At 42.7% G+C, this 288,358-nt stretch overlaps 11 protein-coding genes, 2 long non-coding RNA genes and 3 pseudogenes across 35 annotated transcripts in view; 9 read left to right on the top strand and 7 right to left on the bottom strand.

Annotated features, from left to right (window-relative positions):
* The first annotated feature begins 950 nt into the window (after positions 1-950).
* On the top strand, positions 951-6,529 carry LOC110535845 (UDP-glucuronosyltransferase 2A2). The gene is made up of 2 exons (XM_036935665.2): positions 951-1,476; positions 4,859-6,529. The coding sequence occupies exon 2, from the start codon at positions 4,873-4,875 to the stop codon at positions 6,454-6,456; it is 1,584 nt and encodes a 527-aa protein (XP_036791560.2). The 5' UTR covers positions 951-1,476; positions 4,859-4,872; the 3' UTR covers positions 6,457-6,529.
* A 7,793-nt stretch (positions 6,530-14,322) lies between these two features.
* LOC110535844 (zinc finger and BTB domain-containing protein 26-like) lies at positions 14,323-17,149 on the top strand (annotated as a pseudogene). The gene is made up of 3 exons (XR_016484309.1): positions 14,323-14,715; positions 15,452-15,619; positions 15,802-17,149. The product of XR_016484309.1 is annotated as a zinc finger and BTB domain-containing protein 26-like (transcript).
* Positions 17,150-28,571: 11,422 nt separating this feature from the next.
* On the top strand, positions 28,572-34,031 carry LOC110535843 (putative G protein-coupled receptor 21). The gene has a single exon (XM_021621163.3). It carries the CDS (start codon positions 29,681-29,683, stop codon positions 30,761-30,763), a length of 1,083 nt encoding a protein of 360 aa, XP_021476838.1. The 5' UTR covers positions 28,572-29,680; the 3' UTR covers positions 30,764-34,031.
* Positions 34,032-63,155: 29,124 nt separating this feature from the next.
* LOC110535841 (spermatid perinuclear RNA-binding protein) lies at positions 63,156-89,682 on the bottom strand. The gene is made up of 15 exons (XM_090190391.1): positions 89,082-89,682; positions 88,583-88,748; positions 86,585-86,729; positions 81,080-81,174; positions 80,800-80,895; positions 77,000-77,111; positions 76,745-76,842; positions 73,587-73,689; positions 73,404-73,487; positions 71,309-71,517; positions 70,790-70,957; positions 70,378-70,512; positions 64,357-64,497; positions 64,096-64,222; positions 63,156-63,994 (listed from the first exon to the last, which is right to left on the bottom strand). Exons 1-15 carry the CDS (start codon positions 89,357-89,359, stop codon positions 63,900-63,902), a joined length of 2,052 nt encoding a protein of 683 aa, XP_090046517.1. The 5' UTR covers positions 89,360-89,682; the 3' UTR covers positions 63,156-63,899.
* A 5,633-nt stretch (positions 89,683-95,315) lies between these two features.
* LOC149979615 (uncharacterized) lies at positions 95,316-110,659 on the bottom strand. The gene is made up of 2 exons (XR_016484535.1): positions 110,518-110,659; positions 95,316-96,760 (listed from the first exon to the last, which is right to left on the bottom strand). It is a non-coding gene; the product is annotated as an uncharacterized LOC149979615 (long non-coding RNA).
* LOC149979616 (uncharacterized) lies at positions 101,815-102,981 on the top strand (annotated as a pseudogene).
* A 1,110-nt stretch (positions 110,660-111,769) lies between the features above and the next one.
* LOC110535840 (uncharacterized) lies at positions 111,770-129,890 on the bottom strand. Of its 3 annotated transcripts, XR_002475320.3 has the most exons (5): positions 115,686-115,892; positions 114,910-115,162; positions 114,628-114,748; positions 112,450-112,577; positions 111,770-112,213 (listed from the first exon to the last, which is right to left on the bottom strand). It is a non-coding gene; the product is annotated as an uncharacterized LOC110535840 (long non-coding RNA). The 3 variants fall into 3 exon arrangements; XR_002475322.3 differs by lacking the exons at positions 114,910-115,162; positions 115,686-115,892 and adding an exon at positions 129,802-129,890; XR_002475323.3 differs by lacking the exon at positions 114,910-115,162 and having other exon boundaries at positions 115,686-115,889.
* LOC110535839 (SH2 domain-containing protein 3C) lies at positions 126,760-140,284 on the top strand. Of its 2 annotated transcripts, XM_021621159.3 has the most exons (12): positions 126,760-127,327; positions 128,499-129,276; positions 133,675-133,714; positions 135,276-135,404; positions 135,517-135,932; positions 136,066-136,184; positions 136,506-136,984; positions 137,064-137,179; positions 137,346-137,517; positions 137,669-137,780; positions 137,992-138,198; positions 139,025-140,284. In XM_021621159.3, the coding sequence occupies exons 1-12, from the start codon at positions 127,309-127,311 to the stop codon at positions 139,192-139,194; spliced, it is 2,757 nt and encodes a 918-aa protein (XP_021476834.3). In that variant the 5' UTR covers positions 126,760-127,308; the 3' UTR covers positions 139,195-140,284. The 2 variants fall into 2 exon arrangements, with proteins under 2 accessions (XP_021476834.3, XP_021476835.3); XM_021621160.3 differs by lacking the exons at positions 126,760-127,327; positions 128,499-129,276 and adding an exon at positions 130,484-130,867.
* An 18,465-nt stretch (positions 140,285-158,749) lies between these two features.
* LOC110535838 (putative peptidyl-tRNA hydrolase) lies at positions 158,750-166,436 on the bottom strand. 6 transcript variants are annotated; one of them, XM_090189135.1, is made up of 7 exons: positions 166,356-166,436; positions 165,875-166,001; positions 165,529-165,586; positions 162,246-162,465; positions 159,868-159,967; positions 159,719-159,764; positions 158,750-159,490 (listed from the first exon to the last, which is right to left on the bottom strand). In XM_090189135.1, exons 4-7 carry the CDS (start codon positions 162,439-162,441, stop codon positions 159,221-159,223), a joined length of 612 nt encoding a protein of 203 aa, XP_090045261.1. In that variant the 5' UTR covers positions 162,442-162,465; positions 165,529-165,586; positions 165,875-166,001; positions 166,356-166,436; the 3' UTR covers positions 158,750-159,220. The 6 variants fall into 6 exon arrangements, with proteins under 6 accessions (XP_090045261.1, XP_090045263.1, XP_036791557.2 ...); XM_090189137.1 differs by having other exon boundaries at positions 166,365-166,415; XM_036935662.2 differs by lacking the exon at positions 165,529-165,586.
* Positions 166,437-168,284: 1,848 nt separating this feature from the next.
* LOC149979614 (natterin-3-like) lies at positions 168,285-179,206 on the bottom strand (annotated as a pseudogene).
* LOC110535045 (natterin-3) lies at positions 178,955-184,421 on the top strand. The gene is made up of 2 exons (XM_021619919.3): positions 178,955-180,761; positions 183,129-184,421. The coding sequence occupies exons 1-2, from the start codon at positions 180,638-180,640 to the stop codon at positions 184,211-184,213; spliced, it is 1,209 nt and encodes a 402-aa protein (XP_021475594.2). The 5' UTR covers positions 178,955-180,637; the 3' UTR covers positions 184,214-184,421.
* Positions 184,422-199,892: 15,471 nt separating this feature from the next.
* LOC110535837 (protein FAM163B) lies at positions 199,893-207,483 on the top strand. The gene is made up of 3 exons (XM_021621156.3): positions 199,893-200,650; positions 203,319-203,434; positions 203,535-207,483. The coding sequence occupies exons 2-3, from the start codon at positions 203,342-203,344 to the stop codon at positions 203,952-203,954; spliced, it is 513 nt and encodes a 170-aa protein (XP_021476831.3). The 5' UTR covers positions 199,893-200,650; positions 203,319-203,341; the 3' UTR covers positions 203,955-207,483.
* Positions 207,484-207,847: 364 nt separating this feature from the next.
* Positions 207,848-258,563, bottom strand: LOC110535833 (ADAMTS-like 2). 11 transcript variants are annotated; one of them, XM_090190385.1, is made up of 25 exons: positions 258,199-258,555; positions 257,259-257,622; positions 256,865-256,994; positions 254,355-254,639; positions 253,806-253,947; positions 247,348-247,507; positions 234,752-234,821; positions 230,520-230,622; positions 229,946-230,088; positions 229,706-229,781; positions 229,277-229,379; positions 229,022-229,167; positions 228,686-228,809; positions 226,735-226,815; positions 224,595-224,770; positions 223,622-223,949; positions 222,557-222,911; positions 219,349-219,452; positions 219,146-219,272; positions 218,730-218,943; positions 218,398-218,553; positions 218,082-218,252; positions 217,636-217,812; positions 210,412-210,556; positions 207,848-210,003 (listed from the first exon to the last, which is right to left on the bottom strand). In XM_090190385.1, the coding sequence occupies exons 8-25, from the start codon at positions 230,619-230,621 to the stop codon at positions 209,882-209,884; spliced, it is 2,850 nt and encodes a 949-aa protein (XP_090046511.1). In that variant the 5' UTR covers position 230,622; positions 234,752-234,821; positions 247,348-247,507; positions 253,806-253,947; positions 254,355-254,639; positions 256,865-256,994; positions 257,259-257,622; positions 258,199-258,555; the 3' UTR covers positions 207,848-209,881. The 11 variants fall into 11 exon arrangements, 5 of the variants coding, with proteins under 5 accessions (XP_090046511.1, XP_090046512.1, XP_090046509.1 ...); XM_090190386.1 differs by having other exon boundaries at positions 229,706-229,777; XM_090190383.1 differs by lacking the exons at positions 234,752-234,821; positions 254,355-254,639; positions 256,865-256,994; positions 257,259-257,622; positions 258,199-258,555 and having other exon boundaries at positions 247,348-247,521; positions 253,806-253,945.
* On the top strand, positions 241,191-245,129 carry mymk (myomaker, myoblast fusion factor). 2 transcript variants are annotated; one of them, XM_021621153.3, is made up of 6 exons: positions 241,209-241,616; positions 242,239-242,353; positions 242,590-242,738; positions 242,963-243,079; positions 243,252-243,392; positions 243,714-245,129. In XM_021621153.3, the coding sequence occupies exons 1-6, from the start codon at positions 241,482-241,484 to the stop codon at positions 244,359-244,361; spliced, it is 1,305 nt and encodes a 434-aa protein (XP_021476828.1). In that variant the 5' UTR covers positions 241,209-241,481; the 3' UTR covers positions 244,362-245,129. The 2 variants fall into 2 exon arrangements, with proteins under 2 accessions (XP_090046515.1, XP_021476828.1); XM_090190389.1 differs by lacking the exon at positions 242,590-242,738 and having other exon boundaries at positions 241,191-241,616.
* LOC110535834 (solute carrier family 2, facilitated glucose transporter member 8) lies at positions 258,359-267,765 on the top strand. 3 transcript variants are annotated; one of them, XM_090190388.1, is made up of 11 exons: positions 258,546-258,952; positions 261,924-262,086; positions 262,236-262,442; positions 262,651-262,750; positions 263,624-263,886; positions 264,419-264,630; positions 265,016-265,165; positions 265,354-265,462; positions 265,715-265,882; positions 266,120-266,265; positions 266,637-267,765. In XM_090190388.1, the coding sequence occupies exons 6-11, from the start codon at positions 264,475-264,477 to the stop codon at positions 266,802-266,804; spliced, it is 897 nt and encodes a 298-aa protein (XP_090046514.1). In that variant the 5' UTR covers positions 258,546-258,952; positions 261,924-262,086; positions 262,236-262,442; positions 262,651-262,750; positions 263,624-263,886; positions 264,419-264,474; the 3' UTR covers positions 266,805-267,765. The 3 variants fall into 3 exon arrangements, with proteins under 3 accessions (XP_021476827.1, XP_090046514.1, XP_090046513.1); XM_021621152.3 differs by lacking the exon at positions 263,624-263,886 and having other exon boundaries at positions 258,359-258,952; XM_090190387.1 differs by lacking the exons at positions 264,419-264,630; positions 265,016-265,165; positions 265,354-265,462; ... (1 more) ...; positions 266,120-266,265; positions 266,637-267,765 and having other exon boundaries at positions 258,550-258,952; positions 263,624-264,234.
* A 16,493-nt stretch (positions 267,766-284,258) lies between these two features.
* Positions 284,259-288,358, bottom strand: part of gldc (glycine dehydrogenase (decarboxylating)) — a 20,534-nt gene continuing 16,434 nt past the window's right edge. Inside the window, exons 19-25 of the mRNA XM_021621150.3 lie at positions 286,798-286,910; positions 286,357-286,498; positions 286,037-286,148; positions 285,823-285,918; positions 285,370-285,542; positions 284,994-285,074; positions 284,259-284,814 (exon numbers count right to left, since the gene is read on the bottom strand). Of these exons, the coding sequence (XP_021476825.3) occupies positions 284,674-284,814; positions 284,994-285,074; positions 285,370-285,542; positions 285,823-285,918; positions 286,037-286,148; positions 286,357-286,498; positions 286,798-286,910 (858 nt within the window). The 3' untranslated portion in view covers positions 284,259-284,673. The remainder of the gene's footprint in view (positions 284,815-284,993; positions 285,075-285,369; positions 285,543-285,822; positions 285,919-286,036; positions 286,149-286,356; positions 286,499-286,797; positions 286,911-288,358) is intronic.

The following is a 288,358-nucleotide window of genomic DNA, read 5'->3' as shown; positions in this document are numbered from 1 at the left end:
TCCTGGAAACTCTGTGTAAAATCACGAAAGTAGTTTGCACAATGGCACAATGTTAATTGATGCCCACTTCTGCAGTTGCATTTGTCGGTATGGTGTGGGAATAGTGCTTTAGGTAGTGTGTCCTCAACTCATGGAAGCACTATTGTGCAGAATATATCTGGTGAATATTTTCTACAGTAGCCTGTATTATATTGTATGAGTGGACTGCCACCCTGTGGCAAAGTCTGACCTGTAATATTCTAGACTCGATTCAACCCAAACCTACATTGCTGTATCTCCAAAGCACTGTAGCTCTTTTTCCCATGGTCAAATAAAATCAAAGAATGAACAATGTAAAAACCTCATGCTACCAACTACTACTACCAAGTAGACTCCCTTTCACGGGTACACACTTTTACCTTTCAGAATAAGAAGTGTGCACAGGCATGCAGTAATTTGTATAAAGACACTGAAAACACTGCTACGGTGTTATGCAAACTGAATTATCCATGAATTATGGCCCATCATACTTACTGTATAACCTGTGACTGTATTCAAATTACATTTATATCAAACTTCATTTGGAGCAGGCTACACAGAGTACTTGGGAGAATAGCAATGAATGACTGAAACATGTGGACCCAGCCTACTGCATCTTTTAATCTTACAAAGACATCTCCGAGACCTTTTCTTAAATGTACAAGGTAGAGTCTTATGTGACATTATGTCATCAGTTCAAAGGTATGACTTTCCCCTAGTACTCTGTTTTCCTACTTTCTTTAGTGAGTGAGCCAGGTTCAATGGTCGCCATTGGATCCTAATCAAATCCAATCCAATCAAATGGTGTGCCTTTTAACCAATTGGACACAGGGTCAACCTAAAGCATTATGGGCTGGACTAAACATAAAGCATTATGCTCTGGACTAAATTGCATTTGAATCATGACTAATCATAATTTTCAGTAGTTTCATTAGTGAATTATTCCTGTACTACTGTACTACTGTATGGTTAATGTTCATTTTAAAAGCAACGGTTGTTAATCTTAATTTTAAGTAATAGACCAAAGGCATGTTGTAACCATGCAATGTTCATGAAATCAAATGTGTAGTTATTGCCCCCAAAAAATCTGAATTATACCTATTCCAGGATTTATTCAACCTGGGTATGGCTAACGGAGACAAATATTAGCGTTGAAAAAAAAATATTTTAGATTTTCTAACTAACTCCATAATTATGTGCATGTTGAACTAGTGACCATTTCTTAATACAGAACGGGAAGCCAACATGTGAACGCCTTGTGTAATTACAGGGGTGTTATGCTGCATGCTAGAACCTGTGAACTTTGAACAAGAGAGCACAGATTAGTTGTGGCAGCATAGGTTAGGTTACATACAGCCAGATGACTGCTTTCACTCGGATGTGAGGGGAAAAACTGCTGTTTGGGAGGTTGGCCAAACATCACCTTGGATTTTAGGCTACCTGCAGACATATTTTTTGGTGAGTGTTTATGTGAAGCAACATTTCTAGTTGAAAGTAACAGTTTTAAGTAATGGAATATGGGAATAGTTTAGCTTGTTGTTAAAACAGTTGCTGAGTACCTAGTGTTGAAAACATGGTATAATCAGATTTACAACGTTTTCAAATGAACTAATTGGAACTAATATCTACCGTATGTATACAGAGAACAATTGAAGAGCTATAAACTTATATAGAAGAACTACAAACTTGACCTGATTCAATTGCCTTAATACAATCTCAAGAAGCATTCTCCAAAAACTTTTGTAGTTCTACAAATCCAAATAAAACTCTGTATCTGTAAAAACGGCTAGCAGGACCATGTAAAAACGGCTAGTGGGATGGCTAGCAGGACCATGTAAAAACGCCTAGCAGGACCATGTACAAACGGCTAGTGGGATGGCTAGCAGGACCATGTGAAAAACACCTAGCAGGACCATGTAAAAACGCCTAGCAGGACCATGTAAAAACGGCTAGTGGGATGGCTAGCAGGACCATGTGAAAAACACCTAGCAGGACCATGTAAAAACGCCTAGCTGGAGCTCGTCTGAGCGGTCGACTGTGAATGACCTCACGCGAGATTAATTTATGCTGATTGCTAAGGTTCTGCTCACTACAGTGTTGTCCGGTTAGAACACGATGTTGAGGCCCATTACTCTCTTAATTGTCACAACCACACACAAACACAGCTGCTTCCATTGAAGGTGGTTCTTTACAGGGGTGCCACTTTGGTTTTAGAAGTGGGAGGGGGGAATAACCTAGCGGGGAATCTGCGGTCCTCCCCCAAAAGACTAAATCAAATCAAATCAAATGTATTTATATAGCCCTTCTTACATCAGCTGATATCTCAAAGTGCTGTACAGAACCCCAGCCTAAAACCCCCAAACAGCAAGCAATGCAGGTATAGAAGCACGGTGGCTAGGAAAAACTCCCAAGAAAGGCCAAAACCTAGGAAGAAACCTAGAGAGGAACCAGGCTATGAGGGGTGGCCAGTCCTCTTCTGGCTGAGCCGGGTGACGATTATAACAGAACATGGCCAAGATGTTCAAATGTTCATAAATGACCAGCATGGTCAAATAATAATAATCACAGTAGTTGTTGAGGGTGCAACAAGTCAGCACCTCAGGAGTAAATGTCAGTTGGCTTTTCATAGCCGATCATTAAGAGTATCTCTACCGCTCCTGCTGTCTCTAGAGAGTTGAAAACAGCAGGTCTGGGACAGGTAGCACATCCGGTGAACAGGTCAGGGTTCCATAGCCGCAGGCAGAACAGTTGAAACTGGAGCAGCAGCACGGCCAGGTGGACTGGGGACAGCAAGGAGTCATCATGCCAGGTAGTCCTGAGGCATGGCCCTAGGGCTCAGGTCCTCCGAGAGAGAGAATTAGAGAGAGCATACTTAAATTCACACAGGACACCGGATAAGACAGGAGAAGTACTCCAAATATAACAGACTGACCCTAGCCCCCCGACACATAAACTACTGCAGCATAAATACTGGAGGCTGAGACAGGAGGGGTCAGGAGACACTGTGGCCCCATCCAATGATACCCCCGGACAGGGCCAAACAGGCAGGATATAACCCCACCCACTTTGCCAAAGCACAGCCCCCATACCACTAGAGGGATATCTTCAACCACCAACTTACCATCCTGAGACAAGGCCGAGTATAGCCCACAAAGATCTCCGCCAAGGCATAACCCAAGGGGGGCGCCAACCCAGACAGGAAGATCACGTAAGTGACTCAACCCACTCAAGTGACGCACCCCTCCTAGGGACGGCATGGAAGAGCACCAATAAGCCAGTGACTCAGACTATATTAAACAACTTCTGTAAAAATACTTGTCAAACCAATGCAATAATAACACTTATGGCAATAATGAATAATACTACATATGATAAACAATACGCAAAGCAGTATTGGCAACTCCAACATGGAATAATAGTAACAGCCAAACAGTAAAACATATGGCTGAAACTTATCAAAGTCACTTGAAGTAATTAGTGATAATTACCTGTTATTAGATAGCATGTAATACCTCCAATAAAGGGACATTGTTGGAGTAACTTCCATCCACTACAGAGTCTGTCCCTCCTGGTGTTACATAACATGAGCATGAATCCTGGTCCAGATGTAGAGAGAACTTGCACACCTTTATAGTAATGTGCCTGAAGGCTTGAGTCCATTTTGGGAAGGACTGGTAGAATTGTGATAGCATTGGAAGTCTTCATAGCAATAAACAGTGTCTCAACGTTTTCAATTGTATGTTGGTTATTTATTTACTTGATTCATTGAAGCGGTGCACTCCGTTTGCGTTTCAGTAACGTTTCTGTGAGTCTACTGTAATTTATTGGCTTCTGTGCTGGCAGTAATTTACTGCAAATGTACAGCAACCTACTGGCTACTGGGCTGCCAGTAAATTAGTGTAAAAATTTCAGGAAATGTTTTATAGCATACATGCAATACACTTTGTTCAGGTATCAGTGCTGTTGTTGATTTGTGTTTGTACTGTTGGTCTAAGTCTGCTTCTGGTGAACACCTAGGCTAATTCTTTCCGTGAAGACCAATAATGTACTCTATTCATATGTTAATCAGGTATATTATACTGAACAAAAATATAAATGCAACAATTTCAACGGTTTTACTGAGTTACAGTTACAGTTCATCAGTCAATTGAAAAACATTTATTAGGCCCTAATCTATGGATTTCACATGACTGGGCAGGGGCGCAGCCATGGGTGGGCTTGGGAGGGCATAGGCCAATTAGAATGAGTTTCTCCCCAAAAAAGGACTTTATTACAGTTTATCCTCAGTTTCATCAGCTGTCCGGGTGGCTGGTCTCAGATGATACCGCAGGTGAAGAAGCCGGACGTGGAGGTCCTGGGCTGACGTGGTTACATGTGATCTACGGTTAAGAGGCCGGTTGGAAATACTGCCAAATTCTCTAAAACGACATTGGAGGCAGCTTATGGTACATAAATTAACATGAAATTCTCTGGCAAAAGCTCTGGTGGAAATTCCTGCAGTCAGCATGCACCCTCACTTAAAACTTGAGACATCTGTGGCATTGTGTTGTGTGACAAAACTGCACATTTCAGTGGCCTTTTATTTAACCCAGCACAAGGTTCACCTGTGTAATTGTCAACACTTTACATGTTGTTTATATTTTTGTTCAGTATAAGTAAATATGTATAAGCTAATCAATATAAGAGGGTTCACAAATAATTACGTTTTCCGTTGTAATTTTGAGTAATTTTTTTAGAATTGATGTGTTTGAGAATAACAGGCAACCAACTAGAACCTATTAATAGGAAATAAGAGATGTAGTAACTACTAACTACTCTTCCCTTGTATCTTCTATCAAAGGACTCACCTTAGAAATGCATCAACCAGCCCTGGTCACGGTTACGGTGCTGCTCTTCTATCTGACCACTGTCTATGGGGGGAAGGTGCTGGTCCTCCCATTGGATGGAAGCCACTGGGTGAACATGAAAGTCATCGTTGAAGAACTGCACTCCAGAGGCCATAGCATCACAGTGATTCGTCCATCCGCCAACTGGTACATCAAGGAGAAGTCCCCTCATTACTCGTGTATCACCATCCCTGCATCTGGTGGAGGAATTGACGAGAAGATCTTTAGTTCGTTTGTGACCAGATTACTGCAGATCCAAAGGGAGGGTGGAGGTTTCTGGTCTCGTATGAGTCTGGAGCTTGAGGTGGTGAAGCAGTTCTCTGAGTCAAACAGGGAATTGATTGAGATGATGACTATGATATTTGAAGATAACGAGCTAATGCAATCGATTCACGATGGAAACTATGATCTGGTTCTGACGGATCCTGCCACTGGTGCGGGCACGTTACTGGCACACCGCCTTGGTCTTCCTCTTGTCTTCAATGTCAGATGGACAATCCAGGGTGAGGGTCACTTTGCAATTGCCCCCTCACCTCTCTCATATGTCCCAGTACCAGGAGCAATGTTGACGGACAAAATGACTTTTCAGGAGAGAGTCAAAAATGTTCTGTTTTATCTTTTTACAAAGGTTCAAACTGCATACATCACAGACCCTAACTACATTCCGTTCGTCCATCGATACTTTGGCCCTGATGTTCACTTCATGTCATTGTTCCAGGCAGCAGACATCTGGCTCATGAGGAATGACTTCACCTTTGAGTTTCCTCGTCCCACCATGCCAAACGTGGTCTATGTGGGTGGCTTCCAGTGCAAGCCCTCCAAGCCGCTTCCCCCGGACATGGAGGACTTTGTCCAGAGCTCCGGGGACCATGGGGTCATCATGATGTCCCTCGGGACCTTGGTGGGACAACTTCCTGAGGACATCGCTGAGGACATCGCCACTGCTTTTGCCAAACTGCCTCAGAGGGTTGTCTGGAGGCACACTGGGAAGAGACCTGCCTCCCTGGGTAACAACACCTTACTGGTGGACTGGCTCCCCCAGAACGACCTCCTAGGACACCCCAAGACCCGAGCCTTTGTCGCCCACGGTGGCACCAATGGAGTCCAGGAGGCCATCTACCATGGTGTCCCCATCGTCGGCCTCCCATTGATGTTCGACCAGCAGGATAACCTCAACAGGTTGAGGGCTAAGGGAGTGGCTAAGATAGTGGACATCGCCACCGTAGACAGAGACATCTTCCTGGAGGCAGTGAAGGCTATTCTCTATGAGCCGTCCTACAGGGAGGCAATGCAAAGGCTCTCCAGGCTGCACAGGGACCAGCCTATGAAGCCACTGGACCGCGCAATGTTCTGGATCGAGTTTGTCATGAGGAACAAAGGAGCGGCACATCTGAGGACAGAGTCCTACAAGATGTCCTGGTTCACCTACCACTCTATGGACGTCATAGCCACGCTACTGGCCATTGTGTTGTTCATAATACTGGTTATCACTTTTGCTGTAAGGTTTTTGTGGTGTAAGGTGTTTTGTAGGATTAAAGTGAAACATGAATGATATAGATGTGTTTTGAGGTGTTTTTAAATATTTATAAATTACGAAATTATAAATAAATATATAGTTAATCAAATATTGAAATTATTTTTTTCTGATATTCTTTCTAAAACCTTCTTTTCAGCAACATCAAGAAGGCCACAATAATCTATGCTGGTATTTTAAACAATACAGTAGGCTACTTTTGGCAATATATCTTTGCATTCCATTTTTTTATGTCACCCTCACATTAAGATTTGTGCTTCAAATATAATATTACCTTATGCTGTTAATGTTGTACTACAGCAACAAAACTGACTTGAGTTGTGTGGTTGAGAGAGAGGGATAGAGGAGTCTCTTGTTGGGTGGTCCTTTGCATGGGGTGATGTAAGTTTCCTTCAACAATCAGTCTTCCAGATAGATGACACAGACACAGGAACCTTGGTATAAAACTCTTTAGTAATAAAATGCAATTGCAGACAGAGATTCGCATACAGAATACCTCCGTAGCCTGTAGTAAAGGTGGTGAAACAGGAGACAATACTCTTTATACTAGTTGGTGTGGACAACCTACCATCAATCATACTTTAGCATTGTTGCATTGGATTAGAGACAAAGTATCTAAGATGAGAAAAACCTGTCTAGACTGTGGTTTCTCACTCCACTATAAGCCATCAACCACACCTGTGTAGTCTCAGGCCCTTTGCTACTTTCGGAACATCTCGGCCTTGAGGCTGCGTGACTATCAGCAGGTGCAGGCAGTTCTCAGCCTGAGAACTAAAGCAGTACATCTTCATTACCCGATACCTTTCCATCATTGCGCATTGCAAGCATACAAAGGTTATCACATATATAGAGTAATCATGGCATTGGTGTAGCCCCAGGGTAACCTCCAACATTCCCCCCGTTGAAACTACCTAGTCTCATATAACCATGTACAGAGATCGACGTCAGACATTTGGAACTTTTAACCATTCACATATAGGTAGTATAGTAATCATCCTCTGGGTCAGTTGGGCGAGCAAGAAGGTCATAGTTGGGGTCAACACCAGTGGCCTCATAGTATTCATCATAGGAGGCAGGTAAAGCCAATACCATTATACCATTCTTCACTGCCCATTTACCAAGACAACAAAACATCTAAACACAGCAAAAGCATATCAACACAGGAACTACAAATGATAAGATGCCCATAACATTTCCAAAGTTCCCAGTGAACCATTTACCCATCCTGGTCAGAACACCATCGTCAGTAGGGCTGGGAGTATTAGAGAGCTTAGACATAACAAGCAGGATTTTGGTCATGTTATCGGAGGAGTCAGGAAGTAACATTATGCATTCGTCATCGAGGTCCAATCCCAGGGCCTTACACTTGCCTCCCTGTGCTGTCAGCAGGTAATCCAAAGCCAAACTGCCTAGCTGTAACTGCCTTAAGATTCTGGACATCCAGGGAGAGCTGGCTAAAACCCTTGTAGGCCAAATTAATATGAGCTTGTAGCGAGTAAGTCAAATTATTAATCCATTTACCTAAAATGGATACACCAATGGTAGGAATAATGGAGATACCGAATATCTCAGCTGGTTTAAGGACATGGCCATACTGTCACGCCCTGACCTTTGACATCTCTGTTTTTCTATATATTTTGGTTAGGTCAGGGCGTGACTAGGGTGGGTACTCTAGTTTTTGTATGTCTAGGGTTTTTGTATGTCTAGGGATTTTTGTATGTCTATGTTGGCCTGACATGGTTCCCAATCAGAGACAGCGGTTTATCGTTGTCTCTGATTGGGGATCATATTTAGGTAGCCATTTTCCTCATTTGTGTTGTTGGATCTTGTCAATGTATAGTTGCCTTAGTGCACATCTGTAGCTTCACGTTTAGTTTCGTTGTTTTGTTAGGTGAGTTTCAGTTTATAAAAAATATGTGGAACTCTACTCACACTGCGCCTTGGTCTCATCATTATGACAAAGGAGATCCTGGATGGAAAAGGACCCTGGACGCAGGCCGGGGTAAGGAGGAGATAGAGGCAGCGAAAGCGGAACGGCGATGATACGAGGAGATAGCTCAACGGAGCAAGCACGAGAGGCAACCCCAATAATCTTTTCTTTGGGGGGGGGAACATGGAGCCAGTCAGGGAGTTGACTGAGGAGCTTGACGCAAGATTCCGGAGAGAGGTGCTGGCATTGAGAGCGCTGCAGAGCGGGCGTGCTGAGGTGCGTGTCATCAGCCCGGTGCCACCTGTACCGGTCCCACGCATCAGGTATCCAGTGCGCATCCACAGTCCAGTATGTCCTGTGCCTCTTCCCCGCACTCGCCCTGAGGTGCGTGTCACCAGCCTGGTACCACCAGTGTTGGCACCACCCATCAGGCCTGGTGCGCCTCCACAGTCCAGAGCTTCCGGCAACAGTCCCCAGTCCAGAGCTTCCGGCGACAGTTCCCAGTCCAGAGCTTCCGGCGACAGTTCCCAGTCCAGAGCTTCCGGCGCCAGTTCCCAGTCCGGAACCTCCAGCAACGGTCCCCAGTCCGGGGTCTCCAGCGACGGTCCCCAGTCCGGGGCGTATAGCGACAAGCTGCAGTCTAGAGTCTTCAGCAACGAGCTACAGTCCATTACCAGATAGCCTCTACCTCCGCAAATCCACATAAACCCACAGGGTTATCCCATACCATCGTTTAGAGCAAGATAGGTCACTCTAGTAATTAAATAGGAGACATCCACTAAATGCCAGCCATAGGATGTACTAATATTTTACCTGCGTTCTTCTTCAGGGAGGTAGCCTGCATAAGATTTACAATGCACTGTTACACCCACAGCCAAAGAGCCATTGTTACAGATACAGTGCCTTGCGAAAGTATTCGGCCCCCTTGAACTTTGCGACCTTTTGCCACATTTCAGGCTTCAAACATAAAGATATAAAACTGCATTTTTTTGTGAAGAATCAACAACAAGTGGGACACAATCATGAAGTGGAACGACATTTATTGGATATTTCAAACTTTTTTAACAAATCAAAAACTGAAAAATTGGGCGTGCAAAATTATTCAGCCCCTTTACTTTCAGTGCAGCAAACTCTCTCCAGAAGTTCAGTGAGGATCTCTGAATGATCCAATGTTGACCTAAATGACTAATGATGATAAATACAATCCACCTGTGTGTAATCAAGTCTCCGTATAAATGCACCTGCACTGTGATAGTCTCAGAGGTCCGTCAAAAGCGCAGAGAGCATCATGAAGAACAAGGAACACACCAGGCAGGTCCGAGATACTGTTGTGAAGAAGTTTAAAGCCGGATTTGGATACAAAAAGATTTCCCAAGCTTTAAACATCCCAAGGAGCACTGTGCAAACGATAATATTGAAATGGAAGGAGTATCAGACCACTGCAAATCTACCAAGTCCTGTCCGTCCCTCTAAACTTTCAGCTCATTCAAGGAGAAGACTGATCAGAGATGCAGCCGAGAGGCCCATGATCACTCTGGATGAACTGCAGAGATCTACAGCTGAGGTGGGAGACTCTGTCCATAGGACAACAATCAGTCGTATATTGCACAAATCTGGCCTTTATGGAAGAGTGGCAAGAAAAAAGCCATTTCTTAAAGATATCCATAAAAAGTGTCGTTTAAAGTTTGCCACAAGCCACCTGGGAGACACACCAAACATGTGGAAGAAGGTGCTCTGGTCAGATGAAACCAAAATTGAACTTTTTGGCAACAATGCAAAACGTTATGTTTGGCGTAAAAGCAACACAGCTGAACACACCATCCCCACTGTCAAACATGGTGGTGGCAGCATCATGGTTTGGGCCTGCTTTTCTTCAGCAGGGACAGGGAAGATGGTTAAAATTGATGGGAAGATGGATGGAGCCAAATACAGGACCATTCTCAAAGAAAACCTGATGGAGTCTGCAAAAGACCTGAGACTGGGACGGAGATTTGTCTTCCAACAAGACAATGATCCAAAACATAAAGCAAAATCTACAATGGAATGGTTCAAAAATAAACATATCCAGGTGTTAGAATGGCCAAGTCAAAGTCCAGACCTGAATCCAATCGAGAATCTGTGGAAAGAACTGAAAACTGCTGTTTACAAATGCTCTCCATCCAACCTCACTGAGCTCGAGCTGTTTTGCAAGAAGGAATGGGAAAAAATTTCAGTCTCTCGATGTGCAAAACTGATAGAGACATACCCCAAGCGACTTACAGCTGTAATCGCAGCAAAAGGTGGCGCTACAAAGTATTAACTTAAGGGGGCTGAATAATTTTGCACGCCCAATTTTTCTGTTTTTGATTTGTTAAAAAAGTTTGAAATATCCAATAAATGTCGTTCCACTTCATGATTGTGTCCCACTTGTTGTTGATTCTTCACAAAAAAATACAGTTTTATATCTTTATGTTTGAAGCCTGAAATGTGGCAAAAGGTCGCAAAGTTCAAGGGGGCCGAATACTTTCGCAAGGCATGTATTGTAGTGTGTAGGTTTACAAAAATTAAGTGCTATTTCTTTTTGCTGTTTACCTCTGGGTTGACACTGAGTTGGCTTTGAATTTTGCAGATTCATCCAGGGCTTCTACTTGCCAGTCCCAATGGAGCCAAGAACGTCGCAGCTCTCACCCTCCCATTACCTAAGTGAATGTCACGCCCTGGCCATAGAGAGGCTTTTTATTCTCTATTTTGGTTAGGCCAGGGTGTGCATTCTATGTCCTTTTTTCTATGTTTTGTATTTCTATGTCTTGGCCTGGTATGGTTCTCAATCAGGGACAGCTGTCTATCGTTGTCTCTGATTGAGAACCATACTTTTGTACCCTTTTCCCCCACCTGTTTTGTGGGAAGTTAACTTTGTAGTTGTTCAGAGCACATAGCCCAAAGCTTGTTCCCCAAAACTCTGATTTCCTTGTCAATAGGATGGAGACGGAGCAAGACTTTGAGTTCCATGTCAATAGGATGGAGACGGAGCAAGACTTTGAGCAACTAGAGAAGCAGTCTCAAAGTGTGGATGCACAGAATCTGATGGTGAAATAGAAATTTATTTTGACATTTAATTTACACTGTAGATTTAGTCAGCATTTTTCACACAACCTAAAGTGATACAATTAGTTAATTCTACTCTTACAAGCAATGCCTGTAGAATTGTATTTTTTAAGTAGTCATACTGAGACAGTGGTTACTGCATAACTTCCAGCGTTTCAAACAAACTCTCTTGACACAGAAGGTTAAGCAAAATTGCTGATAAGGACACAAAGGATTGTGCCAACAAGGTAATGAACAGGTATGTCATATCTTGAGAATGGATCAAATAACAAAGTCATTTTAAAGGTATCGTTAGTGACACAAACTGTCTGCAACAAAGACAGTACATACAAGAGCCTAATCTCCTCAGCAGTTTGAAAGTGTTCAATTCACAAAGTACATCCTATGTGTGCTTGACTTTCAGGCTCTTTACCAATGGCCTGATGTCCTCGTTCCACTTCAACGGCCATCGCGCAAAGCGGGGATTAGGAAACACAACTGTGTACTCTGTTGTCAACGATACCTACAAACATGTCATTATTCTGTAGTATATTTTGCATTAATAACTGGGTGGTTTGAGCCTTGAAAGCTGATTGGCTAACAGCCATGGTATAGTTAAGCAATAATACAGGAGAGCCCATGTGTTATGATGACATTTTTATCATGGCTGTGAGTGTCATATCCAAACAAGCAAAGTCCTCTGGGTTTTGTGGTACCGTAACCACAAAATACATGGTTACAGTCTGTATCCAGGCATGCTGAGTTGCGCTGTGCATAAGTAAAGCCTTTACTACACCCTCCCATTGCTTAGAGGGTCACTAAGGTCGCACAATCAAAATAACATGCTCTGTCTGTTTTAATAGACTAGATTCTTATTTTGTCTTATAAACTTGTCACGCCCTGATCTGTTTCACCTGTCCTTGTGCTTGTCTCCACCCCCCTCCAGGTGTCACCCATATTCCACATTATCCCCTGTGTATTTTTACCTGTGTTTTCTGTCTGTCTGTGGCCAGTTTGTCTTGTTTGTCCAAGCCTACCAACGTTTTGTCTCAGCTCTTGTTTTTCCCGAGTCTCTCTTTATCACGTCCTCCTGTTTTTTTACTTTTGCCTGTCCCGACCCTGTACCCGCACGCCTGACCACTGCCTGTCTCTGACCCTGAGCCTGCCTGCCGTCCTGTACCTTTGCTCCACCTCTGGATTACCGACCTCTGCCTGACCTGAGCCTGCCTGCTGTCCTGTACCTTGGCCTCTGCTCTGAATTATCGACCCCTGCCTGCCTTGACCTGTCGTTTGCCTGTCCCTGTGGTTACAATAAACATTGTTACTTCACACAGTCTGCACTTGGGTCTTCCCTTGATTCCTGATAGTACGAACTGGCCATTACTGACCCAGTAGACTTGGACCAGCTCCGCAACGCCATCTCCTCCAAAGGAGCCCTCATTGGTAGACACGAGGAGATGCTTTGTGGTCTGATGGAAGGGTTCCAGGACGTGGCCAAACTTCATGACCTAGCATTGGATGCTTTGCGGGAGTGATTCCGTGGGTTGCCTACTAGGCAGCCTACCACCGCGGTAACCTCCCAGCCCCTCAGTAACTCGGCTGGTAGCAGCACGGTCACCCCAGTTTCCCGGGAACCCCGCTTACCTCCCCCGGAGTGCTACAATGGAGATTCCAGAACTTGCCGGGCCTTAATATCCCAGTGCTCCCTCGTTTTCGAGCTGCAGCCTTCTTCTTTCCCCTCGGACCACTCGAAGATGGCGTACATTATTACGCTGATGTCCGGGAGGGCACTCGCCTGAGCCACGGCAGTGTGGGAGCAACAATCTGTCGTCTGCTTCATTCTGGAGGCATTTGTAGCGGATTAAAGGCGGGGGTAAAGGACGAGCTTGCAGCACAGGAACTACCGATGGATCTCGACTCACTCATCGGCTTAACCATCCAGCTCCATTGACGGTTTCGGGAACGTAGGAGGGAGAAGAGGTCTGATTGCAGTCACTCAAGGATCCCACTTTGCATCTGATGAACTCCAGAAGTCCTCAAGAGGATTCGAGCTTACCCGAGTTCCTTCAAGAGCCTCCGAAGACTGCCGAGGCCGGGTCACAGTCTCGTTACCCATCGCGTCACAAAAGCCACAGCCCTTGCAGAGCAAGGGGAACAACTACTTCAGGTCTCAGAGCGAGTGACTTCACCGATTGAAACGCTATTAGCACGCACCACCGCTAACTAGCTAGCCATTTCACATCGGTCACTTCACCCCCACCTACAGTCGTGGCCAAAAGTTTTTAGAAACGTCATGTAATGAGTAGTGTGATTGTTAATGGAAAATAATTAGACTATTTTTTGGTTACTGCATCCATGTGTATAGGCTACAAGTACATTGAAATTATGATCTTTGCAAGTCTTTAAAACAAGCCCTAAAAAATGTATTGTGGGTGTCTTTTCAACGACATGAAACATACGTATTTTCGACATATGTCTTTTCAACTTTAACTTTCAACCAAAACCGAAGGTATTTTAACCGTCGGGCAAAATCGTATTTTCAACGTCTTTTTAACGACAGTTTGCTGGGTGGGATACCGGAGACGCGTTGGTTGGGAATTTTGGGGAGGAGGTGAGTCAGGCAGTGCGTCCCTTCTCAGAGCCGCGAGGCTATGTCACAATGGGACGTCGGACTCTCCGGCATCATCGTATGTGGACTATGATATAGCTTTAGGTCCTTGGGACCACTCACTCACAGTTAGTCTGACCACTAGCTGTAATGGCTCTCTACCGCTTTAAAAAAGGCATCCCTCTCTAGACCGCTCTAGTTGAGAGAGTGGCGCCCCTCCCTACTCTTCCGCACTGTTTTTCAAGACGACTCTATATTGAAAAGTAGATCCATCTAAATCGGTTTTACCGGGAGATAGCCAGATTTCGTGGAGGGATTTTCCTATTGGCAATAGACGATAGTTGAATATTTTCTCTAGCGCTGAAATGTTGTAATGCCGTTGTCTTTACATTCGGCAAACAGTGGTGAAATATGGCCACTGTTTTAGAGCAGCATCCAGATTCACTTGAAGAAAATGAACACCGACTAGACATTTGATTTTGCTCGGTCGTTTCTCTAAACAATGAATGACGTTTTACTGTGTTTGTTAGATTTTACTCCAAAGGGACTAACATTTTTTGTTAATGTTCATCAAACATTAGTTTGTCTTCCAACGAATTGGCTATCGAAGGGTCGCGCGTTAACCAGGCTATATATCCTCTTCACAGCAGCCTAATAACAATCCTCATATTACCACGTGAGATTGGAGATTTTGATATTGTTTTAGTACCTGCTATGTTGGATTTTTCATATTGATCTCTTATAATTACAGCATTATTGTTCAATTATCTGTTTTGTAATATGTTATGTCGTGAGCTCATATTTATTTTGTCAAGTTTGGGACTGCTTTATTGCACCCTCGACAACCACTGTGATTATTATTATTTGACCCTGCTGGTCAACATCTTGGCCATGTTCTGTTATAGTCTCCACCTGGCACAGCCAGAAGAGGACTGGCCACCCCTCATAGCCTGGTTCCTCTCTAGGTTTCTTCCTAGGTTCTGGCCTCTCTAGAGAGTTTTTCCTAGGCACCTTGCTGCTACACCTGCATTGCTTGCTGTTGGGGTTTTAGGATGGGTTTCTGTACAACACTGAGATATCAGCTGATGTATGAAGGATTTTATAAATAAATTTGATTTGATTTGACTATGAGTTTTGAGTAATTGTGCACTTCTTCACGTGATACTGCATTGCTCAGAAATCCAAATAAAAGTTGTACTCCTCATGCTTTGAGCCTTTATAATGTCTTATGAGCATGTATGACATATTCAACTGTCTCAAACTGGCTGTTATTAAGTCAGGATCATTCAGATAATAATACCATATAAGGGGGTCATATGCTTATGACAAGTCATAAAATGCATTTAAACTGCAGCATCTTCCATATACCTGTTATCAAATGTATTGCCATTGTATCTGCTCTCTTCCACCAGGCCTGCAGGCAGCTGCAGTAAGCCACCATGTCCATGGCCCAGCAGCAGAACCAGGTGATCCTCCAGTTCCACTTCGGAACCTTCGGAGACTCCATGCTGCAGAAGATGAACCTGCTCCGCCACCAGACCAGATTCTGTGATGTCACTGTGCGCATCAATGACCTGGAGGTGCGTGTCCATCAATCACCTGTGTTTTTGCACTTTTTAAGCATTCTATGCTGCTTTTACTGTTTACCATGTTTTTTTAAATCTATTTAGGTTATTATTGTATTATGCACATGACCTTGAGTTGCAGTCTCTGTATGAATTGTGCTATACAAATAAAGTTTTTCTATCAATATTATAATTAGGTCCCAGGTCACAAGGTGGTGTTGGCAGCTGGATCTCCCTTCCTCCGGGACCAGTTCTTTCTGCAAGACTCATCCACGAGGGAGGTCCAGATCTCCATGATCCAGGAGGCGGAGGTAGGCCATCAGCTGCTCCTGTCCTGCTACACGGGAACCCTGGAGCTGCCTGAGATAGAGCTGGTCAACTACCTAACTGTGGCCAGCTTCCTCCAGATGGGCCACGTAGTGGAGCAGTGCACCCAGGCTCTCAAGAAGTTCATCCAGCCGCACCCCTGCCAGGTGAAACAGCAGCCTCGGGAGGAGGAAGAAGATGGAGAGACTCTCAGAGCCTCTCGTGCCCAGAGACTGCAGGAGCTGCCCCAAGCACAGGTAGTGCATTGTGAGGTGGAGGAGGATGATGAAGACGATGATGATGATGTGACAATTCAGCTGATGACCCCTCCCCAGAGGCAGAAGCGAGACAGGAGTGAGGGCGAGGAGAGCCCCATCACCATCGTAAAGGTGGAGTCCGTGTGTGAGCGGGTGTCTGAGATGTCTGAACGCCCCTCTACCTCCACCGCAGTGCGCTTCCCGACCAGCCCCCCATTGTTGATACACTCCCCCGAGCCCCAGCACTCCCTCATCAACTCCACAGTGGACACCTGGGCTAGAGAAATGACCATGCCACCCATGCCAGGATACCCACTCAGCCCCCTTCCACTGCCCACCTCAGCCACAGGGAGACCCAATCTGGGGGGGCACCTACGAAACTCAGACAAATCCCTTCAGTGGTACCACCAGTGCCCGCGTGTTCCGCCAGTTCGAGAACTACGCCAACCACCTCAAGATGCACAAGCTGTTCATGTGCCTGCTGTGTGGCAAGATGTTCACCCAGAAGGGTAACCTGCACCGTCACATGCGGGTCCACGCTGGCATCAAGCCCTTCCAATGCAAGATCTGTGGCAAGACCTTCACTCAGAAATGCTCTCTACTGGACCACCTGAACTTACACAGCGGAGACAAGCCCCATCGCTGTAACTACTGCGACATGGTGTTTGCACACAAGCCCGTGCTCCGCAAACACCTCAAACAAATCCATGGCAAGAACAGCTTTGACAACGCCAACGAGAGGAGCCAACTACACAACGGGATTCTGGACTTTGAGTATGGGCGTCTGCAGGACTGTAGCATGGACAATAAGCCTGTTCTGGTGGGTGACTCTCTGTAGCACTGTATCGCTTTACATTTCTGCTCACAAATCAATAGCTGCGTAGTAGTGTTAGCTGAATTGTAAACCACACTGTAAAGTACTTGAAGGTATAACACTGAATACTAGAAGAAGAGTTACTGTAAAATGAGTACCAAAAATATGAACTGAAATGATTTGTCCTCATAAGTATTGTTTTGGCTAAGGAAGCCTACAGTAGAACCAAAGTGATGATAGTGTGTCTGTAGAACATGTTTTTATTGTCAATGATGCCTCTTTTGGAAATGGGGTAGACGATATACACTACTGTTCAAAAGTTTGGGGTCACTTAGATATGTCCTTGTTTTTGAAAGAAAAGCAAAAAATGTTTGTCCATTTAAAATAACATCAAATTGATCAGAAATACAGTGTAGACATTGTAAATGTTGTAAATGACTATTGTAGCTGGAAACGGCGGATATTTAATGGAATATCTACAGTTGAAGTTGGAAGTTTAAATACACCTTAGCCAAATACATTTCAACTCAAGTGTTTCACAATTCCTGATATTTAATCCTAGTATAAGTCCCTGTTTTTATGGTGGATTTGGAGCAGTGGCTTCTTCCTTGCTGAGCGGCCTGTCAAGTTATGTTGATATAGGACTCATTTTACTGTGGACATAGATACTTTTGTACCTGTTTCCTCCAGCAAGGTCCTTTGCTGTTGTTCTGAGATTGGTTTGCACTTCTCACACCAAAGTACGTTCATCTCTAGGAGACAGAACACATTTCCTTTCTGAGCGGTATGATGGCTGCGCGGTCCCAATAGTCATACTATTGTTTGTACAGATGAACGTGGTACCTTCAGGCGTTTGGAAATTGCTCCCAAGAATGAACCAGACTTGTGGAGGTCTTGGCTGATTTATTTTGATTTTCCCATGATGTCAAGCAAAGATGCACTGAGTTTGACAGTAGGCCTTGAAATACATCCACAGGTACACCTCCAATTGATCAGAAGCTTCTAAAGCCATGACATAATTTTCTGGAATTTTCCAAGCTGTTTAAAGGCACAGTCAACTTAGCATCTGTAAACCTCTGACCCACTGGAATTGTGATACAGTGACTAATTTAAATAATCTGCCTGTAAACAATTGTTGGAAAAATTACTTGTGTCATGCACAAAGTAGATGTCCTAACCGACTTGCCAAAACGATAGTTTGTTAACAAGAAATTTGTGGAGTGGTTGCATAAAACGTTTTAATGACTCCAACCTAAGTGTATGTAAACTTCGGACTTCAACTGTACATAGGCGTACAGAGGCCCATTATCATCAACCATCCCTCCTGTGTTCCAATGGCACGTTGTGTTATCTAATCCAAGTTTATAATTTTAAAAGTTTAATTGATCATTAGAAACCCTTTTGCAATTATGTTTGCACAGCCAAAAACTGTTGTCATGCTTAAGGAAGCAATAAAACTGTCCTTCTTTAGACTAGTTGAGTACCTGGAGCATCAGCATTTGTGGGTTCGATTACAGGCTCAAAATGGCCAGAAACAAAGGACTTTCTTTTTTTTGACGTCATTGGTCAAGCATGATGGAGGCAATGTGATGGTCTGGTGGTGCTTTGGTGGTGGTAAAGTGGGGGATTTGTACAGGGTAAAAGCGATCTTGAAGAAGGAAGGCCATCACTCCATTTTGCAACGCCATGCCATACCCTGTGGATGATGCTTAATTGGAGACAATTTCTTCCTACAACAGGACAATGACCCAAAGCACACCTCAAAACTATACAATAACTATTTAGGGAAGAAGCAGTCAGCTGGTATTCTGTCTATAATGGAGTGGCCAGCACAGTCACCGGATCTCAACCCTATTGAGCTTTTGTGGGACCAGCTTGACCTTATAGTACGTAAGAAGTGCCCATCAAGCCAATCCAATTTGTGGGAGGTGCTTCAGGAAGCATGGGGTGAAATCTCTTCAGATTACCTCAACAAATTGACAACTAGAATGCCAAAGGTCTGCAAGGCTGTAATTGCTGCAAATGGAGGATTCTTTGACGAAAGCAAAGTTTGAAGGACACAATTATTATTTCAATTAAAAATCATTATTTATAACCTTGTCAACGTCTTGACTATATTTCCTATTCAAACAAGGACTTTTCTAAGTGACCCCAAACTTTTGAACGGCAGTGTACGCTTGAATATTGTATAAGGACATGACATGTGGGTGAGGATAATGAGTATGTTGTGGTCCTACTGTGACACACAGTATCAGAGGATCAGATTGCCAACAGGATAACAATAAGTCCCACTTTACTTTAAAAGAGAATCAACGGGATCTTAAGCACTTACAAATGTGTAATGTATATTGTACGAATTGGAATTCATAACATATCGTACGAATTGCAGGAGGTAACATATCATACCAAATGGATGACGTTGAACACAATTACTGAACGCACTACTTTCAAAACTACTGGCTGAAATTATACAAAACCTTTATAACGCATTTTAAGTGACACTAAAAGCTGATCTATTTGCTATGTTTTTACATTGGTAGGTACAGGATAATTACAGTGTGTGCACACATTAGTACTTAGTGTGGCCTGTTTGGGCCAACTGTCAATTTAAGTTTATTTGCTAGTCTAATTGATAGCCTATAAAGTCCAAATAGGAATAGTTTTAAGTACTATGTAACAATGTGTATCTATACTGTAATAACACTGTACCAGCCAATGTCACCCCATGTAAATACTGGTATATGTTTTTCAGCACAATGGAACAAATCAAGTCAGGCTTAAACCTCAAAAGCATTAGCTCGCTTTCTACAGTAGATGGAGCCATTGTATACCTTGTCATCACACAGCATGCTGAGTTGTCATTTAAACCCTCCAAACTCTAGCTGGCCATTGTTGTGGGTGTATCACTGGGGTTACAGTACTGTCATTGGAACATGATTTAGACCACTCCCAATGGCACAGCATCAGGGTTATTATAATGTAGTAAATGAATGGACTCACAATGTTGACACTATTTTTCTCTGCTCCATTTAGATAGCAATATCCCTTATTGTACTTCATACCATGCATTATGAATAGATGTATTCACTGTGTAACACATATCTCTGTTTTATTTACATAGATCTGAGATTAAGGGACCTCATCAGTTGATTGATTACTTGACCAGTGATTACAAATAACCTACAGGCTTCCAGCCGCCCATCTTATTATACCATGTTGATGTGATTTCTGAGACATTAAACACATCACCAGTCATGGCAAAGATGTACAATTCTGAGCATGCCTGCACAGAGTTTTGTATGTGAATCTGGAACCCGTTTGTGCATAGATTCATGGTTTATGGGGCAACTGCCGTATCTTCCCGATCCTAGCCCAATCACTCAGGCAGACAGGTCCTGCTTGGCTGACGCTCTGCAGTGCCACTGTGTAGCCAGTCGCAATCCTAACTCTTGGTTCACCTACACTTACTGCACAAGCTCTATGTGCCTGTCATCGATGTCTATATATATATATATATATATATATATATATATATATATATACAGTGCCTTGCGAAAGTATTCGGCCCCCTTGAACTTTGCGACCTTTTGCCACATTTCAGGCTTCAAACATAAAGATATAAGACTATATTTTTTTGTGATGAATCAACAACAAGTGGGACACAATCATGAAGTGGAACGACATTTATTGGATATTTCAAACTTTTTTAACAAATCAAAAATCAAATCAAAATTATTCAGCCCCTTTACTTTCAGTGCAGCAAACTCTCTCCAGAAGTTCAGTGAGGATCTCTGAATGATCCAATGTTGACCTAAATGACTAATGATGATAAATACAATCCACCTGTGTGTAATCAAGTCTCCGTATAAATGCACCTGCACTGTGATAGTCTCAGAGGTCCGTTAAAAGCGCAGAGAGCATCATGAAGAACAAGGAACACACCAGGCAGGTCCGAGATACTGTTGTGAAGAAGTTTAAAGCCGGATTTGGATACAAAAAGATTTCCCATGCTTTAAACATCCCAAGGAGCACTGTGCAAGCGATAATATTGAAATGGAAGGAGTATCAGACCACTGCAAATCTACCAAGACCTGGCCGTCCCTCTAAACTTTCAGCTCATACAAGGAGAAGACTGATCAGAGATGCAGCCAAGAGGCCCATGATCACTCTGGATGAACTGCAGAGATCTACAGCTGAGGTGGGAGACTCTGTCCATAGGACAACAATCAGTCGTATATTGCACAAATCTGGCCTTTATGGAAGAGTGGCAAGAAGACAGCCATTTCTTAAAGATATCCATAAAAAGTGTTGTTTAAAGTTTGCCACAAGCCACCTGGGAGACACACCAAACATGTGGAAGAAGGTGCTCTGGTCAGATGAAACCAAAATTGAACTTTTTGGCAACAATGCAAAACGTTATGTTTGGCGTAAAAGCAACACAGCTCATCACCCTGAAAATACCATCCCCACTGTCAAACATGGTGGTGGCAGCATCATGGTTTGGGCCTGCTTTTCTTCAGCAGGGACAGGGAAGATGGTTAAAATTGATGGGAAGATGGATGGAGCCAAATACAGGACCATTCTGGAAGAAAACCTGATGGAGTCTGCAAAAGACCTGAGACTGGGACGGAGATTTGTCTTCCAACAAGACAATGATCCAATACATAAAGCAAAATCTACAATGGAATGGTTCAAAAATAAACATATCCAGGTGTTAGATGGTAAAAACAGCTTGAAAGCCATAGCAACACCAGAGAAACTGAGCAGAAGGGAGTGGTGATTCAAAAATAAGTAATCGAACTGATTGAAAGTAAGGTGATATCGGTGAACAAATGCCGTGGTCAATGCTACGACTGCGCCAGTGCAGTGTGTGGAGCTTACTCGGGTGATCAAAAGCCCATATCAGACGGAGAGCCTATTGCTTCGTTCTTAGGTAGTTCATTATGAGTTTTAGTTTAGAAAACGTTCTCTGCGCATTAGCGACTTGCAGGGATGGTAAAAACAGCTTGAAAGCCATAGCAACAACAGAGAAACTGAGCAGAAGGGAGTGGTGATTCAAATATCAAATTCAGCAGTTCTGCAACATCTTTAATTGAGCCTTTCATTCTACAAAATGTCCGGCCTCAACACGTTACTTAAAGATAACTGTATAGGAAGCTCTGGGACAGGTCGTCTGGATACTGGACAGCCAATAAATTGGCAGATGCAAATAGATTATTATATTTAGCGGACAACAGTTCTTGAGTGCTCAAACAAAAAAACGCGGTTTACGATGTTATTCATACATTGTAAACCGGTGTTTGAGTTGTGGTTGCAATATCAACAGTGCTTTATATCTGGCATATATTGGCATGCATCATTCAAGACTAAGTTTAAATTGTGTGCAGCACAATGGACATATAAGGCACAATGTCTTAGGGGGACTTCAGAAGATCAGCAGAGGCCATCAGAGGCAGCTGTCTATCGTTGTCTCTGATTGGGAATCATACTTAGTTATTTTCTGTTTAGTCTCTGTTACCTGACAGAACTGTTCGCTTTCGTTTTGTTACTTTGTTCGAGTGTTTTTTGATAATAAAAGAATAATGAAAACTTTTCACGCTGTGCTTTTTCACGCTGCATCCTGAGCTAAGAAAGTAATAGTAAGTGTTTATTGTGTAGTAAGCTGTTAGTAACCCATGTGCCTCACCCTAGTAATGTGGTCCCTTTCCCCCTCATAACGTAGCCTACTGTTCTGACTTGGTGGTGCACATGTAGCCTATTGCCTGTTTGAGAGAAACGTAATCATTGAATATTGTAATAGCTTCCATTGTCTGCTTATATGCCCCCTTCCTTTATCCTACGGTTCTGACTTGGTGTACAGGGAGAATACTGTAAGAATGGCCCATGTTCTGAATTCTGCCGCTGTACATTTCAAAAGTGCTGAAAAAGTAGTTATATTGACTATGTACATCCTAGCTCGCTCAGTAATGTCCTCCAAACATAACAATGGTCATTATGTCTAAACAGTTCTATTTTTGCTTCATCAGACCAGAGGAGATTTTCCCAAAAAGTACAATCTTTGTCCCCATGTGCAGTTGCAAACCGTAATCTGGTTTTCTTATGGCGGTTTTGGAGCAGTGGCTTCTTCCTTGCTGAGCGGCCTTTCAGGTTGTGTCGATATAGAACTCGTTTTACTGTGGATATAGATACTTTTGCACCTGTTTCATTCAGCATCTTCACAAGGTCCTTTGCTGTTGTTCTGGGATTGATTTGCACTTTTCACACCAAAGTACGTTCATCTCTAGGAGACAGAACGCGTCCCCTTCCTGAGCGGTATGACGGCTGCGTGGTCCCATGGTGTTTATACTTGCGTACTATTGTTTGTACAGATGGACGTGGTTTCCCATGATGTCAAGCAAAGAGGCACTGAGTTTGACAGCAGGCCTTGAAATACATCCACAGATACACCTACAATTGACTCAAATGATGTCAATTAGCCAATCAGAAGCGTCTTAAGCCATGACACAATTTTCTGGAATTTTCCAATCTGTTTAAAGGCACAGTCAACTTAGTGTATGTAAACTTCTGACCCGCTGGAATTGTAATACAGTGAACTATAAGTGAAATAATCTGTCTGTAAACAATTGTTGTAAAAAATTAATTGTGTCATGCACAAAGTAGATGCCAAAACGATTGTTTGTTAACAAGCAATTTGTGGAGTGGTTTAAAAACTAGTTTTAATGACTCCAACCTAAGTGTATGTAAACTTCCGACTTCAACTCTATGTACCCTTGCACATATGTGCCCTTATAGTATCCCTGCACATTGTTAATATGGTATTGGCACTGACCCTGTATATACAGTAGTTTACGTACTTTCTTGTGCTCTTCTTATTTCTTTCTCTCGTGTGTTTTGTTCTAACATTTTTTTCTTACTTTATTTTATAGCACTCCCTACGGGTATTGAATATTGCATTGTTGGGAAAGAGCTAGCAAGAAAAGCATTTCACTGTACATGACAATAAAACTTGAAACCTACCAGCCTTGGGACATACTCTTCTATACACACAGAATCCCTCAGTCTCTTTATCTCTCTATTTCTTTTCATTCGTTCCATCTCTCTTTGTCTTTCGCCCGTTCACATACATACATTATGCTAATTGAAGAAACCATTCATGGGGAACTTAGAGATATTTCCACTAATCTCTTATCTATCGTCAGGCAAAGCCACGGGTACAGAGGCTGAGAGGGATTGGTAAATCCCCACAGCCAGCTCTGCTAAAATACGACTTCCATGTCCCACTCCTATTACTTTCACTCATTGTTCTTAATCAGAACCTTGAGATGAATTAAAAATGCTCTGGAATTTAATTAAAAGGACAAAACAAATAACCCTTGTCTGCCAGCTATGGCATTTAGTGCAGCTTACTGCAGGGTTCCAGCAACTCTGTGTGTGTGTGTGTGTGTGTGTGTGTGTGTGTGTGTGTGTGTGTGTGTGTGTGTGTGTGTGTGTGTGTGTGTGTGTGTGTGTGTGTGTGTGTGTGTGTGTGTGTGTGTGTGTGTGTGTGTGTGTGTGTGTGTGTGTGTGTGTGTGTGTGTGTGTGTGTGTGTGTGTGTGTGTGTGTGTGAGCATGCGTGTGTGCAGTATATATACAGTATGTTTGTGTCCTGCCTCAGACAAGTCACAGACCTTCAGGCTTAGATCTTGGTAAGAAGCTGTTTGGGGAATTCTGAGTTAAAATTCCCTATGCTGAAAGACTGTTTATGTCATAGGAAGTAATCTAATCTAAAGCATACCTTTCTTTCACTCTAGCATAATGGACATGGATCCTTTTCAAATCAAATTGTATTGGTCACATACACATATTTGGCAGATGTTATTGCGGGTGTAGCGAAATGCTTGTATTCCAAGCTCCAACAGTGCAGTAGATGAGTTCTGTTATGCATGATCAAAAAGGATGCCTCCAGTCTCCTCTTTCTTTAGTGTGTGTGTGTTTGTGTGTGAGTGTGTGTGTCTGTGTGGAGAGTTTGCCCTTAGAAAAAAAACACATGAAAAAAATCACATATGCTTTTCAGACAGGTGTGAACATTTTAAAGTGACATTTTATTTGTTTATGAGTCAAGACACTTATTTTTCGGACACATGAGAAGTTTCACTTTTATTTTTTACCACTTGGAGCTACATCTCTTCTCCCATCCAGGAACTGACCAGAGCCAACGCTGCATAGCTTTAGAGGCAAACCAGCAGTGGATGCAGGGTGCTACGTTGCTGGAAATGAATGTGCCAAAACAGCAACTGGGAAAAAAGGCAGCAAAAGCAAAGGCCAGGGTAACATAACCAAAGATAGGGAAAGTTGCAGGAAAATGTTAAATCACAGCAAAATATTTTTGGGCATCCATGTACAGTGGCAAGAAAAAGTAGGTGAACCCTTTGGTATTACCTGGATTTCTGCATACATTGGTCATAAAATTTGATCTGATCTTCATCTAAGTTACAACAATAGACAAACATAGTGTGCTTGAACCAATAACACACACATTTGGTATTTTTCTTGTCTATATTGAAACATTCACAGCGTAGGTTGGAAAAAGTATGTGAACCCCTAAAAGCTAATTGGAGTCACGAGTCAGCTAACCTGGAGTCCAGTCAATGAGACGAGATTGGAGATGTTGGTTAGAGCTGACTTGCCCTATTAAAAAACACTCACAAAATTTGAGTTTGCTATTCACAAGAGGCATTGCCTTATGTGAACCATGCCTCGAACGAACAAGATCTCTGAAGAATTGTTGACTTGCATAAAGCTGGAAAGGGTTACAAAAGTATCTCTAAAAGCCTTGATGTTCATCAGTCCACGGTAAGACAAATTGGCTATAAATGCAGAAAGTTCAGCACTGTTTCTACTCTCCCTAGGAGTGGCCGTCCTGCAAAGATGACTGCAAGAGCACAGCAAAGAATGCCTAGTGAGGTTAAGAAGAATCCTAGAGTGTCAGCTAAAACCTCTGGAACATGCTAACATCTCTGTTGACGAGTCTACGATGCATAAAACACTAAACCAGAATGGTGTTCATGGGAGGACACCATGGAACAAGCCACTGCTGTCCAAAAAAAACCATTGCTGCACATCTGAAGTTTGCAAAAGTGCACCTGGATGTTACACAGCACTACTGGCAAAATATTCTGTAGACAGATGAAACTACAGTTCAGTTGTTTGGAAGGAACACACAACACTACTTGTGGGGGGGTAAAAAGGCACAGCACACCAACATCAAAACCGCATCCGAACTATAAACTATGGTGGAGGGAGCATCATGGTTTGGGGCTGCTTTTCTACCTCACGGCTCTGGACAGCTTGCTATCATCGATGGAAAAATGAATTCCCCACTTGATCAATACATTTTGCAGGAGAATGTAAGGCTATCTGTCCGCCAAATGAAGCCCAACAGAAGTTGGGTGATGCAACAGGACAACGACCCAAAACACAGAAGTAAATCAACAACAGAATTGCTTCAACAGAAGAAAATACGCCTTCTGGAGTGGCCCAGGCATGACGTCAAGAGAGCAGTTCACACCAGACACCCCAAGAATATTACTGAACTGAAACAGTTTTGTAAAGAGGAATAGTCCAAAATTCTTCCTGACCGTTGTGCATGTCAGATTCGCAACAGAAAACATTTGGTTGAGGTTATTGCTGCCAAAGGAGGGTCAACCAGTTATTCAATCCAAGGGTTCACATAACCCTGTCGCCATTTGAACAAGATCCATTAACCTGCCCCTAAAATATGTATTCTGTCCACTGTTACGAGAATGTCCCGGAAATGTGTTCCCTCGTCCCACATTTTGCTACTCAACATGTTAACACTATATTTTTACATGTGAGGAGAATTAATAGCCTTATTTCACATGTGAAACAGCAAATTTCACGTGAGGTGAAAACATGTAATTCTCCTCAGTTGTAAAGGTGGTGTTAACCCTATAGACTAGAGTCTAAGCCAGGGGGGGGGGGGGGTTCTAAGCTAACATATGGAATTGTTTTAAGATGGTCATACCGAGGGTCATTTAGCTATTTGATTTTGATTTTAAGACCCCTTAAGTTGTAAAAAAATAAATAATGATGTTGGGATGAAACATTGAATTTGACATTACAGTTATTAGCCATTTGAAACGCATTGAATAACAGATGCACTACATGGAACAACAGATACTGTAGTCCAAAAAACAATAGAAAGGAAGTTTGCTCTGAAGTGTCTGTCCTATTTCTGAGAGATAGAAGAAAGACCAGGAAACTATTTATCCCCTTATTTTAGGCACTGAACGATCTCCCTATATATACATACTTAACAAAAATATAAATGCAACAATTTCAATTACTTTACAGAGTTACATTCCAAATAAGGAAATCAGTCAATTGAAATAAATTCAATAGTCCCTAATCTTTGGATTTGCCCCATGGCAGCCATGGGTGGGCATGGGAGGGAGTAGGCCCACCCACTTGGGAGCCAGGCCCACCCACTGCGGAGCCAGGCCCAGATTTTCTCCACAAAGGCCTTTATTACAGACATAAATATTTCAGTTTCATCAGCTGTCCAGGTGGCTGGTCTCAGTCGATCCCCCCAGGTGAAGAAGATGTGTGTGGAGATCCTGGGCTTTCATGGTTACACGTGGTCTGCGGTTGTGAGGCTGGTTGGACGTACTGCCAAATTTTATAAAACGACATTGGAGGCGGTTTATGGTAGAGAAATAAACATTACATTCTCTGGCACCAGCTCCCTCGAAACTTGAGACATCTATGGCTTTGTGTTGTGTGAAAAAACTGCACATTTTAGAGTGGCCTTTTTTTGTCCCCAGCACAAGGTGCACCTGTGTAATGATCATGCTGTTTAATCAGCTTCTTCATATGCCACACCAGTCAGGTGGATGGATTATCTTGGCAAAGGGGAAATCCTCACTAACAGGGATGTAAACAAATTTGTGAACAAAATTAGTGAGAAACACACTTTATGTGCGTGTGGAAAATTTCTGTGATATTTTATTTTAGTTCATGAGACATTGGACCAACACTTTACAAGTTGCATATTTTTGTTCAGTGTACTTCCATGATTTTTTTAAACTGGTACCGGGACCCTTCAGACAGTCTTGTGCAACAAACTGAAGTTGGCAGAAGAGGCTGTACCAACTTCAGACTAGCCTTGTGGGCGTCCTAGAGAAAACGCATCTTTCGATAGAGCTGGACATAATACTTTATAGACCAAATTGTTTGGACGCCTACGGAAGACTCATTTTCGGGATAACTCATGGTCTGACAAACACCGCTATAGCTCTGCGATATCGGCGGATGTGGTGGATTTAAACGCAGCCCTAAATTCTAAATGTAATACATGTGAAAATATGGTTTCACGTTTAAAATTTAAGATCAACATTCAAAAACAACTATTTCACATGTATTTCATGTATTTCACATGAAAATGCAATTTTCACATTTAAAATGCAAATTTGACATGTGTTTTTTTGTAAGAGTCTACCCGGCTACTCACTGGCTGGGTTCACAGACAGGGAGGAGCTCTTCCTCTCTGGCTGTTGTTGCGGCAGGCATAGTGAAGGAAAAAGACAAAGAGTGAGCACGCGCAAGAGAGAGAGAGAATTAGGGGGAGGAGAGGACAGTACCATTGCTGCATCAGTGCCACAGCAGAGTGGAGCAGTAAACGACTCGTGTCCTCCCTATTATTCTACTCTAAACACGCAATGGCTCAGCCTCACAAGAGGTTTGGAATCAGAGACTGGAGCTCCTAGAGACGTATCCGTCACAACTGGATGCTCTACTATCCTCCTATCCTCTTATTCTCTTGTCTGTGGATGCTGTGGGATTTTGGATATTGAATACGTTTTTCTTTGCATCTCTCCTGCTAGGCTCGGCTGCTGCTGCAGCTACTTTTAGAGGTTTGTGACACTGTTTTGATTGGAATGTGTTTCTGGCTGCTGGCGACAGTTTTTGTCCGTGAAATCTCTCTCTATACTGGTTGTATTTTCACAGAGGAGTTATAGATCTAGACTTTTTGATGGCCTCCGGGACTCCTTGAACTCCACCTGCTGGTATTGTACAGGGCATGTACAGAAGTTGCCGTCCAGAGATTGTGTTTGTGTGCAAGCTCAGCTTTTCTCACCTCTGCAGCTTATTGGTAAGGAGAGAAGAATAGAGGTGGAACCGACACAAGTAGTGAGACAGACTCTACTGCAGCCCCTGTGTACTGTACACACCAGAGCCTGCATGTGCTAGGTTAGCCCACCAGAAGGCTGGCCAGTACCAACACAAGACTCAAGCACGTACACACACACAGAGACACACACACTCATAAACAGCAACATCCTCTGCTGTAAGAGGATGACGTTTGCTGTAATACTGCATTGCACTCTGGGGCCAGAAAAGTGAAAGAAGAGACGACTGGAAGAGGATCAGAAGAGAAGAGGAGGGGAAGAAAACTACAATCTGGTAGCAGCTCACTTCCATGGGGAAACGGAAGTAGAAGAGCACGGATTGATGAACTGACCGAAAGAGATAACGAGCACAGCTAAACTGACAGTCTGTCTAAAGAGAGATAACTGACGGACTGTTTAAAGACCGAAAGAGATAACGACCAATGTGATAGAGCACAGCTAAACTGACAGTCTGTCTAAAGAGAGATAACTGACGGACTGTTTAAAGAGAGAGATAAAGACCGTAGTGAGATGAGAGCAGAACTGAACATGAACTCTTCCTCGTCCGATGTGAACCAAAGCAGCTCTCCTTTCTGCCTGCTGGGCCTGGGCTACTCCCATACCCTCAACACTTGCGTGCTGGAGGCGGCCGTCATTCTCTTTCTCACCATCCTCATCATCAGCGGCAACCTGATGGTGATCTTCGTGTTCCACTGTGCTCCGCTGCTCCACCACCACACTACCAGCCACTTCATCCAGACCATGGCCTATGCAGACCTCCTGGTGGGGGTGAGCTGCCTGGTGCCCTCCCTGTCCCTGCTCCACTACCTCAAGGGGTTGGACGAGGAGCTCACCTGTCAGGTGTTCGGCTACCTGGTGTCTGTGCTGAAGAGCGTGTCCATGGTGTCTCTTGCTTGTATTAGTATTGACCGCTACATCGCCGTCACACAGCCGTTCTCCTACGCCACACTCGTCACACCATGCCGCCTGCGCGTCTGCATTTGCCTCATCTGGCTCTACTCCGCCCTCATTTTCCTGCCCTCCTTCTTTGGCTGGGGGAAGCCCGGCTACCATGGGGACATATTTCGCTGGTGTGCGACCTCGTGGCAGACCGATCCGGGCTTTAGCTCGTTCATCGCGGCTGTGCTGTATGCTCCAGCCACCCTCACTGTGTGTTTCACCTATGGGAGTATTTTCCGTATCTGCCGTCAGCACACCAGGGAGATCACCCAGCGCCACGCACGCTTCGGCCCCCAGGGGAACGAGAGGGGCGAGCGTGGCGAAGGGTGCCCGGATAAACGCTATGCCATGGTGCTGTTCCGAATCACCAGTGTGTTCTACGTGCTCTGGATGCCCTACATCCTTTACTTCCTGCTGGAGAGCGCCGGACTCTACCGCCACCTGGTGGCCTCATTCCTCACCACATGGCTAGCCATCAGCAACAGCTTCTGCAACTGCCTCATCTATAGTCTCTCCAACAGCGTGTTCCGGAAGGGCCTGGGCCGCCTGTTCAGGCAACTCTGCTCCCCCTGTCAGGGACTGGGATGCTGCATGGAGGGGAAGAAGGGTCCCGCTCTACCCAGGCCGCGCCCAGCCCCAGCCTGCCATGTGTAACAATCTCCTACAGACACTGTCTAGTTGGTTAGCTACCCACTGGGCACAGATGTCAGTTCAACATCTATTCCATATTGGTTCAAAGTCATTTCATTTAAATGACGTGGAAACAATGTTGATTCAACCTGTTGTGCCCAGTGGGTACAGTAAGCTTTGGCCTTGGCTTCAGCCCCTGGTGAGTGCAGTGTATTACTACTACATTGCATGTGACAGGTTGTATTTCTACAGTAGTAGTACATAGAGCTCCCTATGGCCAGGTCAGAGGGGTGGTTTGCAGGCAGGAGCTGGAGGGGTCTTCTTCTGGAGTGTTCTCCCAAGCGGGGCTGCCGATTTCTGGCTGGGTGGATCACCACCACGTGTGGAGGAGAAGGTTTGTGGTTGTATATATGGATATCAGAATGGAGCTGAGGAGAAAAAAAAGGCACACAGTTCTCTGTGGGTTTTTGAAGAGGATCAACTCCAATCTTACAGCTTTGGTGCCGAGTTTAGGTGTGCCTGTGAACCTAATATCTTCCCAATGCAAAAAGAGGACAATATCAGCACAACACGACTTGTACTGCGTAAACCACTGTAGTGCAAAAAAGTTATTTCAACATCGATTCAAGACTGTTGATGCAAAAAAGTATTTTAGAAACATAAAAGCACTTCAAATATACTGTTTTTCTTCTCTTATATTGCGACAAATAGTTTACATTTTGTAGCAGTCAGATAATGTGATGATGATATTGTGCGCTACAGTAGGCTGTAGCATACAGAGAGGACGAGTGGTGTGAAAAGGACTGGGAACAGTTGGTTTCCTAGAAAAAAATACTTGAGGTTTATTCCGTAGCTTGTTTGTGTTTTATGCAAGGGATTCTTCTCTTTTGAAGTTGGGTGTTAGAAGTGAGAGCCAAGAATGTTTATGAAGTGTTGAGTTTCATACAGGAATGTTGATGTATGCATTAGCCGATTTTTTGCAAGATGGCATTCTGGTTTATCATGGACCACCAATTCATTCTGAATTCTCAGCAAGGAGACAAGTTGATTTATTTGAGTATTTTATTCTCTGTCCATGTTTCCTGAGGTCGAACATCAGTTGTTAGTTTACCCTCAACTAGGTTTATGTGCAAATATATGCAAATATATGTAGGATAGGAGACAAAGACCTTGGACAGTGTACACTTCACTGAAACATCAATACAATAAAGGTTTCAGAGGTGATTGTGCTGTATGTGCAGGAGTCTTCTTATATGACGAGCCTATACGTACACAGTCACAGACAATCAGTCCCCCACACACACAGTAGAGCAAGTAAGGAGAATACGAGATGGGTCTGCACTGCAGCACTCTGCATTCTTATTCCCAAGGACAGCATGATGGCCTCTGTACTATAGTGTGTACACAGGTCTTGTATACAACATTTGTATGTTTTTTTGTTGTTTGAAAGATCTGTTCAAGAATATTGGTTAACTGGTGACTGTTGATATCCCAGGATAATATAGAATAATCTTTTTTTTTTTTTACAGTATTATTTTTCAGAAATTGTCTATGCATGATGGTATTTCAGCCAGTGAGAGGTGGGTGAGATGATCAATACTCATTTTTAGGAGGATGCCACTGAAAGCAGTTATTTTTTCGGCTATAGCCTACACAATTTCCTTAACATTATAACCATTGAAGATGGTGTGTAAATAGCATATTATATTTCCTTTAGGTCATATTCTAGTTTTCAGAAATTCCACCTTTCTGGGAAAGACCTTAGTAGTTCAAGAGAACAGATATATTTTTGTATGCGTCTCTATGTCAGAAACTTTTTAAAGAGTGTGAATTTATTCAGATGTAGGAATATTTTGAGAGGTTTTTCTTCACACTGTTTTTCCTCCGAGGGGCTGCTTGTAAAGGGCTTGTTTCCCTCACCAGTCTCCACATGCTGCTGTCTGTCTGTGCAATAGACGTTTCTGTCCCCTCCCAACTCTTCTCAAGACAATGAAAACATACCAGCAGTGCTATTACAAAAGGGCTTTCGTCGTTATCTGACACAAGACCGTTGGTCAACTGAATTATGTACATGTGGTATTTGATATCTACCGGTATCTGATTGAAGAGTAGTTGTCCTTTATTTGGCCCACATGACTCTTCTAGAATGTGAGAGGGAAGTGTGTGTTCTGTTGCGCTCACATGACTATAAACGAGAGTCTTGGTTTTATTTGGAGATAACATGAAAGCCCTTCAATGGGAGAGTGCAGTACTCAATGTACTTTATCTTTGATGTAGATAGTTTGATGTAGCACGGGGGGGGGGAGGGGTCTGGTCACAGTGTATGCTGCCATGAGAGAAGTATCATGTTTTGTAATTGTCCAAGACGTTACCAGCATGTTGCAAGTCTCTTTGAATTGCTGAAGATACTGTATGTATGAAATCGCAAAGGTTAATGTTGAGGATGACCTTGTATATTGATTTCCAAATGACTCCTCCTAAATTGTGCATTATGGTATACTGTATGTCCTCCTCTCAAATTGTGTTGAGCACATTCCTTAATGCACCACAATCAGTACATGATATAGTTCAAGATCTCACTCACGTGGGCTCCTTTAGGCTTTGATGTTGTAAAACAAAACATGTTGTGTCAAAGAGCATGTTTTTTCCTGTGGGAAAATGGTTGCTGTTGTCAGAATCAGACCAGAATCAAAAGCTACAGCGGTGATCTCAGGGGACGTGGTGTTTCACAGAGACCAGACCCGCAGTGCCAAATCTGGACCAGTATTTGGGAGGAGGGGTCGGGTGGGGGTTGAGGATTGGGGGGGGTTGTAATGTATTTAGATTGGAACAGCGAGACTCTCCCTTGGCGTCGCTCCCCCCTCAGTCCAACATTGACCAACACCACCATCTCAACTGTCTTTCGCATTCTGACAAGTGATTTATGATGAATCATTCTGAGGAGTACCGATGCAAGATAACTTCATGAAACATACAATGTTTCCTGGGGTTGTGTTTTTAATGAACATGTAACTGAACCACTAGTTCATTATACATTCATTGAAAAGAGACTTTCGCTTAGCTGCCACCATTAGAACCACCACAACTGATGTTAAATTGTACATTTTAACTAAAATATAAGGTGGGGAAAATACTGGTTTCCGAATGTGAAAAGCAATCTCAGCTCTTCAACAAATATTCTGTACCTCACGTGATGATAAGTACTGTATGTATTTGCTGACAATTGCTGGTGACCACTCTGATTCTGATTGTATCCTGCAACCAATGATTAAATCTGAAGTTACCTACTGTACTGGAGTGTATACAATTTATTTTTATAGCATTAGTTAATCGCTTTTCTTAAATCTACACCCTATAACCCTATAACCCCCAGCAGTTCCACTGCTTTTTTCCCATGCTTCCTCTCTAATCAGTGACTGATTTATACATGGGAAACCAGGTGGGTACAATGAATTATCACATAGAACAGAAAACCAGCAGTAGTCCGGACCACCAGGATAGGATTTGAATACCCCTGCCCTATAACATCCTCCATGGTCTTAGTCTCACTGTCACACAGGCACAACATAAAATATACTCCCTAAAATATACTCCCTGAAGAGTATTTACTCCAAACAATTGTTTGTTAATTTCTGATTAGGGGAGCATTTCAGTTTGAGTGAAGCTTTAAAGCTGCAATTTGGAACTTTTGGGCGACTTGACCAAATGCACATATACAGTGCCTTGCGAAAGTATTCGGCCCCCTTGAACTTTGCGACCTTTTGCCACATTTCAGGCTTCAAACATAAAGATATAAAACTGTATTTTTTTGTGAAGAATCAACAACAAGTGGGACACAATCATGAAGTGGAACGACATTTATTGGATATTTCAAACTTTTTTAACAAATCAAAAACTGAAAAATTGGGTGTGCAAAATTATTCAGCCCCTTTACTTTCAGTGCAGCAAACTCTCTCCAGAAGTTCAGTGAGGATCTCTGAATGATCCAATGTTGACCTAAATGACTAATGATGATAAATACAATCCACCTGTGTGTAATCAAGTCTCCGTATAAATGCACCTGCACTGTGATAGTCTCAGAGGTCCGTTAAAAGCGCAGAGAGCATCATGAAGAACAAGGAACACACCAGGCAGGTCCGAGATACTGTTGTGAAGAAGTTTAAAGCCGGATTCGGATACAAAAAGATTTCCCAAGCTTTAAACATCCCAAGGAGCACTGTGCAAGCGATAATATTGAAATGGAAGGAGTATCAGACCACTGCAAATCTACCAAGACCTGGCCGTCCCTCTAAACTTTCAGCTCATACAAGGAGAAGACTGATCAGAGATGCAGCCAAGAGGCCCATGATCACTCTGGATGAACTGCAGAGATCTACAGCTGAGGTGGGAGACTCTGTCCATAGGACAACAATCAGTCGTATATTGCACAAATCTGGCCTTTATGGAAGAGTGGCAAGAAGAAAGCCATTTCTTAAAGATATCCATAAAAAGTGTTGTTTAAAGTTTGCCACAAGCCACCTGGGAGACACACCAAACATGTGGAAGAAGGTGCTCTGGTCAGATGAAACCAAAATTGAACTTTTTGGCAACAATGCAAAACGTTATGTTTGGCGTAAAAGCAACACAGCTGAACACACCATCCCCACTGTCAAACATGGTGGTGGCAGCATCATGGTTTGGGCCTGCTTTTCTTCAGCAGGGACAGGGAAGATGGTTAAAATTGATGGGAAGATGGATGGAGCCAAATACAGGACCATTCTCAAAGAAAACCTGATGGAGTCTGCAAAAGACCTGAGACTGGGACGGAGATTTGTCTTCCAACAAGACAATGATCCAAAACATAAAGCAAAATCTACAATGGAATGGTTCAAAAATAAACATATCCAGGTGTTAGAATGGCCAAGTCAAAGTCCAGACCTGAATCCAATCGAGAATCTGTGGAAAGAACTGAAAACTGCTGTTGACAAATGCTCTCCATCCAACCTCACTGAGCTCAAGCTGTTTTGCAAGGAGGAATGGGAAAAAATGTCAGTCTCTCGATGTGCAAAACTGATAGAGACATACCCCAAGCGACTTACAGCTGTAATCGCAGCAAAAGGTGGCGCTACAAAGTATTAACTTAAGGGGGCTGAATAATTTTGCACGCCCAGTTTTTCAGTTTTTGATTTGTTAAAAAAGTTTGAAATATCCAATAAATGTCGTTCCACTTCATGATTGTGTCCCACTTGTTGTTGATTCTTCACAAGAAAAATACAGTTTTATATCTTTATGTTTGAAGCCTGAAATGTGGCAAAAGGTCGCAAAGTTCAAGGGGGCCGAATACTTTCGCAAGGCACTGTAAATGTGTTGTTATAGATCTGTCATTCTCATTGAAAGCAAGTCTAAGATGCGGTACATCTGTTCTATGTTCGTCATTTCTATGGTTCCCATTCTTAAGTTGAGTTTTTTAGTCTTTTACATTTGGTTTTGTACACCAGCTTCAAACAGCTGAAAATATATTTCACAGCGGTTTAGATGATTCTCTACACTACACTTGGTTGTGCTGTCACATACACTGAAATTAAACACATACACTGAAACTATTAGAATTTTAGCAACCAGGAAATGGCAGATCGATTTCTGCGTAGTGCATCTTTAACCTTAGTGTGGGAATTATCTTGGCTTGGGTTCTACTGGGGTTGTGTGGCGGTGTAGTACAGGAAGTGAGATAGAGTCACTAAGTATAGCTATCCCTGGAACCAGAGTGATGTGAAGGAGGGGGAAATGCTTTTTTCATGCCGATAGTTATTCTTGGCTATTGCCCGGAAATTAAGCTGGTGCCAGAGCTGGAGCAATCTATATTGATCCTGACCTGACATGGCAGGGCCTCTTCCCTCTATTCATCAGGCTCACCTGACCACACACACATACACACACGCACACACACACACAGCTACCTGGAGTGTTTCTCTCTTACACGCACGCAGTGTGTTGATATAGAGGTACAGTGTCACACTAATCATTGTGAGGTAACTATGTTGGAGTTTGTGTCAGCCCCTGATAACCCAGGCTAGAAATAGAGGGAACATAAACATGGATGATTATCCAACCTGATCCATGCCTGAGCCACGACCCATTGAAGGGACGGGCTGTGGTCGGTGGGAACCTCCAATATGGAAAAAGTTCCCTTTAGCTTCCTTCTGTAGTACAGGCAGTTCTTTGTTTATTACCCTTTCTTCCTGGCATTCTTTTCTTGCTTTCTTTCTTGTTGGTTTTACCCTTTATCTAATCTAAAAGGGAACTGAGGTTCTGGCAGCTGAGAGAGAGGAGAGAGAGAACGAGAGACTATTTGTACATCATTACAACACTGCATATAGACAATGACATTTGAAAAGTCTATTATTTCTGGAACTTCTATGACTAATATTTACTGTTCACTTTTTATTGTTTATTTCAATTTTGTTTATCCATTTCACTTGCTTCGGCAATGTCAACATGCCAATAAAGCCCCTTGAATTGAAGAGAGAGAGAGAGAGAGAGAGAGAGAGAGAGAGAGAGAGAGAGAGAGAGAGAGAGAGAGAGAGAGAGAGAGAGAGAGAGAGAGAGAGAGAGAGAGAGAGAGAGAGAGAGAGAGAGAGAGAGAGAGAGAAAAAATCTAAGGTAAGTCTGTCATTTATGCCCACCAACAGGGATTTCAACTTCAATAGCCAACAGGGATTTTGTCTCTGATGTGAACCTGCTGCAGTCAGGCAGTACAGTGCCTTCTTCTGGAGGCTGCATGACTACATGCAAACTACAGTTACAATAGCCCTCCTACCGCAGGCTGACCCATATACACCGTTTCTTATTAATGTGGAATGACAGGGCAAACTCACATGACATTTCTTTTTACAGTTCTGAAGACGCTTGATATGGCAAACAAGCATGTTAGGTGCAACATAGGGGGTTGATTATTGAGTGAATGTGTCCTTTTGAGATTAAATGAAAAGGAATAAGAAATTAGAATAGCATTATTACCACCCGCTGTAGACGTCTGACTGCAGACATTTTTCACGCTGATTCAATATGTAAAAACGGTGCACACAAATTCTCAAATTACGTTCAGAGGTGCTAAGTACTCTCGGCCAGCAAACACTGTTGGTGTGTGTCTCAGCCCAGTCTGTCAGGGAACCCTGCCAACCAAGACGGTTTTATCTCCCAAATGCAAAGTCACAGATGTAAAAAATTTTAAAAATTCAAGTGAAGGAATCCCTCCTTAAGCCGAAAAGTAAATATGACATAAAGTCTGAGTGTAGGATAAGAAATGAGCTGAGAGGTGTTGAACTTTAGACTTAACACTCTGGATCCTCTCTCCTCTCGCTTTGATCAACCCAGAGTTGCTGCACAAGATGGAGCCAGCCCCAACTATTATTCAAAGAGGCATTGCTGGTCAGAACATCACAAATGAATAATTGAAAGAGCAGCATAATCTATGTGACACTATCGTAGATGGTAGAATGCGTGGGTGTGGGAGCCAGAAGACAGGCCCTGTAATATACTGTAGTCTTTGCATCAGCTCATCTCCCTCCCACATCACATGTCATGATGGATTCATGCTGTGGGAGCCTATAGAAATGGGAAATGGCATCATGCTATGGAATGCCATTACGCAAGATATTATCCTTTACTGTAGACCAGACTATAACATTTGGCAGGCAATGTCGTTCTTCTGAAGCCTCGGTGCTGTAACTCAATGGAGTACAGTGGGATGAGAACAGGCATTTATCATAGTAAACCTGTAGACATCCAGGAAGAGGAACTCACTCTCAGTGAACAGTAACCTGTGTACAAGGGTACAAAACATGAAGGACACCTGCTCTTTCCATGACATATGGACTAACCTGGTAACTCCAGTTCAAAGCTGTGATCCCTTATTGATGTCACTTGTTAAATCCACATCAAATCAGTGTAGATGAAGGGGAGGAGACAGGTTAAATCATGATTTAAGGTTAAATTTGGATTTTTAAGTCTTGAGACAATTGACACATTGATTGTGCATGTGTCCCATTCAGTGGGTGAATGGGCAAGACAAAATATTTAAGTGCCTTTGAACGGGGTATGGTAGTTGGTGCCAGACACAAGGGTTTGTATCAAGAACTGCAACACTGCTGGGTTTTTCACGTTCAACAGTTTCCCATGTGTTTTAAGAATGATCCACCACCCAAAGAATGTCCAGTCAACTTGACACAACTGTGGGAAGCATTGGAGATATCATGGGCCAGCATCCCTGTGGAACGCTTTAGACACCTTGAAGAGTCTATGCCCTGACGAACTGAGGCTGTTCTGAGGGCAAAAGGGGGGGGGGGTGAAACTCAATATTTGGAAGGTGTACCTAATGTTTGGTATACTCAGTGTATAGTAGGGAAGTGTTGATTTCCAATGTGGATTGGAACATAATTCATGCATGTGTGCCCGCATATAAATACATATTCAATGCATTCGGAAAGTATTCAGACGCCTGACCTTTTCCCACATTTTGTTACGTTACAGTCTGTTTCTAAAATGTAATTAAGTTACCTTTTCCTCTTGTCTATCTACACACAATACCCCATAATGACAAAGCAAAAAAAAACAAAAAAAACGAAATACCTTATTTACATAAGTAGTATTCAGACCCTTTGCTATAAGACTCGAAATTGAGTTCAAGTGCATCCTGTTTCCAATGATCATCCTTGAGATTTTTCTACAACTTGATTGGAGTCCACCTGTCTTGTTTTGTCATGATGGGGTATTGTGTGTAGATTGATGAGGGAAAAAAATATTTAATACATTTTATAATAAGGCTATAAGTTAACAAAATGTCAAAAAAGTAAAGGGGTCTGAATACTTTCCAACTGCACTGTATACCGGTACATACTAATGATGAGCTGGGTCAGCTGTTTGTTCACCCGCACCGGTCCGCAATTGCTAATAACCCATCCTCAACCGCCCTACAATATGTGGTAAAGTGAAAATCTGATGCCTGCACCCATCTCTAACCTGCAAATATATGCAATGCACTGTATAGTCAGAGAAGGGGTGACGATTTTTTGTCAGTGGATGCAGAATTATTATTTTTTAAATTCTAGATATCCCGGTTTCTGTTTATAATTTCTGACATCTTGGTAGGCTATTTGTTAGTCAACTTGTCTATAATTAGTTACAGTGGGGCAAAAAAAGTATTTAGTCAGCCACCAATTGTGCAAGTTCTCCCACTTAAAAAGATGAGACAGGCCTGTAATTTTCATCATAGGTACACTTCAACTATGACAGACAAAATGAGAATCACATTGTAGGATTTTTTTATGAATTTATTTGCAAATTATGGTGGAAAATAAGTATTTGGTTAATAACAAAATCTCAATACTTTGTTATATACCCTTTGTTGGCAATGACAGAGGTCAAACGTTTTCTGTAAGTCTTCACAGGGTTTTCACACACTGTTGCTGTTATTTTGGCCCATTCCTCCATGCAGATCTCCTCTAGAGCAGTGATGTTTTGGGGCTGTTGCTGGGCAACACAGACTTTCAACTCCCTCCAAAGATTTTCTATGGCGTTGAGATCTGGAGACTGGCTAGGCCACTCCAGGACCTTGAAATGCTTCTTACGAAGCCACTCCTTCATTGCCCGGGCGGTGTGTTTGGGATCATTGTCATGCTGAAAGACCCAGCCACGTTTCATCTTCAATGCCCTTGCTGATGGAAGGAGGTTTTCACTCAAAATCTCACGATACATGGCCCCATTCATTCTTTCCTTTACACGGATCAGTCGTCCTGGTCCCTTTGCAGAAAAACAGCCCCAAAGCATGATGTTTCCACCCCCATGCTTCACAATAGGTATGGTGTTCTTTGGATGCAACTCAGCATTCTTTGTCTTCCAAACACGATGAGTTGAGTTTTTACCAAAAAGTTCTATTTTGGTTTCATCTGACCATATGACATTCTCCCAATCTTCTTCTGGATCATCCAAATGCTCTCTAGCAAACTTCAGACGGGCCTGGACTTGTACTGGCTTAAGCAGGGGGACACGTCTGGCACTGCAGGATTTGAGTCCCTGGCGGCGTAGTGTGTTACTGATGGTAGGCTTTGTTACTTTGGTCCCAGCTCTCTGCAGGTCATTCACTAGGTCCCCCCGTGTGGTTCTGGGATTTTTGCTCACCGTTCTTGTGATCATGCGTGGAGCCCCAGATCGAGGGAGATTATCAGTGGTCTTGTATGTCTTCCATTTCCTAATAATTGCTCCCACAGTTGATTTCTTCAAACTAAGCTGCTTACCTATTGCGGATTCAGTCTTCCCAGCCTGGTGCAGGTCTACAATTTTGTTTCTGGTGTCCTTTGACAGCTCTTTGGTCTTGGCCATAGTGGAGTTTGGAGTGTGACTGTATGAGGTTGTGGACAAGTGTATTTTATACTGATAACAAGTTCAAACAGGTGCCATTAATACAGGTAACGAGTGGAGGACAGAGGAGCCTCTTAAAGAAGAAGTTACAGGTCTGTGAGAGCCAGAAATCGTGCTTGTTTGTAGGTGACCAAATACTTATTTTCCACCATAATTTGCAAATAAATTCATAAAAAATCCTACAATGTGATTTTCTGGATTTTGTTTTCTCATTTTGTCTGTCATAGTGAAGTGTACCTATGATGAAAATTACAGGCCTCTCTCATCTTTTTAAGTGGGAGAACTTGCACAATTGGTGGCTGACTAAATACTTTTTTGCCCCACTGTACATGCAGTTTCTCTTCTCTTCTGTCATTACTTGTTGCCCTAGAATAGTGTTTCCAACTCCAGTCCTTGAATACTCCCAACAATACACATTTAAATGTATGCCCTGGACAAGCACACCTGATTCAACTCATCAACCCTTCGATGAGTTGAATCAGGTGTGTTTGTCCTGGGCTACAACAAAATGTGTGCTGCTCGGCCATGGAAATTAATTTAATCTAGCTCCGGATGAACAGTTCTTGTGCGGACGTTGTTTCCAGAGGCAGTTTGGAACTCAGTAGTGAGTGTTGTTGCAATCAAGGGGAGAAGTTTTTCTCGCTAGCCGCTTCAGCACTTGGGCGGTCCTGTTCTGTGAGCTTGTGTGGCGTACCGTTGTTGCTATTACACTTTTCCACTTCACAATAACAGCATTTACAGTTGACCCGTGGCATCTCAATCAGGGCAGAAATTTGACAAACTGACTTGTTGGAAAAGTGTTTTTTATGCACAAATGGTAACAAGATATTCTGTTACCTAATTTAAATAAGTACCGCCTTGTAACCAACATCGTGGAAGGAGTTTGCAGAGGGGAGTGCTTTATATAGCTAGACAGCTATTCTACTGGTGCCAACATTTTACTGTAAGGTGTCGGCAAATATCATTCAAAGCTTAAACTATTCATCTATGGTAAAGATACTTATATGTTTCCCTTTTCATCTGCGTTTGGTGTTAGCTAGTTACTGGCTAGCTAGGTCTTCGGCCAGCATGGAACAAAAGGGGGGAAGGTTCATTCAAAACTCCAAAGCACTTGTCAAGTCAACACATCCATTAGTGGTGCTGTGAACCACATCATAAGAGACATGCCAAATGGTAGATGCATGTAAAAATGTTTTTTTATCACTAACCAGGTCTCCATCCAACCTTTTTTATGCGAGTAAAGTGCATGTCGGATAAAACATGTCATAACAGGTCCAATGGAAACAGAACACCCTGAAGTGATCAGAGCAAAAATCCTCATTAAATGTTCCGTTGTACGTGTGCGTTAATGCTTATATAAGCGCACATGCCAAGGTGAAAGAACCAAGTATCCTGGTAGGTTGCAACCAGTTCAGAATGAGTCGGACGTCATCAGATCATTTCCAGGTCAATGAGATAATTTCCAGGTCAGTAAGAATTTATGGCCACCTCAAGACATATGTTAAGGGGACCTGTAGTAGTTTTACTACACATCAATGTGTCTTACGCCATTGTAGAGGTGATAGGAATGAAGGAGTCTATTTCATAGCTATGTTATCCACGGAGGAGCTAACCTCACGACGCAAGTACTCTCTAAGCACTGAAACAGTCGTGATCATAGTTCATGACTTCTAATACCTTTCCTCCTGAATGGTGGGTTCTATGTTCTTGTTCTATAGAGGGTTGCGTTTAGTGGACATATTCCCCACAAAGTGGAGTGGGCGTTCACAACGACGACGTGATGTGCCATTTCTGTTCAAGGTGTAGGCAGATGGACTTTTCGGATTTTGAGTGGGCTTGGCTTCAACAGAGCTTTTTTTTTACCTTTTTCTTTGCAACCTTTGTATCAGAGTCTATAGACAAGGCCTGTGGGCTTGTTTCTTGATCGAGCGGGCCCTGTATAGGGTTTTAAGTGAGAGCAGGAGAAATTAGATTTTTAATGTCCTTGCTAAGGGTGTTAATTCCTGTGGACCTGGTGTCCAGCAATTCCCTGTCTAGTCTTTGTGAATTATCTTTTACCCTTTTCTCAAATTATTCTCGCTTTAGTTCTTCACGCAGTGGAACTTCTAGAGAACATTGGTCTACGGTTTGATCATCCTTTAACCTTTTGTTACCCTTGTGCTCTGACACTGTGTGGGTTGGGTGCAGGAACGTAGCGAACAGGTCGATTGTAGCAGTAGCCGTTTCGATGGTACTTTACAGTTATTTCGACAGCGGTGGTCATTGGATTCGTGGTTTCGTGGTAGAAACCGTTGTTGTGCGTCATCTCGCAACGCTCCAATACCTGATGATGCACCCTCTAACTGGAGTGAGTGCTCCTGGTCAAACTTCAAAACCGAGTTGTCAGGGCGCTTAGCGTTGCAAACTTTTGATGCCTCAAAAGCTGTGCTTGCAAGCTCTCTGAGTTGTAAGATAGGCAAGCCAACGTAGGTAATGACGGTGGGATACATGTTCAACAGAAACATTTGTTTGAATGGTAACAGCTCTTCCATTCCTGTTTCAGTGAGTAGACCAAAGTAAGTTGAACGAAAGCCTATGATAGTAAGCTTGTGGGTGTTCATTCTGAGCTTGTTTGACAGTGTTAGCCAGTGAGTTATCGGAGTCGCAGAACCACTAAATTCTAATTTCAAATCTGTGGCAAGTTTAGCATAGTCGTTTAGCACGTGTTGCGGTTGTAGATGAATAACCACGTCACGTGTCTATTCGACGTTCGCTTCAACAGGTAAACCCTGTCAGAACCCGTAGCGTTCGGGTAGCCATCCAATGCGTCCTCTATGTGAGCTAGGGATGTCTCAGTATCGTTTGGCTGACCTGGAATGGGGTCAAAGGTGGGGACATTTTTGATGAGTTTGTCAAGGAATTCCGCGCCAAGTGGGTGGAGAGGATTGGCTTCATCCTGTGGGGAAATTGGGGCCGAAAGGCCAAGAGCAGAAGCCAAGCTTTGGCTTTGTTGGAGCGGAATTCCTCAGTCCTCAGTGCCGAATGGCCAAGAGGAGAAAACTGAGAGACACATGAGGGAGGCAAAGTCTGAAACCTTCTATCATCTTCACTCCTTTGAGTACTGGCTCCGGTTGCTTGGTTGGGTAGTCGCTCTGCAGCATGTGACCTTTCTGGAATTCCACCAGATTGTACCTACGGGTGGTATTCTGCTGCATTGTAGAGTCCACTTCTGATTTTGGACACGTGAGTATCACACTTGCTCCTTTCGGTCTCATACTTATGTCATGTTTGCAGATAGTGGTCTTGAGTACGGGAGCAAGAGATTCAATGATGAGATTTCCTCCCTTTGCTTAGAAATTAATATCACTTGAGTTCTCTCATCATTAATTTGGTCAGCAACTTCAATGAGTTCTGCTGATTTGTCATCCAACTTAGTCATTGTGTTCATTAACTGATCGTCTTTGGTCTGCAGTACTAGGAGTAGAACATTGCTACTTTGAGTAACGTTCAACCAAACTGCTTTCATGTTATCAAATTGCACGCTCCTGTTTGTAGATTACTTGACAGATTTATCTAGTTTGGAGTGGACGACAACGTATTTAGTTTTGGCTAAATTGAATTGTTCCTGTAGTAAACAATTTTGCCGAAGAGTTTGTGCTCGTTCATCGTCATTTTAATTGTTCAGATTTCAAACGCAGTTCCTCGGCTAAAAAAATATTTGAATTTCCTGCTTTTGTCAATAGTTGCTCGATTCTCTCCACCTATCCCTTCATGTCAGCCATGTCTTTCACGTGCTTCTGCTAAGCACTGCGGTACTGGACCGATGCCAACCTTTGATGGCGATACATAAGGGCTAAAGTGGAGAGAACTGTTACAAAGCAAGCATTCAATGTTTGATTTTGGAGAGGGTAGTTCACAATTTCTGCTGTTTTTCCACTAATGGCATAATTAGTTAGCGGAGGTCAGAGATCAGTCCTTTTATGGGTGAGAGTTCACTAATTAGCTGCGGAGTGGGGACCACTCATTATTTGTAAAATGTTCCTATTTTTTTCAAAGTTTGGGTTTGGAATTTGTTGGAAGCTACAAAGACAATTTTTATCTATTTATAAACGTTAATGAACCATCAGTACTGTATCAGTAATATAAGAGTTGGACGTGAATGAATTTGCAAAAACAAATGGAATTGATTAATCAATGATAATGATTAATCATACCTGTATAGGCTATTTGGGAATTAAACTTTAACTAACCTGAAAGCGTAGCTGTATCAAGATTAATGTGGAAAAGTTTAAATTGTCTCATTTGTAGAAACCAATCAATTTGGATATTATTTAAAATGTCCATTTGAAAAAGATAAGTCTGGCAATTTTACCACTTAGTTAATTTGTATGAGACAACTATATCCAATCCGTTAAGATTGGCTGGATATCATAAGTAACCACTTGATATAAACATGATACACTTTGGGTGTCACAAATAAAACATAAATAAATCCTGGAAATTCTTCACCCCCAGGGGTCACTGATCACAGAAAGCTAAAATCAAACGGGAGTACAAAGGGCGGGACTTCCGTCGCCCAATAGGAAGAATTTCAACGTGACACAGGAAAAAAACAAAATGGTTGCTCTCCCTTTGTTAGCTGTAGCATCTCGTGCAAACTAATCCTACTTTGTATACTTTCAAGCATAGCATAGGATCCCTTTAAACAAAGGAATGGTTTTGCTAATAACGTCTTAGATTCAAACCTTTTTCTGAGTTATTTTCGCAATGTTTTAACCAGAATGCGCGGTAAACAAAGAAATACACAGAGTCTACTCAAGCTAATGAAACCGCGAGGGACAGAGAATTATCGCTTTGTCAAGCTAATATCTCCTCAAATTTCAATCGGCTGGTTCTGTGTCCTCGCTAGAGAAATGAACAATAACCGTGTCTACCCGGTTGTGAAATTCGGGAGACAGAAATAGCACATTTGGCTCAACGCTCACATTTCTATAGTTAGCTGAATTGTTATCCAAGCACTAGAAATTGAATCACTAACTTTACCAACTCATAAGACACCCTGATGTCATCAGATACGCGACACCGGAACAAGTTCTATGGGCAAACACACAAAACCAATAATTCCTGTCTACAACTCCCCTGCTGTATAGCATTATCTGGGTGTATAATGCAATCTGCTTTTCAATTTTATATAGGCTGAATCCAAATAAATGTCTCATTCTATCTTAGATGCCTCACACGTGGCACCATAGGTCGTGTCATTGACTATCATTCAATGTGAAGACTGTATCTTATCAAATCAATTCTCTGTGTAATTTAATTACACGATTAAACTAATCATGTAACTTTAATTAACTAGGAAGTTGGGGCACCACGGGAATATGTTGTTTATAGAGTTTCAATTCCTGAATATAACTCTTCAGATATTTTCATATCTTATCTAGTACATTCTTGTATTAATGTATTATTATTACCAGTTTCATTACTGCAAACCCTTGGATATCTGCACGAACCCTAGCCTAAATCATGAATCAGCGATATACAAATTGGTTCAATTATTTTTTTTACGAACAAACTTAATCAATCACATAATTACATAATCACACACACAATTTGTTCATACATGAGGTATTACATGATTCAAAGAAAAAGTCCCTAGTGGACAAACCAATATGACGACTTGGTAGACAAAGGAAAAGGGGTAGGGACCGCTCAAGAGCGGGAAACTCATAGCTGATAACTATACTCATAGAAATTGCTAATACTTTACATGAACAACCGCTCATTCGAAAATAAATTGCAATTGACATATTTACGAATGTATATCTTGTTGTCTCTCTCTGTGGTCGCCGATCAATCATGTTCTCGCATAGAATAGATGTTTTGGCGGTTGTCCGTGTTCTTCGTCCTAGGCTATGTACATTTCCAGCTGCAGACTGAAAAGGCCTCTTCTAAGATTTGCTCCTTCTGTGGCAAAGTTTTAGAGATTAACCATTTCTAGCTGTCTAACCAACGCAACACGCTGTATGGTCTCCGTGGCCTTTAGAGTTGTAGTTCTTAACCATTTCACATGTAGCGTCAGCTGCGTGTTTTCTAGTCTAATGTGCAGTTTGATGGAAGTGGGTTTTATACTCAGTGGAAGAAGGGGGCGTTCCATGACGCCGACCAAGTCTATGCTCACGTGGGCGTCGCCACTGACTAGATAAAACGTTACATCTTAACAAGTATCTTATTTAGAAGGTCAACATCACATTACATCTTCTCACAACTAGTTTCATATTTACTCATTCCTTTTATCCAACATCTAGATGTAAATCTGATCATTGAAACGTGTACACAAACAGAGATACAGTAATGTGGGTCTCCTGTCATTCATGAGGTCACCAAATGAAACAACTTTGACAGGATTGTTCTTTAAATACCCATGGACCATTCCCACATTCTCAAAAATAGAAATATTGCGTAATTATTCAAACTTTTGATTGTCCAAGTGTCTCTCTGTGTTCCACAGTTTACATTCCAATCTCGAACACTTCAGAGCATAGAGGCAGCGTATTTTACGACAGTCATAAAACTCCCCCTCTACGAGAGAGAGCACGCTGTAGAGCGGACCCGCTGTAGCCTGATCCTTCAGATCGTCACAGGAGAGTTATGACACCATACAGCCACACAATATTTTATGACTGAAACCCCACCCACCCCGCAGATATAACCGCGGGGTCTGTGGGTTATGAGTCAACCCACGCATCACTATGACCCACAATGTGGTCTAATCTAAACCTGGCAAATAACCTTTTCAGAGCCCAAAACCAGTAAAGTCTGGATACCTGACATACTACCTCCATACATAATGAGATTCTACAGATCAATAGTTCCATATCTCTTAAATCAAATTAAATTACATTTCATTTGTCACATAGTCTAAACCTGTTGTTTACGAAGTAACAGTGATATGCATAGTTAAAGAAAAAATTACAACACAAGGAATAAATACACAATAAGTAACGACAACTTGGATATACAGAGGTAAGAAAAAGTGAACCCTTTGGAATTAACTGTGCTTCTGCATAAATTGGTAATATAATTTGATCTGATCTTCATCTAATTCACAACAATAGACAAACACAGTCTGCTTAAACTAATAACACACAAAAATGACATGTGTTCATATCTTTATTGAACACACCGTGTAAACATTCACAGTGCAGGGTAGAAAAAGAATGTGAACCCTTGGATAACTGGGTTCGTAGCATGGCGGATGTATCCATGTGTAACTCTGTGTTGTTGTCTGTGTCACACTGCTTTGCTTTATCTTGGCCAGGTCGCAGTTGCAAATGAGAACTTGTTCTCAACTAGCCTACCTGTTTAAATAAAGGTGAAATAAAAATGTTTAAAAAAAAATAATTCATGACTACTATATGAGTGCCACTGGGAGATAGCCATTTAGACAGGTTACCTAGGCATTCTTGGGCACAGGGACTATGGTGGTCTGCTTGAATCATGTAGACACTACAGATTGGGTCAGGGAGAGGTTGAAAATGTCAGTGAAGACACTTGCCAGCTGGTCAGTGAATACTCTCGCGTCATGGTAATCCGTCTGGACCTCCGACATGTAAATGTGAGTCATCACCTGGATTCGGTTTTATTTCGAAAAATTTGATAAAAGTAGAGACTCAAAGCTACAAAATCGTACATCATACACTGCATTTTTGAGAAACATTGGGTAAGTAATTCTGCCTGTAATCCATGGCTTCTGGTTGGGATATGTACGTACGTTGACTGTGGGGATGATGTTGCCAATGCACTTATTAATGAAGCCGGTGACTGATGTGGTAAACTCCTGAAGGCGATCACTTGAATCCCAAAACATATTCCAGACACTGCTGGTGAAACAGTCCTGTAGTTTAGCATCCGCTTCATTGGACCACTTCCGTATTAGGCGCGTCACTGGTACTTCCTGTTTGAGTTTTTGCTTGTAAGCAGGAATCAGGAGGATAGAGTTATGGTCAGATTTGCCAAATGGAGGGTGAAGGAGAGCTTTGTATGTGTCTCTGTGTGTGGGGTAAAGGTGATCTAGAGTTTTTTCACCTCTAGTTTATCCACTCTCCAATGTTGTCTCATCAGGTATCCCGCACGCCGGCCTCTATAACGCCGCCTCTACCCTTTTTGAGTATCGGGGATTTGGGCCTGGTCCGGGATGAGCAGTTTGTTCTTTGCCCACCGACTCGTTGAAGTAGAAATCCTCATCCATATCGAGGTTACTGATCACTGTTCTGATATCCAGGAGCATTTTTTGGTAATAGGAAATGATGGCAGAAACATTATGTACAAAAAAAGTTAAGATCAGTGGGAAAAAAACACAAAATAGCGTAATTGGTCAGGAGCCCTTAAAACGGCTGCTATTCCCTCCAGCACCATTCTATATCATGACTCCAAGTCCCATTATAGTAAATGCAGAATGCCGTCCAGCCTGAGTTATCAAGAGCAAGTGATAACCCAAACAACATGCCCATTCTCATAAAAGTAGATAGCTATTTAACTTGCAAATTCATGTTAGTTATCAATATCTTTTGTCTGAGTTTAAATGAATTGGCTAGTTAGCTAACGTTAGCTAGGAGGGATCAAAAACGTGTATGTGACCAATAAAATTGAATTTGATCTTTTTATCTAGCAAGTTTGAGTTGAAACATATCGTAACCACATCCTATCAAATCTTATTGTCAGGTGCAACGTTAGCTATAGAAATCTTCCTTTCTAGGACATTACACACTAGGGAGAGGCTATATATTTAGCTAGTTACATCACAGTATCGTAGCTGGCTGGCTAGCTGCTCACCACACATCAGTCACAGCCATCATGTCGTACGTTTGTTGTATGTAATCCATTCCTTGCCATCTTGAGCAATATTATGAAAGCATTAGATGTTTGCACAAAACTTTATGGAAGCCCATTTTCACTCCTATGCCGAGCAAGTGTGCATGCATTCCAGACTTGACAACATGTCCACAACACATGGTAGCTGGGTGCAGACCACACCTTGTTGTCTTGGGGCTATTGGACAAAAGTGGCCTGGTAAATAATCCATACCAAACCCATCCATACACGTTGTGACACACTCACTTACAAATCTCGTTTTGGACGAGACTGACTTTATGACCAAAATTATCCTATTTACAGTATTTGGTCAATTTTGACACTATAATTAATGTTTCTGACTCAAATCGATGCCTTATAGGCCGTTTATAACCAGAGAAGTTGGTTCTAGGAGGCAGTTCCACTTGAAAGGTGCAAAATGCAAGCAATATAAGCACAAAGTGTAGAGAATCATTGTACCATCTAATCCACTGTGAAATATATTGTCAATAACCAAACATATTGTATTTTCAGCTGTTTGAAGCTGGTGTATAAAACCGAATGTAAATGACGCAAGAACTAAACTTCCGAACGGGAAGCATAGAAATAGTGCTCAGAACAGATCGACCGCCTCTTAGACTTGCTTTCAATGAGAATGACTGACTAATAACACACATTTCTATGTGAATGTGGTTGGGTCACCCAAAAAGTTACATATTGCAGCTTTAAGTGTTCTTAATGTGGCCACAAATAAAAGTTTAGGATGAGTTATAAACATTATTTGGGTATGTGTTAACAGAATATGAAAAGTGAGATTTTCACTGGACAGTTACTTTAAAAGGACTTCTTATAAACTCATCACAGTGCAAGTGATTTATAGAGCAAAACAAAGCAGCCCATTCACTCACTGCTGACTGACTCTATGTTACCACAGTAACATTATCAGAGTAAGATTTTAATAGACTTTGTATGCTATCCATTGAAAAGGGGATGATAGGATCATGCATTGTACTGTGTATCGTACAACATTTTTTTTTTTATCACAGAGGCATTTTTTTTTGCTACTCTATAATGGATGTCTTAATCCATTAAAAAAACTGTTTAACTAGTTAAATGTTTAACAGTTGATAAGAACTGGAGAAAACCAGAGCCATCTAGTGGATATGATGTATTACCGTGACACGAACCCACTGTAGCCTACTACATATTTTCAGGATACAATGAGGTGAATCTTATTCTTTTTTTTTACTAGATACCATAAGAAAACTGAAAACATTTTATCACACATTTCCAGTATGCACTACTGTGCAGTACGTGCCTTGGTATGCAGCCCACCTCCAGTTAAATATGCACATTGTGATTTATTTCATTCATTCTCGCAGCCAACAATAATGAATTAGGCAGAATGCAAAGTTATATGTAGACAATCCTTAAAAAACACAAGACACTACATCCGCCCACTGCTCTCTGACTGCAACCAATACTAAACCAAATGCTTTGCACTGTTACCCTTACCCTAGCCCAGGGGTGACAAGGGGAGGATACTGGCCTGAAAACGACCTACCTACCATCCTGCCAGAGAAACCTAAACCGATACCTCCACTGACGACCCCGATCATGTATTGAGGGTGAAGGCCAATAGAGGGGGCTGCTGCCACACACAACATCTAAACATTATTTTGGAGCAGTGCCTTTCCCAGGTGTGCAGGTTTTGGGTCCAGCACAGCACCATAACATTTTCCTGCCTACCCAAAACTCCTTGCTCCAGCCAGCAGCTATGCCACACCCATGGACGTTAGTTTCATCTCCGCAATGAGTCTGGATCTGAGTACCTCCCCAACGATTTCTAGAACGCAAACACATTCTAATCGTTCTGATTGGTCCCAGAAACCGATGGGGTTGGCCAGAGCCATGAGACACGTGGATAAAGCAGCGTTTTGAAAATGTGTCATTGGCTATGATACTCTGATTGGTTAGAGATGATCCAATCAATGATGACTTTGTTTAGTACAACACCACATTTTAGAGTCAATACAAATGACTTCAATTAAGTGTGTAGCGAACATAGAGCAGCAGAATAATTCAGTTTGTCGTCAAGCCCTTGACAAGTTGACATTAGTTGAATCGAGTGTGTTGCTGTGCTAATTAATTGAGATTGAATGCACATATTTTAGGTAATCTCTGAGGTCATGTTTGTAATTACAAATCTGTTGATGGAGTCTTGAGAGTTCTCATGAGAGCTGTTACGTGGATTGTAGACAACTGCTGGTCTGGACTGGAATCAAAAATGGACAAGTCTTGTTACTCCCTCTGCCTCTCGACAGTAGAAATTAATGTGTGGGCTTGTACAGACTATGGGCTACTTTCTCAGACAGAGATGAATCTATTGAGAACAATTTGATCCAGGACCAGGGTTAATCTGGGTCCAGGATGCATTGGGATTAATTGACTGTGGTCGGCCACTTTGGCAGAAAAAAAAGACCAACCAAAAGGCAGTTGCCTACGTGATCATAGAGTTGTAAGGGGATGGAGATGCTGACTGTGCCACAACTCAGACTCAACCCAAACCATCCCTTTGGGGCCCATTCAGTAATCTGTTCTCAATGGTTTGGAGCAGAGCGTATATTTACAAAACACTGTTAAAGGCTTTGGCTTGGGAGTGCTATGATGCAACTCTTTCACATGCTAAAAACAGAACAGAACCTGGCCCTTCAGGATCCTGTTACACTTAGGGCGACTGGCTAACAGGAGGACTGCGATGAAGCCCCCGAGAAACTGATAGCCGAGCATCTTCTTCATTGACCTGTAACTCCAGAAATAATTATTTAAACTGGTAAACACTCTAAATAGGCCTATTCAATAATGACTTCCATACAGTAACTAATCTCCACTAGAGCCATATACAGTATACAGTTAGGATCACCACTTTATTTTAAGAATGTGAAATGTCAGAATAATAGTAGAGAGAATTATTTATTTCAGCATTTATTTCTGTCATCACATTCTCAGTGGGTCAGAAGTTTACATACACTCAATTAGTATTTGGTAGCATTGCCTTTAAATGGTTTAACTTGGGTCAAACGTTTCGGGTAGCCTTCCACAAGCTTCCTACAATAAGTTGGGTGAATTTTGGCCCAAATCTCCTGAGTCAGGTTTGTAGGCCTCCTTGGTCGCACATGCTTTTTCAGTTTGGCCCATACATTTTCTAAAGGTTTGAGGTCAGGGCTTTGTGATGGCCACTCCAATACCTTGACTTTGTTGTCCTTAAGCCATTTTGCCACAACTTTGGAAATTTGCTTGGCGTCATTGTCCATTTGGAAGACCGATTTGCGACCAAGCTTTAACTTCCTGACTGATGTCTTGAGATGTTGCATCAATATATCCACGTAATTCTCTCTCCTCATGATGTCATCTAGTAGGTGAAGTGCACTAGTCCCTCCTGCAGCAAAGCACCCCCACAACATGATGCTGCCACCCCCGCGCTTCACGGTTGGGATGGTGTTCTTCGGCTTGCAAGCGTCCCCCTTTTTCCTCCAAACATAACGATGGTCATTATGGCCAAAAAGTTATATTTTTGTTTCATCAGACCAGAGGACATTTCTCCAAAAAGTACGATCTTTGTCCCCATGTGCCATTGCAAACCGTAGTCTGGCTTTCTATGGCGTTTTTGGAGCAGTGGCTTCTTCCTTGCTGAGCAGCCTTTCAGGTTATGTTGATATAGGACTCGTTTTACTGTGGATATAGATACTTTGTACCCGTTTCTTCCAGCATCTTCACAAGGTCCTTTGCTGTTGTTCTGGGATTGATTTGCACTTTTCGCACCAAAGTACGTTCCTCTCTAGGAGACAGAAGGCGTCTCCTTCCTGAGTGGTATGACGGCTGTGTGGTCCCATGGTGTTTATACTAGGCTAATTGACATCATTTGACATCATTTGAGTCACTTGGAGGTGTACCTGTGGATGAATTTCAAGGCCTACCTTCAAACTCAGTGCCTCTTTGCTTGACATTATGGGAAAATCAAAAGAAATCAGCCAAGACCTCAGAAAAAAAATTGGAGACCTCCACAAGTCTGGTTCATCCTTGGGAGTAATTTCCAAATTCCTGAAGGTACCACATTCATCTATACAAACAACAGTACACAAGTATAAACACCATGGGACCACAAAGCCGTCATACCGCTCAGGACGGAGACGCATTCTGTCTCCTAGAGATGAACGTACTTTGGTGCGAAAAGTGCAACAGCAAAGGACCTTATGAAGATGCTGGAGGAAACAGGTACAAAAGTATCTATATCCACAGTAAAACGAGTCCTATATCAACATAACCTGAATGGCCGCTCAGCAAGGAAGAAGCCACTGCTCCAAAACAGCCATAAGAAAGCCAGACTACGGTTTGCAACTGCACATGGGGACAAAGATCGTACTTTTTGGAGAAACGTCCTGTGGTCTGATGAAACAAAAATATAACTTTTTGGCGATAATGACCATCGTTATGTTTGAAGGAAAAAGGGGTAGGCTTGCAAGCCGAAGAACACCATCCCAACCGTGAAGCACGGGCGTGGCAGCATCATGTTGTGGGGGTGCTTTGATGCAGGAGGGACTGGTGCGCTTCACAAAATAGGTGGCATCATGAGGAGAGAAAAGTATGTGGATATATTGAAGCAACATCTCAAGACATCAGTCAGGAAGTTAAAGCTTGGTCGCAAATGGGTCTTCCAAATGGACAATGACTCCAAGCATACTTCCAAAGTTGTGGCAAAATGGCTTAAGGACAACCAAGTCAAGGTATTGGAGTGGCCATCACAAAGCCCTGACTTCAATCCCATAGAGCATTTGTGGGCAGAACTGAAAAAGCGTGTGCGAGCAACGAGGCCTACAAACCTGACTCAGTTACACCAGCTCTGTCAGGAGGAATGGGCCAAAATTCACCCAATTTATTGTGGGAAGCTTGTGGAAGGCTACCTGAAACTTTTGACCCAAGTTAAACAATTTAAAGTCAATGCTACCAAATACTAATTGAGTGTTTGTAAACTTCTGACCCACTTGGAATGTGATGAAAGAAATAAAAGCTTAAATCATTAATTCTCTCTACTATTATTCTGACATTTCACATTCTTAAAATAAAGTGGTGATCCTAACTGACCTAAAACACTTTACTGGGATTAAATGTCAGGAATTGTGAAAAACTGAGTTTAAATGTATTTGGCTAAGGTGTATGTACACTTCCGACTTCATATGTATATTCTGTATTCTAGTCATTGAACACTGGTCACTTTAATAATGTTTACATACGGCCTCCCGGGTGGCGCAGTGGTTAAGGGTGCTGTACTGCAGCGCCAGCTGTGCCATCAGAGTCGTAACCGGCCGCGACCGGGAGATCCGTGGGGCGACGCACAATTGGCCTAGCGTCGTCCGGGTTAGGGAGGGATTGGTCGGTAGGGATCTCCTTGTCTCATCGCGACTCCTGTGGCGGGCAGGGCGCAGTGCGCGCTAGCCAAAGGTGCACGGTGTAGCCTCCGACACATTGGTGCGGCTGGCTTCCGGGTTGGATGCGCGTTGTGTTAGAAGCAGTACGGCTGGTTGGGTTGTGTATCGGAGGACGCATGACATTCAACCTTCATCTCTCCCGAGCCCGTACGGGAGTTGTAGCAATGAGACAAGATAGTAGCTACAACAATTGGATACCACGAAATTGGGGAGAAAAAGGGGTAAAATTCAAAAAATATATATAATAATAATAATAATAATAATAATAATAATGTTTACATACTGCATTCTAGTCATTTAACATTGGTCACTTTAATGTTTACATACTGTTTTTACACTTTATATGTATATACTGTACTCTAGTCATTGAACACTGGTCACTTTAATAATGTTTACATACTGTTTTACCTACATTATACAGCATATACTGTATTCTAGTCATGGCTCATTCCTATTCATATACTGTCTTTACACACCATTATATGTATATATATTTACATACTTCAGTGGAGGCTGCTGAGGGGAGGACAGCTCATAATATTGGGTGGAATGGAGTTTAATGTTTTTTTTTCATACCATTCACTCTATTCCAGCCATTCTCATGAGCTGTCCTCCCCTCAGCAGCCGCCACTGATATACACTTTAAATATAGTGCATTCGGAAAGTATTCAGACCCCTTGATTTGTTAAACATTGTGACGTTACATCCTTATCCTAAAATTGATTAAATGTTTTATTATCAATCTACACACAATATCCCATAATAACAAAGCAAAAAATATATTTTAAGACATTTGCTAAAGTTTCTAAAAAGAAAATAACACTTTTACATAAGTATTCAGACCATTTACTAATTTACTCAGTTGAAGCACGTTTGGCAGCGATTACAGCAAGTCTTCTTGGGTATGATGTTACAAGCTTGGCACATCTGTGTTTGGGGAGTTTCTCCCATTCTTCTCTGCAGAACCTCTCAAGCTCTGTCAGGTTGGATGGGGAGCGTTGCGGCACAGCTATTTTCAGCTCTTTCCAGAGATGTTCGATAGGGTTCAAGCCGGGCTCTGGCTGGGCCACTCAAGGACTTGTTCGTAGGGATGGTGCCTGGGTTCCTCCAGACGTGACACTTGGCATTCAGGCCAAAAAGTTCCATCTTGGTTTCATCAGAGCAGAGATTCTTGTTTCTCATGGTCTGAGAGTCCTTAAGGTGCCTTTTGGCAAACTCCAAGCGGGCTGTCACATGCCTTTTACTGAGGAGTGGCCTCCGTCTGGCCACTCTACCAAAAAGGCCAGATTGGTAGAGGGCTGCAGAGATGGTTGGCCTTCTGGAAGCTTCTCCCATCTCCACAGAGGAACTTTGAAAGGGTGATCATTGGATTGTTGGTCACCTCCCTGACCAAGGCCCTTCTCCCCAATTGCTCAGTTTGGCCGGGCAGCCAGCTCTAGGAAGAGTCTTGGTGGTTCCAAACTTCTTCCATTTCAGAATGATGGAGGCCACTATTTTCTTGTGGACCTTCAATGCTGCAGACATTTTTTGGTATCCTTCCCAAGATCTGTGCCGACACTCATGTCTAGGAGCTCTACAGACAATTCCTTCAATCTCATGGCTTGGTTTTTGCTCTGAAATGCACTGTTAACTGTGGGACTTTATATAGACAGGTGTGTGCCTTCCCAAATCATGTCCAATCAATTGAATTTACCACAGGTGGACTCCAATCAAGTTGTATAAACATCAAGGACGACAAATGGAAACAATATGCACCTGAGCTCAATTTCGAGTCTCATAGCAAAGGGTCTGAATAGTTACGCAAATAAGGTCTGTTTTTAAAAAAAAATAAATTCTTAAATTCCCCCCCAAAAAATGTATTCGTCATTATGGGTTATTGTGTGTAGATTGATGAGGGGGGGAAATTATTTAATACATTTTTGATTAAGGCTGTAATTTAACAAAATGTGGAAAAAGTAAAGGGGTCTGAAAACTTTCACGAATGCACTGTACGTACATATTTAGATTCCGGTTTCTGACATTTCTTAATTATGTGTGTATTAATATTATTGCTAGGCATTACCGCACTGTTGGAGCAAGAAACACAAGCATTTCGCTGCACCTGCAATAACATCTGCAAATCTGTGTACGCAACCAATAAACTTTGATATGAGAAAAATTGAAAGGTACATTCATGTCTTGCACACTGTTACAAGATTGTGTTTGTGTGTGTGTGTTGGAAACAGAGAGAAATTGAGAGCGCTATTAATTTCTGGGTTGTAGACATAATTCCAGATGTCAATGTGCTGCCCTGAATGGAGTACTGCTATTAACTGCTGCTAATAGATTTTGAAAACATGACATTGGACTAGGATGAGTCTACTCTCTGCTTACACCGTTAAATTTGGAATTAAATACAAAACAGACTTGTTTCTACTGTACAGTACGTACAAATTATACATGCAAATGAACTTATATATACACACTGCTGTGTATATTGTATACAAAGGTGCTTGATATAAATGCATTTACATTGTGGTAAAATACGCATTAATTGACAAGTATTATAAATACAAATTGTATCCTTATTGGGTTAAACATACTCAAAAACCACACACACCCATAATTACAAATATTGTATATACAGTGGGGAGAACAAGTATTTGATACAGTGCTGATTTTGCAGGTTTGCCTACTTAAAAATTACAGACCTCTACATGCTTTCTATCATAGGTACACTTCAACTGTGAGAGACGGAATCTAAAACAAAATCCAGAAAATCACATTGTATGATTTTTAAGTAATAATAATAATAAGTAAGTGCCATTCAGAGGTTAATTGGGCAAGAAAAAAGATTTAAGTGCCTTTGAACATGTTATGGTAGTAGGTGCCAGGCACACTGGTTTGTGTCAAGAACTGCAAACCTGCTGAGGTTTTCACGCTAAACAATTTCTCGTGTGTATCAAGATTGGTCCACCACCCAAAGAACATCCAGCTAATTTGAAAACAGTGGGAAGCATTGGAGTCAATATGGGCCAGCATCCATGTGGAATGGTTTATACACCTTGTAGAGTCCATGCCTTGATGAACTGAGGCTGTTCTGAAGGAAAAAGGGGAGGATGCAACTCAATATTAGGAAGTTGTTCTTAATGTTTGGTATACTCAGTGTATATCACATGAATATTGCAGTTTTGTGCTATTTCCAAGTAGATTTGAAGCTAAAGTCAAGTATTGCAACATATTGGGAAATAATTCCAACTCTGATGATGTATTGCTACTTCTTCTTCTTGGATTGATGTCTGCTCAGAGATGGGTCCCGATTTTCCGACCTAGTGTACACTTGCACAACTCATGGGAAGGGTGGAGGTGGAGAATCTAGACACAGTCTTAAAGCGATACTTCGTGATTTAAACGATTTAAACATATATCTCAAAATAAGTCTCAAACAAATCAAGTAACCAATTAAACTTAAGTATTTAGTGCTTAATCTATAACAAACATTTGTGGACAATCACTATCCGATGAACAAGATTAATGTCACTATGCATTCAACCATTTTTGTACCTATAAAAATATACATCATACAAAACTAAAATAAATCATATATATTTCTAAAGGTTCCCTGTCTGAGTTGTACACATGGGGGTTAACACCCATCCTAAAATGGGTAGTAGTGGCAAAAAACAGGAGAGGCTGGGGACAATCTCATGACAGGGAACATTGCTGAAGGCATCCTCGAGAGAAAACCTACAAAGAAAATAAACAAATTGTAGTCTATCCATTCAAATGAAACTTAGAACATACAGTAGCAGTCAAAAGTATACTCATCTACTCATTCAAGAGTTTTTCTTTATTTTTTACAATTTTCGACATTGTAGAATAATAAAAAACATCAAACCTATCAAATAACACATATGGAATCATGTACAGTTGAAGTCGGAAGTTTACATACACCTTAGCCAAATACATTTTAACTCAGTTTTTCACAATTCCTGACATTTAATCCCAGTAAAATGTCCCTGTCTTAGGTCAGTTAGGATCAACACTTTATTTTAAGAATGTGAAATGTCAGAAAAATAGTAGAGAGAATGATATATTTCAGCTTTTATTTATTTCATCACATTCCAAGTGGGTCAGAAGTTTACATACACTCAATTAGTATTTGGTAGCATTGCCTTTAAATTGCTTAACATGGGTCAAATGCTTTGGATAGCCTTCCACAAGCTTCCCACAATAAGTTGGGGGAATTTTGGCCCATTCCTCCTGACAGAGCTGGTGTAACTGACTTAGGATTGTTGGCCTCCTTGCTCGCACACACTTTTTCAGTTCTGCCAACAAATTGTCTATAGGTTTGAGGTCAGGGCTTTGTGATGACCACTCCAATACCTTGACTTTGTTGTCCTTAAAGTCATTGTCCATTTGAAAGACCCATTTGTGACCACGCATTTAACTACCTGACTGATGTCTTGAGATGTTGCTTCAATATATCCACATAATTTCCCTCTCTCATGATGCCATCTATTTTGTGAAGTCACCAGTCCCTCCTGCAGCAAAGTACCACCACAACATGATTGTTTCATCAGACCAGAGGACATTTCTCCAAAACTTACGATCTTTGTCCCCATGTGCCATTGCAAACCGTAGTCTGTTTTTTCTTATGGCGGTTTTGGCGCAGTGGCTTCTTCCTTGCCGAGTGGCCTTTCAGGTTATGTCGATATAGGCCTCGTTTTACTGTGGATATAGATACTTTGGACCTGTTTCCTCCAGCATCTTCACAAGGTCCTTTGTTGATGTTCTGGGATGGATATGCAATTTTCGCACCAAAGTACATTCATCTCTAGGAGACAGAAGGTGTCTCCTTCCTGAGCGGTATGACAGCTGGGTTGTCCCATGGTGTTTATACTTGCATACTGTTGTTTGTACAGATGAACGTGGTACCTTCAGACGTTTGGAAATTGCATCCAAGGATGAACCAGACTTGTGTCTTGGCTGATTTCTTTTGATTTCCCCATGATGTCAAGCAAAGAGGCACTGAGTTTGAAGGTAGGCCTTGAAATGCATCCACAGGTACACCTCCAATTGACTCAAATCATGTCAATTAGCCTATCAGAAGCTTCTAAAGCCATGACATTTTCTGGAATTTTCCAAGCTGTTTAAATGCACAGTCAACTTAGTGTATGTAAACTTCTGACCCACTGGAATTGTGATACAGTGAATTATAAGTGAAATAATCGGTCTGTAAACAACTGTTGGAAAAATGACTTGTGTCATGCACAAAGTAGATGTCCTATCCGACTTGTCAAAACTATAGGTTTGTTAACAAGACATTTGGAGTGTATGCAAGAACCCTAAGTGTATGTAAACTTCTGACTTCAACTGTAGTAACCAGAAAAGTTGCATGAACTAACTGTGTACAATAATGGTGAAAAATATGATTTTTGAATGACTATCCCATTGCTGTACCCCACATGCACAATTTTCTGTAAAGTCCCTCATTTGGGGCGGCAGGTAACCAAGTGGTTTGAGCATTGGGCCAGTAACCGAAAGGTTGCTAGATCGAATCCCCGAGTTGACAGAAAGGAAGGAAACTGCTGAGGGATTTCACCATGATACCAATGGTGATTTTAAAACAGTTATTACAGAGTTAAATGGGTGTGATAGGATAAAACTAAGGATAGATAAACAATACTCCACAATGCTAACCTAAATGACAGAGTGAAAAGGAAGCCTGTACAGAAGAATACTGCAAAGAATGGGGCAAAGAAATGTACTTTTTGTCCTTTTATTTATTTATTTTATTTCACCTTTATTTAACCAGGTAGGCTAGTTGAGAACAAGTTCTCATTTACAACTGCGACCTGGCCAAGATAAAGCAAAGCAGTGTGACACAGACAACAACACATAGTTACACATGAAATAACATGGAAATAACATGGAATAAACAATAAACAAGCCAATAACACAATAAAAAAGTATATATACAGTGTGTGCAAAATGCATGAGGTAGGCAATAAATGGGCCACAGTAGCGAAGAATAACAATTTAGCAGATTAACACTGGAGTGATAAATGAGCAGATGATGATGTGCAAGTAGAGATACTGGTGTGCAAAAGAGCAGAAAAGTAAATAAAAACAGTATGGGGATGAGGTAAGTAGATTGGGTGGGCTATTTACAAATGGACTATGTACAGCTGCAGCGATCGGTTAACTGCTCAGATAGCTGATGTTTAAAGTTGGTGATGGAGATAAGACTCCAGCTTCAGCAATTTTTGCAATTCGTTCCAGTCACAGGCAGCAGAGAACTGGAAACAAAGGTGGCCAAATGAGGTGTTGGCTTTGGGGATGATCAGTGAGATATATAGTGAGATTTTTCCTCCACTTTGACAGAGTATTTTGTATAGATTGTTGATAAAAAAAATGCCAATTACATACATTTAATCCCACTTTGTAATGTAACAAAATGTGAAAAAAGTCAAGGGGTGTGAATACTTTCTGAAGGCACTCACATTTGACTGTTCGGCATCTGAGCACCCTCGCTAAGAATCAGGAAAGCAGAAAATGGCAAGGTGAGTTGGAAAAGTTAGCGCATGCGGGGCCTCCCGAGTGGCACAGCGATCTAAGGCACTACAACGCAGTGCTTGAGGCATCACTACAGACCCAGGTTCAATCCCAGGTTGTCTCACAACTGGCTGTGACCGGGAGTCCCATAGGGTGGCCCACAATTGGCCCAGCGTCGTCCGGGTTAGGGGAGAGTTTGGCCGGGGGGGGGATACTTTGCTCATCGCGCTCTAGTGACTCCTGGTGATGGGCCAGGTGCCTGCAGGCTGACTCTGGTCGTCAGTTAAACGGTGTTTCCTCCAACACATTGGTGCAACTGGCTTCCGGGTTAAGCGGACGGGTGGCTGGGGGCAGTATTGAGTAGCTTGGATGAATAAGGTACCCAGAGTAAACTGTCTGCTCCTCAGTCCCAGTTGCTAATATATGCATATTATTAGTATATTTGGATAGAAAACACTCTGAAGTTTCTAAAACTGTTTGACTGATGTCTGTGAGTAATAACAGAACTCATACGGCAGGCAAAAACCTGAGACAAAATCCAACCAGGAAGTGGGAAATCTGGGGTTGGTTGATTTTCAACTCATTCCCTATTGAAGATAGGAAGTGCAACATGACCAATATCCCACTAAGGCTTCCATTAGATGTCAACCGTCTTTAGAAACTTGTTTGAGGCTTCTACTGTAAAGGAGGGGCTCATAAAGGCTCTTTGAGTCAGTGGCCTGGCAGATTGCCACAAACTCGTGATGCTCGTTCACGTGAGAGGTAGCTCCCGTTCCGTTGCTTTTCTGAAGACAAAGGAATTCTCCAGTTGGAACATTGAAGATTTATGTTAAAAACATCCTAAAGATTGACCCTATACATTGTTTGACATGTTTCTACGGACTGTAACAGAACTTTGACATTTCGTCTGCAACTAGTGAACGCGCTTCGTGACTTTGGATGTGTTTACAAAAGTAGCTATTTTGACATAAATGATGGACATTATCGAACAAAACAAACATTTATTGTGGAACTGGGATTCCTGGAAGTGCATTCTGATGAAGATCATCAAAGGTAAGTGAATATTTATAATGCTATTTCTGACTTCTATTGACTGCACAATAAGGCGGTATCTTTTTTGGTTGTTTGGTCTCTGAGAGCTGTACTCAGATTATAGCATGGTTTACTTTTTCCGTAAAGCTTTTTTGAAATCTGACACAGCGGTTTCATTTAAGGAGAAGTGTATCTAAAGTTCCATGCATAAGACTTGTATTTTCATCAACATTTATAATGAGTTTTTCTGTAAATTGATGTGGCTCTCTGCAAAATCACCAGATGTTTTGGAACTACTGAACAAAACGTGCCAAAGTATACTGAGATTTTTTTATATAAATATGAACTTTATCGAACAAAACATATGTATTGTGTAACATGAAGTCCTATGAGTGTTATCTGATAAAATGAATCACTAACCTTTGATGCTCTTCATCTCTATTTCTGATTTTTGTGACTCCTCTCTTTGACTGGAAAAATGGCTGTGTTTTTCTGTGACTTGGCTCTGACCTAACATAATTGTTTGTGGTGCTTTCGCCGTAAAGACTATTTGAAATCGGACACTGTGGTGGGATTAACAAGAAGTGCATCTTTAAAATGGTGTGAAATACTTCTATGTTTGAGGAATTTTAATTATGAGATTTCTGTTGTTTTGAATTTGGCGCCCTGCACTTTCATTGGCCCAAGAAGTTACTTAGAATCGTGGTTTGGGGGGCATATTTCGGAGGAAGGATGACTCAACCTTCGCCTCTCCCGAGCCCATTGGGGAGTTGCAGCGATAAGACAAGATTGCGATTGGAGATCACGAAAATTGGGGAGAAAGATTAGGATAAAATACAAAAAATATATTTTAAAAACGCATGCATGTGTGACACTGTCTAGTAGCTGCTGGCCCTGGCTCTGGTATGAACAATGTGCTTACCATAGGCAGGGAGGGAAGCTGCAGTACCATAACCATATGGAGCTCCATAGCCTGGAAAGAGAGGTCAGGGAACTTTAGCTACAGGATCAGTGCTTACATAGCGACAACCTAACGAACACACACATTTACAAACACCAAGCCCCAGGTCTTACCTATTGGGAGGTAGCCATGGGTGGGGGGAGCGCTGATGTAGGGTGTTCTATGCATCACTGGCCTTGTTCTAGGCCTGGAATGGGCACAGGCTGGGATAGTCACAGTTGATGACACAGTTCTCTTCACCTGCAAACAAACACACACATTCTTTACGGTTATAGCGTCACCTTTGCATACTTTTGGACGTATGCTGCACAACTAATAATGATAGGCTCATTTGAATTCTATGCATGGGCTGAAAGTGATCTTTGTCCACCCACCAGTGTGGTGGGTCTCCTCTTCTTGTTGCGGGGGTCTTTGGAGTCAGAGAATAGTCTCTTCAGAGCAGCCAGGGCAGCGCAAGCCTTCGCCGCTTTCTTATTGGGCCCTGAGCCTCGGAACTTCTGTTTATCAACCTCCACCTACAGTACAGTACAGACACTCAATCATTCAAAACTACACTAGGGCCACTTGCCCTGACCTACTGGGCTCTAGTTTAGTTTCTCTTGGTCAGGTCAAAAGATTTAAATAAAAGTCAAGCAGGTGCTAGGCTGCTGGGTGTGTGTGCAAGTCTGTGTGTGTGTGTGTGTGTGTGTGCGAAGCACTACCACAGAGTTATATTTTACAACGAATGCTGCAGAAGAAGCAAAATCCTTCGTAGGAGACTCTTTTGTCCACACCCACACGGCTGGCGCGCCCCAAATGTCTGGTGCACCGCGCCCGCGCACACACAGCTGGCTGGCTGTCTTTGTCTATAATACATCTGTGCTGCATGCGATTGAACAAGTCCCAGGAAGCATGCCCTTTTGTTGCCTTCCTTGTTAGAATAAAAGAGATTACTTGAAAAAAGTAATACCTAATCCATTAGCCTACTAATTCATGTATTGATAAATTAAAAATGTGCACATGTTCAATAGCCCAGAAGAAACAAATAAACCGGAAGAAAAATGATTTTAACCTGGTAATAATAAATGTTATTTCAATTTGCTCCAGAATCTAATTACATTAATAATAAAACTAGGTCTAAAATATTTCCTTGAAATGTTAATTCAAACAGCATATGAAATTGCCTTTATTAGAGATACTGCACAGCGGCTTGTTCTGGCCGATCCCCTCAAACTTATCAGCAGCACACAGAATCTCTCCATCGATTGGAGGAGTATTAGGCTATTGGCACCAATATGTCAAGTCTGACTGAAGCCTATTCATTTTTCTTTTATTTAACTAGGCAAGTCTGATAACAACAAATTCTTATTTACAATGACGGTCTAGCCCGGCTAAACCCTCCCCTAACCTGGAGGACGCTGGGCCAATAGGCTAACAGCTAAATAAATTTTAAAAAAGGTGAAAAGACTGAATGTGACTGACTTGACCTAGGAAAGTGTCCAGACGACCGTGTGCTGGATGACTAGTAGGCTAGATGTGAATGTTCTGAAGGATTCATTCTAATCAATCACCTGAATCATTTACGAGCCCCCATCAACAGCCAATGGGGGCCATCAGCAGGACAATTCGTGCTTTGTCTGAGATCAAATCAAATCTTATTAGTCACATGCGCTGAATACTTAGTGAAATGCTTACTTACAAGGCCATAACCAACAATGCAGTTTAAAAAATATGAATAAGAAATAAAAGGAACAAGTAATTAAAGAGCAGCAGTAAAATAACAAAAGTGTGACTATATACAGGAGGTACCAGTACAGAGTGAATGTGCGGGGGAACCAGTTAGTCGAGGTAATTGAGATAATATGTACATGTAGGTAGAGTTATTAAAGTGACTATGGATAGATAACAGAGAGTAGCAGCAGTGTAAAGGGGGGAGGGGGGGGAGGGGCCAATGCAAATAGTCTGGGTAGCCATTTGATTAGATGTTCAGGAGTCTTATGGCTTGGGGGAAGAAGATGTTTAGAAGCCTCTTGGTCTAGAAGAACAAGAAACGCACACCTATTAAGACGAGGTGCTGGCTAGCGGAGTAGAAACTTGAAAATAAAGGAGTAGTTGTTTGTAAACTTGTGTAGTTAAATTAATCTATGATCGTATGCTATCCATTTGTTTGTATGCTGTTCTTTGTATGACATTTTAATACTTGATTATTAACCAATGGTATTAGGCCACTCTTGGCCATGATTACAGACACCTGTGTCTTTTGACACTATATAAACGAGTCATCCCGCAGTGTTTGTGATTATACCCTGATGAAGACAGCCAAGCTGTCGAAACGTTGGTATTACATTTTTGCATCTGAGCTCCTAGAGTGTGTGGCTCTCCTTTATTTTCTAGAAGCCTCTTGGACCTAGACTTGGCACTCCGGTACCGCTTGCCGTGCGGTAGCAGAAAGAAAAGTCTATGACTAGGGTGGCTGAAGTCTGACAATTTTTAGGGCCTTCCTCTGACACCACCTGGTATATAGAGGTCCTGGATGGCAGACATGAGTGCTACAGGTCGGTAGTCATTTTGGCAAGTTACCTTAGTGTTCTTGGGCACAGGGACTATGGTGGTCTGCTTGAAACATGTTGGTATTACAGAGGGGTTGAAAATGTCAGTGAAGACACTTGCAAACAAAGGTTTCTGTACCAAATACAGTGGGGCAAAAAACTATTTTGTCAGCCACCAATTGTGCAAGTTCTTCCACTTAAAAAGATGAGGCCTGTAATTTTCATCATAGGTACACTTCAACTATGACAGACAAATGAGAAAAAAAATCCAGAAAATCACATTGTAGGATTTTTTATGAATTTATTTGCAAATTATGGTGGAAAATAAGTATTTGGTCACCTACAAACAAGCAAGATTTCTGGCTCTCACAGACCTGTAGCTTCTTCTTTAAGAGGCTCCTCTGTTCTCCACTCGTTACCTGTATTAATGGCACCTGTTTGAACTTGTTATCAGTATAAAATACACCTGTCCACAACCTCATACAGTCACACTCCAAACTCCACTATGGCCAAGACCAAAGAGCTGTCAAAGAACACCAGAAACAAAATTGTAGACCTGCACCAGGCTGGGAAGACTGAATCTGCAATAGGTAAGCAGCTTGGTTTGAAGAAATCAACTGTGGGAGCAATTATTAGGAAATGGAAGACATACAAGACCACTGATAATCTCCCTCGATCTGGGGCTCCACGCAACGGTGAGCAAAAATCCCAGAACCACACAGGGGGACCTAGTGAATGACCTGCAGAGAGCTGGGACCAAAGTAACAAAGCCTACCATCAGTAACACACTACGCCGCCAGATACTAAAATCCTGCAGTGCCAGACGTGTCCCCCTGCTTAAGCCAGTACATGTCCAGGCCCGTCTGAAGTTTGCTAGAGAGCATTTGGATGATCCAGAAGAAAATTGGGAGAATGTCATATGGTCAGATGAAATAATATAAAATATAACTTTTTGGTAAAAACTCAACTCGTCGTGTTTGGAGGACAAAGAATGCTGAGTTGCATCCAAAGAACACCATACCTACTGTGAAGCATGGGGGTGGAAACATCATGCTTTGGGGCTGTTTTTCTGCAAAGGGACCAGGACGACTGATATGTGTAAAGGAAAGAATGAATGGGGCCATGTATCGTGAGATTTTGAGTGAAAACCTCCTTCCATCAGCAAGGGCATTGAAGATGAAACGTGGCTGGGTCTTTCAGCATGACAATGATCCCAAACACACCGCCCGGGCAACAAAGGAGTGTCTCCGTAAGAAGCATTTCAAGGTCCTGGAGTGGCCTAGCCAGTCTCCAGATCTCAACCCCATAGAAAATCTATGGAGGGAGTTGAAAGTCCGTGTTTCCCAGCAACAGCCCCAAAACATCACTGCTCTAGAGGAGATCTGCATGGAGGAATGGGCCAAAATACCAGCAACAGTGTGTGAAAACCTTGTGAAGACTTACAGAAAACATTTGACCTCTGTCATTGCCAACACAGGGTATATAACAAAATATTGAGATTTTGTTACTGACCAAATACTTATTTTCCACCATAATTTGCAAATAAATTCATTAAAAATCCTACAATGTGATTTTCTGGATTTTTTTTCCTCATTTTGTCTGTCATAGTTGAAGTGTACCTATGATGAAAATTACAGGCCTCTCATCTTTTTAAGTGGGAGAACTTGCACAATTGGTGGCTGACTAAATACTTTTTTGCCCCACTGTATATCAATGATGTTGCTCTTGCTGCGGGCGATTCCCTGATACACCTCTATGCAGACGACATCATTCTGTATACTTCTGGCCCTTCCTTGGAAACTGTGCTATCTATCCTCCAAACGAGCTTCAATGCCATACAACACTCCTTCCAAATGCATGCTTTTCAACCGTTCCGCTGCCTGCACCCGCACGCCCGACTAGCATCACCACCCTGGATGGTTCCGACCTAGAATATGTGGACATCTACAAGTACCAAGGTGTCTGGCTAGACTGTAAACTCTCCTTCCAGACTCATATCAAACGTCTCCAATCTAAAATCAAATCTAGAGTCGGCTTTCTATTCCGCAACAAAGCCTCCTTCACTCACGCCGCCAAACTTACCCTAGTAAAACTGACTATCCTACCAATCCGACTTCGGCGATGTCATCTACAAAATAGCTTCCAATACTCTACTCAGCAAACTGGATGCAGTTTATCACAGTGCCATCTGTTTTGTTACTAAAGCACCTCATACCACCCACCACTGCGACCTGTATGCTCTTGTTGGCTGGCCCCCGCTACATATTCGTCGCCAGACCCACTGGCTCCAGGTCATCTACAAGTCCATGTTAGGTAAAGCTCCGCCTTATCTCAGTTCACTGGTCACGATGGCAACACCCACCCGTAGCACGCGCTCCAGCAGGTGTATTTCACTGATCATCCCTAAAGCCAACACCTCATTTGGCCGCCTTTCCTTCCAGTTCCCTGCTGCCTGTGACTGGAACGAATTGCAAAAATCGCTGAAGTTGGAGATTTATCTCACTCACCAACTTTAAACATCTGCTATCTGAGCAGCTAACCGATCGCTGCAGCTGTACATAGTCCATCTGTAAATAGCCCACCCAATTTACCTACCTCATCCCCATACTGTTTTATTTACTTTTCTGCTCTTTTGCACACCAGTATCTCTACCTGCACATGACCATCTGATCATTTATCACAAATTGTAATTATTCGCCAACCTCCTCATGCCTTTTGCACACAATGTATATAGACTTCTTTTTCCCTACTGTGTTATTGACTTGTTTATTGTTTACTCCATGTGTAACTCTGTGTTGTTGTCTGTTCACACTGCTATGCTTTATCTTGGCCAGGTTGCAGTTGTAAATGAGAACTTGTTCTCAACTAGCCTACCTGGTTAAATAAAGGTAAAAAAAAAAAATGCTTTTCTGCAAAGGGGATAGGACGACTGCACCGTATTGAGGGGAGGATGGATGGGGCCATGTATTGCGAGATCTTGGCCAACAACCTCCTTCCCTCAGTAAGAGCATTGAAGATGGGTCGTGGCTGGGTCTTCCAGCATGACAACGACCCGAAACGCACAGCCAGGGCAACTAAGGAGTGGCTCCGTAAGAAGCATCTCAAGGTCCTGGAGTGGCCTAGCCAGTCTCCAGACCTGAACCCAATAGAAAATCTTTGGAGTGAGCTGAAAGTCCGTATTGCCCAGCGACAGCCCCGAAACCTGAAGGATCTGGAGAAGGTCTGTGTGGAGGAGTGGGCCAAAATCCCTGCTGCAGTGTGTGCAAACTTGGTCAAGAACTACAGGAAACGTATGATTTCTGTAATTGCAAACAAAGGTTTCTGTACCAAATATTAAGTTCTGCTTTTCTGATGTATCAAATACTTATGTCATGCAATAAAATGCAAATTAATTACTTAAAAATCATACAATGTGATTTTCTGGATTTTTGTTTTAGATTCCGTGTCTCACAGTTTAAATGTACTTATGATAACAATTACAGACCTCTACATGCTTTGTAAGTAGGAAAACCTGCAAAATCGGCAGTGTTTCAAATACTTGTTCTCCCCACGGTATATATACATATATATAAACACACACACAAAGATATTCGGCCCATATGAACTTATTTAATTTATGCCAAAAAACAACCATACATGATTTAAAGAAAATCAGCAAAAAAAAAAAAAATGTCACATTCTTTAATAAGACTCAAACAAACACGCAATAGGCTACAGCTCGCTTCACAACGAAATACAGGGAAACTCAAGGATTTGTAGCCTACAGTGCGAGTGCGCTGAGGGCTCTGTACGCAGCGTTGGGCCCTCCCTGAAGCATTTTGCGCAACAAAAAGCAGCTTAAGCGTGTAAGTGTGTATAAAGACTTGCCTCCATGATGAAGCGTTTGTCGCAGCTGCCGCCGGTCTCTGATAGGAGTTCGTACTTCAGGCCTCTGCGTTTCTCATTCAGCTCCATCACTGGGTTCTTGCCCCCTGCCGTAAGGAGAGGGCCTGGGGTGCGGGACTAGGGATAATAATAGAATGAAATCACTACCTCTCTAGAATTGTAAGAGATGGGGTTCAGTCGGTGAATCACACAAAACATATCCATTATAGATGCATACCAGTTTAACAACTATCGCAAATAGTGTAGGCAATCACAATGAAAGATTTATAATAGGTTTCCATGTTAGTGTGACAGTTGTGTGGTAACATCATGTGGTCAGTGTGATGGTTGTGTGGTTAGCTAGTGTACGTGTGACGGTCGTGTTGTGTTGGGAGTGTGACTGTTGTGTGGTTACCTCGTGTGCGTCTGTGGAGGAGGTGACAGAGTTTCTGCTGGAGCTGGTGGAGATCCTGTCATTTCTATCACTTCTATGGTTGCGTCCCTCGCCGTCAGACCTCTCGTCAGCACTCAGGGAGTCCAGGTCCACATCGAGGTCAGCTGGGTAACCTAGTGCCTGTAGGACCTGGAGAACAGGAGCAAGAGGAACAAAGATAGTAAAATAATATATAAGATCAAGAGGAGGAGCACTTCCTTGGACACTGTGTGTTGTCATGGTAGAGTGCACCCAATAGTTGTGTCATATCTGCAATGTATCAATGTAATAATAGTGTCTGTGTCACAGTTCTACAATACATGTACAGATGATTCTACATCATCTTTCTTAAAAATCCACTCTTCTCCATCAATCCAATACAATGCTTCTCTCATGTTACTGGCCTCTGCCTGTCCTAACTGCTAGTCTTCATCATCTCGTAACATGCATCCCTCCATGTATTCTTCCCATGCCATTTACTGAAATAGGTTTGTTGGGTACCTTAAGTGCTACTTGTAGTTTGGCCGTCTTCTTGGAGGCGCCGGAAGCCTCGTAGACAGTGCCGTGGACGTCCACAGACATGGTGAAGACTGGAGCGTGGACTGGGCCGGACTGGGACAATAGCTTGTACTGCAGCCCTGGGTGGACCTGGTTCAGTCTTATCACGGCGGTCATGGAGTGGTTGGGGTCCATCCTGTTACTGTCCAGAACTAGGAGGAAACATGGAGACCATACAGGGTTTCAATTACATAAATTAGAAGTATATGAGATAGATTGTGATTTTGAACAGTACTTTATAAACTCTGCAACAACAACAAAAAAGTCCCTCTTTTCAGGACCGTCTTTCAAAGATAATTTGTAAAAATCCAAATAACTTCACAGATCTTCATTGTAAAAGGTTTAAAACACTTTTTCCCATGCTTGTTCAATGAACCATAAACAATTAATGAACATGCACCTGTGGAACGGTCGATAAGACACTTAGACGGTAGGCAATTAAGGTCACAGTTCTGAAAACTTAGGACACTGAAGAAGCCTTTCTACTGACTGAAAAACACCAAACGTGAACGTGTCTTAGGCATGCTGCTAGGAGGCATGATGACTACTGATGTGGCCAGGGCAATAGATTGCAATGTCCATACTGTGAGACACCTAAGACGGCGCTACAGGGAGACAGAACGGACAGCTGATCGTCCTCGCAGTGGCAGACCAAATGTAACAACACCTGCACAGGATCGGTACATCCGAACATCACACCTGCGGGACAGGTACAGGATGGCAACAACTGCCCGAGTTACACCAGGTACGCACAATCCCTCCATCAGTGCTCAGACTGTCCGCAATAGGCTGAGGGAGGCTGGCCTGAGGGCTTGTAGGCCTGTTGTAAGGCAGGTCCTCACCAGACATCACCGGCAACGTCACCTATGGGCACAAACCCGCCGTCCCTGGACCAGACAGGACTGGCAAAAAGCTTTCTTCACTGGCGAGTCGCAGTTTTGTCTCACCAGGGGTGATGGTCATATTCAAATTTATTAAGGAATGAGTGTTACACCGAGGCCTGTACGGGATCGATTTGGAGGTAGAGGGTCCGTCCAGGTCCAGACACAGCATGTCTGGGACCTGTTGGATCTTAGGGTGAGGGCTAGAGCCATTCCCCACAGAAATGTCCAGGAACTTGCAGGTGCCTTGGTGGCAGATTGGGGTAACATCTCACAGCAAGAAGTGGCAAATATGGTGCAGTCCATAAGGAAGAGATACACTGCAGTACTTAATGCAGCTGGTGGCCACACCAGATAGGGACTAACTTTAGATTTTAACCCCCCTTTGTTCAGTAACATTTCTGTTAGTCACGTCTGTGGAACTTGTTCAGTTTATGTCTCAGTTGTTGAATCTTGTTATGTTCATACAAATATTTACACATGTTAAGTTTGCTGAAAATAAACGCAGTTGACAGTGAGAAGACATTTTTTTTTTTGCTGAGTTTAGGTCTAGTTCTATACAGTGGATTCTGAACTAGGTTAGCATGGCAGGTGTCAAGGCATGTCTAATCTAAATGCCCAGGCAGACAAGGAGTGAGATTGAGGAAGGGAGCAGGTGTGTCAGATAGTGGGAAAACGTGGTGGTGCTAATACAAGGACAGCGTCCTATAGTGTAGGTAAGTGTCCTGTGAGAGATACCGAGGTGTAGAAAGATAATTGTGTGAGAGACTGCCTGGAGGGGGATTAATCCCCAGTCCATTTCAACCCCCTATCTGTCAGTCACCTGCTTTGAACTGTGGAAGATCAAAGTCCTGTGGGATTGGAGTCACAGTGAGGGGAAATTTAATTACTGTGACACAGACAGCCTGTACTAGCCATGAGGGGTAGATGAGAGATGGTATGGGATTAATACCCCACTCAGAATGCTATTTTTGAGTATTGACATTCTGGAATGTACCCGTATTCTATTATAGAGTTCTTATAAGGGCAATTGGCATAGGCTGATCTACAGAAAGTCTACGCATCTACACTACATAGTAGTTTTCTAGGTTGAACGGAGAGGAAAGGGATTTCCCTACACTCAGGAAGGATTTAGCCAGAGCAGCAGGGAATCTGACCTCTCATCAGGTTGTGTTTCATCCTCTTGAAGAGCTGTCTGTCGTAAGTGCGTCTGTCTTCATGCTGCCTTTTACGACAGGTTCCTGTGTAATACAAATGATGGTTTCACCTTCAGGAGAACAGAGACAACCTGAGATCTCGAGCATGAACACACACACACACACACACACACACAAACACACCTTTGTCTAACCCGAAGAGTCTGTGTGACGGTTTGGTTGGAGTGAGAGGATTCATATTCAGGACCTTATAAAGCTGTCCAAAGGCTAGGAGGCGTAGCGCATGCTGAAACAGACAGATACAGTATGAAACCAGACAGAATGAGGGCACAAAACAAGAGTAAAAAACAACCACAAGCCCTATAGAAATGAGTGACGCTAGAAATACCTACTAGAACGTAATCAATGGGTGAATTAAATACGGAACTATCGATCAATAGCATGTATTTAATATTATACTGCGAGATTCTGCTATTTAAGTCTATATGAAGGAAGTTAGCAGTACTTTCACAAGCCAATGCTAGCATGCGTTAACGCAATGACTGGAATTGTACAGGTACAGTAGCATTGCTATGCCAAAATCTAGCAGTACCCCATTAATTTATTTGATTAGCATTTTACTATTTTATTAGAATCCCCAATTACCTCTTCCTAGTGTCCAAATAGGAAACAAAAACAAAATATAAACACTACAATTAATAATATTATACAAAAAATTAAATAAAAATGCCTCTTAATACTGTGCATTTCCCAGCCTCTGTTCTGGACCTGGGGAATGTGAAGAAACCTCTGGCTGCATGTCTTGTGAGGTACCGATGAGTATCTGAACTGTGTGTAAACTGCATCAGTACCAGTTCAGTAGATTTGGCATGGGTCCCCAGATCCCCAAAAAGTTCTACAGCGGCACCATCAAGAGCATCCTGACCGATTGCATCACTGCCTGGTATGGTAACTGCTCGGTATCTGGCTACAGAGGAGTGTGTATGGCCCAGTACATCACTGGAGCCAAGCTTTCTGCCATCCAGGACCCATATACTAAGCGGTGTCAGAGGAAGGCCCAAAAAACAGTCAAAGACTCCAGTCACCCAAGTCATAGACTGTTCCTCTGCTACCGTACGGCAAGCGATACCGCAGCGCCAAGTCTAGGACTAAAAGGCTCCTTAAAAAGCTTCTACCCACAAACCATAAGACTGATGAACAATTCATAAAATGGCCAAAGGGACTATTTACATTGACGACCCCCGCTTTGCTTTTACACTGCTGCTACTCCCCGTTTATTATCTATGCATAGTCACTTTACCCCTACCTACATGTACAAATTACCTCGACTAATCTGTACCACAGCACATTGACTCAGTACCGCTACCCCATGTATAGCCTCTTCATTGTGTTACTTAAAAAAAACAATTTTTTACTTCAGTTTATTTAGTAAATATTTTCTTAACTCTATTTCTTGAACTGCATTGTTGGTTAAGGGCTTGTAACTAAGCCTTTCACGGTAAGGTCTACACTTGTATTTGGCGCATGTGACAAATCGAATTTGATTTGACCTCTTCCCATTTTAACAACAATAGAGTCTACATGTTTTGACCATAACAGCTTGCTATCTAGGCTTTTACCCCCAGCAGTTTTAACTTTCTCAATCACCACATTATTCAGTAAGAGATCTTGGAAAGAGTTGTTACATTGGGAACATATACACAATTGCAACAACCATGACTTACTGTACAGTGCATATGAACAGAACAGATTTCCTCCTACCTGGAGCGAGAAACCGAGAGATCCTCCTCACCTTCCTCTACCCTCCCAATAGTATTACATTGCATTCTGCTCAGGGGCAGTCTAGAAGTGTTATATGTAAGCAGCACTAAGCAGTGCTGGTGCGCTGGGAATGCTTTCCCACGCTCATTAGTGGGCTAATTAGGCCTCCATGAGTGTCCTCAGCTCCAAGGGGCTGTAGAGGTCGAGTCTGGGGTGCTGTAGCAGCACTGATCTAACTATAGACCTTGACTGGGCCTCTGGGGTGGCCGTGGGGCCACTTTAAATAAACCTCATCATCCAATCAAAGTGAGGGAGACGGTATTGTAACGAGGAGAGCAGTGTCATTTCTTTCCTGACGTATACAAGTCTGACTTTACAGCATTGTAGGTATGTAATATACAGTTGAAGTCGCAAGTGTACATACACCTTAGCCAAATACAGTTACTCAGTTTTTCACAATTCCTGACATTTAATCCTAGTAAAAATTCCCTGTCTAAGGTCATTTATATCACCACTTTATTTTAAGAATGTGAAATGTCAGAATAAGAGTAGAGAGAATAATTTATTTCCGCTTTTATTTCATTCCCAGTGGGTCAGAAGTTTACAAACACTCAATTAGTATTTGGTAGCATTGCCTTTAAATTGTTTAACTTGGGTCAAACATTTCGGGTAGCCTTCCACAAGCTTCCCACAATAAATTGGGTGAATTTTGGCCCATTCCTCCTGACAGAGCTGTTGTAACAGAGTCAGGTTTGTAGGCCTCCTTGCTCGCACACGCTTTTTCTGTTCTGCCCACAAATTTCTATGGGATTGAGGTCAGGGCTTTGTGATGGCCACTCCAATACCTTGACTTTGTTGTCCTTAAGCCATTTTGACACAACTTTGGAAGTATGCTTGGGGTCATTGTCCATTTGGAAGACCCATCAGTGACCAAGCTTTAACTACCTGACTGATGTCTTGATGTTGCTTCAATATATCCACGTAATTTTCCATCCTTATGATGCCAACTATTTTGGGAAGTGCACCAGACCCTCCTGCAGCAAAGCACCCCCACAACATGATGCTGCCACCCCCATGCTTCACGGTTGGGATGGTGTTCTTCGGCTTGCAAGCCTCCCCTTTTTTCCTCCAAATATAACAATGGTCATTATGGCCAAAAAGTTATATTTTTGTTTCATCAGACCAGAGAACATTTCTCCAAAAAGTACAATCTTTGTCCCCATGTGCAGTTGCAAACTGTAGTCTGGCTTTTTTATGGCGGTTTTGGAGCAGTGGCTTCTTGCTGAGCGGCCTTCCAGATTAGTGTACTTAGTGTATGTAAACTTCTGACCCACTGGAATTGTGATACAATGAATTATAAGTTAAATAATCTGTCTGTAAACAATTGTTGAAAAAATTACTTGTGTCATGCACAAAGTAGATATCCTAACTGACTTGCCAAAACTATAGTTTGTTAAAAAAAAGACATTTGTGGAGTGGTTGAAAAACGAGTTTTAATGACTTCTACCTAAGTGTATGTAAACTTCCGACTTCAACTGTATGTATTGTAGGTATGTAACTGATGTATTTAAGTGTCTCACCTGTGCATTGTGAGTGATAGCCTGAGCCTGTTGGCCTGTGATCACTGACAAGGTGTCTGTTGGCTCCTTCTCACAGGGGTCGTGAACTCCCGGCCCATCTGGAACAGCAGTAAAAATCCACATATTATATGGGCTTACTGGGCTAACTCAGCCCATCCACCCCCAGTGAATGGGCACAGTAAGTCCCATTGAGGTCAGCAGACCACTTTCCCAGGGGATACCTGGATAGAAAACCTCATAGTCCCTGTGACTGACCTGGGAGGAGGATCCCTGAGGCGATGCACTCCATGACCCTGCGCAGGGCCTCTCCGGGCCCCAGAGGTCGGTTACAGGTGGCTATGGCCTTCTCACAGATCAGCTCTAGGGGCTGGGGAGGAGAGAGTATTTAGTATTTTATTAGGATCCCCATTAGCTACTTCTAAAGCTGCATCCACTCTTCCCGGGGCCCACACAAAACATTAAATAACCTTAATAGTCAAGTAAATAACAAAAGGACAGAACTACATACAGTGCCTTGCAAAAGTATTTGGCCCCCTTGAACTTTGCGACCTTTTGCCACATTTCAGGCTTCAAACATAAAGATATAAAACTGTATTTTTTTGTGAAGAATCAACAACAAGTGGGACACAATCATGAAGTGGAACGACATTTATTGGATATTTCAATTTTTTTTTAACAAATCAAAAACTGAAAAATTGGGCGTGCAAAATTATTCAGCCCCTTTACTTTCAGTGCAGCAAACTCTCCAGAAGTTCAGTGAGGATCTCTGAATGATCCAATGTTGACCTAAATGACTAATGATGATAAATACAATCCACCTGTGTGTAATCAAGTCTCTGTATAAATGCACCTGCACTGTGATAGTCTCAGAGGTCCGTTAAAAGCGCAGAGAGCATCATGAAGAACAAGGAACACACCAGGCAGGTCCGAGATACTGTTGTGAAGAAGTTTAAAGCCGGATTTGGATACAAAAAGATTTCCCAAGCTTTAAACATCACAAGGAGCACTGTGCAAGCGATAATATTGAAATGGAAGGAGTATCAGACCACTGCAATCTACCAAGACCTGGCCGTCCCTATAAACTTTCAGCTCATACAAGGAGAAGACTGATCAGAGATGCAGCCAAGAGGCCCATGATCACTCTGGATGAACTGCAGAGATCTACAGCTGAGGTGGGAGACTCTGTCCATAGGACAACAATCAGTCGTATATTGCACAAATCTGGCCTTTATGGAAGAGTGGCAAGAAGAAAGCCATTTCTTAAAGATATCCATAAAAAGTGTTGTTTAAAGTTTGCCACAAGCCACCTGGGAGACACACCAAACATGTGGAAGAAGGTGCTCTGGTCAGATGAAACCAAAATTGAACTTTTCGGCAACAATGCAAGACGTTATGTTTGGCGTAAAAGCAACACAGCTCATCACCCTGAACACACCATCCCCACTGTCAAACATGGTGGTGGCAGCATCATGGTTTGGGCCTGCTTTTCGTCAGCAGGGACAGGGAAGATGGTTAAAATTGATGGGAAGATGGATGGAGCCAAATACAGGACCATTCTGGAAGAAAACCTGATGGAGTCTGCAAAAGACCTGAGACTGGGACGGAGATTTGTCTTCCAACAAGACAATGATCCAAAACATAAAGCAAAATCTACAATGGAATGGTTCAAAAATAAACATATCCAGGTGTTAGAATGGCCAAGTCAAAGTCCAGACCTGAATCCAATCGAGAATCTGTGGAAAGAACTGAAAACTGCTGTTCACAAATGCTCTCCATCCAACCTCACTGAGCTCGAGCTGTTTTGCAAGGAGGAATGGGAAAAAATTTCAGTCTCTCGATGTGCAAAACTGATAGAGACATACCCCAAGCGACTTACAGCTGTAATCGCAGCAAAAGGTGGCGCTACAAAGTATTAACTTAAGGGGGCTGAATAATTTTGCACGCCCAATTTTTCAGTCTTTGATTTGTTAAAAAAGTTTGAAATATCCAATAAATGTCGTTCCACTTCATGATTGTGTCCCACTTGTTGATTCTTCACAAAAAAATACAGTTTTATATCTTTATGTTTGAAGCCTGAAATGTGGCAAAAGGTCGCAAAGTTCAAGGGGGCCGAATACTTTTGCAAGGCACTGTACATTTACAATACAAATACATGCTTTCGTACATGTATGCCTTAGCATCTCATGCATTATGTACTCATTACAACAACAATACTGCATTTTCCAATATTTTATAACCTATTGCTCTCTTTTGTTCTACTTTACTGCTTAGACAATTGCTTTGTCTAAGCAGGTCCTGATATCTGAATCTCACAGCACCAGTTCTGTAAACACCAGGAGAGAATCTCACAACATCAAGAACAATCTGTGATTTTTCCGTTTGACGTCAACACTATGCACAATCATGTTATTCATAGACACTAGTGAACGCAAGCACAACACACAAAAGAGAAATTGCAATAATCACGAGGAGTTTCACGGAAGTCATTAACTCCTGCTCAGTTACACCGTGAACAGAGCCACATTTCACGCAGCAACCTTGAATCGTATGGAGTTGCACCAAAGTATCACTCCTGCTACGTCCCCCTAAGGCAAACGCAGCAACCATGAACAGAATAACGTCTCACGCACTCAGGTAAATTCCCGACGTCAATAAAGCTACCTTGTTTTGCTAAATTCCCCTGATGTGAATAAAGTTACCTTGTTTTGCTAAATTCCCCTGATGTGAATAAAGTTACCTTGAGAGGAACAACACCACACACAGAGGATATCTTAACTCAACATGTACAGCACCAAATATACAGTGCATTCCTAAGTATTCAAACCCCTTGAATTTCTTCCACATTTTGTTACGCAAGACTTATTCTAAAATGGATTAAATCGTTTTTTTCCTCTACACACACAATACCCCATAATGACAAAGCTTTGCAAATGTATTAAAAATAAAAAGCTGAAATATCACATACATAAATTCTCAGACACTTCACTCAATACTTTGTCGAAGCACCTTTGGCAGCAATTACAGCATCAATGACGCTACAAGCTTGGCCCACCTGTATTTGGGGAGTTACTCTCCTTCTCTGCGGATCCTCTCAAGCTCTGTCAGGTTGGATGGGGAGCGTCGCTGCAAATCTATTTTCAGGTTTCTCCAGAGATGTTAGATCGGGTTTAAGTCCAGGTTCTGGTTGGGCCACTCAAGGACATTCAGAGACTTGTCCCGAAGCCACTCCTGCGTGTCTTGGCTGTGTTTTTAGGGTCGCTGTCCTGTTGGAAGGCGAATCTTCGCCCCAGTCTGATGTCTTGAGCACTCTGGACCAGGTTTTCATCAAGGATCTCTCTGTACTTTACTCCATTCATCTTTCTCTTGATCCGGACTAGTTTCCCAGTCCCTGCCGCTGAAAAATATCCCCACAGCATGATGCTGCCACCATGCTTCGCCGTAGGGAGAGTCCTTTAGGTGTCTTTTGGCAAACTCCAAGCAGGCCGTCGTGTTCCTAGTCACCTCCCTGACCAAGGCCCTTCTCCCCCAATTGCTCAGTTTGGCCAGGCGGACAGTTCTAGGAAGAGTCTTGGTGGTTCCAAACTTCTTCCATTTAAGAATGATGGAGGCCACTGTGTTTTTGGGGACCTTCAATGAGTCAGACGTTTTTTGGTACCCTTTCCGAGATATGTGCCTCTCCACAATCCTGTTTTGGAGCCCTACGGGAAATTCCGTCGACCTCGTGGCTTGGTTTTTACTCTGCCATGCACTGTCAACAGTGGGACTTGATATAGACAGGTGTGTGCCTTTCCAAAATCATGTCCAATCAATTGAATTTATCACGGGTGGCCTATCACAAATTGTTGAAACATCTCAACAAATGTAAATAAGGTATTTGTTTTTTATATAAAATGTAAAATATGTATAAAATGTTTTTATTTAATCCATTTTAAAAATCAGGCTGTAACATAACAAAATGTGGACAAGGGGAAAGGGTCTGAATACCTTCCGAATGCACTGTACATGATGTGCATATACAAACATACACCTCTTCCTCCTCTCCCTGGACCACTTACCCATCCTTTGAGAGGCTCCCACACAGTTAGTCTGTTGCACATGTCTCTGAAAATACGCATGACGATGACACACGACTTCAGATCGGTCACTCTGGCCTACAATGTGAACAGACTCACAATTAGAGTCCAGTGATGATAAAACACATGAGCAATCCTGATGGTGGACTGTACAAATCTTCAGTCATACAAAGGATACTATGCCATTTAATGTTCCCCAAATATCCCTCTAGGGAGCAAACAGTTTTGAATGAGGCATGTGAAATCAGAACAGATGTCCCACCTGGAACCATTTGGTGTGTCTGAGCGTTGCCAGGGCAGCCTGGCACCACCGCCCGTCCAGCACCTCATCAAGCCCCTCCACCTCCACACCTTCCTCTGGAAAGAGGGACAGGATGAAGACACAGATTACATTGCCCAGGGGGCCTTCAGACATACTGCAGCACAAACACAGGCTGCATCTGAAATGGTACCCTATGCAGGTGGTGGTCAAAAGGAGTGCACTTTAGGGAATAGGGTGCCTATTTAGGACATACCCATAGACACACAGGCAAGTAGGGTGGGCTGGCTATAATTAGCTTCCTACTGGTCTGATAATATTTTTAAAATGGAAGGTGATAATGTCTGGAGATTAGTTCTGTGACAACTGTCTTGAGGATCTCAAGGACGTTTAGAGAAGTAGTGGGAAAGCATTGGTATTGTGAAGTTGAAAAAATGTAATTGAGTCATAATTCAATTTGTTTGTCAGGCATCGTAGTAGGACCCCATGCTGGTATTTTCTGTCTTGCAGGTCAATCAGATGTTTATGGTTACTAAATCACAGGCTTACTGTGGGATCAAACCTGCCCTGTCATGGCTGGAACTGAGCCATGGGAGAAAATAAAAAAACAACAGTAGAACAAACAGAGTGAGGACGCCACCATGGAAAGAAAGTGAAGACTCAGTTTCCCGGGAGCAGCTATGTTTTCTCATCCCAGAGCAGACCACACTAAAGAACTCTGGGCTTAGTAAAAGAGATATCCTCTTCATCCCCTACAAATAATTAAATGTGGAAAATTGGCAATGGAACCAACATTAAATTACAACATCTACTGTATATAGGCTTACAGCTAGAACCACAACCAATTATAGCTATTTCAAAGTTACAAAAAGATAACCCCGCTCCGCACAATCGAATGCCTTTTTTTGGCATGAATTATAAATCGCGAGTACCGCTTATTTTAGAATCGGTAATTATATTATGTGATGAATAAATGACTCCAACCGTTGGGACAGGTTTTTCACTCAAATATTTATATTACCATCGACTAACCAAATTGGATAGTCGTATCCACTTATTTTTAGGTTTTAAATGTTCATTCCTGGCTTGGTTTATTGAGCGAGTTTGGAAATAAAATTGATTTTATGATTTCTTCAATTGCAAATTCTTGGTCTAAGATTATTCGCTTTTGAATTTAGTGGTCACACTGGCCATTTCAAATGTAAGGTTAGTAGCCATGTTCAGCAGCATACTCTATTTACGGAGGGGATTGTAAGAGCAGTCTATGTGTGGTTTTGCAGATCTTTGCCATAGAGACCATTGTGAAAGCTGGACATTATGGAAGAGTTGGAACACAAACAAGGTGAGAAAATTATGCGAATGGGTCAACCCATGTCACACCTCCTAATGCTAGACTGAGGGCCTTCATGGTCTGCCCGAGGGGAGACCTGGGAAAAATAAAGTAATCAAATCAAATTTTATTTGTCACATACACATGGTTAGCAGATGTTAATGCGAGTGTAGCGAAATGCTTGTAGTGTAGCGAAATGCAGTCATCTGCTAAGGATCTTGGCCCAGGGAATGCAAAGACTTAAATAGGACCATAAAGGCACAGAATATACACTACAGTGGCAAGAAATAGTATGTGAACCCTTTGGAATTACCTGGACTTCTGCTTAAATTTGACAAAAGTTGATCTGATCTTCATCTAAGTCACAACAATAGACAGTGTGCTTAAACTAATAACTCAAATGATTACATTTTTCTTAATGCAATAAACATTCACAGTGTAGGTTGGGAAAAAGTATGTGAACCACTACGCTAATGACTTCTCCAAAAGCTAATTGGACTCAGGAGCCAACTAGCCTGGAGTCGAATCAATGAGATTTGGTTAGAGCTGCCCTGCCCCATTAAAAAAAACAACTCACAAAATGTTTGTTTGCTATTCACAAGAAGCGTTGCCTGATGTGAACCATGCCTCAAACAAATGAGATCTCAGAAGACCTAAGATTAAGAATTGTTGCCTTGCATAAAGATGGAAAGGGTTATAAAAGTATCTCTAAAAGTCAGTCCACGTTAAGACAAATTGTCTATAAAATGGTGAAATTCCAGCACCGTTGCTACTCTCCCTTGGAGTGACCATCCTGCAAAGACGACTGCAAGAGCCCAGCGCAGAATGCTCAGAAGGGTTAAGAAATACAGAAATCTCTGGAAGATGCTAACATCTCTGTTGATGAGTCTACAATATGTAAAACACTAAACAAGAATGGTGTTCATGGGAGGACACCATGGAAAAAGCCACTGCAGGTCTGAAGTTCGCAAAAGAGCATCTGGATGTTCCACAACGCTACTGGCAAAATATTCTGTGGACAGATGAAAGTTGTGTTGTTTGGAAAGAACACACAACACTATGTCTGGTGCAAAAAAGGCACAGCACAGCAACATCAAAACCTCATAACTGTAAACTATGGTGGAGGAAGCAACATGGTTTGGGGCCGCTTTGCTGCCTCGCCTCCGGACAGCTTGCTATCAGACGGAAAAATGAATTCAAGACATTTCGCAGGAGAATGTAATGCTGTCCTGTCTGCCAATTGAAGCTCAACAGAAGAAAGTACGCCTTCTGGAGTGGCCCAGTCAGTCCTGACCTCAAACCGATTGAGATGCTGTGACATAACCTCAAGAGAGCGATTCACACCAAACATCCCAAGAATAATGTGGAACTGAAACAGTTTTGTAAAGAGAAATAGTCCAAAATTCCTCCTGACTGTTGTGCAGGTCTGATCCGCAACTACAGAAAACATTTGGTTGATGTTACTGGTGCTAAAAGAGGGTCAACCTGTTATTAAATCCAAGGGTTCACATACTTTCTCCAACCTGCACAGTGAATGTTTACACAGTGTTCAATAAAGACATAAAAATGATCATATTTTGTGTGTTATTAGTTGAAACAGACTGTCTTTTGTCATGACCAATTTATGCAAAAATCCAGGTAATTCTAAAGGGTTCAGACTTTTTCTTTCCACTATACATCTCAGTCCCTCCAGGATTTCGCAGGGATTTTGTGATATTTACAGGCAAAAAATTATTGATTTTGCTGCGGCAATTCCAGCAATTTGAGAGGCAACATGCAATGATTTTGTCCAATTTGTCGTGAAAATGCCTGACGAGGGAAAATGTTTGATTGAACCATATTATGTGGTGATTGGTTAAAATTGCGAGCCCTCTTTTAGTACTGCAGTGATGGGTCTCAGTTTAATGCGATAATATTGCAATGATTTGACTGTTTTCTGCAGAAATAGTTCAGTGATTGGTCAAATTTTCAAGCCCTCTCATAAAAAGAAAATTATGAAAAACCAGGCGAATGGAGCCTCAAGAGCCCTTCCTATGCAGAATTGTCTCCCCAGTTTCCACCAGCAGGTCATGATGAAGCCATCAATCACAAGGAACACATTCCAAAAAGACAACCCCAATTAGAGCTCTCTGCGTCATCAGCTTAGACTGATTAGTGACCACAAAAATAAGAAAATTAATATCTTGGCAGCAGCTAATGGGGATCCATAATAAATACAACTGGTTTTACAACATGAAATTATGGTATGTCATTCTGAGCAAATCAACAGTAAAGTTAGTCGTCATCACATATCAATGGGCAAAGAAGTCTTCAACAAAATATAAAATATGTTGAATATCGGCAATCAAGAAGGCAGTTGGATACCAGTTGCCTGTCTTCTGTCGGCTCTCAATTGGACATTGACCAGAACTTCATGGTGTACAGCGACCAGAATTTCATGGTGTACAGCAGGGCTGTTCAATGTTGGCCCTGGCAGGCGAAAATACTTCTGGTTTTCATCCTCTCCTTCTACTAATTCAGACCTGGGACAGCTGGTGATTGCAATTAACCTACGAAGTAGAAACAAAAAACAGAAGGGTTTCGGCCCTCTAGGACCGGAATTGAAACGCCCTGGTGTAGAGTAACCCAGAGAAGAGAAGTACATTGAACAGTGTGGGGAAGAGGAGCGACGTCTAGGGCTAGGCAGATAGTGGTTTTATAAGGGGAGCCCCTTGTACCCGGGCGTCCTGCGCTGGGTCTCGTCCCTATGCTGGCTCCAGCCCGGCACTTCCAGGTTTGATAATCCAAACACTGGGCTGGGGTGCTGTGGTAAAATAAAGACATTTGCACACTATATAATACTCCCAAACATTCTATGGAGAGAACTGTTTCCGGGCAATGTGTCTTCCTCAGGGTTGAGGATGCTGTGGTAAGAAATAGATTATATGGATAGAACAAACTTCAGTATAGTCAGTGTTCTACTCATGTTGTTCCCCAGAACTAGAGGTTGCTTGAGAGTGCTGAAGTGACATTGTGTTGATTACACAATTAAAATGAAACCGTGTGGAATATTTAGAGGCTGAGGGCAAAATCTTTCTCTCCTAGCATTCATCTGCTCATTTTACCCCAATTTCGTGATATCAAATTGTTAGTTACAGTCTTGTCCCATCGCTGCAACTCCCCTATGGACTTGGGAGAGGCAAAGGCCGAGAGCAATGCGTCCTCCGAAACACGACCCTGTCAAGCCGCACTGCTTCTTGACACACTGCACGCTTATCCCCAAATGTGTCGGAGGAAACACCGCCCAGCTGGCAACGAAGTCAAATTGCAGGCATCCGGCCAGCCACAAGGAGTCGCTAGAGCGCGATGGGACAAGGAAATCCAGGCCGGCCAAACCCTCCCCTAACCCAGACGCTGGGCCAATTGTGCGCCGCCTCATGGGTCTCCCGGTCACGGCCGGCTGTGACACAACCTGGGATTAAAACCCGGGTCACTGCGATGCAGTGCCTTAGACCGCTGCGGCACTCGGGAAGCACTAGTGTTTCACAACTAACACTCAATGCAACATTTATGCTGCGAGGACCTTTTGTACAGAATGCTGAAAATATTTTATTTCAGGTCTCCCCTAGAAGGGTTGACACACTACAATAGGTTTTACATAATTGCGGCTCTTCCCATCCTTGAAATCATTTTATTTGAATTCTCTTTTTAAAAAGCACAGCATAAGCACTCCTCTCAGTCTCCAGCGCTGTATTTTGCAGTTTCCCACTAACTGGATGTTGGGCAACGATAGGATAAGTACCCTGACACTCTGTTAGACAAAAATAATGAGAGAACGCTGTACGGAGAAACCGGAGACAGACGGCTATTTTCACAACAGACCACCTCCGGTCAGCTTTCAACCCTCCTTTATCCCTTTATCACCCTTCTCCACTACCTCTTTACTCCACACCCCATTCTTGTCATCTTTAACCTCTGCTTTGTACATCCCTCATTCCCTCAACCTCTCCTAAATTGTCATTTTCTCAATGAAAATAACCGTTCAGGTTTTAAAAGTACATGTTGATATATTTTAAAAGTTATATTGGCTCCAGCTGGAACAGCTTTATATTTATTTACATTTTTCAGATAAAATCATACATTCAAATAATTACATTTAAAATAAAATCTTATTAGAGGACAGACAGAGGGGTAAATACCTTGGTCTTTGGCAGTGTGTTCATCTCTCATGGCCAGTGAGGACAGGGTGACCTTCAGGGAGAATTTGGGGTCGTTGATGTTGACCACCCAGATGGCGGACTGCGACACGCTGGGCCGCACCTCGTACTTGTCCTCCGTCAGCGTCTGCAAGGGCAACCAACGAGGGTTAAGGCAGCTCTGGCATGTACACAATATGTTCAACATATTCCCATTACACACTATTATATTATTACAATTTTAAATTATCAAAACATGTTTGAACGTCATAGGCATAACAAAACTTCCAATTCCATTTTCAATACATCATTTTGTAGTGATTATGTTCACAAGGAGAAATGTGTATTCTCGTCTAGTAGCTAGTTCCTTCGAATAATGCATAATGTCTCTCCTTGTGTCAACCTCACTCCACTTCCCTTTGCTGAAAATCCGAGAGGTGCAAATGGAATCGTCCCTTGATGATAACCTGCACAGCAGACTGGATCGGTAATTAACTGGGTGATAAGGAGGGAGGGAGGAAGCACAAGGAGACCATGTACAGTAGTCACGTCCGCACTGCACTACAGAAAGCAGTGGTGGATGTAGTCACGTCCGCACTGCACTACAGAAAGCAGTGGTGGATGTAGTCACGTCTGCACTACACTACAGAAAGCAGTGGTGGATGTAGTCACGTCCGCACTACACTACAGAAAGCAGTGGTGGATGTAGTCACGTCCGCACTACACTACAGAAAGCAGTGGTGGATGTAGTCACGTCCGCACTACACTACAGAAAGCAGTGGTGGATGTAGTCACGTATGCACTACACTACAGAAAGCAGTGGTGGATGTAGTCACGTATGCACTGCACTACAGAAAGCAGTGGTGGATGTAGTCACGTCCGCACTACACTACAGAAAGCAGTGGTGGATGTAGTCACGTCCGCACTACACTACAGAAAGCAGTGGTGGATGTAGTCACGTATGCACTGCACTACAGAAAGCAGTGGTGGATGTAGTCACGTCTGCACGGCACTACAGAAAGCAGTGGTGGATGTAGTCACGTCCGCACTACACTACAGAAAAGAGTGGTGGTATGCTCAGGTCTGCACTAGAGGTTGACACGGGAACAGGACTCCCGCGGGATTCTGGCAGGAATGGGATTCAAGTTCTAAAGTCAAGTTCAGGACAGGATCAACAGTCCACAGGAACAGGCAGTACAATAATAGTTATAAACTGAGGTTTGGGGGAGGGGAAGGATAGAAATATGTAACGTGTGGAGCATTTCATAAAAATAACCGTATTTCATCCTCTCCCCTTCCGTCGACTCGCACTAGCGCGCCTCGCTCCAGTCGTAGCTGATCCCTACTTTACCTCAGAAGCTGTTTGTGCACTGCGCAGGCAACTGTCTCGTGAGCATGGAGCAGCAGCCAAACGGAGCATTTGCTATTGGCAACGCATTAGTGGATACTCAGACTGGTCTCAGGGCAGGTCTGCCGTGTTTTGACTAGCAGTGACTTTTTCTAGCAGGTTAGGAGAACTTACCCAGCATGTTAGGAGAATTAACATGGCATGTTAGGATAATTAGGTTAAGGTTAGGAAAAGGGTTAGAGTTAGCTAAAATTGGCCCTCGACACACCTAGCTACAACCAGGCCTGCCCTAAGAACAGTCTCGGTTTTCACTAATGCAATTCTGCATGCAGAGCAGGGGACAGACAGACAAGCAACTAACGGGGGAAGTTATTTCTGATTTCTGCGCCTAAAAATTAGCACAGGACAGGAGTGATTTTTAGCAGGACAGTTCAGGGGTTATAGAAGAACTGTTGCAGGATCAGGACAGGATGTGTTTGTTTTTTTACTGGACAAGACAGGACTGGAATTCATTTTCTCTCTCGTGTCAACCTCTAGTCTGCATTACAGAAAGGAGTGGTATTCGAAACACACAGTTGAATAATGTGACATCCCGTTAATTTTAAAATGGTACGGTTAGTTTGCTAATGTAAAAAGTTTGAGTACAAACGGACCTGTAGTTGCAAGGGCAGGTTGGCACTAACAGTGTACAGAAGTAATTTGGTGGGTTTGTCTCTGCACATCAGAACCAGCTCCAAATCCATGTCTCCTTTAACCAGGAGGCCCTTAGCCACAAGACCCACCCGCATCACCCCACACAGGATCGACACACTCTGGGTCCTGGTGAAGACAGAGCAGTGCAGTAATCAACCACATTACACCATAGACGCCATTAAGAAAGGACTGAAGAGTTATAAACTAAAATGTTTTTGTTTTCAGACACTTTACATAAATGTAACTTTGACATTTGACGTCTACACATTTTCACCAAAACAGAGGAAGAAATAACTACATAACTGCTTTATTAAAACCTACTATGTAGAGCAATGGAATCATGTGGATAGTGCTAGGCCAAAAACAAAAATGTGCACCCTTTTGGGTCCCCAGGACCAGGATTAAGAAGCACTCAAATGTAAAAGTACCTCAAGCCTGAAATTGTAGAAGAGAACTCACTTTGTGCTGCCATGGATGCCTGTAGAGTCTCCAGCAGCCTTGATGTCGACGGTGGTGGTGATGGTTGGGGCCTTGCTTAGGGAGGCGTTGAGGCTGTCCAACCAGTCCGACACCTGTTTGAGGGCACATTCCACAGTGGACACCAGCTTTTGGACAGCCTCCAGCTCCTCTGGCGAAGGGTAGATGTCGACATGCTTGGCCATGACGTGGCAGTCGTCGTTGGCGAACGATCGGATGGACCTCTGAGAGGAAGGAAAAACAAATAAAAAACGAGTCATTCAGAACATGTGATCCTTTATCAATATTCTAAAGACAAATGAGTTGGCCAGTTACAGTAAGGTGTTTTCTGGGTGCCCAGACATGACATCTTACGCCGCATATATTTGACAGTGACACCTCCTAGCAACTGGTGCTGCTGCCATTTTCCATTTGTCCTACTTACGAAGCCAGTGTGTGCTTTCCTAGAAATCAGCAAATGTGTGTCGTTTTGCAAGCCCAACTGCACACAGTACAGGGAGAGCACCATCTGGGGCGTGGAGCCCACGTTCCACTTTCCATCCCTCTCTTTCTCCATCTCTCCCCCGTCGCTTCATCCCTCTGTCTGCAGTGTGTAGGCACATTACAGTGGGTTATTTATGAGAGGGTTGAATAATTCATAGGCTATAGTGTGGAGACTGGGGAGGGGAGGCTCAAGTCCTCAGAGGTGGAGGTGGCGAGGTGGGTCATTTACCACGACCTAGCTAATCTCTTTCAGTACCACCAGGGCATTTACACCTCTATATCAAAAGAGAGCGGAGCACATCAACAACACATACAGTACATCTCCTATATTTCTCTTCCTCCTCTCAAACAACCTGTCTTTATTCAAGATGTGACATATACGCATAAAAACAGACAGTCAGACCTGAACATACATTATAGCCACAGAAACATAGCCTACTCAGACAGACATCCTCGCACTCAGCCAGGCAGATTCTCTCTCACAGACACACACATCTCACCATCTCTAGAGGAGAGGCAAGGTCAACAGACCTCTCTGGTCTAGGAGTGTGACTGGGTTTGGTCTAAGTTCAGACAGGGTCCCCTAACTCCGCCTCCTCATGCAGTCACCTCTGACCCATCAGCTAGCCCTTCTGTCCCACGTGGCAGAGATACAGGTAAATCAGCACAGCTATGGGAGGAAAAAAGGAGATGGGATACAAAGGATGAGCATTTAGCACACTGGTATATGCCATAACTACAAACAACCAACATCAACCAAACAAGCAGATGTATGCAATCATTGGCAACCAAGTGTACAGTGCATTCGGCAAGTATTCAGACCCCTTGACTTTTTCTAAATTTTGTTACATTACAGCCTTATTCTAAAATGGAATAAATTGTTTTTTCCCCCCTCAATCTACACACAATACCCCATACTAAACAAACAAAAACAGGTTTTTAGAAATTTCTGCAAATGTATTAAACATTTTAAAAACTGATATTAAGTTAAATGTTGAAAAGGGAAGGGGCCTGGATACTTTCCGAATATACTGTATAGCTTTGGTATTACTCCAAAAAGAAAGATAGTGAGTTATTTATTTGTTATTATGGGTAACAAAAATGTCATCATAGATATCTGATATTCTGACCTTGACCCAATATCTAGAATACAAGCTACCTCTATTCATCAGAACATTCCTGTTTAACATTTTCAATTTAGATCCGCGATCACATTATGAGTGTCATTATCTCAACCTGAATGGAGAAGCTAGGTGATTTTATTAGGGATAATTAAAAGTAAGCCACACTGATTACTTTTTAAGCACTTTGAAACACAGCATGAGACAAAGGGGAAGAGACACAGATGCTGACACAACCCTCTTTTAAAAAATGTAATGTTATGTTCTGACTGAAGTTACGAATGTAAAAAATAGTAAATAGGCAGGCCGGCTGTTTTTACTTCCATTGAGAATGACTATAGTTCCTCAATGTAGTCTATTTGAAAAATCTTTCCAGCTCTCTCCCTTCCCATAACCACTCAGCTGAAAGGGGGGAAAAAAATGTAATGCTCTGATCCGGTGGAAACATCATAAAAAAAGTACTACCTGATTTGCGCAAGTAGCCTACAGCTGTGTTGGTCTGTCCGGAGTTCACTGGCAAAACTGAGGGCCCAGAATATTTTAGACAATGTTGCAAGTTTGCTAGCAAGAGCATCAGGCCGGACCAAATTAATAGTTGATACAATGTTTTAAGTTCTTTGCAGACAGGCCATGCATAGCCAATGTGATTTATAGGATATTTATTTTTAAATCAGAATATTTTCTACCTGAAGGCTGCATTGTTTTTATTTGTTGGCTTTATGTAGGCTAGATTTACATATTGGCTATGGCAATAGAAGTTACTTTTAGATTTCTATCTTTTAAGTTTCTATTTTGATTAACCACATGACATTGATTTTGAGGTAAAGACTTTATTATAAATGAAACTGTGCATATGAAAATCATAATCTTGCACGCAGATCAGTTGAAATGGTAGGATAACTTGGCACTCCAAACGGAAAAGGTTGCCGACAGCTGGTGTAGCCTATTACTGGCAACTTCAGAAGCATAAGGGCATTAGGCCAGCAGCAGGAGGGGGGGGGGGGGGGGGGGGGGGGGTCGGGAACAGGTATTTTTTCCTTCTAGTTAGGCTATAATCTCTGGCTCCCTCTTCAGTAATTTGTGTCTTAAAATTTTTATTTTAGTGTTTAAAGCATCAGACAAGCTAAGTAGCCTACATACAGTACAGTTGATTTTATTCAAACATAGGGTGTGTCTATATATGGAAAAACTTTTCAAATTAGTGGATTCAGTCATTTCAGCCACACCCGTTACAGGTGTATAAAAATTGAGCACAATAGACGTGCAATCTCCATAGATAAACATTGGCCTTACTGAAGAGCTCAGTGACTTTCAACGTGGCACCGTCATAGGATTCCAATAAGTCAGTACGTCAAATTTCTGCCCTGCTTGAGCTGCCCCGGTCAACTCTAAGTGCTGTTATTGTGAAGTGGAAACATCTAGGAGCAACAATTGCTCAGCCACGAAGTGGTAGGCCACAAAAGCTGACAGAACAGGACCGCAGAGTGCTGAAGGGCATAAAAATAGTCTGTCCTCAGTTGCAACACACACTACAGAGTTCCAAACTGCCTCTGGAAGCAACATTAGCACAAGAAGGGTTCGTCGGGAGGGTCATGAAATGGGTTTCCATGTCCGAGCGGCCGCACACAAGCCTAAGATCACCATGTACAATGCCAAGCGTTGGTTGGAGTGGTGTAAAGCTTGCCGTCATTGTAAATTCTACTCCAAAATGAATGAAAATCAAATGATGCCGACACCATCCACCTATAAAGTTAAGAACTGGGACGAGTTGCATAAAACATCTTAATGCTTCAAGTAAGGGTTTCCCTTAAACTGATGTTTCATTACAGATCCAGCTGCGTTTGTAATCCCCATCAGGGACGCAATGCCCAGCTTGCCTGACACAGCAGGACACCACAAACACTTGAGGACAAATTAAATATTTGAGGGAACCACATCATGTAGGCCAGTTGTTGCATTCAAATGAACATGCAAATGGCTGTTAAGTTGCTGTAAAACTGTCCTCAAATTGCCTGTAACTGAGCGGACTGGAGATTCCTTGGAAAGATGGTTTAGCCCGTGGAGCCTGAGGCCTCCTGTATCACTCCATCAAGACACTTTACACTGTTTTATCAATCTCTCTGATTTGGTCCTGCCGTACATACCTACACGTACGCTACGGTCACAAGACGCAGGCCTCCTAATTGTCCCTAGAATTTTTAAGCAAACAACTGGAGGCAGGGCTTTCTCCTATAGAGCTCAATTTTTATGGAACGGTCTGCCTACCCATGTCAGAGACGCAAACTCGGTCTCAACCTTTAAGTCTCTACTGAAGACTCATCTCTTCAGTGGGTCATATGATTGAGTGTAGTCTGGCCCAGGAGTGGGAGGGTGAACGGAAAGGCTCTGGAGCAACGAACCGCCCTTGCTGTCTCTGCCTGGCCGGTTCCCCTCTTTCCACTGGGATTCTCTGCCTCTAACCCTATTACAGGGGCTGAGTCACTGGCTTTACTGGGGCTCTCTCATGCCGTCCCTGGAGGGGGTGCGTCACCTGAGTGGGTTGAGTCACTGATGTGGTCATCCTGTCTGGGTTAGGCGTAGGAGGGTTAGGTATAGGGTTAGGATTAAGGTTAGGGGGTAGGTTTAGGAGATCGGGTTAGGGAAAATAGGATTTTGAATGGGAATCAATTGTTTGGTCCCCACAAGGATGGTAAAACAAATGTGTGTGTGAGAAAGCGAGCCCGACCAATATGGGATTTTTGGGTCCGATACCGATTTTATGAAGGCAAAAGTCACCGATATGTATATTTTTATTTTAGGAGGTGGAATGAAAAACATACCTTTTATACAACTTCTGCTACAGATACTCTATATGATGATTTATTAAGATACTCTAAATGATGATTTAACAAAATATTCAAATTAACATTAAGAACATTTTATTTGTAGGTTACAGGATATCCACCAAAATGCAACTATATCCTCTAAATACGACAGTAAATACAAAACTTGTTTAGTTTACCTTCTTAGGTACACCTTATGTCTATGGCAGTGGTTAAGAAGTATGCAACATTGTTTGTGCTAAACCACCCCATTGGGGAGTGTGCTGACTGAATTAATTAAACTTTGTCTCAAAGTACATCTGAAACTGTACTGTTCGCAAGTTCACAAATAAGCATTGAAATGCAGTAATATGCCGTTCCTTATGTCACCACCATGTGTTGTCAGCATTTTGTCTTGTGTAGATTTACTAGTGTTTGAAACAGTCAAAGGTAAACAAACACTTTATGGCAACCTCATGTGACAGAAATGGTTATGTTTGTACTTTTCTAATAACCAATTTCTGTGTTCATGTAAGTGACTGAACTAATCCTCACTATCAGTATCTTCAATTAGGCAGTAAGCCCAGAACCGTGTTTTGAGAATAAAAGGATCTCTCAGTTTCAAGGTCTCAGCTTAGAGGGAAGAAGCTTTGTGAGGTATTGGTCAGTCACATGCATGAACCAAACGTTAATGATGAATTAACTATGAATAAGCTAAATCATGCAAATATAACTTGTCTGTCTGTGTAAGCAAAATAAGAGAACTAACGGAACTGCCCCAGGGGAGCTCACTTCAGACCGGTACCGGTAGTTTGACTGTGACCTCTCCAGCATGCTAATAATAAAAAATTATTAATTTAAGATCGACTGAGTGTCCCTGTGTAGAATTACCACGACACACAAAAGCCATATTACACTGTTATTCAATACAAAATGTATTGGCTTTAGATTTCAACTGAAAACGGCATGCGCTGATGACTTTAAACATTTATGCAGGCAAATGGTTGCCGCACTGGTTTGAGTCACACGTTCTAATTTAACTAGCTAGCTAACATTAGCTACTTAGCTCATCATGAATGCAAGCACACTGCCTGAATGATAGCTCTGCACCAATTGTCTTGCTTTTTGCAGATTCCGTATTTCAGAAAACTAACTAAATAAGCACACTAGCTACAATAATAGGCCCAGACAGTAACAGTATTGTTTTTGTATTAAGGAGGAGTGTTCACTTTGGCACCAGTCCAGTGTTCACACATAAGTATCACAGATTGCTAGCTAAGCTAACTACCTAGCTGGCTACTAACATTATCTAAGTGAGAATGTGAGGACGACAGGGCTGCTTGCTTAAAGTGTACTTTTGAATATTTACTTCATAAAATTAGGGTTGAATGGTGGGAACCCAATTACAGAGATTTACCGCCCAAAACCACTCCCCTTTCCCAGCATAAATAACTGAGAAACTATTAAGAAACAAATAAATTATTTATACCAACAGCATGACGTGAAATGTAACTGTTAAAATTGTATGCAATGTCTAAATCTGGATTCTCTATGGCCTTCTTTCTGGTCACTGCATGATGAATCATCAACGCTCAGCCCATCTCAGTATGTAGACCTATCATCTCATGGTAATAATTTTTTATTGTGACATTTACTGCAGCACAGCCTATGCTACAGTAATATAAAAGACTGAATGCGTGCCTAATTCACACATCTCTATCTGGCTTTCGGAGGTCACCTAATTTTTTTATTGTAACGTTTATTGTTTTGTAGCTGCAGAGTTTAAAAACACCAAGGCACTCTTCATTTAATTCATTCAAATGCCTTTATTTGTATGGCATGTTCAATGGTAACAAAGTTTAAAAACTGATGCGTTTCAGCTGAATGGCCTTCGTCAGGGAGTACAAAGATATGATAATATATCGTCCTCTTATGAACAGCTTTTTCAAATCAACCCTGAGTTGAAGAGGGAGTGGTTACAGAATTCATTGGACCACACAGAGTAAGCAACAATAAACACATAAAAAAAATGAAATAATGTAGCTGTTATTAAAAATGCATCTCAAGGCTAGAAGCATCAGAACCCTTAAAGGAGGTAGTTCTAACATCGAATATGACTGGGCAAAGTGTTAAGAATAGGAGAGCCATCTATTTTATAGTACACTAGAACAAAGCAAACATAAACCACAACAGTCAAAACATAGCTGAGGGCAATAGAGCAAAATGTCCACTAGATAACAGCAACGGGACCTCGTGACCCTACAGGAAAGGTGAGAAATTATTTATTTCTGCCCTTCAAGATACCACAGCTGTGTTGAACAAAATTAAGCAACTGAACAATATAGGTACAGCTTCCTTTTTAGTCACCATGGATGTGGAGTCTCTACACACCACCATTGAACATGAACAAGGATTGGCAGCTAAGCACCATTTCTTGAGTACCCAGCCTGAGACTGAGACGCCTCCCACAGAATGAATGGACTCCTAATAATAACAACATCTTTGTCTTTCAGGACTACGGTTGCAAAATTCAAGGAACTTTCAATAAATTCCCTGCTTTGCCCAAAATCCTGGTTGGAGGATTCCTGGAATCAGGAGGGAGTAAGCAGTGAATCTGGATCCTCTAACCAGGATTTCTGGAAAACCAAGGAATTTATTGAAAGTTGCGGCAATTCTGCAACCCAATTTAGGACCAACAGGTAAAAGGATGTTCCATGGGAGCTTGCTATAGCCCTTCCAACTCTGGTTTGGACTTGGGAAAATTACTTCAATTTGGATCATTCTAAAACTCAATTATTTGACTGGATTATTTGGCGGGGGATGCTATATTGATGATGTTTGCCTGTTCTGGTCTGGCTCAGAATATGAACTTATTTCCTTCCACCAATACATTAAGAGCATTAACCCTAACATCAAACTAACTATGGAGTATAACAAGGATAACATTCATTTTCTGGACCTTGACATCAGTAAAAATTACAATGGTTGCTTGCACACAATCTTTAGGAAGCCTACAGATGGGAATACCATTCTGAGGGCAGATAGCGTCCACCCAAAAAGGCTAAGAGAGAACATTCTATATGGACAATTCCAAAGAGTCAGAAGAATTTGTGATCAGGAAACAGACTACAGTGTCACATCTGCTGAATTAGAGAATCGCTTCTTGAAAATCAGGGCTACAGCGCACAGGTCTGAAAGATGCAGGTAGAAGAGCCGGATGACTTGAGAGAGAACTTGCTGTGAAGGGTAGCGCCTCCTGATGTATCAGAGAGAGGGTACTTTGTTACAAAATATAGCACTGAAGCAGAGAACATTAAAATAGTTATTAAAAAAAGAATTGGGGAATCATCCAAAGTGACACGCTACTACGCAAAGTCTTCCCAGAGCCACCAGCCATAAGCTTTACGAGATGTTCTACCCTAAATGACAAATTTGTCCACAGCCATCTTCCTATTGACTCAAAACAAAACTTGGCTGGACCACAAACCCAGGGGCAATCAGTGCAACCATTGCAGAAATATTGCATAGGGAAAGTATTTTGTTGACACAGCTTCTAAAAGTATCAAGTCAAGCATTTCATTAACTGCAAAACCACTCATGTAATCTACAGATTGGAATGTCCACAGTGCAAGGTGTTCTACATTGGATGGACAAAGACGTCTACAAGCTTCCCACAATAAGTTGGTTAAGTTTTGGCCCATTCCTCCTGACAGAGCTGGTGTAACTGAGTGAGGTTTGTAGGCCTCCTTGCTCGCAAAAACGTTTTTGGTTCTGCCCACACATTTTCTATAGGATTGAGGTCAGGGCTTTGTGATGACCACTCCAATATCTTGACTTGGTTGTCCTTAAGCCATTTTGCCACAACTTTGGAAGTATGCTTGGGGTCATTGTCCATTTGGAATACCGAATTGCAACCTTGAGATGTTGCTTCAATATATCCTCATGATGCCATCTATTTTGTGAAGTGCACCAGTCCCTCCTGCAGCAAAGCACCCCCACAACGATGCTGTCATCCCGGTACATCAGTTGGGATGGTGTTCTTCGGCTTCCAAGCATGCCCCTTTTTCCTCCAAACATAACGATGGTCATTATGTCCAAGAAGTTCTATTTTTGTTTCATCAGACCAGAGAACATTTCTCCAAAAAGTATGACATTTGTTCCCATGTGCAGTTGCAAACCTTATTAAAATGCCAGACTAGGGGTTTTGGAGCAATGGCTTCTTCCTTGCTGAGCAGCCTTTCAGGTTATGTCGATATAGGACTAATCTTACTGTGGATATAGATACTTTTGTACTGGTTTCCTCCAGCATCTTCCCAAAGTCCTTTGCTGTTGTTCTGGGATTGATTTACACTTTTCGCACCAATGTACGTTCATCTCTAGGAGACAGAAGGCGTCTCCTTTCTGAGCGGTATGACGGCTGCGTGGGCCCATGGTGTTTATACTTGCGTGCTATTGTTTGTACAGATGAACGTGGTACCTTCAGGCGTTTGGAAATTGCTCCCAAGGATGAACCAGACTTGTGGAGGTCTACAATTTATTTTCTGAGGTCTTGGCTGATTTATTTAGATTTCCCAATGATGTCAAGCAATCAGGCACTGAGTTTGAAGGTAGGCCTTGAAATACATCCACAGGTACACCTCCAATTGACTCAAACAAGGTCAATTAGCCTATCAGAAGCTTCTAAAGCCATGACATCATTTTCCAGAATTTTCCAAGCTGCTTAAAAGGCACAGTCAACTTAGTGTATTGTATGTAAACTGTCAGGTCGGATGGGGAGTGTTACCCCTGCGCAGCTATTTTCAGGTCTCTCCAGAGATGTTCGATCAGGTTCAAGTCCGGGCTCTGGCTGGGCCACTCAAGGACATTCCCGAGACTTGTACCGAAGCCACTCCTGCGTGTCTTGGCTGTGTGCTTAGGGTCATTGTCCTGTTGGTAGGTGAACCTTCCTCTTTCCCCTTGATCCAGACTAGTCTCTCAGTCCCTGCCTCTTAAAACATCCCCACCGCATGATGCTGCCACCACCATGCTTCACCATAGGGATGGTGCCAGGTGTCCTCCAGATTTGACACTTGGCATTCAAGCCAAAGAGTTCAATCATGGTTTCATCAGACCAGAGAATCTTGTTTATTGTGGTCTGAGAGTCTTTACGTGCCTTTTGGCAAACTCCAAGCGGGCAGTCGTGCCTTTTATTAAAGGGTGGCTTCCGTTTGGCCACTACCATAAAGGCCTGAATGGTAGAGGGCTGCAGAGATGGTTGTACTTCTGGAAGGTTCTCCCATCTCCACAGAGGAACTCTGGAGCTCTGTCAGAGTGACCGTCGGGTTCTTGGTCACCTCCCTGACTAAGGTCTTGCCTCCATCATTTGGGGACCACTGTGTTCTTGGGGACCTTCAATGATGCAGACATATTTTGGTACCCTTCTCCAGATCTATGCCTTGACAAAATCCTGTCTTGGAGTTCTACGGACAATTCCTTCAACCTCATGGCTTGGTTTTTGCTCTGACATGTACTGTCAACTGTGGGACCTTATATAGACATGTGTGTGCCATTCCAAATCATGTCCAATCAATTGAAATTGCCACAGGTGGACTCCAATCAAGTTGAAGAAACATCATGGATGATCAATGAAAACAGGATGCACCCGAGATCAATTTCAAGTCTCATAGCAAAGGGTCTGAAAGGCGGTATTTCCTAAATAAGGTATCTGTTTTTTATTTAATACATTTGCAACGATTTCGAAAAACATGTTTTCGCTTTGTCATTATGGGGTATTATATATATATATATATATATACATACATACAGCCTTAATCTAAAGTGTGTGTGTGTAACTTAAAGTGTGGAAAATGTCAAGGGGTCTGAATACTTTCCAAAGGCACTGTATGTATTGGATAACTGCAAATTCATTTGGGCTGGGGCTCATTAAATGTATTTAATGTAGTGGTCATAAAATGTCTTTAAATCAGGCTCAGGTTGCATCAGTTTTGAATTTTCGAATCAAAGATCTAATGAAATCCTGACATAGGCCTATTTACATGCTTTATAATGCTTTTGAATGACACTTCCATCTTTTGCAGGAAATACTGGGTTACCCGGGAGAAAAGTGGTCAATTCTCGGGATGGAAAATAAGCAACTCCAGTTAAAATACGCTGCCTGTGGCAAGGTACTCCTCGTCAAACCACCATTACTACTCTCTCACGTTGTGACCTATAGCTGAATGACGTTTAACGAGCAGTTCGTAAAGTGCCTTTTTCAGGCAATCACTGACATTTTTCAGAAAATTACCACAGACGTATGTTTATATTATTGGCGCTTGATCTGTGGAATAAAGACCAATAAATATTTTGAAAGGCTAATATCGGCCGATCATTTTTTCAACTGGGCTCGTGTGTGTGCAGGCCTAGCTGATTTCCTATACACACATTAACACAAGTAAGAAATAAGAACGTCCTCACTGAAACCAGGTTGGATTTGGGTCTGTGAGTGTATAGCAGCTGCAGTAGAGTGCCTCTGCCCGGAGAGGTAAAGGACGCATCATGTTCCCATGCATGAGTGAGTACTGAGCAGCTGCAATCACAGTCCCATCCTCTACACCCATCAGACAGAGCCACAGGGGCTCTGATGACAGTAATGGGGAGGCCAGAGAGTAAATGGCAGCACACTTTGCAAGTAGGACAACCTGGACAAGGCAGATAGACTAACGTAGCTGAATCTGTGCTTAAAAAACACACAACTTTCATGCAGATAAAGTGAACACAATCTGCACAGCTTCCAAAAACACAAACTAGTGGGGCTCTAGCCATTTAGGCTAGTAGACCTCCAGATAGCAGCCAATTCAGATCCACAATCAGTGATATTATCGTACACCCCAGGTCCATTGGACTAGCAGCAGGCCAGCCTTGGGGGATATCGCAACAACAAAACCTCTGGATTTTGTGCATGTGTCTCTAAACCACTGATCACATAGGCCTACCACTGAACTGAACTGGTGCTGGGGTAAAAGACTCAACCACGGTCACCATTACCACCATATTGTCAACTAACTAGCCTGCAGCAACCAGCGACTACCCCAAGGGACCTAGCAAGTCCTTCTTGGGGGAGCCGAAGAATAGTGTCTGAAAGAGGAGAGCCTCTTGATGCTTGCTCAAAACACAGTGACATAAGAGAATGTGGTGCCTAGGGTTGGAAACGTTCTGGTAAATTTCCAAAAATTCAGAAATTTTCCATGGGAAGATAAGCCCTGGAATTTGGGGGATTTTTATTAAATGTATCAAAAAAAGTTAGCTTATAACAGTGAACCTTTTGTGGGATACACATAAGGCAATTCTAGGTCTTGTGGCATATTTTGGTTAAACTATCCACAATTCAATGGAATTGCAACCCTGTGCATGCAGTGCATTCTTCCATCCCATGTTCAGTGCACTCTTCCATCACATGTACAGCTGATTCTCAAGATCTTGCACACTAATGAGATGCTATTGAGCCCACACTACTACATTGTGAGCCAAGGACTACATGCTTTCCGGTAAGATTTGATTACAATACTGGGTGGGGTAAATATATTTTACATGACATGCATGATTTTTTGTTAACTAGTAAATAGTAGCCTACAGCAAAGTGTTTAAATCATTTCTAACTTGTTAACAATTTCTGCTAGTTAGTTTTTGCTATAATTTGGGGGTTTTAGCTCGCTTGAGCCAGCTAACGGAGGAGTGTTAATTCACCTGTTTCATTTGAAAACATTTATCTTACAAAGGAGTTGTTTAATCTAACTGCGTAACTATTTGTATTTGGTTTTTTTTTACTCATTTTTTCTAATCATTACAGGAAAATGCAATGGGCACTATCTGAAGTGTTGAGACATTTCACTGCAGCTAATGTAAAGAACGCAACAAAGATGCAGAATAATCTGGCCAAGTGCATAAAGTTCCCTCAGCTCTCACAACATCTGACAAAAGTCCCTCTACTTCGATTTGAGGTGAAAATTATGAATCTGACACCTTATCGATAGCAACAGCTCATGGTCCTCCTGTAATCAGAAGGTTTTTTGACTCAATGGAGGAACGTAGTCAGAGAAATGCTGATGAATGTCTTGCTCGAACTGTGTATGCAACTGGTTCACCTCTGATGTTCACGGGCAATGTGTATTGGAAAACATTTCTGAATGTTCTTCGCCCAGCATACACCCCTCCAACCAGACATGCTTTATCTACTCATTTGCTGGATGCAGAGTTCAGAGTTCAAGTGAAGGTCAAGCAAATCATAGAGAAAGCAGACTGTATTGCAATCATCTCTGATGGGAGGTTGAATGTTCGTGGGCAAGGAATAATTAACTACATCATCTCCACCCCTCAACCAGTATTCTACAAGTGCACAGACACACCGGTCTCTACATTGCAGATGAGCTGAAGGCAGTCATCAATGACCTTGGACCACAGAAGGTATTTGCACTGGTGACAGACAATGCTGCGAACATGAAGGCTGCTTGGTCTAAAGTGGAGGAGTCCTACCCTCACATCACACCCATTGGCTGTGCTGCTAATGCATTGAATTCTCTCCTCAAGGACAGCATGGCACTGAAAACAATGGATACACTCTACAAGGGAGCCAAGGAAATGGTTAGGTATGCGAATGGTCATCAAGTTATAGCAGCAATCTACTTCACCAAGCAAAGTGAGAAGAATAAGAGCACCACATTGAAGCTGCCCAGCAACACCCGTTGGGGTGGTGTTGTCATCATATTTGACAGTCTCCTGGAGGGAAAGGAGTCTCTCCAAGAAATGGCCATATCACAGTCTGCCAATATGGACAACCCCATCAAGAGGATCCTCCTGGATGATGTATTTTGGGAGAGAGTGGTGAGCAGCCTGAAACCTATAGCAGTAGCCATTGCACGGATTGAGGGGGACAATGCAATCCTGTCTGATGTTCAGACTTTGCTTGAAGACGTAAGAGAAGAAATCCATACTGCCCTGCCCACTTAACTGTTGCTCCAAGCAGAGGAAACTGCAGTTCTGAAATATATCACAAAGTGTGAAGGCTACTGCCTGAAGCCCATACACGCCGTAGTGTACATGTTGGACGCCAAGTATGCTGGCAAGAGCATCCTGTCTGGTGCAGAGATCAACAAGGCCTATGGTGTCATCACTACCATGTCTTGCCACCTTGGACTAAATTAGGGCAAGGTTCTTGCCAGTCTGGCAAAGGACACTTCCAGGCAAAGGACACTTCCAAGCAAGGGCTTTGGGAGGGAGATGCAATATGGCAGTCGTGCCAACGTATCTCAGCAGCCACCTGGTGGAAGGAACTTTGTGGATGTGAAACTCTTTCCACTTTTGCCTCCATCATCCTCCAAATCCCACCAACATCAGTTTCCTCAGAGTGCAACTAGTCATATTTTAGGTACACACACACACACACACACACACACACACACACATCAAAGCACGCAACAGGCTGACCAACACAAGGGTTGAAACATTGGTGGCCATCCGGGCAAATTTGAGGCTTTTTGAGCCTGACAATGAGCCATCCTCAACCAGGTCAGAAAGTGACAGTGAAGATGAGGCCTCAGAGCCTGATGTTCAAGAGGTAGACATTGAGGAGGTCCAGGGAGAAGACATGGAAGCCTGAGAGGAAGACCACCAAAGCTTTAGTTTCTAGACTATCATTTTACAGAGATGTTGAAAATGTTTTGGGAGACTCAATGGATATTCCCTTTATTTTGTTGATCAGTGAAATCATCCCATGTGAAGAATCAACTCATTTAATTAAAGTTAAATTCATAACTACATTTTATATATCTTTTGGAAGGATTTAATAATTTGCAATTATGTACACTTATGATAAGGTAGAGATACTCTTAATGATCGGGTATGAAAAGCCAACTGACATTTACTCCTGAGGTGCTAACTTGCTGCACCCTCGACAACTACTGTGATTATTATTATTTGACCATGCTGGTCATTTATGAACATTTGAACATCTTGGCCATGTTCTGTTATAATCTCTACCTGGCACAGCCAGAAGAGGACTGGCCACCCCACATAGCCTGGTTCCTCTCTAGGTGTCTTCCTAGGTTCTGGCCTTTCTAGGGAGTTTTTCCTAGCCACCGTGCTTCTACACCTGCATTGCTTTCTGTCTGGGGTTTTAGGCTGGGTTTCTGTACAGTACTTTGAGATATCAGCCGATGTAAGAAGGGCTATATAAATACATTTGATTTGATAAGGTAAAAGGTTTATGTTTCTTTATGTCTCTATATAATATGGTAAATATATCCCATGCAAAAAAAACATCTACATTTAAATGGTATTAATTCCCACATATTCCCGTTAATTCCCACGGAAAGTTTCCACCTCTGAATATTCCCCAAAATGTGGAACCCTAGTGGTGCCTGTTCAAAAACATGGGCATGAATATTTCAGTCCCGGTAAAACAGTCAATACAAAAAAGCCTCTCTGGCTCTGATGGTCTATTTCAGTCAGGCTGAAAACTGTAAGAGGCTGACTTCAATGAGCCATACAGTTGAGTGCTGAAGAATATAGAGTAGCAAAGAAAATAAAAGTGTAGATAGCTGGTATTCATCTCAGGAGGTAGACCTATTTATGCCCACACCTGCTCCAAACCGAGCCTACTGTGACACTAACAACTATAGAGGTGCAATTCCACAGTAACGGGATTGCGCTGAAAATGTATGCCAAACAAAAACCACTGATTTCAAAGTTTAACAAACCAAAAACTATGCACAGGGACTACTTTGAACAATTTACCCAGAACATTTGACAAAAACACATTTACTGGAAGAACTGTGCAGATGCAGTTTGGTAAAATCTCCCTCAGTTGCATGTGTCCATGTTTTCCAAAAACTCTTAAACATCCGCTCCGAATTAAGATTCAAGGATGTCTGCAGAAAGAATGGGGAGTCAGCTATGACATGACACATGGACATTGAACAAATCTCTTTTTGTTATTTAAGTGCAGTAAGTGAAGTAGATTTACACCTGGTAATTAAATTGAAGTAACAGAATTTCCTCATGGGTCCCTGATCTGAACTACACAGAAATGCAGAATTATGGATATGAATGTCATTCTCTTCATAGCAGTGTATCCTAAATAGGTACACAAAAGGCATAAATACGCAATATCCTCCTTTGCATATTTTTCTACACACTGGCTATTATTTTAATGAGCTCTGACCCCAAACAAGACCAAATTTGGTTGGTTCGGACCAAATCTGAACGAATCATAGACGTCTGTTTCACACACGTTTGGACATCAAAGTACAGCATAGTAGAGCTCAGTATAGTACAGCACACTACAGTACAGTTCCGTACAGTAAAGGTCAGTAGAACAGTACTCAAATTTAGTGTACTCTACTGTGTACTGTACTAACCTCTACAACTGCACTTTTCATTTTTTTTTTACCATAGAGAATCAGACAAAATGTTGCCTACACTGCCTAGTGGCTTCTTTGCATATTCAAGCCTGTCTCAAAATACAACACTACCCTTTAAGGCTCTCCTGTTGGATGGCTCTTGGACAGTCTTGTTGAACTCTTGGACAGTTTTGGGACGACAGATTCAAAATTCATGAAGCCTTATTAAAAAAAATCAATAAGGCTGATGCATCAGATCAGACCGTTTAGCTTAAATTAAATGTTGATAGTTGTTTTTCTTCATATTATAAGCTCAACAATGTGCACATGGCTGTAGGCTATGCACAAATGTTCCAAAATGCAATTAGCGGGAAAACATTCCTCTCAAAAGGGCTTTTGAGAGCATGTGACAGAGATGAAAATATCAGTTAAAAATGTAAAAGGGAGATCTAAAGATGCATCAACTAGCATGGGTTATTAATGTGACTAGGATTATGCCTTTGGCAGCTGGACAATGAAAGAAAGTTGATTTGAAGACCAATAGCAATTGAGAAAAATGCTGGTTTCAATGTCGTATTAAGGGTTAATAAAATAATTCCCTCAACATTTCTATGGTCGTATTTTGACTAGTCTAGGCTACTTTGAAACAAGACGCTTCATAAAATGACAAAGTTAAATAGTTTTAAAAATGCTGACGGCCTCCGCTCAGATTCAAGTTAGGTGATTCAATTCTGATCGGAGTAATTGTTTGATAATGTGATATTTTTTTTACTTGTCCATTCAGACAGGCTAAGGACCCTGGGACTAAACACCTCTGTACTGGTACCCCCTGTATATAGCCTCGCTATTGTTCTTTTACTGCTGCTCTTTAATTATTTATTACTTATCACTTGTTTTTCTTAACTGCATAGTTGGTTAAGGGCTTGTAAGTAAGCATTTCACTGTAAGGTCTACACCCTTCGTATTCAGCGCATGTGACAAATAACATCTTATTTTATTTTATCTTAAAGCTACAATATGTAACCTTTTGGGCAATCCGACCAAATTCACAGAAATGTGAGTTATAGATCTTTCATTCCATTGAAACCAAGTCTACAGTCGTGGCCAAAAGTTTTGAGAATGACACAAATATTAATTTTCACAAAGTCTGCTGCCTCAGTTTGTATGATGCCAATTTGCATATACTCCAGAATGTTATGAAGAGTGATCAGATGAATTGCAAAGTCCCTCTTTGCCATGCAAATGAACTGAATCCCAGAAAGAAAAAAAAAATTCCACTGCATTTCAGCCCTGCCACAAAAAGGACCAGCTGACATCATGTCAATGATTCTCTCGTTAACACAGGTGTGCGTATTGGCGAGAACAAGGCTGGAGATCACTCTGTCATGCTGATGGAGTTCGAATAACAGACTGGAAGCTTCAAAATGAGGGGGGTGCTTGGAATCATTATTATTCTTCTGTAAACCATGGTTAACTGCAAGGAAACACATGCAGTCATCATTGCTTTGCACAAAAAGGGCTTCACAGGCAAGGATATTGCTGCCAGTAAGATTGCACCTAAATCAACCATTTTTCGGATCATCTTGAACTTCAAGGAAAGCAGTTCAATTCTTGTGAAGGCGGCTTCAGGGCACCCAAGAAAGTCCAGCAAGCGACAGGAACCGTCGCCTAAAGTTGATGGATTGGGGGGGATTGGGGCACCACCAGTACAGAGCTTGCTCATGAATGGCAGCAGGCAGGTGTGAGTGAATCTGCACATACAGGGTGGCAAAGACTTTTGGAGGATGGCCTGGTGTCAAGAAGGGCAGCAAAGAAGCCACTTCTCTCCAGGAAAAACATCAGGGACAGACTGATATTCTGCAAAAGGTACAGGGATTGGACTGCTGAGGACTGGGATAAAGTCATTTTCTCTGATGAATCCCCTTTCCGATTGTTTGAGGCATCCGGAAAAAAGCTTGTCCGGAGAAGACAAGGTGAGCGCTACCATCAGTCCTGTATCATGCCAACAGTAAAGCATCCTGAGACCATTCATGTGTGGGATTGCTTCTCAGCCAAGGGAGTGGGCTAACTCACAATTTTGCCGAAGAACACAGCCACGAATAAAGAATGATACCAACACATCCTCCGGGAGCAACTTCTCCCAACCGTCCAGGAACAGTGCCTTTTCCAGCATGATGGAGCACCTTGCAATAAGGCAAAAGTTATTACTAAGTGGCTCGGGGAACAAAACATCGATATTTTGGGTCCTTGGCCAGGAAACTCCCCAGACCTTAATCCCATTGAGAACTTGTGGTCAATCCTCAAGAGGCGGGTGGACAAACAAAACCCCACAAATTCTGACAAACTCCAAGCATTGATTATGCAAGAATGGGCTGCCATCAATGGGCTGCCAGAATGGGCTGCCAGAAGTTAATTGACAGTAGGCCAGGGCGGATTGCAGAGGTCATGAAAAAGAAGGGTTAACACTGCAAATATTGACACTTTGCATCAACTTCATGTAATTGTCAACAAAAGCCTTTGACACTTATGAAATGCTTGAAATTATAATTCAGTATTCCACATCTGACAAAAATATCTAAAGACACTGAAGCAGAAAACTTTGTGGAAATTAATATTTGTCATTCTCAACTTTTGGCCACGACTGTAAGAAGCGGTACATATGTTGTGTGTACTATTTCTACGCTTCCAGTTCTGAAGTTTTGTTTGTGGGTCTAACTTTCGGGTTTTGTACATCAGCTTCAAAATCAGCTGGTTATGGAAACAATATTTCACAGCCGTTTCAATGGTACAATGATTCTCAACACAATGACTTATTGTTTAGTCAAATAAACTGAAATAAGGCGAAATATTACAATTTTAGCAAAAAGGAAATGGCGGAGCGATTTCTGCATAGTACATCTTTAAATCTATATTCTTCTTGCCCAACTATTTGTTTTACTTGTCCCGGACAAGAGGACAAGCATTAATGTCGAGCCCTGCCATTGTAGCCAATTCAACTGCAGAAATTCAGTTTCGATCTGGTAACAGAATTTCAAGTTTTAGTCGCTTACTAATTAATAAAAAAAAATTGATATCAGTAAAAACATTGACTAATTGATAGGTCTAACTTTACTTATTACTTCATTATCCTCATGGGGGAGAGAAATGGGAAATATCTCAAAGATATGTAACAGGCACAAGGCAATGTTTCTTAAACTTAGAGAAGACAAATAATTTATCCAAAACTAAATATAAGTGTTAATATTAGTTGGCAAGGGTCCTAATACCTTAAGACTTTTTCCTGGTAGATGTTTTCTAAGACCTCTTTTCCATCTGTTTGAGCAGAAATCAAAGCCTTTGCTTATTCCTCATTTTTAGTACAGAAAATGGTTGGAAAATGTACATATAGAATCTTAGCTTTCATTTGATATGCTCCTATGAGCTTCAAGTTGGTGCTCATGGGTCCTTTAATATGGAAATGACCAGAGGCAAATTGATTTATGGCTTTTATATGGAACTCATTTGGGAATTTGGTAAACAATGTGGCTACTGGCTATTAGCCTACTGTACAACCTAAGTATGATAAATGCACTGTAAACCTCTTACGGGGCAGCAAAAATCTGCCCACCCACGCTCAAATTATTTTCATAGCACATCAAATGGTTGAGGAAGAAAGAAGCCCAGAGGACATTCAATTCTGCACTCTCTCTGGGCAAAGCACTTTTATTTCAGACATGGCTAAATGTAGAAGCCTCTGGATTTGTTTCTTTCATCATCAGTGTTTTAAATTAACCTTCTCTATTCCACAGGACTGCGACACAATATGCACTTGATTCAGACAGTCCTCCTCCCTGGTGTGGCATAGAAAAGAGGGGTGAAATTGAGTTGAAATGAGAGAAGAGAGATGGATATGTGGGCTGATGGGAACAGGCAGGGTAATACTCAGCTGCTCATGTTTCACATCTTTACTTCGACATCTGTTCTCAGTTGCTGCTGTCATTGGTGTTGTGCAGTTTCTTCAAATCACTGACGAGACAATCCATTGACTGCACCGTCTTCAGCATATGGCCTAAATAATATGGTGACGTGACGGTTATATTTCTATAAGATTACATCTATACCTGTGACTAACATTTTATGGGATAATGTGTTAGATATGACAGATTCAGACACCCAAGAATAAGCTAATAAGACTCTTCAAAGATTGGGTGTGTGTGTGCAGTGTGTGGGTGCGTGTAAGACGTTATACAAAACAGCAATAATATCCTCAGACGTCTTACCGATCAAGTCTGAGAGGGAGAGAAGATCTCAACTATTATAGCTTGATTGGATTTACTCAGTGCCAAAAACCTGAGCTACGGCAGACATGGTTTCAGTTATGACACTTATGAAGCGACTGAATTCCAAAACAACCCTCTCTGAGCAGAGGAGTCTTGGTCATGGAAAACCGGAACATGTTGATGGGAAATGAATGCTTTCAAAATACTTTTAACCATTTCCACAGAATATTTTACAAAAACACATTTACTTGAAGAACAGTGCCGATTTCTGTGTGAAATTGTTAAAATTAGTCATTGTGCATAGAGTGGTATGGTTTGTTTAACTTTGCAATAATTGTTTTTTGTTTGACATAAAAATCTGAGCGTCAATTGCCCTTACACAAGAGGCATTTGTAACACTGATTACAAAACAAAATGTCATACACACTTGATCCTCATTTAAAATCTTTGCTGCCCATGCCCATCAACGCGATATCTAGTCCTGGCTGGGGCCATGGAACCTTGGGAAATTAGGCTCCTGTTAACGTTTCCAATAACATTCCATAGGCAGGGACCAGTACCTGCTAGTCTTTGCACTCTGCTGCTTACTCTGCTGTATTGAGTACTGCACACCAAACCAGTCAACCCGAAACAGCAACACAATGAGGATGTTTTTCAGCTGTTGAGTGTTGAACCAGGAGAGAGCTAATGCAAAGCACCTAAAAGAGCCTTTATTTTGCGTTGTCTGCCTTATTTTATTTTCTGACATTCACACCTGTTAAATTAGCTAGTTAGAGAAAGAAGATTCCCAATTTAAATTGATGTCATCATTATATGTATTTTGATATTAAATTACATTAAATTGTAAGGACCCGTAATTGAATATCAAAATACTTGCGTTGACAATGTAAATTGTAACTCTTCTTTCACAAGAGTACAGATACATTAAACAAGCTAAAGTGAATATTAACTATGCAAAAGCTCGAACCAACGTCAAAGTACATGTCGTCCTCTGTTTTTCCACTTGTTTTGTGACAATCTGGGACTCATGAATTGTGACAACATTAACTAGCTGGGTAGCTATAACGTTAACTAGTTATAGTAGCTAACTCAATGGCATGTCTTCCCAGACAATAGATAGATTGATATAACTAACTAGCTAGCGAAATGTCACTAGAAAATAAAACAATGTATATTTTTAAGACTGTGCATAGTAGTTATAATACGTTGGGGGAAGCATTATACTTGATCATTTCCCTCAACGTGTTATCAGAAAATGTTCAGAGATTTGCAGCTGTGAGAAGTTTCTAGCCCCACCGCTGACCAACAGTGCAGCAGACTAGTGTGTATGCATCCTTTCTTGCGCTATCTTGAGCAATTGTCATTGAGGAAATACTTACAGAGTTGCAGTACTTGAATCAAGGTATCCCAAATCTGTCAATGGTATAATTTCACTGGTAGGACTTCGTGTTTGCACAAACAACTCCGTTTTCCTCTCGGTTTGGGACAACGTAGTCTCAGCACCCACCAGCACTCGTTTATGTTTTGATCACAACTGTTAGGGCACGCACAGTGGTAGCAATGAGGGGGCTCGATTAATCTCGCCCGGAAGCACGTGTAGACATGTTTGCACCGGCTGAAAATGATTGCATTCGATTTGGAACAGGGCTGACTCCAGAGTGTGAAATAGGTGCCACGCGCTGTCTGACGGCGAAGTCGGCTCAAACAAAGCGGTTCTAAGCTGATATATGTTATTGTTTTAAGATGGTCATACTAGCTATCTGGTTTTGAATGTAGGACCCCTTTAGGTATAATATATATATATATATATATATATATATATATATATATATATATATATATATTTAATAAAATATTGAATTTGTCCTTTACTCCTGTAGCTCAGAGAAACGGATTGAATAACACATTAATAAATGGCAAAAAAGACAGGAAAAACATAAGTGATAAGAAACAAGGTTTTGAAGTGTTTGTCCTATATCTAGAAGATATAAGAAAGCTGCTCAGGATATATATTACACATAGGTCCTACTGTATTTAACCCCTTTTTTAGGGTAGGCACAAAACGACCTTCATACTACTACACATGTGGGCAAAACGGAGAACACCATTGTATTCGTGATAATCTCCCCTTTCCACAGTGGGGTCACATTCAGTGTTGCCAACTCCTCAGTAAGGAAAGTAGCTATTGGCTGTCCTAAAAGTCGCTAGAAGTCGCTAAATGACGTCATCACCTAATTTGCATAACTGGCCATGTGCATATAATTGCGATGGACGCTGTAGGAGAGAGGTATAAAGTCGTGGGAGAGACAAAAAGTGAGTAAAAATCACCCTAAATATGTTTAGAACTACAGATAAACTTTCTTCTGTCTATTCTGGGGGGGGGGGGGGGGGATTATGTCACAATTCCATAATTTGCAAATAAATTCATAAATAAATCCTACAATGTGATTTTCTGGATTTATTTTCTCATTTTTGTCTGTCATAGTTGAAGTGTACCTATGATGAAAATTACAGGCCTCATCTTTTTAAGTGGGAGAACTTGCACAATTGGTGGCTGACTAAATACTTTTTTTGCCCCACTGTATTGGATTTAGTATGTGGACAATGGCTGTGCTACAGTATGCCTTAATCTTTTGAGTATACATTTCTGATGTTTATTTTTTGGATACAGTCTTTAAAAAACTAATAACACAAAATAACAGAGCTTTTGATTTCTTTCTTTAGAAAACTTTAGTGGCTGATCTTTGTCGGACTCAGTAGGACATATTCTAAGTATAGTTGCTGCCACCTAGTGGCTGAAAAATAACATGTATAAGTGACAATATTTTTTGCATGACCAAGTAGCACCATTTATTTTCTGTTGGAAATGTCCCATTAAAGGGGTTTGAAGCCCAGTCCTGCCTCTCTGAGGATGGGTTCAGCGGGGCTACCCCTGATTGGGGTGGGTCTGTGGGGGGGTAAACAGGCTCCCTCTGGAAGGGTCACCCAGCAGAGGAGCCAGGCACTCTGGACCAGAGGGTTTGGACGGACTAGTCCTCTTCTAGGGCGGTGGGGGTTTCCAGACGAACAAAGAGGCTATGGTTAACAAGACATTGACACAAATTTGATATATTAAACCAAAATTGACAAAAACACTACATTTAAAAAAGGAAATATATATTATCTTTGAATTAATAGAACAAAAATCACCTACTCAGTATCTACTGTAACTAAGCTACAACATACACTGAGTACATTTATTGCATTTACTAATAAATAAATAGTATTTTTGACAAGCATAAAAACAGCAGCATAAAAGGCAGCTCAATCACCTATGAAGTTGAAGGCAGGTGCTCTTGGAGAGGGGTCCCATATTGGACAGGATGTGGTTGTAGTTGGGTGTACAACACGGTATAAGGCCCAGGACTCCTGTCTTGAAGTGACACAGGTGGGTGGTGGCCTTAAGAGGAGAAACAAAGAGGCCCTGATGATCTGGAGCATGTACATTGCATTCAAGAAGTATTCCGACCCCCTGACTTTACCACATTTTGATACGTTACAGCCTTATTCTAAAATGGATTTAAAAAATAAACAATCTCAGCAATACACAATGCCCCATACTGACAAAGCAAACAGAGTTTTTTTTTTAAATTGAGCAAATTTATAAAAGCTAAAGAACAGAAATACCTTATTTATATAAGTATCCAAACCCTTTTCCTATGAGACTCGAAATTGAGGTCAGGTGCATCCTGTTTCTATTGATCATCCTTGAGATGTTTCTACACCTGTTGTCAAATCAATTGATTGGACATGATTTTGAAAGTTCCACACCTGTCTATATAAAGTTCCACAGTTGACAGTGCATGACAGAGCAAAAACCAAGCCCTGGGGTCGAAGGAATTGACCGGAGAGCTCTGAGACAGCATTGTGTCGAGGCACAGATCTTGGGAAGGGTACCAAAACATGTCTGCAGCACTGAAGGTCCCCAAGAACCCTGTGGGCTCCATCATAAAATAGAAGATGTTTGGAACCACCCAAAACTCTTCCGAGCTGGCTACCCGGCAAAACTGAGCAATCGGGGGAGAAGGGCAGCGGTGAACAAGAACCCGATGTCCACTCGGACAGAGCTCCAGAGTCCCTCTGTGGAGATGGGAGAATCTTCCAGAAGGACAACCATCTCTACAGCACTCTACCAATCAGGCCTTTATGGTAGAGTGGCCAGACAGAAACCACTCTTCAGTAAAAAGGCACATGACAGCCCGCTTGGAGTTTGCCAAAAGGCACCTAAAGGACTCTGACCATGAGAAACAAGATTCTCTGGTCTGATGAAACCAAGACTGAACTCTTTGGCCTGAATGCAAAGCGTAATTTCTGGAGGAAACCTGGCACCATCCCTACAGTGAAGCATGGTGGTGCCAGCATCATGCTGTAGGGATGTTTTTCAGAGGCAGGGAGACTAGTCAGGAATGAGGGAAAGATTAACAGAGAAAAGTACAGAGATCCTTGATGAAAACCTGCTCCAGAGCTCTCAAGACCTCAGACTGGGGAGAAGGTTCAGTGTCCAAAAGGACAACGACCCTAAGCACACAGCCAAGACACGCAGGAGTGGCTTCAGGACAAGTCTCTGAATGTCCTTGAGTGGCCCAGCCATAGACCCATCTTGAACCCGATCAAACATCTCTGGAGATACCTAAAAATAGCTGTGCAGCGACGCTCCCCATCCAACCTGACAGAGCTTGAGAGGATCTGCAGAGAAGAATGGGAGAAATTCCCCAAATACAGGTGTACCAAGCTTGTAGCGTCATACTCAAGGCTGGAATCACTGCTTCAACAAAGCACTGAGGGTCTGAATACTTATGTAAATGTACTATTTAAGTGTTTTTATTTGTATACACTTGCTAAAATGTCTAAACCTGTTTTTGCTTTGTCATTGTTGAGCAAAAAAACTAAACATGCACATGGGGGGACCGAATTTGGGAAACTCTTGGCTAGAGGGCACAGGGAGGGAGAGTATGAGCAGGTGTCAGTGTCCCTGATTGGAACATACATGTTTTACGTTGATGCTGTTGTTTTTAAAGGCTGCAGTTACAGTTGTAGTTGTACGGGACCCCCCCCTTTATTGCAAAAATGAAAATCTGAAAATCTGTTGAGTGCTGAGTGAAGAAAATCTGTTAGATGCTGAGTGAAGGAAAGTTTTGAGCAGCAGTGACAAAATAATACAGGCTATATACAAGTATACCAATTATTAGGAATACCTTGCATACCCTATTCAAAGGCAGTTACATTTTTTGTCTTGCCCATCCACCCTCTGAATAGCACACATACACAATCCATGTTTGAATTGTCTCAAGGCTTAGCAATCCTTCTTTAACCTGTCTCCTCCCCTTCACCTACACTGATTGAGGTGGATATAACAAATTACATCAATAAGGGATCATGCCTTTCACCTGGATTCATGGAAAGAGCAGGTGTTCTTAATGTTTTGTACACTCAGTACATATGGCACTGACCTGTCGCTGTCCAGCATGGCCTTCCTCTCTAGGCTGTAGTTGACTGTGTGATGCTCCTGTCTCTACTTCCTGAGCTCCTCCTTCTGCACAAGGGACTCCTCCGGAGCTTCCAGCTTACCCGCTGCATGGGGATGGAGAGAGGAGTAATACAATTGAACGATCAACATTTATTAATCTTGAATTCAAACCACAGGATCAGGTATGTTGGAGCTAGTTTGAAATAAAAGCCCGGTGGTGGATCATGTGAATGGGAAGATGTGGTATCGAGGTTCTTTATCTCACCAAGAACCATGTTCTCAAAAGGTGAGTTTGTCCTTGTTCTCCTGCAACTCTTGGCGGAGTTGACTGAGCTGCAGCTCAAAAGGACTCCTTGGCCTGCTGCAGTCCCCCCAGTTGCTCTGAGAGGTCTGTGAGCTCATCCTCCTTCTGGGCCAGTGAGCACTTCACATAGAGCCCCATGTCCTTCTCAACAGTAAAGTACTAAAATGGGAAGTCATTGTGTTGCACCTCCAACTCATCACATTTGTGCTGATATCTGCAAAGGCAGTGAGAAAATAGGATGACATTTAAATAGGGGGAATTCAATCATGGAAACTTGATTGGTAGTTTAAAAGCTTAATTGATTTAGTTTTATTATATATTTGTATGGTTGATTTCGTACTAATGGACAGTATTTTATAAATAACTATTTTGATGATTTGCTTTAATGAGTGATTCGTGTTTGATTGCCTATTTTTACCGTAATGGCAATGATGGGTTGTCTTTACCCTACCCTACGTGGTTACATTAGGGACACACCCTTCACACCACTTCGATAGTCACTTTCGTAGTAAGTTAGGAGAGAAGTGTCGCTAACCCTCTGCATAACCTTAACCTCAGTCTCCTAACCTGCTACGTTAATTGTCCTAACCTGCTGCGAAAAAGGCTTTCGCGGTTACGTTAGGCTATAGCCGTCTACTAGACGTTTCAACAATAATCTGAGTGTGTCCAGGCGCAACATTATTTCTCACGCAAACCTGTACTAGCCTAAAATATATGCAGCCAATGAAAACTCTCACTTTTCCAGTCTCGTTTCTGCGACCTGTAGAAATATATTCCACATTGACAACGCGTCGTCAAAACACTGTCTCCAAATCGCATGTCCACTTTCTCGGTTGATTTATCTCCGCTTTTCATTCTATTTGGGGGGGTCATTTTTTCCGTGAAACTTTTTCTCCAGCGATTAGAACAACTTCTTCTTCTATGGTATAAATGGCGTTCTCAACAATTAAATGTGCATACCGCCACCTAGTGTACGGGTGGATAATAATTATCCCAAAATATTTTTGGGGAGGGGTAAAATTAAAATATCATACTAACTACCCCAAAAATTATTAACCAAACAAAATCAACCTGCTTTTCTGTAAAAACCTCATTCTAATCAGGTCCTAACACAGGCTCAGAAGCCTTCTGTGAGGGCAGGACATTTCCCTGCGACAAAAGCACTTGTAGTGCTTCTGCTGTGAAGTCTTGGAGCCCCAAAAACTTATCGGCTGCAGATATAATTTCCAGCAACTTGGACCTCTCAGACACTTGTGCTGTACAATTAATCACTGTGGCTATAAATGCCACAAAATCCACCCTCACAATGAGTGTATCCAGATCACCCGATTTACTTAAAACACTAGCAACTGATTGCAATTCATACACTGCCATATCTTCAACACTTGCCTCTTCCCCCGCGACTCTTCACCTCCTCCACATAGGAGATCTCTGGCAGCCCTGATCCTTGACCTCCTTCACCCTAACAGGGCACTCAAGGAAGTCCGGAGTATGATCCACACCACAGTTGCAACATTTTCCATTCCCAGATTCTTCAACATCATACTTCTCCCGTCTGCAAACATTTGACACGTGACCATATCATTTACGATTTCCATACTGTTATGGTTTTGACACAAATGCTCTCGCCGGATACCTCACATATCCAAGTATAGTCTCCTCAAACAACAACAATATCGACAGGCTTTTCTCCTTCCTTCCATTTACCATACAGGTCAGGCGACGTGCACTGACCACTCCTGGGATTTTCTGACTAAGATACTCATCAACTATATCCAACGAAACTCCAGCTATAACTCTTTTGGCAGGCGCCCTATTCCGAAGATCAATACATGTTACTTCTGACGGGGACATTTTAGCCAGATCCAGTGCACGCTTCTGTTCTTCATCAACGCAATTAACCAAAACAAGGCCGCTTCTGGTCACTTTGATTGAATCCACCTTTCTCACTGGTTTCTTCACAGTCCTCGATATTACAAAAGGATTTCCCAAATTAATCAGATCTCCTACCCCAGCCAAACCCCAACCCGGAAGATGCTGGGCCAATTGTGCGCCGCCCTATGGGATTCCCAATCACAGCCGGTTGTGATACAGGCTGGGATCAAACCAGGGTCTTTTTTTATTATTTTTTTTTATTTCACCTTTATTTAACCAGGTAGGCTAGTTGAGAACAAGTTCTCATTTACAATTGCGACCTGGCCAAGATAAAGCATAGCAGTGTGAACAGACAACACAGTTACACATGGAGTAAACAATAAACAAGTCAATAATAACAGTAGAAAAAAAAAGTCTATATACATTGTGTGCAAAAGGCATGAGGAGGTAGGCGAATAATTACAATTTTGCAGATTAACACTGGAGTGATAAAAGATCAGATGGTCATGTGCAGGTAGATACTGGTGTGCGAAAAGAGCAGAAAAGTAAATAAATAAAAACAGTATGGGGATGAGGTAGGTAAATTGGGTGGGCTATTTACCGATGGACTATGTACAGCTGCAGCGATCGGTTAGCTGCTCAGATAGCAGATGTTTCAAGTTGGTGAGGGAGATAAGTCTCCAACTTCAGTGATTTTTGCAATTCGTTCCAGTCACAGGCAGCAGAGAACTGGAAGGAAAGGCGGCCAAATGAGGTGTTGGCTTTAGGGATGATCAGTGAAATACACCTGCTGGAGCGCGTGCTACGGGTGGGTGTTGCCATCGTGACCAGTGAACTGAGATAAGGCGGAGCTTTACCTAGCATGGACGTGTAGATGATCTGGAGCCAGTGGGTCTGGCGACGAATATGTAGCGAGTGCCAGCCAACTAGAGCATACAGGTTGCAATGGTGGGTGGTATAAGGTGCTTTAGTAACAAAACGGATGGCACTGTGATAAATTGCATTCAGTTTGCCGTGTAGAGTATTGGAAGCTATTTTGTAGATGACATCGCCGAAGTCGAGGATCGGTAGGATGGTCAGTTTTACTAGGGTAAGTTTGGCGGTGTGAGTGAAGAAGGCTTTGTTGCGGAATAGAAAGCCGACTCTAGATTGGAGATGTTTGATGAGTCTGGAAGGAGAGTTTACAGTCTAGCCAGACACCTAGGTACTTGTAGATGTCCACATATTCTAGGTCGGAACCATCCAGGGTGGTGATGCTAGTCGGGCGTGCGGGTGCAGGCAACGAACGGTTGAAAGGCATGCATTTGGTTTTAGGAGCATTTAAGAGCAGTTGGAGGCCACGGAAGAGTGTTGTATGGCATTGAAGCTCGTTTGGAGGTTAGATAGCACAGTGTCCAAGGAAGGGCCAGAAGTATAGAGAATGGTGTCGTCTGCGTAGAGGTGGATCGAGAATCGCAAGAGCAACATCATTGATATATACAGAGAAAAGAGTCGGTCCGAGAATTGAACCCTGTGGCACCCCCATAGAGACTGCCAGAGGACCGGACAACATGCCCTCCGATTTGACACACTGAACTCTGTCAGCAAAGTAGTTGGTGAACCAGGCAAGGCAGTCATTAGAAAAACCGAGGCTACTGAGTCTGCCGATAAGAATATGGTGAGTCGAAAGCCTTGGCCAGGTCAAAGAAGACGGCTGCACAGTACTGTCTTTTATTGATGGCGGTTATGATATGGTTTAGTACCTTGAGTGTGGCTGAGGTGCACCCGTGACCGGCTCGGAAACCAGATTGCACAGCGGAGAAGGTACGGTGGGATTCGAGATGGTCAGTGATCTGTTTGTTGACTTGGCTGTTTGTTGAATACCTTAGATAGGCAGAGCAGGATGGATATAGGTCTGTAACAGTTTGGGTCCAGGGTGTCTCCCCCTTTGAAGAGGGGGGTGACTGCGGCAGCTTTCCAATCCTTGGGGACCTCAGACGATATGAAAGAGAGGTTGAACAGGCTGGTAATAGGGGTTGCAACAATGGCGGCAGATAGTTTCAGAAATAGAGGGTCCAGATTGTCAAGCCGAGCTGATTTGTAAGGGTCCAGGTTTTGTAGCTCTTTCAGAACATCTGCTATCTGGATTTGGGTAAAGGAGAAGCTGGGGAGGCTTGGGCGGGTAGCTGCGGGGGGGGGGGGGGGGGGGGGAGCTGTTGGCCGATGTTGGAGTAGCCAGGAGGAAGGCATGACCAGCCGTTGAGAAATGCTTGTTGAAGTTTTCGATTATCATGGATTTATCTGTAGTCTGTAGTGAAGCCTCTAGAACTGAGATGCAGTGCCTTACACCACTGCGCCACTCAGGAGCCCAATCTGTAATTTGTTGTACCCCTAGCATGTTATCATTGTCTGTACAACAAATTACAGATCGGACTCCTGAGTGGCGCAGCGGTCTAAGGAGTTATAGCTGTAGTTCCGTCATTGTAAATAAGAATTTGTTCTTAACTGACATGCTTAGTTAAATAAAGGTTAAATAAAAAATAAAAATAAGACCTGTATTGATTGTTTTAACAGCTTTCTTATTGGAAGAATGTAGAATGGTCTTCATGTGACTGCTCTAATTCCTTATAGAAAACATGGAGGTGTGTTGTCTTATTAGTGAATTTACATTTATGAATATGAAATTCTTCCATTAGCACAATTAGATTTGCGAGGTAAAATTGTTTTTCTTTATCCTTATTACAGTTAAGGAAACCGAGCAGCAGATTCTCCCGTAAAAAACTAAAGTCATGAAGAACATTAACAATTATAAAACTATAAATATCTTGCCATCATTTCTTTACATGTAGACAATGCCAAAATAAAATGCAAAACTGTTTCTGGTTGCTCAACAACAAAAAAGTACAGTTAAAGTTCATGTCTTTTTTGAGTTTCTTCAGGTAATGATTCGCAGGGTAATACATGGATCATTCTGAAAGAGACCTCTTTGACCTTGTTAACAAGCAGGTATGTGTGTGGTAATAACTATACTTTTCCCAACATATATTATTGACAAATGTATTCCAGTAAGTTGAGATATAAGGAATAGATACAATATGTCTTTGAAATAAAGCATGTATAGAGTTGTTGTTCTGAGGGAGCAAGGAGAAACACATTTTCCCTATTGGAGAGTCAACTGGATTAAGCGAGGGTAGGTCAAGAAGGTAAGGTCTGGTTACACCTCTAAACAACATGAGAGTTCCAGATGGAATATCAGAGACTATGGTGAACTCTCTAGGTGTAACAGGGATATTGTAACAAGATAAAAATTGAGTAACAATCCTTCTGCGTGTAACGAATCTCCTCTTCGTCTGATGAGGAATAGGAATCATCGGACCAACACGCAGCGTGGTAAGTGTACATTGTAAATTTAATGAAATAAACTGAACACTGAATGAGAAAAACCAACAAAGAGAGTGAACGACACGAAACAGTCCTGTATGGTGAAAAAACACAAAACAGAAAACAACTACCCAAACACAGGTGGGAAAACAGGCTACCTAAGTATGGTTCTAAATCAGAGACAACAATTGACAGTTGCCTCTGATTGGGAACCATACCAGGCCAAACACATAGAAGTACAAAACCTAGAACAAAATATAGAATGCCCACCCCAACTCACACCCTTACCAAACCAAAATAGAAACATAAAAAAGGAACTAAGGTCAGGACGTGACACTGCATTAATAAGTTGACTCACCAGCAGGAAATTATTATTAAACCAGTTCTTAAAAAATTAAGATTTGTTTCTATTTCAAAATATCCTTATTGTTCCAAATGAAATACCTATGTTGGGAAAAAATATATTTATATATTAATGACCACACTAAGAATACTTGTCTATGAAAAGCAGATCATTTTGAAGGAATCTTATCAATGTTATAGTTACAAACATAAAATTGAAGCCACCAAAATAGCAGAAGATACGAAGGATGAAATTCCATATTGAACTTTGATTCATTCAATGTTTAGCCCAATTTATCTTAAAATTATTATTCAAAGTAGGAAAATCTAAACAATTGAGACCACCATATTCATATGTTCATTACGATAGATTTCCTAATGTAATGTGTACGATTTTTCCAGATGAAGTTGAAAAGCATCTGGACAACTGCTTTACTTATTTTGTGGTCAAGATGTAGGAACTGGGCTGAGTAAGTAAGACTAGATGCTTAGGAAAAAATATTGACCACATCGACTGCTCTCGGAATCTGGTCAGCGTCTTTCAAAAAGAGGGCGGTGCCATCTACAAGCTGATTTCTGATAACATCTCCGTCAGCAAGGGGTAAGTTTGAAATTAAGAAACCAACCTCTTTTCAAATCAAATCTAGGATAAGTACTATGCTTCAATTTAATGGAACTGTTCCCATTCATATAAAGAATTTTACCTTTGTTTAATAATCAGGTAGGCCAGTTGAGAACAAGTTCTCATTTACAACTGCAACCTGGCGAAGATAAAGCAAACAATGCGACAAAAACAACAACAACACAGTTACACATGGGGTAAACAAACGTACAGTCAATAACACACTAGAAAGATCTGTATACAGTGTGTGCAAATGAAGTAAGGAGGTAAGGCAATAAATAGGCCGATGGTGGTGAAGTAATTACAATTTAGACATTTACACTGGAGTGATATATGTGCAGATGAGGATGTGCAAGTATAAATACTGATGTGCAAAAGAGCTGGAGCTTTACCTAGCAAAGACTTATAGATGACCTGGAGCCAGTGGGTTTGGCAACGAATATGTAGCGAGGACCAGCAAATGAGAGCATACAGGTCGCAGTATTGGGTTGTATATGGGGCTTTGGTGACAGAATGGATGTCACTGTGATAGACTGCATCCAATTTGCTGGGTAGAGTGTTGGAGGCTATTTTGTAAATGACATCACCAAAGTCAAGGATCGGCAGGATAGTCCGTTTTACGAGGGTATGTTTGGCAGCATGAGTGAAGGAGAATTTGATGCGAAATAGGAAGCCGATTCTAGATTTAACTTTGGATTGAAGATGCTTAATGTGAGTCTGGAAGGAGAGTTTACAGTCTAGCCAGACACCTAGGTATTTATAGTTGTCCACATATTCTAAGTCAGAACCGTCCAGAGTAGTGATGCTAGTCGGGCGGGCGGGTGTGGGCAGCGATCGGATGAAGAGCATGCATTTCGTTTTACAAGCATTTAAGAGCAGTTGGAGGCCACAGAAGGAGTGTTGTATGGCGTTGAAGCTCGTTTGGAGGTATGTTAACACAGTTTCCAAAGAAGGGCCAGAGGAATACAGAATGGTGTCATCTGTGTAGAGGTGGATCAAAGAATCACCAGCAGCAAGAGCGACATCATTGATATATACAGAGAAAAGAGTCGGCCCGAGAATTGATCCCTTTGGCACCCCCATAGAGACTGCCAGAGGTCCGGACAACAGGCCCTCCGATTTGACACACTGAACTCTATCTGAGAAGTAGTTAGTGAACCAGGCGAGGCAGTCATTAGAGAAACCAAGGCTGTTGAGTCTGCCGATAAGAATACAGTGATTGACAGAGTCGAAAGCCTTGGCCAGGTCGATGAAGACGGCTGCACAGTACTGTCTTTTATTGATAGCGGTTATGATATTGTTTAGGACCTTGAGCGTGGCTGTGGTGCGCCCGATACCAGCTTGGAAACCAGATTGCACAGCAGAGAAAGTACGGTGGGATTTGAAATGGTCGGTGATCTGTTTGTTCACTTGGCTTTCAAAGAATTTAGAGAGGCATGGCAGGATGGATATAGGTCTGTAACAGTTTGGGTCTAGAGTGTCTCCCCTTTGAAGAGGGGGGGATGACCCCGGCCGCTTTCAAATCTTTAGGAATCTCAGACGGTACAAAAGGGAGGTTGAACAGACTAGTACTACAAAATAGTTCCCCAAAACCAAATTTCCAAGGGAAAGAAATAGAAACAAATGTTCCACTGTATTGATGTCACGCTGGTATAAAGGATTTGGAGACAGGCGCAGCAATACATCTGGGTTTTTAATACACCCAAAACAAACACGTATACAAAACATTGCGATGTATCCAAACAAAAGAGCAAGGGTAAACATCGGAGAACAACACGGGATGAGACCCGTAAAAACCCGCAGCATAGGCTGAGACAACGTGTAACAGTATAACTTTTTTTTAGACCGTCCCCTCGCCCATACCCAGGCGCGAACCAGGGACCCTCTGCACACATCAACAACAGTCACCCACGAAGCGTCGTTACCCATCGCTCCACAAAAGCCGCGGCCCTTGCAGAGCAAGGGGAACTACTACTTCAAGGTCTCAGAGCAAGTGACGTCACCGATTGAAACGCTATTTAGCGCGCACCGCTAACTAAGCTAGCCGTTTCACATCCGTTACAAACGCATAGGTACTCAAACGACCAACGGACATGGGAAGAATAATCGACAGCCCAAATGGCTGGTTTGTAGGCCTTGCTCATACACACACTTTTTTTCTATAGGATTGAGGTCAGGGCTTTGTGATGGCCACTCCAATACCTTGACTTTGTTGTCCTTAAGCCAATTTGCCACAACTTTGGAAGTATGCTTGGGGTCATTGTCCATCTGGAAGACCCATTTGCGACCAAGCTTTAACTTCCTGACTGATGTGTTGAGATGTTGCTTCAATATATCCGCATAATTTTTTCTTTCTCATAATGCCATCTATTTTGTGAAGTGCACCAGTCCCTCCTGCAGCAAAACATGATGCTGCCACCCCTGTGCTTCATGGTTGGGATGGTGTTCTTTGGCTTGCAGGCATCCCTCTTTTTCCTCCAAACATAACAATGGTCTTTATGGCTATTATGGCCATTTTTCTTTTCATCAGACCAGAGGACATTTCTCCAAAAAGTACGATCTTTGTTCCCATGTGCAGTTGCAAACCGTAGTCTGGCTGTTTTATGGCGGTTTTGGAGCAGTGGCTTCTTCCTTGCTGAGCAGCCTTTCAGGTTATGTCGATATAGAACTAGTTTTACTGTGGCTATAGATACTTTTGTACCCATTTCCTCCAGCATCTTCACAAGGTCCTTTGCTGTTGTTCTGGGATTGATTTGCACTGTTCGCTCCAAAGTACGTTCATCTCTAGGAGACAGAACGCGTCTCCTTCCTGCGCGGTATGATGGCTGCATGGTCCCATGGTGTTTATACTTGCATACTATTGTTTGTACAGATGAACGTGGCACCTTCAGGCATTTGGAAATTGCTCCCAAGGATTAACCAGACTTGTGGAGGTCTAAAAAAAATTTTGGCTGATTTCTTTTGATTTTCCCATGATGTCAAGCAAAGGCATTGAGTTTGAAGGTAGGCCTTGAAATACATCCACAGATACACCTCCAATTGACTCAAATTATGTCAATTAGCCTATCAGAAGCTTCTAAAGCCACCATCCCGTCTGAATGTCAACTCTGCCTAGAAGGCCAACACCACTCTCAACGTCAACAGTGAAGAGCCGACTCCGGGATGCTGGCTTTCTAGAGTTCCTTTGTCCAGAGTTCCTTTGTCCAGTGTCTGTGTTCTTTTTCCCATCTTAATATTTTCTTTTTATTGGCCAGTCTGAGATGTCTTTTTCTTTGCAACTCTGCCTAGAAGGCCAGCATCCCAGAGTCGCCTCTTCACTGTTGACGTTGAGACTGGTGTTTTGCGGGTACTATTTAAAGAAGCTGCCAGTTGAGGACTTGTGAGGCATCTGTTTCTAAAACTATGCACTCTAATGCACTTGTCCTCTTGCTCAGTTGTGCACCTCTTTCTATTCTGTTTAGAGCCAGTTTGCACTGTTCTGTGAATGGAGTAGTACACAGCATTGTACAATATCTTCAGTTTCTGGGCAATTTCTCGCATGGAATCATTTTGATGTTATTTTGATGGTCAAAGAATTCACTTTTCTTTAAAAAACAAGGACATTTCTAAGTGAACCCAAACTTCTGAACGGTAGTGTACATCCCTGTAAGCTCCGTGGGTCCACACTGTAGTTCTACCAATCTGTCTTACCACCTCTGACTGATTCTATATCTCAACCTCTCTAGCCTCTCTCTCTGCACCTGGCATCTACCAAATGCTGCACTGTTTTCTCCCCTACAATTACAGCACTTAACCTCCACATTGCTCCGACATTCACCCTAATCATGGGGCAGCAGGTAACCTGGTGAGTGGGCCAGCATTGGGCCAGTAACCCAGTGGGTTAACTGAGCAAAGGCTGTTAACCCACTGTTTCCCGGGCGCCGATGACGTGGATGTTGATTAAGGCAGCCCCCCGCACCTCTCTGATTTAGAGGTAAATGTGGGAGACACCATTCAGTTGTACAACTGATTAGGTGTTCCCCTCCACACTTGGCACATCTTTTCTTTCCTTTACACTGAGCAGCACATGTCCCATTCTTTGGCATTTAAAACACTGCAGTGCATATGGGAGAAATTCTCGAACATAAGGAATCCTATCTGTACTTTTCCCGGCAAAACTTTCTCAAACCTCAGCATCACTAATAAGCTTTCACTTCATTGTCCCTCTTTCTTACTAATCAACCTTTTGACCTCCACTACTCTGTTTCCCTTCACATTTTCATTAATATCATCTGTGGACATATATTGGGACTCCAGTGATGACTCCCCTCAACCTAGAATAAGCACCAGGTACTGTACATGGCTTTCAATATTCTTCCCATTAAGCTTTTCCATTTGCAGAATCTTCGCTTGCTGAGCCTGGCTAACACAAAATATTAGCAATCTACAATTTTTAATTAACCGGGCTAGTTTAACTTCTCTTTCTCTACGGCATTGGTTAGTCGGATAGGGTGTAAATGAGGCCCTGTGGGCTCATCAAACACCATCTTTCCACTCCGACACATTATTACTCTTGCTTCCTATCTTGACGCTCTTTTTGCTTTCTATACTAGATGCTCCACTGTTTCAGTATCAGGATCTGTCTTCTTCCTATGTCTTTCCACTATAGACCATTCAGATCCTCGACCCTCATTCTCCTGCTCCATAGGATCAGAACTGACACCCATGTTGATTGCATTTCAGCACAGCTGTTGCTTCACCAACTTTCTCTTCCATTTTGTTACACTCTACTCGCCGCCATTTTCCTGGCCCTTCTCCCACTCCTGGCATCCACAACACACGTTGTTACCAGGGAATGACGTCAGGTGCCATTGAATTGGAATGTCAGTCTGCCCACTGAAATGGAACGTCAGACAGTTCAGCTCCTGTATTACCATACTATCAGTTTAACAAACAGATATTTACAATACATCATGTTTACCTAGTTAATCTATAGAACCTACTCTGATTACAGTATTGTAGTACATGGTGTTCTCTTGTTCTTTCATATAAGCACATCGATGACATGGGCAAGGTCCAAGGCTTTGGCATTCAAGCACAAATATTTGGGAATGTATTACTGCAAGTATGCACACAAAACAGAAACTGCATATAAACGGTATATATTTGTCAATTAAATTAACATTCCACAAGCCAACAATCGTCGTCCCCTCTCTCCCTTTTCACAGATCTACTAAACTTCTATTGGAATACTGTTTCATTAATACATCTCTGTTGCGTGTAACAAAGGATTTGCAACCGTATGAATAGGCCTGTACGGTACTTGCCAGGCCCTGGCCGATTCATAGACAAGTCAGCTGTCATTAACAATGTCATCCTTGTGTTGGCTGTATAGGCCTAATTGTGTCAGATACCAAGTCATACTAAATGCTAGTGAAAATGTCAAAGCTTGTTTTCGAGCTAGCATGGTGCTCTTTGTGCCTAGACAAACTGCTTACACCGTACTGCTTACTGCCTACTATTGCTTATTTCTTTACATATGACAGGAAGTCTCAATAGGAAATTTAGCAACCCTGAGAAAATGATGCAAGACTTGTGCTGAGTGACTACTCACTATCTGAGTCAAAACCCCCATCCTACCCCACCCCTCAAAAAGGAGAAGCGCAAATTCCCTCCTGATGCCCTCCTGATGTTTTGGTTTACTTATTTTTTCGGTGGGACTATTTTGTTGTTTTGCTTTATCAATATTTTTTCATCTATAGATTGTCAATCATTTATAAGCACATTAATAGATCACATCATATACAGCCTTGCTGAAAGCTCCTTAAAATAACATAACTGTAGAAATAACACAACAACTGTATGTGACACTGACATGTTTTAACTTATTAGGGTAAAGGTAATGTTAATTTGAAACTTTGGTTTGATAGATTCACTAGAATGTCTGTATTTCAAATGCAGAAAGGACTGCTGACGTGAAATGGATTTGCCAATTCCGCTCTCTCAAGACGACAGGAAGAACATTTCTCTGTTGGGCAAAAAAAAAATGTATACTGTTCATCACACTGTGGGCACTGCATGCTGTTCAAGGGGTGTATCAAAGTTGTCCTCATATAGTCTGTCTAAGAACAAGGATGATAATAGGACCTGTATCCTTACACGTCTGAACCTACCCCCAAACCATGAGCAAACGAAAACTGAGTAAGTTTTGTTTTTCTTAGTAAATGTCTCATTCGTAATCAATTCTACAGTATATTATATGAAGGATCACAGAATGCAACAATCCTAGCGCTCTGGCTATTTTGTGAGTCAGAGTTAGGGAAAGGGAGGAGGCTCCTCATCTCTTAATGTGACTATTTGTAATGAATGAGTTCTATTGACTCTTGTTTCTCTGTCAGTTCACTCATTGTCTGCTGTTGCTCCACTTATAAAAACACTATTCAGGTTTACATGCTATTGTAAACAAAAACATAGATGGCTCATTGTTTTGTTTCAAATAGCATCTCAACTGAGCACTAAATGAAGACTGACCATGGCATACAATACAAAAACAGCTCTTACTAATACAAGCCAGCCTGCTATAGACAACAAAGTTATGTTTGTTGGTATTAGGTTGTGTGTGTGTATGTGTGTGTGTGTGTGTGTGTGTGTGTGTGTGGTTTGAAGTGTATAACGACAGTAGGTCATTATGTCATTTAAACTTGACCATCAGGACCAAAAACATAATTTGAAAATAATTTGAGTAAAGGAAATCCCTCTAAAATGGTCTTGAAGATTAAAATCCTGATCAGATAGTAGTCTACATCTGTTACAGAATAACATGTTTATAGTTCTGCTTCCTCAAGTCTCCCTAGATAATGCTCTCAGTGACAAAGCTAGCCGTTCAGGTCCAGAGTACACCCCCCCTCTCTTGCCTAATGTGTCTCTGAAAAGTAAATAAAAGACTAGCGTAAGGAAAATGATAGTATTCCTCCATTGTCTCCCCCAATTTATCCCTCTCCCACTCCTTTTAACAGCCCCTGAGGAATCATATTTAGCTGGAAGCAGGCTAGAGGCATTCGATATGTCTGCATCAAGTTTTCATGCTCTAATGGGTCCGCAGGGAAGAAACATAATTAAACAACCACAGAGTTCAGCTCTCAGTTCAGAAATTAATCCGGTGAGGGATTCAGCATGTTCGGCTTGCATGTGAAAACATTCCAGGCATGACTGAGCAGAGAGTACACAAATAAAAATGTTCACATGCTAAAAAATTAAGAGCGAAATCTCAACTCAAAGCACATACTGTACCATAGAACACCAATGTATCAGGATATCAAATGAGCCATGGCAACAGTGGCTACAGTAAGGAAATCTTGCGCTCTCTCCCCAGGTCTCAAGTGGTTTGGAAGTCTCTCCAATCTCTCCATCCGCCGTTCGTCAGACAAGACAGACCCCAAGATAACCTCGAAGCCTGATGGGAGCCACAGTGACAAAACTTTGGGGGCCAACTCAGTTGATGACATGGATACCTGCTTACACAGCCCGGGCTATGCTCGCTCCAGTGACATGTACACACACGTAGGTACCGTGGCTCGAAAGGAGAGGCAGAAAAGCAGCAAGGGGTCAAAGAAAAAAAGTAGTAGCAAAGGTCAGATCAGTGGAGGGCAGAGCCAGTGTCAGGATGGGGACTATGTACGAGATTCTCCTCTTCTGAGTGTCCTGTCTAGTACCCATCTTTCAGCTTTAGAGAAGTCATTGCCTGGTGGCCTTACAGGGAAAACACTGCCAGTGGTTCAGGCCCCCACTCACTCTCCCTCACCCAGCTGTGACACAGATACACTGCCATCCCGTAAAGGCTCACATGAAGTACCCAAGTCCTCAGCACTTATTAAACCCTCAGGAAATCAAGATCCACCATTGACATGTGAGGACCACTCAAGGGTCAATGCAGCCAGGACCAATGCTTGTGTGCCTGACCCTGCCACTATGCCTGCCTCCCAGAGCACTCAGTACTACTCTGACCCAGTGTCACCCACAGCGCTTACCAAGGACTTGTATGAGGTGATGGACCCTATAGCACAGGCGGTCCGCAGAGATACAGAGGAGAAGACACACGATGATGGAAGCAGGACTCTGGGAGATTCACAGAGGATGGGGACATTTGACTGGTGAGAAACTGATTTATCACAACACAAGGGATGATATGTGTGTGAGATGAATTGATACATTATGTAACCTTTTATATATATATTTTTTTTTCAAACAAAATATAAAAAATTGTATCTGTATCTCTGAATTCAAGAATTTGTAACTGACAGACATATGTTTTAAAGTCCGGAATTAACTCTAGTGCCATATATTATCCTGCAAAAGTGCTCTGAAGTGAAGTTGCATTAGCCATCTGCACTGTAAAACCATGAAACATGTGACAGGCTTATAACCTAAACGTTAGTGTTTAAAACTTAAACATCAGGCATTTCGATTTTTCAATAAGTGTTCTCACCTTAAACACAGGCGTTTAGAATGCAAGACTAAACATGACAGTCCGCTTTTTCCAGTGAGTTTCCAACCAAGAAAACACCTATTTTAAACACTAGTGTTAACTTTCCCATCGTTCTGTTTAGAGTGCATTTAGTCATTAGAAATTCCATGCCTTTTATTCAGATCAGTGTTAGGAATGTCTGTCACCTTACCTACATTCAGCACAACCGAACAGGACATTTGATTCAAGAAATCTTTTCCACCGCGTGGTGTGTTGAGTTCATTTCAGTTAACTCTGAGTGAAAAAGAGGGGCCTGATTATCATATTTCCCAGCATGCTTTGTTGCAGGTTGATTTTTAGAATAGTTTGTTTTAATATCTCTGTTTCCTCATGCACATTAATCGATTGATTAATTGATCTTATACTATACAAATATAAATAACTTGGATTTTTCTAAGCTAATCCAATCTGCAAGAGGTTTTACTTATTGCACCCGTTACTTAGATGGTTGTTCCAGTTGAGATTTTCTGGTTTAGCTAGTTTTGATTTTGAAATCCTGCACAATAGCAGTCATTCTGTGTGCATGTTGTGGATGGTAAAATATTCAAATTCTTAGAAATCCTCCCTCTGGCTGGATTCCAATAGGAATTACGTGTTTGATGTGGCCCATGAGCCAGGATTTTCTGACCACAATGTGGAGTATAACTAGACCATATGAAATGTATATGTGGTCATTAAGGATTTACTTTTAATTGAAACACATTCACTTAGGCAGTCATCGGGTGAAGGCTCCAGGAATATACATAATTGAATGGAACAACCACAGTGATGGGTGGGTATCACATTCAGTTAAAAGGCATTCTGTGAAATACGCAAATATGGCTTTACACCCTAGTGTTAAAACAACACCCCCTCTAAGTGTTACGGGAAAGTGTTTCGTTAAGTGTTTAGATCCTAAACACTTGGTTTGACAGTGTACCTGTTTCTCGACGCGGGACGCTTAATTACTCGTCTTTAAAATTGGATATTCCCATAAACCTGAATTTGAAAGGTCTTGTTGAATAGCGAAACGATAATTCGCCTCCGACAATAACATGCATGGGCCGAAGGTCCCTCCCCTGCACGGTTTTTGCGCGTGGACGAGAGCACCCTTTGCTCCGCTTGTAGTTCAGCTCAGCGCTATGACTTGAGATCGTTACACTGCTAGAGATGTGCGAAAGTCATGATATAGGCTACCGTTCGATTCCGTCTCGAGTATTTACTACCATGGGAATAAGGTGAGATTTCAGATTTCTATATTTCTTATGATAATACAATACCATCACTTCATGGTGGATGTACGTTTGATGGATAAATTCAGGTTCTAGTTCATAGGTTGTTTATTGCCTGGACTGCATAGTCATGTTTTCTCTGAGCACTTTCGTTTGAAAACTGTTTTTATGTTTTGGACATTGTAACATTCACATATGTTGCAGGTAATGTCATTGTGTTACATGGTAACATCTTGCAGTTGCAGCCTGCACACTGCACAAACAACTAATCCATCCTAGTTAATTATATTCATTGTCTGCATGATGTCCTGAAGGGACATACTTCCACACAGTATATCTTGATATACATGAATACATCTATTTTCTTATGAAACATTAATAAACCCTATTCGCATGAAATGTTCAGCTTCGGACAGTGAGCTCTGGGTTTAATGTCCTACAATAGCCTCGCCTATAGTGTGTCTGTCATTTGGGGAGCCTGGGAAATGGGTTATGTAATGTGTATTGCTTAAGGAATTTGGACGTTTTCCTTCATTTCAGCGAAAGGATGACATTATTGCTGCTCTTTGTCCAGTGAATGGCGACCATACAGTCTATGGCCGAGACTGACTTCTGATTGTCCTAACAGCTAGTGGAAGTAATTGATCTCTCAGCTAGTTGAACTTGACCTTATGTTCCCTGACATTCCCCTAGGCCAGGGGTCCCCAATTACATTTAGCGGATGGTCGGGTCTGGAATATAGTTCTAAAACATTTTTACACTGCAAATTGACCACAAGAATCCCAAACAGATATAGTATTTGACAATAATCATTTAAAACCTTGACCACATTGGGATACGATCACATATGCCTCTCTATTTATGCGTGGGAATACTTTGGAACAGATTTCCTCAATTAAAATCACTTTGAGCCAATTTCCTGGTGATTTTGCAGCAATGTCCAAAAACAACAATCACTCCTGGGGGATCACCCGCATATTTGGGAACCCTGTCCTAGACATTATGTGCAGACCGGGATTATACTACATATTAGTCTATAGAAGAGAGGAAACAATATTGAGCAAAATGCCGCTGGTATAGATGAAAGTGAAAATGTGAAGGTTGGAAGTTCAGATCAAGGGTCATTTTACTCTATGCTGAGGTCAATAGACAGCTTGTCAGTAGTGATTCATTTTGCCTGATCAGCGGAAAAAAATCTAATATAAATTTCCAACAATTCTACACATTTTGCCATGAGTAGAGAAACTTTTGCATTTTTTGAAGCACATTTTCAGCAATTCCACACATTTTGCCTTGACTTATGCGATGTTCATACGATATCTGGGTGACTTACAAAATCAATGGGGACCCACTGTAGGCCAGGAACCCTGGGCCCCTGCCCTTTGTGCCCGGTCTGTAATTCAGCCATGATTACTACAAGGTTTAGATAGCTGGCCAGACTAAGTTACCTAGCAATCTACAGTGTATAAAACCTTAGCTGACATGGGCTAATTGAGTCAGTGAGTGACATAACAAGAGGAAAACTGCTGATGCACTACCAAATTTCATCATTACTACCTTGTGTATTCTACTATTCATACTCCCAACAGTAAGTTGAGACCCTGACTTAGTTCCCCCCCAGAAAACAGTGGTGGCGGGGTCCCCTAGCGGCCACGGGGCCCCCTAGCGGGCACGGGGCCCCCCTAGCGGCCACGGGGCCCCCCTAGCGGCCACGGGGCCTTGCGCTCAGTGCGTAGTCTGCGTATAGGCAGAGGTGGCACTGGTCAAGTGTCTTTAGTGTAAAGCTCTAAACTCTAGGACTCACTGAAGGATGTAGCTTTCATAGTCATGAGTGTGATCTGTGAAACCTCGCTCTTTCCTCGGTTTTGCTGACAATGACACTGCTCCATTATAAACCGTGTCATAAACTACTTACTGTGTCCTCCTTATGTAGATGGGCAGTGTACAATGTTCAGTGTTTGCAGGTCATACTGTATGTGATTCTTCTTATTGTTTTGAGCCACAACCCACTTCAAGGGGTTGTGTGTTTGTGTGTGTCTCCCCCCATACACAGCTGCCTCATGGCTGTTTGATGACGTTAGTTTATGCTGTAAATATGGATCTTCATCTAGGGAAAGTCATCCGGCCAAGTACTGAATAGGGAGGCTCCTTAGCTCAAACTGAAATGGCGGTCAGAGGAGCTTGGCTTTATTAGGCATCATAGAAACATGGGAAATGAGTCTGGAGATTCTTCTTCTTGTCAGATAATGAAAGCTAGTTCTACTGCTGGTTTTTGTCATCATTATCTCAGTCTGTGTTATTGTAGTTTGGGACCCCCTGTGGGCCATTTATGTGTGTTTGTTAGTGAATGTATCTTTAGCTGGAAGGAAGGACTGGGGGGAAGAATGATATGTTGGGGAGGACGAGGAGCAGCTGTGAGAGTGCTTGCGTGCGTGTGTGTGTGTGTGTGAGATTCAGTTCATGGGAACAAGAGGTCATGTCTCTTGACAGTACTCTTGTGGAAACGTTCTGGCTGAGGAACAACAGAAAGTCCAAAGTAACACTTTTCAAAAGCTCCTGACATGCCTCACGTCTTCCACGATAGTTTTTGTTTAATGTCACCGGCTGTTGCTTGGAGTTGTCATATTAGTACATATCTTGGAGGTATTGCAGATTTGAACTCCTACTAGACTGTTATGCAATAGGCCTATTTCCCCCTAGCCTTAGAACATAGAGAAGTACATACACAGAGGACAAGGCCCTGAATGTTGAGCCATCACAATGAAGAACATACATTTCCATTCTAACATGATGTTTTCCCCTCTCTCTTCCAGCCAATTGGATCCCATTGAAAGCAAAGGCGAATATGTGAAGGTAAGATCTTTTACCTCCTCCTCACTACTAATATGGATTGATTCATAATAAGTGGTCCTTTTGAGACGTTCTCTCGAACAACTCTGAGGTGCCTGTTTAGCATTGCAAAACAACAAAAAGGAGACTTGTTTACTTCTTCCTATATAGTGTGTTGTTTTTAGAAGCCTCTCTCTTGCTGTGTTTGTGTGGAACCAGGAGAACTGTGATGGGGATCACAGTGTGCACAGCGGTCAAGCTCTAATTGAATTAGGTTCGGTGACATAAAAGAGTTGGGAAGCCTGCCCATTCCAGAGGAATAGTTTAGAGACGACTGTGTAACTGTGGGCAACTGAGCCTGATCTGGATATGACTGGTTATGCCTAGTGCAGATGGAAAGACTGAAGGAATTCAGATACATTCATTCATTGGATCCTCTCTAACTTTACAACCATACAATTGATTCTACATTTTAAATCAACTTTATTTGATGCTTTATTTTATCAATATATATTACATTATATATCTAAGCCCCCCACCCCCCCCCAAAAAAAGTGACTTTCCAAAAAGCAAGACCACTTGCCAGCAGCATACCACCCTGCATCCCACTGATGACCTACCTGTGAAGCTAAGTGGGGTTGGTCATAGTCAGTCCCTGGATGGGAGACCAGATGCTGCTGGAAGTGGTGTTGGAAGGCCAGTAGGAGGCACTCTTTCCTCTGGTCTAAAAAAAAAAAAATCATAGGACAGTGATTGGGGACATTGTCCTATGTAAGGTGTTGTCTTTTAGATGGGATGTTAAACATGTGTCTTGACTGTCTGTGGTCACTGAAGATCCCATGGCATTATTGTAGGAGTTGGGTATTAAGCCTGGTGTCCTGGCTAAATTCCCAATCTGACTGTCAAACATTCAATTTGTATTTAAAATTAACACTTCCCTCCTTGAAATGCTAAATTATCTTGATGCAACAAACCGGTATGCTATTAATTCAATCCAAAGTATTCATGAGATCTGTAGGTCTCCTCTTCATTTTGTAAGTGTTTTTGGAGCAGTGTCAATCAGTCCATGGGACAAACCATTAAATAGAGGGAAACATTGTTGTTTGAGAAAACAACATGTCACCTACTGTAGTTGAAGGCTTGGGAAGGGAACAGTCGTTAGGACCAGCAGATCCGCCCATTTAAAATGAATTCCAAGAAACATTTATACAAGTGGTGATTGGAGGGTCAGGGTGCTTGATCTACTTTGTCTGGGAGACTGTGTGTAAATAGGTGACAGCTTGGCTGACTAATGGCTAAGCTACACAATAACGTTACCGCAACAACCTGCCCAAGACTGTGCTCTGGTGACATGCCAGTGTGGGAATGCCTGACTTCTGTTCTCTAACCTTCCCTGCTTCACTCCATCTACTGAATTTCACAACAGACTAACCGGGGGAAAGGCAACAAAGTGACTTGTTTCCACTGTCTGGTGCTGAATCTACGCAGATGCTGTAACTGTTGTTTCACAGGGGTTATGAAGTTGAAATGTATTTTATTTTCAACTCTTCTCTACGTCTTACCTTTGCTTCCTATGTCTTTTAAGTTCTCCAAGGAGAGGTTCTGGTTGGACGTCCCGTCTGAGAAGCTGCGCAGGGAGCTGGAGGAAGAGCTGAAACTAAGCAGCAGCAACCTGTTGAGCCATGGCTGGTACCATGGACACATCCCCTGGGAGGTGAGGCTCCTCTGCTCCCTCAAACATCTAGATATACTTACGCGCACGTACACACGCATGACATTCGTAGTAATCTCTAGCTCTACTTACTGATGTGTCCTTTGACTGGCAGGTGTCAGAGACTCTGGTGTTGCACCATGGGGACTTCCTCATCCGAGACTCTCTCTCCAGCCTGGAAGACTATGTGCTGACCAACCGCTGGAACCACCATACCCTGCACTTCCTAATAAGCAAGGTCCTGCTTCAGACCAGTGAGACCTACACCCGGGTCCAGTACACCCTGGAGGGAGAGGCCTTCGACTCCGTGCCTGCTTTGGTTCACTTCTACGTGGGGAACAGGATGGTTTTGACTCAGCAGAGTGGGGCTCAGATCCACAGTCCCGTTAATCGTACTTTACCACTACACTACTTGGAGGCAGCCTTCGCTCTGGCCAACCACAAGGGCTATCTGAACTCTCCCTCCTGTCAGAAAGGGGCTCTGGTCAAGACCCAGAGTGGGAATGGGATGGACAAGATCTGCCCGCTTAGGTGAGACTGGTTCTCATCTGCACTGTCCTCTGCTCTTTTGACTACAACACCAGTTTGTCTGTGAGCAGTGCTTTTTTGCTGTGCTTCAAATATAGCTTGTTGATTTTGACTAAAGGTGTGTGTGGGCGTGCAGCCCTTCTACTGTTCACCACAGGGAGGCGGTCAGGAGCTGTAGCTTCAATATGGATCAGATTGAGAAAATCCATCAACCCTCTTCACCTATTGGAGAGAACCTTCTCTCTTCACCATTTAGTGAGTATGGGGTTCTTTTTGTACAGCAAAGCTTCACAAGCACATAATCAAATATCTGCACTGTGAGAGTGCCACACAAAAACTCTTCAATTGCTTCCCAGTGACTTAAGTTTCAAATGAAACACTTCCATAGGAAAGGACTGACAATATGAATTTGATTTTTAACCCTTATTTTACCGGGTAAGTTGATTGAGAACACATTTTAATTTACAGCAACGACCTGGGGAATAGTTACAGGGGAGAGGAGGGGAGGGATGAAGTGTGACAGAGTGTGACATTGTGTAACTCATTATTGTGAATTTCCTCTGCTTGTATCTGAAGTCACCCAGCAGCCCAGGAGTCCACGTGTCATCCGAGTGCCAGAGGTGGATCCCTCCCCATCTGTCTCCAGATGCTACAGCAGCAGCACCCAACACTCCCCCTCCCCCTCACCCAACAACAACACACAACAGACCACCAGAGCCCAGGCCTCACCAACCCACATATATCTGACTCCAGACACAGACAGCAGCTACAGTCAGCTCTGTCCTGCCACCCCACCAGCTCAGAGTTATGTGAAGCGGCTGTGTACGGAGGAGGATGAGGGACAGAGTGTTGTAGACCCTGTGAAGGAGGAGAATGTGTATGAGGTCCCTATAGTGGAAACAGCCTCTGCCTTCATGCCTAGTAGGTACCAGTCCCCACTGATGCCCAAGGAGAACAGGCCCCTGGAGGTGGGGGTGCTGAGGAGGGTCAAGGAGCTGCTAGCCCAGGTGGATGCCAAGACAGTGGCTAAACACATCACCAAGGCTGACTGCATGGTACTGACACACACACACACACACTCCCTCATTGCACAACCCAAACCTATCCTTTTCTTACCATGTCTCTGGTCCTCAGGTCGCCAGAATATTGAACGTGACTCCGGAGATGCAGAGGAAGATGGGTGTAAGTTCTGGGATGGAGCTACTGACCCTCCCACACGGTCACCAACTCCGTCTGGACCTGCTGGAAAGGTGAGGACTAGCATTACTTTTCACATTACTTCACACACTTTTTGGTTCTTCAGATTTTTGGGTGTTTCTGTGTCAGCTTCCTTGTATTTCTAAGTTCACCAGTTTAATTCATGTCTTTGTAAAGTCTCTGTTTTCTCTGTGCCTCGACTATCCCTCTATCATCCAGGTTCCAGACCATGTCCATCATGCTAGCTGTGGAGGTGCTGGGCTGTACAGGCAGCACTGAGGAGAGAGCTTCCCTGCTGCACAAAACCATCCAAATGGCTGCTGAGCTCAAGAGCAACCTGGGCAACATGTTTGGCTTCGCCGCCATTATGAGAACCTTAGAGCTGCCACAGGTACAGCACATACTTATGGGCATTGAAACTGCAAAGTTACTCATACATGACTACTGTAACTAGTATGTGGAGCAGGTTACATTTAGGGGAGGTAAAGCATGAGTTATACTGATCAGTGCATTTATGAGCAATTATCTTCTTTGCCTCTTAGATCTGCCGTCTGGAGCAGACGTGGATGGTGTTACGCCAGCGACACACAGAGGGCGCTATCCTCTATGAGAAAACCTTGAAGCCTTTCATGAAGCGCATGAACGATGGGAAAGGTACTTCATCCTAATTTATCCCCAAAGACATTCAGCCTACATTCCCTAAATAGTCTCCTTTTAACTAGAGCCTAGGGAATAGGGTGCCATTTTTGACACACGCATTGTTTCACCCCCTAAAAGCAGTGAATGCAAATATTGACCTTAGTGAGAGTATACAGTGTGTCAAATGCAATGCCTAATAGACCTCTTCCTCTCCTCTCTTTCTAAGAGAGCTGTGCATTATCTAACACATCTTTCCCGCACGTGGTGCCCCTCCTATCCCTTCTGGAGAAAAGTGTAGCGGTGATGGACGGGGCGGAGCCTTGGGAGACGGTGGAAGCGGGGATGGATGTGGTGATGAGTCATCTGGCGGCGGCACGTACCATGGCACAGCTGGGGGGCAACTACTACGCCAATGCAGAGAAAAAGCTACAGGGTGGGAGGAAGTCTTTGTACTATGTTCACCAAAACTATATTGAGATACAGACCACAACCATGTTGAGATACAGACCAAAACCATGTTGAGATACAGACCAAAACCATGTTGAGATACAGACCAAAACCATGTTGAGATACAGACCAAAACCATGTTGAGTTACAGACCAAAACCATATTGGGATGCAGACCACAACCATGTTGAGAAGCAGACCACAACCATGTTGAGATGCAGACCACAACCATGTTGAGATGCACACCACAACCATGTTGAGATACAGACCAAAACCATGTTGAGTTACAGACCAAAACCATATTGGGATGCAGACCACAACCATGTTGAGAAGCAGACCACAACCATGTTGAGATGCAGACCACAACCATGTTGAGATGCAGACCACAACCATGTTGAGATGCAGACCACAGCCATGTTGAGATGCAGACCACAACCACGTTGAGATGCAGACCACAACCACGTTGATACAGACCACAACCATGTTGAGATATAGACCACAACCATGTTGAGATACAGTACACAACCATGTTGAGATATAGACCAACACCATGTTGATACAGACTAAATTCTTGAGATACAGACCACAATCATGTTGATACAGACCAAAAACATGTTGAGATACAGACTAAATCCATGTTGAGATGCAGAGTACAACCATATTGAGACTAAAACCGTGTTGTGAAATTAAGTATTTCGTAAAAGTTTGCCACCACGACACCAACACAATTTACCACATATGAACAAATTAAATATGTATTAGTGAGGCTTCAATGGTGATCTCTTTATGTTGTTGTGTGTTGTGGACATACAGGTTTCCAGGAGCAAGCTGAGGTTCTAGAACTCTTCCTCACAGAGTTCCAGATGAGGTTGCTGTGGGGGAGTCGGGGTGCGGGGGAGAACCAGGCAGAGCGATACACCAAGTTTGACCAGGTGTTGACCGCCCTGTCCAACAAACTGGAGCCCCCCCATTCGGCACAGTGACCTTTAACCCCAACCCACATTGGACTTTAATGGGTCTTTGTCTTGCCTTTGTCTCTTGAAATGAGAAGCAACTCCAGTCAAGTACTCCGTGTTAACTGACATGGCTGTACCAGCAAGACTGAGCCTTTATGGTTCTCTTGAGAGATGCTATGATATGGCTTAAATCCATGGTTCTGGGTAATGAGGTAGGCTACTAATGCTTTATCATTTCACATAAAAATGTGCTTCACTACACAGACTTGTGCTGTGAAATAGTAAACAGAGAATCATGCTCTGTTAGCATATGGCCAGTTCAGGGTTGTTGCTGCTCCTTTCAATATCAAATACCACTGTTATAAAAGTGAAGACCAGCCTTGCACAGAGTGCAAAGGTCTCACTGCCCTTCCCTTAATGCCTATGAGGCTGTGCCTTATGTGTGAGAATAATCTGAAGGAGATTTGGTCAATCCTTTGCCAGGATCAATAAATGTTGCTCTTGTATGTTATAATAAGCCTGCTTATGAAGGCTGTGCCTTACGAGACTAACTAGCTGATAACAAGGGAATTTTGTTCTTTGCTCTAGTCATCATAGTCATCTCTGTTGTGTGTACATTAACTTATACGCTAACATTACTTACATTAAGCAGAACATTTACTTGCTTATAACTTATTATAAGGCAATACGTTTAATATATGTAGCGAAAGTGTTGAAATGAATAATGCCACTCGTATTTGTTGTTGTCCTAGTTCTGTGATCAGTGACGAGAGACAAGTAAACCAACCACTCAATCATGCATGATACTGTATACGTCCCTATGCAATACATATTTACTTTTGGTGCTATTCACAAAAATGGGTCTTTAACGTGTGTTTAGCATTAGTGTATTTTATCACGAATTCGATCAAGCTGGTACTACATCAGAACATGCTTTGATAGGGTCAGTTATCAAACAATGCACTGAGCTTAGTTCCAAAGGTGCAAGTTATTTAATGATATGTTTGGAATCTAAGCCTATTTGTCCATGTATTCAACGTAAATGCAATGGATATATTGACTGACATATATGACATATGTAATATAATTGAATAAAAATCATTTATTGGTGTTGGAACATGTCTTTTGTCACACGAAGTCAACGTTAGGAAGTTAGCACACCAACAGTCACATTTTATTGTCATCATAATGTGCTTACCTTGCAGTGGCGGTCGGTGCCGATTTAAGATGAGGGAGACTATTTTTCTTATGAGCATGGCCTTTATTACAGCCTATTGGATGACTCATTCATATTCCACTCACCCAACTCAATGTGACATCGATAGGTTTAGGTTAATACATGATACTCCAATTTCCATGTATCCATCATGAGGTTTCTACAACCTAGCCTATGAATTAAAGTTTAAAACGTAGGTGCACAGGTTGAGAGAAGATCGAGTAATCAAGGTGACACAGTGACACTTTCAATACCGCCTTGCAAACTCTTGCCTGCATCCAGTTGATTTAGGGTGTAATCATTAGTCCAACAGTTGCAAATGAGAGTTTCTATTGGACAAATTCAGGTATGTTTCTCCCCATTTCGTTCTGTTTGCTTCCGTTTAAGACGTTTTTCAACAGAATGGGCAGGATAAATACACCCCATGATCACGTTGCTTGTTAATTCCTTCTCTCATCTGTGACCAGACGCCTCACAAGTCCTCAACTGGCAGCTTCATTAAATAGTACCCGCAAAACACCAGTCTCAACGTCAACAGTGAAGGTGCGACTCCGATGCTGGCCTTCTAGGCAGAGTTGCAAAGAAAAAGCCATATCTCAGACTGGCCAATAAAAAGAAAAGATTAAGATGGGCAAAATAACAGACACTTGACATAGGAACTCACTGTTGACGTTGAGACTGGTGTTTTGCGGGTACTATTTAATGAAGCTGCCAGTTGAGGACTTGTGAGGCGTCTGTTTCTCAAACTAGACACTAATGTACTTGTCCTCCTGCCCAGTTGTGCACCGGGGCCTCCCACTCTTCTATTCTGGTTAGAGCCAGTTTGCGCTATTCTGTGAAGGGAGTAGGACATGGATGGATTATCTTGGCAAAGGAGAAATGCTCACTGTATAATGATAGGAGACAGGCGCAGGAATACAAAATCATATTTTTTTTCTCTACCCCAAAATAGAGTACGTCATGAACATGACGGGGGACGAAGCCCAAAACAAACACATCGATACAGTGGGAAGAACAAGTATTTGATAACCTGCAAAATCGTCAATGTTTCCTACTTACAAAGCATGTAGAGGTCTGTAATTTTTATCATAGGTACACTTCAACTGTGAGAGACGGAATCTAAAACAAAAATCCAGAAAATCACATTGTATGATTTAAGTAATTAATTTGCATTTTATTGCATGACATAAGTATTTGATACATCAGAAAAGCAGAACTTAATATTTGGTACAGAAACATTTGTTTGCAATTACAGAGATCATACGTTTCCTGTGGTTCTTGACCAGGTTTGCACACACTGCAGCAGGGATTTTGGCCCACTCCTCCATAGACTCCTCCAGACCTTCTCCAGATCCTTCAGGTTTCGTGGCTGTTGCTGGGCAATACGGACTTGCAGCTCCCTCCAAAGATTTTCTATTGGGTTCAGGTCAGGAGACTGGCTAGGCCACTATAGGACCTTGAGATGCTTCTTACGGAGCCACTCCTTAGTTGCCCTGGCTGTGTGTTTCGGGTCGTTGTCATGCTGGAAGACCCAGCCACGACCCATCTTTAATGATCTTACTGAGGGAAGGAGGTTGTTGGCCAAGATCTTGCGATACAAGGCCCCATCCATCCTCCCCTCAATACGGTGCAGTCGTCCTGTCCCCTTTGCAGAAAAGCATCCCCAAAGAATGATGTTTTCACCTCCATGCTTCACAGTTGGGATGGTGTTCTTGGGGTTGTACTCATCCTTCTTCCTTCAAACACGGCGAGTGGAGTTTAGACCAAAAAGCTTTATTTTTGTCTCATCAGACCACATGACCTCCTCCCATTCCTCCTCTGGAACATCCAGATGGTCACTGGCAAACTTCAGACGGGCCTGGACATGCGCTGGCTTGAGCAGGGGGACCTTGCGTGCGCTGCAGGGTTTTAATCCGTAGTGTGTTAATAATGGTTTCTTTGAGACTGTGGTCCCAGCTCTCTTCAGGTCATTGACCAGGTCCTGCTGTGTAGTTCTGGGCTGATCCCTCACCTTCCTCATGATCATTGATGCCCCACGAGGTGAGATCTTGCATGGAGCCCCAAACCGAGGGTGATTGACCGTCATCTTGAACTTCTTCCATTTTCTAATAATTGCGCCAACAGTTGTTGCCTTCTCACCAAGCTGCTTGCCTATTGTCCTGTAGCCCATACCAGCCTTGTGCAGGTCTACAATTTTAGCCCTGATGTCCTTACACAGCTCTCTGGTCTTGGCCATTGTGGAGAGGTTGGAGTCTGTTTGATTTAATGTGTGGACAGGTGTCTTTTATACAGGTAACGAGTTCAAACAAGTGCAGTTAATACAGGTAATGAGTGGAGAACAGGAGGGCTTTTTAAAGAAAAACTAACAGGTCTGTGAGAGATGGAATTCTTTCTGGTTGGTCGGTGATCAAATACTTATGTCATGCAATAAAGTGCTAATTAATTACTTTAAAATATCATACAATGTTATTTTCTGGATTCTTTAAGTGTACCTATGATAAAAAATTACAGACCTCTACATGCTTTGTAAGTAGGAAAACCTGCCAAATCGGCAGTGTATCAAATACTTGTTCTCCACACTGTATATAACACAGGGCTGTAAATCCAAACAAAGAGCGAGGTGTAAACCTCTAATAAATACACGGGATGAGACCCATAATAACAATACACTGGACGAGACCCGTAATAACAAGTGCACACTAACACGTAAGCCGACACAACAACGCACAGGTACTCACAAGACCAACGGGCATGGAACAATAATCAACAAGGACAATGGGGAACAGAGGGCACATGTATACACATACTAATCAACTATCATACTAATCAACTATTTGTAAAAATGATTTGTATCACAAAGCCCCTGCTATGAGGTTATGAGTTAGCATTCACTGTGGTTCTGAAATGGAAGTGCTTATAGTGTGTGTATTTGTATTGCATTTTGAGTCTAATTTTACTGTAGTAGCTGATGTGTGTAGAGTTGAGTAATCTGCATACATAGACACACTGGCTTTACTCAAAGCCAACAGCTTTGACTCTGGCTATATTTTGTGGTTGAAGCACCATTGGGTAACCACGAGGCCCTGGAGACTCGGCAGGCTGGCAGGGAGAGCAAGGAGATCAGACTGGTGGATCTGGAGGACACCATCTCACAGGATATGTTCAACAACAGCAGAAGTAAGAACCTAATTCACTTAGCAATCAACAGCCTCTTCACTTAGCACTCAACAGCCCCTTCACTTAGCACTCAACAGCCCCTTCACTTAGCAATCAACAGCCCCTTCACTTAGCAATCAACAGCCCCTTCACTTAGCACTCAACAGCCCCTTCACTTAGCAATCAACAGCCCCTTCACTTAGCAATCAACAGCCCCTTCACTTAGCAATCAACAGCCCCTTCACTTAGCACTCAACAGCCCCTTCACTTAGCAATCAACAGCCCCTTCACTTAGCAATCAACAGCCCCTTCACTTAGCACTCAACAGCCCCTTCACTTAGCACTCAACAGCCCCTTCACTTAGCAATCAACAGCCCCTTCACTTAGAATCCAACCGTTCTAATGTTTAACAGTTCTAACCAGTCCTGCCCTTCTCCCAGACATTGATTATTCCATTCCAGTATAATCCAGGAGAAGTTGTTCCTGAGCCGGCGCCACGTGGCGCGCTGTGCCCACAGGGAGCTCTGCCAGTGGAGTGAGTGCCAGCGCACTGACGTTGTGGAGGCAGTAGGGGGAGCCATTGTCTACATGCCTGAGCAGGGACAACACTTTTGTTGCACCGGCTTCAAGTCTGCCAGCCAAAGTCAATATCTTCCTATGAGATAAGCTGAAAGCCATTTTAATTGCTAAAATTAGAATTGTGGCCAACTAGAAGAAGGGGAAGAATGGAATTGAACCTCAAAGACGGATTGATTGGGTTGGATTTTATCAGATGGTAAACTGTGCTTCTGACTGATGATCATCTCTATATCCACACTACAAAGAGAGGAGAAGCTTCAAACAGGACCTTTAAGGCGATCTGCACTGAGCACTTAAGGTCAGAGTTAACTGTGCATCTCTAGTGAGGTATCCCCTTGAACAATGTGCATAAACTTGGCCAGGATTCCGTTAAAAAACAGTGGGAAAGATTTCCTGGAGTGTCCATCCTTTCATTGTGCTCAGGAACCGAGAGCCAGCCTCTATCTCCAATCCAAAACAACCTTTGGTTTTAACAGCAAATTGCATTATTGAGTTCAGAGTGTGGCCGGTGGGTAACGCAACATGGTTTCAGAATGTTGATTATTGCTATTAGCTAAACCCAGGTTGAAAGGAGACTGGTCACTACATCTTGTCAAAATGGAACAGTGATCTAAGACCATTCAATGTGGTGCTCTTCCTTCAATAGGGAAGTGTAATGCTGACCAAAAGTCAGGCCATCTTTTAAAGGGAAAGTCAGAGGTAATGTTAATGTAAGCATTGCAGAGGATGTATCATTTCATTAACGACCAGGTTTTGTTAAATTGAAACAAAATCTGTTATTGCTTGAAAGTCAAATGATCAAGCCTTGTCGTGATGAGAGGACCACAACCAGTAGAAGCAGAGCGACAGTCTGCTTCTCTTGCCAGAATGTAGCAGTAAAGGCTCTTTGAATAGCCAAGAGGGGGAATGCATCTCAAGAGTTGGTGCTTTTAAATGATTTAAGATTAATTGTTATTATTTAAATCACTATGTTTTTTTTAAGAATACGTTTGATTATTTGATGATGAAAAGAGAAACAAAGATGAACGAGAAGATGGTTGATAAATGATGATATCCATACATGTATTGTATATCTAGCAATGTGTTATTTATTTACAAGACTATTATTGGATAGAGGGAGTCTGTCCTTTCATAGTAATCTCTGAACAGCAGGCTGTCAATAATTGTTTGCTAGTTGAAGTGGGATAGTCAAAGCATTGCCATTTTTATACTTGAACTATTGATTATATCATTTTTACTGTATTAAGAACAAAACTGAACATATCATAACTCTGTCTTCTCTGTATATTTATCAGGAAATGAAACTGTTTCAAAGTTTTAGTTTTTGAGGGTCCACCAAATACATTTGTCTAAGTTATTAGCCTAAGTTTATTTTTGCTTTCATCCAGTTTTTTCCCTCCAGAGAAGGCTTTACACCAACATTAGGCAGCTGTCAATTATCACGTTAGGCTGCGTTTCATAAATAGATGATGACTGTTAAACCAACATTTGTCAAAAATAAGCTTTCTATCTGGATATTTGTGACAGGCACATTTTTAAATAAAATACTGTTTGTCTAATCCTACATGTACATTATGCTCCAAAATACACACATTTCCAGAAATGCGAAAAAGCAAGTTTTGACAAAGACCAGAAAGCAAGTATTGACAAAGACCGATTGAGGTCGAGACGTGTCAGCATTTTAATAAATAAAAGAGCACCTATATGCGTTAGAAAATACTTTTGTTGTTGTGGTCTTTTTGGGAGATACTTTGATCAAATTAGTGTCTTGTGTCAGCCAGCCTCGACGTTTGTCTCTTATTTGATATACATATTTGATTGGATTATGGGTGGGATTCTAAATTGTCCTCCTCCAATTTTCGCAGGCTAGCGTTTTTTGTCATGAATCTTGTTCTGAAGGCAGCTGTGCAGAGTGGTCACTAGCTGGCACAGCCACAAAGTCATAAAATCTGATTTTTAACATAACCTTAACCACACTGCTAACCCTAATGCCTAACTGTAAGCTTAAATTAATACCGAAAAGCTAATTTCTGTTTTCATGAATTTTTACAATAAAGCCTTGTTTGACTTTGCAGCTGGCCCGTCTAATAGCAATTGCTCAGCTCTGCCTCCAGGACAAAACTCATCCCAATAAATGTAAACTTGCTAAACGTTCATTCATTCCATTAACCATGACTCTGGCTTTATCAACTAAGTAAGATGCGTTTCTGGACACGGTTCCAGGATGTTATGACGAGACCAGGTCCAGTATTCACAGTGAGTCTCAGAGCAGGAGTGCTTATCTAGGATCAGTTTTGCCTTTTGGTTCATAATGAATAAGATTATATGTACGGGGGCAACCTGAACCTAGATCTGAAGACGCTTTATGAATACTACCCCATAGTGATAGGAATGACTTGATCTGGCTAGCATTGCAAATATAAACTGACTTGCTGACATGTCATGTCGCGTTCTAAAGGCTTGCACACATTGCACGGTGTGTGGATCTAGCATTCGTCTGCCGATCGTTCAACACTACATGTAAAATCGATGCGCACTCCGTTCGCAAATGTGCCCAAAATCTCCCCCTGACAGAATCCCCCCTCCCTTCATTCATTCTTTCTTCATTGCTGCGACTTGCTTGCTAGTTGAGATTTCTGCTCTTCACTCCGTTGTTAGTTTAGCCTACATTTCACCGATTTTAGTAGCAGAAAGCATTATTATTTGTGTCCTTCAAGGCAGCTGTCAATTATCACGCTAGGCTGCGTTTCATTTTTTTTAAATACATATATCGGTTTGATCGCGGGGGAGGTACTAGTAATGTCTGCAGTTTTCGGTTTGGCTATTTGTTTCAAGTGTAGTAGTCTATAAATAAATCTATTTGCCAAAAATTCGTCATCTCTCCCATGTCTTAGTTGTTCTGAAATGTGTATTACTTGCCTAAAGTTTACTCCCTCTGTTTAAAAATGTCGGTTGCCTGTGAAGTTGGTTCTATATAAAGTATTTGACTCTGATGTGTGCCACAGAAAGTATTGACTCTAGAGTCAAAAGTATGTGAAAGTATTGACCCTAGAGTCAAATACTTTCTGTGGCAAGCGAAATTAATCGTCAATGCATGCGTGTTATATTAAACATAGAGGGGGTAAAATGTAGGCAAGCAATAAACATTTCAGAGCAACTATTAGTCTAATAGGACATTACTGCAGACAATACTAGGCCTCCCCAGCGATAAAAATAAAAAAATAAAAATGAAACACAGCCTAACATGATCATTGACAGCTGCCTTGAAGGACAAATAATAATGCTTTCCGCTACTAAGATCAGTGAAATGTGGCAGGGGGGAGATTTTCGGCACAACACCCGGCACAGTTCAGAGGTGCTAAGTTCTCTCGGTCAGCAAACACTATTGGTGTGTTTGACATGTTTCCCAATATCCCCCCCCTCCTTACACCACATTAGACTGGGACCCACATTGGATGCCTTATTACAGTATACCCACACTAGAATGCCAAGCTAGCGCGCTTGTGGTCTTCACCTCTGTCGTATGAACATCTCGTTGCTTTAAAAAATATATATGTTTTCGAAAAGATTCTCTCCATGTAATCAAAAGGGTTCTGACTGATTCAGGTCCCCGGTTTGTAGATCACTTCTTGAGGATAATGTAGCACTGAGTATATTTGAGTTAAAGGCTGTTATACAGAAATACATGTTCTTGGAAAAAAAGATATCAAGAAATTATAGTCTTTAAAAACGACCCTTACATTCATGGTTCTGTCTTTGTCTCCAGTGGGACTAGTCCATTTCATTCTCCATTTGTCCACACACTGAGTGGCACGGTCCTTATTCCCCCCACTGTGTAGAGAATGAATGAGAGTGAGAGCACATAGCCTGAGAGCCAGTCTATTTCAACTCTCTTGCCAACTCCTTATGTCATGCCAAACATGACATGATAATTCCATAAGGAGCTGGCAAGAGAGCAGAAATAGACTGGTCCTCAGGCAAGAGAGAGCACAGTGCTGCTGGTCACCTTTATCTAATGAATAAAAAAGAACAGGAAATGAATGGGTTGTCTACAGGAAATTAACAGGTGTCAAAGGTTCTGTTGGGGTTTGTGTTTATGTTTGTGTGTGTGTGTGTGTGTGTGTGTGTGTGCGTGCGTGCGTGGTGTGAATGAGAAAGGCCAGAGAAGAATACAAGCACTGCCACTAGACTCGACTAGAGTTTCTCTTGTCGAGCTCAACTCTTCGCCACTAAAACCAGCAACTTGTTTCTACTTACAACATTTGGAGACCCTTGTCTTAAGACTCTTCAGACTTCCTCACACATATATGCCACTTCTTTCCACCCAGCCCTACTGTGATGACTTCATTACCCTCTCCACCCCCAGCCCCCTGTCAGTGATGAAGATGAGGGGCCTAAAGGGTGACTGCTCTGAGTGGCCTCTTCACCCCAGCTGGAGTAAAGGAAAAGCTTTTCTGTATCACCATCCCTGGACAAAAAGACGCACAGATAATTCCAGGATGACCCCCCCCCCCCCCCCCCCATCCCCCATCCCTCTCCAACACTCCTGGCCTGACCTCTGGGCATGTTAGGGCCTGCGTTCACACGCTCCCCCTAGGACAGCTGGACCAGCCTGGGTCCCAGCCTTTATCCAGACCCTCTGTATGGCTATCTCTCCCTTCCGCTCCTCCATCACAAATCGGGTTTAAAAAGGCACTGTACCACCTCCCTCACCCCCCCCCCCCCCCCTTCCTTGGGCAACAATGGGCCGCCCCAACCCCTCTCCTCCCCCTCCTCCTCCACCACATCTGTGAGTGCCCCTCTGTCTCCTTATTCTTCCCCTAACCGCTCCATTATAGTCCCTCTTTCACTTGTAAATGTGGCCAGCGATACTTCTGATGGGTCTTTTATCCACACGGCCGGGGTCAGAGGAAAGGTAGGGGTTGGGGAAGGGAGGAGAGGAGAGGGATGCAGTGGGTAGGAGGGTGGGCCAGAGTGGAGGGACAATTGCGACAAAGAGTTAAATCCTTTTTTTGTGTGCAATCATTTGGGACGATTGGCAAACCAAACTCTTGCCTGCATTCCTGTAAGCTTCCTAGCAAGACATTGCAGAGGCAGCAGAGACAAGACACAGGACAAGCATTTGGTTTGGTTTTCATGGACACTTGCTATATCACTACCATTGAAACCAATGGAGTGTGAGTGTAACATGATCCCGAGTGGCTCAGTGGTCTAAGGCACTGCATCTCAGTGCTAGAGGCGTCACTGCAGACACCCTGGTTTGAATCCAGTCTGTATCACAATCGGCTGGGGTTGGGAGTCCCATAGGTGGAGTAAAATTAGCCCAGCATCGTCTGGGTTTGGCAGGTGTAGGCCGTCATTGTAAATAAGAATTTGTTCTTTAACTGACTTGCCTAGTTAAATAAATAAAAACATGTAATTTAAAAAATCCCATTGGCCTTATTTGAAACTATTGGGATGATAATGTTGTGACTTCCTACCAATTACTAATTTATCTATTCAATCATGATACAGTGACTATTTTTTCTGTTGATAGACTTAATTTGGGAGTAAAAGTTGGTGTCGAAATATCCTGCTCACCTTGTTGATAGAAAATGTCTCACAGATTTTTCCTGTGTGGGTGCATGTTGCAAGTGAGTGCAAGGGAGGAGGAGAAGGAGGGTGGTGGAACGGCCACCATGGTGTCATGTCTTGGTCAGTGTAGAGTGGGTTTATATGTTATTTTAGCTTCTGTTCTGACCTCAACAAAAACCCTCGCACACAACAAAGGCGTGGTCTCTGTGGTTATAGTCTCCACGACAACAGGTGGACAAAGGGGGAGCGGTGGGGGGAATGTGGGGCGCAGGGTAAAAGGGGGGGGCGGGGCAGGGGGGGGCTGACCTTGGCCTCTATGTGGTCAGATGGGGTGTGAGGGCCTCAGGCCTGGTGGGTTTAGGGATGAGGAAGAGTGAAGAGGAATAATATCACGATGCCTCTCATTCTCTTCAAACTTGGAATGATTAATGACAACACAAACCCCTCACCCCCTCTTTCTCCACACAAACCAGCCTTCCCAAACCCCCCGCACCACACACCATCCCATCTGATCTCTATAGACCTGCTGCTGCTCAAACACTACCCTGTCCTTTGACATGGTCACTTTCCCAACACTGTTGATTGATGAATGACTCCATTCCCACCCACACGTCATGGTAATGCTGCAAGGAACGTGCAACTGTGGACCTGCCATGTCTGTGGACTAATGCCACCCAAAGTAGAAACATCTGCATCACACTTTAGGGTTTAAATCCTCTGCTAAAGTGTTAAAGGTTTTATGCATGTTGACTAAAGTTCATTGTAGTATTTACAATGTCCTTTAGTAATAATATTGAAACAATTCTGAAGATTAGATGGGATATTGATGATGACACAGGCAATAAAAACGGATTGCTTCACTTTCTGTCCCTCAATATAAAATCTCTCCCTCTGGTTGGGCAAATGGTTTCGCTCAACAAAAAAAAAAAGAGCATCATGGCTGTTATTGGCTCTAATCAATGATGTCATCCCTCTCCTATACAGTCAGAGCTGTACTATAAACAGACTATGTCTCTAACTGTGACTCCATGGACAGGTGGAACAATGGTGGAGTGTGAAGAGAGAGAAAGCGACAGGGAGAGTAGAGAGTCACTGTTCTCAGAGACAACAAAGCAGGGTTCCTCTTTGGTACCAAAGGGTGGTGATGGCGGTGGTGAGGACAAAGGGGATGTAGGGGACACTGAGAGTGCTCTGGCTCTGTGAGTGGTCAGTCAGCCTCAGTGATGGCTCCAGACATCTCAGACATCTCTCACTCAGACTCACACGCCTGCCTGCTGCCACGGACGGAAGACCAAGAAAGGGCTAGTGGCGCTTGCCTGCACAGCTGCACCGCACAATGACACATGTATATGGATGGACACAACCACACATGCATACAATAGGTGCATATTACAAACCACATGCAAGGCAAGCTTACTAAAGACTTCTTTATCATTTCTCTGTTTGAGAACAACAGCGTACCACCACAGAGAAAACTGGCTGGATCCGGCATAGGCGGCTAGTGATGACATATCCGGGGGGGGGGGGGGGGGGGGGGAGAGAGATGGTGAGGCGGAAGGGGGTGGTACATCATCATATGGATATCTGCAGTCCCTGTCTCCCTCAGCTCTGCCATCACTAGGTAGCTATGGTGGTATGCAACTCAGACTATGTTAGGATGTAATGGGATATATGAAGACAACAGGCGGGGGGGGGGGGGGGGGGAAGAATGTACACACACATAGTGTTATTACCAGGTGGTCTCTCTCAAGATATGTTACTGTTTCACTATCTATGTGAAGTATAACTGAGGATCTAAGAACAGCCTGGAGGGGTTTCAGGTTATCCCTGGCATGCTGTACCATACCCAGCACAGGAGTTAGTCTATGTGACCAGACAGTGGATAATGCTATTCGGCTGTAACGTCAGCTCAGCAGCCCTGTGATGCTCCTCCGCCTCTCCTCCATCCCCTGCTCTTACACAGTGGTGTTGTGTCACCCATCGCAAAGACACAGAAGCCTGGTCACGTGACTGGGGTGTCAAAGGGACATGAGGAAGGAAGGAAAGAAGCGACTGACCCTGATCACAATGAAGGGTGCTATAGTATCAGCTGTGTTTTGAATGTATATGGAACATGGTGATCCAGCAATGGAGGTCATGGTTTAAAGCAGTAAAACTGTGATAAAGATAAATAACACATCCAACCTTATCTTTTATCATCTTATTTTCATTCACAATAATACCCTTTCTGTCCATGTACGTCGTCCTCTAAATGTACTACCAGCTTACGGAATACAAAGTCAAATTAGTGCTGTTTTCTGGCATATAAACCCTAGTTGGATATTGATAAAGGTGTTGAAAGACTCGTTTAATCAGAGCAGTTTGCAGCTGTTTCATGTTGAAGTGTATTTCTATCATTACAAGAACGTGTTCAACAGAGAGGGCTGGGTTCAGACATCCGAAACACACTGCTGTTGAACTGTAGATAAAAGAAATCACATCAAAAGACATGCTAATAGTGTACAGTATATCAGATAATAATCCCAGTCATTACATGATCTCATAAAGACTAATTGACTATTATCAATCCATTTCTTATCAATACACACTGATCACTAAGAATGCCTGTGCAATATAATTAACTGGGCTCCCGAGTGCACAGCGATCTAAGGCACTGCATCTCAGTGCTTGAGGTGTCACTACAGACACCCTGGTTCGAATCCAGGCTGCATCACTACCGGCCGTGATTAGGAGTCCCATAGGGAGGCGCACAATTGGCCCAGCGTCATCTGGGTTTGGCCATGTAGGCCGTCATTGTAAATAAGAATTTCTTCTTCTTCTGACTTTCCTAGTTAAATACAGGTAAATAATAATAATAATAATGTGTCAAAATATGTACTTTAATGTTTCTATATCATCCTCTCTGTTGTAAAAGATTCAGATTTGAGGCTGCTGGTGGAAGGTGTTTTGGCTTGCGTGTTGGGTGGGAGTGAGAGGACCACACACATGTCTGTCTCAAGCAATAATCCACTTTTTTTTATTATTTCATGTATAAACTGAATAAAGAAATATCCTTGCTGAATCACACCCATTTACCTGAGACACATTTCCAATAGATCCTCATATTTGTGTTCCATGCTTACAAGAGACGAGTTTGATGAATGAATTACTGAGAGCAGTAGTTACCAAAACTGTGTTGATATTGTGATGTAAAAAAACAAATATATCACCAAGCGAGGACGGCGAAAGGGTGTCTGTTTATCCCACACTGGAGACTTGGGATGAATTCCATACCGGCATCTCTGATTAGAGCAACAATATTACATGTTCATGGTTTTAGTTCATATTTGGTACTTTATTTCTGTTCATACTAATAATGCAGTTATTCATAACTTCCTATATGACCTTATCATGAGATGGTATAGAGATGAGTGGTTGAAAGGGAAATGTCCAAAGAAGAATGGCAAAGAAGAGGCAAGAATGTTTTTCAAAGCATTGACCAGTCTGCCCCATTACCAACACTTATATCAATGATGGGCTGATACATTTTTGAGTTGATGAGTTGAAATGGCATAAACACAGGAGTTTACACATATCCATAAAAACATATTGGAATAATTGAATTAAGAAATTATTTGAAAGGTCTATGTGACAAAATCATTTGCATGCTAAGTTAAAACCAATGACTGGTCAAAGCAAGAAATAATGAAATTATGTTTAAGTTTTAATTTTATTATTATTTTTTAATTTTTTTAAAGCATCATATTTCAATATCACACATGTGCAACTCAAGCTTACATGCAGTATGAAATCAACAACACATAAACAATGATATTTCCAAAAATATCAACAAAAACAAAAGAAAATGAATAAACCTAGATAAATAATTGTATTATTAATGATATAAAACTATCTATACCTTGAAATAAAAGTACAAACGAATTCCCTCTTAATTGGCTTGTAATGGTGTTTTAAAATTATAAAGAGGTTGCAAAGGTCACGGTTTGTTAAGCAAAATTCAAATGATACATTCCTTAAGAATTATGCAAATTGTAATCCTAAAACAGCACTAGGAGCCACAACAAAAGCTCACCAGTAGAGCAGCAATAAACCCATCCTTGCCTAGGGGCAATCGAAAGTAGGAAGAGGGAAATGGAAAACATTGAAAGCTTCTCTTCGGGGGATTGGACCTAACTCTTCTCAAAATAACTGTAGGCCTACTTAGTCCTAAATAAAGCATTGTTGATTTATAATGTTATAATGCAATGAACCGTACACGTGTAGGCTATACTGCAGGCTATACAATGACTTTTAGTTGACATAATCGTCTAAAGCTTTTGACCAATAGTGACTCCGTTTTGGATAATTGGTGATATTATGAATACATCGAATAATCAACACTTTAAGGCAGATTTCCAAAAAGAAATATCACGACTATGGTTACAAGACTAAGAACTTGTATTTACGACACTGATGTGAAAGGAACCCCCAGCAACAGATGTCCAGATACAATTCTCGGGTTGTGTTTTAAATTTCACAAGAATTGCGTTTGGACAATCAACTGCAAGGGCTCAAAGTGTGTCTCAAAACGAATTGCTCTCATCATTCAAAACAGTTCTCAATTAATCAATTTAAATCCATCATATAAATGATCTTTGAATCTGTAGAATATATAGACCTATAGAAAATATGGAGGCACTATCACTAATTGTCATTCCAATCATGTACCTGACCAAGGATCCTCATCTTATTTGGTAAAATTAAATATCATCAATTGCAGGATACTGAAACATAATGTAATCTGGATATGTGCTAATTAAACTAATACCGTTTAAAAAGCAGTAGCCTATTGTTTTCTTATATAGCAAAACTTTTGTTTTCTCCTTTAAACATTTTATAAGTCCGCAGGTCTAGTAACAAACATGCACATTTCAAATTCATAATATCTACGATTTTCGATACTCTGATCTTTGATAGCCTATACCAATGGCATGATTTACCAGAAGATGTTTAAGTCGACGAAGGCCTCAACGATGATACAATTTCCCCTTTCGAAAACGTCAAAACACTGTAAAAACTTCTTAAATTCAATACCATAATTTGACAACATGAAAATGGTTTGCTCTAATCACCAGCATAGGAATCAGAAGAAACGAGTCGTTCAAACTGCATTACGACTGCGTTTCGACATATCTGCACCTGTAAGACGCATCTCCTTGCACATATAGTTTCCACACCATTATAGAGCAGAACACAAGCATTTTTAACTCGACTTCAAATTCTTCCAATCATACAAAAAAAAACTCAATGTTTATCAATGTTAAAACGGTATAAGGCGACAAAGCAGAACATTGCTGATGCGAGAAAGCCGAGGGGAAATTGTTAAAACGCGAATGCACCTGCTCCTCCGCCGTCCCCAAGCAGCATTTCTTGTATACTCCAGCTTGTAGAAAAATGATAAGACGCGAAAAAAGGGTTATATGAGTCAACTCGTGGCGCTCCTTTAACTGGCTATTACTTAATATGACGACTGCACGGGAATGGCACTGCGTGCTCGCTATTCTGTTATCCAAAGGCTTTTCTTGAGCTTCACTAACAATAACGGTGTTACCGAGATGGACGGCGAGAGGGAGTGGGGATGGTCTTCGCTTGGTACTGAATTTGAATAACACCACGGGGTGATAAATGTCCATTGTGCTGAAGAAGTAATGCATCTGCACTAGCTCTGATAGCACACACAAGCCAGCAGCTGCGAATGAAGGACCAGTAAACATTTTAAAGACACAACAGACCTATTTTGGCTCTCCAGGGCAATTACAATCAAAACACTGTTATCCTTGTAAACGTATTGTCAATACGAAATGAACTTTCCTCTCTGTTGTTTCACAATAATAAACCAGGGGTATTCGTACAATGCAGCCAGGCACTAACAAATATCAACTGGTTTATTCATTAGTTTATTAAAAAATATTAATGAATGACCTATTGGCAGATGATTTGGCTGTTAATAACATGTTAATTACATATTAATTAGTAGAGCCTATAAGACTTTGAGGTCAATTTGATTACCATAAATTGAATAAATGCTCGTGTAGTTTAGGTCTATGCCTCATCTATCTGATAAGGACATTGTAGTCGTTTTCAGGAAAATCTTCAAGACATATACTAAAGATTTCTTTAGAGCTGTATGACACAGGTGATTGACAGGTGAACCACAACGCGCGCGAGGGTAATGTTGTGCTTATGGGTCTAAAATTGTGACCTCATTCTGAAACAAACTTACCAGTAAGTGTCCAGATCCCCAGAAGACCTGCAACTATTCTGACTAGCCTACTATTCTTCAAAATTTTGGACCCAAACATCTCTTTCAAAAGGCAATTAGATCGACTGGATCAAATGATTTGCTAGGTTCAATTGCTATATCGAATCACTTCCCTTATCGAATATGCATCGCATGGTGTCGAGGAAGGTAAACCTTGCCCAAAAAAGGCATGCTACTTGCGCTTCCCACACTCCAGATGCTTTAGGCCCATCATAGCTCGGGTTAAAAGCCTACTTCTCCCTGATACATTATTAAACAGTGATCGCCTTCGGGGTTGGACTCTTCTCCCCTTTTCCTTTAAAGACATCTCAGTTGGTTTCATCCATCGCATCGCACTCCTACAGGGGAGTGAGTTAACATTTCCTTTGCTGGGAACATCTTCTCACTGTCGATGCTCATTTGCCTCTTAAAGGGCCTGCCCGCTGCTGCCTTTTCACGGCCATGTCAGAATAATTTATTGCGGGAGGCGCGAGATCACTGGAGATTATGGCTGAAGGGAGGGAAAAGACGCGTTATTAATGCTTACTTATCGGGAATGCAGGCAGGGACTTCACTGATTCACTAAACTAAACCCATTCAGTTCATTCGAGAGAGAAAAAAACTATATTAGGCCTACATTATGAACCCACTTTATGAAAGTCATTGAATCTGTATTGATATCTGTATTGGGAAGAAAGATTATTATATTTCTCAGATAAACCTGTACATTTTCGTCTATAGTTTACTACATCATGGAAATAGCTTGAGAGTTTAACTAGTTTTGTTCTTATTTTTTTCCAGAGATACTCCTTTCATACATGTTTTGTTATTGTATGACGTCAACTTCGACATTTCAAAAGTTTCAGTGCTAGCTGATGATTCCTAGTTCGTCACCACCAGTCACCACTAAATGAAAAAACACATAGGCCTCTTAATTTGATCACTGTTGTCCCAGAGAATTTTCCTGCGCAGCAGAAAATGCTAAATGTAATTTATTCAAGGTTTAAAAAGGCTTCTAAAAAGTGTGTAATTCCCACTTTAAAATATCAGACTTGATTTGCCCTAACGAAAAATGTATCAACCCTAAAAAAAATCTCCATTAATTTTAATCCACAAGTAATTCACGTTTCCTGTTGCTGCATGATTATTTTCCTGCTGTGATTAACATGGTCAAATTAAGATAGCAGGTCTTTAAGGACACTATTTCCCCAGTGCAGTGTGGATTTGAGTAGGCCTAGCCAATTTTTCAAGGTCTGAATATATAATAACATAATTTGTTGTAACAATTTTTGTAAATCTGAGAGGTATATTCTAGGCCCAAAGCTTTGCCTCTTTCATTGGAAATACATTCTCTTTAGTTTTCCTTACTTTGATATAAGTTCATCCCATTTTGTAGGCTTATACCAGATGCAACAATACAAACCAGGCCCATAGCCCATGTGTAAATCTTAGTGTAGGGCATCAAGTTATCATATATATTTTCTGAGACCGACTGTGTTCATTTTTGGATATAGGGAAAAAATCTTTGCAGTCTTTAAGTGAATGGGGAAATGCATTTCACTCTCCAAGCCTCAATGTGAGCCAGTAGAACTGGGGAATCCTCTTGTTTTCACTTCTCGTCATATTCACCTTTCTCTTGACTTAAAACAGCATGCCAATACTGCACGGTTCCTAGGTAAGGAGAGTATAAGGGCCCCAATAAGCTAGGTGAAGGTGGCTGGCTGTGACATATGGCATCACTAAACCAGAGCCTCAATATAAGATCCTACACTAAACCATTAGGATTAGTTTGACGGTCTTATCCCAAAGAGGGAAGACAGTATCTTGCTTGATAATTACAAAGGACTACATTGAGAAAGTTCACCTTTACAACCAGTGAAATCGATCCACATTCCTATACTGATAATGTCCATATTATCGTTCCCAGGTCATCTGTTGGGGATCATGGTGAATAACAAATCCACTTTAAACTCAAAGCTTAAAAAGCCTCAACCTCAAGAAATCTCTGAGGGTCTGCAATTTGAGTGACAATAATGCAGTTTGTTTGTGTGTATCCATCCCCCATCCCTGTCTTTTTGTGTATCCCTGGTCTTAGCACATCTGTGAGCTTAGGGGAAGACCCCCCACTGGGCTTTGGGCTAGTGCAGCTCAGCCTATAACTGCTGAGGGGAAGCCATTCCTGAATAAATTAGCCCAGTGTCCAGCCTTATTAGTGACCTCTGACCTTTCAGAGAAAAGTTAGAGGCCACCACTGCACTCTCCCAGGCTGACCACTCAGAGGGGCTGGGAAAGTGCCCTGGTAGGTGAGATGGCTGGCTCAAGGGGGTCACATGAGAGAAAGCGAAAGGGGTAGAGAGGTGGGGGTCTGTCATGAGTGGAGAGATTCCCTTTGAGTCCCATTCCCCACATCCACAAGTGTGGCCCTGATGCTTTGTTGTGACTCTGAGCTAAGGCCAAACAGAAGGCTTCAAACAGCCCTATCCTACAATGTTTGGCCCCCATTGTTTTCTCCCCCGCCCTTTCTTTCAACCTGCATTGCAATCTATTTGGCCCATTCTATCAGTTTTTCTTTCTCTCATTCTGCCTCTTTCTGTACTTTTTATATGGTCCTTTCTCAGTTTTTGTGGGCTGGTATTCACTTTGGTGAGAATCCTACACTTATTGACTGTTTGCTACTACTCATTAAGAACGCTCGTTGATTAAGAGTGTGGTTATAGGCTGACAATTAAAGGATGGAATCAATATGTTGTATCAGTAAATACACCAAAGACAATGAGTTTAGATGATGTGAGACTTTGGGTGTCTGAAACATGTTCTTTTATCAGGAAAACCCTCCGTTTATTCACTATTAGTTCCATGTCTGCTCAATGCCATTGGTAAGATGGTTGTTTAATCATTTTAAAATCAAGTATTGGTCTCTCCTTCGACCTTGCACATAATTAGACCACCAAAAGCCATACACATGGTAGTTTGGGAAACTTAAAAATAAATGCATACTGCATACCAATCTAGATCTATGCGATGATTATCTTATACACATCTAAATTCTTTGTCCTTGAAACGAAGTGTGCTTACTTGGCATTCATTTCACATACATCCTAAACCAGAGCATAAACAAAGTCATAATAAATAAAAACATGTACACACTTTCATATTTCTGCAAGAGGCAGCTTTGTTTCAGCAGCAGCAAAGCTACTATCCCAGAGTAGTCATAGTTTCACTGGCTCTGTCAAAGTCTCTTGTTAGTCTCAGGTCTGGCCAGTGGTCGTGTCCTTTCGTGGAGCGCTTAAACGCTCCCTTTGTTTCCCAGTCTGTGATGCTAGTCTGCCTCCAGGTGGCGACACTGGGGACTGCACATTCTCCTTGTCAGTGAGCTGGGAGAGGAGAATGTTCACACTCTCTTCTAAAACCCCACTCAGAACCTCCTGTTCCTCCTGAGAGAAGCGGCCCAGAACATGCCTGTCCACTGATGTTTTACCTGATGGTCTGCCAATCCCAATACGCAGTCTGGGCATCACCTGGGGGACACAAGAATAGAATAGTAATTTAATTTATTGTCTGTCTTTTTCCTCTGCTTCCAACCCCCCCCCCCCCCCCCCCCCCCCAGACAACAGTTTCCTTTGACAGACATGACATTTCTCTGGATTCTCTAGCACTTTCCACAAATTTGTCAAAGGGCACAGTCACCTCTCAATTCCTCCCAATGTGGGAAGGGAGAGTATTTGTCTGTGTGGAAAGTTACTTACATCAGTCTGCAGACACTCAACACAGGACCGCACACCATTGTGACCCCTGTCAATCAACAACATATAGAATGAGCACAAAGTTGGGAAGATCACATTGTTGTCAGATAGCGTCAATAGTCATGCTGATATCTGTCTGGGAATCAACTCACCTGGCGCTCCCTCCTTGTTTCATAGCAAGCTTTCCAAGAGGCTTATCCAACTCATCATGAACCAGCAGTATGTGCTCAGGCTTGACGCTGTATTTACACGCTTGATTCAAGGTAATTAAAAACAAAATATCATTAACAATGATATCATTCATATGATCAAATATCATTAACAAACAGGAAAGCAAAGGCTAGCTTTTTCAAACAGAAATTTGCATCCTGTAGCACAAACTCCCAAAAGTTCTGGGACGCTAAAGTCCATGGAGAATAAGAGCACCTCCTCCCAGCTGCCCACTGCACTGAGGCTAGGAAACACTGTGACCACCGATAAATCTGCAATAATTGAGAATTTCAATAAGCATTTTTCTACAGCTGGCCATGCTTTCCACCTGGCTACCCCTACCCCGGTCAACAGCCCTGCGCACCCCACAGCAACTTGCCCAAGCCTCCCCATTTCTCCTTCACCCAAATCCAGATAACTGATGTTCTGAAAGAGCTTCAAAGTCTGGACCACTACAAATCAGCCGAGCTAAACAACCTGGACCCTCTCTTTCTAAAAGTATCCACCGAAATTGTTGAAACTCCTATTACTAGCCTGTTCAACCTCTCTTTCGTATCATCTGAGATCCTCAAAGATTGGAAAGCTGCCGGGGTCATCCCCCTCTTCAAAGGGGGAGACACTCTAGACCCAAACTGCTACAGACCTATATCTATCCTACCCTGTCTTTCTAAATTCTTTGAAAGCCAGTTAACAAACAGATCACCAACCATTTTGAATCCCACCGTCCCTTCTCTGCTATGCAATCTGGTTTCCGAGCTGGTCATGGGTGCACCTCAGCCACACTCAAGGTCCTAAACGATATCATAACCGCCATCGATAAGAGACAATACTGTGCAGCTGTCTTCATCGACCTGGCCAAGGCTTTCAACTCTGTCAATCACCACATTCTTATCGGCAGACTCAACAGACTTGGTTTCTCAAATGACTGTCTCACCTGGTTCACTAACTACTTCTCAAACAGAGTTCAGTGTGTCAAATCGGGGTGCCACAGGGTACAATCGTCGGGCCGACTCTTTTCTCTGTATACTTCAATGATGACGCTCTTGCTGCTGGTGATTCTCTGATCCACCTCAGACGACACCATTCTGTATACTTCTGGCAGTTCTTTGGGCACTGTGTTAACTAACCTCTAGACGAGTTCAATGCCATACAACTATCCTTCCATGGCCTCCAACTGCTCTTAAATGCAAGTAAAACTAAATGCATGCTCTTCAACTGATCGCTGCCCACACCTGCCCACCCGTCCAGCATCACTACTCTGGACGATTCTGACTTAGAATATGTGGACAACTACAAATACCTAGGTGTCTGGTTAGACTGTAAACTCTCCTTCCAGACTCACATTAAGCATCTCCAACCCAAAATCAAATCTATAATTGGCTTCCTATTTTGCAACAAAGCATCCTTCACTCATGCTGCCAAACATACCCTCATAAAACTGACTATCCTACTGATCCTTGACTTCGGGGATGTCATTTACAAAATATCCTCTAACACTCTACTCAGCAAATTAGATAGAACGGGGGACACTGTGATACAGTCTGTCTCCAAAGCCCCATATACTACCCACCACTGCGACCTGTATGCTCTCGTTGGCTGGCCCTCGCTTCATATTCGTCGCCAAACCCAATGGCTCCAGGCCATCTACAAATCTCTGCTAGGTAAAGCCCCACCTTATCTCAGCTCACTGGTCACCATAGCAGCACCCACCCATAGCACGTGCTCCAGCAGGTATATTTCACTGGTCATCCCCAAAGCCAATTCCTCTTTCGGACCCCTTTTCTTCCAGTTCTCTGCTGCCAATGACTGGAACGAACTGCAAAAATCACTAAAGCTAGAGACTCATAACTCCCTCACTAGCTTTAAGCACCAGCTGTCAGAGCAGCTCACATATCGCTGCACCTGTACATAGCCCATCCAACTACCTCATCCCCACACTGTTATTTGCATTTTTTTTTATTTTGCTCCTTTGCACTCCAGTATCTCTACTTGCACACTCATCTTCTGCACATTTACCACTCCAGTGTTTAATTGCTATATTGTAATTATTTAGCCACTATGGCCTATTCATTGCCTTACCTCCCTACTTCATTTGCACACACTGTATATAGACTTTTTCTATTGTATTTTTGACTGTATGTTTGTTATTCCATGTGTAACTGTGTTGTTGTTTGTGTCGCACTGCTTTGCTTTATCTTGGCCAGGTCGCAGTTGTAAATGAGAACATGTTTACAACTAGCCTTTTGAACTAATTCCTCAGACAGTCAAAACTCAAAATGCATAAAATGTAAAAAGACATCAAGAAGACAAGATTCCTCACCTGCTTTGGCCACAGATACACCATTTATGTTCATCAGTAGTCGTGGTCGGAGAAGCACGATTTGGGTGTCCTGGATGTCAGATACGATGACCTCACCGGACACATGCCTATCACCACGCCAGTTATCAGCTACCCCAAGCCGGGAAGCAAGTGCTTCCAGCACTGCCATGCCTACGCTGTGGCGTGAACTGTTCATTCCAGGGTTTCCCAGTCCCACAACCTGCACAACGACAATAAATACATATTTTCCATCTTTGCATATTATATTTCTCTAAACGTCATTGGTGAGCACAGTGGTTCCCCTACCACAAGAACATACTGATTTGTGTCATGCTAGCCACACATTTTTAACTAACACAGTCTTGTTTCAAATATATGATCAAAATCAGTTTTTGGCTCATAATTGTGCCAGGGAGCCTTGTTTTTGGAGCTCTTCATGTCTAACTTATAATTATGAAGAATAAAAATGTAGAAGCCCCAGGTAGCCTACATTGCTGCTACCCCACATAGCAAACTTTAAAGACATATAACCCGCCTGCGAGAATCCCTTGATGTGTCCTAATACAAGTGCATAAAAATCAGCAAAATGGACAGCGTGAACTAAATCAAAGGACTGATCGCAGGCGAAGCGAGCCCTTCATCACGGCTTATTGTGAAATAGACACGTAGGCCTTAGCGGACTAAACTCCACTCAATAGTGTAGGAAGTTTCTGATGACTCCACCAACGCAGTTGAGCGGAGACCAGGCTTTGTGGAATCTAGCTCTGATTACATCAATTCGCCCAAGGTCAGTACTTCAAAAACTGTAAATAATGAAACCCCCTGTCTTGTACTTGTTTGTCCTTTGTAGTTGCGTGCTTTTCTTTGTTTGCTGAAATCCATACTTTTTCAATAAACATGAATCAAATACAACCAACGACTGTTTCCCTGTTGAGATTCAATTGGCACATTCGAATTAGAGATGATTTTCCATCTTAGAGCAACAGCAATGAACAAAGAGTTGGTGGTTGCATTTGGTTCATAATAAAAAATAATTGAAGTATTGACCTTAGGTGAATCGATGTAGTCGGAGCCAGATTCCACAAAGCCTGGTATCTGCTCCACTCCGTTGGTGGAGTCATCAGAAACTTTTTGTCACATACACATGGTTAGCAGATGTTAATGCAAGTGTAGCAAAATGCTTGTGCTTCTAGTTCCGACCATGCAGTAATATCTAACAATTTCACAACAACTACCTTATACACACAAGTGTAGAGGAATGAATAAGACTATGTACATACAAATATATGAATGAGCGATGGCCGAACGGTATAGGCAAGATGCAGTAGACGGTATAGAGTACAGTATATACATATGAGATGAGTAATGTAGGGTATGTAAACATTATATAAAGTGGCATTGTTTAAAGTGGCTAGAGATACATTTATTACATCAAATGTTTCATTATTAAAGTGGCTAGAGATAAGTGAGTATGTAGGCAGCAGCCACTCAATGTTAGTGGTGGCTGTTTAACAATCTGATGGCCTTGAGATAGAAGCTGTTTTTCAGTCTCTCGGTCCCAGCTTTGATGCACCTGTACTGACCTCGCCTTCTGGATGATAGCGGGGTGAACAGGCAGTGGCTCGGGTGGTTGTTGTCCTTGATGATCTTGATGATCTTTTTGGCCTTCCTGTGACATCGGGTGGTGTAGGTGTCCTGGCAGGCAGGTAGTTTGCCCCGGGTGATGCATTATGCAGACCTCACTACCCTCTGGAGAGCCTTATGGTTGTGGGCGGAGCAGTTGCCGTACCAGGCGGAGATACAGCCCGACAGGATGCTCTCGATTGTGCATCTGCAAAAGTTTGTGAGTGTTTTCGGTGACAAGCTGAATTTCTTCAGCCTCCTGAGGTTGAAGAGGCGCCTTCTTCACCACGCTGTCTGTGTGGGTGGACCATTTCAGTTTGTCCGTGATGTGTACGCCGAGGAACTTAAAACTTTCCACCTTCTCCACTACTGTCCCGTCGATGTGGATAGGGGTGCTCCCTCTGCTGTTTCCTGAAGTCCACGATCATCTCCTTTGTTTTGTTGACGTTGAGTGTGAGGTTATTTTCCTGACACCACACTCCGAGGGCCCTCACCTCCTCCCTGTAGGCCGTCTCGTTGTTGTTGGTAATCAAGCCTACCACTGTAGTGTTGACTGCAAACTTGATGATTGAGCTGGAGGCGTGCATGGCCACGCAGTCATGGTGAACAGGGAGTACAGGGTTCCAGGGTCTCGAGCTTAATGACGAGTTTGGAGGGTACTATGGTGTTAAATGCTGAGCTGTAATCGATGAACAGCATTCTTACATAGGTATTCCTCTTCTCCAGATGGGTTAGGGCAGTGGGCAGTGTGATTGCGTCGTCTGTGGACCTATTGGGGCGGTAAGCAAATTGGAGTGGGTCTAGGGTTTCAGGTTGGGTGGAGGTGAGGTGGTCTCACAAAGCACTTCATGATGGCGGAAGTGAGTGCTACAGGGCGATAGTAATTTACCTCAGTTACCTTCACTTTCTTGGGAACAGGATCAATGGTGGCCCTCTTGAAGCATGTGGGAACAGCAGACTGGGATAAGGATTAATTGAATATGTCTGTAAACACACCAGCAAGCTGGTCTGCGCATGCTCTGAGGACGCGGATGGGGATGCAGTCTGGGACGGCAGCCTTGCGAGGGTTAACACGTTTAAATATTTTACTCACGTTGGCTGCAGTGAAGGAGAGCCCACAGTTTTTGGTAGCGAGCTGTGTCAGTGGCACTGTATTGTCCTCAAAGCGAGCAAAGAAGTTATTTAGTTTGTCGGGGAGCAAAACATTGTGGTTTTCCTTTTGTAGTCCGTGATTGACTGTAGAACCTGCCACATACCTCTCGTGTCTGAGCCGTTGAATTGTGACTCTACTTTGTCTCTATACTGACACTTAGCTTGTTTGATTGCCTTGCAGAGGGAATAGCTACACTGTTTGTATTCGGTCATGTTTCCAGTCACCTTCTCCTCATGAGCCAGGTGTCCTGTTCAAATCCCACGGTGAAATCGGCTCAAAACAAGTGAGTTAGCCTAGGCTAGATTAAGCACGTGGGGTGATGAGTATGATACTGTTTTCACATGCAAAACTCATTACTTTTGATTAAAAAATGCTTTATCTGCCTTCCCAATGAAAACTAATTTGAAATTCTAACATCTATTTGATGGAAAAGAGATGTATGTTTCTGGACGATGCACCATGCTACATTGTTGACAACATGACTTCAAAAGGGCGCTCCTCCCTCACCAATTTTGTCCGTTCACTTCACAGGTCATAGGCCGGTGCACCGTAGCTCAGGTTAATACTGACAATCATTGACAATAACACAGGAGCAAAAAAAAAAAAAAAAATGTATTTCACTTTTATAACGTAAAAACATAGATAAAGTTTGTCAAATGTACGTCAAACATTTAAAGTGTTTGCATTTTAGCTAACCTTAACCTAATTGTCCGAAACTGCTATATTAATTCTCCTAACCTGCTTGAAAAGTCAATACTGACCAACTGTATCCAATCTAGTCAAAACAGTGTCTGCAGTGTACTGACTACAACATATTTGGGTTGCAATAGTTTTTCTTTAATAATTCACTTACCAGTCTCCGGCGAGAATTTGTGTGGACTCCAGCTTCACTGCCCATCATAGGTCCAACGGGTCCAGTCAGCATCGCTCGATTTATCAGTTTTAATAAAAGTCGTCTCATTGTGACAAAGTTCAGCAGTCTTGAAAAACGGTGACACACAAAGCCAAAGTTTAGACCTACCAACAACAGTGACGTTTCCCAGGCTTTAATGTCTATTGACGTTTCTCATAAGCACAGAAAAGGCAACGTTACAAACACTTTTACGTTCATAACTTAATGTTCTCTTGGAGCCTAGCGTCAAAAGCCTACTGTCTGTGACCACCATCAATAGCTTAGATCCAATAACGTACTCCTGACGTTTCAGTTCAGTAATAAACTAATATATTTGAAATGTTTATAGTTTAAAAATCTCGGCCCTCGCTATAAAATTGAGAACACAAAAGAAGAAACATTGGAAAAGAATATCTATATAGTTATTTTGGTAAAAACAAACCTGCAGTACCATGCAACTTTGACATTAATCAAAGAGACTGGTGGACAGAAAACTGAGAGGGTTCATTGTGACCAACTTCTGATCTTTTCAACCATACCGCCACCTAGCTTGGAGGTTTATAAATTAACTTACGGTGTCTTCAGAAACTATTCACACCCCTTGACTTTTGCCACAGTTTGTGGTGTTACAGCCCGAATTTAAAATTGATTAAATTTAGTTTTTTTTAACGATCTCCACACAACACCTCATTAGTCAAAGTGGAAAATGTGTTTAGAAAACTTTACAAATTAATAAAAATGAAAAGCAGAAATGCCTTGTGTCAATAAGTATTCAAGCCTAGATGAGTTCAGGAGTAAACATGTGCTTAACAAGTCACGTAATAACTTGCAAGGACTCACTCTGTAAGCAATAATAGTGTTTAACATGATTTGTAAATGACTACCCCATCTCTGTACCCTACACATACAATTATCTGTAAGGTCCCTCAGTCGTGCAGAGAAATTATAGCTAAGTTTCAACCACAAAGACCAATGGTTCGCAAAGAAGGGCACCTATTAGTAGATTAGCATGCTGCAGTTATTAATTACACGTTGGATGGTGTATCAACACTAACTCAGTTGCAGGAGGAGAAGGAAGCCTTTCAGGTATATCACCAAGAGGCCAATGGTGATTTAAAAAAAGTTCAAGTTTAATGGCTCTGATAGGAAATAACTGAGAATGGATCAACAGCACTGTAGTTACTCCACAATGCTAATCTAAATAACAGAGTGAAAAGAAGGACGCCTGTACACAATAAAAATATTCCAAAACATGCATCCTGTTTGCAATAAGGCACTGAAGTAATACTGCAAGAAAAGTGGCAAAGAATGGATAAAGAATGGATTTTTGAATACAAAGCATTATGTTTGGGCCAAATACAACACAAACATCACTGAGCACCACTCCTCATATTTTCAAGCATGGCGGTGACTTAAATCGACTTGAAAATCTATAGCAAGACTTGACAATGGCTGTCTAGCAATGATCAACAACCAACTTGACACATTTTTAAAAGAATAATTGCCAAATATTGTATAATCCAGGTGTGCAAAGCTCTTAGAGACTTACCCAGAAAGACTCACAGCTGTAATTGCTGCCAAAGGTGATTCTAACATGTATCAATTCAGGGGGTTGAATATTATTCTATTGAAGATATATTTGTGTTTTTTTGCCTCTATGAATTAATTTTTTTTCATTTTCTTCCACTTTGACATTACGGAGTATTTTGTGTATATTGTTGACAAAAAAAATCAATTTACATCCATTTTAATCCCACTTTGTAACACAACAAGATGTGGAAAAAGTCAAGGGGTGTGAATATTGCAAAAGCATTGAAAAAACACCTTAACACTCATAGCAAATGCACAGTGTAATATACATAGGCTACTGGTTTGGAAAAGGGATTTTGGACCTTTCGGCATTGTGAAACTTTATGTGCTGAAATTATATTTCATTTCAATAGGCCATTGAAACTAATGATGATGATACAGCATTAGGTGCATGTACCTCAATCAGCCTGACTAACCAGTGTCTGTATGTAGCCTCGCTACTTTGATAGCCTCGCTACTGTATATAGCCTCTCTTTTTACTGTTGTTTTATTTCTTTACCTACCTATTGTTCACCTAATACCTTTTTTTCACTATTGGTTAGAGCCTGTAAGTAAGCATTTCACCGTAAGCCTGTTGTATTCAGCGCACGTGACAAATAAACTTTGATTTGTTTTGATCTGGTGTAGCCTACAGGAGTAAATTAGTTCAATGAAGAAAAGAGAAAAACAACATTTTGCACCAAGATCATATTTATTGTCTAGAAAAATACTGCAAACATTTATTTTCTTGACACAATAACACTGTTTAATCTGAATATGGAGACACAGTATAACAGTTTATTCCTGTTTGATGAAAAATTCTTGCGACACAAGGGTTCTAATTTCTTCACTTTGTGTCTGCAGAGATACCACGGGCACATTAGAGTTCAAAATTCACACATCTAGAATCTGTCTCAGTAGTCTGTCACATCAGGGTAGCAGGGGATGGCATCAGGGACAGGCTGGCATCTCTCTACGGCAGCATTAATCTCCCCACCCTCACACCATCATAAGTCCCTGTGATGGTGGTTGTTACGGATACAAGTATCCTGTGTGTGTATCCTGTGTGTGTGTTTCTTTTCTCTCCTTCTCCCCTCACAGGTGAAAATCATCACTCCCCAATCAGTCACCAATCCAATCATCAATCAGAAGACACACCTCCTCCTGTTTCCTACCCAATCACAGTTCCTTTCCCTTGGTTTAAAAACCCCATCAGTTGTTTGCTCTAGAGCTCAATCGCTCTGTAAATGCCATGTCTGTAGGTCTCTGTGTGTCACTCTCTCTTTGTGTATTAAACTATCTTTTGTTTGAGCACCTCCATAGCACTTTGTCATCACCTGTGAGTATTGTTTTGGTTATGGTGTTTGTTTGTTTGCTGGTGGGAAAAGGGGAAACCAAGACAAGTCGCCCATGGGCATACACTACCCGTAAGTGAACTTTGTTAAATACACTAGTTAGAACTGGGCGGACCACCCACTGTATTTTTGGTTAGTTAGCTGTTGTTAAAATAGGCTAGTCTAGCTTAGGGGTGTTTTGGATGCTTATTGTTTCTTTCCTTGGGTCCAGCTCAGCCCCTTTTCCTGCTCCCCCCATTACCGTGTGTTTACAAATAAACCCTGAGTTTGACGGTAGATTTCAGTTGTCGTGGTTATTTCATTCACACTTTTACTTTTTCACTATTATAATTTGCACGGTACAGGAGTGGTTGGGAGGGACCAACAGCTCCACAGAGATGGAGTGGCTGATGAACTCCACCATGGTGGTACTCTCTGAAAAGCTCACGGTCTGCTGCTTGGTGAAGTCCATGGTGCCTGAACTGAGGATGGGCACCTTGGCTGTCATGGTGGTGGAACTGTTGTGGCTTTCCCAGACGATGCCCCAGGTCTTCTCAACAGTGCTGGTCTTCTCCAGCAAGACCGTCTTCTCTACACTGCTGCACTCCAGGTTGGTGACCCTGACGAACTGCAAGGCCTCAAGAGGGTGGTTGAACAGCTCGATCTGGTCGTTGGCCTACTCCAGGTGAGAGATGTGCTGGCTGTAGGCATCTGTGTTGATGGCCAGGACTTGGTAGCTCTTGTACCAGTAGTCATCACCCTCCAAGGGCAGGAAGAAGGCTTTATGTTAGGTCACAACCTTTCCCAGACTGTATTTGTTCTTGCCGACATATCTCAACGTCTGGGCAGGTCTTGAAAGTATGATGAGGGACAGCACCGTATTCCTCCTCGATCCACTCCACAAACTCAAAGATGTCCATGTTGACCAGGACTTCGAACTTGGAGGATGAATACTTCAAGTTCAAAAACCACCATAGTCCCTGTGCCCAAGAACAATAAGGTAACCTGCCTAAATGACTACAGACCTGTAGCACTCACATCTGTAGCCATGAAGTGCTTTGAAAGGCTGGTCATGGCTCACATCATTATCCGAGAAACCCCTAGACCCACTCCAATTTGCATACCGCACCAACAGAGCCACAGATAATGCAATTTCTATTGCACTCCACACTGCCTTTTCACACCTAGACAAAAGAAACACCAATGTGAGAATGCTATTCATTGACTACAACTCAGCATTCAACACCATAGTGCTCTCAATGTTCATCACTAAGCTAAAGGCCCTGGGACTAAAAACCTCCCTCTGCAACTGGATCCTGGACTTCCTGACGGGCCGCCCCCGTCGTGGTAAGGGTAGATAACAATACATCCGCCACCCTGATCCTCAACACGGGAGCCCCTCAGGGGTGTGTGCTCAGTCTCCTCTGTTATTCCCTGTTCACTCATGACGGCACAGCCAGGCACGACTCCAACACCATCATTAAGTTTGCTGATGACACAGAAACCTGGCCGTGTGGTGCCAGGACAACAACCTCTCCCTCAACATGATCAAGACAAAGGAGAAGATTGTGGACTACAGGAAAAGGAGGACCGAGTGTAACAGTATAACTTTAGACCATCCCCTCGCCCATACCCAGGCTCGAACCAGGGACCCTCTGCACACAGACAACAGTCACCCACGAAGCATCAAATCAAATAAAATCAAATTTAATTTGTCACATACACATGGTTAGCAGATGTTAATGCGAGTGTAGCGAAATGCTTGTGCTTCTAGTTCCGACAATGCAGTAATAACAAGTAATCTAACTAACAATTCCAAAACTACTGTCTTGTACACAATGTAAGGGGATAAAGAATATGTACATAAGGATATATGAATGAGTGATGGTACAGAGCAGCATAGGCAAGATACAGTAGATGGTATCGAGTACAGTATATACATATGAGATGAGTATGTAAACAAAGTGGCATAGTTAAAGTGGCTAGTGATACATGTGTTACATAAGGATACAGTCGATGATATAGAGTACAGTATATACGTATGCATATGAGATTAATAATGTAGGGTAAGTAACATTATATAAGGTAGCATTGTATAAAGTGGCTAGTGATATATTTACATAATTTCCCATTATTAAAGTGGCTGGAGTTGAGTCAGTGTCAGTGTGTTGGCAGCAGCCACTCAGTGTTAGTGGTGGCTGTTTAACAGTCTGATGGCCTTGAGATAGAAGCTGTTTTTCAGTCTCTCGGTCCCAGCTTTGATGCACCTGTACTGACCTCGCCTTCTGGATGATAGCGGGGTGAACAGGCAGTGGCTCGGGTGGTTGATGTCCTTGATGATCTTTATGGCCTTCCTGTGACATCGGGTGGTGTCGGTGTCCTGGAGGGCAGGTAGTTTGCCCCCGGTGATGCGTTGTGCAGACCTCACTACCTTCTGGAGAGCCTTACGGTTGAGGGCGGAGCAGTTGCCGTACCAGGCGGTGATACAGCCCGCCAGGATGCTCTCGATTGTGCATCTGTAGAAGTTTGTGAGTGCTTTTGGTGACAAGCCGAATTTCTTCAGCCTCCTGAGGTTGAAGAGGCGCTGCTGCGCCTTCTTCACAATGCTGTCTGTGTGAGTGGACCAATTCAGTTTGTCTGTGATGTGTATGCCGAGGAACTTAAAACTTGCTACCCTCTCCACTACTGTTCCATCGATGTGGATAGGGGGGTGTTCCCTCTGCTGTTTCCTGAAGTCCACAATCATCTCCTTAGTTTTGTTGACGTTGAATGTGAGGTTATTTTCCTGACACCACACTCCGAGGGCCCTCACCTCCTCCCTGTAGGCCGTCTCGTCGTTGTTGGTAATCAAGCCTACCACTGTTGTGTCGTCCGCAAACTTGATGATTGAGTTGGAGGCGTGCGTGGCCACGCAGTCGTGGGTGAACAGGGAGTACAGGAGAGGGCTCAGAACGCACCCTTGTGGGGCCCCAGTGTTGAGGATCGCTCCACAAAATCCACGGCCCTTGCAGTGCAAGGGGAACCACTACTTCAAGGTCTCAGAACAAGTGACGTCACCGATTGAAACGCTATTAGCGCGCACCACCGCTAACTAGCTAGCCATTTCACATCCGTTACTCACCCCCCTTTTGACCTCCTCCTTTTCCGCAGCAACCAGTGATCCGGGTCAACAGCATCAATGTAACAGCATAACTTTACGTCCGTCCCCTCGCCCCGACTTGGCCGGAACCATGGACGCTCTGCACACGTCAACAGTCACCCTCGAAGCATAGTTACCCATCGCTCCACAAAAGCCACGGCCCTTGCAGAGCAAGGAGAACCAATACTTCAAGGTCTCAAAGCGAGTGACGTCACCGATTGAAACGCTATTAGCGCACACCACCGCTAACTAGCTAGCCATTTCACATCGGTTACACGAGCACGCCCCGATTCTCAACGGGGCTATAGTGGAGCAGGTTTAGAGTTTCAAGTTCCTTGGTGTCCACATCACCAACAAACTAACATGGTCCAAGCACACCAAGACAGTCGTGAAGAGGGCACAACAAAACCCTTCCCCACCAGGAGACTGAAAAGATTTGACATGGGTCCTCAATTCCTCAAAAGGTTGTACAGCTGCACCATCGAGAGCATCCTGACTGTTTGCATCACTGCCTGGTATGGCAACTGCTCGGCCTCCGACCGCAAGGCTCTACAGAGGGTAGTGTGTATGTAACAGTACAAATTTAGACCGTCCCCTCGCCCATACCCGGGCGCGAACTAGGGACCTTCTGCACACATCAACAGTCACCCTCGAAGCATCGTTACCCATCGCTCCACAAAAGCCGCGGCTCTTGCAGAGCAAGGGGAACTACTACTTCAAGGTCTCAGAGCAAGTGACGTCACTGATTGAAACGCTATTTAGCGCCCACGCTAACTAAGCTAGCCGTTTCACATCCGTTACATGTACGGCCCAGTGCATCACTGGGGTCAAGCTTCCTGCCATACCAGGCGGTGTCAGGGGAAGGCCCTAAAAATGTTCAAAGACTCCAGCCACCCTAGTAATAGACTGTTCTCTCTGCTACCACATGGCAAGCGGTACCGGAGCGCCAGGTCTAGGTCCAAGAGCCTTTTAAACAGCTTCTACCCCAAGCTATAAGACTCCTGAACATCTAATCAAATGGATACCCCCCCCCCCCCAATTTTACGCTGCTGCTACTCTCTGTTTATTATCTATGCATAGTCACTTTAATAACTCTACCTACATGTACTTATCACCTCAATTACCTCGACTAACCGGTGCCACCGCACACTCTGTACCTCCAATATGGCAGCCGGACACTGGGTGAGTCGAAAGAAAGTCCGACTATCGAAAGCGCAAATGTAATTGGCCTGCCTTTCTGTCAGTTCTTGCCAGCGAGTGCAGATATTAGTAGAAACAGGACTGTGTCATTTCTACTTTTGGGAAACTCAGAATGATGGTGTCGTGAAATCGTGAAAAACATTGCATGTAAATGCATGTATCTTAAAATGCTTTCATCTTGTAAACATGTTACATATAACGTTACATGTATCACGTTTAATTGCAGTTGTGTAGTCTACTGTGCGCAATGTCATTTTTAAACTTGTCGATGTGCCATTTCTAAACACTGATGGCAAGCTTGCGTAAGGGCAGACCTATGGGTTGCATGCCCGGCTGCCGATGATGACCAATTTACGAAGCGAGTGGCTCGGGCAAAAATAGCCTACAGCCTACGGTGATAACCGTCTGATACTAGGAAGTTATAATATGAGGAGATTAAAATGAGGTTATCATGGTGGAAGATATTAATGTGTCCTCACTATTGCTTTCATAAAAGCTCGAGTTGTCTGTGACAACGATTGAGACTGTACAATACAATACCTCATGACAATATTATACCAGTAATAATTTGTCATGTTTGCTTTCATAAAAGTTTGAGTTGTGTATGTGATTAAAACTGCTTTAGCATCCTCCATACACTTCCTGAAATACGCTAAGCGGTGGCACTGGCAACAACCCTGTTCAATTCGTTTTACTGCTAGCCAAAATGAAGGTGATCAGGATAGCTAATATATTGCATCTGAAACAGTTATAAAAGTTGTATTTCCGAGCGAAACAGGGGGTGATAAGTGGAAGTGTTGGAAGACTAACACCTGAGTTTATGGACCTAAATCAAAGGAAGGGACAGAAAATCACACCACCATTTAAATCTGAGTGGTATCAACGGAACGTCTGGCTCTGAGGCTGCGCTAGTAGCAACCTGCTTCCCATGCCTACAGTTCTACACCAGCGACAACGTGTGGACAATAACCAGTTACTGCAACTTGAACTTGCATATAGTGCTCAACAAGAATGAAAAGTCTTTACATCCAAAGCCAGAGCTCTTGATGAGACATTTGACAGCTCACGGATAGATCTGGCATTGAATGAACAACGGAGATTGAACATCAGCATGCACAATGCAAAGGCAGAAGATAAAATATTTCGAAAGACCTAATAAATGCTAGGCTACATGCTACCTAGGTAAACAGGAGTCTGTAATTGAGAGTGCCGGATCAACACACGGGCAACTCTGGAACTATTATATGCCTTGGTTTCTATGAGCGATTCGAGCATAAATGCAATAAACTGGGCCTGGCTGAAAGCGAAACTCATAGAAACAGCCAATCCGAGTAGAGAGGGGGCAAATCTACTACAACATACTGGACGATATCAATGTTCAGATGAGAGCCAGGTTTGACCACTGAAAGATAACGGTTCTCCAGTTGGGTAAAGGAATAAGGCAACCTCACAGAGAGTTACTCACACTTAACCACCTTATTTAGAGAGGACATATGTGATGGATGTGGTTCTGTACAGAGAATAGTTCTGAATGAATATGCTAATAAATGAATATACTAATAAACATGATAATGAATGAGTAATAAATAACACGAGCAACACTAATATTGACTGTATAAGGAGATAGTGACATAAGCAGAGGACTGTATAATACATATAATCAACTACTATTAGCAAACAGCAATAGTAACAACCAACAGTAAATGCACAAGTTTCAATAACAACATCACTCACGTCTGTCCAAGCACCTCATCACTCTTGTCCACTTGGAGAGACTGAGGAGGATCTGGGATGAGCAGGCAGAACAACCCTGTCTTAGAGCATTTTTTATTATTCTGTACTTGAATATGAAATTCTTCATGTAGTATGAAGTATGTTACTTTGGCATGGTTTCTTAAGGCAAAAACAAAAGTTGGATGATGGGTGGGTGTATAATGCGAATGTCTAGCAACACAAAGGTTGCTAGTTTGAATCTCATCATAGACAATTTGAGCTAATTTGCAACTGTTCAACTGCATACTACTTTTTAGCTACTTTGCAACGGCTTAGCGTGTTAGCTTACCCTAACCCTTTTAGCTAACCCTTCACCTATCCCAAACCTTTAAATTAGCAAGCTAGAATTTGTAACATATCATACATTTTTGCAAATTCGTAACATATCGTACATTTTGCAAATTCGTAACATATCGTACATTTTGCAAATTCGTAACATATTGTACGTTTTGCAAAGTCGTAACATAATACAAATCGTAAAATGTAACATATCATCCAAAATGGGTGATGGACATCCACAAATGAATACATACCATACCATACTATACTAAATATAGTAACTCAGATTTACATACAGAATAATATGAAATTCTCTGAGACCAGGTTGGGCAGAAGCCAGGTGTCTGGCCCCCTAGCAACCTATCGGTGGCCTGGAAGCTGAGGTCACTTTGGGGAAACAGTTTATGATCCCCTAGTCTCTCTGGAACCGTCGGGATGGGTGGAGTGAGTTATAAAGTTATAAAACTCACAGGCAGGGAAATCCATAACAACCACTCTGGGGATTTTAAGTTCCTTGGCTTAGTGGGCTGCAAAAAACATAGAAACAATGTCACAAAAGTTTGACAGCTGCAAACTGGAGAGTCTGTCAAAATATGCAAAGTACTTCGATTTTGAGGGAGTTAAGGCTGATCTTGTCTATTGTACAGTTCACAAATGGTATGAGACAAATCGCCTGGACAGCTCCTCAGCTTTTTGTTCCATCATGACCTGACACAGACTGTCCCAGAGGCGCCAAAGTTACTGCAGCTGGTCCTCACTATACCAGCTACAACAGCATCCGCTGAGAGGTCATTTTCTGCGCTGAAATGGATCAAGACATACAGTCGAATCCGGGCCTATCAAGGACGACTCTCATCCCTTGTCATCATCTCCATCGAGACGGAGAGACTTTTAAAACTGAGGGCCAACAGGGAAGAGTTTTACAGTTCAGTCACTGATGTCTTTATCCAGCAGGATAAAATAGACTTTGTTTACAAGTACATTTAAGGTCAAGTGTTTATTTACAGTAGAGCGGTCTACTATTATTATATTACGTGTCTATGTAAGTCTAAGTCTCAACAGGGGAGGTTTAATGCTGGAGCTTACCAGGGCTGAAGCACTGAAGCCCAAGCCCGTGGGGGGCCCAAGAAGCAGCAAAATAAAATAAAAAGTAAAACAATTGTAAAAAAAAATACATATTTATACACTGAGTGTACAAAACATGAAGGACACCTGCTCTTTCCATGACACCAAGTGAATCCTGGTGAAATCTATGATCCCTTATTGATGTCACTTTTTAAATTCACTTCAATCAGCGTAGATGAAGGGGAGGAGATGTGTCAAAAACTTCAACGCTGATGGGTTTTTCATGCTCAACAGTTCCCCGTGTGGAAAAAATGTCAGTCTCTCGATGTGCAAAACTGATAGAGACATACCCCAAGCGACTTACAGCTGTAATCACAGCAAAAGGTGGCGCTACAAAGTATTAACTTAAGGGGGCTGAATAATTTTGCACGCCCAATTTTTCAGTTTTTGATTTGTTAAAAAAGTTTGAAATATCCAATAAATGTCGTTCCACTTCATGATTGTGTCCCACTTGTTGTTGATTCTTCACACAAAAATACAGTTTTATATCTTTATGTTTGAAGCCTGAAATGTGGCAAAAGGTCGCAAAGTTCAAGGGGGCCGAATACTTTCGCAAGGCACTGTATGTACTACCGTTCAAAGGTTTGGGGTCACTTAGAAATGTCCTTGTTTTTTAAAGAAATGTTTAAAAAAATTAACCATTAAAATAACATCAAATTGATCAGAAATACAGTGTAGACATTGTTAATGTTGTAAATGACTATTGTAGCTGGAAACGGCAGATTTTTTAATGGAATATCTACATAGGCGTAGAGAGGCCTATTATAAGCAACGATCACTCCTGTGTTCCAATGGCACACTGTGTTAGCTAATTAAAGTTTATCATTTTAAAAGGGTAATTGATCATTAGAAAACCCTTTTACAATTATGTTAGCACAGTTGAAAACTGTTGCTCGGATTAAAGAAGCAATAAAACTGGCCTTCTTTGGACTAGTTGAGAATCTATTCCATGTGAGAAATTGCTAAGAAACTGAAGCTCTTGTACTTGAAAACTTAACTAGAAGTTAGGCAAAAAAGGTAGTAGATTGGAGGATTCAATAGTTGGAATTGTGGAGTTGTTGCCTGTGTACCACTCCCTTCACAGAACAGCGCAAATTGGCTCTAGCCAGAATAGAAAGAGGAGTGGGAGGCCCCGGTGCACAACTGAGCATAATGACAAGTACATTGGAGTGTCTAGTTTGAGAAACAGACGTCTCACAAGTCCTCAACTGGCAGCTTCATTAAATAGTACTCGCAAAACACCAGTCTCAATGTCAACAGTGAAGAGGCAACTCCGGGATGCTGGCCTTCTAGGCAGAGTTCCTCTGTCCAGTGTCGGTGTTCTTTTGCCCATCTTAATCTCTTCTTTTTTTGGTCAGTCTGAGATATGGCTTTTTCTTTGCAACTCGGGCCTAAAAGGGCAGCATCCCGGAGTCGCCTCTTCACTGTTGACATTGAGACTCAAATGTTTCCTTTATTTAGGCAATTTCGACCTGTTGCAATTTGGGCAGCATGCATGCCAAAATACAGCTTGTTGGGTTGTGGCCATAGACATATAATCCATAGATAGGTTTTGGAACCTCTTACCTTGGCTTTTTTAGTGTTTTAGTGTTAAACTAAGTACAGTAGCAATGGCTGCCAGTCCTGACTTGAATGTGAACTGCCATCTATGGATTATATTTATATGGTTGGTTTTGACTGTCTGTTTTCCTTTTGCAGATTTCAAAATACAATTGCGGGAAAAACATACAGTCGGGAAAGCAAATGCCTACCGCTGAAAAGAGAAGACTAATCGGTCTATAGAACCAATAGAACCAATTATTTCTTAACAACTCCCAATTTTTAGCGAACAGCAGCACAGTTTTTCAAAGTACAAATGTTCCCCGTCTGTGGATATCCTATAAACACCACTGCTCAACTGTAGCCTATGCCACATCGCAAACGTCTTTATGGGTTATTATAGGCCTACTCGTTGGCATTTGGGTTGCTGCCTGTGGTGTTGAAAGTTGTCTGTATGTGCGGGCCAGTTGCGTGTGGCACAAGCTATTAAGGCCTGTGTGTCTAATGGTTGCGCTGCATACCTGCTACTGTTTGATGGTTGGCTGTAGTTGTTTGATGGTTACTTTGTGATCGTGTCATACTGATGACTACCGTAACAAAAATCCGCTTTTTGACTGTGCGTGTGTGAGTGAGAGATGGGGACGTGGGGGGTAGGGTAGTCATTAGAAAGTGCCTACCTGGCCTCAGACCTCACCGCACGTCACTGACACACACACACACACACACACACACACACACACACACACACACACACACACACACACACAAACTTAATGATGGTGTTGGAGTCGTGCCTGGCCGTGCAGTCATAAGTGAACAGGGAGTAACGAAGGAGACTAGGCACGCACCCCTGAGGGGCCCCAGTATTGAGGATTAGCGTGGCAGATGTGTTGTTACTTACCCTTACCACCTGGGGGCGGCCCATCTGGAAGTCCAGGATCCAGTTGCAGAGGGAGGTGTTTAGTCCCAGGGTCCTTAGCTTAGTGATGAGCTTGCGGGCACTATGGTGTTGAACGCTGAGCTGTAGTCAATGAATAGCATTCTCACATAGGTGTTCCTTTTGTCCAGGTGTGAAAGGTCAGTGTGGAGTGCAACTGAGATTGTGACATCTGTGGATCTGTTGGTGCAGTATGCAAATTCGAGTGGGTCTAGGGTCTCTGGGATAATGGTTTTGATGTGAGCCATGACCAGCCTTTCAAAGCATTTCATGGCTGTAGATGTGAGGGATACATACGGGTCACTAGTCATTTAGTGAATTTTTACCTGTTTAAAGGTGTTACTCACATCGGCTGCGGACAGCGTGATCACACTGTCCGGAACAGCTGATGCTCTCATGCATGTTTCAGTGTTACTTGCCTCAAAGTGATTTAGCTTGTCTGGTAGGCTCGTGTCACTGGACAGCTCTCAGCTTCCCTTTCTAGTCTGTAATAGTTTGCAAGCCCTGCCACATCAGACGAGCGTCAGAGCCAGTGTAGTACAATTCGATCTTAGTCCTGTATTGAAGCTTTGCCTGACTAGCAAGTGAGGTTGTTCTCTGAGATATCACAAGCCTTCCTTTGATAAGCCAAGACAAGAACCTCCTTCAGAATCCCCCAGATGTAATGTTATTGACCCTATTGGGTGAAGGCCAAAAACTTGGATTTGTACTGATTGGCCAAATCTACTGATGATCCCAAGTGTCAAGGCCATCTCTATAAGTCCTTGACACAGATAGCTATTATCAATGTCTTTATCACGCTAGTTCAATGTTCCTCTGCAGATAATGAAATAGGACAGGCAGTATAAAGGTCTTTACATTGATAGGCTGTATTAATGTCTTTACATTGATAGGTTGTATAAAGGTCTTTACATTGATAGAATCTGTATTTGATCATTCTTTATCACCCCACTTGTCATCCTTTCTGCCATTCAACTCTATATCAATAATGCACAAGTTACGCTTTGGAAACAATAAAGATCCATTGAATTGAATCATGCTATTATGCCCACAACTAAATTCTCCTTCCTAACCAACTTTGAGGAAACGTATGGGAACACTGACAAGACTGTCTGATATTTCAGGACAGTCAGCTCTGTCCTAGAAGCCTTTTACCTCTTATCTCTGTTATTACTCTGTTTGCGTAATCATGTTAATAATCCCTCGTCTTCAATGTGTCTGTTCTTCCCTTCTCATAGCTGGTGTGACAAGTGAGAGGACAGGACAATTTGTCTTCCAAAGAAAACTGCACATCAACAAGATGGCAACAAACAACAAAAATATTCTGAAGTGTCTAAGCTAACTCCAAGTTACATTATTTTGTCAAGCTAATACATTGTCATGGTGTGGTGCTGTCAAGAGTGAGAGAGAGAGATTAGCTCATACATTTCAGATGATTATGATAATGAAACCAATAATACAAATAAAACAAAAAGAAGAGCGTGTAGCATTTCATCCACTTTCCTCCTGTTTGTCCTATCATGCTAGTCCATGTCAAAGCCCTGAGAGAGTGAGTGTTGTAATTTATGAGTGTCATAAAGGAGCTAGCTATATAACCCTGGAGAACGGACAGGTTCACTGCTCACTGAAGGAAGACTGTGAGGGTGAGTGCACTGGCTCTTCTACCTGTGCATTTAGGGCACTATTTCAATGGAGCTAATGGAAGAAGAATCGCTAACACAACGTTTCAAATGCAACGTCATGTTGATTTAACGTGAATTTGTGTAACACTACAGTGTTATATACTTTAATGTTTCCTAATATTCCTCCTCTTTCCTGGTCTTCCTCAGATGAAGCTGTTCGTCTTGGTGGTCGTTTCCCTGCTGCACCTGGGGCTGTCCTGTGCCCAGGATGCAGGCTCCCCTCCAGGCAGCCTGCAGGACATAGTGAGGAAGAGCTCACCGAGACAGAAGGGTAAATTATATACACCTTTTATTCAACCAATCCCAGCATTCAACCTCTTAGAAAGGAAAACAGAAAACATTCAGAAAGTCAGTTGTTTCATCACAACAGTAATGGGTGCATGTTGTGACAGTGTCCGTGTCCGAATACCCATACCAGCGTACTACATACTTCAACTGCATACTATGTACTCATCATCACATACTATTTAGCATGTGCCGTTTAGTAAAACGTTTGCAGTATGCCGTGGCCTCAATGCAGTACTGGCTCCTGACTGGCTGAGTAGGTGGGCTGGGGCGGGGCCATGTGCGGATGAATTTTTTCAAATTTGAAATAAAAATGCATCACATTAACCAACCTGATAATAGCTCATTTCCAATTTGATTAATTTCTCTAAACTCTGAATAGGATAGGAATGGAGTTATTGGCCTACTCAGGCTGGTTGGAGGCAGCCTATCATATTCGACCTATAATGTAGCCCATATAATCCGTCTATCCTATTTTTAAAGGACTGCATACAGAAACGGATCATTTGGTTCCAGTTCAACATATTTATTAGTGAAACCAAAGTGCTGTAACATATAGGAGCCACATCATCATGGCGCTATAGGAGCACGCAACGGACGTCATCATAGCACGCAACAGAACAGTGTACTGCCGGTTTGTTGTTTTTATGTAATAGTTTTTATTAAATCGTTTTTTAATCGTAGCTTAAGTTTCTATTACTACTGGTTCTGCGAACCGGTCAGCCTTTATGGCTGGGACTGCGCATTTTTGTCCCGGATTCCTGTTGAGTAGCAGCTGCTAGACATCATAAAAATGGAGCAGGGTAACGCTAGCAGTGCTAGCCCATCAGTATTTTTATCCATGGCTGGGCATAAATGCTTCAGGTGTGAGATGATTTCCACACAATCACAAGTTGAAGATAAGGTGGAATTGGAAAATGGACAGGGATTTGTCTGCCCTAAGTGCACCACCATCAAGCATCTTAGGGAAGTGATTCTCCGGCTGTTAGCTCGGCTGCAAGGAAAAAGGACAACCTGCTTTCTATGTACACCGACCTTTCTGTAACCAAGGGAAAACTGAATATCAGTTTTCAATGCCTCCTGTAGCAAAGCTATCGATGAGTCAGGTGGCGTTGATCTGTCCTAATCCAACTGACAGATATTAAGCTCAACTGCAAGGCGTAGGAGATCGGAGAGGCAGTCTGGCCACCCATCTATCCGAGAAGGTCTGATCCAGCTATCAAACAGCTTTTCCCCGCTTAAGACGGACATACCAGGCCCGGGGGTCATTACAGATCCTGGGTGTATACCAACAGCCGGCGGCCGCCCAGTGAAACCCTCCCCCATGGCCACCACAGTTCAGTAGGTTGTTTACCCATCGGATTCCATCACGACCACCATCATTGTGGGCAGCTCGATGGTGAGAGATTTTGGCCTGCCTACGGTCTGTGGACCGACCAAAGTCCACTGTCACACAGGAGCCCGTGTCCATGACATCAACTCTCTCCTGCGTACGGTTCTGGCCAACTATTCCAATATTGACACCATCGTCACTCACGGATGTTTTAACGACCTCAGCCTACAAAACTAAGACAAACCATATGTTCAAATCAAAAGGCCTGATTAACTTGACATCAATAATGCAGCCACATCCTGAGTCCCTGGTGCCGACACATTCAGAAATCAAAAGGTGGTTTAGTATTTATTTTAAAAGCCCTGGTGAAGGCCAAGAGGACAAGAAGCAGTTTTCAATGGGAAAACATAAATCCACTTTGGGTAAAAAAAATTGTTTTAAAGACTTCTGTTTTCAAAGATGTAGCCTACGATGCAATACTTGTGATCATATTAAGGAGAACAAAAACTACTTGGCCTACATTTGAACACCACCGCAGCAGCTTCGCTATTCGGCGTCTTCCCATTTAAGTAGCTTCATTTTGTTGTTTGGCTACTTGAAGAGAACTAGGGTCTATCACCCCCAGCCCACCTCTTCCAATGCGTTATGGAAAAGTGTGCATCAAATTCTACTAGATGAAGAGCCGAAATGAGTATGCCTATAACATCCTGACATTTAAACCAGACTCGATAAAAAAAAAAAAATCACATAGGCTACTATAAAATATCATTTTTTTTCTCATACTGAGAATGTGTCATGCGCGATTGCATTGTTTCCTGCTATTCGTTGATTTCGATAGCGCATCTCTAAATCTCATTGACAAAAGCCAAAACGAGAATGACATGCGGGCATTTAAAGTATACTCGATTTTCAAAATGTTGCATACTATTAAACCAAAAAAATGTGCATACTCAAATTGCCTACTATTTAGGACTAAAGTATTCGTATTCTGACATGTCCAGTGTATTCTTTGTCTTCCAGTGTCCCTGTTAAACCCAGTGCTGGAAGGAAAGGTCCCCCCACTGTCCAGTAATGGTCCTATCCAGGGTCCAAAGAACCCGCCTGAGTTTGAGGACCAACAGAAGCCTGCTCCATTCATGTTTGGGGACAATGTCAACCTGCAGTGGCTGAGCTGGAATGGTTCTCTCCCCACAGCAGCTATGGGCATCTACAACGGGTACACCGAACGCACCGACTACATCTGCAAATACAACTGCGAAGCCGGCTTCTACACTCCTAGCAAGGGCCCGTACTGCCAATACCCCTACGGTGAGAGAGAGTACAAAGCCTCAGAGTTTGAGATCCTGGCCAACAGAGACAACTTTGAGTTTGTTGAGTGGAAGGAGGACTCATACGGCTCGTTGCCCAAACACTCAGTTAGAACGTGCTCTGGAGTGGGCATCTACGTTGGGAAGAACAAGTATGGCTTGGGGAAGGTGGTCCCTCAGTTCGAGGCTTTCTTCTTGCCCTGGGAGGGCGATGAGTACTGGTACAAGAGCTACCAGGTCCTGGCCATCAACAGAGATGCCTACACCCAGCATATCTCCCATGTCAAGTATGGCATTGATGAGGTGGAAATGTTCCACTACCCCCCTGAGACCATGCGCCTCTCCGGCGTCACCAACAACGAGTGCCAGACGGTGGTGAAGACGGTGACCATCTCCAAGACGTCGGAGGTGGAGAGCACCTGGAACATCGGACGCACCACCATGCTGGGCATCACCGCCGGCATCACCGCCAAGATCCCCCTGATCGGCTCCGCAGGGGTTGAGTTCAGTGGGGAGAAGACCCTGGAGTTCAACAGGGGCACCACCATGGTGGAAGCCCTCAGCCACTCTGTGTCTGTGGAGCTCAAGGTGCCACCCAACCACTCCTGTAGCGTGCGCATGGAGGGCCGTAAGATCACAGCAGACATCCCCTTCACAGCCAGGCTGAGCCGTACATACCGCAACGGAGAGACCCAGTGGACCTCCATCTCTGGGGTGTACGATGGCATTCAGATTGGCGAGATCCGGGCCGTGGTGGACCGCTGTGAGCCTGTCGTAGACTCCAAACCCTGTCCTTAAGACCGATCTCATCCAAACTGACTCATTACTCTACACCTAATAAATATATCTATACTCATAAGTGTACAGTATATGTTCCAATGTATATGGTCCGGATTTCCTGTAACTTCCAAGGCTATACCAACACTGATTAATGTGATGTAAATTTTGCACAAGTATTGTACCGTTTGTGGTTCCTGACCAAGTGTAAACTACAATGCAATGGCAACTGACTCCTGTGATTCTTCTGTTCAAAAGCTTTTTCACAATTTATGCTTGAGAAAGGAAATGACAGCAAATACACACACGTGCCTTTATCTGTTTCACATAGAAATACTGCACTTTATATTTATTGAATTCCTTGTTATTGCCTTTTTTTATCTACAATTTGATAGGCCTAACAAATTACTGCTACTGACGTTACTGTACAGCTCATAACTTTGCCTCTATTGCAATTACTATAATGGAGCTGCAGAGGGCAGCAACAGCTAATGGATTTTGGAGAGCAGGAGTAGTTGACAGCTGGCCCGAGATGGAAGTTGGGATCAGATTACACAACCTGTGTGTGTGTGTGTGTGTGTGTGTGTGTGTGTGTGCTTGCTTGCTTGCCTGCGTCCTTGCGTGGACATCTGTGTGTGTGTGTGTGTGTGCGTGTGCGTGTGTGTGTGTGTGTGTGTGTGTGTGTGTGTTTTGTGCATGTCCTCCACAGTGTCAATAAGCACTTACTGCTTACTGCAACTATACACTGTGTCTAAGAAGAGAGGTGTATCAGGGTTCTACATGAAAGCTGTGCACTCAGCTGCGCCCAACTCAGAGTTGCTACTGACAATTATTGACAGCTATACAAGTGCTTTCTTAGAGATGGTCTGTACAGTAGAGAAGACCATGATGTGGCGGCCAGTCTGTATGAAACCTCTGGCCTAGAGGAGTGGACCTGCAGCCTCCTCCCTCCACTGTGACTGCACTTACCAGTGGGATGAATAAAATATGTCTCATGCCCTCTGTTCTCCCTCTCTCTCATGGCTGAGATGAAATGCTCCAGTAATTTTCCTTCATGTGGAATAATGGCCAAGGTGTGCTCTGTATCACTCTGAATCCTCTCCCCTTATCGATTGCGTCAGGGCAGGGTCTGGTGTCTGTAGCCGTTGGAATGGGAATGATGCTGTGAGCTGCTTGTATGATGTAATGTTACCACAGTAACTCAGAACTATAGATTTTTAGATTATTCCAGAAAATAGGACACTCTCAATCCTGAAATGAATGCTTTTTAAAATCTTCTATAAAAAAAAACCCCCACCAGAATGTAGATACGAGAATTGTTATGGCATTGACTTGATCTAACACTGTTTTTTGTTTGTTTGTTGTGAAAGTCCATCCGCTAGTACAGTTTGGTCTGATAGGGTTAGCCCTCAAAGGCCCTAAAAGGCTTTAGTATGGGTGAGTGAACAGTTCCAGCTGGGTGGCCAGATACTTGTGTGCACGGTGGCAGGGACAAGGCAGGGGGCTTCTTCAAACTTCACATTTCTGTGTAACTTCTGTTAGACATGTTAGTATTAATGAGATCCTAACAGTATCCCTGAATGATCCAAGTGCCCATGGCATTCCTTTAGCTTGAAGGTGGTCCCCATTATCACTCCAGTATTGCAAGGATGAAGTTTGTGTGTGTTGATTGTTTGTGTAGTCAGTAGGATTACAGCTGTGTAACCAGAAAGAAAACGGCACACTGAACACCAGCCTTTATGTCCCGCTAAATACACACACACACGAATGTGCACAAACACACATACACACACATGCACATGTGCGGCACCTCAGAGGAGGAAGGGGAGGACCATCCTCCTCAGTGAATTTCATAAACATAGAAATAGTGAAACATTAATAAAGTTTCGATAAAACTATGCTAGATGTCACCAAATAATGTATTAAAACACACTGTTTTGCAATGAAGGTCTAGAGCATCCTCAGCAGCACTCTGTAGAGTAGCACCACAGTGTAGACGGAGGACAGTTAGCTTCTGTCCTCCTCTGGGTACATTGACTTCAATATATGGTTTTCACCCCCTTCCATACCATCCTCCTCAGTGAATTTCATAAAAATAGTAAAACATTAACCTCAGTGGAAGCTCCTCTGTGTACATTGACTTCAATACAAAACCTAGGAGGCTCATGATTCTCACCCCCTTCCATAGACTTACACAGTAAGTTTGACAACTTCCGGAGGACGTCCTCCAACCCATCAGTGCTCTTGCAGCATGAACTGACACGCTGTCCACCCAATCAAAGGATCAGAGAATGAATCTAGTAATGAACACATAAGCTACAGCTAGCTAGCACTGCAGTGCATTAAATGTGGTGAGGAGTTGACTCAAAAAGAGAGAAAAAACGATAGTTGAACAGTTTTGAACAAATGTATTTCATCCAAAATGAAGGAGAAGAGAGAGAGAGATTGATATATTTACTTGGTTGTATTTATTTTTTTACTTTCACTTAACTAGTGAATGCAGCCAGCTAGCTAGTTTAGCCGCCTCAAACACAGCGGGATGCTATGTGAGCAAGCTGAATTTGTCAAATAGAAACTCTAATTTGCTAACTGTTGGACTAATGACCACACCCTAGATTAGCTGGATGCAGGCACGGGTGTGCAAGACGGTATTGAATGTGTCACTGTCTGTCACCTTGATGACTAAAAATGATCTTGAACCTACGTTGTAAGCTTTCAATCATAGGCTAGGTTGTAGCAACCTCATGATGGGTACGGGGAAAATGTTAGTATAGTGTAGTAGCCTAAACCTACAGATGTTACATTGAGCTGGGTGAATGGAATATGAATGACAGTCATCCAATATGCTGCAATAGACACAAGGCAGTTCATACATGTTTTTATCATCCTCTCTCATCTTAAACGGCACCGACGTGCACAGAAACACGCACACAAGCTGTCTCCTGGGTCAACAGCTTCATTGTCAAATCCACAAACAGGTCACTTCACTGAGACTAAACATTGCGTCTCGCTGCGACAAACTCTGGGCCTGAAATGATCTGTTACGTTTTGATCCTTACAGAATCTTACATGAGTTAAACCATAAAATGCTGCATCTGAATTGTTCTCTGCTCCCCAGTAGTGCAGCTGGATATCTTCAAGAGAGAGGGGGCATCTGTGCCCGCTACGGCTACAGCCAGGGATCGGCAAAAATGGCAAAATACAATTACAAAATACAGAATCAAAATACCATAAAGATCATGTATTTTGAAATGTATTGTATTTTGTAATGTATTTAATTAAAATTCATTCATTTTGTATTTTATTATACAAAAAAACATTTGTATTTAGCTAGCCCGAACAGCAACAACGGTTACAAAAGCATTGTTCTTGCTATGACTGTGAAATGTTTATCCAGCATAGATGAGTAATTCACTCTGGATAAGAGTGTCTGCTAAATGAACTAAATATAAATGTTTCTATGAAAATGAACATACCAAAATGAACTGCAAAGCACACTGGCTATTATTATTATTGCTGTTGTTTTGGGGCGGAGTTCATTAGAACAATACTCAGCATGCTTTGCAATTTTTCATATTTACATTTGTCATTTAGCAGACACTCTTATCCAGACCGAATTACAATTCGGGCATTCATCTTAAGATAGCTAGGTGAGACAACAAAATATCACAATTATATCAAGTACATTTCCCTCAATAAAGTATTTATCAACATTTTTACATATACATTTATATTTAGTTCATTTAACAGATGCTCTTTAAACAACAGTGCTATCAGACTTCTGATACAAATGCAGGGTGAAAGGGGGCCACAAAATGTGAATCACTATTTTTTTTAAATGGTATAGGAAAAGTATTTTGAAAATACAAATTACAGTATTTTAAAATACAAAATACATTGGAGTGTAGTTCAGCCCAGTGTAATTCAAATGACCAAATTCGTATTTCAAATACTTGTAACATAAATACTGCCCATCTCTGGCAACAGCACATCCCAGTGAGCACACACAAGTGGTCACTGTCACACAGCAGAAACTAAGCTGCCTTGTTCTCCATTAAATATGCATTGACTTTGTCTTTCAGCACATTTGCATTTCAAGGCCTCAACGTTACCCGGTAACCTCCATCAGAGCTGTGTGCTCAGAGCTCTGTGTGTGTTTGTGTGTGTGTGCTACTGTACATGCATGTGAATGTGTACATGACACATGAGTGTGTGTGATAGTTGCAGATCTAAACCATGAGCCTCATCATCTCAGATAAGCATTACAACTCCAATGAACTTTCTCTGCCACCTCTCTCTCCCCTCCCCAGCTCAACCCTCCCAGCTCAGGCAAGTAACGAATGCTGACCTGTCCTCCCTTTGAGCCAGTTCAGCCCACACTCCCCATGCCATCTGATTCATCTGCCCCCTCTCTCTTGATGCCTTTGTTTGTGTCGGAGGAAATGTTAATCTATCTGAGGAAAATGCTAATGTCATGAATGCATATGAATGAGTTTATCATTGGCTTAAGGAGAAGGACAGTGGAGCCAGAGAGTGATGTCATAGAGAGACTCTAAGGGGGTGTCAGGAGGACATGTGTCTGAGCCTGCTGGACAGAATTACCGTCTAACAACAGCTGCAGCATTACTCACCACTGTACTCCAATAGTACCGTTACAATAACTAACATTCTAAGAATGCTTTGATTTGTGGATAATACGGTCCACCATTTTGAAAGTCCAAGTTGAACCCACCCCTGACTATAACAAAATAATATAAGTACACAACGAAGCATAGTATGGCGTATGTACGTCACAGAATGCATGTTATTGGTGCTGAGATGTATGTAGTGGTAATTGAGGCTGTGTACTACAGGCCAGGTGCTCTTAAGCGCTGTATACTTTAATAGCCTTCCAGTTCCTCTCCTCCAACGAGAAGTTCCTCCTGGGATGCTTTCCCATGCGCTTCAATGGATACGGGCCTGAAGTCTTTGAAAAGCCTCTTCTCAAAGTAGGGGTCGCAGAACAGCTTGTAAGAGTATAACATCAAATTGAAACATTTTGATTCATTATTTATCTCCTGTTGGTTCCTAGTTATGTGCTCTGAGTGGGTTTGGGGAGTTTGTAATCAGTTGGGACATGGATGGTCTAGGAGATTAACTGAAGTGATGTAGCTCGGATTCACAAACTATACTGGTGTTTGTGTTTGAGAAAATGACTTTTTTTTTTTTTTTTTTACATATAAAGCGTGCATTTCCTCTATTTCTGAGTAGCTGCTCAAGTTATGTCATAGATCATACAGTTAATAACTAGAAACCAACATACACACTGTATTCAGTGCTGCTTTGTTATTATGTATACTCAAAGCAAGTGAGGGTCAAATGTCAGCATTCTGCTCTGAGTAAAGTTCTCCAGGGGAATTTTGGTTGAAGTCAGAGACAGCACACTTGCAGTGTTGAATTTACTCCAGTCAGTGCATTGAAACTCTTGACCCAAAACAGAAAACCATGTTGAGTGGTTCCAAAAGATATAGATCCAGCAAATTACTGGAAACAAATGAAAAGAAAGGAAAAACACCCTGAACCGCAAAGACAGGTGGAAGACGGGTTCTTACTTTGTTTTGTCTACAGGTGAGGGTGTTTTTCTAATGTCCGGGAGCTGAAAGATGTTTGAATGAATCCAGACTCTGAACCTTCATACCCAGACCCATTGGTGACGCATGGAGAAGGCGCTAAGTGGTAACCTCCCATGCATTCTGACATCAGAGACAGTAACTCGAGGCTAACTCTATATATTTTATAAACATTGAGGTTTGGGATTTTGGGGGCAGCTATGAGGTCTGGTATTTCCTTGCCCGCAGCACTTTTGGCGATTTCAACTAAAGCCGTTTACACCCACAAAACTGAAACCTTCACACTAAAGTCACTGTCTAGCCAGGAGCCTGACCTTTAATGGACTACCTCCTATCCCCCTGAAGTTAACAAAAATATTATAAAGATACACAAGTATGTGGACACCCCTTTAAATGAGTGAATTCGGCTATTTCAGCCACACCCGTTGCTGATAGGTGTATAAAATAGAGCACACAGCCATGCAATATCCATAGACAAACATTGTCAGGAAAATGGCCTTACTGAAGAGCTCAGTGACTTTCAACGTGGCACCGTCATAGGATGTCACCTTTCCAACAAGTCAGTTCTGTCCTGCTAGAGATGCCCTGGTCAACTGTAAGTGCTGATATTGTGAAGTGAAACGTCTAGGAGCAACAACGTCTCAGAAGTGAAGTGGAGGCCACACACGCTCACAGAACGGGACCACCAAGTTCTGAAGTGCGTAGCGTGGTCTGTTGTTGACTGCAACACTCACCACCGAGTTTCAAACGGCCTCTGGAAGCAACGTCAGCACAAGAACTGTTCGTCGGAAGCTTCATGAAATGGGTTTCCATGGCCGAACAGACGCACACAAGCCTAAGATCACCATGCGCAATGCCAAGCGTTGGTTGGAATGGTGTAAATCTCGCCGCCATTGGACTCAGTGGAAATGCGTTGTCTGGAGTGAGGGATCATGCTTCACCATCTGGCAGTCCGACGGACGAATCTGGGTTTGGTGGATGCCAGGGGAACGCTACCTGTTCCAAAGCATATCGCCAACTGTAAAGTTTGGTGGTGGAGGAATAATGGTCTGGGGATGTTTTTCATGGTTCTAGTTAGGCCCCTTAATTTCAGTGAAGGGAAATCTAAACGCTAGAGCATACAGTGAATTCGGAAAGTATTCAGACCCTTTGACTTTTTTCACATTTTGTTACGTTACAGTCTTATTCTAAAATTGATTAAATTGTTTTTTTTCCCCGTCATTATTCTTCACACAATATTCCATAATGACAAAGCAAAAACAGGTTTAAGAATTTTTTGCTAATTTATAAAAATACAAAATAAATTAAATGTCACATTTATGTACAGTGCCTTGCGAAAGTATTCGGCCCCCTAGAACTTTGCGACCTTTTGCCACATTTCAGGCTTCAAACATAAAGATATAAAACTGTATTTTTTTGTGAAGAATCAACAACAAGTGGGACACAATCATGAAGTGGAACGACATTTATTGGATATTTCAAACTTTTTTAACAAATCAAAAACTGAAAAATTGGGCGTGCAAAATTATTCAGCCCCTTTACTTTCAGTGCAGCAAACTCTCTCCAGAAGTTCAGTGAGGATCTCTGAATGATCCAATGTTGACCTAAATGACTAATAATGATAAATACAATCCACCTGTGTGTAATCAAGTCTCCGTATAAATGCACCTGCACTGTGATAGTCTCAGAGGTCCGTTAAAAGCGCAGAGAGCATCATGAAGAACAAGGAACACACCAGGCAGGTCCGAGATACTGTTGTGAAGAAGTTTGAAGCCGGATTTGGATACAAAAAGATTTCCCAAGCTTTAAACATCCCAAGGAGCACTGTGCAAGCGATAATATTGAAATGGAAGGAGTATCAGACCACTGCAAATCTACCAAGACCTGGCCGTCCCTCTAAACTTTCAGCTCATACAAGGAGAAGACTGATCAGAGATGCAGCCAAGAGGCCCATGATCACTCTGGATGAACTGCAGAGATCTACAGCTGAGGTGGGAGACTCTGTCCATAGGACAAAAATCAGTCGTATATTGCACAAATCTGGCCTTTATGGAAGAGTGGCAAGAAGAAAGCCATTTCTTAAAGATATCCATAAAAAGTGTCGTTTAAAGTTTGCCACAAGCCACCTGGGAGACACACCAAACATGTGGAAGAAGGTGCTCTGGTCAGATGAAACCAAAATTGAACTTTTTGGCAACAATGCAAAATGTTATGTTTGGCGTAAAAGCAACACAGCTCATCACCCTGAACACACCATCCCCACAGTCAAACATGGTGGTGGCAGCATCATGGTTTGGGCCTGCTTTTCTTCAGCAGGGACAGGGAAGATGGTTACAATTGATGGGAAGATGGATGGAGCCAAATACAGGACCATTCTGGAAGAAAACCTGATGGAGTCTGCAAAAGACCCGAGACTGGGACGGAGATTTGTCTTCCAACAAGACAATGATCCAAAACATAAAGCAAAATCTACAATGGAATGGTTCAAAAATAAACATATCCAGGTGTTAGAATGGCCAAGTCAAAGTCCAGATCTGAATCCAATCGAGAATCTGTGGAAAGAACTGAAAACTGCTGTTCACAAATGCTCTCCATCCAAACTCACTGAGCTCGAGCTGTTTTGCAAGAAGGAATGGGAAAAAATGTCAGTCTCTCGATGTGCAAAACTGATAGAGACATACCCCAAGCGACTTACAGCTGTAATCGCAGCAAAAGGTGGCGCTACAAAGTATTAACTTAAGGGGGCTGAATAATTTTGCACGCCCAATTTTTCAGTTTTTGATTTGTTAAAAAAGTTTGAAATATCCAAAAAATGTCGTTCCACTTCATGATTGTGTCCCACTTGTTGTTGATTCTTCACAAAAAAATACAGTTTTATATCTTTATGTTTGAAGCCTGAAATGTGGCAAAAGGTCGCAAAGTTCAAGGGGCCGAATACTTTCGCAAGGCACTGTAAGTTTTCAGACCCATTACTCAGTACTTTGTTGAAGCACTGGTGCTACAAGTTTGGCACACCTGTATTTTGGGAGTTTCTCTCATTCTTCATTCAGAGCCTTGTCCCAAAGCCACTCCTGCATTGTCTTGGCTGTGTGCTTAGGGTCGTCCTATTGGAAGGAGAACCTTCGCCTCAGTCTGAGGTCCTGAGCTCTCTGGAGGAGGTTTTCATCAAGGATCTCTCTGTACTTTGCTCCGTTCATCTTTCCCTCGATCCTGACTAGTCTCCCAGTCCCTGCCACTGAAAAACGTTTCCACAGCATAATGCTGCCAAGTTTCCTCCAGACGTGACACTTTGCATTCAGGCCAAAGAGTTCAATCTTGGTTTCATCAGACCAGAGAATCTTGTTTCTCTTGGTCTGAGAGTATTAGGTGCCTTTTGGCAAACTCCAAGCGGGCTGCCATTTGCCTTTTACTGGCTTCCATCTGGCCACTCTACCATAAATGCCTGATTGGTGGAGTGCTGCAGAGATGGTTGTCCTTCTGGAAGGTTCTCCCATCTCCACAGAGGAACTCAAGAGCTCTGTCAGAGTGACCATCGGGTACTTCGTCAACTCCCTGACCAAGGCCCTTCTCCACCGATTGCTCTTTTTGACCGGGTGGCCAGCTATAGGAAGTCTTGGTGGTTCCAAACTTCTTCCTTTTAAAAATTATGGATCTGTGCCTCGACACAGTCCTGTCTCAGAGCTCTACGGACAATTCCTTCGGCCTCATGGTTGGTTTTTGCTCTGACATGCACTGTCAACTGTGGGACCTTAAGTAGACAGGTGTGCCTTCATGTCCAATCAATTGAATTTATCACAGGTGGACTCACATCAAGCTGTATAAACATCTCAAGGATGATCAATTGAAACAGGATGCACCTGAGCTCAATTTCGAGTCTCGTAGCAAAGGGTCTGAATACTTATGTAAATAAGGTATTTCTGTTTTTTATTTGTAATACTTTTCCAAAAAAATCTAAAAACCTGTTTTCGCTTTGTCATTATGGGGTATTGTGTAGATTGCTGAGTTTAAAAAAAATCAATTTTGGAATAAAGCTGCAACGTAACAAAATGTGGAAAAAGTCATGAGGTCTGAATACTTTCCGAAGGCACTGTACAATGACATTCTAGACGATTCTGTGATTCCAACTTTGTGGCAACAGTTTTAGGCCCTTTCCTGTTTCCGCGTGACAATGCCTCTGTGCACAAATTGAGGTCCATACAGAAATGGTTTGTCAAGATCGTTGTGGAAGAACTTGACTGGCTTGCACAGAGCCCTGACCTCAACCCTATCAAACACCTTTGGGCCTAATTGCCCAACATCAGTGCCAGACCTCACTAATGCTCTTGTGGCTGAATGGAAGCAAGTCCCCGCAGCAATGTTCCAACATCTAGTGGAAAGCCTTCCCAGAAGAGTGGAGGCTGTTGCTGCAGCAAAGGGGGGACAAACTCCATGTTAATGCCCATGATTTTGGAAAGAGGTGTTGGATGTGCAGGTGTCCACATACTTTTGGTCATGTAGTGTATCCAAGAGCTTCCAACAGGCAGTGTTGGGGAAGCTCCTCTGAAAATAGAGCCTACCAAGCTACAATTACTTCACAATGGAAGAAGTTAAGCTACACTAAAGCTACCCTTAAGAAAAATATAGTTTACTTTTCTAAAGTTACATTGAAAAAGTAGGTCACTACATCCAAACTACTAAGTGATGCATTATCATATCTACATCTGATATTTCATAGACTACAAATTGTAAGACAGTTCCCTCTAGAGTCAGATGTTACCAGAATGTGTAATTTAGCCTATTAAACACACATTTCAAGTGAGAATTAGGCAGGTCAGATGCCGAAAAATAAAGGTAATTCTTCCCTACTTCACCCATGTCTTTTCTTTTTGCAAAAAAAATAGTATGTAGTTCCAGTAGTTGGCTACACCGCTAAATGGCAAAAAAAAAGTAATTAACCACTGAAAACACTGCCAAGATTTGATTTTAGTTCAACTACCACCAAGCTACTGCAAATATGTAGTTAAATGACTAGTTGACTACATGTTGTTCACTACTCCCCAATATGGCCAAGAGGTTGGTCACAGAACTTCTCATATTGAAACTTATACACTACTAGTTGTATGGATCTGTATCGATTCAATCAAACAGGAAAATGGACATTGCAAACAAGCAATGAAACATATTTTCCCCAATTCTATCCATCAATATGCCAGTACACTCTACCCAGACAGGTTTCAGATAGGAGTACATGACTAAGGCCAATTGGTCTGGTTGCTCATGCAATGTGACCTCTCTTTATAAAGCCCTATAAATTCATTGTAGGTTGGGAAACTGGCAAACAAAGGAGTCAACCACAGCAACCCTTCTTCTCAATTGCTCTTTGGCTTCTGCGTCTCTAGTCTAAACTCTGTGAGGAACTCCCTCAAACTTGCCTCGTACCTCGTGCGTGGATTATCTGGATGTGAATCTTTCCCAAAACTGCAGTTCATTAGAGCCTGCCTTGGGCTTGTTAGTCAAAATCTGATTGGGCAAAGCTGGAGCTGGATGCCACAAGCAAGAGGACTCATCTTGTCAGCCTAGTTATTTTGGCATTAACAAACTGCAATGTGTGCTGAAGAACTGTCAGTAACTATCATCATAACTGTGAAATGCAGCGTTGTCCATATGCCAAAAGTAATTGGTTATAAACATAGGACTATTTCTACCCCAATCTTATTCGGACAGTCACGATACACCACCAAAATTCACAAACGATCCTTAACATTCAAATGACTTCTGACTGGTTGATGTTTGAGATAGACTCCTCAGCAGCTGTATCAATCTGTATATCTGCCAGTTGCAGGAGCTCCTCTCATTCAGTCATTCGGTATGAGTGATCAGATGGGATGGGCAGTGCCCAGAGGGAAGTTTTATGGGCCCCGGGTGTCCATAGACTCAGCACTGCAGCACTACAAATCAATACCCGCAGCAGGGAGATAGTGTAGGGTTCTGTCAAGCCCATATTGAGCTCAGTTTTTTCTATGGCTATCTCTTATGATGGATTCTGCATAAATGGTTATTGCTATAATTATGGAGAATAAGCCTCAAGTGCAGCCGAAGAGTTACACAAGGAGGTAATATAGTGGAGCTGCAGGAGCAGCTGTGTTTGTACGCTACTGTACTGCAGTGGAGGCTGGTGGGAGGATCTGTAGGAGGATGGGCTCATTATAATGGCTGGAATGGAATCAATGGAACGGAGTCTATCATGTGGTTTCCATATGATGTTTGATGTATTTGATACCGTTCTGTCATTTCCATTCCAGCCGTTACAATGAGCCCATCCTTCTATGGCTCCTCCCACCAGCCCCCACTGCTGTACTGTAGCAAGCCTGCTGTTGCTCTTGTGGTGTCTTGTATAAGGAGTCAGACATGCTTTGGGATTCAAATCATGTTCTCCGTATCCCTCTGAATGAGCCCATGCGTGTACAACACATCAGTGCTTCGGAACAGGGGACTTGTCAGAATGAGAGATACAGGAAGCGCAATAACAGTTGGTGGGTATCATTATGCCTGGACACATTAAACATTCACCAGCTTGTTCATGCCTTTGTGTCTTTTTCTCAGTTCTAGTCAGTTTGGTAAGTCATGCATACATCTGAGCTTTGGAATGACACGAACCCAGATGGAGGGATCTTTTTTGAACCTCACATTTTCATAGACAGCAAAGAAAGAAGATCAGAAGGGAACATTATAGTAAGAGAAAGAGTAATGGAGAAATAGTGAACCCATATGATGGATTTTATTGAACAATATAAACAGTTTTACCAACCCTCGAAAAAAGGCATTTATAAGTCAAAATGGTCAAATCGACTTTGTATAGAGATTACATTTATTATAAGCACGCCACAAGCAATTCCAAAGACTCATGTTTCAGATGAGTGAACATCCATTGAAACCTATGGTGTGAATCAATTCTGAGGATACAAAGGGTTAGTTAGTGCACCACATATTAAACAGGGTTGGTATCTGTGGACTGGGCTTGTTAGGTGACCTTGACAGTAAGTGTCCGTACCCTAATGTACGACATTACCGATTGAACCAATGCTAAGTAGATGACAACACTGGATCCATGTTTGTTGTATTGAACTGTGAACAGCACAGCCAACGTTATCGGACATGCAATCAAATGAAAGAAGGGGGAAGAGAGAGAGGGGTGGGAGAGAGAGGGAGGGAGGGGTATGGGGTGGAGAGAGCCCAGGCAGACGCCAGAGCAGGGAGGGATATTGGCAAGTACACACAGATGAGGTGGAGAGGATCAAAAAAAGGGAAAGAACGTCAAGTGAGCAGCAGGAGACTGTAGTTTATTTCTTTGCAGTTGGGTTTGACTTCATTAAGGCAGGAGCAGAAAAGTATTCCTTTACTTGAAATTGCTGAGAAGTTCTGAACACAGGACGCATACTTGCCCCGAACACTGCCTCAAAGCCGTGTTTTATTTGTTTATTTAGACATGGACCATGTTCACTTGATTTTTGTATCTGCAGTTCCGGCAGGCCTAAACTGTTCTATCATATTGCTGAGACCAAAGCATCAGACACTATATACAGTTATACATACCATGTGGTGGGGATACATCTCCAAAACACTTGTATCCCCGTAAACAGGGGACGTCCTAGGGATGTTCAGGGACGTTCCCATTAGGTCCCTTAAAGGTTTTCATCGAGACGTTATCCATAGAACATTCAATGACCACAAGGGGGCGTTTCATGATGGTCAAGGGGACGTCGCATGATGGTCCCAAGGGAACGTTCTCTGGGGGACTTTTATGTAATCAGAACCTTTTCAGGATGTTATTAGGACTTTCGTTTTACAAGTCCTTAGGCCATCGCATGATAGGGTGGCAGGTTGCCTAGAGGTTAAAGTATTGGGCCAGTAACTGAAAGGTCGCTTGTTTGAATACCTAAGCTGACAAGGGGGAAAATCTGTCAATGTGCCCTTGAGCAAGGCACTTAAACCCAATTTGCTCTAGGCGTGCTGTACTACAATGGCTGACCCTGTAAAACAACACATTTCACTGCACCCATCCGATGTGTGACAATAAAACACACACATATAATTATTTTTGATAGTCCCAAGGGAACGTTCTCTGGGGGATCTTTGTCTAGTTCCCTGTAAGGTCCAAGGACGTCACTGAGGACCATTTCAGGACCTTTTTAGGACGTTCTCAGGACTTTCATTTTACTAGTCCTTAGGACTTCGCATGATAGACCCAAGGGAACGTTCTCTGGGGACCTTTGTGTAGTTCCCTGTAAGTTCCCATGACGTTGTCTCATGGTCCTTTGGAGGTTTTTGTCACATGATGGTCCCAGGTGTCCCAAACCATTAGAAGTAAAGTAATGAAATGGTATGGGGATTTTAAGGTAAGTGGTGTAACGCTCGAAGAGGATGGGTGTGGAGTCAGGCACCGAGCGCCGCCCGAACTGGAAGGGGAGCTACCTTCGGTGATATTCGTGACAGTCTTCTGTCGCTCCAGAGCTAGTAGACCGGCGACGACGACCGCCGAGCGCCGGCCGAATGTGAAGGGGAGCCACCTTCGGTGATATTCGTGACAAGTGGTATGCTGGTCAGCTAAAATAGTAAACAAATCTTCAATCAATTACAATATGATTACATTTGACATCATCACTTAGCACCAACTTTTCAATATGACCACACCTGGGATTTTAACTCACAACCTCTGGATTTGGGGCATGCTATTCATTCTGCTGCACCACAAAGTCTGTATAATTTTGGAAGTCCCTACACATACATTGCCTACAATACACTAGACAAAACCTCCAGGCGACCATGACACAACGTCCCAAGAACCAGGAACTAGACAAAACCTTCAGGGGACCATGACCAACGTCCTAAGAATGTACTAAAAACGTCCCCGGTACAAACTGGGAACTAAACAAAACCTCCAGGGGACCATGACACAACATCCCAAGAATGTACTAAAAACGTCCCCGGGACAAACTGTGAACTAGACAAAACCTCCAGGGGACCATGACACAACGTCCTGATGACTTTAGGCAACCTTTTTGTGACTTTCCGGGATGTCCTAACAACTCATTTTTGTTTGCAGAGATGTTGTGACATTATGGTTCAGGTTATGTGAGTGTGTTCAGGCCATCTTACACTGATCACAGTCGATATTCAGTACACCACCAGTGCTTCATGGGCTCCTGATGGGGTGATGGGGATAACGCAAGCAGACCTGAATGGAAGACGAACCAGAACAGGAAAAGACAGAAAATAACCCAACCATCATCACACCACATCTCTACTCATAAATATTACACGTCCTTGTCTGTACAATACAGTGGAATCTCAGCCTCCTTTAACATCTGAATAATTAATGCAATAAAATCTGTGTTTTTTTTCACTTCCCTCATCTTCTTTTCTTGGCCATTCTCAAAGTGGTAGCAGTGGGGAACAAGATTTCAGGGCCAGGCAAAGTGCTGGGAGAGAGTAGAGGTGAAGGGGATTGTGTGTGTGCGTGCGTGTGCGTGCCTGCCTGCGTGCGTGTGAGATAGAGAGAGAGAAAGGTTGTTAGATAATAGGAAATGGTTAGATAATACTTGTGGAAACGAAGTCCATGATTCTGACTAAGTGCCTCTCCCAGCTGACAGTTTGATTCTTTCTGACTCATTGAAGGCAATGTTTGATGATTTCTCTACTATTGAGATCAGAAGTTCAAGCTCAAATAATTACAGATATTTAAGGGTTCCTATGAACATTGTTAGTGCTAAATTGATATGATAAGGGATTCAGCATTTCTATTCTATCTTTATAGTAAATGTTGTATTTCCTTCTGAAGAAATACCATCAAATTGTAATCAGTAGGTCCTATCCCACACAGCTCATCCAGTTGTCCTAATAACTGTCAACTCTTGGCAATTCTTCAAGGAAACCGACCAAGGATGCTTTAATCAATTACATCCTACTCCATATCGTTGTGTGGCAACTGGAAAGAACGATGACCCTGTAGATGCACAGTTATTCTATCATGAAAGTCAACTGTATGCCCTTTAGTAAAAGTGCGTCAATGAAAAACAACGCACCGCTGCTTTGCCGCATGGCCACATTTCGTCAGATCAGCAGAGGAAACTAATGCGCGTGGTCCGATGTCCTGCTAAAGTGCAATACATAGGGGACGGCACAGGACAACGCACGCGGAAAAGATAATACATTTCATGGTATCCGCTGTGCAATTACCAACCTTTTTTCTCTTTTTGGGTCATCATCTTTATTTATTTTTAGCAGTTTATTTCATTATTTTAGTAATGTATTTTGCATCATTAGGGCCATTCTTCAGCGTTCCCCTATCAAATGTCCCTGATAAAATTGCGCGGTAAGGAGAAAATGTACTTGGGAGCGCGGGAAATAATTCAGTTACGCATAACCATTCTTGCATAAGCATCCAAATAAACTTGTCGGCCTACTTCAGTTATCTTTAAATATTGCTTGCAAGCACCCATCTCTTCAACCCTTTTTGGAAATGAAGACAGATGGCGATAAACCTGGGAAATTGTGATGGGAATTTAATTATGTTTGGTTTCTTTTAGATTCGACTCGTTTTTCCCAAGGAAATAAGTGCTTCACCACAGAAGATCCACAGGGATAGTCACTTTTGTGGTGTTCAGTGCTAAAGGTACAAGACAAATGTGTGCTCCGAAGAGTAGCAGTAGCTTATGAGAGGTCCATTCCTCTCTGTTGAAACTCTATCAATCACCTTCAGGCGCGGCTGCCTTTGAGCGTCACGTGGCTGCCACACGGATGCCCAGAACCGGTGTTGCAGGAGCCGTAGGCGCCGGAGAAGCAACATGGGACGATTCAAATACTTATAGAGGTAAGATTATAGCCTGCGCGTGAGTAGTTTATTCATGAAGTAGTTTGATTGGTCTGGTGTCTTTGTTTTAACAAAATGAATTGACCGTCTTGTTTGTGCTCATGGAGTTGGCTAAACTTGGCTAATTTGGGCATATTATAAAAACCTTTGCTTTTTGCAATTGGTTTATTGTATATTGAGAAAAGTTTGTGTTTCTTTGTTCTGTCATATTCGGGTGATTATGGCCTTTTTAAATAACTGTACGTGGACTAAGTGCTATCTTGAAGGCAGAAGTTTGGATCATGAAACTGGATAGATAAAGAGATCCGATGAGACAGAGATAGAAAGTGAAACGTGTCATGAGAGTGAAAGAGACACTATCTAGGCTATCATGATAATTTAATACGACATTAATTTGATCAATCCAGTTCACTGGTCGCGTGCTCTGGGCACTGAGCGGCTGTCCATGGTGCTGATATGCTCTCCATGCAGCCGTGCGGTTAAAACCTAAAGCAACTCTGTGCAGACTGGTAGATTGGCTGAAGTGCGTAGCCTGTGGGGGATATTTTTCACTCTTGGACCAAGCGATTATTTGATGTTATAGCCTATATCTGTAATGTGGGGGTTTTAGCAATTTTTTTTCAATGGTTCAACACTGCAATTGTTTATTATGGTTAGATGCCTTGTACAAATCTGTTAAACAAATAAACAATTGAACTTTCTCCAACGAAATAGCATTTTGTCAGTCTGAGGGAAACGTTCATGGTTAGTTGATGATAGAATACCAAGTGTAAAAGCCTGTCCATTGACTTAGAGAGTCGGTTGAATGTCTTTAGAGTCTCTAGAGGTCATGTCAGAGATTGTTCTCAGAAATATCTATTTCAATAGATTCCAATCTGAGAGCCATGGTCAATACAATAATGCCAGCTCTACTGTGAAAGTAATTGTGTGTTCTACAGTGTGGATCATGATTACCTTTTGAGTCTTGGCCGCATGTCTTTGGCCAGTGATTTGTGTTTGATGGTGAATCTATGGGTGAAAATGACTCCCTACGCTCAGGGACACTGATGTCCATGCCAGCTCGTCATGAGAACAGAATGCAATATGTTGGGTTGACTCTGGATCCTGGGGCTGATGAAGTGCTTAGGTCTGAGAGATGTGGCAAGCTGAGCTGCCACACTCAGGGAGGATAGGATAAATAATGGTCTGAGCGTTTGTGGTGGCCACCATTTTCCTTATCTGTCACAAGATATCTTCAGCAAGGTTAGCCATTTTTCTGTTAGAGAATACAGTATCTGTATGGTCATCGCAAGAAATTGTGTAGCTCTACATACAAGCTAGTCTTTCATAGCTATTCAGATGAGATACCAGCTGAGTTTGACTATCAAACCTATCACATATCTCTTCTAACTGCTTTAGAAGTGACCATTCCATTAACGGACACTCAATAGAACAGTCCAGACATCTACAGCATCAAGCATCTTCAACTTTGATCCATAACTACTTTGGTCTGGTGAAATTTTCTACAATATTCCTGATTAATATTATGTGTGAGTGGTTGTTTTGGGCTTTGATTGCTTTTATTTAGTAGGAGGTGAGAATCCGGTGGAAAATGAGCGTCTTATTGAAATTCACATGGGAGCCTTTCTCTGTCTCTGCCTTAGTGTTGGGGCTATTTCTGGGTTTGATGTCATTTCTGCTGTGTAACTCCCATGCATTATTCCATGATGGTCCCAAGGACATGTTCCAAGAACCTTTCCCACAGTATCTAACAGTCTCAGCAGTAGGAAAATCAAGCTAAGATGGACTCAGGATATCAGGAGAATATGATTTAATTTAAGAATCATACAACCGTGTGTATTTATAGTATATGCCACAGTTCTTTTACCATGTCTCTGCGTAAACCATTGGATTTGAGCTTGATTTTCTCTCTAAAACGAGTAAATCGATGGCTTTTCAATATCCCCTCTAATGTACATACTGTATTTCTGTGAAATAGCTTAAAGCACTCATGCAGTCTTTTCAATTTCATTTTTAAATCTCTAATACATCACTGTGGGTTTATTTAATGAAAATAACTTAAAACATATTTTTTATAATTTATTTCCCTGAGCCTCCTTTCGCCTTTGAAATGCTCAGTGTGATCGTTCAGGCGTGTTGATGCACATTTAAATATATTAACATAAACAGCCTTGATTGGTGGATAGGATCTTCTAGACTCTAGAGCCAACCCCACTTACCCCTTCAAAGTAGGACACATATGCAAATAAAACATGACTGGTCATTGGTCAGAATAATCAGATCAGATTTTGATGTCATGCTGTGGGCCAAAACTCCATCCCACCTGAACAGGCTGAAACTCCATCCCACTTGAACAGGCTGAAACTCCCTTTCACCTGAACAGGCTAAAATTCCAGGTGTTTTTTTTCTCCAAAACGTTCTTACGCTAAAATGGCAATATCACCATTTTGACTCTTTAAGTTGACCAGATGATCCGAAGTAATGTGCAATTACTGCACTATGACCAGTCCTTTGATTCAAAGAGTGGAAGTGTTCACTAAAAGCAGCAACATCAGATTCCCAATGAGGGCTGTTGGCAAGGATACAAATCTACAGTACATAACTGACAGATGATGTAAGTTTAAGCACCCTTTCAATCCATCTCTCGTCCTATCCTCTTCTCCTGCAGAGTGTTGATGGAGAGGACTTCGAATGTCAGCCGGGACAGTGGTTATCTGTGGTGGAATTCTAGCTACAGTCATCTTACTGACTATCGTTGCAGTACTGTGCTACTGTAGGTTGCAGGTAGGTTATAGTTTTGTCTAACTTAGCTATGATAAGTGCATGTATGCTCAGGGTTTACGGCGACCAGCTTGTTCACTCTTTCATATGATTCTCTCTGCAGTATTATTGCTGTAAGAGGGAGGAGCCAGAGAGGGAGGAGGAGGAGCAACCGGACATCACCACCATGTCCTCTCTCCCCACACCAGTACACACAGCTGGGGACCTCGACGTGATGACCACGCCCCCCTCCGAGCCTAACGGGCCCGCCTTTGTCTACACCCCGCCCCTGGTCCGCAAACCAGTGACACGCTCCCATACATTCTGCCCCTCCTGCACGCCTTACTCCCTGCCCTTCTACCTGCAGCACCCCTCTGAGAGGCTGCGTAACGGCGGTGGGCGCATCAGCTACAGGACTGTGCAGCAGCAGGAGCTGGACCTGCCCATGGACCTGGCCAGCTTCAACCACAAGCTCAACCTCATCCGCTCTGTCACCATGAGGGAGGTGGTCACCCACAGCCACAGTGTCAGCACTGACGTGTAGCCTCCTGGTGGCTGGGAGGACCAATGTCAGGGACCTGACCTGGCTGGAGGGAATTTGATTTAACTCTTACTTAGTGTAGATATTTTCCACCTCAACAAATCGATGGGTACGTTCACTCACTCACACGATGTAAAGAGTTATTTTTGTTGGTCTCACGTGTAGATATATGGACACCTAGTCCTGAATTCACCTTTTTCTTTTCTCACGTCATGCTTTCACTTCACAGGTTCATTTGTCAGTATGTTGATGGCAATGTGTCAATCTGCTCGTCTTTCTTTAGAGGATTATGATTCAGACAGCAAGAACACAGCAAGGACATGGTGTGTGTGTGTGTAGGTGTGTGTGTTTGTGTGTGGGGAAGCACATGAACAGTATTTTAAAAAGGGCTTAATATCATAGGCAGCATAGAGGATCTGTGATTGTGAGGGAGACATTTTTTCTCAAGAAAAGCTTAAGCTGGCAGAACAGGGCCGCTGGAAAACGTGTGGCGAGCTGGCATTTGCACCAGCATTTTTTTATCAGATGTGGCAGGGCTCCACAACTTCTGATTTAGTTTACAAAAAAATATTGACGAGAAAGGCGTAAAAAAATAGGGGAAATGTGCAGTTTTTTTAGACCGATTTGCCTCATGATTTCTCTGTCCTTCACATTGCAGTGCTGCTGCAGTGTCTTGACAAAAAAGATGAATGGAAATTACAGGTCTGGCCTGGCACACCCTCAGCTGAATTGCCAAACAACCGGATGCACCCAGTTTTCGGGGATACAGCTAACTCAACCTAGCTTCCTTTTCCGTTGATAACCGGAGCTCCGCTCAGGCATTTATTTGACACCTGCTATGTTAGGTTAGGCCAGGCACAAAGCTCAAGGCACGCTTCACTTTCCTCAGTATTTATTTAGCAAATGTGATAGCATATCATTCCCGACAGACACAAGCAAAAAGTCTTTACATAAATGTTGTAGCAGCCTACACCTGAACATTAGCAATCTGACATGCTGTATTGCATGGAAACGAGACGATTCTTCAGTCTGATCAACTGTAGGCTACTAACAACAGCAGCTGCAAACACCTTTAATATTAATTTGACTTAATTTGTCCTCCATTCAGGCTGCAAGGGCGTTGATTGCCTCCTCAACAAGCTTTAAAGGTGAGCCGCCTGAAAAAATACCCATGAAAAATATGCGTACTGCCTTAATAAAAGGGAAAACTCTTTTCACGCCACTTCAATAACAAATTGATGTTTTCGTAGTAGGTTAGGAGAACATACACAGCAGGTTAGGAGAATTACCATAGAAAGTTATGAGACTAAGGTAAAGGTTAGGAAAAGGGTTAGCATAAATTCTCTCTTATCCTGCTATGACAACCACTTTGTATCGGAGTGTGAAAAGAGTGTGTCCCCTTAGGAGAATTACCATAGAAAGTTATGAGACTGAGGTAAAGGTTAGGAAAAGGGTTAGCGTAAATTCTCTCTTATCCTGCTATGACAATCACTTTGTATCGGAGTGTGAAAAGAGTGTGTCCCCTTAACCCCCTCGAGTCGATTTCCACGGCAAAATTGTAATTAGCATAATATCAAAATCCCCATCAAAATCCATCTGTTAAAGCTAGATAGATTTGTTTGGATGCTTTGGATGCCTTTCAATCCACCACATTTGCATCTGCAGTGAAAGGTGGCTGAGCTACAGCAGTGTTTGGTGTTTGTCTGACCATGAGACATCCCGAAAATCGGTCTTCTCACGAAAAACGTCTTTAGCGGTTTGGCCTACACAAAAATATGCCCCTTCTTGTTTTGCTCTAGGACGATTTTCAAGCCTCGCCTGAAGGTACCCCGGTACAAGTTTAAAAAATGAATGGAAGTATATATGGAAGTAGTTTAGTGCCTAAAATCTAGGGTTAAATAGGTGTACAAAAATATATAAATAGTTTCCTGATCTTTCTTATATCTCTCAGATATATTTCAGAACAAACTTCCTTTTGATTTTTTGGGGACTGTTGTCCCATGCAGTGAATCTGCAGTGAATCTGTTTCTATGGGCTAATAGCAGTAAGGCCAAATTCAATGTTTCATCAAATATTTTTTTAAATATATATTTTGGATACCTTGAGGTCTTAAAATTCTAAATCAAATAGGAAAATTACCATTGGTATGGCCGTAATAAAACAACTCCATATGCTAGTTTAATAATCCTGTTCATAAAACACAATTTTCCACCACCATGCTAGTGGCTGATGCTACTTCCTGATGTTCAGCCAATCAAGTTGCAACAGTCGGTTGCGTACCCCTGGCTGAACGCTGTGTACAACACCAGGAAGTAGCATTATCCATTCGAAAATGTTTTATTAAGACAATACATATTTGTCCCATATTTTTTTTTTTTTGCCGGCTTGGCATTAAAGCTAGTTAACAAGGCAACTGACGCCTTTGCAGCCTGAAAAAAATATGTTTTATGTATGAGCCAATGGCCAGGGGACACAAGTGTATAGCCGGCTGAATTACATTCCTGTTGGACGCAGATGACAAACGACGTACAAGGAATAATAACACCATCTGCCAGCCGGTTGGTCTACCTCTGGCCGGGGTAAACGAATCGGAAACGGTATGTATTTATTGCTCTATTTGTTTGTGTTAGGAACGGATCATATTTGGTTTATATTCACACTTGGGCTGCCTAGACCTTTTCTATCCAAAATGATTAACCGGAATTAACGAGTAAACACAATAGCTGACATAGACTGTGAGTTCAATGTTTTATTAGGCCTACAGTTGCAGAGGGCAGGCCTCCACAATGCAAACTTGCATAAAGCAAGCTAAGCCCTGTGAGTTCTATTATCCAATCATATTGCTGTATCTATGTCTGTGTAGAGAGAAACCCTGTTAGTCTAGCTTTAAAATATAACTCATATGAACAGGTTGCTGCAGTTTGACAGGGTTTTCATCCTCCCGACTGCCAGGTTATTTTTCTCCTGGTTATTATAAACGGACCTGATTAGAAAACGCTGCTCTCATCATAGCCCATATTAAAGCTTTTATTTTATTTTTTACAACTGATGAATCATGTCATACCATATAAGGTCCAGAGTTTTACCTCGTTAGGTTACCAGATCAGGAAAAACTATGGGCCCCAGGAAAAAAATAATCGCCCCACCCCCTCTCGGACCTGTGGTGCCAACTCCGAGGCATAGTAATAACTGTGTCTGTTGTGTGATATCTGTACGGTACATTTTCTTGGGGTTCATGTATAGGTGATGACACATAAGGCACTGTAAGCTGCTAAAATAAGGACAGAACCCTAATATCTTGGTCTCATTAGCCTGATTCTCAAATCCTCTGAAGTGTTGTTGTTGTTTCAGTTTTGAGTGTCCTCTCAATATATTCTTAATCGAGAGGAAGCGTAACTATTTTAAGAGCTCATTTGGTTCAAACTTAAAGGGAAAATATGTTTAAATATATATTTGAAGTGATTTTCATGTAGCTCATTGTCAAGTCATATACTTCAAGTTCCACAATAAAAAGTTAGTGTACGTCAATTGAGTTGGTTGCTCTAGTAATGTGTGTACTGTTTACTTGGCAAGTATGGGTGGCCAAACTCTTTTTCATTTCCCCCCCAAAAAATGTAACATGGCATGTCTTGTTTTGATTTAACAGTGTTTTGTCTTCTTGGTGTATAGGATATTTGTGTTTTATTTCAGCAGTAAATGTGAGAGGGAGAGCCCTATACATAAACCAGCAGGTGGCATCAGGTCCTGGTATGTGCATTTCCCATCAACTACTATGGATGAACCATATGTGGAATACAGCGTTTTACATGGTACAAAATAGCGTCAACAATAAACAGAACAATTTGTGCATGTTTTTTTCGTATGCTGAACACAACAAATCAATCAACGAAACAAGCTATAATTTACAGTTTTTAATCGAAATACAGGTAAATTACATTTAGTTAACAACAGTACAAAAGCTCAATGATTACTTCTTTGTACAAAGAGGTATCAGTTACACAAGAACAGTACACTGGATATATATTGTAAAAAATGAGATACAATCTCTTCAATGTAATTCAACCTTTTCAAGTGTCAAGAATATTTCAGTCCATGAATGGGATAACTGTATGGCCATACCATGTGTCTTTAGTCTTAACCTCTAAATTCACTCTCTCATTCACACTTAACTATCTGGCATTTAGTAACTTCATGAATTATATGCCATGATTGATAAAATCATGTGTGATGAGCAATAAATAAATTGTATGTTCTGCAAAAAATAGCAGTATGGGCCCAATAATAAAAACTAAAATGGGGCAGTTACATTGTATTGTACTATTTCTCATATCATAGTTAAGGATAACACTCAGTATGGACACCTTTCCTGTGTAGTCAATATTTATCTTAAATTCAGACTAGACATGCAGTATAGTCAACCAGGAAATAATTTAATATATCTTTCCACATTAGTGTGGACCCTTCTGTTAATAGGTTGTTAATATTTGGAGCAATGACAGCAATGGTTTAAGAGATTTCTGGTGTAGGATTCTCTCTTCAAAAGACACAAATAGACGCACCAGTTCACTCTTCGCTCTCTCATCTATCCCCCTTAACTCTTAGTACTTCAGGGTGTCATTCTTTGTATGTGCCCAATTGACAACCTCTCTGAAAGAAAGGTATGTGGTTGTGGTTCAGACTGAAGCCTTTATCATATTCTACAGTTCCTTCTCATTTGGACCAGGCCCTTTAGATATACTGTAGCCTACTGGGGGGGGGGGGGGGTGTAGTAGTAGTAGTAGAGTAACCTACTGCGGGGGGTAGTAGAGTAACCTACTGGGGTAGGGGGGGTAGTAGAGTTAGAGAGTAACCTATGGGGGGGGGGGGGGGTAGTAGAGTTACCTACTGGGGGGGTAGTAGTATTGTAACCTCTTGTGGGGGGTAGTAGAGTAACCTACTGGGGGGTAATAGAGTAACCTACTTGGGGGGGGGGGGGGTAATAGAGTAACCTACTGGGGGTAGTGGAGTACCCTACTGGGGGGGTAATAGAATAACATACTGGGGGGTAATAGAGTAACCTACTGGGGGGTAATAGAATAACATACTGGGGGGTAATAGAATAACATACTGGGGGGTAATAGAGTAACCTACTGGGGGGTAGTAGAGTAACCTACTGGGGGGTAGTAGAGTACCCTACTGGGGTGTAATAGAGTACCCTACTGGGGGGTAATAGAATAACCTATGGGAGGGTAATATAATAACCTACAGGAGGGTAATAGAGTACCCTACTGGGGGGTAATAGAATAACCTACGGGAGGGTAATAGAGTAACCTACTGGGGGGTAGTAGAGTAACCTACTGGGGGTAGTAGAGTAACATACCGGGGGTAGTAGAGTAACCTACTGGGGGGTTAATAGAGTAACATACTGGGGGTAGTAGAGTAACCTACTGGGTGGTAGTAGAGTAACATACTGGGGGTTAGTAGAGTAACCTACTGGGGGGTAATAGAGTAACCTACTGGGGGGTAGTGGAGTAACCTACTGGGGGGTAGTGGAGTAACCTACTGGGGGGTAGTAGAGCAACCTACTGGGGGGTAATATAGTAACATACTGGGGGGTAGTAGAGTAACCTACTAGGGGGTAGTAGAGTAACCTACTGGGGGGTAGTAGACAAACCTACTGGGGGGTAATATAGTAACATACTGGGGGGTAGTAGAGTAAGCTACTGGGGGGTAATAGAGTAACATACTGGGGGTAGTAGAGGAACCTACTGGGGGGTAATTTGTCGACGAGTAGTCAGGGGTAGAGGGCTCTTTGGCTGGAAGTAAGTGGGTTGCGGGTATGGGTTTGCAGTGGTTGGAGTTAAGGGGTTTGTGGGGGTCTGCTGGAGGTAGGGGGTGGGGAGGGGGGGTTGGAGAGCTGCAGGGTAAGGTTTTGTAGGTGTCAGGCAATACTAAGAGGCGTGCTGGGCCCTGCAGGAGTGGCAGCAGGCCTTGCTGTAGTACCAGTGACTGCACAGGTTCACCTTCAGAGCCAGAGAGCAGTTGGTGGTGGGACGGTCCTGACAGCTCTCATCTGCATGGCAGAGAGACATATATGACATGTTCAATGATATGGAAAAAGTAGCCTCATCACGATCCAAAAATACTGCAATGATAAACCTATCAATGAATGAATTAATTAATGAATTAATCAATCAATGCCTTTTTACCTCCACAATCTAAATGCTCAGGACCTTAGGCTGTTATGAAAGAAAGAGGTGTACTTAAATAATACAATTAAAAACAAGTGCTTTAAACATGCTGTATTCCGCGGTTGACTTCTGCCTGTGACTAGACTTTAACTCTCCTAAAGTTTCCAGAGTGATTTGCTGCTTACAGAGCCTGATCCCAGATCAGTTTGTGTTGTCTTGCTAACTCCTATGGACATTGGAGTTGGCAAGACAGCACAAACAGATCTGGGACCAGGCTTTTGCTTACGTACCTGGGGGTTCAGTGGGACAAGGTTGCAGGGCACAGGTCTGCTTGGCCACAGGCTTGGTCAGGGGGTCACAACCTCTCACGATCTCCCTGCCCTGGTAGCACTTCACGTCTCTCATCCGGACACCCACACCACATGTCTTAGTGCACTGGGGAGTGAACACACCACACGTCAACACTATACCAGGGTTATACCAGGGGTACAGTGCTGCCGTTGCACTGAGGAGTGGCGCTCCCTCACTTTTTTCAATTTGAGATAACACAGAGCTGGTAATTCAAATTCTGATAAATTATAAATAAATTATATTTAATTACCACAAACATTCCATGGAAATTATAGAATGATAAACAAAATAAATTTGTAGCAGCCTATAGGTAGGTAAATGGTGGTTTCTTCTCTGTCTTCTCTGTCTCTGGCGGTGGCGCAAATGATGAATGACTGTAGGCGTGTGTACAGGGGCCCACTTGTCAGAGGCTTGACCACTTCGAGCGGGCCAAATCTGACGTAACAAGAACAGCCAGAGACAGAAAACTCTGCCAGGGGTTGCTAAAACGTCTGTCCTCAAAGCAGTTTGTTATGGACTTGGGGCTCATGTACGACACACTTGAACTCGCCCTACTGTCCGAGTGCTTAGCTTACGGAAACATACCACCTATATTGCGTATGCAGACAAACTGATCCACCGCATGGATCTAGGATCCAACTTCATGGCGTGTCTGCCTTGATGTTCATAAGACTCCACGGACCCCCTCTTGCGCAGTCGAATCCAGAACAATATGCGACCATGTTACGGTGCTGTTCTTTCAGCACCACAACTAGAATGTCACTCAAATCGCTTAAAATAACCTTCATCAAGATCTGTTCCCTATCACTTCTCACAATGGTGCTCGTTTAGTAAAGTTAGATCAAGCTGAATCAATGTTTCCCAAGATCACAATGATTAATTAGCATTTTACATAACATAACTGAATATAAGAGCATATACAGTTGAAGTCAGAAGTTTATATACACCTTAGCCAAATACATTTAAACTCAGTTTTTCACAACTCCTGACATTCAGTTAGGATCACCACTTTATTTTAAGAATGTGAAATGTCAGAATAATAGTAGAGAGAATGATTTATTTCAGTTTTTATTGCTTTCATCACATTCCCAGTGGGTCAGAAGTTTACATACACTCAAATAGTATTTGGTAGCATTGCCTTTAAATTGTTTAACTTGGGTCAAACGTTTCGGGAAGCCTTCCTCAAGCTTCCTACAGTAAATTGAGGAGAATTTTGGCCCATTTCTTCTGACAGAGTTGGTGTAACTGAGTCAGGTTTGTAGGCCTCACTCATGCTTTTTCAGTTCAGCCTTCAAATTTTCTATGGGATTTAGGTCAGGGCTTTGTGGCCATTCCAATACCTTGACTTTGTTGTCCTTAAGCCATTTTGCCACAACTTTGGAAGTATGCTTGGGGTCATTGTCCATTTGGAAGACCCATTTGCGACCAAGCTTTAACTTCCTGTCTTGAGATGTTGCTTCAATATATCCACATAATTTTCCTCCCTCATGATGCCATCTATTTTGTGAAGTGCACCAGTCTCTCCTGCAGCAAAGCACCCCCACAACATGATGCTGCCACTCCCGTGCTTCACGTTTGGGATGGTGTTCTTCGGCTTGCAAGCCTCCCCCTTTTTCCTACAAACATAATGATGGTCATCATAGCCAAACAGTTCTATTTTTGTTTCATCAGACCAGAGGACATTTCTCCAAAAAGTACAATCTTTGTCCCCATGTGCAGTTGCAAACCATAGTCTGGCTTTTTTATTGCGGTTTTGGAGCAGTGGCTTCTTCCTTGCTGAGCGGCCTTTCAGGTTATGTCAATATAAGACTTGTTTTACTGTGGATATAGATACTTTCGTACCAGTTTCCTCCATCATCTTCACAAGGTCCTTTGCCGTTGTTCTGGGATTGATTTGCACTTTTCGCACCAAAGTACGTTCATCTCTAGTCTCCTTCCTGAGAGGTATGACGGCTGTGTGGTCCAGTGGTGTTTTACTTTTGTACTATTGTTTGTACAGATGAACGTGGTACCTTCAGGCATTTGGAAATTGCTCCCAAGGATGAACCAGACTTGTGGAGGTCTACAACTTTTTTTTCTGAGGTCTTGGAGGATTTCTTTTGATTTTCCCATAATGTCAAGCAAAGAAACACTGAGTTTGAAGGTAGGGCTTGAAATACATCCACAGGTACACCTCCAATTGACTCAGAAATTAGAAGCTTCTAAAGCCATGACATAATTTTCTGGAATTTTACAAGCTGTTTAAAGGCACAGTCAACTTAGTGTATGTAAACTTCGGACCCTGGAAAAACTACTTGTGTCATGCACAAAGTAGATGTCCTAACCGACTTGCCAAAACTATAGTTTGTTAAACAAGAAACCTGTGGAGTGGTTGAAAAACAAGTTTTAATGATTCCAAACTAAGTGTATGTAAACTTCCGACTTCAACTGTAGGATAGTTGGCCTAGAAAATGTTACACCCAAAACAACTCCTCAGTCATTTCTTATCTGAAGCTGAATGATCTAATTGTTTTCCTCATGTGGCCAAAACTTAACAGAGCGCGCCACTAGGCAGGATATATGCTAAGATTGAAAAAAAATAGGTCTACAAGCAAGGCTATTAGTTGTTTATCACCATCTGCTTTAATTCACCCATGAAACAGTCATTCCAGAAGATCTAAAAGCATATTCCCATGGTATGCCTAACTTAGCATTTGAGCTTATGAAAAATGTACAATATGCGTGGGCATAGGCAGATGTTGCAGTTTGAGGATGCATTTGATGCATAGGTCTATTCTAAACTCAACAAAAAATAAACGTCCTCTCACTGTCAACTACGTTTATTTTCATGTGTAAATATTTGTATGAACATAACAAGACTCAACAACTGAGACACAAACTGAACAAGTTCCACAGACATGTGACTAACAGAAATGGAATAATGTGTCCCTGAACAAAGGGGGGGGGGGGGGGGGGGGGGTCAAAATCAAAAGTAACAGTCAGTAAAAGTAACAGTCAATCAAAAGTAACAGTCAGTATCTGGTGTGGCCACCAGCTGCATTAAGTACTGCAGTGCATCTCCTCCTCATGGCCTGCACCATATTTGCCAGTTTTTGCTGTGAGATGTTACCGCACTCTTCCACCAAGGCACCTGCAAGTTCCCGGACATTTCTGGGGCGAATGGCCCTAGCCCTCACCCTCCAATCCAACAGGTCCCAGACGTGCTCAATGGGATTGAGATCCGGGCTCTTTGCTGGCTATGGCAGAACAATGACATTCCTGTCTTGCAGTAAATCACACACAGAATGAGCAGTATGGCTGGTGGCATTGTCATGCTGGAGGGTCATGTCAGGATGAGCCTGCAGGATGGGTACCACATGAGGGAGGAGGATGTCTTCCCTGTAACGCACAGTGTTGAGATTGCCTGCAATGACAACAAGCTCAGTCCGATGATGCTGTGACACACTGCCCCAGACCATGACGGACCCTCGACCTCCAAATCGATCCTGCTCCAGAGTACAGGCCTCGGTGTAACTCTCATTCCTTCGACGATAAACGCGGATCCGACCATCACCCCTGGTGAGACAAAACAGCGACTCATCAGTGAAGAGCACTTTTTTCCAGTCCTGTCTGGTCCAGCGACGGTGGGTTTGTGCCCACAGGCGACGTTGTTGCCGGTGATGTCAGATGAGGACCTGCCTTACAACAGGCCTACAAGCCCTCAGTCCAGCCTCCCTCAGCCTATTGCGGACAGTTTGAGCACTGATGGAGGGATTGTGCATTCCTGGTGTAACTCGGGTAGTTGTTGTTGCCATCCTGTACCTGTCCCGCTCTGCCACTGTGAGGACGATCAGCTGTCCATCCTGTCTGCCTGTAGTGCTGTCTTAGACTTCTCACAGTACGGACATTGCAATTTATTACCCTGGCCACATCTGCAGCCCTCATGCCTCCTTGCAGCATGCCTAAGGCATGTTCACGCAGATGAGCAGGGACCCTGGGCATATTTCTTTTGGTGTTTTTTGGAGTCAGTAGAAAGGCCTCTTTAGTGTCCTAAGTTTTCATAACTGTGACCTTAATTGCCTACCATCTGTAAGCTGTTAGTGTCTTAATGACCGTTCCACAGGTGCATGTTCATTAATTGTTTATGGTTCATTGAACAAGCATGGGAAACAGCGTTTAAACCCTTTACAATGAAGATCGGTGAAGTTATTTCGATTTTTACGAATTATCTTTGAAAGAGGGTCCTGAAAAAGGGACGTTTCTTTTTTTGCTTAGTTAACAATGATATTTAATAGGCTACATCTGCCGGTACAAACTTGAGAAACTTGCGCTCCCTCACCAAAAAGAAATAGCACTACACCACTGGAACACACCCTCTCACAATCTCCCTGCCCTGGTAGCACTTCACGTCTCTCATCCGGACACCCACACCACGTGTGTTAGTGAACTGAGGAATGAACACAGCAGCACTGCTCTTTGACTCTGTACTGGTATCCCTTGTATAAAGTCTTGTTATTGTTCATTTATTGTGTTATTCTTTTTTCTTTAGCACATGTATTCTTATTTACTGTTTAAAACTCGGCATTGTTGTTTAAGGGCTCGTGAGTAAGCGTTTCATGGTAAGGTCTACTACGTCGTTTGTATTTGGCGCATGTGAGAAATACAATTTGATTGGATGATTTTGTTGTCTTTAATAGAACACCATCTAGAGTGAGCTCCAGAAGTATTGGTACAGTGACACATTTTTGTGTTGCTTTGGTTCTTTACTCCATCACTTTGGATTTGAAATTATACAATGAATATGAGGTTAAAGTGGGTGTCAGGGTAGCCCAGTGGTTAGAGTGTTGGACTAATAACCGAAAGGTTGCAAGATCGAATCCCTGAGCTGACAAAGTAGAAATCTGTCAGTCTGCCACTGAACAAGGCAGTCCACCCACTGTTCCTAGGCCGTCATTGAAAATAAGAATTTGTTCTTAACTGACTTGTCTAGTTAAATAAAGGTTAAAAAAAAAGACTGTCAGATTTAATGTGATGATATTTTGATCCATATTGGGTGAACGTTTTGTACATAGTCCCACCATTTCAGGGGCCCAAAAGTATTGGGGCAAATTCACTTACAGTGGGACAAAAAATTATTTAGTTAGCCACCAATTGTGCAAGTTCTCCCACTTAAAAAGATGAGAGAGGCCTGTAATTTTCATCATAGGTACACTTCAACTATGACAGACAAAATGAGAAAAAAAATCCAGAAAATCACATTGTAGGATTTTTTATGTATTTATTTGCAAATTATGGTGGAAAATAAGTATTTGGTCACCTACAAACAAGCAAGATTTCTGGCTCTCACAGACCTGTAGCTTCTTCTTTAAGAGGCTCCTCTGTCCTCCACTCGTTACCTGTATTAATGGCACCTGTTTGAACTTGTTATCAGTATAAAAGACACCTGTCCACAACCTCAAACAGTCACACTCCAAACTCCACTATGGCCAAGACCAAAGAGCTGTCAAATGACACCAGAAACAAAATTGAAAGACCTGCACAAGGCTGGGAAGACTGAATCTGCAACAGTTAAGTAGCTTGGTTTGAAGAAATCAACTGTGGGAGCAATTACTAGGAAATGGAAGACATACAAGACCACTGATAATCTCCCTCGATCTTGGGCTCCACGCAAGATCTCACCCCGTGGGGTCATCTCACCCCGTGGGGTCAAAATGATCACAAGAACGGTGAGCAAAAATCCCAGAACCACACGGGGGACCTAGTGAATGACCTGCAGAGAGCTGGGACCAAAGTAACAAAGCCTACCATCAGTAACACACTACGCCGCCAGGGACTCAAATCCTGCAGTGCCAGACGTGTCCCCATGCTTAAGCCAGTACATGTCCAGGCCCGTCTGAAGTTTGCTAGAGAGCATTTGGATGATCCAGAAGAAGATTGGGAGAATGCCATATGGTCAGATGAAACCAAAATATAAATTTTTGGTAAAAACCCAACTCATCGTGTTTGGAGGACAAAGAATGCTGAGTTGCATCCAAAGAACACCATATATACTGTGAAGCATGGGGGTGGAAACATCATGCTTTGGGGCTGTTTTTCTGCAAAGGGACCAGGACGACTGATCCATGTAAAGGAAAGAATGAATACCTTCGTGAGATTTTGAGTGAAAACCTCCTTACATCAGCAAGGGCATTGAAGATGAAACGTGGCTGGGTCTTTCAGCATGACAATGATCCCAAACACACCGCCCGGGCAACGAAGGAGTGGCTTCGTAAGAAGCATTTCAAGGTCCTGGAGTGGCCTAGCCAGTCTCCAGATCTCAACCCCATAGAAAATCTTTGGAGGGAGTTGAAAGTTCGTGTTGCCCAGCAACAGCCCCAAAACATCACTGCTCTAGAGGAGATCTGCATGGAGGAATGGGCCAAAATACCAGCAACAGTGTGTGAAAACCTTGTGAAGACTTACAGAAAACGTTTGACCTCTGTCATTGCCAACGAAGAGAATATAACAAAGTATTGAGATAAACTTTTGTTATTGACCAAATACTTATTTTCCACCATAATTTGCAAATAAATTCATAAAAATCCTACAATGTGATTTTCTGGATTTTTTTTTTTCATTTTGTCTGTCATAGTTGAAGTGTACCTATGATGAAAATTACAGGCCTCTCTCATCTTTTTAAGTGGGAGAACTTGCACAATTGGTGGCTGACTAAATACTTTTTTGCCCCACTGTATATGTGTATTAAATGAGGCAAAAGTTTAGTATTCGGCCCATATTCCTAGCATGCAATGATAACATCAAGCTCGTGACTCTACAAACTTGTTGGATGGATTTGCTATTTGTTTTGGTTGTGTTTCAGACTATCATCTTGTGCCAAATAGAAATGAATGATAAATGATGCATTGTGTCATTGTGGAGTCACTTTTATTGTAAAATAATATTATTTGTTTCTAAACAATTCTACAGTAATGTGGATGCTACCATGATTATGGATAGTTCTGAATTAATTGTGAATAATGATCAGTTAGAAAGTTACAGCAGCACCAATATCAAAAAAATAAATACTAACCTCCACTGTTATTGTAATGGTCAGAGGTTAGCATATCTTGGGGTTATGATATTTGTAGCAAGTGAGTGTGACCGACTGCCTTTGTGAACAATGTCATGGTTGAAATGTTATTCACCTCAGACCAGGGCGTGGTGTACCACTTGAAACAGGGCCTCTCAAAGCAGGTGTTCTCGTCCTCGGGCCTCTTACTGGCACCACAAGCCTCGTCGTCGTGGGTCTGGAACTTCCCAGCAGTGATGCCGGCGCACTGCACAATTCTCCACTTCACACCGCGGCCACATGTCGTGTTACACTGAGAGGAAGAAAAGACTGCTCTCAGCTAATGAATCTCTAACCAAGAGAACATCAAGAAAACGTATATTGAACAACAACAGAACATTCGGAAAACATTGTCAAAACATCAAGAGAACACCAGCAGAACATCAAGTAAACATTGTCAAAATAGGACACAAACAGAGCATTAAGAGACCATATATAGATCATCAGAACATCAATAAAACATCTGACAGAACATCAACAGAACATCAACAGAACATAAAAAAAACGACCCAGTTGCCTTACACTCTCCCAATCCTGAGTGAGCCAGTGTGGAGCACAGTCCTTCTCCCCACAGGGGTGGATTGCCAGGGGCTTATTCTCTGGAGAGCACTGGGATTCAGGCACCACACGGCCCTCTGGTGTCTTACAGTAAACGTGACGTACCATCTTCCCTTGGCCACACGACCCAGAGCACTGCAGAGGTCACAATTTCAACGGGGATGACACGGCAATAACACATAGTATTACTGATCCAGAGAAACAGCCAGTGCAATCACTATTTGTATCAGTCATCAACATACCATAGAAATGTAGTAGTGAGTGGAAGTAGTGTACTCACCGGCCCCCACTCTGACACAGTCCACTGGCGCTCGCAGGGCGGGCCTGTGCAGTTCTTGGTGTTAAGGGGGCGGGTCAGGGGATCACATGACTTGGTTTCATCTGAACACCTGACCTCCCGGGTCACCTGGGCCCTGCGGCCACACTTAGCTGGACACTGTACAGGAAAGAGGAGAGAGGACACACTCACCTTCAATATCACCTACAGTTGCTCAAACAGTAGGATGCAACAATCTACCTACTATAGTGTTCCTACTCAGTCATTAGTCACACACACACACACACACACAACCCCTGTCCCACCATCCACTCCCACAGTATAGCTCCACCCACCTCAGTCCACTCGGCCACCTCCCATTGGGGGCCACAGGTTGGGCTCTTACAGGCGCGGCGCTCCAGGGGCCTCTCCAGCTCTGCCAGGGTGCAGAGGTCACTGTACACAGAGCTGTCCAGCCCGGGGGACAGCATCTTCCAGCAGCGCACCAGACGGAACTGGAAGCCCTCACCACAGGTACGAGAACACTCACTCCAGCTGCTCGCCTCCCACCTGAGGGCGAGGGGATGCAAATAGAGCAGAGTTCAGGCACAATTAGTTATCTTCGGAAGTAAATGAAATCGAATCTTAAATAAAATGGTAATGGCCAAGAGGCAAACATTGTTCTCAAAGAACTTTGCATCACTTCAAGAGTCGTCTGACCGGTAAACAGTCCTTTAAGTACTTTCTCAGTGTGTTGTATTCTGGTGCATACCTGGGCTGGCACTCCCTCCCAATGCAGAAGTCATGAACAGGCTCAGGTCGGGTCATAGTGTCACAGTGCATGTCATTCACCTCAGCGCCATCGTAGCGAACACACATGGCAAAGGACTTTGACACTCCTGCAGCAGAAATTATAATTTCTTACAATTTCATAACTAATCCATACATACTGTGTGTGTGTGTGTGTGTGTTTACCTATAGAGCAGGTGGAGGAGCAGGGTTCCTGAGAAGACAGTTTCCAGCGGTACATGTCTGCAGGGCTCAGCTTGAAGTTCTTCTGCAGGAACCTCTGATTAGTCCTGTCAAACACAACATGACAATAAGGTTTTAAGGTTTTCAGAAGGTTTCACACTGTCAAACAAGACATGACCAGGCCTTCACAGTAAACCCACTGAACCCCAGCTCTCTCTCTCTCTGTCTCTCTCGCTTACACACACACACACACACACACACACACACACACACACACACACACACACACACACACACACACACACACACACACACACACACGGCTGATTCACCTCACCCTCCAAATCATAACAGCCAGCGACATTCTGTTTTTCATTAATTCACATAAAAGTGACATGAACATTCTTGTCATATCACTGGCTGTTTTTTTTATAGCCAGAGCAGAGATGTTTATTTGAAAATACACAGGAACTTTGAATCATTCTTAACCGGCATATCTCAGTGCAACTGTGACTAATTCCTGCACATTTATCCCTAGAGGTGACTACAGTCTGACAGTATGTTTCTTCCCAGTCATATTTTTCACTTTGCCGCAAATACCTTGAATTATTTGCTTTTAAGTGGACCGTATCCCATTTTTATTCCTCCTCCTCCTCCTTCCCTTCCTCCTTTTCCTCTCATCTGTCCCCCTCCTTCTCGTCCTCCTCCTCTTTTCCTCTCCTCCCCCCTCCTCCCCAGGGCAGGGGAAGACAGGGTGTGTCATGTGATGTGTTTTATGGGGCTCTGGCAGGAGAACTGGCAAAGCGGTGTTTGGACACAGTGCAGGGAAGCCAACATGAATTATAAATATGATGGAATGCTACCCCAGCCAGCCATGCGCTTTGGCTGTCTCCTCTCCAAGTGATTCTTTGGCTGTCTCCTCTCCATGCGATTCTTTGGTTGTCTCCTCTCCATGCGATTCTTTGGCTGTCTCCTCTCCATGCGATTCTTTGGCTGTCTCCTCTCCATGCGATTCTTTGGCTGTCTCCTCTCCATGTGATTCTTTGGCTGTCTCCTCTCCATACGATTCTTTGGCTGTCTCCTCTCCATGCGATTCTTTGGCTGTCTCCTCTCCATGCGATTCTTTGGCTGGCTCCTCTCCATACGATTCTTTGGCTGGTTCCTCTCCATACGATACTTTGGCTGGCTCCTCTCCATACGATTCTTTGGCTGGCTCCTCTCCATACGATTCTTTGGCTGGCTCCTCTCCATACGATTCTTTGGCTGGCTCCTCTCCATACGATTCTTTGGCTGTCTCCTCTCCATACGATTCTTTGGCTGTCTCCTCTCCATACGATTCTTTGGCTGTCTCCTCCATGTGATTCTTTGGCTGTCTCCTCTCCATGTGATTCTTTGGCTGTCTCCTCTCCATGTGATTCTTTGGCTGTCTCCTCTCCATGTGATTCTTTGGCTGTCTCCTCTCCATGTGATTCTTTGGCTGTCTCCTCTCCATGTGATTCTTTGGCTGTCTCCTCTCCATGTGATTCTTTGGCTGTCTCCTCTCCATGTGATTCTTTGGCTGTCTCCTCTCCATGTGATTCTTTGGCTGTCTCCTCTCCATGTGATTCTTTGGCTGTCTCCTCTCCATGTGATTCTTTGGCTGTCTCCTCTCCATACGATTCTTTGGCTGTCTCCTCTCCATACGATTCTTTGGCTGTCTCCTCCATGTGATTCTTTGGCTGTCTCCTCTCCATGTGATTCTTTGGCTGTCTCCTCTCCATGTGATTCTTTGGCTGTCTCCTCTCCATGTGATTCTTTGGCTGTCTCCTCTCCATGTGATTCTTTGGCTGTCTCCTCTCCATGTGATTATTTGGCTGTCTCCTCTCCATGTGATTCTTTGGCTGTCTCCTCTCCATGTGATTCTTTGGCTGTCTCCTCTCCATGTGATTCTTTGGCTGTCTCCTCTCCATGTGATTCTTTGGCTGTCTCCTCTCCATGTGATTCTTTGGCTGTCTCCTCTCCATGTGATTCTTTGGCTGTCTCCTCTCCATGTGATTCTTTGGCTGTCTCCTCTCCATGTGATTCTTTGGCTGTCTCCTCTCCATGCGATTCTTTGGCTGTCTCCTCTCCATGTGATTCTTTGGCTGTCTCCTCTCCATGTGATTCTTTGGCTGTCTCCTCTCCATGTGATTCTTTGGCTGTCTCCTCTCCATGTGATTCTTTGGCTGTCTCCTCTCCATGTGATTCTTTGGCTGTCTCCTCTCCATGTGATTCTTTGGCTGTCTCCTCTCCATGTGATTCTTTGGCTGTCTCCTCTCCATGCGATTCTTTGGCTGTCTCCTCTCCATGTGATTCTTTGGCTGTCTCCTCTCCATGTGATTCTTTGGCTGTCTCCTCTCCATGCGATTCTTTGGCTGTCTCCTCTCCATGTGATTCTTTGGCTGTCTCCTCTCCATGCGATTCTTTGGATGTCTCAAAAAGAAAAAGAAGTAAGGGATGGATGGGGCCAGAAGCCAGCCTGGAGCACATTCCATTCCCCCAGCCAGCCCAGCCAGCAGCATGGGCCCTTTTCCTGACGAGAATATCCAGCCCTTTTACATGCCTTGAAATGACTCACTCCAGTAGGGCCGGGACGATACCAATATCGCGATACGGGTCAGTATCGTGGTAAGGAAACAAAACATGAAGCGAATTTAACTTCTTTAGGAAAACAGCCTTAATGTTGGAAACAAACATCATTATGTTGTCATCCACAGTCACATGTAAATATTTTCCAAGCTATATTTTACAAAGCAGGCTTTTAAAGGACCAAATAGTTCGGTCTGTTTCGTGTTTTTCCTTTTTTCCATGGAAAACATATTGCGATACTGGTATCGTCACAGCCCTTCACTTCAATCCTTACTTAGAGAGAGAAGGACTCCCCACTGGGCACAGACGTCAATTCAACATCTATTCCACGTTGGTTCAGCGTAATTTCATTGAATTAACAAGGATCAACGTTGATTCAACCAGTGTGTGCCCAGTGGGTCTGTTGTGTTCACTCTAACCCCTCAGCAGCAGCATCAATAAGTGAAGAGTATTAGAGGTGGAAGATGAAGACCAGAGGGGTTGTGGATGGGATTCTGAAGTGATATTGTTTGGATGGGTTCCTATACCAGATAGCAAGCTGACGTTGGGTCAACATTGCCTCTTTACTTCTGCTCAACATTGTGTGGATCCCTCCTTACACTACCTGGTTCTGTTGGTGCGATTGTTGCTCCTCATCCCCGTCAGCAGCGTCCTGTTGGGGAACAGCAGGTCTCCAGTGTCATTCCTCAGCGCGCCCAAACTGAACTCCCCCAGAGAGCTGTTGAGGGGGAACTGGCCTCCCTGCTCCACACTGCTATAGTCCACCTCCAACGAGAACACTCCCTCTCCCTCCCTCAGGAGCTGATTGGTTGAGATGTTGGTGAGCAGCTCATCTGGACCAATCTGCTTGCCCAGCAAGACTCTCCAGATGAGGTTCTCTGAGTCTGGTCCCTCCTCTAAAGGCCTGCTGGCTGCCGGGGCAGGGACTGCTACGCTACCTGTGTGACTGCTGTTGCCATCTGTTGGGATAACAAGGAGGGCGTGGAAAGATAGAGAAATTATTAAAGTGGGAGAAAGCCTTATACTAAGTCGCACCAGAGGTGTTTCCTGGTCAGGTGGTCAGGAAAAACTCCTGGTGCTTCTTTAATAAAAGAGGAGTTTTATGTACAGTTTGTGCACTACAACAAAACAGCACACAAAGCCTTTCAACATATTCCTTAAGGCAGTAGAGGGCCTCGGTCTCACCCAATGGCCAAACTCTCTGCATAACTGTCCCACAGTCTAAGTGGAAGGGCTGTCTGAGAGCTTGGTACAGGCAGGTCGGCTTGCACTCATTACCACTCATGTTTGTGATGCAGCCATTTAAAAAAAAGGAGAAAATGCCAGAGCTCTCTGAATTTTTCATCTCCCCCAGCTCCTCTTTGTATATACTCCTGTGAATAATGCAGGACTCCAAAGGGCCAGCAGCGAGGACTCTCTTTTTTTTAAAACAACATTTTATCTCATCTGATATCTGAGTGGTGAACTGATTTATATGGAGATACATACAGTAGTTCAGGGGGAGAACTGCACAGTCTGCAAGTCGAGAACAAATCTCTCTCTCCCACCCTCCCTCCCTCCCTCCCAGTTACCTGCGTTAATCACTTGTGCATTGGGGTTATGTATAATTAGGATTATTTGTGTTATGTTAATTGAATTGTTTTTTTGGTTTCTAGTATGCTGGTGTTACCTGTGCATTGTGGTGGGGTTGGGCTGTCCTGGTGACAGTCGATGGCTCCTGTCTCCTCATACACCTCGTTGGTCTCCTGGCCTTTCTGGCCCTCGGCCCCTGCCGCCTTGGCCCCCTGTTTCAGCACCTGGTTCCTCTGGGTCTCAGGGGCCACCTTGTCATACGTGCTCCCGTTGGGGGCCACCATACTGCCCATTTCCACGGAAACCCCTGGGGCGGTGCTGTCGGGGCCAGTGTAGACGGGAGGTTGAGGGACAGGGGACAGGGACTCTCTCAGGACGGTGTACTCGTACGTGATGTAAGGGATACGACCATTCTGGTTCCACACCTATGAGGAGTCAAAATAGTGAGTGAGTGAGGGGGGGGATTAAATGATGTTGGTTATACTTCTCTTTTACAGTGTCTTACACCAGAGGTAATGCTCTGCGTAATAAACTACATCGTGCACAAATACAGCACAGTCAAACAGAATTATTACTGACCAGGTTTTTGCCAAGGTCTTTTTTTGGATGACTTAAGAGAGAACATGCAAGCAGCAGAGACAGACCAGCATAGCACCAGAGACCGAGAGCTCACCCATTCCCTCCTCCCTCCTATCAAACTCAGTCAATTGCACATATACAGTAAATACTGTACAGTACATGACTGCTGTTAGAGTCAGCCGTCTAGCCTGCCTGCACTCATTCAGACATGGGGCTTGATTGCCAGTGAGTGAGGCCATGAAAGAAAAGATAAGATACATGTACACTATTGAAGTTTTACTGTGTAACGCATTAACACGAAAAGATCCGCAATGAAAATGAAGGAGCATTATCAGTTTGCAGGTATCTATCTTGCAGAACTTTTCCTTCTTCTACCCTGCACCTGCAAGCTACTGGATACGTGTACACTACTCCTAAACTAGACATTACCCAGAGGCCCTGGCTGCCAGATGAGGGGAGGGAGCAGAGCAGACCTCAGCAGGCTACAGTACCAGAACATTGATGGCCTGGTCGATGGGCCCTTTGGCTACGATGTACTCGATCCCCGTCTCATACACATCCATGGGCCGCCGGTATTTGAAGACGGTCCCCGCCGCATGGAAGTTCTGGGGGCTGTCCACCTTGTAGTTCCCATTGAAGAAGAAGTTCCCCGCCTGATCGGTCACAGCTGTGGGGGGATAGGATAGAACATAGTCTCATTGAGGGGATGGAGGACCAGTTGGTTGACTCTACAGAAAAGGTAATATCTTTGATGTTCACCCTACACTGGAATTTCTCCTCCCCATACATGACCATACATGGATACAGTCAATTCAAGAGATCGCAAAGGAAGTAAAAGTATATACAGTTGAAGTCGGAAGTTTACATACACTTAGGTTGGAGTCATTAAAACAAGTTTTTCAACCACTCCACAGATTTCTTGTTAACAAAATATAGTTTTGGCAAGTCGGTTAGGACATTTACAAGTAATTTTTCCAACAATTGTTTACAGACAGATTATTTCACTTATAATTCACTGTATCACAATTCTAGTGGGTCAGAAGTTTACATACACTAAGTTGACTGTGCCTTTAAACAGCTTAGAAAATTCCAGAAAAGAATGTCATGGCTTTAGAAGCTTCTGATAGGCTAAATGACATAATTTGAGTCAATTGGAGGTGTACCTGTGGATTTATTTCAAGGCCTACCTTCAAACTCAGTCCCTCTTTGCTTGACATTATGGGAAAATCAAAAGAAATCATCCAAGACCTAAAAAAAAAATTGTAGACCTCCACAAGTCTGGTTCATCCTTGGGAGCAATTTCGAAATGCCTGAAAGTACCACGTTCATCTGTACAAACAATAGTATGCAAGTATAAACACCATTGGACCACACAGCCGTCATACCTTTCAGGAAGGAGACACGTTCTGTCTCCTAGAGATGAATGTACTTTGGTGTGAAAAGTACAAATCAATCCCAGAAAAACAGCAAAGGACCTTGTGAAGATGCTGGAGGAAACTTGTACGAGAGTATCTATATCCACAGTCCTATATTGACATAACCTGAAAGGCCGCTCAGCAAGGAAGAAGCCACTGCTCCAAAACCGCCATAAAAAGCCAGACTACGGTTTGCAGCTGCATGTGGGGACAAAGATCTTACTTTTTGGAGAAACGTCCTGTGGTCTGATGAAACAAAAATAGAACTGTTTGGCCATGATGAACATCGTTATGTTTGGAGGAAAAAGAGGGAGGCTTACAAGTCGAAGAACACCATCCAACCATGAAGCACGAGTTTGTCAACATCATGTTGTGAGTGCTTTGCTGCAGGAGGGACTGGTGCACTTCACAAAATAGATGGCATCATGAGGTAGGAAAATTATGTGGATATATTGAAGCAACATCTCAAGACATCAGTCAGGAAGTTAAAGCTTGGTCGCAAATGGATCTTCCAAATGGACAATGAACTCAAGCATACTTCCAAAGTTGTGTCAAAATGGCGTAAGGACAACAAAGTCAAGGTGTTGGAGTGGCCATCACAAAGCCCTGACCTAAATCCTATAGAAAATGTGTGGGCAGAACTGAAAAAGCTTGTGCGAGCAAGGAGGCCTACAAACCTGACTCGGTTACACCAGCTCTGTCAGGAGGAGTGGGACAAAATTCACCCAATTTATTGTCGGAAGCTTGTGGAAGGATACCAGAATTGTTTGACCCAAGTTAAACCATTTAAAAAGCAATGCTACCAAATACTAATTGAGTGTATGTAAACTTCTGACCCACTGGGAATGTGATGAAAGAAATAAAAGCTGAAATAAATAATTATCTCTACTATTATTCTGACATTTTACATTCTTAAAATAAAGTGGTGATCCTAACTAACCTAAGACATGGAATTTTTAGTGGGATTAAATGTCAGGAAATGTGAAAAACTGAGTTTAAATGTATTTGGCTAAGGTTTATGTAAACTTCAGACTGTAGATCATCAGAGTTTAATTTCAGTTGATTAATAGGGATCCCATTGCTGTATTTTCTGAAAATCTTGAATAAATGTTTTGCACCTTATATGCAACATAACAACATCACACCGTACCAACAGCGAACATTAGAGATGTGTGTATACATGGCATGGTGAGCAGGATAAGAAGGAAGTACCCACCCAAAACATCAGCTGACTTCTTCCTCTCAATGATCTGAATGTCCCAGGAGCCCTCAGGGATTGATGTGATGAAGGAGTAACCTTGGAGACAGGAAACATTATGATGACTTCATTTTACCTGCAACTAAATAGCCTGAACATCAAAAGAGTTGGCTAAAGAAGCACATATTGAGCTTGTTGTCAGACTAACCGGCTATAGTTGTCTTTCAGAGACATACAGTGGGGCAAAAAAGTATTTAGTCAGCCACCAATTGTGCAAGTTCTACTTAAAAAGATGAGAGAGGCCTGTAATTTTCATCATAGGTACACTTCAACTATGACAGACAAAATGAGAGAAAACATCCAGAAAATCACATTGTAGGATTTTTAATGAATTTATTTGCAAATTATGGTGGAAAATAAGTATTTGGTCACCTACAAACAAGCAAGATTTCTGGCTCTCACAGACCTGTAACTTCTTCTTTAAGAGGCTCCTCTGTCCTCCACTCGTTACCTGTATTAATGGCACCTGTTTGAACTTGTTATCAGTATAAAAGACACCTGTCCACAACCTCACAGTCACACTCCAAACTTCACTATGGCCAAGACCAAAGAGCTGTCAAAGGACACCAGAAACAAAATTGTAGACCTGCACCAGGCTGGGAAGACTGAATCTGCAATAGGTAAGCAGCTTGGTTTGAAGAAATCAACTGTGGGAGCAATTATTAGGAAATGGAAGACATACAAGACCCCTGATAATCTCCCTCGATCTGGGGCTCCACGCAAGATCTCACCCCGTGGGGTCAAAATGATCACAAGAACGGGTGAGCAAAAATCCCAGAACCACACGGGGGGACCTAGTGAATGACCTGCAGAGAGCTGGGACCAAAGTAACAAAGCCATCAGTAACACACTACGCCACCAGGGACTCAAATCCTGCAGTGCCAGACGTGTCCCCCTGCTTAAGCCAGTACATGGCCAGGCCCGTCTGAAGTTTGCTAGAGAGCATTTGGATGATCCAGAAGAAGATTGGGAGAATGTCATATGGTCAGATGAAACCAAAACTTTTTGGTAAAAACTCAACTTGTCGTGTTTGGAGGACAAAGAATGCTGAGTTGCATCCAAAGAACACCATACCTACTGTGAAGCATGGGGGTGGAAACATCATGCTTTGGGGCTGTTTTTCTGCAAAGGGACCAGGACGACTGATCCATGTAAAGGAAAGAATGAATACCTTCGTGAGATTTTGAGTGAAAACCTCCTTACATCAGCAAGGGCATTGAAGATGAAACGTGGCTGGGTCTTTCAGCATGATAATGATCCCAAACACACCGCCCGGGCAACGAAGGAGTGGCTTTGTAAGAAGCATTTCAAGGTCCTGGAGTGGCCTAGCCAGTCTCCAGATCCCAACCCCATAGAAAATCTTTGGAGGGAGTTGAAAGTTCGTGTTGCCCAGCAACAGCCCCAAAACATCACTGCTCTAGAGGAGATCTGCATGGAGGAATGGGCCAAAATACCAGCAACAGTGTGTGAAAACCTTGTGAAGACTTACAGAAAACGTTTAACCTCTGTCATTGCCAACAAAGGGTATATAACAAAGTTTTGAGATAAACTTTTGTTATTGACCAAATACTTATTTTCCACCATAATTTGCAAATAAATACATAAAAAATCCTACAATGTGATTTTCTGGATTTTTTTTCTCATTTTGTCTGTCATAGTTGAAGTGTACCTATGATGAAAATTACAGGCCTCTCTCATCTTTTTAAGTGGGAGAACATGCACAATTGGTGGCTGACTAAATACTTTTTTGCCCTACTGTATTTGTGGGGCTCATCCCAGATAGGTGTGCTCAAGGTTTGGAATAGATGGAGAGATATCTCCTCCATCAGTACCCTCTTTCCATGCCACCCACCCATCCATCCATCCACACACCCAAACTATCTCAGTTTGTGGTTGATCACACTCCTACCCAAAGTGGTGGCCCCGCGGCGGAAATTTCCATTGACCCTGCTGCAGCTGCTGCCATCCCCCTGACACACACCACACTTATCCAGCATGTTGGGCGAGAAAAGTACTCCATCACACCCGATTGGCTGCAGAAATGATGTTAAGACAAACAGGATCATTTTGAATCATTTCAGCACATGCAAAGCAAGTTGAACGTATGACACTCACGGAATATAGCAAGTAAACTGAATTATTTTATTGACACTATCATGTGACCAGGATAATAAGCATTTCGGCCATTCTCACAGAATATGCAAAGCAATCTCCTCAGCAGATGAAGAAACAAGCGTTCCCTGACCTCACATCTGCCGTCTACACAGACCCCTCTGTAGTTGCTGTACTTGCAGGACGTTCCGTCCCGAGCAGGAACCATCAGCTGTCTCTGGCCGTCGGCCGTGGTGCAGTGCAGGTCACATGGGTTACTGGAGATATGGACATAGTCATCTGTAGATGGATGGATACAAAGGTCAGTCACAGTGTAATAACGAGCTTCGAGGACAGGCCACACAGGAGGGAGTGACACAGAGCTGAGTGGGTTTATTATGGGTCTTACCCGGATACAGGGGTTTCCAGTGGTAGTTCCTGCCATTGTAGACCTGTGAGTTGAACGACCAGCACTGCTCTTCCCTGAAGCTTCTCCCAGAGGAAGGGCAGTCCTGCACAAGAAAGAAAATATACACACACTTTTCTGTCTGCTTCATGTATTTTTAATTTTAGAATAGTTTTACAATATATTATGAAAGGGTGTGACAACGTGTGACAACTCTAGGACAAAAAGGCCGTTCACCCTGTACCTCTCCAGGACCAGGCTTTGTGGCCGCTGTACTAAACCTTAAGCAATTTTGAATCTCAATTGATTACAAAAAAAGCTGTGTTGTCTACATTGACTTCTGCATCATAGGCTTCGGGTTGTGGAGTGTTGTGTCAACATGTATTTTGCTAACGGCAGGAAACGGGGTGGCAGTAATAGATGCATGCTAACCTTGGTGTTACAGAGGAGGTATTTCTTCGAAGTGCCAGTGCAGGTCATGTTGTCTCTAGCAGCGGCTGCTTTCTTTCTTTGGATAGAAAATGAATGAATTTAGTAAACCTGCATGTTGAGATTTGAAGATAAATAACACCTTTATTGAGTAAAATAGAATACAATGGAATAGAACAGGTTAGATTAGAATGGAATAGAACAGAACAGTATAGAATCGAAACGGTCTGTCAGCGGACTGACCTCTGTTTGAGACAGTGCCTCTCCTGGGACATAACCCCCCCTCCACAGGTGCGTGTGCAGGCGGTCCACTTGGCCCACTCCCCCCACCAGTATGTGGTGGACTCCAGCTCGTCCTCCAGACTGTTGGAGGCTCCCCCTTCCTCCTAGACACAACACAGAACCCTTAGAGAGAAGCAGCAGAACAGGGCCCTGTACACACTGTGACTAATTATAAGCATGTCTAGCCACTCTGCCAATCTGGGTTAAGTGGAGACAAGTGATATGTACTGTGCTCTCCTTGTAAAAGGTGTGAGAGAAAACAGCTGTGGGTTTTTATAAGAAGACATGTAACAAAGAATAGTCTGGAGATGCGAGGGCCAGAAAGAGGGAGCAAGAGTGAGTGAGGGAACAACTGGCAAATAGAGAAGAAGAGAAAGACAGACCAACAGACAAGCAGTGTGACTGACTGACTGACCGACTGAAATGATGCCAGTGATAGAGAGTGTGTGTGTGTGTGTGTGTAAGAGAGAGGCCTGAGTTGGGCGAGCATGTACCATGTAGAGAAAGAGAGAGAGAGAGAGTGGGACAAGCGTACCTGTCCCCTGGTTGAGAGGTTCCCTACAGACAAAGCCAAGGTGAGAAACCCCAGTAGCACCAGGCTGGTCTCCCCACATTGTTCCCACGACCAGATCCTCATCCTGACACGATCAAATACACAGAAAGACCTCAATGGGACAGAAAGGTAGGAGCTGAAGACTCACACCGATAAACCTGAACTAGGTACAGACAAATAGGATGGGAAGAACACTGTGGAAATGAAAAGACATCTTTAATGAACTTGCATTGGTATATCTGAGACAGCAGACCCCTAACTAAGGGCATAATGCACTGTACGATTAGTGCGACGTAAACTCAGTTCACAGATCACCAGTCCCAATTCCAATACAACATTTGGATATCTGTATGCTGTGATATAAAACAGGCTTTTATAACCGTCCTTAGCTTTTGCGTATATCAGGGATCTACTGTCCTTGCAAGGGAGAGCACTTAAAAGTGTTTCAGAGGAAAGCTATTCGTGCCACATCTGTGTGGGCTTCAACGTAAATGTCTTCAGACTTTTTAGTGCGCTGGCAATCACCGTGTACTTGGATGAAAACCTTCAGACGCAGACAGGTGGTGACAAAGACAGGCTGTTGAGTGAGCACAGGTGTTGGAGACAGGATTTGGAACATGGAAGCAGCATGTCAAACAAGGCTCAATGCTGGAGAGACTAAGGTAAGTTTCCTAACTGAAGGCCTAGCCCTTCCACACACAGGTAGGCCTTTGTTTCCTCCACCTTAGTGTGAATGCACCGGCTGCCCCAGACGTTTACTGTAAGGTAACATACACACGTTCATGCAAGCACACACACACACACACACGCACACGCGCACACGTGATACACACATCAGGTCAGTGACATACACACGCTCTGACTCTAGAAAAAGCCCCCTTGCACATCCCCCTGTCCCACCTCTCCTCCTCATCAGGCCCACAACTCCAGTTAGGTAGGCTTCTTAAAATAAGCAAACAGATCGTCTAGCCCTGTTTGCAGTCTGGCTTTTTCTGGCACTAAATATTGGTGACAGGTGTCTTAAACTACCCGCTGGAACACCTGGAGTTCATTATCCTCCCAGACACAGCTGGAACGTGTCCAGCTGCCAAACTCTCTCGCTCTCTTTTTCTCTCTCTCCCTCTCCCATGCATCTCTTTCTCGCTCTCCCTTTCTCTCTCTCCCTCTCCCATGCCTCTCTTTCTCGCTCTCCCTTTCTCTCTCTCCCACAGACCATGCAGTCTGTCGCCGTCGAGACAGGCCTTCCTCCTCACATGGCTTCACAGGGCCACAGAGGAGAGTAAACACAGCCCTGCGCGTCTCCCCCCTAGCCACACCCCCCTGCGTCCCCCTTTCCCCTCCCGGCCCTCTGCCCCCCTGGGGCCCCCTGTTCAGGGTAGGAGGGGTGTTTTTCTTTCACAGGCAGCAGACAGACAGCAGGCTATCCCTGGGGAGGCTGTGGGGAGCTGGGGCCGGTCGGATCGGGGCTGTCTGGTCTGGATGTAAGGCCCAGGCAGACTCATCCTTTCTGGAGGAGCTGTTTAACCAGACTGGGGCTCCTTCCTCCTTCGTCCTTTCGTAGCAGCCTTCTCACGTTCATATGTGAAGTGGAAAATTGATGTTGCTCCCACTCAATCGCCCGTTGCTCTCCACGAGTCCTTGACCTCGCTCTGCTTATACAAAGTGCACACAGAGACATGGCTGAGAGAAGGATAAGAGAGGACACTGGTGTTTTGGAGTGGAGAGAGAGAGAGTGCATGTGGTATGTATTTGCAGAATGAGTGACATTTTAGACATTGTTTCGAGTAAACACCACTTTGGGGACTCAGTCATCTTTGTGATAGAGTGCCTTCCACTAGTTTGTTCCACACCTCATTCTGCGTACATTGATTTCCCTCAGTGACCATAACAGCAATTGATGTGTCCTTTGTGAGTAATGGTCTAGCTAACAAATACTTCTCCTTCACACTGATGCACTTCCAAACAGCCTACCTTCCTCAGAGCAGCTGGTGGTATTCCTCCTTTACCAGGGAAACTTCCTGGAGCTGTGTCATTAACAGGAAAAAGCAACAGGTGGATCATCTCACTAGTGCCACTCTATTCATTTCCCTGTATCTGTTGCTCTGATACGGTACATTTCACTATGTATCTGTTGCTCTGATACGGTACATTTCACTATGTATCTGTTGCTCTGATACGGTACATTACCCTATGTATCTGTTGCTCTGATACGGTACATTTCACTATGTATCTGTTGCTCTGATACGGTACATTTCACTATGTATCTGTTGCTCTGATACGGTACATTACCCTATGTATCTGTTGCTCTGATACGGTACATTTCACTATGTATCTGTTGCTCTGATATGGTACATTTCCCTATATCTGTTGCTCTGATACGGTACATTTCCCTATATATCTGTTGCTCTGATATGGTACATTTCACTATGTATCTGTTGCTCTGATATGGTACATTTCCCTATGCATCTGTTGCTCTGATACGGTACATTTCCCTATGTATCTGTTGCTCTGATATGGTACATTTCCCTATATCTGTTGCTCTGATACGGTACATGTCCCTATGTATCTGTTGCTCTGATATGGTACATTTCCCTATATATCTGTTGCTCTGATACGGTACATTTCCCTATGTATCTGTTGCTCTGATATGGTACATTTCCCTATGTATCTGTTGCTCTGATACGGTGCATTTCCCTATGTATCTGTTGCTCTGATACGGTACATTACCCTATGTATCTGTTGTTCTGATATGGTACATTTCCCTATGTATCTGTTGCTCTGATATGGTACATTACCCTATGTATCTGTTGCTCTGATATGGTACATTACCCTATGTATCTGTTGCTCTGATATGATACATTACCCTATGTATCTGTTGCTCTGATATGGTACATTACCCTATGTATCTGTTGCTCTGATATGATACATTACCCTATGTATCTGTTGCTCTGATACGGTACATTTCCCTATGTATCTGTTGCTCTGATATGGTACATTACCCTATGTATCTGTTGCTCTGATACGGTACATTTCCCTATGTATCTGTTGCTCTGATATGGTACATTTCCCTATGTATCTGTTGCTCTGATATGGTACATTACCCTATGTATCTGTTGCTCTGATATGGTACATTACCCTATGTATCTGTTGCTCTGATATGGTACATTACCCTATGTATCTGTTGCTCTGATACGGTACATTTCCCTATGTATCTGTTGCTCTGATATGGTACATTTCCCTATGTATCTGTTGCTCTGATATGGTACATTACCCTATGTATCTGTTGCTCTGATACGGTACATTTCCCTATGTATCTGTTGCTCTGATATGGTACATTACCCTATGTATCTGTTGCTCTGATATGGTACATTACCCTATGTATCTGTTGCTCTGATACGGTACATTTCCCTATGTATCTGTTGCTCTGATATGGTACATTACCCTATGTATCTGTTGCTCTGATATGGTACATTACCCTATGTATCTGTTGCTCTGATATGGTACATTTCCATGTGCTTTTTTCCCCAAAAACAATCCCCACTCCTTTAACTCCAAGCAATTAAAATGTAATATTACAGAATGTACACGGATTCTCTCTTAGACTGGTGCTTGTTGCTGCACTGACGCCACAATCATGGTGTCATCATTTGTGTACATTTTCTACTCAAGGTTCTTATGCGGCTGCAGTCGCCTCCCCGAGAACAAGATCTGACCATCTTCACACTTTTAACTGGATACCTATGACCTAGACATGGCTGAACACTTGTCTTTCTTAGATAGAACAACTTACATCATCAGAACACAATGCATGTGGTAAACTATATGACACATTATCACCTTTCCAAATCAGTTTCATTTGGGAGCACCAAATTATTACATCACTTTCAGAAATTGAATTAGCATGAAACCTTCACCTCATCCGTCTCTCCCACAGCAACAGAGAGCTCTCCAGACAGAGTCTGGCATCAGCACACACACACATACACACGCACACACACACATACACACACACACACACACACACACCGCTGTAGGAAAGTAAACATCATTGTGAGGATTTGTTTTGGTCTGGAACAGGAGACAAGTCCCATTGGCTCGCCTGCCACCTCACAAAACGCCAGACACACACACAGAATCACATATGAACACACACACACGTATACACACTTAAACACACAGACAGGCTGGAGGAGTGTAAATATTTACCCACTCACCTAGCTGCAGTCCAGGGGCCGCCGAGCTGTGTGATGCCGGGTCAGAGTGGGTGGTGTGGTGGTGGTGGTGCTGTAGAGATGTGTGTGCAGAGGGAGAGAGAGGGAGAGAGGTAAGGTGTGTGCCTTGCATCCCTCTTCCCCTCCCTCCCTCAGCCCCTCTCCTCCTCCCCCCCCACCCCTCCTCCTCCGAGCAGCAGGAAGAGAGTGGCAGTAGGGAGGAACGCCTAGACAAACAGGAGGCTCCTGCCCAGTGCCAAGCACTGGGGTCTGCCTCTCCTGCCTCTGCTGCTGCTGTATGTGGTGGGGACTCTGTCCCATTGACAGCCCAAAGCCAAGCCTGGCAGCTCTCTCGCTCTGCTCTCTCAACTCTCTCTCTCTCTGCTCTCCCCCTCCACTCCACTTCGCTCCACTGGCAGACAGACAGAGGAAGTCGCTGTTTCCCACAGTGCGACCCCCCCCCCCATACCCCCCATATTTTTTTTACCCCCTTTTTCTCCCCAATTCCGTGGTATCCAATTGTTAGTAGTTACTATCTCATCGCTACAACTCCCGTATGGGCTCGGGAGAGACGAAAGTCGAAAGCCATGCGTCCGCCGAAACACAACCCAACCAAGCCGCACTGCTTCTTAACACAGCGGGCATCCAACCCGGAAGCCAGCACCAATGTGGTGGAGGAAACACCGTGCACCTGGCGACCTGGTTAGCGCACACTGTGCCCGGCCCGCCAAAGGAGTCGCTAGTGCGCGATGAGAAAAGGATATCCCTACTGGCCAAACCCTCCCTAACCTGGATGACGCTAGGCCAATTGTGCGTCACCCCATGGACCTCCCGGGCGCAGCCGGCTGCGACAGAGCCTGGGCTCAAACCCAGTGTTTCTGCAATGCAGCGCCCTAGACCACTGCGCCACCCGGGAGGCCTCCCATCACCCCATCTTATCAGTCCCCCTCACGTCCTTTGTTCCATCTCCTCCTCAGATGCTGGTGTCTTGCCCTGTGTGCTCCCCTCTTTCATCTCATATGTTTCTATATGGAGAGAACACACCTGGAAATGGCCTACCTATGTCATGAGTTTCAGAGCAGGTCTTTACCTATCTCTGAGGTGAATCCAGAATATCTCAACAAATATTTCCATTAGAAAGCATATGCATATCGAAAGCTACATGAACCAAGAGTGAATGAAAAAGAGAAAAGAAAATCTATGGTGAAAGTGAGAGAGTTTGAGTCTCTAGAATGTATTGAGCAGCACAGAGAGAAAGAGAGACAGAGAGACAGACACAGAGGTTGAGTCTCTAGAATGTATTGAGCAGCACAGAGAGAAAGAGAGAGAGAGACAGACACAGAGGTTGAGTCTCTAGAATGTATTGAGCAGCACAGAGAGAAAGAGAGACAGACACAGAGGTTGAGTCTCTAGAATGTATTGAGCAGCACAGAGAGAAAGAGAGAGAGACAGACACAGAGGTTGAGTCTCTATAATGTATTGAGCAGCACAGAGAGAAAGAGAGACAAAGAGACATACACAGAGGTTGAGTCTCTAGAATGTATTGAGCAGCACAGAGAGAAAGAGAGACATACACAGAGGTTGAGTCTCTAGAATGTATTGAGCAGCACAGAGAGAAAGAGAGAGAGAGAGACACACACAGAGGTTGAGTCTCTAGAATGTATCGAGCAGCAGGGAGAGAGAGAGTGACACGCTGGGACAGGGAGGACCACCATGCCTGCCCACGACGTCTGCACCCAGCAGCCACATGTTCTCTCTGTTGCGCTGCCTCGGTGTCTGCTACGTGCATTAGGCCTGCTCTGCTACACTACACTGCTAGGCATCAATCACATCCTCCATGCCATCACAGATTTATATGGTGATAGACATACAGTAGTTCAGGGGGAGAACTGCACAGTCTGCAAGTCAAGAAGCATGCTCTCTCTCTCTGTGTCTCTCTGTCTCTCGCTCTCTCTGTGTGTGTCTCTCTCTGTGTGTCTCTCTTTCTCCATCTCTCTCTCTCTCTAAATAGAGGAGGAAAACAGAGGAAATGGGTCGTGGAGGGCTAACAATAGTCCCTAGGTGTTGTGTTGTGTGGAGAAACATTTTGGAAACATTGTGGTTAGTAGGCTACACACAGACAAGAAAAAAGTGTGTTTTTCCCCTCCACAGAAGTTGGAAAATAAATATACACTGTTTAGGTCGATGACACTCTTTCAGTGAGAGAAATGTTCTAGAATAAAAAGGTGTATTCTCAAACTGAGATGTAACAACCCACGAAAAAACGTAATTTACTGTGCATTATAATTTTTATGTCTAAAGTCGGAATTATAAAACCTATCTGAATTGTTTAGCGATAAACCTCTATTCATTTGTGAGATTTTATTTTTAAACGTTTTCATTTCTCTTAAATGTATATCAGCCATCTAGGTACCTGGTAAATTGATTTCCAATCCATTTCAAAGGTTATAGTCTTATATTTTCAAATTCCAACCTATTTCTTCTGAGTTTAGAAGCACAGAGACTGCTCTTCTTCAGCAGGAGAGGAGAGGAGCTGTCATAAAATTCTCTGATGTCCTCTTGGCTCACAGCCCAGGTTTATTCAGGCTTGTACTGCACTTTAGACAGACACATTCATGCTCACAGACAGACAGACAAACAGGCAGGCAGCAAGTCAGACAGCCAGACAGATTGGCAGACCTACACATCATCAAGCAGATGACACAGACTGACACACACACAAAATACAACTACATACCTACATACCAACACACACACACACACACACGTATGCACGTGCCCTGGAAATCATTTCTCAATGGGGCACAATGCACTCGCAATAACAGTTTATACACAAAACTATTCTATACTATTCTATATACTATACTGTTCTATAAGTATATCTATGATATTTTCCAAATATACAGTGCATTCGGAAAATATTCAGAGCCCATGACTTTTTCCACATTTTGTTACGTTACAGCCGTATTCAAAAATTGATTGCATTTTTTAAAAGTCCTCATCAATCTACACACAATACCACATAATGATGAAGCAAAAACAGGGTTTTAGAATGTTGGCAAATTTATAACAAATAAAAAACAGACGTACCTTATTTACATAAGTATTCAGACCCTTTGATATGAGACTCGAAATTGAGCTCAGGTGCATCTTTGATCATCCTTGAGATGTTTCTACAACTTGATTGAAGTTCAATTAATTGGACATGATTTGGAAAGGCACACACCTGTCTATATAAGGTCCCACAGTTAACATTGCATGTCATAGAAAAAAATCAAGCCATGAAGTCGAAGGAATTGTCCATAAAGCTCCGAGACAGGATTGTGTTGAGGCAAAGATCTGGGGAAAGGTACCAAAAAATGTCTGCAGCATTGAAGGTCCCCAAGAACACAGTGGCCTCCATCATTCTTAAATGGAATAAGTTTGGAACCACCAAGACTCTTCCTAGAGCTGGCCGCCTGGTCAATCTGAGCAATTGGGGGAGATGGGCCTTGGTCAGGGAGGTGACCAAGAACCCGATGGTCACTCTGACAGAACTCCAGAGTTCCTCTGTGGAGATGGAAGAACGTTACAGAAGGACAACCATCTCTGCAGCACTCAACCAATCAGGCCTTTATGGTATAGTGGCCAGGCGGAAGCCACTCCTCAGTAAAAGGCACACGACAGCCCGTTTGGAGTTTGCCAAAAAGACACCTAAAGGACATTCAGACCATGAGAAACAAGAATCTCTGGTCTGATAAAACCAAGCTTGAACTCTTTGGCCTGAATGCCAAGAGCCATGTCTGGAGGAAACCTGACACCATCACTATGGTGAAGCATGGTGGTGGCACCATCACTATGGTGAAGCATGGTGGTGGCAGCATCATGCTGTGGGGATGTTTTTCAGCAGCAGGGACTGGGAAACTAGTCAGGATCGAGGGAAATATGAAGGGAGAGAGGTACAGAGAGATCCTTGATGAAAACCTGCACCAGAGTGCTCACGACCTCAGACTGGGGCAAAGGTTCACCTTCCAACAGGACAACGACCCTAAGCACACAGCCAACACACCACAGGAGTGGCTTTGGGACAATTCTCTGAATGTCCTTGAGAGGCCCAACCAGAGCCCGGACTTGAACGCGATCAAACATCTCTGGAGAGACCTGAAAAAAGCTGTGCAGCGACGCTCCCCATCTAACCTGACAGAGCTTGAGAGGATCTGCAGAGAAGAATGGGAGAAACTCCCCAAATACAGGTGTGCCAAGCTTATAGGGTCATAACCAAGAAGTCTCGAGGCTGTAATCGCTGCCAAAGATGCTTCAACAAAGGGTCTGAATACTTATGTAAATGTAAGATTTCCGTGTTTTTTATACATTTGTAAACATTTCAAAAACCTGTTTTTGTTTTGTTATTATGGGATATTATGTGTAAATTAATGAGGGAAAAAATATTTAATACATTTTAGAATAAGGCTGTAACGTAACAAAATGATTAAAAAGTAAAGCGGTCTGAATACTTTCCGAATGCACTGTACTTTGGATACATTCCCACAGCTTTAAAACTAATATCTTTTTTGTAATTGTGCGCTCACAGAGAAAACTAACTAAAACATCTACTTTTCAATTATTTATAAAAGAACTAGAGGGCAGAGGGCAGAACTATTTATGAGAAAATCAAAAGGAAGCCCAGTGTTTTCTCAGATGCTTACAGGAAGTCCCTGGCTGCCACATTCCCACACTACCGTCCATGCCCATGTTTAGACAGGGACTGAGCAGGGGCATGGGCCTGCTGGGGTGAAAGTAACAATGACACACTTTCATTTTGTTAGCTATCCCCCTGATCTCACATTGTACTCTCAACAAACTCCAACTTGAACAAACTTCAACCTCAGAATCCTGGGACCAGCCCACCCCATTCCAGGGATCATTCCAAATTCCAAAGGCTGTACTTGTTGTACTGGCTGTATTGTTGTCTCTACCTTCTTGCCCTTTGTGCTGTTGTCTGTGCCCAATAATGTTTGTACCTTGTTTTGTGCTGCTACCATGTTGTGCTGCTGCCATGTTGTGTTGCTACCATGTTGTTGTCATGTTGTGTTGCTGCCATGCTATGTTGTTGTCTTGGGTCTCTCTTTATGTAGTGATGTGTTGTCTCTCTTGTCATGGTGTGTGTTTTGTCCTATATCTTTATTTATTTTACATTTTTAATCCCAGCCCCTATCCACGCAGGAGGCCTTTTGCTTTTTGGTAGACTGTCATTGTAAATAATAATTTGTTAATAACTGACTTGCCTAGTTAAATAAAGGTTAAAAAATAAAATAAAATAAAAACTATGGGCTGGTATAGAAAGGATACTGACAGAGCGCAGGGTCCAGCCAATAGGGGTCCCCAAGCCGAGCCTGAGAGTGCCGGTTTGACCATGTCCCGAGTGCTCATGTTACGGAGTCCCTCCAGGAATCTGAGGCGTGGGGTGTGTTCCCAACTACACTGCACCCTTTGTGTTCCCCCCGTCAGCCCCACAGGGCAGGTGCAACAGCTGAGCGGAGAGGAGAGGAGAGGAGAGAAGGAACAGAGGAGAGAAGGAGAGGAGAGGGCAACTGCTGCACCACCAGCTACTTCGAAAGGCTTAAAGAGCTCCCTCTCGACCGTGACCTCCTCATTTAATTAGATCCATGCGAGTTTAACATTTACTACTTCACAATTGGCTGTGGAAAAACATTGATCCAATGTACAATACATACTCATAGAAGTACTTTATGAGTGCTGCCTGGGGTGGACTGGTATTGCATGGTCACCATTGGCAAATTCAGACGAGCAGTGTTTCTCTGTACGGGACACTAACAGAGCCACTTGTCTGGAGTGACTGCCACAAGAGACGGAGGTTCTCAACCACAGTCATACAACCACAACGAAACCCACGGCAGCGCTTTGAATCTAACGTGTGCCTCACCATTGACCTTGATAGGCTTGGTTTCTGAGCTTGAACTATTACCAATCATTAGTTCTAAAAGAGACATGAGGGGGGGCCATAATGAAGCTGGGGAGGGGCTGAGTGCAGGGAACACGGTCACACGTGGCAGTACTGACAAGAGGAGGAACCATTTAAGGACAATTTCACTCAGCTCCCTGCCTAGCAATAACGATGCAATGTGTAGCGATAAGGAGGAGACTCCACCCAAAGTGGGGTTTGTATACTACCACGGCTGAAAGCATATCTTTGTCTGAATGCAGTTGTATTGACCCTCTGGGCAGAATTATCTTGGTTTTAAAGCTTTCATTGTCTCCGTTGAGTTTGTGCTCTGAAAATTAGAGCCTAACAACCTGAAACACGACACTTCACAAACATGCCGCAATGCCATGGCATGCGACCACTCTCCCCACCCAGCCGTGCCTGCCAGACCTGGTATGCAGACAGCTGTCCTACGACGACAGCGCACATACACGCCTCGCTGGGGCAAATGAAAACTTTAAAGAGCTCCAACAGGACAGCTGTGTGTGAGAGTGTGTGTGGTGTGGTGTACATTTCCCTGTCCACTTACCAGCTCTCTCATTTCACTGGTAGAGGACTGAGGGACTCAAGGACATCTTCCCATCCAGCGCTGCCAGACAGCCACAGAGCAGTACTACTGTAGACAGCCTGTATCAATATCAATTCAGCTGAGGTGTGATTATTGCTGGTTGAAAACTCGGATCAGATCAACCTATCATCTGCACCAGATACCCAACACCCAATGAGTCGGTGTTGCTGTAGTTAGCCACCATGGGAGCCTACATTGCCAAGATGCTGCTGCCCACCGTTAGTAGCCTGGTGTTCCTGCCTGCAGCCAGCGTGGCTACCAAGAGAGGCTTCCACATGGAGGCCATGGTCTACTTCTTCACCATGTTCTTCACCACGGTGAGAACCATGGCATGACGCTGAGATGTTGACAATGTGCATTGCTGTATTATGGAGGCTGTCTGTGTGTTACTGACACTGCTTGTGAGTGGGGCTGTGTGTGTGTGTGTACTATACTTGTGAGTGGGGCTGTGTGTGTGTACTGTACTTGTGAGTGGGGCTGTGTGTGTGTGCTGTACTTGTGAGTGATTGTGTAGACAACTTCAAACAAGCTATGATTAGTACTGTAATACTGAAGAAAATGCATTGCACAGTGACCAGTGGAGGCTGCTGAGGGGAGGACGGCTCATAATAATGGCTGGAACGGAGCGAATGGAATGGCATCAAACCATGTGTTTGATGCATTTGATACCATTCCATCATTAAGCTCCAGCCATTACCACGAACCCATCCTCCCCAATTAAGGTGCCACCAACCTCCTGTGGTACAGTCCCTTGTACAGTCATTTGAGCCATTTCGTAGGGGTGCTTATGATTACAACTTAAAGTGTGGGTTTACTTTAACTTTGTGTCTCTGCTAACCTACCAGAGACAGGATGTCCTATCAGAACTGAAACGAGCAGAAAGGAAGTGGCTGTGTAATACTGTTGTACGTGAAACCCATGGGATGTGTTCCACCCTAGATTTACCATGCGTGTGATGGGCCAGGCCTCTCCATCATATGTTTCATGAAGTATGAGATCCTGGAGTACTTCAGCGTGTACGGAACAGCCATCTCGATCTGGGTCACACTGATAGGTGAGTGTAAACAGCACGCTGTTGTGTCATGACACTTTAATGGCTTACCCTCGGAGTGTGTTAAGTGGCCTAAAACTATGTTCAGAGAGCTCGTGAGTTCTGCATTCAGTACCACTGAGCAGTTGTTCGGAAGCATGTGCTGTGTCTGTCTCTCACTCTCTTGTACGCACGCACGCACACACACACACACACACACACACACACACACACACACACACACACTCTCTCTTCTCCAGCTTTAGGGGATTTTGATGAGCCAAAGCGTTCTACTCTGACCATGTTTGGGGTTTTGACCTGTGCTGTGAGGATCTACCAGGACCGCTGGGGCTATGGGATCTACTCTGGACCAATAGGATCAGCAGTATTCATAATCACTGTCAAATGGGTGTGTGAAGACAACTTACAATATGGCTATGACAAACACTGATAACGATATGCCCTAATATGTTCATGTTTACAGTAATTTGATAAGAGATCTCATAATCTCGTCAATGTGAAATGTACACCGAAGTCCATACTTAGTTGAGGTATTGCCTAGCAACACTGCAGTGACTATCTCTCCAACTTAACCTATTTTGTTCTAAACACATCCCGTGCATGATATTTCAGTTACAGAAAATGAAAGAGACAAGGGGCCTCTACCCCGAGAAGAGAGTATATACTCAACAGGTGGGACCAGGATGCTGCTTCGGTGCCCTGGCTCTGATGCTCCGCTTCTACTTCGAGGTATCAGAACAACTCCATCTCCCTCCTTCCCCTCGCCCCATTCACAATCAAGACAATAACTAGACGGTCAACTGCAAAACACCTTATTGAGATCTGTGTTTCGCTTGCACAAGTGGGAACAACATTGACATTTGGGGGGGGGGTGACTTATCGATTTCAATTTGTTTGTCAGGAGTGGGACTACGCCTATGTCCACAGTTTCTACCACCTGTCTATGGCGGTGTCCTTCGTGTTGCTGCTACCCAAAAAGAACCGCTACGCGGGGACCGACGGAAATCCCGCCAAGCTCAGCTGCTACACGCTCCTCTGCTGCGTATGTCTCCCTTTATATCTCACCAATGCACGGGGTTTCAGTGCTATGCACATGTTGCATGACGTACAGAACAAGTTCATTTCAGCTCGTTCAATGAAAAGTTGGATTCTGCCTATAACTTAGATAATCAGTCTCAGCAACTACAAAGGTGCTTGTTCCCGGAGCTGCCGTGTCTTTTACAGTTGAACAAACATACTTGCTGAATTGCTAGTCAGAGAAGGTGCTGTAAGCTCCTATGGTCACATTTGTTTCAAAACATATTTGTTGTCTCTCTAACTCTCCTTACCAAGGTTTCTCTAACTTTTCTCTCTGTTCTATCAGACACCTTTTCCTGCTTCTACGAAGGAGAAGAAGGACAAGAAGAAGACCCCGTCTCGAAACATTTGGACCATTCCCACTGAGCGGCCTTGGACACGGGCCTGCAACTCACCAACTCTCCCTCTGTACAACCCACCTAGTACACCTGTTAAGAAAGCACTGGACATCACTACATCTGTTAAGAAAGGATGGGAGATCATCAACACAACACCTGTTAAGAAAGGATGGGAGATCATCAACACTACACCTGTTAAGAAAGCATTGGACATCAACACTACACCTGATAAGAAAGCACTGGACATCAACACTACACCTGATAAGAAAGCATTGGACATCAACACTACACCTGTTAAGAAAGCACTGGACATCAATACTACACCTGATAAGAAAGCATTGGACATCAACACTACACCTGATAAGAAAGCACTGGATTTCACTACGCCTGTTAAGAAAGGATGGGAGATCATCAGTACTACCCCTGTTAAGAAAGGACTGGACAACAGCACTAAAACTGTTAAGAGAGCACTGGACTTCAGCAGCACTAAACCAGTTGAGAAGGGACTGGACATCAGACTAGATATTAGCAGCACTAAACCTGTTCACAAAGGACTGGACATCAGCAAGCTCAAAGAACAGAATGGGTGGAAGTGACCCCACAAGACAGATAAACTTTTATGAGTCAGTTGGTCTTGGTGATGTCCAGAGAGAAAGCAAATAGAGAGAACGATGTCATACAATACGGGGTTACAGGAACACAGACATCATCCACGAAGGTCAAGCCCTGGCCTGTGCCCCCAGGGAGACAAAGAGTATGGCTGTCTCTTCTGTCTGTACAGAAAACAGGAGAGAAGCCCTTTACTTCAAAACATGAGGAGAGTGACAGGGAGAAGGGTTCCTGAGGCAAGCCAGTAAAACTGACTGGAAAATTTGTGAGTAGCACAGGCGGCAGACATTTTTTCTCTCCAAGATGAATAAATTGTCTTTCAAATGTTTCTCAGGAGGGACCTTTCGTCTGCTGCTCTCTCTCTCTGAGAAAGGAACTATGCAGTTAAATTCAGTTATGAAAATTACAAGATTGTAAAAGCACATTTTACTCGCTTTATATATCCCCTAGGTGCCAAACATGTCATCTGGTGCATCAGACATTTGAGTGCAGCAGAATCCGGTCCAGACACTAGACTGTAAACCAACTGCAGTGTTTTAGAATGTTTAGAATGAGGTGGCAGGTATTTATTCCAATATATTGAGTGACCAAGCAACTTCGACTTTGTATCCTTCCTTTTCAGCCTCACTCTCGCTAAGCGTTTTTATGATGAACTTTACATAATGCTTATTTATTGCAATGGGAAGGGTTTTATTTAACCGTGATGGTTTCACTATAATGTATGTAATTATTTTTCAAATAAATATTTGAAAATACATGGTTGATGTTTCCTTTGATATGATTCTGTATCCTTGTTTCATGGATGGAATTGAGCAGACACCCCTCATGTGAAAATAACTACCTGTATCGGAGTAATTTTATTTTGCACAAGAACAGCTCTTTCACCATTGATACACACCCTGACTGGCACATACTTAATTCAAGCAGCACTAATCCACTTAAAGCCCTTCACATCATAAAACTGCAAGAATTCTACATTTCCCTTCGGGAGGAAAAAGCGGCGTGCGTTAGCTGCACGTCACCTGTTCCGAACACTACCCAAAGATTACAAACGTGTTCTGCAAGTCTTAGACAAAACAGTCTCTAGCCAAACGTGAATGAAACTCCTCCGGTCCACCAATCATTTTTGGACTGGGGGCAAAGCCACCAGCTCCTGTGCCCAGAGAAAGGTGTTTTTGTCTGGGGTAGAACCTGGCGGCCACTGGGCTCTCCTGGCTGCATTTCCCATTCCTGACAGGACGGTAACCTTAAACTTTTATTGCGAGGGGGTGAAACACTTTTCAGCTCCTTTATGACCACTGTCTGTCCCAGACCACTTTGTTCAAGGGCTGCAGCCCACACATACTGTCTGAGGGAGCTGAACCAAGCACCAAGCCCCATCCCCACGCCGACATCGCATTGTGAGGCGGCGGTCAACCACGCTCTCCAAATGGAGCCACAACATCATCACCACATCTGATGATTGACATCAGTCTAGGCATGGGCTCCGTGGTCGTCTGCACAAACATTGGGCAGACACCATTGAGAAGATTTGGGTGGTACCGAGCGTACTGTGTGAACATGTACTTTTAAACTAGCTTCTCTGCTACGCCACACTCTGCATGTGATTATGCCATTGCTCTCAATGACGTCTTATACATGCAAGGGGGGAGCCTGAGTAGAATTTGTACTGTACGTTCATCACAAATGATTGTATGTTCAGTAATTGAAACAATAGCTGGTGTGGATGGAATGCATGTGATCAGATGCTGCTGGGGTGTTTCCTACAGGGTTGAGTGTCACAATCTCCTTATCGGCTGTTACTATAGCTGCTGTCAGAGCAGGGGGGGGGGGCAGCTGCTTCTCTCTCAAAACAACCCCCTCTCTTCTCCAGTCTCCACCACGTACAGTATGCTACAATACCCAACTGGTACACACTGTAAACCACATTATTGCCACACATATTCAAATCTTTTAAACTCTAGATACATTTACAGTTTCAGGGTGAATTCAATCTTTACACTTGTCTATAATCTTGATACATATCTTTTATTTTATTTGGCAAGGGAAAAAAACATAATTTTCAGGCAAATTTACACAGCTAAATGATCTTGTTAAAAATAAAGATGTACTGTAATGTTGAGGAAAAAAACGGTCCAAGGCACATTACCTTTGCCATTCAACTAAATTCTCAAGGGAATATAACATATACAAAAGAGCTACAGCTTCTCCATCATTTCTATCTGTCATATTGAACTGCCTTCATCTAACTGGCCCACCTCTTGCTTTTTGTCATACGCCCTTTACATGTCTCCATTTGCCTGTCAATCATAGTTATAGACATAAACAATACAAAACAATGCCATTAGAAAATCCTTGAGCCCTGACAATCTAGACTAATGGATAAATGACTGTAAATCCAAACAGGTGAGGTGGAACTAAGGAAAACTGGGCCTCTACTGACACCTGTTGGATTTGAGAACAGTATTGTGCCATGACAACCTCAAGCTATAGTACTATGGCCACACTCCACCATGTCACCCTAAGAGTAGTAAACACCATAGTGTTGCTGCTTATGTGGAATTCACTCCAACCCCCCCCCAAACTTCCTACAGTGGTACAGCCTGTCCTTAGAGACCAGTGCAGACTGCTCCTGTTCCACTGTGCGGGTGGGGGCCAGACTGGACCCATCATACTGCAGAGGCTATCGCCGTTCAAGGGCCAATCGTACTGCTCGCTTCACCTGGCACAGCCAACACAGGAAGTGCACCTCTGCTCAGTAGGAGAGACTCTTTTAATGATCTCTACGGGTGGAGGACCCAACTAAAACAAATACTGATCAATGGTGAAGCATAAGTTGAGTGTTTTATGTGATTTTGTGAATAAGAGGTATGGAAAGAGAGTTTGAACTGAAGGGCTTTATTAAGTGACCTCACTAGATGAGGGTAGATGAGTTTGCTGTCCCAGTGTCTGGGTGTTTTCCTGGTCTAGTACCTGCTGGTGGATCCTGGCGATCTGCTTGTACACGTACTGGGGTGCCACATAGGCTTTAAGCGGCTCCGCCACCTGGTCAGACTGGTCCTCTGAGGATTGGATGTCAGACTGGATATCTGTGTCATGTGACAGGGTCATCTTGTCAAGCCCACTGCAGATTCTGGGGAAACACATCTGAAATGAGCATCAACCAAAATTAGTTTGACCACTTTGGGACTGGTGTACACACCCATATTTGGCCTATGTAAGGAAGGACTACAAAGCACTTCCAATTGAGACTCTCTATTGAACAGGCTTCTTTTTAGACCAGGAGAAGTGTTCATCTGGATCTGTGCAACTGCCCTTTTGACCATTCTCAGACCGGAGTTAAATAAATATGTTTAAAAAAACACAAAAGTACATGTGCTTGATTTAGCTTTGATTCTGTACTTTGGGGGTTTTTCCATTCTATTGTACCTGGAAAACTAAACCAGATATTTATATATCTTTCTGATTCAGGTCTGACCACTTTTAGCCGTGGCAGGGAGGGGTTGTGGACAAACAGTGTTAGCCCAACCTAACTTTAGCATGGAGGATGCAGTGTTTCCAGGCCTGGATATTGTCCATCAGCTCGGCTTTAACCATTCTGGCCGTCTCACTGGACAGCACATCTGACACTGAGCAGCCTGGGAACAGACTCAGCAGCAGAGGGGCCACCTACGCACACACACAAAATGGCTACACGGACTCAGAGTTGACCACAATCAGAGTTGACCACACTCACAGAGCCCTATACACTTACGCACACTGACACTCGAACACATACAAACAAACACTCACTCCATCATTTGCTCACACATAATATGCACACACATTTACAGTGCATTCAGAAAGTATTTAGACCACTTGACATTTTGTTACGTTAAAGACTTATTTTAAAATGGATTCAATTTTATTTTAATCCTCATCAATCTACACACAGTACCCCATAATTAAATATCAACTTTACATAAGTATTGAAACCCTTTACTCAATACTTGGTTGAATTACCTTTGGCAGTGATTACAGCCTTGAGTTATCTTGGGTATGATGCTACAAGCTTGGCACACCTGTATTTGGGGAGTTTCTCCCATTCTTCTTTGCAGATCCTCTGAAACTCTGACAAGTTGGATGGGGAGCGTTGCTGCACAGCTATTTTCAGTCTCTCCAGAGATGTTCGATCCAGACTCTGGCTGGGCCACTCAAGGACATTCAGATACTTGTCCCGAAGCCACTCCTGCGTTGTCTTGGCAGTGTGCTTAGGGTCGTTGTCCTGTTGGAAGACTTTGGCCCAGTCTGAGGTCCTGAGTGCTCCAGAGCAGGCTATCATCAAGGATCTCTCTGTACTTTGCTCCGTTCATCTTTCCTCGATCCTGACTAGTCTCCCAGTCCCTGTCGTTGAAAAACATCCCCACAGCATGATGCTGTCACCACCATGCTTCACCGTAGGGATGGTGCCAGGTTTCTTCCAGATGTTATGCTTGGCATTCAGGCCAAAAAGTTCAATCTTGGTTTCATTAGACCAGAGAAATTTGTTTCTCATGGTTGTTGTTTTGCTAGCATAGACTGGAATATGTTCCGAGATTCATCCAATGGCAATGAGGAGTATACCACCTTAGTCACCGGCTTCATTAATAAGTGCATCAACGACGTCCTCCCCACAGTGACTGTATGTACATTTCCCAACCAGAAGCCATGGATTACAGGCAACATCTGCACCGAGCTAAAGTACAGAGCTGCCGCAGAGCTGCTTTCAAGGAGCGGGACACTAATCCGAACGCATATAAGAAATCCCGCTACAAACCATCAAACAGGCAAAGCGTCAATACAAGACTAAGATTGAATCCTACTACACCGGCTCTGACGCTCGTCGGATGTGGCAGGGCATGAAAAATATTACGGACGACAAAAGGGAAACCCAGCCGCGAGCTGCCCAGTGATGTGAGCCTACCAAATGAGCGAAATGCCTTTTATGCTCGCTTTGAGGAAAGCAACACTGAAGCATGCATGACAACACCAGCTGTTCCGGACAACTGTGTGATCACGTTCTCTGTAGCCGATTTGAGCAAGAACTTTAAACAGGTCAACATTCAAAATTCACAGGATGTGTACTCAAAGCATGCGCGGAGCAACTGACAAGTGTCCTCACTGACATGTTCAACTTCTCCCTGACCGAGTCTGTAATACCTACATGTTTCAAATAGACCACCATTGTCCCTGTGCCCAAGAAAGCAAAGGTAATCTGCCTAAATGAATACCACCCCGTAGCACTCACGACGGTAGCCATGAAGTGCTTTGAAAGGCTGGTCATGGCTCACATCAACACCATCATGCTGGAAACCCTAGACCCACTCCAATTTACATACCGCCTCAACAGATCCACAGATGACGCAATCTCAATTGCACTCCACACTGCCCTTTCCCTTCTTTACAAAAGGAACACGTATGTGAGAATGCTGTTCATTGACTACAGCTCAGCATTAAACAACATAGTGCCCACAAAACTCATTACTAAGGTAAGGACCCTGGGACTAAACACCTCCCTTTGCAACTGGATCCTGGACTTCCTGACGGGCCGCCCCCAGGTGGTAAGGGTAGGCAACAACACATCTGCCACGCTGATCCTCAACACTGGGGCCCCTAAGGGATGCATGCTTAGTCCCCTCTTGTACTCTCCTGTTCACCCACGGCTGCGTGGCCAAGCACGACTCCAACACCATCATTAAGTTTGCTGACGACAACAGTGGTGGGCCTGATCACTGACAACGATGAGACAGCCTATAGGGAGGTCAGAGACATGGCAGTGTGGTGCCAGGACAACAACCTCTCCCTCAATGTGAGCAAGACAAAGGAGCTGATTGTGGACTATAGGAAAAGGAGGGCGGAACAGGCCCCCATTAACATTGATGGGGCTGAAGTGGAGAGGATCGAGAGTTTCAAGTCCCTTGGTGTCCACATCACCAACAAACTATCATGGTTGAAACACACCAAGACAGTTGTGAAGAGGGCACGACAACACCTGTTCCCCCTCAGGAGGCTGAAAAGATTTGGCATGGGTCCCCAGAATCTCAAAAAGTTCTACAGCTGCAACATATAGAGCATCCTGACCAGTTCCATCACCACCTGGTATGGCAATTGCACGGCATCTGACCGTAAGGCGCTACAGAAGGTAGTGCGAACTGCCCAGTGCATCACTGGGGCCAAGCTTCCTGACATCCAGGATGTACTAGGTGGTGTCAGAGGAAAGCCCAAAAAATTGTCAAAGACTCCAGTTGCCCAAGTCACAGCAGACTGTTCGGTCTGCTAACGCAAGGCAAACAGAATCGGAGCACTGTCTAGAACCAAAAGGCTCCTTAACAGCATCTACCCCCAAGCCACAAGACTGCTGAACAATTAGTCAAATGGCCACCCAGACTATATACATTGCCCCCCCCCCCTCCCCTGTATATAGCCTCGTTATTGTTATGTAATTTTCTTGTGTTAATCTTTTTAATTTTTTACATTTAGTTTATTTAGTCAATATTTTCTTAACCCAATTTATTTTAACTGCATTGCTGGTAAAGGGCTTGTAAGTTAGCATTTCACAGTAAGGTACACCTGTTGTATTTGGCGCATGTGACAATTTGATTTGGTCTGAGAGTCTTTAGGTACCTTTTGGCAAACTCCAGGCGGGCTGTCGTGTGCCTTTTACTGAGGAGTGGCTTCCATCTGGCCACTCTACCATAAAGGCCTGATTGGTGGAGTGCTGCAGAGATGGTTGTCCTTTTGGAAGGTTCTCCCATCTCCACAGAGGAACTCTGGAGCTCTGTCAGAGTGACCATTGGGTTCTTGGTTACCTCCCTGACTAAGGCCCTTATCCCCCGATTGCTCAGTTTGGCCAGGCGACCAGCTCTAGGAAGAGTCTTGGTGGTTCCAAACTTCTTCCATTTAAGAATGATGGAGGCCACTATGTTCTTGGGGATTTTCAATACTATAAATGTTTTGGGACACTTCCCCAGATCTGTGCCTTGACACAACCCTGTCTCGGAGCTCTACGGACAATTCCTTCGACCTCATGGCTTTGTTTTTGCTCTGACATGCACTGTCAACTGTGGGACCTTATATAGAATCATGTCAAATCAATTGAACTTACCACAGGTGGACTCCAATCAAGTTGAAGAAACATCTCAAAGATGATCAATGGAAACAGGATGCACCTGAGCTCAATTTCAAGTCTCATAGCAAAGGGTCTGAATACTTATGTAAATAAGGTATTTCTGTTTTTCTTTTTTAATAAATTTGCAAACATTTCTAATAACCTGATTTTTTTTTTGTCATTATGGGATATTACATGATGAGGATTTGTATTTTTATATATTTTTTAAATGTAATCAATTTTAGCATAAGGCTGTAATGTAACAAAATGTGTAAATGTCTGAATCCTTTTGGAATGCACCGTACATAGAGTACCAGTCAAAAGTTTGGAAACACCTACTCATTCAAGGGTTTTTCTTTATTTTTTCTACTTTCTACATTGTAGAATAATAGTGAAGACATCAAAACTATGAAATAAGTTGAACAAATAAGTAAACAAGCATTTTTTTACATTTTAGATTCTTCAAAGTAGCTACCCTTTGCACACTCTTGGCATTCTCTCAATCAGCTTCGTGAGGAATGCTTTACCAACAGTCTTGAAGGAGATCCCACATATGCTGATGCAGCACTCAATCACTCTCCTTGGTCAAGTAGCCCTTACACACCCTGGAGGTGGGTTTTGGGTCATTTTCCTGTTGAAAAACAAATGATTGTCTCACTAAGTGCAAACCAGATGAGATGGAATGCCTTGGTAGCCATGTTGGTTAAGTGTGCCTTGAATTCTAAATAAATCACAGACAGTGTCGCCAGCAAACCACACATGCAGAGATCATCTGTTCACCTACTCTGTGTCTCACAAAGTCACGGTGGTTGGAACCAAAAATCTCACATTTTGACTCATCAGACCAAAAGGACAGATGTCCACCGGTCTAATGTCCATTGCTCGTGTTTCTTGGCTCAAGCAAGTCTCTTCTTCTTATTGGTGTCCGTTATTAGAGTTTATTTTGCAGTAATTCGACCATGAAGGCCTGATTCACACAGTCTCTTCTGAACAGTTGATGTTGAGATGTGTCTGTTACTTGAACTCTGAAGCATTTCTTTGGGCTGAAATCGGAGGTGCAGTTAACTCTAATGAACTTATCCTCTGCAGCAAAAAAAAGTTTTGATGGCCTGTCGTTTCTCTTTGCTTATTTGAGCTGTTCTTGCCATAATATGGACTTGTTCATTTACCAAATAGGGCTACCTTCTGTATACCACCCCTACCTTGTCACAACACAACTCAAACACATTAAGAAGGAAAGAAATTCCACAAATGAACTTTTAACAAGGCACACCTGTTAATTGAAATGCATTCCACATCACCTCATGAAGCTGGTTGAGAGAATGCCAAGATTGTGCAAAGCTGTCATCAAGGCAAAGGGTGGCTACTTTGAAGAATGTCAAACATAAAATATATTTAGATTTGTTTAACACTTTTTTGGTTACTACATGATTCCATATGTGTTATTTCATAGTTTTGATGTCTTCACTTTTATTCTACAATGTAGAAAACAGTAAAAAAATAAAGAAAAACCCTTTATTTTATGAGTAGGTGTGTCCAAACTTTTGACTGGTACTGTATATATCTACCTCTATCGATCCAGTATCCCTGCACATTGTTAATAATGGTATTGGCACTGACCCTGTATATAGTATGCTTACTTTATTGTGTTCTTATTTTTTATGTTTATATCTCACTTGTTTTTGTTCTACCATGTTATTTGTTGTATTACATTGTTATTGATTACTGCTTTGTTGGTTACAAGAAAGACATTTCACTGTACCTGTCCATGTGACATTAAAACTGGAAACACACACATGTAGACAGAGGTACAGATTTACTACAGTAGTCAGTTCTGCACCAAGTGGGAGTTTCACACCACTTTATGAAACATGTATTACATAAAATGAAATGTGCGTTAAAAGAAAGAATAATCTGTTCATATACTTATAAAAAACATCCCCCCCCCAATCTGCATTGGAAACAAGTGGTGAGAGCTTAGTACTTGCATAACTAGAGTCCTTAGTCCACATTAGACCCTAGCTATAACAGCTCAGTATTATGGAGAGAGTTGATGAGACACACAGTACAGGCATTGAGGGTCTTGCCCGATCATTAGTAGGGTCCAGGAGAAGGGTACTGATGGCATCCTGCTTGGCCCCCTCCACGTTGGGCACTTTATGGTGGGGCTTTGGCCCAGTTCTCATAGTACTGTCTAACTCCAGGGTTGTACTTGATGGCCTCAGAGAACTTGTCAGAGCTGCCTCATGGTACTTCCTGCGGTGAAGACAATACACAGTGTTATGGATGACAGACTGAGACTCACCAGTCCTGGTAGCAGTGTGTGCCCAGGGTGTTGAGGATGACAGCGAGGCGGATCCAGATGGCCTGGTCATCAGGAGACATCTCCTCCGCCTGCTGGTAGTCAGCCAGGGCAAACTCCCACTCGTCCTGCTGGAGGAAACAGTCTGCACAAACCACAACCACCTCTGTAAATATCAGAGGTGATATCTACTGTCGACTCAGATGCACTCCTTCCTGAAATTGGATCTAATGGATATAGGTACTAACTTTATGCATTGATGTATTCAAGGTCTGTGAGGTGATATGAAATCAAATCTCCAGTCACTTTAAACACATCCTCTCTTGATCTCAGAGACTCCTGCCCACCGTCCATATTCACACACTATTTCTATTTCACAGAGCCAGACATCAATTGCACCTTTTTCAAGAGGGAGCCCACAACCTCTCTCATTTTACCTCAGCCAAACTCACCCCCTTCGCCTCCACTTCCTCCCACCCCCTTAAACATACCTCCCTTCCCTCATCTCTCCTCTGCTTTCCTCTCCCGTCCTCTCCTTTCCCCTCCCCTCACCTCCTCTGTTAATGTGGAGGCCGCTTTCCTCCTTCTGCTCCTGGATGGCCTTGCTGAGCAGCATGGTTTCCTCGGCGTAGAAGCTATGGGAAGAAGCACGGCACGGCAAAGTCGTTATAGGTGAGCACCAGCTGGGCCTGGGCCGCCTACTGCACGGCCCTCAGTTTTTCCTGGGTGTGTCCGCTCGGCTCCGCCCCCTGGACTCAAGCCTCACTCAGCTCCACAGCCAGGACCAGGTCCTCAATGACAGAAGTGAAGTCTTTCAGCCTGCGGTACAGAATACCCCTATGGTGCAAAATACTACATATTAGTGGATAATAGACAGTATGGAGCATATCACAGCAACACAATGTAGATTATGTATCCTCATTTGTTTACTTTAAATTGGTAGACGAGAATCCGTCTGAAAACGTGTCAACATTATCAAGCTTGTAGCTTCTAAAAAGAACATTATGAACACCTGCTCTTTCCATGACCTAGACTGACCAGGTGAATCCAGGTGAAAGCTATGATCCCTTATTGATGTCACTTGATAAATCCACTTCAATTAGTGTAGGTGAAGGGGAGGAGACAGGTTAAAGAAGGATTGCTAAGCCTTGAGACAATTCAGACATGGATTGTGTATGTGTGCTATTCAGAGGGTGAATGGGCAAGACAAAATATTTAAGTGCCTTTGAATGAGGTATGGAAGTAGGTGGCTTTTCACACCCAATAGTTTCCCCATGTGTATCAAGAATGGTCCACCACCCAAAGGACATCCAGCCAACTTGACACAACTGTGGGAAGCATTGGAGTCAACATGGGCCAGCGTCCCTGTGGAACACTTTCGACACATTGTAGTCTATGCCCTGACGAATTGAGACTGTTTTGAGGGAAAAAGGGAGAAGGGAGGGGGGGGTTCAACTCAATATTATGATTGTGTTTTTAATGTTTTGTGCACTCAGTGTATATCTCTTCATTGGTAGAGGAGAATGGTCTGGTAAAATGGGATCAACCAGGCATGTATCAACTAAACCACAACATTCTTGCTTGCTGTATCAGAACCTTTACACGTACAGATAAATACTCTGTCAACAAGATCAAGATTCTAGCTTCTAACAAGAACCTTATGACCACCTGCTGTATCAGTACCCCCCTGTACATAGTCTCACTATTGTTATTTTACTGCTGCTCTTTAATTACTTGGTACTTTTATTTCTTTTTTATTAATTTTTTCATTTATTTATTAAACTGCATTGTTGGTTAGGGGCTTGTAAGTAAGCATTTCACTGTAAGGTTGTATTCGGCGCATGAGACTAATAAAATTTGATTTGATTTGAACACCTGAAGAGGTAGTGCTGCTCAAATGTATTTATAAAGCTCTTTTTTCCCAGATTTATTTATAAAGCTCTTTTAACGCCAGCAGATGTTACAACGTGCCTATACAGAAATCCAGCCTGAAACCCCAAGCAATGCAGATTTAAAGGCACAGTGGCAAGGAAAAACTCTCTAGAAAGGCAGATCTAGGAAGCAACCTTGAGAGGAACCAGGAATCAGTCCTCTTCTGGCTATGCCGGGTGGAGATTATAAGAGTGCATCACTATTAAGGCCAGATCGTTCTTCAGTCTCAGTGCAATGCTCCAGGGCCATGTTGATCTTGGACAGGGCCTCCGTGAGCTTCCCTGCCAGGGCCCTGCTGATGGCCTGCTGCCTGGCCCTCTCACAGGCCTCCTCTAGCCCAGCAGGGCACCTGCCTCTAGGCACGATGGACTGAGGACCCTGACCTCAGATCAGGGTAGCACAGTGTTACCTGTCTGGAGAAGAGTCCTGGTAATTGCCAGGGACCTTACGATATGATATTGTCACGATACTTAGTGCCAATAAGATATGTATTGCTATTTTCACGATTCTATATTTATTGCGATTCCATACTGACATTTTATTGCGATTTTATGTTCCAAACATATTGCTCACTAAATGTCTGCTGCAGAGAGACAAGAGAAAACAAGTTTTGATCAGTCAGAGAAATAAAAGTGCTGAAAACATGTTGGCTCACTATTTAAAAAGAAGATGGAGAACAAGCTATAGGATGAAAAATACTTACGTTTTGGAAGAGGCACAGCTGACTAGCGCTAGTTAACGCTACCTATGGTAGCAATTTTTGGGAGTCAAATATCTATATATCTTCCAAAAATAATATTGTGATATGTAACTGTATAGATTTTTTTCCCCCATCACTAATGAAGAATGGTCCTGTCATTCCATTAGAATGCATGTAAATTTGTTTTTTTTTAAATATTTTTTTATAGGTAGTCACTAGATGGTCCGAGAGGACAAAAGTGGAAATGATGTCACAAGTGTTGAACTAGTACATAAGCAATTTTTCCCAAAGGTTACAGCTCATAAGGTTAGTGGTTGAAATTACATTTGGTGCTAGAAATCGTCACACCTGCGTTCTTTATAGCATGGTATTGTCAGATATTGCCAAGCGTTAACACCAAGGAAACCGAGTGTGAGAGTGTCCTACTGACCTGGTTGAGCTGTTTGTGGAGACGTGCTCTGAGGGTGAGCAGATCTGCGGTCTCAGAGTCTACCTGTAGCCAGTTACTAAACAGCCTCAGACAGTCAGAATAGCGGCCCAGGGGCGTCAGACATGCCAGGCTACAACAGCAACAAAGAGAGACACTTCCGTGGTTCACACCCGTGAAACATTGTTTTAAATCTTAGGTGAATAGCACCATCTGTTGGCTGTGCAAGGAGTGTCTGTCTGTAGAGATGGCTGAGGTCAAAGGATTTCACATGCCCTCCTTAGGCAGATAACATTTGGATAAAACCAAAGAAAGTGTTTGTATATAGTGGAAACAGTAACAACTATATTAATTTTCATGAACATAGCTATGTGAATACCTCAAATTTCACACTGACCTCCTCATGTGATATGACAAGCAGCAAGGCCTTGGCAAACAACTCCAGAGCATCCAGGAACATCCCCTGTGGAGTGGACAAAACTCAATAGTATCTCCATTCTCTAAACAAGACAATTACAACAGTTTTCAGATGAGATATATAAAAAGGGTGCTATCAGATTTTTACAAAGTTTTTTCAAGTGAAAGCAAGAGGTATTTCAACAGTGCTGGGTGCGTGCTTGACTGTGTGTCTGAATGTTTTCCCAGACTGTTCTGTTCTAAGAAGATCACAGGCCAGAGGTTTGTGGAGGCTCCAGGAGGCATGCATGTCTGCAGCTGATGGCTGTAGACTGGAAGTCACACATCTGTAGATAATCCTCCACCTGGCTCACATACGTCAGAACACATGACAACTTCAGACAATTATTTTATACAAATCAGACTATATTTATGTGGTTCTATACCTGTTTCTGCTGAATATGTTTTTTATTTAACCAGGCAAGTCAGTTAGAACAAATTCTTATTTACAATGAGGCCAAACCCAGACGACAATAGGACAATTGTGCACCGCCCTACAGCACTCCCAATCACATCCAGTTGTGATACAGCCTGGAATTGAACCAGGGTGTCTGCAGTGACGCCTCTAGCATTGAGATGCCGTGCCACTCGGTAGCCCAACTATTGATGGCTTTGGCGAAGCAAGTCACAGACTGAAAATTGATATGGCTATTGGCATTGCCTCTTCTCCATAGCTGCAAATTGCTAAATCTAGGTGAATGCCTCTTAAGGTAAACTCAACTCATCTTCAGAAATCATAAATGTGATTAAAGTAGCTAAAATACATTAATGTCAAAGCTACAACAATCTATTGACATGTTAAACTCAATGTTCAATGGCAGCCTTTCAACTTAAGAAAATGCTTATTGGGTTTTTATGCCGTATTTCCAAAGGTATCTCACCTGCCTCCACTACTAAGGCACATACAGATGTTGATAATTAAAAAAAATTTTTTTATTTAACTAGGCAAATCGGTTAGTCTTATTTTACAACGACGGCCTAAATGCACCAATACACTTCCTTAAAGCTATATACTGGATTCTGTCCAGCCTCTGAAGCAAAGTCTTCCGCGCTGTTCCATAAACTCTACACCCGTAATCAAGTGTTGTCCTGATCAGAGCTCTATAAATATCCATCAACGATTGTCTATCAGCACCCCATTCACCAACTTCTTGTACTTTGTTTCAAAATATGATGACATTATCTTTATACGGAACACCCTGGGAACGGCTGCAACGTAACTTTTTTTAAACGGAACCGGAAATATGAATTTATAGCAAGAATGCGAATCAGCTGATTCTGTGAAAGTAAATGACCCAATTTGACAATAACCGTCCGGTCGGTCAGTTGACAAAAGTGAAACGGATATATTTTGCTTACAAAAATATTAATATTATTATGATTTTCATAAGTTCCTGAGAATGTTCTTGTTGAATTGAGGGTTTGTAGTCTCGCGTGCGGCGGTTTTCCCTTCGCGAAGTGTTTTTTGGCAAAGATTTTCGCTGGCTCTGCATGTCCAGCATCCCTGGCCTTTGTTGTTAAGTGACCGCAAACAACAGAACAAAACATGATGGAAATCCAAAATAATGAGTCGAGACGATTGCTTGATGGAGAAGAAGAGACAAGCGTAAGGTCGGAGCAGGACGAATATCTTGAGTAAGTTTGTGTTATGATTATGTCAAGAAAAGTTTTAACCCAGTGTCTTCGGTTACACTATACCACCCAGCACGATCAAATCAAACTTTATTTGTCACATGCGCCGAATAGAACAGGAGTAGACTATACCGGGAAATGCTTACTTACAAGCCCTTAGCCAATAACGCAGTTCAAGAAAGATTTAATAAAATATTTACGAAGTAAACTAAAGTAAACTAAAGTAAAAAAGTAACACAAATAAATAACAATAACGAGGCTAAATACAGGGGTCAATGTGCGGGAGTACGTTACATGTTAGTCGAGGTAATTTGTACATGTAGGTAGGGGTAAAGTGACTATGAATGGATAATAAATAGCGAGTAGCAGCAGTGTAAAAATAAATAGGTTGGGGGTTCAATGTAAATAGTCTGGGTGGCCATTTGATTAATTGTTCAGCAGTGTTATGGCATGGGGGTAGAAGCTGTTAAGGAGCCTTTTGGTTCTAGACTTGGCACTCTGGCACTGTGCGGTAGCAGAGAGAACAGTCTATGACTTGGGTGACTACTGTCCCTGGTTCGAATCCAGCTCTATCACATCCGGCCATGATTAGGAGTCCCATAGGGCGGCGCACAATTGGCCCAGCGTTGTCCTGGTTTAGCTGGGGTAGGCCATCATTGTAAATAAGAATTTGTTCTTAACTGACTTGCCTAGTTAAATAAAGGTTACACACACACACCACACTGACCAAGAAGTTACTTTGTTGGCATTTACGTATGTCCCCATTACCAGTAAAACATCATCAAAACCTATTTCTTTCACTTACTTGCTGTGCTTTCATTGTTCATTTGTTCAGTTGTTTCATTCTCAACCATGATTTCTAAGGAACGCCGTTTGGGTCTTTGTGTCAAAAAATATACTATTTGACGTGTCATGCAGTCCTCATGCCTCCTTGCAGCATGCACAGATGATCAGGGACCCTGGGCATCTTTTTTTTGTGTTTTTCAGAGTCAGTAGAAAGGCCTCTTTAGTGTCCTAAGTTTTCATAACTGTGACCATAATTGCCTACTGTCTGTAAGCTGTTAGTGTCTTAATGACTGTTGCACAGGTGCATGTTCATTAATTGTTTATGGTTCATTGAACAAGCATGGAAACAGTGTTTAAACCCTTTACAATGAAGATCTGTGAAGTTATTTGGATTTTTACGAATTATCTTTGAAAGACGGGGTCCTGAAAAGGGGACATTTATTTTTTTGCTGAGTGTGTGTTATATATGTGTGAAAACAATAGTGGTCCTAGAACAGAACACTGAAACTTACCATTGATTTGTCAGAGGACAAACCATCGACAGAGGTTAGCTGATGTCTTTCCAACAGATAAGATCTAAACCAGGCAAAAACTTGTCAGTGTAGACCAATTTAAGGTTTCCAATCTCTCCAAAACAATGTGGTGATCGATGGTGTCGAAAGCGACATTATGGTCTAGGAGCACGAGGACAGAAGCAGGGCCTTGGTCTTACGCCATTAAAATATAATTTACCGCCTTTACGGGTGCTGTTTCAGTACTATGAATAGGTCTAAAACCAGACTGGAGCGTTTTGTAAACTTGATTTGTCTTCAGGAAGGCAGTGAGTTGCTGAGCAACTGCTTTTTTTCCCAAAGATTTGAGAGGAATGGGAGATTTGATATAGGCCATTTTTATTTGTTATTTTATTTTTGGGTGGTCAAGGTTGGTCTTATTCAGGAGAGGCTTTATTACTGCCACTTTTAGTGAGTTTGGTACACATCCAGAGGATAGGGAGCTGTTTATTACACAGAGTTACACAAATTACGAGCATAAGAACATCAGAAGCCTTTTGAAATCGCCTATACTAATTTCTGGTGGAAAAATACATTGTTTTCACCTCCAACATTCCTGCTCTACAGCACCACAGGGTTTCATGTTTTTCAAGCGATAACATATGAAATTATCTGACGTTAATGACAATTTTTTTTAAATCTTGTAATTAAGTCAGTCATAAATATATCATTTTCAAGCACAAATTATCTTTCTTACATGATTCTGTATTTAGAAAGCAAGCGTATAACATCACAGGAAGGGTATAGCTGGCTCAAACTTGTGTGTGTGTGTGTGCGCGCGCGCGCTTAGATCAGGAGTGAGGGCTGGTTCGGGTGTGTCTCCCCCTCCCCTGTGCAACACCTTCTGTTTTCCCTCCTCTCCATCCCCTCCCTCGCTTTTCTCCTGTCATCTGCCTCATCCCTCTCTCCTGTGTCCACGCATCATAGTTCCCCTGGGAACCCTGTAAGGGAGACAGACGAGAGAGGTTAATGTTAGGAACAGTTCCAAGGGGCAAGTATTGAAATGAACATCATTCAAGAGGCTGCATAGAATTGGTGTGTGTCAGCTCCTTTTAAGATGTGGCATAATATTGTCACTTTGTGGTATGCAATTGTCATCATACTGGATCAATTATCTACTAGTGACACACTTTTTTTTTAAATTAAAAGTTTACCAGACATTTTCAATGTGGATTTCCTAGGAGTCATCAAAGTACACTTTAATAGAAGTACATAAAATAATGCTTAAGATAAAGAATGTGGGAATAGACCAAGTAAAATGTAGTTATTTAACACTTTAAAGAAATGTATGCAAAACTGAAATATACATTTGGTATGATTTTTGTGGAATATTTGAATGTGCGCTTCAAACTGTTTGCTTGGAATGATTTGTAGCGATCGTCTCCATCTGTGCATCCGACTCAGTTTCCCTACCAGAAAACAAGCGGCGCCGGTAAAGTCTTGTGTATTCGAGCACCCAAATTCAGGGGGATGGCTTAACTGCATTTTGCGAGTGTCTGCTTACTTGACAGCAGTAGCATACTGTAGTTTTTACTAAAAACATGGTCTAGTTTTGTTGGGTTGGTGAAGTCTTGCATGTAAATAGTGTTGTTACAATAAAGCTAATTTTTTAACCCCATCTTCTATATTTTCAACAGCAAGGTGAAGAATGGAAAGTTGTACCTTGCCACTTTTGCAGCAGTCCTTGGCCCCCTGAGTTTTGGGTTCGTGTTAGGGTACAGCTCCCCTGCCATCCCTGAACTAAGCACAATCACTGACCCAAGATTACAACTAGACAAAGAAGAGGCTTCCTGGTTTGGGGTAAGATAGCATTCTTGTCATGCCCCCCCCCCCTCCCCCCATAACCCAACCAGGATGAGTTTTTTTCCTGGTCAGGTCGGGGCCCTAATCATTCCTGAGTGGATTGAAGTGGACATTATCCATTTAATTGACTCTGTTCTGTTTTTCAGTCTATCGTCACGATAGGAGCTGCTATAGGGGGTCTACTCGGCGGTTGGATGGTGGACAAGATCGGGAGGAAGCTGAGTCTTATGTTCTGCTCCATACCTTATATCTTTGGTTTTACTATCATCATTGCTGCTCAGAATGTCTGGATGCTGTATCTTGGAAGGGTCCTCACAGGACTGGCAAGTGGGGTTACATCTCTAGTGGTCCCAGTAAGTACTATGGAATGTCTACTCTGATGCTATCTGCTTAAATTGACCAAGATGCATGACTGTATAAATGAATGCATGTATTCTAAATAGTTTATTTCCTCATATATTCCTATTGTACGTTGTACGTCTGTTTTATCGCTTCTAGCAATATGTCATGCTTCGTACTCTTCCTGTGTGAACATCATTTTTCTCTTCCTCTGTGCTCTAGCTGTACATCTCAGAGATGGCCCATGAGCGTGTCCGTGGGGCAATGGGCTCCTGTGTTCAACTCATGGTGGTCACAGGAATCATGGGAGTATATATAGCAGGTACGCACACCACAGATGTCCATTTGTTAGCAGCATTTTAATGTTATGATTTATTGGTTTGAATCTCATGAGAAATGTTATATGCCATTTGTATACTGTATCTGGTCAGCAGACAGGATTTGACAAGCATCTGACCATGTCATTAAGGGTTTGTCAGTGTTGTACAATTTTATGACAGAGGTTACAGCAGTAGTCATACGGGTAGAGGTAGTTGTAGAGGGCAATATTTTAATGATGTGGTGTTTTGTTCAAGGTACAAACCACCATCAAAGGCTATTCAGCTGCAATCGGTATTGTCATGTGATTATCATCGCCAGGCATGATCAAGATTCCAGCCTACTAACTGAGAATGCTCTCATTTATGCCGGCCTCACAAGCCACCGCTAAACCTAATCTAGTTACCGACATACCATGCGTGTTTCTCCATTTGCTTCCTCAATAGACAGTACCATTGCAGGAGCGGTTGGCTGTTTTGTGTCCATAGTCTCTAATATTTAGAGGCAAATGGTCTCTGGCTGAGGAATGTTGAAAGGAAGAAACGTTTCATTAACTAATTTCCTGTATATGCTCTTCTAAATATGAATTTCAATTTAATGAACCGGGGTGATGGATTTGCCTTGTACAAGCTATCCTGATCTAATTCGTGCTAGGCTAGTGATGGATACTAATAATCAACATTCTACATTTTCATTGTTCATGTTCTGGAGTTACCTTGTAAAAAAAAAATAAAAAAAAACATAAAATTACGTAATATCAACAACACAGCTGTGGAATCCCGAACTTATTAGTTTATTTTCACACGGAATGACTCTACTAGGGTCATCACACTACTGCCTTCTCACATTCCATACTCTACTGTCTCTCTGCCTCCAGTGACTCGCTCCAGCAGGTTCATGCTCTACAACATCTGTAGAGTAGGACCCTACCTCACACAGGAAGTGGCGCAGGTCCTAGTCCAGGCACTTGTCATCTCACGTCTGGACTACTGCAACTCTCTGTTGGCTGGGTGCCATCAAACCCCTGCTATTTATCCAGAACGCTGCAGCCTGCCTGGCGTTCAACCTTCCCATGTCACCCCGCTCCTCCGTATGCTCCACTGGCTTCCAGTCGAAGCTCACATCCACTACAAGACCATGGTACTTGACTACGGAGCAGCAAGAGGAACTGCCCCTCCCTACCTTCAAGCTATCCTCAATCCCTACACCCCAACCCGAGCACTTCGTTTTTCCACCTCTGGTCTCATGGCCCTCCCACCCCCTATGGGAGGGCAGCTCCCAGTCAGCCCGGTCTTCTCTGTCATGCCACAACATACCACAATGTTGGAACCAGCTTCCCCCTGAAGCTAGGACAGCAGAGTCCCTGCCCATCTTCCCAAAAACATCTGAAACCCTACCTCTTCAAAGAGTATCTTAAATAATCACAACCATCACCCTCCCCCTCGCACCCCCTACTCACCCCACCTTTCATGAACTAACACTCGCACTTGACTTCCCCCCCTTTACTAGCGCTGACTTTGCTGATAGCTACTTTATTGAGAAAAATGTACTTCCTGTGACTGAGATATGTGTTTGTCCCACCTACATGTACATCTTAAGATGAATGCACTTAACTGTAAGTCGCTCTGGATAATGGCGTCTGCTAAATGACTTAAATGTAGATGCTTCCCAGGGCTGTCACTGGACTGGCGCTGGCTAGCGATCTGCTGCTCCATCCCTCCCACCCTGATGATGGTGTTCATGTGTTTCATGCCTGAGACGCCCAGGTTCCTGCTCTCTCAGGGTAAACGGAGGGAAGCTGAGGAGGCACTGCAATTTCTGAGGGGGCCAGACGCCCCTGCAGAGTGGGAGTGTGCCCGCATCGAGGATGCTTCTGACGACCAGGTGAGCTTTGCGTATTCCCTTGTAATCTTGAAGTATCAGACTTGCTTTAAGAAAGGCATTATGCCATTTCACAATGTGTGCGACAAAGGTATTGATTGTAGAATAATATTCAGCTAGGGAGAGAGAGTCACACCGCTGTGTTACAATTTTTATCGCGGTACCTCTCTTCACTTGCATGGTTATGTGTCTGAGTAAGTATATTTAGGTCAGCCCCACTACTGTGGGGAACCAGAGCAGAGAGAAACTTGACAGCTGAGAAACGGTTGTCCTCTACGTTGTGAATTTAGTCTGAGGAGAATCTGGAACAAAGAAGCATGCTAACACATCTGACCCATGTTAATTGGCATTAGAGGGTGTGATGACTGTGTGCTTTGTGTTAAACCAGGGAGGTAGTTTTGGGATGGCTGATCTTAAGGATCCTGGAGTATACAAGCCCCTTGGAGTGGGCATCATGTTGATGCTCTTCCAGCAGCTCACCGGTATCAACGCCATCATGTTCTATGCTGAGACTATCTTTGAGAAGGCCCATTTTAAGGTAAGAATTGTTCAGTGTTATCTGTATTTTGGCAGCTGGACCGACCAATGCTTTATTTGTATTTATTTATTGTAATTGTACTATTCATAAGCTGTAAACTGATTATCTAAGTACTATAGATACTATGAATATTGACATATCAGTGCGGTTATATGTAATAAAATAACAGGTGATTATTTGTTTTTCAGAACAGCAATGTTGCTACGGTAGTAGTAGCAGCAACCCAGGTAGTATTCACTGCAGTAGCAGCATTGGTCATGGACCGCGCTGGAAGGAAGCTTCTCCTCATCCTCTCTGGTGTGTGTCTGTCTCTGTCTGCGTGTTATCAGTTACTTATCTTTCTCCTCCACTGATTTTATAATGCATCAATAGAGTCCTTTGTAGCAATCGCTCTCCAAAATTGTGGGGCGGAAATAAGGCACTGTCAAGCTTGACATCAAATTACCACATCCATCACCCAAACTGGGCCCCAACTACCTGAAAATCCATGTTCAATTGTGAAAAGAAATGTCCCTCTCTCTCTCTTCCTCCCTCTCTTTCTCTATTAAGGAGTGTTTATGTGTCTAAGCACTGCTGCCTTTGGTGTCTACTTCAAGTTGTCCAGTGAAACCCATGGTAACTCCTCAGGACTCTCTCTAGTAGAGAGTCCCCTTGCCCAGAACCCTGCGGCTGATCTGTCATGGCTCGCACTGTCCAGCATGGGCTTCTTCATCACAGGTAAACCCCACTCTTAAATTGTGACTATTGGGGCCCAGCAAACTATCCTGGCTAGATAAAAACAATCAATTGTCTGCATTGCCTAGTAATGTTTATTTTAGAGTATAGTTGGTTTAGTCACCTGTAAATTCTTCCATGTGTTTTGAACTTACTATCAGCCATACATTTTAAGTTCAGATCTGACATTTAGCTTAGTGTGAAACTTATTCTAATCGTCATACCTTGTGGTCAATTCAGGGTTCTCTCTTGGTTGGGGTCCCATCCCCTGGCTGGTGATGTCAGAGATCTTTCCCACGCGAGTAAAGGGGTTTGCCAGCTCTGTTTGTGTCCTCACCAACTGGGGCTCTGCCTTCGTCATCACCAAGACCTTCCAGAACCTGATGGTGAGCTGCTGTTGATTTTGGGCATCCTATATGACAGATGTGGGGGATAAAGAGATGTTGAGCGGGCCGATAAAGAGGGTTTGTGAGGAAGCCATTTAGCAGTTGTGGTTTTACTGGTTCGCATTTTCTTAGCCAAGCAGAGACACAAATGTCTATATGCGAACTTTAACAAAAAATGTATTACAGATATACAAACATTGCTGTGTATACAGATAGACACTTAATGCGCTGAACAAAGAAGTTTACTCTGCAGTTCATGTGTAGTGTCAGTACATTTTTAGAGGATCAGCTCAGAGGTCTATAAGGTAATGCTGGTAACTGTAAGGATGTATTTGGGTATTGTAATAACAATCCATGAAAATGTATTTCAGGATCTCCTAACCAGTGCTGGAACCTTCTGGCTGTTCTCTGGGTGTTGTGCGCTCAACATAGTCTTCACCATCATCTTTGTCCCGGAGACCAAAGGCAAGACTCTGGAGCAGATCCAGGCACGTTTCAAAGGGACTCCAGAACAATTAAGCTACAATAGACCAACTTAACATCAATGCCAAATATAACCTCAGCAAGGACAGTACAGTTTGGAGGGTCTCATGATACCTTGTGATTGATAGTTCTCTGGATGGTCCTTTAAGATGGGATAATCTATCGCTTTCTCTTACTTGAAAAAGTATAATGGTTGTGGCTGAGTATTATGCTCTACTCTGACTTAGTAGCGGGTCCTGGAGTCTGGGCTTTTGGCCTGTTGGGCATCCTGAATGAATGCTGGACCTCTTAAGCGAGCTTTTAATGGTACTTTTACTATTTCTTTTCACTGGAGTAATTAAATTCACACATTCAAGAAAATATTTATGAACCCAAGATATTTGTACATTTTACTTATTGATAATAATAACAACGATTACACAAACATAATGAAACACACTTTTTGTATGTATTATTTTTTCCAGTACACAAACGTTTATTGCATTATTCAAATGTGAGAACACAAATGTTTTAGCTCGTAATGATAATTGAATAGTTCCAAAAATAATATTTTGTTGTTGGCTGATGTAATGTTCTGTTTATACCATGTGGGTATACTATGGGTTACTGATGCACTTGTAATACAGGTAAAGCTGTTAAAAACTAATGCACTGAGCACATCTACACAACACTGACACTTTCTATACAAGTGAACCTTTGAACATAAAGAACCAGGAGAAGCAGGAACTGTGCTATGGTTTTAAATGTTGTTTCTGTACATTTGTAAGTGTGCACTAATTTCCTCTTGGAATTATAATTTTTCATGTCTTTTCAAATAACTATGTTAATACTCTTTTTCCACCTTTCTAAAAAAAAGTATGTAATTCATGTGATTTTGTTAAGAATGGTTGTGTGAATACAATTTAAAGTATCAATGCACACTGTAATTTAATTGACAGTTCCAAAACATTGGAACTCAAAGTGCTACACTTGTGAATGGTATAATATCGTGTTAATAAAAGAGATTTGTCTATCATAGAAGCACCTTCATTTTTTCCTTACGTATTCTATTTGGTTTTTTTCCCCTGAATGGTTCTAGGGGTTATGGTGTTGTTCAGTGGGCACTCTTAACTACAAGATTTTACGGAGTTACTGTTCATTTAAGGAAATCAGTCAACTAAAAATGGTTTATTTAACCTTTATTTTAATAGGGCAGACACATTAAGACCTAGGTCTCTTTTACAAATGTGCCCTGTATATACTACATAAATATACACATGATACCCAATATACACTGACAAAAATATAAACACAACATGTAAACTGTTGGTTTCATGAGCTGAAATAAAAGATCCCAGACATATGCACATAAACTTAATACTTTAAAATGATGTGCACAAATTTGTTTACATGCCTGTTAGTGAGCATTACTCCTTTGCCAAGATAATCCATCCACTTGACAGGTGTGGTATATCAAGAAGCTGTTTAAACAACATGATCATTACACAGATGCACCTTGTGCTGGAGACAAAAGGCCACTCAAATGTGTAGTTATGTCACAACACGATGCCGAAGATGTCTCAAGTTCTGAGGGAGCATGCAGTTGGCATGCTGACTGCAGAAATGTCCACCAGAGTTGTTGCCAGAGAATTGAATGTTAATTTATCTACCATAAGCTGCCTCCAATGTTGTTTTAGAGAATTTGGCAGTATGTACAACCAGCCTCTTAACCCCAGACCACATGTACGATGTCGTCTGGGTGAGAGGTTTGCTGATATCAATGTTGTGAACAGAGTACCCCACGATGGCAATGGGGTTATGATATGGGCAGGGATAAGCTATGGCCAACGAAAACAATTGCATTTCATCGATGTCAATTTGAATGCATGTCATCACATATTTCAGCATGATAATGCACAGCCCCCCCATGTTGCAAGGATCTGTACACAATTCCTGGAAGCTGAAAATGTCCCAGTTCTTCCATGGCCTGCATACTCACCAGACAGGTCACCCATTGAGCATGTTTGAGATGCCCTGGTTTGACGTGCATGACATTGTGTTCCAGTTCCCGCTAACATTCAGCAACTTCACACGGCGATTGAAGAGAAGTGGGACAACATTCCACAGGCCACAATCAACAGCCTGATAAACTCTATGCAAAGGAGATGTGTCATGCTGCATGACACTATGACCAATAGATGCATAGCTGTATTCCCAGTCATGTGAAATCCATAGATTAGTAAAAGGCACATGACAACCCTCTTGGATTCTCTGGTATGATGAAACTACGACTGAACTCTTTGGCCTGAATGCCACGTGTCATGTTTGGAGAAATCCTGGCACCATCCCTACTGTGAAGCATGGTGGTGGCAGCGTCATGCTGTGGGGATGTTTTTCAACGACAGGGACTGAGAGACTAGTCAGGATTCAGGAATAGATGAACGGAGCAAAGTGCAGAGAGATCCTTGATGAAAACCTGCTCCAGAGTGCTCAGGAACTCAGACTGGGCCAAAGTTTCACCTTCCAACAGGACAACGACCCTAAGCACACAGCCAAGACAACGCAGGAGTGGCTTCAGGACAAGTAGGATACAAGCAAAGAGAATACAACCATTTTAATGGATTCAACCACAACTTCATTCTCTATTTTTTACATTTCTTTATCTAAATGTTTTAGATACTTCTACCCGAGGTATAATTAAACAATATGGCACGAGGAGGTATGGTATATGGCCATTTATATCACAGCTAAAGGCTGTTCTTGGGCACGACGCAACACGGAATAATGCCTGGCTGGAGAGGGGTTGGCCACATAAGCTCATGTAACCCAATATTGCAAGCTCTGATATTTCTCAAATTTGGAAAACAAGTAGTCCGTTGTCTGCCCAAAATACACAAATAAACAGCCTTAAGATATCTTCATTCATCTTGGAAACATAGACCTGTAAACAGACATACAATAGGCGGAAATATCCGATTTTAATATTTATGATGAACGTTAACCAGTACTGCATGGTCCTGCCTGAGAAAAATGCATACAGTTAGACATGCTTTTTGAAGATATCCCTGGTGTGGGGGCTGTGCTTTGGCAAAGTGGGTGGGGTTATATCCTTCCTGTTTGGCCCTGTCCGGGAGTGTCCTCGGATGGGTCCACAGTGTGTCCTGACCCCTCCTGTCTCAGCCTCCAGTATTTATGCTGCAGTAGTTTATGTGTCGGGGGGCTAGGGTCAGTTTGTTATACCTGGAGTACTTCTCCTGTCCTATTCGGTGTCCTGTGTGAATTTAAGTGTGCTCTCTCTAATTCTCTCTTTCTCTCTTTCTCTCTCTCGGAGGACCTGAGCCCTAGGACCATGCCTCAGGACTACCTGACATGAAGACTCCTTGCTGTCCCCAGTCCACCTGGCCGTGCTGCTGCTCCAGTTTCAACTGTTCTGCCTTATTATTATTCGACCATGCTGGTCATTTATGAACATTTGAACATCTTGGCCATGTTCTGTTATAATCTCCACCCGGCACAGCCAGAAGAGGACTGGCCACCCCACATAGCCTGGTTCCTCTCTAGGTTTCTTCTAGGTTTTGGCCTTTCTAGGGAGTTTTTCCTAGCCACCGTGCTTCTACACCTGCATTGCTTGCTGTTTGGGGTTTTAGGCTGGGTTTCTGTACAGCACTTTGAGATATCAGCTGATGTACAAAGGGCTATATAAATAAATTGGATTTGATTTGATTGGATGTTTTGGCTATTGTGTTGGTCTCTAAGGAAAACAAGTGGGCTCCGACATCGAAATTACCTTTTTCGGGGTCCAAGGTTCCTTAAAGGATTTTGTAACTTTAGCCTTAGTCTTTCAATTAAATCATCACAGATTATCATTATATTTAGCCTCAAATCGAGTCTGGAGTCCAAATTCCAATATGGCTGCAATAATACAATTTGATGAAGGTTAAATCACCTGTAAACATAAATTATTGAAATTAGTACTTTTTTCAAAAATGTGTACAAAACTCATGCCTATAAAGACTGTTAGTGGAAAACAATTTTATTCTGAATCCAATATAGCCAACATGATTTCACTCAAACACCTTCACCAGCATATAAGTAGCCGTTGTTTATTTTATATAATGTTATTCTGTCTTTGAAAGTGTTTCATAAGAGTCTTGGTACATTATACAGTGCATTGCGAAAGTATTCGGCCCCCTTGAACTTTGCGACCTTTTGCCACATTTCAGGCTTCAAACATAAAGATATAAAACTGTATTTTTTTGTGAAGAATCAACAACAAGTGGGACACAATCATGAAGTGGAATTACATTTATTGGATATTTCAAACTTTTTTAACAAATCAAAAACTGAAAAATTGGGCGTGCAAAATTATTCAGCCCCTTTACTTTCAGTGCAGCAAACTCTCTCCAGAAGTTCAGTGAGGATCTCTGAATGATCCAATGTTGACCTAATGACTAATGATGATAAATACAATCCACCTGTGTGTAATCAAGTCTCCGTATAAATGCACCTGCACTGTGAGTGTCTCAGAGGTCCGTTAAAAGCGCAGAGAGCATCATGAAGAACAAGGAACACACCAGGCAGGTCTGAGATACTGTTGTGAAGAAGTTTAAAGCCGTATTTGGATACAAAAAGATTTCCCAAGCTTTAAACATCCCAAGGAGAACTGTGCAAGCGATAATATTGAAATGGAAGGAGTATCAGACCACTGCAAATCTACCAAGACCTGGCCGTCCCTCTAAACTTTCAGCTCATACAAGGAGAAGACTGATCAGAGATGCAGCCAAGAGGCCCATGATCACTCTGGATGAACTGCAGAGATCTACAGCTGAGGTGGGAGACTCTGTCCATAGGACAACAATCAGTCGTATATTGCACAAATCTGGCCTTTATGGAAGAGTGGCAAGAAGAAAGCCATTTCTTAAAGATATCCATAAAAAGTGTTGTTTAAAGTTTGCCACAAGCCACCTGGGAGACACACCAAACATGTGGAAGAAGGTGCTCTGGTCAGATGAAACCAAAATTGAACTTTTTGGCAACAATGCAAAACGTTATGTTTGGTGTAAAAGCAACACAGCTGAACACACCATCCCCACTGTCAAACATGGTGGTGGCAGCATCATGGTTTGGGCCTGCTTTTCTTCAGCAGGGACAGGGAAGATGGTTAAAATTGATGGGAAGATGGATGGAGCCAAATACAGGACCATTCTGGAAGAAAACCTGATGGAGTCTGCAAAAGACCTGAGACTGGGACGAAGATTTGTCTTCCAACAAGACAATGATCCAAAACATAAAGCAAAATCTACAATGGAATGGTTCAAAAATAAACATATCCAGGTGTTAGAATGGCCAAGTCAAAGTCCAGACCTGAATCCAATCGAGAATCTGTGGAAAGAACTGAAAACTGCTGTTCACAAATGCTCTCCATCCAACCTCACTGAGCTCGAGCTGTTTTGCAAGGAGGAATGGGAAAAAATTTCAGTCTCTCGATGTGCAAAACTGATAGAGACATACCCCAAGCGACTTACAGCTGTAATCGCAGCAAAAGGTGGCGCTACAAAGTATTAACTTAAGGGGGCTGAATAATTTTGCACGCCCAATTTTTCAGTTTTTGATTTGTTAAAAAAGTTTGAAATATCCAATAAATGTCGTTCCACTTCACGATTGTGTCCCACTTGTTGTTGATTCTTCACAAACAAATACAGTTTTATATCTTTATGTTTGAAGCCTGAAATGTGGCAAAAGGTCGCAAAGTTCAAGGGGGCCGAATACTTTCGCAAGGCACTGTATCTAGGGAATGGCACTGCCATGCCTCTGTTGTGTTTGAATAGCCCAAGCCAACTAGATTTTCAATGTGCGTTCATGTTTTAATCTCATGCACACACTTACAGCATATAAACAATGGGCAATACCACAAAATATAATAAAAAGCCTTTCAGGACAGAAGCACATAGCATTGTAACCAAGTTACAGGCAACCAACCATAATACAACAGTCAACTACTCTAGTAGCAGATATGCACAGCCCTCTTTTCCACACTAAAATAAAGTATGCAATGTCTTTGACGTGGCCAGGACATGTGTGTCCTAACCGGATGAGGAGACAAAGTAGCCAGTGGTGGTATTTGTAATGGGTGCGTGTCGGTGGCAGGGAAGTCAGGCACAGGAAAACAAACTTGGTATAAACGGAGTTGTTTAATAAGTACTCATAAAACTCCAACAACCAAAATATACAAAAAATAACATAATTGGGTACAAAACTCGCACACCGGCACATGACTTGCACAAGCATACAATAAAACAATCACCGACAAAACATGAGGGGAAACAGAGGGTTAAATACACGACATGTAATGATGGGATTGGAACCAGGTGTGAAGACAAAACCAATGGAAAATGAAAAATGGATCAATGATGGCTAGAAGGTCGATGATGTCGACCGCCGAACACCGCCCGAACAAGGAGAGGGACCGATTTTGGCGGAAGTTGTGACAGTATTTGTATTTATTAGGATCCCCATTGGCTGCTGCCAAGGCATACTCTTCCTGGGGTCCAGACAAGATTAAAACAATTACATCTAAAAAATATATAAAAAACAATACATCATTCAACAAATTATTCCACATCTACATTACAAAATGTGTAATACAACAATATTACTATCATGACACAAGGCGAGACCCAGATGCAGACACAGGAAGCAGGTGTTTGGAGTCTTACAATGTTTAATAAGCCAAAGGGGTAGGCAAGAGAATGGTCGTGGACAGGTTAAAGGTCAAAACCAGATCAGAGTCCAGGAGGTACAGAGTGGCAGACAGGCTCGTGGTCAAGGCAGGCAGAATGGTCAGGCAGGTGGGTACAAAGTCCAGAAAACAGGCAAGGGTCAAAACAGGGAGGACAAAAAAAAAAGGAGAATAGCAAAAGGCGTATGGGAAAACCATGCTAGGTGACTTGACTTAAACGTACAAGACAAACTGGCACAGAGAGACAGGAAACACAGGGATTCATACACTGTGGGAAATAAGCGAGGGGGTGGAGACAATCACAGGAACAGGTGAAACAGATCAGGCCGTGACAATTACGTTACAATGTATGTGTGTAGAGTGCGTGTGTTATGTTTGTGTGTGTGTGTGTGTTTCTTTACAGTCCGCACTGTGCTGTGAGGTGTTGTTACATTTGATTTATTTTTTGTAATGTAATCTTTCACAGCTAACTGGTCGTTCTGGGCAAGCTGCAGCGACTAGGGCAGTATTGTTCCTGAATGGAATGGTTGGTTCAAATCAAAATCAAATCGAATTTTATTAGTCAATGCAGAAATGTTACGATTTAGAGAGGGTCTCGATTTTACTTGCAGCATAGGGTCAATTTGGAGCTTTCTCAAACTTAGGATGTTGATTATTTAAGTGATAATGCCCGAGGAGACAGTGTTTGTAGCATATATTGGTATGGGTGTTGTTAAATCCGAGATGAAGTCCGGCCCTCGACTTATATCCTCCAAACACCGGCTTCTCGGGCATTATCCCTTTTATACAATGGGTTACCAACATATTCAAATAATGATTGACATATTTTCATTAAATATTCCACAAGATATAGTCCCGACACAAATCTACGGTTGCTGGAGTCATGACCTAGTCGTTCATTCTAAGTGTTCCATTGCCATACTGGCTGGCAACGTTCTTATCCCTTGCTTGCTAGCTAGCCAACTCCGGCGAATTTATAGTCATGTCAAATAGTGCAGCCAGAATGACAGCAAGGACACTGTTGTTCAGGGGAGTATATATATTTTATGTATACATCCATAAAAATGATGCCAGCTAATTCATGATTTCGACTGGCTGAGAAACACTGCCTGCCTGTCTGTTTGTCCCTTCCTGACTTCCAACACATTCGTTACTATAGCACAGCTGGAGATCGAATTTTAATATTGAAACAATGTTGCAAATCTCTGCTGTTAGTCTGAAAGAAATGTGAGATAATGTCTAGAGGCTTTTTGTAGTGGAGATCAAGTTTATAAATTGCATGGCTGGTCTGATGCGACAGTGGATTGTGCATTTAAATAGTAAAGAGTAAATAGGCATTTTAGCGTCATAGATTTAGCCGGTGGCAATTTATGGAATAGCCACCGGCTGGAATGCGGTTTTAACTAATCAGCATTCAGGATTAGAGCCACCCGTTGTATAATTTCTTCCTTTGCAACTCAATAGTTTCTATATCCATTTGTGACGCCACAGTATATAGGTTACTTTTGTGACTGTGCTTTTTTTTATGTGTACTGATAGACAAAATGTAACGGCTCCTGTTAAGACACAAAGAACAGTTTGTTTTCCTATGCGTAGTCAAATCAAAATCAAATCAAATCAAATGTATTTATATAGCCCTTCCTACATCAGCTGATATCTCAAAGTGCTGTACAGAAACCCAGCCGAAACAGCAAGCAATGCAGGTGTAGTGCAGTGCATATGGCTATGTCCATCTGAATGAATAGATAGATGTGTGTGTGTGGCATGAAAAGGAATTGCCTTGTTTCTAACGAAATGATCTTAGAACCTTCACCATTGGTATGCTAATGTTTTGACTGTAAACTGAGATGTGAATACACTTCATTTTCAAATTGCTTGTGAAACCAGTTGCTTGAAAGCCTGTTTTGAAATTGTTCTTGAATATTTCAAAATTCTGGTTATTTTGTTTATTTTCTCATTTTCAAGGTGAATCTATTTTCTCCTTGAAAGTTTTGTTTGATGTTAAATATTCTGTATTTTATGATGCAGTGATCTCGGATCATCTTCATTATTCATCTGACTGACTTGATAAAACTACATCTGACGTTAACATTGATCAATCCAATCAGATTAACAGACTAGTTTATGTCCGTTGAAATGTTGAATTTAATCTGTGATGTCTTGGTGTACCTTCAGTCTCTGTGCTTTGCTTTTACAAGAAGAATGGAGCATTCCTTTATAGCTTGCTTGCAGGGAAGGTGTTACCTAGTTACATTTGCATGTCTAAAGAATGACAATGCTACCCGCCAAAAGGACACTCCTGAAGTGATGCTACTATGACCATGAGATTGTCTACAGTGACTACCAGTGGCCATCCGGGAGGATTATGTAGGAATGCACCTGAGTCTTTACACACTATGCAAAAGTCTTCATTGTCTTCTCAGGAATTCAGCCTTCTGTGTTGCTCTCCAAACCCCCATTATGTCACACCTCTGTGAAGCAGAGGTTCTGTTGTCTTTACATCCTGTAGCTCTGATATCGAATTGCAGGTTCATTTTACAGTAATACTATTGGTCAAGTACTCAGATTCTGAATCCCAAAAACTCAGATGTTATAAAAAGGACTCAGATTCATTCTCTTTCTCTTTGTTCCTGACCTGCATTGGTGAGGTGCACGCTCTCTCCCCCTCTGAGTATGCCTGGAATGCCTTGTCATGCTTGATAATAAAATCACATCAAATGTTATTTGTCACATGCTCCGAACACAACAGGTGTTTTCCTTACAGTGAAATGTTTACTTGCAAAGCCCTCAACCAACAATGCAGTTTTAAGAAAAATACCTAAAAAGAAAATAAATAAAAGTAACAAATAATTAAGGAGCAGCAGTAAAATAACAATAGCGAGGCTATATACAGGGGGTACCGGTACAGAGTCAATGTGTGGGGGCACCGGTTAGTTGAGGTAATTGAGGTAATATGTAGGTCTATATTTCCTAAATGCTTTAAGATATCCTAATGTTTGTTTCTGTATGTACTGTAGGGCAGACAATTGACATTTCTTATTACAAATTGTAACAATATCAGAGCTTGCCACTTGAGCTTATGTGGCCCACCCCCTTCCAGCCAGGTATTATTCTGCAATGTTTGAGTTAAGGGGGTGTGTTACAATATCTATAAATGTAACCACTTTTGCAGTAAAATATTTTTACACAACCATTAATTTCATATAGACCTTCGAGATAAGGAAAAACATGGTTGTGCTTTGTTATACTTCAGGTAAGGGTATCTCAAAAACCAAAGATCTTTTTGAGGATTTGCCACTAGCCTATAAGTAGTGAACTAATGAGATTGCAGGGGGAGTGGCCAACTCAGATATGTATAAATAGAGGCCCTCTCCACAAATCAGTTTTCTCACGAAAACGTTGGAACGGTTTGGCCTAACTAATATGACCACTCTATGGAAAGATGAGACTCTCAAAAGCCCCACAGGACTTGTCTGAAGGTAACCCTTTACAAATGAATGGAAGTACAGAGGTAGTTTTGTGGCAACAAAAATAAGGGGTTAAATATGTGTCTTAAATATATTCCCTGAGCTCTCTTATGTCTCCTAGATATAGGACAGACACTTCAAAATCTTATTTGTTCTGACTTTTTTTACTGTCTTTTTTTTTTTAACCATTTATGAATATGTTATTCAATGCGTTTCTATAGGCTATAGTAGTGAAGGCCAAACTCAATATTTTATCAAATATTTTCTTTATACTTAAAGGGGTCCTAAAATTCAAAACGAATCCATGGTATGAAAATCTTAGCTATAGCTTGTGTAGTTCCAGTAGAAAGCTACACAGCTACATACAGTGCCTTGCGAAAGTATTCGGCCCCCTTGAACTTTGCGATCTTTTGCCACATTTCAGGCTTCAAACATAAAGATATAAAACTGTATTTTTTGTGAAGAATCAACAACAAGTGGGACACAATCATGAAGTGGAACGACATTTATTGGATATTTCAAACTTTTTTAACAAATCAAAAACTGAAAAATTGGGCGTGCAAAATTCATTTGCACTTTGAATGAACTAAGCTTTCATTCAATTAAGCTATTGGTTTATTCATCCAGGCCACTTGTTTGTGTGGTCTCATTTATCCTCCTTCTCTCCTTGGCACAGGTTGGCTGGTTGACCGGGCCAATGACTTCGGTGCAGGCTTCTACCTGTCTGGATTGGTTCTCATCATATCTGGTGTGCTTGTGGCACTGGTAGACTGGCTTGTCGAGAGGAGGAAGGCAGCTCCCAGTGAAACAGACCTAATGGTCACCCAGGCCTGCGCTTATAAGAGTTAAGGAGAGAGTTAAGTTAGGGAGTTAAGGGGTAAGGGGTTGAAGGAGGTTCTTGTGAGAGCTACTGAAAATAATATGAATCTGTTTCAGATGATATTGCAGTAACTGTGTTTGCAGTTTATGAGCTCTTGGGATTTCTCAAGTCAGAGCTTGTAGTGTGTAGTTAGGGTTTTATCCTTATTAAGCTGCTTCACAGGAGTTACAGTAAGTAACAGAGGGTGTTGATATTATACCCAGTCAGTCACTATTTTAAAGTTGCCAGTTTACACACAGTAAGCTCCAAAAGTTATTTGGACAGTGTATATTTTTTATCCAACACAACACATCACTGAGTACCACTCTTAATAATATAAATAAGCATGGGGGTGGCTGCATCATGTTATGGGTATGTTCGTCATCGGCAATGATTAGGGAGATTTTTTGAATAAAAATGAACAGAATAAAATGAAGCACAGGCAAAATCCTAGAGGAAAATCTGGTTCAGTGTGCTTTCCAACAGACACTGGGAGACAAATTCCCCTTTAAGCAGGACAATTACCTAAAACACAAGGCCAAATATATACTGGAGTTATAATCAATAATCAATGTTCCTGAGTGGCCTACTTACAGTTTAGACTTTAATCGGCTTTAAAATCTATGGCAAGACTTGAAAACAAATATATTTAAGGGAGCGGTCAAAATTAACACAATTGCTACCTGGAGGAAATTTGTAATTGGTTAAATGTCATATTGCTCAGTATTTGAGAATTAGTTGCTTATTATATCTCGATGGTTGCCCGATGCTGCCCCTCACCCCTGATTCTCTGCTGGGTGTGCAATATAAAGTGTGCCTAGTGTTGTCTCAATAAAATGATCCATCATAGCCTATACTATAGGTTATAGGCCTAGGTTATACGAAGAGCATAATCGGAGAAGCACGGCGCAAGAAAATATACTTCCTTCCCAAGTTTTTGCACTGCTGGGATGGATTATATAAACTAGGCTACACTGTGTTATGTTTGGTGTATATAAAACTAGGCTAGACTGCATTACACATTGCAATGGCTAGGCTACCCCAATCATAAGCCCTGGCCTGCTCTTGCTGATGCAAACCCTTTTGTGCTGCCTATCCAATGGCTGTGCTGTGTATGGTGGCACTTCAGGAGCCGAATCAAAGGCTTCTTAAATAAATACTTTTTTAACTAACTATCTTATGAACTTATTATTTTTTTCTTAAGAAGCTTCTAAAGTTTTTGTGTAAGAAGTGTTTTGTGAATCTGACCCCTGGATTCAATGTAGGAATCTGTGTGCATGGATCTCAGTTTGTCAGTTTCAAAGTAGCCTGCCATTTCAATCATGTCATGTAAAATAATTTGCATAAAATGTGTTTCTAAAAGGCCACATTGTTCCCAGACCCTGGGCTACTAAAATGTTCCCCATATGTTTAACTTCTGTAACTGCCTCTACTCTACTGCTCTATGACACCACACAAATGCGTTCAAGTAACTCAGAGCTCCCCAGGTCACCCCCCTCTCATGCTCACTTTTTGTTTTGGCACCTCTCGATTTACAAATTAAGCACTGTTCGCCCGGAACAGCTGGTGCTCTCACGTATGGATCAGTGTTGCTTGCCTCGAAGCAAGCATAGAAGGCATTTAGCTCATCTGGTAAGCTTGCGTCACTGGGCATCTCTCAGCTGGGTTTCCCTTCATAATCCATGATAGCATGCAATCTCTGCCACATCCGATGAGCATCAGAGCCGGTGCAGTAGGATTTCATCTTAGTCCCGTATTGACGCGTTGCCTGTTTGATTGTTTATCTGAGGGCGTAGCAGCAGATTTTTTATAAGTGTATGGATTAGTGTCCTGCTCCTTGCAAGCGGTAGCTCTAGCCTTTAGCTCAGTGCAGATGGTGCCTGTAATCCATGGCTTCTGGTTGGGATATGTAAAATGGTCACTGTGGGGACATCTTTGATGCACTTATTATTGAAACCGGTGACGGATGTGGTATACTCCTCAATGCCATCGGATGAATCCTGGAACATATTCCAGTCTGTGCTAGCAAACCAATCCTGCATCTTAGCATCCGCAACTCTTATCATTTGCAAACACACACACACGAGACACCCACATCAAACAACACTGTGAAACCAACTCACGTATGAATTAAGTCCTGGCCGCTAGCATTTCTTAATGAACCAAATCTAAAACGAGGCCAAATAAGGAAGTGCAGTCGCCTTTTAATGGTTATGGTTGTGCGAATTCCTTCCATCCACATCAGAAAACAGTGTCAACTGTTGCCACACCATTTGTCTTCCCACTTTCTTTCACCAATGGTCAACTGAAGATGCATTGCCCAGCATTTATTTAGTTTAAAAGTCATTGTGATAGGAGTACCTAAGCCTTGCTCAGGGGCACCATTTTTGTTCTCCTTGAATAATACACATACCTGTGTTGTATATAAGGACTTTAATCAATTAATTAGAGTAGTAGCCTTCATTTAGAAAAATAGAACGGTACTTTTGCAATATTTGTATGAAAATAAAGTTTTGAAATGGTACTTTAATTATTTTTTTAAAATGTATTTTTTGCTCATCGAAGTGGGTTTTGTGTTTGCCAACATTTTGCAATTCACTGAGGTCCTGATTCAGACTTAGGAAATGTATGCTTTTCTTAAGCACTTCTCAATAGTTGGTATTCAGACGTCACTTATGCTGGTGCGTAACAGGCTTCGCAGGCGCGTCCTGAATAGATGTAATTCAATCGCTGAAAACTCTCCCACTTGCTTGCCAAGCTATTTTCTCCTGGTCTTTTCATTCATTAGGTTTTTCAATACATTTATCTGAAGCCATCCCTTTAAATGTGGTGTAGAATTTAATTTGTATTTTCTTGACAGACTAGAATAAATGGAATGAATGGTTCAGAATATTAGGGATCAATGAAAGAAAGCAATGTAAACCTAAATACACACATATTCGTCTCCGTTTCAGCACCAATTTGTAGATTTTAAAATACTCGGATCTTGTATATTATTTAGGGTTAGGAAAATATTCATGAATAATACAAAATATATTGGTGAATACAAAAATTGTGGTTTGAGTCATTCTCCAAATTGCCATATTCAATTGCTCCATCCATGAAATATTGGAAGGTGAGAAGTGTATAATAGGAGTTGAACACTAGTCCTATAAATCTACCCTAATAATCCTCCCCAATCTAGGAACTGTGATGACAACGGTCCATTCTTCGTGAATCGTGCGGCCAGGCTTGAGGTTTAAACTGCTACATGTGATCTGCGTTTCATAATGATTCAAATAGGCTACATGTCTCAAATTATTGCACAACTTGTAATATGTTAACCTATTATGATCCACTATTGCTAGCGATCGATCCTCAGGAACAACCACATGAACGTGACAGTGGTAACAAAAAGGTAAATTAACGATGTAATTGAATGATGCAAAATATAAGGAAACTAACACTAAAGTCAGTAAAAGTTAAACATTTATTTGGATGTAACTGACAGTGGCTACCGATAGTAGATAATATTTAACAGTATAAAAATGGTAAAAAAAAAAATACAGTGAAAAGTCTGGGCTAATAATTAGAACGTTCTAGAAATCAGTTCCAAACCTACTGAGTTGATTTATGGTCTTTCATTTACGTATGGTTACAGAAGCCTGTAGCTGGGGTCTCCAAATTTCATCCTAAATTATTAGGCCAGCATTTCAAAAAAATTCCCAGTGGAAAATGTGATACAGTGCATCCGGAAAGTATTCAGACCCCTTGACTTTTTCCACATTTTGTTACAGCCTTATTCTAAAATGTTCCTCACCAATCTACACACAATACCCCATAATGAGGAAGCAAAAACAGTTTATGACATTTTTGCAAATGTACGACAAATATAAAACTGAAACACCTTATTTACGTAAGTATTCAGATCCTTTGCTACAAGACTCAAAATTGAGCTCAGGTGCATCCTGTTTCCATTGATCATCCTTGAGATGTTTCTACAACTTGATTGGAATCCAACTGTGTTATATTTAATTCATTGGACATGATTTGGAAAGGCATACACCTGTCTATAAGGTCCCACAGTTGGTAGTGCATGTCACAGAAAAAACTAAGAAATGAAGTCAAAGGAATTGCCCGTAGAGCTCCGAGACATGATTGTGTCGAGATACAGATATAGGGAAGGGTACCAAAACATTTCTGTAGCATTGAAGGTCTCCAAGAACACAGTGGCCCCATCATTTTTAAATGGGAGAAGTTTGGAACCACCCAGACTTTTCCTAGAGCTGGCCTCCCGGCCAAAATGAGCAATCGGGGGAGAAGTGCCTTGGTCAGGGAGGTGACCAAGAACCGATGTTTATTCCTCTGTGGAGATGGGAGAACCTTACAGAAGACAACCATCTCTGAAGCACTCCATCAATCAGGCCTTTATGGTAGAGTGACCAGACGGAAGTCACTCCTCAGTAAAAGGCAGTACGCTTGGCGTTTGCCAAAAGGCACTTAAAGGACTCTCAGACCATGTGAAACAAGATTCTCAGGTCTGATGAGGCCAAGAGTGAGCTCTTTGGCCTGAATGCCAAGTGTCACGTCTGGAGGAAACCTGGCACCATCCCTACGGTGAAGCTTGGTGGTGGCAGTACCATGCTATGGGGGATGTTTTTCAGCGGCAGGGACTGGGAAACTAGCCAGGATTGAGGGAAACATTAACAGAGCAAAGTACAGAATGATCCTGCTCCAGAGCGCTCATGATCTCAGACTGGTTCACCTTCCAACAGGCCAACGACCCTAAGCAAACAGCCAAGACAATGCATGAGTGGCTTCGGGAGAAGTCTCGGATTGTCCTTGAGTGGCCCTGCCAGAGCCTGGACTTGAACCTGATCTAACATCTTTGAAGAGACTTGAAAATAAATTTGCTAAAAACCTGTTTTTGCTTTGTCATTATGGAGTATTGTGTGTAGGTTGATGAGGGGGAAAAACTGTTTAAATCAATTTTAGAATAACATGCTGACCCGAACACACACGTGTGAGTCTGCATGCACCATTGCATGCATGTTGATTTTGTCTCCCCACACCAGACATGATCAGGACACCCAGGTTGAAATATCAAAACAAACTCTGAACCAATTATATTCATTTGGGGACAGGTTGAAAAGCATTAAACATTTATGGCAATTTAGCTAGCTAGCTTGCTGTTGCTAGCTAATTTGTCCTGGGATATAAACATTGGTTATTTTATTTTAACGTTACAAAACGTGGAAAAAGTCAAAGGGTCTGAATACTTTCCGAATGCACTGTACTTCTTGACTCAATACATTTTAGCTTTTAATTAATTTGTAAAACTTTCAAAAAACAATTCCACTTTGACCTTATGGGTATTGTGTGTAGGCCAGTGACAAAACAAGAAAAATGTAATCCATTTAACATTTTGGCTGTAACACAAAATGTGGAAAATGTCAAGGATTGTAAAAAAAATAAAATAAATGTCTCTCACTTAAACAATGGGGAGGAACCAGGGGCTGGATTCACAAAACACTTCTTACACAAAAACTTAAGAACTTCTTAAGATAGTTTGTAAGTGCAATTCCTCAACGAATCTTCTTAAGATGTTTGTTGCTGGGTAACCAATTTAGCTAGCTATCTTGTTAGCATATTTCATACTGAGATTGCTGTTCTAAAACATGTTCTTTCTTCTTAAGTCTATAGTTAAGGAAAAAATGTCAGTTAAGAAGACATTTCTTCTTAATAAGGTTTTGGGAATCTGGCCCCAGATGATTAATTTTAGGTAATTGGAATTCTTAGCAGTTTTGTTTTCACATTTAAAAAAAACAAAAACAACCTGCCCAATAGGGCAACCTCAGAGCAGGACTGCTCACTTGCCCCAGGCAATAGGGAAATCCTTAATGCCAATCCCCAAAACTTTAGCACCGTGTGGGGAGTTGAAAAGCAGACGGGGTAAAAATAGGGTGTGTGTCTTAAGAAATGGAAAAATGCCATAGCTTCTTGCATACAGTAAGTGTAGGTATTACTTTAAACTAGGCATGCACCCACAACAGCTCCTTTGATTGTGCTTTCAGTCATAAACCACACAAACTAGATTTGAGGCAAAGCAAAATGATTATCACCCAATAGGATTAACCATATTCATTAAATGAAGGAACCTCCCTTAGGTTCTCATGCTAATATTTTGAACTGTAATACTTTTAAAAAACCAATTAATTAGCATCAAAGACTGAACACAGGACAGTTACGAGAACTGTAATCGTCACTTATTCTTTTTCACCCAATTATATAATGTCGTCTGGTGATAAAAAAAAACCTCTGAATGTCCAAATGTATTAGTGTTGTGTCCCGCAGAATAAATCATGTGGCAAACCATGGGAGACAAAACAAGTGCCAATATTCCAACAGTCACATCTAGCTGGCAGTATGACCTCAAATGTGATTTTTACTGAAGTCTAGTCTACTTCCAAAACTGAACAAGAAAAGATCCAGACAATCAATGTTTATTACAACTATTTTTCCTAACAGGTCATTTAAAGATGATTAACTTTCTTTATCCCCATAAAGTATTAACATCAAGACTAACGTTAGTATAAGTAATTAGGTAAACAAGTGTCAAAATACACATTTAAAAATATTCATACACGAAACACATGGCAAATAAACAACAACCCTACACAAGTTGAGATATACGTTTTTTGGGCCGATCCTGGATCGGTCCTAGAGAATAAAACAGCGTGAAGGGAGAGTCAAGGCAACTATTTGTACAACATAGAATATAGACAGAGTTGAGGCACCAAGGGTACATCACGGAAATACAGAAAAAAGATACACAACTCTTGGACTTTCAGAATTTGGAAGTGTGATGAATGATGAGGGCTGGTATAACAGAGGCGTTAGTGTCATGAAGAAGCTCTCTTCTCCTCATATGGTGACTCGTACACATCCATAGGGGGGCAAGTGCAGACCAGGTGCTGGTCACCGTATATGTCGTCGATCCTGGAGATGGATGGCCAGAACTTGGTCTCTGGCCTCACAAATGGCTGGAAGTTTTAAAATGAGAAACATTTGAGTTTACCATGCTTACAATTTGTTAACATTAATGCAGAGAGAGTAAAATAATCGGTGTCTAACGATTTTGGGAAATCAAATTGTAAACAGAGCCATAACTTCCTCAGGGGAAGTAGAGTTGGTAGTGATGTTTTCCAGAGGGAAGACTCACCAGGGGGAAAGCAGCGTACTCCCTGGAGTATGGCCTGTCCCAGGTGGAGGAGGTGATGCTCGCCAGGGAGTGAGGGGCCATCTGTGGACACAGACAGACCCAAGTGAACACCTATTTTAGCTGCTCTGGCAACATACCTCAACTCTTGCTACATTTAGGTCCTATCAATAAAGCACATTTTTTTTTATAACACCAGAGTGGTATCTCTTATCACAATCAGTTGTTATAACTTAGGTTGAAATATAAGATGCTATCACACACACACACACTTAATTGAGGAAAATAACTATGAGTTTATAGACCATTGTATGTAGCTGATTGCATGGCTTAATACACAGTGTAAATTGTGTCTATGAGTCAGGCCAGTGCAGTGCACCTTCAGTGGGTTAACGCGGGCATCCATTCTGCCTTCCTCAATGTCTGCTATTTCCTGTCTGATTCCCATCAACGCATCACAGAAGCGGTCCATCTCTGCCTTGTCCTCCGACTCCGTGGGCTCGATCATCAGGGTTCCTGCCACGGGCCACGACATGGTGGGTGCATGGAAACCTGGCCAGGGTCAGACAAAGAGGGGGATGAGGAGAGGGCTCAGTTAAATAAATAAAAAAGTAAAAAACATTACTTTAAATATGTACTTAAGTAAGCAGAGGTCCTGTGTGTGGAATGTGGGGGATACATTTGCATATATATATATATATATATATATATATTTTTTGCAATTATCTTTTACATAATATACAGAAAGAGACAGAAGTAGACCCTGTTTACTTTTAAGCAGTACCAAACTATCCGTAAATGCAATGTTGTGAATATCCCTGTTCCAGCTCACCATAATCCTGTAGCCTTTTTGCCACATCCACCGCTTCAATGTTGGCGGTCTTCTTGAATGGCCTCACATCCAAAATAAACTCGTGGGCACAAAAACCTGTGGACACCCCCCAAAAAATCTGTGTTAATTAAGAAAATCAACCTTTGCTAGTGTTGGCCGATTACTGATGGACACAGGACATCATACTTGGGTGAATAGGACCAACACCACTCACCTTTCCTGCCTTTGAAGAGGATCTTGTAGTGGCTCTCTAATCTCTTGGCCATGTAATTGGCATTAAGGATAGCCACCTCTGTGGCATGAACCAGACCCTTGGCTCCCATCATCTACACAGTAGGATCCAAAAAGGGTATCAACGCATGTACTAAACTGGTACGTCCCCACTTCAGTTGCATGTTTTTCTCCCATTCATTTGCCTATAAAGACCTTTAAGTATCACCAATAAAGTATCACTATTCTAACAAATCTATCATTATCTCTATTTACATTTCATGGCCCTGAACCATAGGATAGTTACAGTACACTGGTACTGACCTTGATGTAAGCCCAAGAGATGGGCAGAATGGCACTGGAGCCCCAGGGGGCAGCACTGATGGTGCCCAGGGAGCTGGACATGTTGCCTGCTGACATGCTGACCACTGGGTGGCAGGGCAGGAACGGGGCGAGGTGCTCCTTCCTGTTAAACATGCACAACTCCATTAAGTCATCAAAAGTCATTAATGATCCACTTTTAGGTCATGTTTTGCACAAAAAAATAGTGCCAGGAGTGTTTCCTTACCATGTATGCACGCATTACTGAGTCACTTCAGATAAAACTGTCTACTAAATGGCATACATATATTATGTGACCTGACCAGGACAGAACTCCCCATTTATAATGGATTTGGCCAGTTATATTCCTTTGGGCAGGTTCAGTTTTTGTACTTAGTCCATTACTGTGCATTTGATGGAAACAATCCCGTTATGGTCACTTACACTCCGATAGGTCCCATCCCTGGTCCTCCGCCCCCATGGGGGATACAGAAGGTCTTGTGTAGGTTCAAGTGAGACACGTCAGATCCGTAGTCACCAGGACGACACAAGCCCACCTGTAGAGAGCAGAGCAGGCAGGAGAGAGAGAGGAGATTACAGGGTGATAGAAAGTCAATTCTCCAAAATTACATTTCCTCTTATCTGCAGAAGCGGGTGCTAATGTACTGGTGGAGGGTAAAATGCATCAGACTTGAGTTTAAAAATAATCTTTCAAATGTAATTGCTCAAATACTTGATCCTGCCTGGAGTACCAAATGTTTGTTTATTTGCACGTTTGGGACTATTGCATTGCTTCTGTTGCCCCAGGCAAGCTCTATGAAACACAGCCTAAGTATTTTAATGATTTGAAATACTATTTGAATCCATGCCTGCAATGCACGAGGTAGTGAAACATGTTATTCATATGAAAGAGGGTTTTCCCCCACCACTCCACATCCAAATATCCCTGCCCTTAGGTTCCTGTGTAGACTGACTATGCAAGAGGCCACAGCTGACAGGGGAGGAAAAGAATGAGAAAGTTGACCTCTGCTCAAGAAAGGAATTTTGGGGTGCTCAGACCGATGGCTATTGGTGCAAGGAGGTTTGAAGACTTGTGGTCAAAGGTCACACTGTACGCTGTGGAATAGCACACTCATGCACTCCCTGGGAGCCTTGTAAAAATGCTATGTTCAAATGCTACAAATAAAGAACTAAATAATATACACTACATGACCAAAAGTAGTGTCGAAAAGTATGTGGACAACTGCTCGTCGAACATCTCTTTTCAAAATCTTGGGCATTAATATGGAGTTGGTCCCCCCTTTGCTGCTAGAACAGCCTCCACTCTTCTGGGAAGTCTTCCACTAGATGTTGGAACATTGCTTTGAGGACTTACGTCCATCCAGCCAAAAGAGCATTAGTGAGGTCAGGCACTGATGTTGGGTGATTAGGCCTTGCTCACAGTCGGCATTCCAATTCATCCCAAAGGTGTTCGATGGGGTTGAGGTCACACCAATCTCGACAAACCATTTCTGTATGCACCCCGCTTTGTGCTCGGGGGGCATTATCATGCTGAAACAGAAAAGGAACTTCCCCAAACTGTTGCCAAAAAGTAGGAAGCACAGAATCGTCTAGAATGTCATTGTATGCTGTAGCATTAAGATTTCCCTTCACTGGAACTAAGCCCAAACCATGAACAACAGCCCCAGACCCTAGACATTTCCACTTCACAATAACAGCACTTACAGTTGACCGGGGCAACTCTAGCAGTTTGACGAACTGACTTGTTGGAAAGGTGGCATCCTATGACGGTGCCACGTTGAAAGTGACTGAGCTCTTCAGTAAAGTCCATTCTACTGCCAATGTTTGTCTATGGAAATTGCATGGCTGTGTGCTCGATTTTATATATGCAACGGGTGTGGCTGAAATAGCCAAATCCACTCATTTGAAGGGGTGTCCACATTCAGTTAACACCTGGATAAGCAACCCAGTGTGTTATTTTAATTATTTTGGCAAAAAGGGTCAA

Source organism: Oncorhynchus mykiss, chromosome 11 (genome assembly GCF_057628025.1).
Source record: "Oncorhynchus mykiss isolate SJ-2025 chromosome 11, ASM5762802v1, whole genome shotgun sequence".
Classification (NCBI taxonomy): Eukaryota; Metazoa; Chordata; class Actinopteri; order Salmoniformes; family Salmonidae; genus Oncorhynchus; species Oncorhynchus mykiss.
This window is presented reverse-complemented; position numbering and strand designations above follow the sequence as displayed.

Coding starts and splice junctions, on each gene's coding strand:
- LOC110535045 (XM_021619919.3), top strand. CDS start 180,638: ATGAAGCTGTTCGTCTTGGTGGTCGTTTCCCTGCTGCACCTGGGGCTG. Junction 180,762..183,128: donor GAGCTCACCGAGACAGAAGG/GTAAATTATATA, acceptor TTTGTCTTCCAG/TGTCCCTGTTAAACCCAGTG.
- LOC110535845 (XM_036935665.2), top strand. CDS start 4,873: ATGCATCAACCAGCCCTGGTCACGGTTACGGTGCTGCTCTTCTATCTG.
- LOC110535841 (XM_090190391.1), bottom strand. CDS start 89,359: ATGACTCGTTTTTTATTTGTTTTTCCTTCCTCTCAGAGGTCCATCCGA. Junction 70,513..70,789: donor CCTCCACAGACGCACACGAG/GTAACCACACAA, acceptor TATTATCCCTAG/TCCCGCACCCCAGGCCCTCT. Junction 64,223..64,356: donor AGAGGAGACCCACCACACTG/GTGGGTGGACAA, acceptor GTTTGTTTGCAG/GTGAAGAGAACTGTGTCATC.
- mymk (XM_021621153.3), top strand. CDS start 241,482: ATGGGAGCCTACATTGCCAAGATGCTGCTGCCCACCGTTAGTAGCCTG. Junction 241,617..242,238: donor TCACCATGTTCTTCACCACG/GTGAGAACCATG, acceptor GTTCCACCCTAG/ATTTACCATGCGTGTGATGG. Junction 242,739..242,962: donor TCATAATCACTGTCAAATGG/GTGTGTGAAGAC, acceptor ATGATATTTCAG/TTACAGAAAATGAAAGAGAC.
- LOC110535843 (XM_021621163.3), top strand. CDS start 29,681: ATGAGAGCAGAACTGAACATGAACTCTTCCTCGTCCGATGTGAACCAA.
- LOC110535838 (XM_036935662.2), bottom strand. CDS start 165,982: ATGAGACGACTTTTATTAAAACTGATAAATCGAGCGATGCTGACTGGA. Junction 159,765..159,867: donor AAACAAGGAGGGAGCGCCAG/GTGAGTTGATTC, acceptor GTTGATTGACAG/GGGTCACAATGGTGTGCGGT. Junction 159,491..159,718: donor TTGAGTGTCTGCAGACTGAT/GTAAGTAACTTT, acceptor TGTGTCCCCCAG/GTGATGCCCAGACTGCGTAT.
- LOC110535837 (XM_021621156.3), top strand. CDS start 203,342: ATGTCAGCCGGGACAGTGGTTATCTGTGGTGGAATTCTAGCTACAGTC. Junction 203,435..203,534: donor TGTGCTACTGTAGGTTGCAG/GTAGGTTATAGT, acceptor TTCTCTCTGCAG/TATTATTGCTGTAAGAGGGA.
- LOC110535834 (XM_021621152.3), top strand. CDS start 258,864: ATGATGGAAATCCAAAATAATGAGTCGAGACGATTGCTTGATGGAGAA. Junction 262,087..262,235: donor AAGAGGCTTCCTGGTTTGGG/GTAAGATAGCAT, acceptor TCTGTTTTTCAG/TCTATCGTCACGATAGGAGC. Junction 264,631..265,015: donor AGGATGCTTCTGACGACCAG/GTGAGCTTTGCG, acceptor GTGTTAAACCAG/GGAGGTAGTTTTGGGATGGC.
- LOC110535833 (XM_090190382.1), bottom strand. CDS start 247,485: ATGACCCTGTCACATGACACAGATATCCAGTCTGACATCCAATCCTCA. Junction 226,816..228,685: donor CCGCGGGGCCACCACTTTGG/GTAGGAGTGTGA, acceptor CCTGTCTCCAAG/GTTACTCCTTCATCACATCA. Junction 217,813..218,081: donor TCACTCAGGATTGGGAGAGT/GTAAGGCAACTG, acceptor TCTTCCTCTCAG/TGTAACACGACATGTGGCCG.
- LOC110535839 (XM_021621159.3), top strand. Junction 129,277..133,674: donor AGGATGGGGACATTTGACTG/GTGAGAAACTGA, acceptor TCTCTCTTCCAG/CCAATTGGATCCCATTGAAA. Junction 135,933..136,065: donor GACAAGATCTGCCCGCTTAG/GTGAGACTGGTT, acceptor GTGGGCGTGCAG/CCCTTCTACTGTTCACCACA.